Source organism: Danio aesculapii, chromosome 2, assembly GCF_903798145.1.
Source record: "Danio aesculapii chromosome 2, fDanAes4.1, whole genome shotgun sequence".
Lineage (NCBI taxonomy): Eukaryota > Metazoa > Chordata > Actinopteri > Cypriniformes > Danionidae > Danio > Danio aesculapii.
Genome location: NC_079436.1, coordinates 19,778,747 through 20,067,104, shown reverse-complemented (window position 1 = coordinate 20,067,104; position 288,358 = coordinate 19,778,747). Strand labels below are relative to the sequence as shown.

The 288,358-nt window shown below is 36.5% G+C and overlaps 6 protein-coding genes across 14 annotated transcripts in view; 3 read left to right on the top strand and 3 right to left on the bottom strand.

The window, feature by feature from the left end:
• The window catches only part of agfg1b (ArfGAP with FG repeats 1b), a 22,519-nt gene extending 1,978 nt beyond the window's left edge, over positions 1 to 20,541 (bottom strand). The window contains exons 1-11 of one of the 2 annotated variants that reach the window (XM_056474381.1): positions 20,229 to 20,541; positions 15,890 to 15,983; positions 15,690 to 15,805; positions 13,131 to 13,275; positions 12,875 to 13,025; positions 9,063 to 9,179; positions 4,464 to 4,602; positions 4,262 to 4,338; positions 2,247 to 2,342; positions 1,978 to 2,130; positions 1,604 to 1,692 (exon numbers count right to left, since the gene is read on the bottom strand). In XM_056474381.1, the coding sequence (XP_056330356.1) occupies positions 1,604 to 1,692; positions 1,978 to 2,130; positions 2,247 to 2,342; positions 4,262 to 4,338; positions 4,464 to 4,602; positions 9,063 to 9,179; positions 12,875 to 13,025; positions 13,131 to 13,275; positions 15,690 to 15,805; positions 15,890 to 15,983; positions 20,229 to 20,395 (1,344 nt within the window). In that variant the 5' untranslated portion in view covers positions 20,396 to 20,541. The remainder of the gene's footprint in view (positions 1 to 1,603; positions 1,693 to 1,977; positions 2,131 to 2,246; positions 2,343 to 4,261; positions 4,339 to 4,463; positions 4,603 to 9,062; positions 9,180 to 12,874; positions 13,026 to 13,130; positions 13,276 to 15,689; positions 15,806 to 15,889; positions 15,984 to 20,228) is intronic. The other variant, XM_056474390.1, reaches the window with a different exon arrangement.
• The window catches only part of LOC130242337 (uncharacterized), a 136,005-nt gene extending 74,950 nt beyond the window's left edge, over positions 1 to 61,055 (bottom strand). Inside the window, exon 1 of the mRNA XM_056474428.1 lies at positions 60,197 to 61,055. The gene's annotated coding sequence lies outside the window, so the exon portion shown is untranslated. The remainder of the gene's footprint in view (positions 1 to 60,196) is intronic.
• Positions 23,080 to 29,952, bottom strand: zgc:110269 (probable flap endonuclease 1 homolog). The gene is made up of 11 exons (XM_056474399.1): positions 29,796 to 29,952; positions 27,576 to 27,651; positions 27,297 to 27,399; positions 27,156 to 27,210; positions 26,599 to 26,660; positions 26,365 to 26,501; positions 25,463 to 25,523; positions 25,129 to 25,260; positions 23,763 to 23,908; positions 23,512 to 23,653; positions 23,080 to 23,429 (listed from the first exon to the last, which is right to left on the bottom strand). Exons 1-11 carry the CDS (start codon positions 29,875 to 29,877, stop codon positions 23,373 to 23,375), a joined length of 1,053 nt encoding a protein of 350 aa, XP_056330374.1. The 5' UTR covers positions 29,878 to 29,952; the 3' UTR covers positions 23,080 to 23,372.
• Positions 30,104 to 101,663, top strand: atr (ATR serine/threonine kinase). Its single transcript, XM_056474359.1, has 47 exons — positions 30,104 to 30,299; positions 30,407 to 30,498; positions 32,105 to 32,257; positions 34,009 to 34,880; positions 37,018 to 37,199; positions 37,287 to 37,466; positions 39,010 to 39,194; positions 40,914 to 41,066; positions 41,580 to 41,778; positions 43,827 to 44,077; positions 45,645 to 45,832; positions 47,575 to 47,675; positions 47,794 to 47,965; positions 50,209 to 50,379; positions 50,627 to 50,821; positions 52,195 to 52,380; positions 52,570 to 52,665; positions 53,264 to 53,394; positions 53,678 to 53,821; positions 57,667 to 57,760; positions 57,862 to 57,987; positions 58,454 to 58,660; positions 59,099 to 59,212; positions 67,230 to 67,345; positions 67,677 to 67,797; positions 67,884 to 68,021; positions 68,524 to 68,731; positions 69,725 to 69,897; positions 70,780 to 70,944; positions 73,665 to 73,756; positions 75,277 to 75,368; positions 75,453 to 75,630; positions 76,078 to 76,266; positions 78,240 to 78,399; positions 86,041 to 86,220; positions 86,306 to 86,448; positions 87,298 to 87,395; positions 89,060 to 89,292; positions 89,370 to 89,504; positions 92,393 to 92,593; positions 92,686 to 92,829; positions 92,909 to 93,059; positions 94,586 to 94,742; positions 95,914 to 96,067; positions 96,164 to 96,315; positions 97,027 to 97,132; positions 100,822 to 101,663. Exons 1-47 carry the CDS (start codon positions 30,244 to 30,246, stop codon positions 100,993 to 100,995), a joined length of 7,908 nt encoding a protein of 2,635 aa, XP_056330334.1. The 5' UTR covers positions 30,104 to 30,243; the 3' UTR covers positions 100,996 to 101,663.
• Positions 101,664 to 105,340: 3,677 nt separating this feature from the next.
• Positions 105,341 to 108,070, top strand: amer3 (APC membrane recruitment protein 3). Its single transcript, XM_056465017.1, has one exon. It carries the CDS (start codon positions 105,341 to 105,343, stop codon positions 108,068 to 108,070), a length of 2,730 nt encoding a protein of 909 aa, XP_056320992.1.
• A 21,646-nt stretch (positions 108,071 to 129,716) lies between these two features.
• arhgef4 (Rho guanine nucleotide exchange factor (GEF) 4) lies at positions 129,717 to 283,171 on the top strand. Of its 8 annotated transcripts, XM_056474292.1 has the most exons (17): positions 129,717 to 130,215; positions 135,270 to 135,299; positions 207,677 to 214,606; positions 217,240 to 217,539; positions 219,490 to 219,619; positions 223,851 to 223,904; positions 259,321 to 259,466; positions 268,008 to 268,184; positions 268,374 to 268,568; positions 271,160 to 271,339; positions 271,435 to 271,667; positions 273,539 to 273,668; positions 273,753 to 273,884; positions 273,984 to 274,227; positions 277,210 to 277,287; positions 278,812 to 279,050; positions 282,176 to 282,266. In XM_056474292.1, exons 1-16 carry the CDS (start codon positions 130,036 to 130,038, stop codon positions 279,042 to 279,044), a joined length of 9,372 nt encoding a protein of 3,123 aa, XP_056330267.1. In that variant the 5' UTR covers positions 129,717 to 130,035; the 3' UTR covers positions 279,045 to 279,050; positions 282,176 to 282,266. The 8 variants fall into 8 exon arrangements, with proteins under 8 accessions (XP_056330267.1, XP_056330295.1, XP_056330274.1 ...); XM_056474320.1 differs by lacking the exon at positions 217,240 to 217,539; XM_056474299.1 differs by lacking the exon at positions 278,812 to 279,050 and having other exon boundaries at positions 129,724 to 130,215; positions 282,176 to 283,171.
• The last annotated feature ends 5,187 nt before the right edge of the window (positions 283,172 to 288,358 follow it).

Here is a 288,358-nt window from a genome sequence, read left to right as displayed (position 1 = left end):
GCTGACAGACAGTTTGGGCTACTTATCAGAATTATGGGAATTATCTGCTTGACAATTTTTAATTGGACGAACATTATTTAGTCTTATGTCTTACCCAGATTATAAAAATACATTTAAATACATTTAGATCATTTACTTTAATCATTACTATTGGAATGTGAAGAGGCTTTTAACCAGCACAACAAAAATGTTACTGAAAGAAATCACCTACTGCAGCTTTAACATCTTGTGACTAAACAAAGGGCGGCGTGCATACTATATGCAAAATGGCAGGAATAAAATGCCATTTCATTTATGTTAATTGTCTTTCATGGCTAGTAGCGTTAACGCATGACATTCAATGCATTCAATCTTGGTGAACTCTGACCTGCGAAATCGTATCATGTGATTGTGTGTGACAAATAGGATTAAAACATGACTTCAGTACAGAAATGTAAAAGATGGAGCAATCACTCAATTTAATCAACTTCTGTTATCTCAGCTCTTTTCGCAGCACCGTCCGACAGCATTTCGCAACCTCAAACTTTAGTGTGACTCAAGCTCTTTATAAAGCGATAAATCCACAAGCAAATGTGTGAAAGTGACTTTTTCTCTATAAAAGTAATTATCTGAAGCTTAAAATTGCTCAGTGTCACATTGTGTATTAAGGTTGATTTATACTTCTGCATCAAGCGATTGCTGTGACCAATGGCGCATGCCTTGCGCATAGCCGTGCATTTATACTTCTGCGTGCTGTTTGTGTTGCTCTGCAATAACACTTCCAAAACGCTAGCTGGCATTAGGTTATGTTATGTTCCTCTGTGTAGAGATTCTTTGCAGGTGTTTTGTTTTTTCTGAACACTACCTTAATGTACAAGTAGCTTAAACTCGCTCATTCTGAAGAGGGAGCCAGCGTACGTGCAACAACTGTAATCATAAGGTAAACACAAATCCATCTAGAGCTCCTTCAAGAGACATGACACTTGAAAACACTCGATTCATCCGCTTGTAGTTCTCATGACTGGCCATACTCACCAAGAGGGCCTACCACAGAACTTGTGCTATGCATCGTTGCGATGTGTAGTTACATTTTGGAGAGGTGCGTGTGAAGGCTACAATGGAGAATACGTGTGCGCTTGACGTTGAAGTATAAATCAGCCTTTATGCCACATTCACATGGGGTGTCAGCGTCAACGCTTCCCATTCACTTTGAATGGGTGACGTCAGAACTGCACTGTGGATTCATCAGCGGTGTGGATCCTGCTCGCTATAGAAGTTGGGACTTTCTGTGCCGACGGAAGCGTCAGCCAATCAGATTGCTGTATGCAAATACACCAGCTCAGACAGTAGCTGATTGCTGACTAATTTCATTGGCCGACGCTGCTATGATGATCACGTCAGCCCCAACTTCAGACACGCTCTGTCAAGCATTGACACTGAAGCCCCGTGTGAATCTGGCGTTAAGGTATTTCTGTTTTTCATTTAGTGCCATCTAATGTCAGGGAGTGATTTTGCACACTCATTTCAACCAATTGGGCATGAATGTCGAATAATGTGTCAAAAGATGGAAAAAATATGTCCTTCATATTCTTTGAGTTTATTTCACAGCTATTGACTTGCTTACCATGAACGGGTTGCTGGAAATGCCGGGTCCTGTGACTGCCTGTCCATAATTGCCCATAGGTTTGGCCTGTCCATAGGCTGGAAACCCCCCTGAGCAGGACCGTGAAAGAGAAAAGCCCATGGAACTGATGTGTTACACTGACAGACTTTAAAAACCCACCTCAACGCTAAAGCACTGAACCTGCTACTCCAACACATGCAACACCAAAACTCACGTAAATGAAGCACGAAAAAAAAGCAAAACCACTGATGCTTCTACAATACAAACACAGCCTTTCTCATGACTTAGAAGAGTATGCATAAAAGAAAGGCATAAGCCATTGGGGGGTTTGGGCCACCTCACACTCACAAAAACACAAATATAATCTCACATACCATTGGGCTGTTGGTGGTAGGCTGCAGGTGGGGGAAAGGGACCTTGGCCAGGGAATTGCTGCTGGAAGGTCCCACTAAAACTGGTTGGCAGGCAGTAACTGGTTGTGTTCCCAAAGCCAGCTGGCATGCTCATGGAGCCAGTGCCAAATGAGGCTAAAGTAAATAAAAGGAGACCAGAGGAGGAGTAGCATGTTTCATCTGCTCATTCCTTGAGTGGACACACAAACACAGAACGGGGCATGCTGATCTCCACCAAAGCTAGGTTTTACCTGAAGCAGCGGCTCGTCCGTTGGTTTGGAAAGGATTTGTAGACATGGGCTCCTGAACCATCCCAGCAGCCACAAATGGGTTTGTGGAGGGAGCAGCTGCATGATAGAATTTGTTGAATCAGTTTAAATGGCTTAAAGAGTTAGATCATCCCAAAATGGAAATTCGGTCATCGTTTACCAACACTTATGCAGTTCATCTACACCAGGGATGTCCACACTCGGTCCTGGAGGGCCGGTGTCCTGCAAAGTTTAGTTCCAACCCCAATCAGACACAGCTGGCCTAGCTAATCAAGCTCTTACTAGGCTTTCTGGAAACCAACTTGCTTCAACACACCTGCAAGAATGAGCTAAAACGTGCAGGACATCGGCCCTCCAGGACCAAGTTTGGACACCCCTGATCTACACCCATGAGAAAGAAAAGTTTATCATCAAAACACTTTAATTTTAATCCCTTCACTGAATGTCTGGTCACCCAAATCTCTGAGGCTTCAAAATGCTCATTTGGTGAGAAGAGGCATGCTTGCTTGATGTGTGAGAATCCAATGAGGTTCAGTCTTGCGTGACTCTTTTGAGCTACCACAAGAACCAGTGAAGTTTGTTTGCACATTGCAAGCATTTTATCTCTTCATGTGCGCTTTTGAGAATCATGAGCTGTGTCTCGTTTCATAGGCTGCACCCTTAGAAAGATGCAGACTTCAAAGGTGAGTCCTTCCAAGTCCACTCATGCTGTGTTCACTCCAGACTCGGTACGCGCTATTTCTAAGTAAATAGAGGTGTGAACATTTTGAGTTTACACGCTTCATTCGCACATCAAATTCCCTTCACAATAGACACAGATTCGCGTCATGGGCAGAGCTTCTGTCTGCCAGGTGACTCTAGCTTCTTTGCTAGAAGGCTAACATGGATTTTATTGAAAGAATAACTCGTTTTGTGTGCTTTACGAAGTCTGAAAAACACTGTAGATTCGTTTGGCGCCGTGTCTGAGTGTACTAGATTCTTTCAGAGGTGCACCAAGCTCTGAGTTCTTAAACTCCTGCTGAAACTGTACCGGGATGATGGAGGCTTTCAGCAGTGCATCTGACTGAGCCAAGCCCAGTTTGATGAGCTATTGTCCAGAGCAGGTTGAAGTTTCTGATTGGTTAATGTGGCGCAAATGTCCGCTGAAGTTTAGATTTTCCAACTTAATCCGTGTCAAAAGCACAAAACGCTCAACTCGCGCCACCTCATTCGTCAACATTATGAAGCTGCAGGCCCAGAGATCCAACTGTATGCTCAGACCAGCACTTCCAGACATATCATTAGGGTTGGGGTAAGGGTAACGTGTCTGATGTTGCAACTTGCTAGAAAGTGTCAAGATGTCCTCGTTGCAGTCTGCAATCACAATGACTTACTGCACCAGGTCCAATTTGTAGTGGACATTGTACTGCCCACTAAGGTAACGCCTATACTACTGTGACGGTTGGGTTTAGGGGGAGGTGTAGGCGATCGTCCATTACGTACTGGACCTGGTCTAGTACACCATCGAGCTAGGGGCTGCAGTGAGGACTGAGAAAATGATTGGTCTGAAAGTGTTGGTGTGAGCGTGCAGGTCTGAGCATGCAGTTGGGTCTCCAGGTCTGCAACTTCACCCTACTCTCATTGCGTGAATCGTGCCCGAAGGTGTCCATTTATCATTCTAATCCCTCAGGGAAAGGGTTTAAGCAATGATCATTAGAGCCAATCACAGTCATATCTGTTGAGTATGTAAACACATTGGCCAATTAGTAGTAGTTTTAAGGACCTGCTTAATAGAGCTCAAAATGTACAAATGCATTTTAAACAATCACTACATTTGACATGCCTAGGCCAAAATTTAGAAAACTGGTTACACTTGTGTTCCCAAACAACATGACAAAAATTTCTTATGGGCTCAGAATGCAATGAGGGTGTGCAAATGATGATTATTTTCAATTTGGGTTGGACTAACACTTCGATTTTTAAAACTAGTTTACATATAAAAGAAGTAAAAGTTCAACCTGCAAAACCCTGTTGCATGTTGGGCAGTCCATGCTGAGGTGGAGGTGCAGGGGCTCCTGGGACGCCTCCAAAACCACTTTGGTAATGCATGCACACACGAAAAGATGTACATGAGCATAAATCAAAATAAACTACTAGAAAAACAACACGGATATAGAAATACTGTATTTAATACAGTATATTGTGCTAGAAATAACCTACCCTTGAGCGGGGATGGGGATGGTAGTACTGAGGGCACTGTCAAGCTCAGCCAGTGCAGCATAACGGTCCTCTCTTGATAAACCAGCCAGAGGTGGTGCAGGAGGCATACTGGGTAGTGGAGGAACGGACATGCCTCCTCCTGAATTGAAAAAAAATCTTAAATTGCTTACTGCATTAACAAAGACACAAGTTAATAAAATGATCAAATGAAGAGAGCTAAATATTTTTTTAAAATCTGTTTTATATGGGCTACATAGTTATTTATAGAATATATGGGATATATTCTTAGAAAAGAGGCATTTGAATTAATGTTGGCTATGTAAGGCTATTATAGAATTGTAAGTAAAATTTATGTTCAACTACTCTAATGACATTGGTATAATCAAGTAAATGTATGCCATTATTTTTTATTAGAAATACTTTTTTTTATAATACATTTTATTATTATTTAGAAAATCCCTTGCCCCACTTTCTTCATTAATAGGAATCTGTTATGCTCAAATCACTTTAATATAGCATTTACACGTAGGAAGTCCAAATATTTTGAAATATGGTTTATGTGTTGACCTTGGAAGAACTCAGATATGGGTTGGCATTTGGCAAACAGACAAAATGTATTTTTCAAAACCTGAAATCCAATAAAACGTTTTATTAGCAACGCTGACTTGGGACTCCTAGATTAGTTTGACGAGCACAGAGTTGTGGAGCCCAAATTTTTCTCTATAATTTATTTTACTTAATCTATTTTTTTCTTAAGCATTCTGGAGGAAAACGTACTTTGTTGTGTCTGATATTCTGTGTATTCTGAAATGACCTTGTACTGTGTTGTGAAATGACCTTGTACATTCTGTTCTACTTAATGTTACTGTTTATTTTCTTATGCTAAAAGCAGCAAAAATTCAATTTACGTTTATTTGTATAGCGCTTTTTACAATAATTAAAGATTTCAAAGCAGCTTTACTAAAGGTGCACATTATTGCATTACAGTCGAATTTAGTTAGTTAAAATCAAATATACAGTGCATCCGGAAAGTATTCATAGCGCTTCACTTTTCCCACATTCTTTTATGTTACAGCCTTATTCCAAAATGGATTAAATTCATTCATTTCCTCAAAATTCTACACACAATACCCCATAATGACAATGTGAAAAAAAGATTTTTTGAAATTGTTGCCAATTTATTCAAAATAAAAAACCTGAAAAATCACATGTACATAAGTATTCATAGCCTTTGCCGTGAAGCTCTAAATTGAGCTCAGGTACATTTCCACTGATCATTCTTGAGATGTTTTAGCAGCTTCATTGGAGTTCACCTATGGTAAATTCAGCTGATTGGACATGATTTGAAAAAAGGCATACACCTGTCTATATATAAGGTCCCAGGGTTGGTAGTGCATGTCAAAACACAAACCAAGCATAAAGACAAAGGAAGACTCCTCCAGATTGTCTCGAGGCACAAGGCTGGAGAAGGTTACAGAAAAATCTCTGCTGCTCTGAAAGTTCAAATGAGCAAAGTGGCCTCCATCATCTGTAAGTGGAAGATGTTTGGAACCACCAGGACTCTTCCTAGAGCTGGCTGGCCATCTAAGCTGAGTGATCAGGGGATAAGGGCCTTAGTCAGGTAGGTGATCAATGACCTGATGGTCACTCTCTCTGACCTCCAGCGTTCTGTGGAGAGAAGAGAACCTTACAGAAGGACTGTGCAGCAATCCACCAATCAGGTATGTATGGTAGAGTGGCCAGACGGAAGCCACACCTTAGTAAAGGGCACATAGCAGCCTGCCTGGAATTTGCCAAAAGGCATCTGAAAAAAAATTCTCTGGTCTGATGAGACTAAAATTGAACTCTTTGGAGTGAATGCCAGGCGTTACGTTTGGAGAAAACCAGGCACCGCTCATCACCAGGCTAATATCCCTACAGTGAAGCATGGTGGTGGCAGCATCATGCTGTTGGGGTTGTTTTTCAGCAGCAGGAACTGGAAGACTAGTCAGGATAGAGGCAAAGAGGAATAAAGCAATGCACAGAGACATCAGACTGGGGCGATGGTTCATCTTCCAGCAGGACAATGACCCAAAGCACACCGCCAAAATATAACTAGAGTGGCTTCACAACAACTCAGTGAATGTCCTTGAATGGCCCAGCCAAAGCCGAGACCAAAATCCTATTGAACATCTCTGGAGAGATCTGAAGATGGCTGTACATCGTAGCTTCTCATCCAACCTGTGATTTTTCAGGTTTTTTATTTTTAATATATTTGCAACAATTTCAAAACCTCTTTTTCACATTGTCATTATGGGGTATTGTGTGTAGAATTGAGAAAATAAATGAATTTAATCCATTTTGGAATAAGGTAACATAAAAAAAATTTTTGGGAAAAAATGAAGCACTATGAATATTTTCCGGATGCACTGTACATAAACATAGTTAACCTGCAGTTTTACAGCATATACTTTAGGTGTCTTTAAAATACATATTATATTATTAATATATACTGGCATTTAAACACTGATGTGTCCATCCACAACCAAACCACCATATATTATATGTTATATATATATGTCTATAATATTCACTTGCTTCTTTTTTAATAATTCCTATAAACTAGAAGCATCTATAAATAGCCTATTCCAGATTCTCTATTGATGTCATGTGTTACCCATGTTTTTATTTCCTAAATAAACCTTGTGTGTTCAGTTTATGTAAAGGATACAAAAATGACGAAAAAGAGAACTTTTGTTTCATACAAGACGTCCGGCAGCTTCAGATATATTTGGATATTAGGAGCTGCCGATAGTACACTTATGATGTCTTATGAGCGCAATAATGTTTTGTGAGCACAATATACAGTTAGGTCCGAAAATATTTGGACATCAACACAATTCTAACATGTTTGGCTCTACACACCAACACAATGGATTTGAAATGAAATGAACAAAGTCTGCTTTAACTGCAGACTGTCAGCTTTAATTTGAGGGTATTTCAATCCAAATGTAATGCTGTAGGAATTACTGCAGTTTGCATAGGTGTCTCCAACTTGTTAGGGGTCCAAAAGTAATTGGACAATTGGGTTCTAAACTGTTCTATGGCCAGGTGTGTGTTATTCCCTCATTATCCCAATTACAATGAGCAGATAAAAGGTCCAGAGTTCATTTCAAGTGTGCTATTTGCATTTGGAATCTGTTACTGTCAACTCTCATGATGAGATCCAAAGAGCTGTCACTATCAGTCAAGCAAGCCATCATTAGGCTGAAAAAACAAAAACCCATCAGAGAGATAGCAAAAACATCAGGCGTGGCCAAAACAACGCAACAGTGAGCTCAGCAACACCAAAAAGGAAGACCACAGAAAACAACTGTGGTGGATGACCAAAGAATTCTTTCCCTGGTGAAGAAAACTCTCCAGGAGGTAGACTTCACTAAAGTGAATACAGAGGATTCTCCACAAGATGAAAACCATTGGTGAGCCTCAAAAACAGGATAGCCAGATTAGAGTTCTAAAAAAGCCTTCACAGTGCTGGAACAACATCCTATGGGCAGCTGAGACCAAGATCATCTTGTATCAGAGTGATGGGAAGAGAAGAGTATGTAGAAGGAAAGTAACTGCTCATGATCCTAAGCAGTGAAGCATGGCGGTAGTAGTGTCATGGCGTGGGCATGTATGGCTGTCAATGGAACTGGTTCTCTTGTATTTATTGATGATGGGACTGCTGACGAAAGCAGCAAAATGAATTCTGAAGTGTTTTAGGCAATATTTTCTGCTCCTATTAAGCTAAATGCTTCAGAACTTATTGGACGGCGCTTCACAGTGCAGATGGAGAATGACCCAAAGCATACTGCAAAAGCAACCAAAGAGTTTTTGAAGGGAAAGAAGTGGAATGTTATGCAATGGCCAAGTCAATCACCTCACCTGAATCTGATTGAGCATGCATTTTACTTGCTGAAGACAAAACTGAAGGGAAAATGCCTGGCAGAGCACCACCAGGAATGAAACCCAGCGTCTGGTGATGCGTATGTGTTCCAGACTTGAGGCTGTAATTGACTGCAAACAATTTGCATTGAAGTATTAAAAAGTGAAAGTTTGATTTATGATTATTATTCTGCCCAATTACGTTTGGACCCTTAACAAGTGGGAGGCACATATGCAAACTGTTATAATTGTTCATTTCATTTCAATTGTATTGTGTTGGTGTATAGAGAGAGAAATGTTAGAATTGTGTTGATGTCCAAATATTTATGGACGTAACTGTATATGATGAGATGTTTTGTCTTGAGAGTATTAGAGACACAAAATGTAAAGGTTTTTCTGGAAAGGGGGCAAGAAGTAGTTGGTCATTTGCAATTAAGAAGACATTTAAGAACAGTGTAACCTTTGGCCTATTTGAGCTGGAAAAAAAATTCTCAAACACATTCTGGAGACCCCCAAGACTTATGTTACATGATGCAAAAACAGCATAATAGGTGTCATTGAAATGACTGGCATTGTACAGTTAGGTAAGGGGCACATTGATGACATGTATATGATTTCATTACGTAACAGCCATTGCAGGAAATGAAAGTACACAAGAGCATAATACACAATGGATGGGTCAGGGTGTGGTACCTGTGTGGGGCTGTTGGAGGGAAGGCCTTGAGGGGGGTGATGTGCCAACATGTGATGATACATGGGCGTTTCCAAAGGAATCAAAGTTGGCAAAGTCTGTGGTGGAATTATTTTGTGCTACAGGCAGCATGAGGTGAACAAAATACATTCATGAACAGGACTGATGAGGAAAATGATAGTTTTGACATACATTTAGGCAACCAAAAGTAAAGTAACAAACTGACCGGCACCATGCATTGTTATAGGTTAGGTGATATGATATGATGTCAATGGCATTCAAAGGGATTGTTCACCCATATGCTAACAAAACAGGTGCTCAAAGAGGTCATTAAAGTAATAGACTAGGTAGAATCTAAAATATCATTATATTATATTATATTATATTATATTATATTATATTATATTATATTATATTATATTATATTATTCATTCATTTTCTTTTCAGCGTAGTCCCTTTATTAATCTGGGGTCACCACAGCGGAATGAACCGCCAATCCAGCATTTGTTTTATGCAGCGGATGCCCTTCCAGCTGCAACCCATCACTGGGAAACACATACACACTTATTCACACACACATACACTACGGACAATTTAGCCTACCCAATTCACCTGTACCGCATGTCTTTGGACTGTGGGGGAAACCGGAGAACCCGGAGGAAATCCACGCGAAAGCAGGGAGAACATGCAAACTCCACACAGAAACGCCAACTGACCCAGTCGAGGCTCGAACCAGCTTCTTGCTGTGAGGCGACAGCACTACCTACTGCGCCACAGCGTTGCCCTATATTATTTTATATTATATTATATTTTCATTCTTTGTTTTGCAATGATAATTGAGTTTCAGTTATGGTTATATAATCATTTAAAAATCTTAGTCATCCATTTATTTGATTCATATTTTTAATTAATTTATGCTTATTATTATATTAATCATTTATTGATTTCATTTCTTTATTTTACACATTTCTTATTACTTGTTCTGCTTTTAGTGCTTTTTCCATTGTTTAGTCTTATTTTGATGGTGTTTCATGAAATGTTCCTCTGCACTGATATGAGATATGGGAGTACGACTGTGATTCAAGGTCTTGTGGCCTGATGTATAATAACATTTGTTATGTTTGTGCTGTTCAGACGAAGTATGAGAGCGCACCCAAACACATGCAACTAAGATTATTCAATAAACCCTGCTCTTTTATTATCATCACTTCGTCTCCTGCTTCTGCTCTTCTCTGTCTTTCTTCCACAGTCAAATCCTATATTGATAGTAAATTGTTAATTTAGTTGAATACTGGTTAACAGGTTTGAGTATTGGAAACTCTGCTGACTTGCTGTCCAAATACCTGGAGAAACTGACATTTCCTGAAAAGATCTGGTGTCCGGGGCTGGATCTTTTTTATCTGGCGTGGAGACTGTGATCTAACACTACATATTTATTTAGTGTTCTCTGAAAATAGATTTTAAACATTATAGATCAAGTCATAGGTGCCGATGCAGAGCACCCATGGGACCGAATGAAATGTTCTAGTTTTTCATTCATTCGTTTTCATTATGGCTGATTAATCCGGGGTCGCCACAGCAGAATGAACTGCTAACTCATCCAGCATATGTTTTACACAACGGATGCCCTTCCAGCTGCAACCCATCACTGAAAAACACCTATACACTCTCATTCACTACGGACAATTTTAGCTTACTCAATTCACCTATACTGCATGTCTTTGGACTGTGGGGGAAACCACAGCACTCAGTGGAAACCCATGTGAACACTGAGAGAAAATGCAAACTCCACACAGAAATGCCAACTGACCCAGCCAAGGCTCAAACCAGCGACCTTCTTGCTAATTAACCACACTATTGGCACTTTCAGGAGTCTTTATTAGATTTTAGTTTAGAGGCATTTTCCATGGCACCGTGCTGTGAGCCAAACCCCAAAACACATTAATTTAACGTTATAGTAAGATTCTCCAATTTGAAGTGATTAACACTCACACAAAACTGGAATCAGTCTCTAAAATATACAAAGTCTCATACTGTAGCTCTGCTCTCGCTTAAATATTGAACAAATACTGTATTCAGTTGCATACACTGGCTGTAACATGTATTTGCAGCTTTGATAGAAGCTGTCATATTTTGGATGCATATAGAGCTCTCACTGCAAGCCTTGTGAGATCACTGTTAAACATCACACCATCTTTCACAATTCGTCAGCTTAGAATTATAAGGTCCTACCTGCCTTTTTTTCAAAATTGAGTATTCAAATATTCTTATTAAATGACAACTTATTTCTGTGATGTTTTTATAGGTTATTTTAAAACAAAAAAGGTTTTATCTACAAAGTTGAACTCTAGCTTGGCTCTATAAAGATTTTTTCTGTGAGCCAATCAGCATTTCGAATGCATGCACGGGGACCAATCAGGATCAGTTTTCTTTGTCATTTCGCCAGACTGTTTCGTTGACAGTGGGAAAGACCAGAAAGAAACACAAAATCAGAGTAGACTAAATAATGCCGCACCACACAAAATTAAGAAGAAACCTGAAACTGAAAAGATGTGTGTAAATTAGATGATTTAAAAGCATTGAGATGAAATGTTGAAAAAGAAACAGTTGTTAAAAAATGTCTATATTAAATGTGAAATATTTTTATTTGTGTATATATAGACTGAAACATTTTTCAGTGTTTATTAAACTCATTTGCTTATTGTCTGTTTTCTTTTAAAGTCTTTAAATGTGATATTAAGCCTTGAAGGGCAAATACTTAATTTAATTCATGGGACATTTAATTCAATAACTATAATTCAATAGTCCATATAAAGCATCTAATTCGTCGGTGCCAATGGCCGAGTGGTTAGTGCATCGACACATAGCACAGAGGTGCTCGCGGTGACCCGAGTTTGATTCCCGGCTCGAGGTCCTTTGCCAGTCCTTCCCCTACCTCTGCTCCCCACACTTTCCTGTCTGTACATCTCCACTGTCCTATCGATAAAGGTGAAAACCCCTAAAAAAATTATTATAAAGCATCTAATTTAATAAATATTACCATATTAATTACATAAAATTAACATCTGCACTGGACACAATGTCTAGCACAGCCTTGTATGCTTATTATGAACAAGAAACAATATTTATCCTAAAACATTAATTAAATGTTATAGGAAGCAAAAACTTAACCTTCTCAAGCATTAACATATTGTTACAACACCAATTTTTAATTTTTTGTGATTGTATTTCTTGAAAAGTAATGCTTCAATAAATGATCTGCCACATATAAACTTATAATTCCAAGCTGAAAATTACTTTTTTTTTTTACCCCGATTTGCAAATTTAAGAGAATTGATCATTTACATGTAGAGTACTTTTAAGGTCTCGGTCATGGTAATGTATGAAAGAGGACTATTACACACACATGGTTTGCTATGGACTGCGAAAACTTTGAAGCTCAATAACTCAAAATCATTTAGGATGCAGAAAGAGCCTTATAATTCCAAAGTGACGAATTGTCTTGATAACTTTGAAAGTCTTTCAGAATCTTGGAAACGACTCCCATGAGTACAGAATTGTAACAAATGTTTATCTACAGAAGGATATGAAAGCGGCATGAATTCTGATAGGAGATGTTTGGATTTAATGAATCGGGGATATGTGAAATCTTGGAGGGTCTGGTAAATGACGATGGAATCTTTTAATGGGGGGACAATCCCTTTAGGTGAACAACAAAATGCTACAACATGAGAAACATTTAATGGAACTTGTGACAAGCCACAGCTTCTAAATATGCTTCTCTCTCATACATAATTTAAAACAAATGGTTACCTGAGGGCCTGTTAAAATGTGCAAAATTTGCAAAGTTTGAAGAGCCGGCAGTTTGAGCTTGAGGGGCAGCAAAAATATCTCCACCCAAGTCTGAGAGGAGGTCAAACTTCTTCTCCTGGCCTACAGACTGAGCACGACTGATCACTGGGGACTGAGGGAGAAAATGGGGGTAGTTCATGAATCAAAATACAGTGCATAACCTGGATTTACTGAGGAGAACAAAACCGTTTTGTTTCTGAATGAAATGTGTAGTTACCTGGTTAGAAGGAGTCTTGGTAAGATGCAGGGTTTTGAGGGGCTGTGGAAGGACTTCTGGGGTGCTGCTGGTGCTGCTAGCTGATGAACCAGATATCGAGGCCTGCACAGAGGCTAAAACCTTGGCTTGTTCTGGGGGAACATACCTGCATATGATGGTGCCACAATAACAGAGCTGTCAATTTGTAGGTCAACACCGAAGGCTATGATTACGTTAGGCTCCCTGGGGATTTTATAATGAGATTTTGAATAGGTTTAATAGACTAAAATGTGGTGTGGGCATATTTAACAATGTAGTGAGTAGGCATGAGCCAGTTTAGATTTCTGACAGTATGATAACCTTGAATAAAAATATCACAGTTTCACGATATCATGATATTGTGATTACTGCTCGAAAATGTTCTTTTTTAAATGTCTGTGTAAAAACAAATTTTTCCCAAACATTTATAATACACAGCTCAACAAAAAAATAAAGGGAACAATTAAACAACGCAATGTTACTCCAAGAGCTCCCTTTATTTTTCTTGAGCAGTATATTTTGGACCAGTAAAGATGTCAAACTAAACAATTAAAAAAAGTAATTGACCTCTGCTATTTTCATTAGTTTCAAAAACACAGATTTCTTTACAGCACATAAAAAAAACCTTACATATACCAAAAAACGGTATGACAGATTATTGTAGCGGTTTTAAAACCTTGACTTTTCCAAATCACGGTAACCTTGAAACCAGTTATCGTCCCATGCCTAGTAGTGAGTGTTCACACTCGAGGTTTGGTTCTCTTGGTCCATTATGTCTGAACTACATTCTAAAAAATGCCATACATCTTAAACAATGCTGTTTGCTGGGCAAAAAAATAAATAAATAAAAAATCCAAAAACAAATCATGCTTGTATGTGCACACATGTGATGCTATTTCTATCAGTTGAGAACTGACATATGGACATCTCCAGCAAGAAAATCAAGTTTCTGAGAGTCTAATGCAGCATTTATACATATAGAACTATACACATTTTTGTCTACATTTAAATTAATTTAACAGTGTTTTTACAAATAAAATCAGCACTTTCATTTAAAAGACCAGGGGCCAGATTTGATAAAGCAATTCCATGCAAATGTCAACCATGCCATGAATAAAATTAGGTTTTCACCAAAATAACAAAACCCTTTCTAGGTTTTTTGTGTAAGCAAGTATTTTACAGTACTGTAAAAATACTCAAAAACATTTCTGTCAACTCTTTCAAACAATTATATTTGATTTACAAAAGTCACAAAAGTAGCAATTTCACATGTCACATTCATTATGAAGCTTTTTTTCTCATAAATGCAAAAAATATTAAATAAAATAAAATCAATCATGTTTGTTCTACAGAAAGCCACCTCTTATCCTTTTGATCATTATTTCGTTTGGGTTGTCCTGTTTAATTCACAGAATTTCTACAAAGTATTTTGTATACTGTAAACCTGCATAGTTTTTTTGGTCACATCCATAACACATATTTATTTTCCTCATTTAAAGTCTAAAAACGTTTACAGATTGATATTTTTCTGATCCCATAACTCTGTGGTTAGTTCTTTTGAAAAATATAAACAGATGTTTCAATATAATGTTAACATACTTTCTCTGTGAATTTATATTTTAAGTCTTACTAAAAATGTCACATCTATAACGCTGGAATTGCTCAACAGCCTTTTATGGAATTTAAAATATACTGTCTGTATTCACTAAACATGTACAGAAAACAATAGCTTCTGTGCTACAAGCATTACTGAATATGAATTTGAAGGATTTTTCCGATAATCTGCAAATTTTATGGGAGAAAAGTATTTAAATTAATCAATGCAATTTACTAACAATTGCACTCCTCAAATTAAAGATTTACGCCATTACTTAATGCCTAAAAAAATCGTGTTTTAAATGTTATGCTTGAAACGGTTGCAGTTGTAGTTGCTGGAGGAGGCACTGCAGAGAGCAGACAGTGCAAATGGTATAAGCTAGAAGACTTTTTTCCACACTTATTTATTTGGAGTACCAGAGGAACACACCATTCAAACATATTGTTTGTCAAATATGTTATTTTTAATTTGCTTCATCAATTAAAAGATGAATGGAAATAAACAACTGAGTCATGTAATGCAAGCATGATTTTAGTTCCCTCAAACAGCGTGCAACCTGTTCTCTTCATGCCTAAACTGTCAAAAACACAAATAGTTATCAAAATATACATCTTGTTGGATGATCTCACATAAATAAAGCTGGATATGACAGTGAGTAAATGCAAAAAATCCATGCACGGGTGCTGTCCAATTCTAATTCTGCAAAGTTTGCAGGACAACGGCCCTCCAGGACTGAGTTTGGCACCCCTGGTTCACACTAATATAAAAGGCTTTATTGTTAACACTTGACAGTTAAAGCATAAAGCAATATGACTGGCTGATGCCCGCATTGGCGTATGAAAATATGCTGGGCGATTAATCGACAAACAATCGGAATCAACATTCAGAACCTTTAATCGATCAAAATTTTCCCAAATATTTATAAAAAGGATGGATCTCCTTACCATCTTTTCTTCTCATATTTCTCCTGAAGAAACTCTTTGACTTTCTGAGGTTCACGGAAATCTGGGATCACAGAGCTCTTGTCGTCATACAGCCCCAGCCAAATGTGTTTGCAGATCTGAGCACAAACACAGAGAGAGAGGCTACTTATTGGAATCTCATCAGTATGTGTATATGTCATAATGCACTATTAGTGTTGTACCTCATTGCTGTGTTTTTGCAAGAACTCGATTTCCTGTTGGGTGAAAGTTGTCATAGAGATGGACTTCACTCTGTGTGGCGGGTTGAGGCCTCGTCTGGGGTACAAAACAAATGACATGAACATCAAAGACTGCAGAGAAAAGTGTGTAAACTTGCATGTTTCAGAGCCCTACTTTTATTAGTCATGCATATTTATTGGCTGGTCCTATTTATTTTAAATTTATATTAAGTTTGATTTAAACTAAATTTATAATAAGTTTAAGCTAGAATAAAATCCTATAGTCTAGAAAAGCATAACAAGTCAACCAAAAAGTAAGTACAGGCTCAACATTCAACATATCTCTACATTCCCAACACTCAAGGTGGTGAACTGAAACTTTGTTGAAAACCCCAAGGGCTCCGTATCGGGCCCCATCAAATTCATTCATTTCTTGACACAAAAATGTCTCTTTTGACTTGAGCCTAAAAAGTGAGGCTCGATGAAGAGTTTCAGTGAGCCCCAGAGGTCCTTTTGGGCCCCTGTCATCTTTAGTCAACTCTCTGCTATGCTAATTATTTTCTTTATTCTCTATTTCCACCTGGGGAACTCATCCCAAGGCCCCCAGAGATTATGCAGTGGCATTGTTGCAATCCAAGACCTGTGAAGAAATGATGCCAAGGTTTCCATAATCCTGGACCAGGCCGTATCCTGAGCTGATGCTGTGGTGGTCATGGAGGAGTGGAGTGCATGAGACCGATTCCTAATAGTGACACATTGACACACGAGTCGCCGCATTGATCCTGTGGGCCAGCCTGATCACCCACTGGTGACCTACAGTTCTCTACGATGGACATCCAGCGTTATCCGGCACCAAGACTGAAGCTCCACACAGGAAGTTTGGCCAGAGAGAAAAATGGTTGTGCCCAAAAGAGCCTAGTTTCTCTCAAGGCTTTTTTCTTCCTTCACCTGAAGTTTCTTGCCTCGCCACTGTTGCCACAGGCTCTCTTGGATTGGGACTTGTGGAGCTGCGCATAGATGGATTTTGTTTTCAGTGTTTGAACATTCAGCAATGAAATTTAAACCACACTGAACTGAACTTCAACTCTAAAATCTGGATTTTACTAGAACTTCTATGTTAAGCGGTTTTGACACAATCTACATAGTAAAAGCGCTTTATAAATAAACTTGAACTGAATTAAATCTGCAGCAGAAGGCCATAAAAACACTGATATAGAAGGTGGTCTGTTGGGGAACCCCAAATCTAGAGCATAAACACAACTGTCAGTGTTGGAAATCTAAAAACCCTCCAATCACATTTAGTCAGATGTCTGAACCAGAATGTAATCACAACACTAACACCAACAGTGGCTCTGTTGACAGAGAACTCTTAACTGGGCCCTATTATTTCAGGGTATATACAGGTATCAGAGAGTGAGATTTAATACATTAAGACACTATTCATACATTTCAAAGCCTGATCGCCACTTTAGTATTCAACTGCTGAAAACCTAACAATCAGATTAACACTGTATTTGAATGTTTCTGAGGTTGGGGTTATGGATTAGGTAAATTACGGCGACATTACAGCTTCATATCACACTACTCCACATTAAAATTTACACTGGTAACAAAATCTGATGGGTAGCATATTGCGTCATCAAAATTTGCAACCTACTTTTTGAATGGAAGGTAGGACAACCTGACAAGGTAGAACAAATTGACAAAACACTGGTAACATTGGCGACATTTTAACAGTGTATTTACGAAATACTGGTTGAGGTCTGGACGATATGGCAAAAAAAAAAACGATCACGATAATTTTTTTCATATCAGTCTATATAGGTAATTATCACGATAAATGTCAAATCATTATATTAATCAATTTTAAAGGATTTTCAGCATGCCAATCCCTTTGTGCAGCTGATTTAACACATTTTGCTCTTGTGTTGGATTGCAAAAAAACTATGTAGCTACAGACTACTGAAGTTTAGTGACGTTTCTTGTCAACAATGTCTCTGATCTTGTTTTTTTTTTTTTTTTAACTTAATTTTTCTTACTCTTCCAAGTGCAACTATATGGCTGTTAACTTGTACTACATGCAGCATCTGGAAGTGCAGGCTGCAAAATTCCTGCGCAGCTTTATGCAAAGTGTATAAAAATTATCGAACACTTACCAAACTGTCATCATCGTATTATCAGAAAAATATATCATGATAATTATCGTTTTCGAATTATCGCCCAGCCCTAACTGGTTGTAAGAAACTAATCCTGACTAAAACATTATTTATATCCTGAATAAAAATGCTTATCCAGCAGGTGGCACCTATAAAAGAGCAGGATTAACAGTGTTGCCTTGGTTACCGCAGTAAACAAAACAGCGTGATGTCAAATCGTGCAGGTATTATAAACTACATAGCACCCCAATATTCGCAAATTAAATTCTGGCAAACTTCACTATACAACTATACACTGTATTATCAAAAATATACAAAATTTAATATCTTGTAAAATAGCATTTAAGGCTTGTTAGCACTTTTTAAGGACCCTAAATTTCTCTAAAGGTGGTCCCAAATCACATACTTATGCACTATACTACGCCAATTTGTAGTATAAATAGTTTAAGTAATGCGTTCACACTGAAAACTCTAAGTGCACATTAATTACCCGGATGATGCACTTATGCAACCGATAAAATGAAGTGTGCAATGTTGGACACTTCACGCACTCAACAGTCGCAGGTTTGCTCACATAGCGAAAGGGGCAGAGCTATCGGGCGCACATGTTGAATTACTTTATAGATTACTTTTTGGATTGTGGTGAATGCGGTTATACTCATGGCAGGTATTATTTGGGAGTTTGGTCATTTATTTCAGTAATTTGGCAACTGACAAACATTATCTGGGAAACGATTTGACTTCCCGCTTAGTAAAAAAAAAAAGCATTGGTTTTCCATTTGGGACGACACTACTAACATTTCCTTTGCTGTTGAGTGTGCAAGTGCATAAGTGCATAGTGTGCCATTTGGGACAATGCTTATAGCAACTAATTTCGAGAGGAGCACATGATATGATTAATCGCAGCTGGTCTCTCATCTATAATCATTAGTTAGCCAATCAAATTAATCTAAACTCAATACAAGTAGCCTGGCTAAAACTACTCCCTTTACTTCGTTTTCCAAAGAACCCCCCATCCACCCCATCTCCACCTTTTCTCCAGTTAGCAGGGGGAGCTCACGAGAACTCTCATACTCCCCTTACATGCTCATTGACCAGGCTGGAACCCTGGGCTCAATTATCTCAGAGCTTAGGGTTTTCTCCCAGGACAGCATGCCAAACCTGCCATTATTATCAAGCAATATCTAAGTGCGAACTCTTGAAATTGACATATCAACTTTTAACCTTTTTTAAGACCCAAAGGTCTCTGGGACCCCCTGTATTCAGTTAGATCTTTGGACCAAAACGTCACGCAGACACTCACATCGGTGGTGGCTGTAAAGACCTTAAACTGAGGCTCACAGTCTTATAACATCCTAAAAACACTGCCACCCTTTGTGGCTATTTTGAGCCTGTGTGAGGACCTGGTGGCAAATGTGACCATGTTTAGTCAACTCTGTGGAATGTTGAAATAAAAACCCTGACATTAAAGATTTCATTATTGACATGGGATCCTAAATTGGGCCCTTGTGCACTTCATAGCTGCCCCTGTCATCCTCAGTCAAATACTGTATGCAAAACATGTGCACAAAATGCCTCAAAAAAGACAACTACACAGAGGGTGGCGTTTTTGATTTTGGATCATAAAGTGCAGCATCATCTGCAGGCCTCCCTGGGGGTCACTGATGGCCCCCGTCATAACACACCAACATAAAACACAAACTGACTAAGCAGTTAACTAAGAGCCCCTACATGTATGTGCTCCCAGGGGCCCTATTCCCAGTACCTCGATGTAATGCAGAGATTTCAACTTGTGAAACCATTATTAATTAATAAAATAGCTTCTCCAGTTCATCTAGTTATGATAAAAAAAAACATACATAACCACTCCTAATGTTTAAACATGGGTGTGTCACACACTAATACAGTACTTTTTGAACACAATCTCACATCCAGTCATGAAGCACGAACGCCACGCTTTACCCCGTGAACATCAGCGGGAAGCCCGGCTGCTCTGGCTCCGAATCTCCTGCTATTTCAGTGAAGCTGATGTTCTGAAGATGTTAAAGAGACAGCTGGGACACATCCTGCAGATGAGCTCTCGGATGGGAGGGGTTGTTAGGCGTCTGCCCGTACAGACTCACGGGAAAAAACAACAAGTTCATACACCATCTGCGTGAATATGACTGGCCTCGTTATAAACTTACAGTATTCCGGAACAGGTGGTGCACACAAACGAGCCCACTGTCATGTTGACGTAGGTCGGGCCGCGCTGGTCGCAATCAAAGCATTTCCTATTGGGAGGCAGGCTGGTCATCTCCCGAAGCATCTTCAGGTGCTTCTCCTCCTGTTTTCGCTTGGCACTCGCCGCCATCACTGAATAATTAAGGTGTTAAGGCTGGGGCAGGTCGAGCTGTTCGGTACGGGTAGATCTAGAGCATAAACACGCCCGGCAGCGCAGGAAAATCGTTCCACATAGGACAGCCAGGAATAGCCATAAACGTCCTGTTGTTCACTGGACTGATGCAGCGCGTCCACAGGGGGCTCGAGTCGATACTGCCATCTACTGAAATGGAGACAAGACCCCGCTTCTGGCACATAGCCAAAACAAGTTATTTATAATATTTAGACTTTAATATAGGTTAACGACATGGTGATAGTATGGTTCTGAATGAGGATAACATTCACGTTTTATAGTATATTCTTCAATGTGCTTGAAACGACACTGCTGTCATGTCTCACTGGTATCCTACCAAAAACATGGTGATTACCACGTTCAAACTCCATGTTGTGTACAGAACATGGTATCAGGGTGATTGAAAAATTACCACAGTATTGTAAAATTAACAAGACATGGCATTACCAAGTTACTGTGTCCAAATAAACGATGGCCTATTAGGCTACCTTTGAAGTTTGTGAATGGGTGGATTAAAAACAGTAACACTTTATTTCACAACCTCCTTGTTAGACAATACACATATAATAAATAATATCACTAAATTATTAAATATTATCAAGAGTTTATGAAGATCTCTGTTGACAGTGCGCCAAAAATGGACACCGTCAACAGACCCAAAGCCCTCTAGTGGTCCCAGATTTAACCTAAAACCATACATTGACATGGAAAGTTTTTTTAGGGGGTCTCAGATGGCTCTTTTATATTTACTTAACTCTCTGTAGTATGATTTCCTCTAAACACTGACACCAAAGGTGGTCATTTTGAAGTAAGGGCTAAAATTGAGCAAGCGTTGAAACCCAAAGTGTCTGAAGCCCCTGTGGCACTCTGTTACATTTAGTCAACCTTCTGCAAAACCTACAAAAACAATCACAGTGAAGGTTTAATTTTTGGACACAGGATAACTGGGCCTCTGTAAACACTCCAAGCACCAATCTCAGCACCACAATATCACATATTTGATTTGACAGTCATGAAATAAAACATGGGGCGTCACAGTGGCGCAGTGGGTAGCATAATCGCCTCACAGCAAGAAGGTCACTGGTTCCCTGTCACTGGGAAACATCCATACACACTCATACCCTATGGACAATTTAGCTCACCCAATTCACCTATACCACATGTCTTTGGACTTGTGGGAGAAACTGGTGCACACAGAGAAAACCCACGCCAACAAGGGGAGAACATTCAAACTCCACACAGAAACACCAACTGACCCAGCCAGGGCTCAAACCAAAAACCTCTTCCTGTGAGGTGATTGTGCTACCCACTGCGCCACCGTACTGAATTGAATAAGCTAAATTGTCCATAGTGTATGTGTGCAAATGCAAGAGTGGATGCAAACTCTTGAAGTTTGCAGACGACACCACACTTATCGGCCTCATTCAGGACGGTGATGAATCTGCTTACAGACAGGAGGTTAAGGAGTTGGCTGTCTGGTGCAGTCACAACAACCTGGAGCTCAACACGCTCAAAACAGTGGAGATGATAGTGGACTTCAGGAGAAACTCCCCTGCTCTCCCCCCACTGAGCATCATGGACAGCATTGTGGCAGCAGTGGAGTCATTCAGGTTCCTGGGCACCACCATCTCTCAGGACCTGAAGTGGGACACTCACATTGACTCCATTGTCAAAAAAGCTCAACAGAGGCTGTACTTTATTCGTCAGCTGAGGAAGTTCAACCTCCCAAAGGAGCTGCTGAAACAGTTCTACACCTCCATCATTGAATCAGCCATCTGCACATCAATAACTGTCTGGTTTAGCTCAGCTACTAAATTCGATCTCCAAAGACTACGTTGAATAGTTCGGACTTTTGAGCGAATCACTGGTACAACCCTTCCTACTCCCCAAGAACTGTACTTATCCAGAGCGAGCAGAAGGGCTGCCAAAATCCCTCTGGACCCCTCACACCCAGCACACTGCCTCTTTGAACTTTTACCTTCTGGTCGACGCTACAGAGCACTGCGCACCAGAACAGCCCAACACAGAAACAGTTTCTTCCCTCAGGCAATCCATCTCATGAACACTTGATGATAATAATTGTGGAACCAATATCACTACTTGCCATATACTTTTATACACATATACACTTATTTAACAACACACTTTACATGCCAATTTGCACATAACAGCTGCTCATATAACATTGTATATAGTGATATACCTGTACATACACTTGTCTATTTGTATATTTGCACTCACTACTTAGTTCTATTTTTTGAAATATACTTATTATCAGTTTTTTTGTCCTGTCTCTGTTATCCTGTTGCACTGTAGAAGCTCTGTCACCAAAACAAATTCCTCGTATGTGTGAACATACCTGGCAATAAAGCTCTTTCTGTTTCTGATGAGTGTTTCCCAGTATTGGGTTGTGGCTGGAAGGGCATCCGCTGCGTAAAATATATATGTTGGATAAGTTGGCGGTTCATTCCGATGTGGCGACCGCTGAATAATAAAGGGACTAAGTCGAAAAGAAAATGAATGAATGAATGAATAAAACATGTTCACAGCCAATAAAGTATGGAGCTTCCTTAAACAAAAGCCACAGTAATATTGTATGCTACTATAATAATGTATTAGGAAATAATGAGGCAGAGCATACCTTTAGAAATAAAAACAGGTTTACTTTTTTGTTGTTACAAACATTAATTAAGATGTTTTCTAAGCACTAATTTTACAGGCTCTCAAATATTAGCACCATTTTTGTACATGATACAAACATTAATTAAAAATGCATTTTCTTGGCACTGCTTTAACATGATGTTGCCATTTGAACAAAACAAAATACTCAGTAAAAAAGCACTTCAAACTGCTTCAAGTCATTACACATTTGACTCTTCTGTCCACATGATGGTTTGATCAATGCTTCGAGATCCAAGATCCACAGGGTTCCGTCTTATTTAATTTTGGATTGTTTTCTCCCACTTGATTCTTTAACAGCAGCAGATTCAGCCTACAGAGGAAAGTCAAGATTGCTGGATACAATATTTAAGAGAGTGATAAATTCATAATACTACTTTAACTTTATATCTGACCTTTCTTTTCCTCGTGGCAGGGAAAAAATCCTCAAGGCGTGATTGTCTAGTTTGGCCCATTTTCTCATTCACTTCCCTCTGCTTCCGTCTCTTTAAGAGAGTCTCGCGAAACTTCTTCATGCGTCCTCGCACCCTTTCTTCCCTTAAAACAGTACATAAGTTCACATAAGAAAAGAAAGTTAAATGTAAAAATATCCAAGTAACGTCAAATAATGACAAACACTCCGTAATACTAGAACATCTAGGCGTACTTCAAAGGTTTCTCCTTGCACAGGAACTGCACAAGACCTTCTTCATCAGGTTCACTCCAGGCCAGGACTGGGTCATCAATCTTTGGGGATTCGAAAAACAGCTTGCGGGCATCCTCATACTGCCAGTTTAAAGGGATAGGATGCGTCTGTAAGAAATAATAGTCAAAGAAACTGTTTATTAATGGTGTATAAACAAAACAAGCCTGCACGTTCAGCTTAAATGACTAGTTCACCCACAAATAAACATTCTGTTATAAATTACTCACTCACATGTTGTTCCGAACCCCTTACTTCATCTTCATAACACAAATGAAAATATTTTAAATGAAATCTGAGAGCTCCTCATCCTTTATTAACAGCAACAGTCCTGAGACATTCAAAGTCCAGAAAAAGAACCCAAAATATTGTCGAAACATTCCATGTGACTGCAGTGGTTAAACTGTAATCATATGAAGCTCCAAGACAGGTTTTTGGGCACATAAAAGTGTTCTTGGAGCTTTGTATGAGTACAGTTGAAGTCACATGGAATGTTTCGACAATGTTTTTTGGTTCCTTTTCTAGACTTTAAACGTCTCTGGACTTTTTTTGAGATGAGAGAGATCTTGGATTTCCTCTAAAACATCTTAATGTGTGTTTTGAAGATGAACGAAAGTCTCAGGGGATTGGAACGACATGAGGGCGAGTAATTTTAACAGATTTTAAATTTTTGGGTCAAATTAACCCTTTAACATCTTCCATCTACACTGTAAAAAAATGGCTGTGATTTCAACTGTAAAAAACTGTAAAAATGCTACAGTAAAAATCCATAACCTAGTTAACAGTATGTTTCCTTAATACAGCGAATAACCGTAAATTGACTTTCCCAGAATTCCCTGTATGGCACATCACTTTTTATGCTTTTTGTTGACATTACTATGGATCTTTTTAGTTGTTTCCCCATCAGTTATGTACATTAGAGATTTATGTTACATCTAATGTAGATAAACAATGTTTATTTCATGACTTTTATGCATGTTACCATACTGGTGTTTAGTAGCTGTGTGAATGACATTGAGCACCTTCTACACACTGATTCTCTCTTCAGCTTGTGGGAAAAGTTGTTGGTTCATTATGTAACTTGCTCTTCACCACCTGCATTTGGCTGTGTTAACCTGTCTAACTGTGTAACTAATGATGTGTAGATGTTGGTAATATAAAAGCAAGACATAATACATCTATAAATTTATGAAATACGGTAGTTTACTGTAAAAATGAAAAATCACTTTTACGGTTTGTACTGTATTTTTAACGCTAAAATACTGGCAACCACAGCTGCTGGTTTTTTACTGTAAATTTTACGGATTTATTTTTTACAGTGTACAAGTACCTTTCTGTTGACATGTTCCATCACACCCTCTATTGTATGATGTTCTTTAATAAGCTTCAGAGCTCGACTCGGCCCAAGACCTCCAATTTTATCACAGTAGTCACAACCCAGTAAGATACACAGGTCAACAAACTGGAAAAGAGACACGGGTAGAAAACACACTGCACATTACACATTTATAGAGCAATTAAAATGTTACAAAAAATTCAAATTGAAAAACTACTATGCTAGATGTTTCTAATTACATCAAGACAATCAGGCTTGAGATTAATTGAGAAAAGCCATCAACAACTTCAGAAAAAAAAATGAACAGAAGAAAAACTGAATGTTTTACCTCTTCGTAATTTAGCTGTAGGGCTTCCAGTAGCTTTGGTAAGGAGTACTCTGTGATCTCACTGTGAAAGAGATTATTATTAGTCATATCTTATTATTTGTGGCACAGATTCAACAAGGCACTGAACATAGAATGTTAATGTTGTCAATGAAAATAAGATCAAAAATGTTCATTGATGACATTTTTTCCAAGAGACAATAATCAAACATCGATATCATGAAATACTAACAGTGTATACATCAATACTACAACAATACTAACAATCAGCCTGCAGTCACAATACTACATCAGCATGCAATATTGGTGACGAAAAAAGACGAGACTAAAATATTGTCAAAAAGATAAAAACTAACCAACCTAAATTTTTGTTATGATCTGCTGCACTGCAAAAAATGGTTTTCTTACTTAGATTTCTTTGTGTTGTTTCTAGTCCAAATATCTAAATGTTCTTAAATCAAGAAGCATTTCCTAGACAAGGAAAACATATTGCCTTTATTGCCATTATAGTCTCGTTTTCTGAAATAATGTGCCAAAAGTAAGTGAGTTTTGACAGCGTTTTTGGTTCCTTTTCTTGGCTTTGAAAACACTGTGATCCTTGTTGTCTTTTGAGGATGAGCGAGTTCTTGGATTTCATCTAAAATACTTTCAGTTGTTTGTTTTTTCAGCCTGTTTGTTTTGTTAACAATAATAAAAATAATAAAAATAATAAAAAAATATATTTTCCTTGGTGTTTCAACAATGAATAAAGGATTCAGGGGACTGGAACAACACAAGGGTGAGTTTTTATAGCTCTTTAATGTGACTAAACAATAACACTGATATTACTATTTTAAAGCATATCTTATTACGCTTTCTCATGCAAAATCTAGAATTGGAAGAAATGACTATGACTGCTTTCTCACCTGTCTCTCTTTGCATTCAGCTGGCGGAGAAGAACAGTTCCCCCAAATGCCAGTGTGTCCATGTCCTCTGAGGCCACAGCATTAACTGTGCCAATTTTGACCAGGTGGGCACACAGAGCCTCTGCTTCACCTGGAGCCTAACATTGAAAAAAGTAAAAAAAACTCTCAAATTCTGATGAGAGAGAATTTAAATAAGCAAAACAAGCTAAATAAATTAATTAGACAACAAAATACCTTGATACAAGGCACACCCATGAGATGCAGGAGACGAAGGCATTCTTGTTTAAAGGTAGACCCTAAATAAGTGGAAAACACGATGCATTCATGTCAAATAAAATAGTTTTTATTACATTCATTAAATATGGTCAAATTCAATATGTTTTATTCTGGAAATAATTCTATTGATCATAAATGCATTTATAATGTTACAAGTACTTCTGAACTTTTAGATTATTAAAGATTATTAAAAAGATCTCATTTTTCATAAAAATATTAGGTAGAAAAACATATTAAGGATTTAATGCATCATATTAAATATGTATAGAATACATTTTATTTTAAATATATTCAAATAGAAAACAGCTATGGCAAATTGTAAAAATATTTTAAAATACTATGGTAGTGATTAAAACAATGCAGCCCCTGTAAGCATAAAATGGCTTGAAAAACAACAACTAAGCCATGAACAAATCTACCCAGTCCCAAATTATCAACAGAGTCTATGAAGAAACATTTAAAATATTGATTTTTTCCTAGCTCCTGTTGCAACAATGTTGAAGCCACATATTTACCTGTGTTAGGGCTCTGTGAGCTGCTCCAGCCTGTGCTTTGAGCTCTTTTCTCCAGCTAAAGAAATTAAAACATATAACATTTTACTAAATACAAAATTATTATAAGTATATATACCTATTCAACAGTAGTAGAAATCTCACCACAGCTTTCTTTTGAATGGGAGGCTTTCCATCAAGTATAAAGACAGGCTTGATGTCATGCTCCAGGAAAGCAAGAGTGCGGTAAAACAAGCCAGCGAGAGGACTGCAACAATTGATATTCATATTGTAAACAATATGAAAAAAAAAAACATGAACATCTACTTAAGAAATTCAAAAAACTATATTTAAGAATATATATAAATATATATATTTTGTAAATATATAAAAATATATTTACAAAAAAGACAAAGCCAAAACAAAAAAACTAAATGAACTGACCTTAGTTTCAGATGGCCGGGGAGAGCTGAACGAAACTGATTCACCACAATAGATGTATCCAGTGCGATAATCTTACCTGAATCACAGATACATAAAATTAAATACAGTTTTTTAGGAAAATATAACAGAAAAGATACGATTCTGAAAAGAACTAAGAGCTAAGGAAACTAAGGAGCTGCAAGGGAGGGCTACAAGGTGAATGGAAATGTTTGGAGATAAAGAATAAAAATGCAAAAAATTAATTAGCGAACATATAAATAAATGATAACACATTTTATTAGGATAAATAAGATAATGAACACACATTAGTATAAATTAAACAAATATATATATAAAAAATTGGATTTTAACAGCATACTGATTATACAATGAATAAATAGGATTAAAATATATTATAAGATAAATAAATAACTAGGATAAAACTAAATGTAAATATCAATGTAAAATATATATTTCTTTAATAATTATTCAATTAATTAGAATACGCAAACAAACAAACAAATAAACAATTAAATAGAGCACAAAAATGTATTATTCTGAGGTTTTAGGTCTACAGGTTCATTTAAAAGGCCACATTAAAGACCAAGTAAAGACAATTATACAATACATTGAGGCAACACAATCCATCACCATGTTTTAAAATTGTAAATATATATGAAGCACAAAATAAGTTGCATTAGCAATTCTTTCTTCAGACTTTCCAAAATATTTGTACCTCGCAGTACCTAAAAAATACTTTCCTCATTAGATCATTTGTTGCCTCCCAGTACAAATACCTTAAAAATTCCTTCAATCAAGATGCATTTACTTGAGAAGCAAAATGATAAAAGATATGAAGTCTTTTAAGAAACTGATGAACAATTATCGAAAAAAAAATAATATATGGAACAAGTATTCATAATCCATTAATAGTTATTTATTTTATAGTTTTAAGCATAAACTCGCTTTTTGTTCATCTTAATGCATCTGGAGTTCTCTCTCTTTCTCTCTCTCAATCTTAAAGTTTATGATCTGATGGAAGGACATAACAAGACAAAAAAATACTGAGGTAGACATTATGTTTTTGCAGTGCATGAAACAGATAATGGTTTCATTTAAGAAGCATATATAATATAGCTTTTATAGATTACATTTTTTTCACATTAGTTATAAATTGTGTTTTTATACAATAACATATACTTACAGGCAGGGGCAGATTTAACCACTAAGTGAAGTATGTCAGCCTTTAGGCCTTCAGGAAATTTGGGGCCCCCAATAAATACCTAGAAGTGCAAATTATATACATAACATCGTTTTCTAAATTTTAATGTAATTATAACATCTACGCAAATGTGTTTTACACCCCCAATCATGGAGCAGTCCAGCAGTCAAGTCAAATAAAGATTTAGTTTTAAAAACAATTTATTATTTTCGTATTATTTTTTTTTTTTGTGAATTATTTTTAAGAAAACAAATCACTTAAAATGTAGAGACTTCGTTAAGATAAAAAGCGAAAAAGGAGATTCAGTGATATAAGGAAAAAACAGCAAAATAAAAAATTCATACAAAAGGGTGCATTTTAGGACTGTTGGGCCCCATGGCTGGACCTGCTTAGGGCCCCCAGATCACTAAATCTACCCCTGCTTACATGGATTTATATATATATATATATACATACAGTTGAAGTCAGAATTATTAGCCACCCTTTGACCTTTTTTTGTTTATCAGAGCAAGGATATTTTCACAGTATGTCTGATAATATTTTTTTCTTCTGAAGAAAGTCTTATTTGTTTTATTTTGGCTAGAATAAAAGCAGTTTTTAATATTTTAAAAGCCATTTTAAGGTCAAAATTATTTGCCCCTTTAAGATATATATTTTTTTAATATACCATCGTTATACAATAGCTTGCCTAATTACCCTAACCTGCCTAATTAACCTAGTTAAGCCTTTAAATGTCAATTTAAGCTGTATAGAAGTGCCTTAAAAATATCTAGTCAAATATTATTCACTGTCATCATGGCAAAGACAAAATAAGTCAGTTATTAGAAATAAGTTATTTAAACTATTATGTTTAGAAATGTGTTGAAGAAATATTCTATCCATTAAACAGAAATTGGGGAAAATAAACATAGGGGCTAATAATTCATCGGCGCAAATAATTCTAAGTTCAACTGTATATAAATCAATCCTTATTATTGTACACGTTTAACTACATTATAACTTCAATGCATTAATCTTACCAGAATAATCGCCGATCTCTTTGCTGCGCATTGACGCTGGTGCGTCGAAATGAATTAAATGCGCTAATTTTGTAATCCCCATATTAAATTAGCAGAGTTTTTGACAGTAAATAGTGCTCCCTGCACAGTTGTTTTGGTCATTCATCACACAGCTTCATTTCCGCATCGTGCCAGGGTCTCACGATGTTTCTATGGGAACAGGGTACTGATAGGGTACTTCGACATTACGTCATCAAATCGTTTCACGACTTCCTTTGTTTCCAACAGACTGACCCAACTCACTTGCCGTAGTAGACGGCGAAAGTGCGAAAAGAGTTTTGAAAGTGATGCGCGTGGGGAAGAAACAGAGGATGGACAGGCTGCAAGTCACATAAGTCTAAATGTTTCCTTAAGTCAACACAACCTAAACATTTTTTGTATATAATAAGAACTCAATCACCAAGTAAAGATGGAGCAAGGACTAGAAATGTCAGCAATGATTCCTGCACTGCAAGAATTAGCAAGGTAACGTCAATGGCTGCTAACAGCGACTATTAATATGTTTTTAATCGTGTCTTCAACATGAATATTAAAGAATAAATCGGACACAAGGCTTGTTTTGTGTTTTCCAGCGCCAGTTCAGTTGAGTACAACCAGGCAGTGCAGAAACCTCGTCAGATACTTTGTCAGTTCATTGACAGGATATTGACAGATGTTGATGTCGGTAAGAAACAATAAACTGTGTTTTGAAGTTAGTTGAGGATATTTGTGATCTTACGTGAACGTTCTGTCATTATTTACTAACCCTTGTGCTTTTTCAAACCAAGCTGAATAAAAGTAATGCTGTTAGCTTGTAGTTGGCTTCACATAAAACCCGAGAAATACTGAAAAATGTTCATGTAATGCCCTCTGTGGATGCTGAATGTTTTTTTTTTATATGCTAATAGTTATATATATGATATTGCATGAAACTTCTAAATAATGCTTGTCAAATGGCTGTCAACGTGTTTTTTATTTCAATGAAATGTACAGCATTTTAGTAGAGGGATTTTATTTGTGTAATATATGTTTAGTATAGGATTTAATTAAGTTTTAAATCCAAATTAAATTTGTGGGACAATTATAATCTTGAATTAGATAAACTAAATTGGCCGTAGTGTATGAGTGTATAGGTGAATGCGAGAGTATCTGGGGGTTTCCCAGTACTGGAAGGGCATCCGCTGTGTTAAACATATGCTGGAATAATTTGCGGTTCATTCCGCTGTGGCAACCCCTGATAAATAAGGGACTAAGCCGGAGGAGAATGAATGAGGGAATGAAATTTCATCCATGTTTAACTGGTTGAGTATTATTGTGAAAATGTCATTTCCAACTTCAGATAAATCTTGAATTTTTAAAATAAAAAACACTTGGTAGATTATCAATGACGTGTGAAAGTTAAAAAAAAAAAAAAAAAAAAATGAAAACAAATTTAAAATAAAAATTTGAAATGAAATGTGTTTTCATCTTAAGTTTAAGTTGTGGTTTAAATTTGAGCTTAATACAAAAAAAGTATAAAAACATCTCCGCTATACGCAATTAGTTTTCTAACATTAGTAGATTTGTGTGTGTGTGTGTGTGTGTGTGTGTGTGTGTGTGTGTGTGTGTGTGTGTGTGTGTGTGTGTGTATGTGTATGTGTATGTGTGTGTGAGAGAGAGAGAGAGATTGTTCATATGGCAAGTGCCAAAACCTTAACCAAGATAAAGTAATAGCCCATTAAAAAAATTTAACGATTTAATTTTGGCTTAAAAAATGACCAAACAACATCAACACAAAAATAGTTAATATTAAGCAAATCAATAAAGATATTACAAAAAAAAATTAAGTGTTTTCTTCAAACAGTCCAATGATAGTTCTATATACTAATATGCAGTTTGCACTTATTCTGTATATTACGCACTCAGTCAGGAAGACTCCAACATTTTTGTTATCCAATATTAGATACTCTCCCTTTTTCTTCTCTCCGTATTTCTATGTCAGATTTCTGTGTTTAAGATATTAGTGTCATCAGACTACATAGATAAAAATTCGAAACATTTTTCAAAATATTCTCTCATGTTCCAATGAAGAAAGGGGAACTACTTTAGGGAATGAGGGTGATATTATTAGCATTTTGAATGATCTTTTTTTCTCTTTAAAACAAATCAATAGAATATATAAATATATGAAAAATTTACATTTCATTTTTCATTAAAATAATTCCCTTCTATCTTTTAATGCAATAATTTGTGAGACACTTATCCTGTTTATTTGGTCTTTTTTATTACATTTTATCTCTATCACATTATAGTTGCTCTGGAGTTATGCAAGAAGAGCAGTTCTGAGCCAGCGTGTGTGATGCTGCTGGACTTTGTACAGCACATTATTAAATCCTCTTCACTGATGTTCATAAACCCAGCGTGCCTTTCAGATCACTTCAAAAACTCAGAGAACAGCTGCACTGGTGAGTTGACCTATTTACATTTGTTAGTTTTTTTTGTACATACATGTGATTTTGAACCACAAAGCCAGTCCAACCACAAAACCAGTACAAGTGTAGTTTATAAATATACAATTATATATTTGAATTAATCTCACAATTCTACATCATTCCATTGATGTTTGGATTGTTATGACAGAACAGTATTTGGGTGGGATATAAATATTTAAAAAAAATCTGGAATCTGAGGGTTAAAATAAATCTAAATATTGAGAAATTTACATTTAAAGTTGTACAAAATAAGTTCTTTTTTCATTTTACTAAATAAATCTGAGTTTTGATATATTTACAGTTGGGATTTTATTTATTATAGTATTTTCATGGATCATGACCTTTACTTAACATTCTAATGATTTTTTTAATTAAATAAAACCCATACTATGTGTTTTTGGCTATTGCCAGAAATATACATGTGCAACATAAGACTGGCCACAACTCCAATGCTTATGGAATTTCCAAAGCATTTAAAGTGAGGGAATTTGTCCAAGTCACTGAATATCAGGGATTCTTGTTGGTCATTTAAAATTTTACCTCATTTTTTATCAAAATTTCTGATTATTGCTGCAAAAATTTACTGATTTTCTCAATTTACAACATTATTTGCAGAATTTATTTTGCTGCAAAATATGCACAATTTTACACATTTTATTTCTTCATTACTTTTTTGACCACAAGAACCTGTAATCACTGTAATTTAAATAAAGGAAATGCTAAGAAACAAAGAAAGTGTTTACCTACACCATCATATTTGAGACATGACTCTAATTGTTGAAAATTAACAACTGTTAAAATGTAGAAAAAAATATTACAATAAATGTTTTAACTGTCGATACAATAAACTTATCCTTGTTCAAATAGGCTGAATGTGCATTGTGATAATGTCACATGACACATCTAAAGCGAGTCACATGCTGATGGTCGTTTCTATGACAACTCGAGGCATCGCGCATAGGCATGGGATGATAACCGGTTTCAAGGTTTACTTCGGTTTGGAAAGTCATGGTTTTAAAAACATAAAAATTTTCAGTTATACTGTTCCTAAGGTATAAGTAAGCTTTTGTTTAAATTGTTTTTTCCAACGATTTTATTCAGTTTTTTAGGGCAACAGTATCTCCAGCAGAAAAGGACCATCCACATCTAAAGCTACTGGTCCAAAATAGTTTTAATGTTTCTTAAAATAAAATGTATAGTGTTAAATGGGGAATTTTTTTTAACCCAGATAAAAGAACATATTTTAGAGCAGTAATCACAATATTATGATATCGTGAAACCGTGATATTTTTATCCAAGGTTATCATACTATCAGAATCTCATACCGGCCCATGTTTAATTGCACACCAGATGAGCACTTTCTATATGCAAATATAATGTCATATAATATAAAACAATGCTGATGGTGCAGAAGGAATTCGAAGTGTTCTTGCTGGTCAAAAATATCTGCGCAAAAAAAAAAAAAAAAAAGCAAGCCTCCCAGAATTTTGTGCTATTTGCTGAATTTCGTGTTTAATTCAGCAATGACAGAGTCTAAAAATTCTGGACGGACACAACAGCTGCCTGTTTTTCTATTCATTATAAGTCATAGAAATTCAGCTTTTTAGTGATTGAAAAGACATACAGATTAACATAATAATAATGTGGGATCCCTGGACTGATTTTGTGGTCTAGGTTCACAAATACAGCCATCATAGATTGACGGCCTTTTTCTCCCTTTCCAGATTTCACCAAATGGATCATCAACCGCCTCTTACGAATTGCTGCTTGCCCAGAATGTGAAGACCTTCACATGAAGATCTCCTCAGTCATCTGTTCATTGCTCCATCTTTTCAGAGCCAAGGCTCCAGTCCTGTTTGGCCTGTTTTTCACAGAGCTGATTTGCCTAATACAAGATCTAGTGCATAAGAACCTCATTTCCCGACCATCACCACAGTGGCCAGTGGTGGTGGAGCGATTCTCCATCAAGTCTGGAGAGTCTGCTGTTTACTTGACTCCCACTATTCTTCAGCTGTCCTCCCTATCCTCAACTCAGGCATTGTTAGTAACATCATTAAGAGTTCTGACAGATGTCATACAAGGCCTTTTCTTTCCAAGGGAAGTGGGTATCATATGGGACTCTACCTGTCTCATGCTGTCTAATGGGAGCCCGAAGCTCAAAGCAGTGTCCATGGTGCTTTTAACTCGCATTGTGACTTTAGGAGGCTTCCCCGAAGACCATTCACAGCCATTTTTCTCAGCTTTTCTGCATCTCCTGGACTCATTGCCTGCTTTTGAGGAATCAGAGCTTGGTGTGTTCGGCAGGGAGTTTCAGAAGCTCTCTCGATGCATTTTCCAACATGAAGAAGGAGCTCACGGCAGGTTTGAGAGAGTCCATCTGAACATGCTGATGGAGAGGCTTGAGAAACTGGTGGTTATTGGGGCACTGGAGCACTTGAAGGTTGAAGAGGTGAAAGTTACACTTTGTGAAGTCTTCTGCTTTGTCCTGGGGTTCGTTCCTCCTGGATATGAGTGTGCTGTGCAGATCCGGAAGGAGAGAGTCGCAGCGATATGCAAAGCTCTGATTAAGACAATTGGAACCAAGGACCAGCAGGAGGTAAAAGGAGAATTATAGACTAATCAAGATCAATATTTTAGTTGTTGTTTTAGTGAACATAAAAGGTTAATTTGCTGTTAAATTATTCATTCTCAAGCCATCCAAGATGTAAGCTGTTTTTTCCTTCAGTAGAATTTAAAGAAGAGCGGCTGCAGGCACTTTCAGATTAAAAAACAGAATTACAAAAAATAAATACCCATGACTCCTGACGGATCATTGAGGTCTAATGATGAAGTGAAATGATCAGTCTGTGCAAGCAATTAAGAATATAATTAGAGCAATTAATGTATATAATAAGCAATTAATTATATAATTAGAGAAAAAAATGCATTATGTTAAAGGGCACCTATGATGAAAATCATCTTTTGTAAACTGTTTGGACAGAACTGTGTGTAGGTATAGTGTGTCCACAGTAGTATTGGAGAGATATAAACACAATAAGTTTATTTATTTATTTATTTTTTAATTTTCTGATGTTAAAATAGGATCCAAATCTCTTCCATTTTGAGGCCCACCGCATCATGATATAGGAGTGTGGTTTTCCCACCCACCGATTTTATTGACAGCCATGTATTAACGTGTCTCCATTGTAATGCGTATAATCATGTCAACAAGCAGGACGTGCGCAAAGCAACTGGGATTAAAAGATATGTTCAGCTCTCTTTGATCATCAATCATCATCAAATGTGATCAAGAATGAGTTTTACAGGTTTAAAACGCTTTTAAAACAGTGCATGTTTGCATGTCAGTACAATTATAAAAGAAGATGATTCAATCCCAGTTTGTGGACGTTAAATCAGGTTCATTTTGTCCATCAACATAACGGATATCCATACAGCAGTGGATAATAACGTGCATCCTGTCACATTTGCCGTGCGGGCTGTGTGTTCGCGTGTGAACTTTGGAACGACATTGCGTGTGACTCATCGCAGAATGGCTTGAATTAACTCCACAACACATACATCACATACGTGAGATCTGCTTCCTTCATATCTGTCACTGTGCTGTTTATCTGACGCAGCCGGGGCTGAGATTGAGGCACACTCTGACAAGCACGTGGTAACGGTGGGCAGGAACTAGCATTAAAGGCACAGGCAACAAAAACAGCTACATTGTGTTCAGAGCAGAAAATTCCAATGATCTGAAAACTATAATAAATAATCTGATGGGTGTTTTGAGCTGAAACTTTACAGACACATTCTGGAGACACAAAAGACTTATCTTAAATCTTGAAAAAAGGGGTAAAATAGCTGAATAGGTGCATGGTTTCAGCATAATAATAATAATAATAATAATAATAATAATAATAATAATAATAATAATAATAATAATAATAATAATAATAATAATAATAATAATAATGTTATACTTATGAAAAAAGTACCTTAATCTTAGATGGCTTAAATGTGAGCAAATATTTATTTTTTTCACTGGACTATGCCTTTAATGGGAGATCCTTAAGTTCGTCCAAAAATGATATAATTTTAATTATGCTTACAATAAACCTATAACATTTTGTTAAACATAAAAAAAGTTCAGTTAGTTATGTTTGACACATGAGAATAAACCTGATTGGTTCTTCCAAATGCGCAGACCATTATACCAACATCTTATGCTCTTTACAGTGTCTTTATGAACATTTCGCAACATCAATGTTTTGGTTTACTGGACTTTTAGTGGAGAGACAGAGATTTCTCTGTTACCATTAAAAATGTCTTCACTTGTTTTGAAAGTTCATTTGGCTAAATGAAGATAATTGAGTTTACTTCTTCTGTTGAGCATAGAAGAAGATATGCTGAAGAATGCTGTGTTAAAAAAGCCATTGACTTCCATAGTATTTTTTTGTTCTTCCTATGGAAGTCAGTGGCTGTTTTTTTTTTCAGCTTTCTTCAAAGCATGTTTTTTTGATTTCGACAGAAGAAAGAAATTGTGAATGTTTGGAACTATTTGAGTGAGAGAAAATGGTGAGGAAATGTTCATTTATTGGTGAACTATACCTGTAATTAGTTTGAATGCCTGAGACACAGTATCTCTCTAATCTCATTCTCACATATATTTTTATTTTAATTGAGATTCATGAAGTGCCAAGGCACTGTTGTGTTCTTTCAGTTAACTTGTTCTGTTGCATAAAATCTAGCAAAGCTTGGAAGGCTACCTGTATGCTGCCCTCAAGACAGACGCCATCGCTGCAGTGCAGGACGTTCAGGCCAGTGTTTCTGATCCTGCTGATCCTAGAATGTACGAAGAAGTGCTTCCAGCCAAACGACCAAATCTCTCTCTTCCAACCCAACTGAGGAGCGGGGACAAAACTCAACCAATGTATCTATTTTTTTTTCAGTCTCTTTGTTTCTTTACATTCCCTCAGTTTTTTCTCTTATCCTGTGTATTCATGTTTTCCACCATCAGGCAGGTGGACATGAAGAGCAAAAGTGAGGTTTGGGCAGCTGTAGACTGTCGTCTGGAGGAGTTACTGACACAGATGAGAGATCATACAGTGAGTCAATGCGTGAGTGCGGTTCAGGGACTTGCAGTGATCTTCCATCTGGCGGCACTTTGCTCCGAGCACACTCTGAACAGACCACAGAGGTATGATTTAACTTAAAGTGTTACTTCAACCAAAAATTAAAAATTCTGTTGTTATTTATTCAGCTTTATGTCATTCCAATCCCCTGAGACCTTCATCTTCAGAACACAAGTTAAGATATTTCAGATGAAATCCGAGCAGTCTCTGATCCTCTATAGACAGCAATGTTCCCAAGACAAAGTTCAGAAAAGGAACCAAAAGCACAGTATAAACATTCGGTGTGACTTCAGTGCTTCAAATGTAATCATACGAAGCTCCAAGAACACTTTTATGCACTAAAGAAATGTAAAAACAGCTTCGCTTGTTGAAAATGTTTAATGATCAGTCACTAGAATCCTATCAAGGACATGCACAAAAGGTCATATGTCTCGTTTTGGAGTCATTGCACTGGCTCCCCCTGAGGTTTCAGATAGATTTCAAAATTCATATGCTGACCAATGAAGCTTTACATGGTTTGGCTCATTATTTAATCTCATTATGGTTCCTCATTATAATACTGTCAACTATTTACACGTCTAGTCTCAATCTACGATCCTCTGATTATGGTCTTTTAGTGGTAACCAATACTCGTTTACATTTGATGGGAGATTGTGCTTTTTCCTTTTTTGCACCCGAATTTTGGAATTGTCTCCTTTCTGGCATTAGACAAACTCAATCTTTTAGTGTTTTTAAAATGTATTTCTTCAGAATGGCTTTTAAGTTATTTCTTATGCTAACGATGCAAACTTTTTGCACAGCATTGCCAGGCAATTTTGTAAGGTGATGTTGCTTGGTCACTTTTCTATTAAGAAAATCTGGAACCCATTGTCATAATTAGTTACCTGTGTCTCATTGGTTGCCCATTTATGGGATCATATGGGATCAAGTTGCCCAGCAGCATTGCTGAAAATGTTGCCCTGTGTATCATCAGCATTAGTGTCCTACTTATGTTGTTCTTATTACCTATTATTATTATTATTATTATTATTATTATTATTATTAGTAGTAGTAGTAGTAGTAGTAGTAGTAGTATTAGTATGTTATGATTATTATTTTCCTAATTTTTTTCTTTAATTTAAATGTTTATTTTCTCCTGTGTAAAACACATTAAGATGTAACTTTAAAGGCGCTTTAGAAAATAAAGTTTATTATTGTCATCAGGGTGCACGTTTAATATGTGCAGTATGATTTATTTGCATTTAAAGTCAGCAGTGCAACACACAAGTGACATTATGCCCTTAGTAAATGTGCACTGGGAACTGACATGAAACAATTTGCCAAACAAAGAAGTTTTTACTTCATATGGAATGTTTTGACTGTTTTGACTGTTTTTGTATTCTTTTCTGGACTTTGAATGTCTTATTAGTACTATTGCTGTATATGGAGTTTGTGAAAGTTCTTAGATTTCATCTCAAATTTGTATTGCAAAGATGAACATAGGTTTATTGTATTGGCATATGAGGGTAAGTATTTAATTACAGAATTACATTTTTTGGATGAACTGAGTAGTTAGGGCCTTTGTTGTGCTGTGTGGTTATTGGTGCTCATTCTTAAATTCCTCTTCAGTGGCAGAGGAGAGAAGACTTCAGAGTCCTCAGTTGTAGTTCAACTCATTTGGTTAAAGCCCCAGATGTTGGCTCAGGTCGTGGAGAGCTGCCGCACAGTATTGGCAAACAGCTATAATGAAGAACATCTGAAGTATCTGGTGGAGGGAACCTTCAGGATCCTTGATGCTGTTCTCTACCTTAGCAGTGAGTGCTTTTTTTTTTTACTCAAAGCAACAGTTATTTTTGTTTTTTGGTACTTTTTTTTATAAGCTGATAATTATTTTCAAGGTTTATTACAAGTTAATGTGCTTAAAATGCTATTTGCTCAGTAAATCACTAGAAACTAAATTAAATATATTATAACGCAAATCACGCAACAGTATTTATAAAGAAACTCATTACTATTCAAAAGTGTGAGGTTGTGATGATTTTTAAGTACAAAATCAATACTTTTATGCATGAAATTGATCAAAAGGGACAGTACTTGTATTTGTAATGATTTTGACATTTATTAGACATTTTAATTTAGTGGTAATTATAAGTGAAGTTTATTTATAAACTAATTTTGAGAGGATCACATGCTTATGATTGGTCACAGCTTGTCCCGCATTAACTAACGCATGATGCACCAAGCAGATGATTCGTAAATCACTTATAAATAATCAGAGTTTCTTACTTTAGTTATCTTCGTCTTGAAGAATCCCCCCTTCCACCCCTACTCCTCCATCTTTCCCTTTATAGGGTGGCACGGTGGCCCAGTGGTTAGCACTGTTGCCTCACAGCAAGAACATCACTAGTTCAAATCCTTAACAGGCCAGCTGTCATTTTTGTTTAGAGCTTACATGTTCTTCCCGTGCTTGAGTGGGTTTTTTTCAGGTCCTCCCACAGTCCAATAACATGTCATAAGGTAATTGATCAATCTAAATAATCACTATAGTCAAGCTCTTAATCAGCAGTATATCTGTATAGCAATTTATAATCTGTCATCACCTCTAAATAAGGGGGGTAGTTCATTGGGATCTACCTGAGCTTAAACTCCCCTCTTGCCCTGCCAACAGGAGGGAGCCCTGGGCTTGAGGATCTTATGAGCTCAGGGCTCTCTCCCCGCACAGCATGCCAAACAAGCTTTATAATCAATAATCAGCTAAGTGTGAACTCTTTAAAATATATAAAACAGAACAACTGTTTTCAACATTGACAATAGTTTAACATGGCAGCCAAATCATCATGTTAAAATAATGTTTAAAGGATAAAGGTATTTTTTTTTTGATCATTCCTTGTTATTTTTGAACTTAAACTAAAGTGTTACCAGAAAAATGTATTATCATCAATGTTGGAAACATTGCTGTGTATAATGTTTATGAGTGTGAATTAACAGCATCATTTTTAAATAAGCAAAATGCATAAATGGACAATAAAAAACGGTAACACTTTAATTTAGGTCACAATTACTGCCATTATGGCTTATTACCTGCCTATTATTAAAATATTAACTGTTCATTAGTAGATATAAAGTACATGTTCTTCAATTATTTTGCTGCTTGGTCTAACCACTTATATCAAATAAGCTAAATCAACACAATTCTTGAGTTTTTTTGGAGGACAACTTGATTGTTTATGTTCATTCCACTTGAAAACAATCAAGCAAACTTAGTCGATTTGTCCCAGGAATTGTGTGGAACCATTGTTTACAGTGTTCAAAGGCAAAAGTCAGTGTTTTTTGGTTTCTTAATATTGATAATTGTAATCTGCACCCCTAATCCTACCCAAAACCTAAACCCAACTTCTACCTTACTAACTATTAATAAACAGCTAATAAGTAGTTATTAAGTTTATATTCACATTTTTGAGTATTTGTGAGAATTATAGATATATTTAATGGCATGATATATAATTTTAATTAATTTTATAATTTGTTTACAGCCAATAATGAGAGCGACAAAAGTTTCCACAGGAACCTTTGTGCTCTCCTGTCAGTTCCATGGGTGCTTGAACATTCCTCACAAAGTGTTTATCAGACGGCCTCATTTCCTGCAAGTCTGATTGCGCTCTCCCAGAAACTCGCTCCTGTCTACAGTAAGCATCTAATCTACTAATGTTGTGCAATACTTTACATATACCATGAATCGAATATCATATCTATGTTAATCAATTAGTTTAGATTTAATATACGTTACGTTCTAATAAATTGCCATTCTTAATCGGACACTCACATTTTTTAAAAGAACAGACTCAATTTTAGACTCAATAGACTCAAAAGTCCCCTATAGTAAAATAGTTGAGTTTTACTATTTTTAAATCTATTTAGCCGATTTTCAGGTCTGGCGGGAGCACTTGTAGCTTAGCTTAGCATAGTTCATTGAATTGGATTAGACCATTAGCATCCCGGTCAAAAATAAGCAAAGAATTTCAATAATTTTCCTATATAAAGCTTGACTCTTCTGTAATCACAGTACATCCTGTATCCAGAGATTGGCTGAATGGATTCAGTAATGGTCAACAGTTTAGCTCTATGGGAGTTGTAAAATGAGCCTATTTCCAAAAGAAAGTTGAGTTATCCTTTAATGTGTTTTTTAATGTTGTCTGTAGATGCTCAAACTCGAGCACACTGTGTGTTCCTGCTTGCCCTGCTGTCAAAGAGTGTGTGTGGTGACTGGAGGTCGTCAGTTTACCGTTGGGCCCTGCAAAGTAAGAGTGAAGCTGAGCGGGCCAGTGCTGTCAGAGGCTTTCCCATTCTGCTGCACCAGCTAGGAGTCAAATCCAACAGCCTCATCCATGAGGCCCTTCTGTAGGTCATCAACAGTCTTTCATGTCAGTCTTTTCCAGTTTGATGATGAACATAATGCTTTCAATCTAAGTGCAGTAGGGTGAACTTGATTATATCCCTAAAATTAGTCATCAAATAGGCAGATTTCACACATACAGGTCTCTCACACACATACATACATCTAAACGAGCACGTTTCATGCACAAACACAACTTTTAAACTTGACGAAAACAAATTACATAAGAATAAATAACAAAACAGGATTTAATTAACAAACAAGTTAAGCAAATAGATTTTTAAAAAATGAAACTAAGAACTGAAACCAGCTCAAATGTTCTCAAATAAAATATGTTGTGGTAATACACAATCGTTAGTCATTTGAGACCTCACACTTTATAACAGCACCCCCACAATGCTCTCTCTTGCCTTCACAAAAAAGGTTATTTTTCTTTCATTTCTATCCATTATTAATATCCTATTTAAGTTTTAAGGTTCATTGACTGCTTCTTCAAATACACGGAATATACTTATTTGTTTTATTTGTATTTAATTCGATGGAATAAGCATGGACATGGACATTTTTCAGAAAATAGCCTATTTATTTAATTTTAAAATATGTTTTATTTATTTAGCTTATATAGGCTAATAAAATATATTTTATTCATTTATTTCAACTATATTAAATTACAACCTGTATTTTACCATTAGTTTTTTCTTTAACAGTATATTGATAACTAATCAAAGAACATTTAACTGGGCTCTGTGAAAAGTTTTGTTTGTAGGCCTACAGTCAAAAATGTAATATTAGAGTCATGGCTGTGGCGAGTCGGCAATACAGTGTCTAAAATTAAAGTATTTCTCTTATGAGAAAACAATAAACACACTTATGCACGGCACAGCATTGTATTAGATTTTAGCAAATATGAACAAAACATGGAGAAAACACCTCAACCTTCCACGGTGAAACAGCCACCCATGGGCGTCGAGTCCTCCACCCTCAGAACTGGCCACTACTGAGAATGAAGCTCGGCTGCCGCCTACTGATAATGTAGTTCCTGAGTCAGAGAAATTCCCTGAGTGCTGTGGCTAACCACAGCTAGTCATGGCATTTTGTTCCCTGAGATGCGCATTTCTAAAGACCACATCTGTATGTGTAAACTCATTCGTTCCTGTCTGTTTGATGACTAGACTATTGTTAGATGTCTATTAGATTTTCAATGACAGCCAAATTTAGATTTAGGGTGTCCGCGGGGTCTTAGAAAGTCTTAAAATGCCTTAATTTTTAAAAACAAAAAAGTCTTGATGAAAATCCACACTGAAATATTGCATTGTAAGTTTTTAATCATTTTAATCAGGTCTTCATTTTTCTTTGTCCATGTAAACGTACCCAATTGGGACAGCATCCATCCAATCACCAATTGCAAAAGTTTTATTTATTAACCAATATTGTTCAGTTATCTACCTTTGAATAACATTTGTTTAAAACTTTTCTGTGTATTTATAGCGCCCTGGTGAGGGTAGTAAACTGGACAAACTGTTACATACATTTTGTTTATTACAGTTTTTAACATATATATTTTTAAAGAAAAGTTAAGTTGCAAAAACGTTCTATATACAACTAGAGCAGTAGAGTTTGCTTGTTTTGAGACATTATTATCATAAACGAGAATTAAGTAATTAGAATTTTTTTCAAGTACAATTCTACTAGGGGCAAGTCAAAATCTTTTCCACTGGCCCAACTGGCTTGTTAGAAAAAAAACGTAGCATTTAGTCCTGTATATGTCAGAAATTTAATTCATAATGGTTTTAAAAAGGTCTTAAAGTGTCAAATTTGACTTGGTGAATCTTGCAGAAACCCTGCTTTGTTTTAGCCAAGACGTCAATGTTTAGATGTCTATTGGACATCTGTTAGACTTCTTTGAAACACATAAAAATGCCTGCTAGGACTTAAGCTTTTTTGGAATGACCTAAAATAAACTCTGGACAGACTTTTGAAGTCTTAAAGTGTTTTTTTAAAGACTCATATTTAATGTAGTTTTGGTTAACATTATCATCAATAATGCGTTTAGGAACAGACTTCAGGACAGCTCAACAGAAGTGAAGACTGAGCTGGCCGGTATCACAGGGCAGCTGACCTGCTGTTTGTCTGAAAGCTCACAACTGCGGTTCCCTCAGGAGACCATGCCATCCCATCAGCTGCTCTGCGCTGGTCTCAGTATTTCAGACTCTCATTCCTGTCAGACCTCCTCCATCGGAGCCTCCATTCTCACCCCGTTCCTTCAGCTGCTTAAACCTGCGGAGGACATGAAGGTTAAGCAAGGTTAGTGGAAAGGGTTTAGCTATTTTAAATTCTTTTGAAGATGGTCCAATAAATTGCTCATTTGGCATGAATGAATGAATGAATATTGTGTTTTTATTCTTCTGGTAAAGTATACATTTGCTCCTTCACAGCATAGGTCTCAAACTCAATTCCTGGAGGGCCGCAGCTCTGCACAGTTTTGCTCTAACCCTAATCAAACACAGCTGATCCAACTAATCAAGGTGTTCAAGACTAATGTGGTCACACTGGGCTTTTCCCATAGACTTCCATTCATACGCACGCGAATGCGTCAGACCGGAAATGCAGGGTCATGCGTTAAATTTCGCAGTTCACTGCGGTGCAAAGTTCAAGCTTGGTGAACCTGCGAAATCGCATCACTTGACTGCGTTTGACCAATCGAGGATAAAAAACAGGACCTCTCTGGACAGAAATTTAAAACATGGTGCAATCGCTCGCTTTTTTAATGTCCAAACATCTTGTTTAATCCCGCCCCTTTTCGCAGCGCCGTACGACAGAATTTCCCACACACACAAACTCTGGTGTGATCGCAGCTTCATAGAGACTATTAAGCAGGTGTGAACTGGAAGTGGTTGGAGCTAAATTGTGCGGTAGGCTTGGGCAGTATCCAAATTTTGATACTGTCAAACCTCCTCCCAATTTTACCTCGGTATCCGGTATTACCGTGATGTAAGGCGCAGACAGCGTCACCGAACTGTTGGCTTGTGCCTAAACCATTCAGAAAATGAATACCGTACATGCGACCTTTGGTTCGCGATCACCTGTTTGTCTTGTTCGTTTTAGAGATCTGTGCAGGACGCTCTCTCTTATCATCACACACACACACGCACACGCACACGCACACGCACACACACACGCACACACACACACCCACACCCACACACACACACACACACACAGAGCACCAAGCGACACACAGCATCATGCTCTCTCTCATTCACACACATACATAAAGGGCATCGCGCTCCCGTTCAAATTACACCAGAGTTACCGACCGCTCCCGCGCTTTATTCGGAAATTTATTCCTGCACCGCAAGAAATCAGGTCGGGTCCTGCGGCTCCCGCGGTACAGCAGCGGGAATGCAGACCTCTAGTTCGTATTTACCATGTCTCCCTTCTTGTTCGGTCGAAACCGGAAATACTGCCAAAATGCAGAGGTTGTGTTCTTTTTTGAGAACAGGTCACATGGTGCACGACTTGCCATCTTACCTCACCTTTCTCTCCTCCACACTGTCTCGTGATGACAATCACACATACGCATTTTTAGGCATTAAATAAATAATATTAATTATTTAATACTTGTCTCCTATTTAAGTGCATTGTTTTTTTATGATGGTATAACGGTATTGAAACTGACACCGTTGCTATTTTTAGATCCCGTGGTATATCATATTACCGTATTACCGCCGAAGCCTACTGTGCAGAGCTGTGGCCCTCCAGGAATTAAGTTTAAGACCATTACTTTACATTGATCAAAGCATTGAATTATTCTGCTAATGCTTTTTTAGCTCACCAAATGAGTCTTAAGTTTTGTCTTTTGAAATGGCAGCTTTTATCAAGAACATACGGCACTTGTTCAAGCATGTGGATCTGGGTAACAGCGACCCTGATACCAAAGCTTTGGTCAACGCTTTGGTCAATCTCATTGAAGACCCTGATCAGGAGGTCCGAATAATGTTTGGCCAAAACATCAAGAACCTTCTAGAGTTTTGGAATGGAAATGGGTTCCTGAAAGAGGTATAGATTTTAAAGTCTAAATTATATTAACACGCTGTAGCCATCAATGTCATATCAGTTAATTTACTCAATCGCCCTCATGCAATTCAACATGCAGATGCTTTTTTTTTTAGTAGAACATTAAATTTGGCATGAAATCAAAATTCGCTGCTCTTATTTTTTATATTTATGTAGTAGCTTTTGTTATAAACCATGTATCTTTACACTATCAAATATCATAACCTTCCCTCCCTTGAAACGACTTCTCTTCTGGTCACATGGAATGCCTTTAAGAAAGGGCTATCAGCACATGTCTCGTTTTTGCTCTGCTTTTGTCCATTCATCAGTCATCCTTCATTTTGTTATCAGCAACTGTTTTCCAATGACCCAATCGGTTCTCGAAGGACTAAACCATGCACTGCACAAAATCATTTTTATTCTCATTTTAGGACCGTTTCAATTTAATGTACATCACATTATGAGAAAAAAAAAAACAATCTATTTATCACAATCTATTTCATGGCAACTTTAAAGATTCCTAGATAAAAAGCCAATTTAATTTTTGAACTATCCCTTTAACAATACAGATGCAGTCATTTTGAGCATTTTTACAATTAGAAATTTATTACATTTGTTAAAATAAAACCTATATAGCTATAGTTCCTTGACTTTTCATAAAAGTGTGTATATTTCATTTAGACATGTCTTAACAATATTTTTAACTGCTGTGATTAAACTTTGCTAAATGCACAAATCTGAGGTACTGTGCTACTTCGGGTGTGTTTTAGTAACTCGTTCACAACTATAGGCTATATTGCAAAAAAGATTGTATTGTTAGAGTAGTGATTAGGCCCACACTGAATCTGCACCTGCAGTAATCTACACATTTTACCCCATTATTGAATCTAATTAATTATTTACTTAAATAAATAAATGTGTGTAAATATTTATTTTTAGTTTTACTTCGTTTTAATGCAATACTATTAATTTCAGTAATATTATTGAATAAGTTTTCCCTTTGATGGGTTGCAGCTGGAAGGGCATCTGCTGTGTAAAAACACATGCTGGATAAATTGGCGGTTCATTCCGCCATGGCGACCTCAGATTAATAAACGGACTAAGCCGAAAAGAAAATGAATTGAATAATATATAATTGTTTAGATGATTCATGCACAAGGCAGTTTGTAAAGTAATATTCATTGTCTTTTAGTAGATATATTTGTTTTCCAAACAAGTTGTTTTGATTGGGTTTGCATTGTAAACCTTAAATAAAAGTTGTAAAATTTTGTAAAAGTTGTAACATTTCACATAAACTACTTTTAAAAACAAAAATTCTGTGCAAAAATAGCTTAAAAGTCTGCAGATTCTGCATGACCCTGAAATTCATAAAAAACGACTGCAGATATTCACATTCGTATTAATTCAAAAATAGAAGCTTTGAATTTCAATATGACGTGACAAAAAATCTGTTCTGTACAGTGTTATATGAAAAGTCAGAATGACCACTATGACCATTTCAGAATTCTGGTAGTTCCAGTGTTAAGTGCTTTGAGTAAAAAAAAAAAAAAAAAAACTCAAAATTAAGGCAACAAACTTCAGGACATTTTTGAGTTTACTCAACTTAAATCGAGTCAAGTGCAGCAATTGGGTTGAAAGTTGAGATAATTTTTTTTATTTTATTTATTTATTTTTTAACTTTGTGGTTTAGCAGAGAATTTTGTACAAAATGTCTTATTGATGGATTATGATTTTGGTTTTTACAGCTTCTTGTGTCCAGGCTAAAAGAAGCATACACAAATGCAAAGACGTCCAGAAGCAACGAACTGAAAAACACACTTATATTAACTACTGGAGAAATTGGGAGGTATTACAAAATGCTGAGTGGCATTTTTTTGTTTGTTTTTATGCATCCTGTTTTTATGCAATTGTTATGCGTGTTCATATGTTTCAGTAATAGTTTTCTTTCTAATGGTTCTTTTCAGGGCTGCAGAAGGAAACCTGGTGTCATTTGCTCTGCTTCGCCTCCTGCACTGCCTGCTCTCAAAGTCCAATCCGGTGTCAGTAGCAGCCTATACAGAGATCCAGGCTTTAGCCACCTGTAGAGACCTCAAACTACAGTCCTTCTTCAGCCAGTACAGGAACCCAATCTGCCAGGTCAGTGTACCTTTTTGTGAAAAATGTTAAACCGTCACATGGTACAGACTGGCTCTATTAAAGAAACACTCATTTTAGAAGTCACCTAGAGTTAAAAAGTTGAGTGTTATCATTTTTAATCCATTTCTCTGATCCCTAGGAGCACTTTTAGATCAGCTTAGCATAAATCATTAAATCAAATCGGACCATTAGCTTCTTGCTCAAAAAATGTAAAAAAAAAAAAAGAAGTGTTAACATATTAAAATATTGGTCCGTTAGTTAATGCGTTTACTAGCATGAACAAACTATTAGTACTACATTTATTACAGTATTTCTTCATGTTTGTTAATGTTAGTTAAAGTTATTAAAGTGAAATGTTTACTCGAATGTTATCAAGCACAACTTTGGTTTTTAGTAATGCAGTATTTAATGTTAAAGTATGATTAATAAATGCTTAACAAGATTATTATTCATACTTAGTTAATGTTAGTAAATGCATTAACTAATAGACCATTATTCTTAAGTGTTTCCACAAAATGGTTTCAGTAATTTTCCTATTTAAGCTTAAAGTTCCTAGTTACTATTTAAAATATAGCTCCTAGCCATGTCAACCTTGAAAATAGCAACTTTCAATTTTGCGTCTGTCTTACTGCACAGTGTAACTACACAAAATGCAAGCTTTAAATAAGAAAATTACTGAAACCCTTTTTGTTTCAAGGGATGCTAATGGTCTAATCTGCGTCAATGATTTATGCTAAGCTAAGCTAAAAGTGCTCTCGCCAGACTTGGAGATCGACTGAACAGATGCAAAATGGCAAAACTCAACTGTTTAATTCTAGGGGACTTGAAAATCGTAAAATCAGTCTAATTCCAAAAAAGTAGAGTGTTCCATTAAAATTTGCACATCAGCAGTATATCAATTAATAGGGTATATGCAGAGCTAGTGTTTCTTCCCATACCAATAAACTTCCAGTGAACCGTTAATGTGACTTTTTTCAATTTTATACAGTTCCTTTTACAGCATTGATGTTGTAATGTAATTAAATATAATTCGTTAAATAGACCTCAGCTTTCATTTAGTTGTTGAAGCATAAACCGAGATGAAAAACCGTTTACATGCACGTGCCTTTCAGGATCAGCATTCGAGTGCAGAAACGCCATTAGAAATACTGGAGTAAAATCAATTTATATATTTTAAAGACTTGGCGCAGATGAATGTAATTTAAAGCAGTACTTTTTGTGCATTCTGAGACCCACTTTATAGCGTATATCATTTAGGAAGTGAAGATCGTTGATTAAAAAAAAAACAGACCTTAAACGCAAAAACCCAACAGTCAACTTTATCAAGTGAAATGAGTGTAGTTAACTCAAAATTGACTGAAAGTTAATTCTACTCATTTGAAAAGAGTTGAAGCTAATGAGTCAATTAAATACCTCATTACTTCAACTTAAATGGAGTAAGTTCACAGTACTCAGATTAGTTTTTTTGACTCAAATGGTTTGTGGCAATTAGCTTCCTCAAACGGTTTGAGTTGCTTTAGCTTATTGGGTTTTACAGTACTCCGTTTGTTTGAGTTCTCTTAACTCATTGGGTTTTACAATACTCAAATTGCTTCATTTACTCAAATGGAATAAGTTCACAGAACTCATTAGTATTATTATTTTTTTAACTTAAATGGTTTATTGCAGTCGGTTTCATCTCAACTCTTGGGGTTTTACAGTGTAGTAGTTACTACTACTCTAGAATCTAGTTGTTTTGCTACTACTCAATACTGGTATTCAGATTAAAGTGCATATTAAAGGCTTAACTAGGTTATTTAAGTTAACTTGGCAAGTCATTGGACAACAGTGGTTTGAGCTGTAGCTAATCTGAGAAAAAAAAAAAAAAAAAAAAAAAAAAAAAAAAATATATATATATATATATATATATATATATATATATATGGGGGCTGATAATATTGACCTTTACATTTTTTTAACAATTATTTTGATTTATTTAATAAAAACTGCATTTATTTGATCTAAACACAAGACAAAAAGAAAATATATAATAATTATATATATATAATTCTGTAAAAATTCCTTTCTTGAAAATGTCCATCACTTGAGAAATGTATTGATAGAGTTAATTCATTATTCATCCTTGAATGTCTGTGTTCATAGTCAGTTGTAAGCTGTTTATTTCTGTCTAAAAAGTTGAGTTTGTTTTGATATAAAAACAAGTGAGTTTTGTGGTCAGTCATCTAGTATTTGTTTTGTTGCAGTTTTTGGTGGAGTCTCTGCATTCACGTCATGTGACGGCTCTGCGCTGCACACCAGATCAGAGCAGCGAGGCTCTGCAGGAAGAGGCAGCCCATCAGAGAGAGCTGGCACTGGACATCCTGTCTCATGTGGCGCATGTCTTTGACTTCCCTGACCTTAATCGTTTCCTCAATGTAACTTCAACATCTCATTACCAGATTTGCCATGATCAGCCTATGATGTAACAGAAGGGTTTTAGGCAAAGATAGTACAATAAATCTCAGCATAAACACCAAAAAAAAAACCTATTAAAGCCTTTTGAAGAAAAAAGGCAAATATTGTGAGCCACTTTGAAATGCTCCAATGAGCTATGGTCAAGTGTGACTTTCATCACTAATTTCAATTAAGTAATGAGCTTATACTGTCTCTATTTGTTCACAGCGGACATTACAGGTCCTTCTGCCTTTTTTGGCAGCCAAAGCCAGTCCAACAGCTTCCGCCTTGATCCGCACCATTGCCAAGCAGCTGAATGTCAACCGCAGGGAAATGCTCATCAATAACTTTAAATACATATTCTCACATCTTGTGTGTTCATGCTCCAAAGAAGAGCTGGAGAGAGCCTTCCACTACCTTAAGGTGTGTGTGTGTGAGAGAGATCTTTGGATGATGAAATCAGGAATTAAAGAAAAATAAAAAAGTAAAAAAGACAAATATTTAGATGAGTGGTATTAGAAGATAAATCTTTAAAAAAAAACTATATTAAACCTCTGAATGTTAATTTGATATTTATGTATTAATTAATTTATAGTTTTTTTAATCAATGAAAGTTATTTTGACTTCATTTCTGATAACTCTTTTTTTAATTAATTGATTTTTTTCTTTTTTTTAAACTTGGAATGAGACCGAATTGTGCAGAATTAGACCTCTAAATAATTTGTTATTTTTATTATTTATAATTAATTAATGTTATTTTGAATTAGTTTCTAATTACCTGTTTCTTATTATTTTTTAATGAGGAGATTTTCTTTTGGCACTGAAAAAGACAGAAATTGATTTAGCCATAATTGGACCTATGAATGAATGAACATTTTTTTATTTATTACATTTTATTTAGACTTTTTCGTTGTTTTGGCACTGAAACAGACCGAAATTGAATTAAGCAGAATTCGACCTGAATATTTATTAGATTAAAAAATATATAATTCATTTTATTTAATTAGTTAAATGTTATTTTGAATTAGTTTCTTATTTTAAAAAAATAATGAACATATTTTGTTCCCCTCTTTGGCACAGAAAGATAGAAATACAATTGGGCAGAATTGGACCTATTTATTTATTTATTTATTTATTTATTTGTTTATTTGTTTGTTGAATATTATTTTGACTAACCACAGCGTCCAGATACTTTTTACATATGATGTGGGAATGTCCGGAGGTGGAAAAACTTTGGGTTCTGTGCTGGACAATTTTTTTAACTTTACAAAAAAAAGTTTCCTCAAAGATCCTGTATTGTTATTGTTGAATAATAACTCTCAATTTTCCTTAAATGCAAAGACCCGTACGTTTTGGTTGGCTGCTTTAACTGCTACAAAGATAATGTTGATACAGAGGTGGAAACCCCCTCATCATCTCTCTGTTAAGCACTGGTTGCATTCAGGATTGGACATACTGAACCTAGAACTGTCATCAGCACGGATCAACCATGCCCATGCTGAAAAAAATCTATATATCTGACATTAACACTCATAGAATAATATGAAAGTCAAATTTAATGTAATTTATTTAGCTGCTTGGTCTAAACTGCAGTTATTCTGTGTTTCCTGATGTGCATATAAGGGGGTGGGGGGATGGGGAATATATATGGGATAGTAGCTGTTAAAATATTTTTTCTATCTGATTGTAAAAAATGTATATTTTCGTTTTTGAAAATAAAAACTTACAAAAAGAATATTATTTTGACTTAATATCTTAAATTGTTTAATGAACTGGTTTCTTATTTTTTGGCACAGAATGAGACCGAAATTGAATTGGGCAGTCTGCTGAGACAGGATTTCCAGGGTCTTCATAATGAGCTGCTTTTGCGTCTTGGAGAGCACTACCAACAAGTTTTTAACGGACTTGCTATTTTAGCTTCTTTTGCCTCCAGTGATGACCCCTACAAGGGCCCAAGAGAAATCACCACCCCAGGATGCATGGTACAGCTGCCCTAACAACGATATTTCTCAGTTTAAGGTCTATGAATAACTGCACAGCTTTAATCACAGATTTATTTAGTTTTGTTCTAGAGAGTGTGATGTGATGAGAGTTACATGAGTCTGTTGTCAGCTTTCTGGCACGGTCATTGTTCTGGAAATAATGCAGTCTGTTGGTGTATGTCTCTGCAGGCAGATTATCTGCAGCCCAAGCTTCTGGGCATTCTGGCTTTCTTCAACATGCAGCTGCTGAGTTCTAGTGCTGGAGAGAAGGAGAAAAAGAAAATGGTAAGTTCTTAGACTTAAATTTTTTATATTTATATATTCGATTTCTTATAAATATTTGATATATATATATATATATATGTATGTATGTATGTATGTATGTATGTATGTATGTATGTATGTATGTATGTATGTATGTATATATATATATATATATATATATATGTATATGTATGTATATATATATATATATGTATATATATATGTATATGTATATATATATATGTATATGTATATGTATATATATGTATATATATGTATATGTATGTATATATATATATATGTATGTATATATATATATGTATGTATATATATATATATGTATGTATATATATATATATATGTATGTATATATATATATATATATGTATGTATATATATATATATATGTATGTATATATATATATGTATGTATGTGTATATATGTATGTATGTATATATATATATGTATGTATATATATGTATGTATGTATATATGTATGTATGTATATATATATATGTATGTATATATATATACATATATACACATATATACACACACACATATATGTGTGTGTATATATATATACATATATAAATGGCCACTTTCCCCTTTTCTCAGGCTCTGAACAGTTTAATGTCGTTGATGACGCTGATGGGTCCAAAGCACATCAGCTCAGTTCGAGTGAAGATGATGACCACACTCAGAACTGGCCTGAGATACAAGGACGACTTCCCAGAGCTCTGCTGCAGGTGTATTTCTCATTCACATCAGTCTAAATGCATTGAAGAGGACGTGTGAATAAACAGCCAAGAGCATAAGAAGTGTCAGCTGCATGAGAGCACTGCAAATAAGAACCTGATTGTGGTTTAATTAGCGCAGTAAACAGCTGGTTACAATGTTTAAGCTCTGCAAGAATTATCTGCATCTAATATGCATTCAGATCTGAGAATGAAGGGCAGAATTGCAATTTGCTCACCAAATAACAAGACACAGATATTAAGGCTTTTTAAAAAAAATCTCGCTGGTTTACAGGACGTGGGACTGTTTTGTGCGCTGTCTAGATCCGTCATATCTGGGTCCTCTTCTGAGTCATGTTATTGTGGCTCTGTTACCTCTCATCTCTATCCAGCCTAAAGAGACGGCGGTGATCATGCACTACCTCATAGTGGAGAACAGGTATGGGTCATTTCTGTTTTTCTCATTTTGCCATAGGCTGGATTTGGCATCGTTTTTCTAACGAGGCATTTCTGTGTAGACCTGTTCCTCTAAAGTACAAATTTCAAGATTAAATTGGCAGCATTGGATAGATGAAACTTTATTTCTAGTCAAAAGTAAAAAAACATCTATACAATGTACAGTTGAAGTCAGAAATATTAGCCCCAGTTTCTGTTTAGGGCTTCACGATTGTGGCTAAAATGAGAATCACGATTCTTCTCAAGATACGTGTAAAATAAAGGTTGATGTGTGTAGGCTATTATTATTGTTATTTCTCAAACATATGGTAAAACAAAAATAAGAATATTAAGCCTATGTGCAGGTCTACTGTTGGTTAAAATACTATCTTGTATAGACTTGGAATGAAGACCTAAACTTTAAATTTGTCCTGGTTGCTAATTCACAGTAAAGTGATGACCGTTATTATTAGACCATTTTCTCACTGGTAAAATGAAACCTTTTTGCATTATATTCAACATTATAAAGGCTAGAGTAGTTATACTGGGACAGTAAACATTCATACACAAGTTCACTATCAAGAAAAACATATCAAATGTTTGTCGTAATCATAACTCTAAAATGTAATATGATCATTTAAATCATATAAAAACATACATGGAGATCATACTTCACTCGCAGCTCTCAAATGATCACTTGGTGCAACAAACTGAACGTTATTTACAGCTTCATTACCTGTTATTCACAGCATATGCAGGTTCTGTTGACTAAAGTAGACATCATTTGTGAGCACGCGTGTCTACTCAGTAGTAAACAAACACTACGTCAGCTCATGTGGGATTTCGCGGCCGTGAATACATCATTACATTAAGACAGAAATTACATTTTTGGGTGAATTATTTCTTATAAATAAAGTATGTGACACTTTTAACACCATTTGAATGTGTCCATATTGCTAAGCAACAGTTAGGGTAATTAAGCAAGTTATTGAATAACAGGGGTTTGTTCTGTAGGCTATCGAAAAAAATATATAGCTTAAGGGTGCTAATAATGTTGATCTTTAAATGTTTTTTTTTTTATTTTATTAAAAACTGCTTTTATTCTAGCTAAAATAAAACAAATAAGACTTTCTCCAGAAGAAAACATATTATATGAAATACAGTGAAAAATTCCTTGCTCTGTTAAACATAATTTGGGAAATATTTAAAAAAGAAAAAGAAAAAAAAAATCACAGGAGGGCTAATAATTTAGATTTCGACCCTATGTCTAGTTAAGTTTTATTCACACATTAGCTGAAATATCATAGACTAAATGATCAATCTTGAGTATTAAAAATCAAAAGCGGCGCTTCCACAAATGTGCCGAACTGTTCTCAGCAAAGTGTGTTTCCATGTGAGCCGGGAATGATGCAGCAATATTACAATCTGTTCTCAGAATTCTAGACACAAGCTGCATTTTCCACTCTGGTGCTGATAAAGGAACTCTTTGGAATGAAATAAACATGCATCAGTCATTGCCTTGGTAAAATAAGTGCAGTGTAAACAGCCAAATGGAAGATGATCAGATATTTCTATTTTTGGAACTCCTTTTTGTTATGTTCACTTGGTTGAATAACAAAATTCATTCCATTGTGGCGACCCCTGATAAATAAGGGACTAAGCCGAAGAAAAATTAGTGAATAACAAAAATAAATAAAAAATTATGATCTTCCACCTAGCAAGCTATATATAGAAACAGATCATGTTTTGCACGTGCACGTGTTAAAACAGCATCATGTTTGTTTGGTACACATGCATACTGAACCGAAATACTCCCACATTTTGGGTCAAATATGCTTATTTGTTTACTAACATTGGGCCTCATTCACCAACCATTCTTACAAACAAAATTGTTCTTAAATCTCACTTTTCGTGAAGATTTTTAACTAAGAGTGTAATCTACATACATTCCACCCAAGTGCAATGCATATTTGAGTGGTAGTAGTTTGTTCAAACTTTATCTTATGTCGTTTATGGTCATGTTTAGCTTTGTTCATCTATGAACAACAACAAAAATGATAGTATTTGAATGTATGTTACACTTAAGTTAATGAATGTGTAAGTTAAATATAATTTACAAGTATAAATAAGCTCCGGTTTTAGGTGACTTGGGTGGGCTGAATTGTCTGTAGTGTGGATGGTAGTCTATGGGTGTAGCCCAGTGATGGGTTGCAGCTGGATGGACATCTGCTGCGTAAAACATGCTGGATAAGTTGGCGGTTCATTCCGCTGTGGCGACCCCAGAATAATAAAGGGACTAGGCTGAAAACAAAATGAATGAATAAAGTATAAATAAATGATTTTTTAAATATTATATGAGTGAAATCACCGTGCTTTACCAGATACGTTTTGGTGCTGTGACATAATTTCTTTGAATGAAAAGTAGCAAAGAAGGTCCGGACTCAGTGATTTATTAAATAAATCATAGATCATTTTCTTTTCTCCTGTGATTTATTTAATTAAAGTCTAAATGCATCTGGTTGTTGAAACCACTAATGTAAATTCCAGAATGTTAAAAATGACCTTGAGAGATCGTGTTATGGGCTGAATGACTCTGATATAACAGCGCTAATGTAGCACGCAATGGCAACACCACAGATGACAGTTTGGGATGTTTGTTTTGTTTTATTTCAATTACTTTTTCCATAAAATTAGGATGGTAAATTGTAACACTTTATTTTGATGGTCTATTTGAGTATTAGTAGACTGTCTACTTAATATCTGCTGATACTGCTCCTTCAACAGACTTTTAACTGACTATAAGAAACTTTGCAAGTACATGTCAACTTACACTAACCCTAACCCCAACCTAGCGGTCTACTTATAATCTAATGAGCATTAGTTGGCATGCAGTTGTAATGTAACTTAAATTCAACAAACGGACCATCAAAATAAAGTGTGATCTGGTAAATTAATATCAAATGTCAACATTGAAAAGAAATACACATTATGCCTCTGTGACGGAAAAGTTATAGAAAAATATAGTGATTCATGTACTTTATAAGGTGTTTTGTATTTGGGAGAGTAGGTCATACAGTACACCTATGAATGTAAACACTTTACGGTTTTGAGTGATGTCTGGAAGTGTCTATACAACAAAAATAGATTCATTAATTATATATTAATAGTAATTGCACAGCCTGCCTTGTGTGCTTGTGATGATGTTTTACTAAAGCACAAGGGAAGTACAAAGCCTACTGTAGCTTACATATAAAATAATTTATATGTCAAATGAGATACATAGCTTATGTTTAACACATTCTCTTTGACATCCCCACTTTCTTTTCGTGCAGCTTTAAGAGGTCATGGCCCTTAATGGAACATTTTAGGGCATTCATTGGAAAAACTGGCATGTGCTCTCTGTTAAGAAGAAATATGATTCACCATTCTTAAAGAAACACTTTTTTTAAAGGCTAATTTTACAAGTCTCTTAGTTAAACAGTTGACTTAAACAGAGCTGATTTCTTGTTGTGGCATGGTCACTTATAGCTTAGCTTAGCATAATTAATTGAATTGGATTTGACCATTAGCATTTCGTTCAGAAAAGAGGTTTGAAAATGTTCTATTTAAAACTCGAATCTGCCAGAGTGTTCCTTTAAGAACCCAGGTGCAAACAGTTTTGATGCATAATAACATGTGAATCTGGCGTGGATTGTTCTTTGGACGTTTCTTAAGAACAATTTAATCAAACCTCTTAAGAAGATATTGATGATGAGGCCTGTTGACATTTAAGCATCTCCAAATATTATAGAAACATATAATTATGTTATGTATTTGGTTAAAATCCTTTATTCACCCTTTTTCATCTAGGGAGGAAGTTCAAGACTTTCTTCATGAAATCTACTTCCTTCCTGACCATCCAGAACTGAAAATCATTCACAAAGTCCTACAAGATTACCGTAAGGTACAACCTAAACAAATAAATCGAAGCATAATAAACAACGTAAAAGTTGAGCGTTTTAAAATTGTGCAAGACATTTTTTTGACTCTTTTCTTGAACAACAGCAAACCTCAAAGAGCACTGACATGCAGGCAGCGCTGCAGCTATCTATGCGGGCCATCCAGCATGAGAATGTAGACGTACGCATCCACGCACTCACCAGCCTGAAGGAGATGATATACAAGAACCAGGTCAGACTCCTAATAAATCAATCTCTTTATCTTAAGAAGTTCATCAGCTTGATTGTTCTTCCTTCTTTGAAAAAGTGGAAAGTGAAATGAATTTGTTAAAAACTGTGAGACTGTACATCAGTAATAATCATTTTAATGATAATAACATTACAATAAAGCAATAGTTCACCCAAAATAATCAATTACTCACCTTCGACTTCTTTCATCTGCTGAACACAAAAGGGAGATATACCGAATAATTTTGGACAGCCATTGACTTCCATGCCAGCCATTGATGTCAATTGAGGCTCCAACATTCTTCAAAATATCTTATTTTGTGTTCAACAGAAAAAAGAAATTTAGAACCACTTGAGTGTGAGTAAATGGTGTGTACGTTTTCATGGGTGAACTATCCCTTTAAAAAGCAGGTTTTGATAGGCAATGCATCATGTGACAAAAAGGTTGAGTGTGTGTTTTGTTTGTACAGGATGCTCTGCTAAAGCATGTTTTGGACAGTGAGATGGTGGAGCCGGTGATCTCTCAGTTAGTGACGGTGTTGCTGCGCGGCTGTCAGGACGTCAATACTGAAGCCAGGCTTTTGTGTGGGGAATGCTTGGGGGAACTGGGAGCCATTGATCCTGGTCGCCTGGACTTGTCACCTGCTGACACTCAGGGAACCGGCTCCACGTTTGTGGTGAGACATTGCTCGGAGAGTGTTGCAGTCAAAATATTGACTTTCATGTTGCAAGGGATGCACATTGTCAAGTAAGGAATATAGATGACCAAGCATCGCAATTTGGAATACAAATAACGTTTTAAATTAATTACCTAAATAAATTAGGTTAGCCATTGTGTTAATAAAATGTGCTCATAATTTGCATGAGCTGCTTTTTAACTGTGTTAACATACAGTAAGTGAGTATAAAGCATGCAGGAGCGTAACAATATGTTTTTAGCTTAAGCAAAGGTAAATAGCATTTTATTTACATAGTAAAGATTGGGAAGTATTTTACTTTTCATTATTCAATATCTGTGTCTGAATTTTATAATACAACAAAATTACTGCAGAAAGGCAAAAATATTGCGATGTATTTTTTTCAGCCCTAATGAAAAGTTTATCTTTATGCTTTTAGAGTGGGATTGATGATCCAAACTTTGCCTATGAGCTGCTGACGGAGCTGACCAGGGCTTTTCTGGCCTATGCAGATGATGTGAGAGCTCAAGACGCTGCTGCGTATGCAATGCAGGTATGCTATGAGAGCTTAAGCAATTGATCAGGTTTTGCACACTAGCTTGTTATGTGTTTATTTCACAGTTTAAAGGTTATAAATAAAATGATTACAATATAAAACTGATTATTTGAAAAAAAAAAAAAGGCTTACTTAAGTTAACTTACTTAAACTTACGATTGAAGTCAGAATTTGTAGCCTTCCTGCGAATTTTTTTTTAACATTTCCTAAAGGATGTTTAACTAATATCTAATTATTTTTTTATTATCATATTTACTATGATTATCTACATCTTTTTTTGCAAGATACTAGTATTCAACTTGAAGTGCAATTTAAAGGCTTAACTAAGTTAATTACGCAGGTCATTGGTCAACAGTGGTCTGTTTTGTAAACATTTCAGGGGGTCATAATATTCAGCAGTTTTTACATTTTTATTTTAATTCCAACCAAACTAAAACAAATAATTTCTCCAGAAAAAAAGGAAATACTTTGATAATTTCTTGATAATTACTTTGAAATCCCTTGGGAAATATTTGTAAAAAATAATTACAATTTCACAGGAGGTCTAAGGATTTTTCCTACATTAGTGTACAGGTTTTCTTTTAGAGACTCTTTTTCTGCTCTAATTGGTCAAATGGTCCTGTCTTTATGTAACTGATGTACCACTTATTGTGCATGTTAAAAAATGCAACATGTAGGCTAACAGTGACCATCTGCTGATATTATGTGAATTTGTTACAAACATAAACAGGCTTAGAAATATGACTTGTAACAAGCTGACATTTCAGAAATGTCATGGATTGGTCAGGCTCTCACGACCCCCACTCACGAAGATCACCATCACCTGACTTCTAATGAGCACACAGCTGCATCACATTCACGAGCACCAGATAAAAGCACAGCACTCCAGTCGCTCATTGTCCGGGCTCGTCTCGACGAAAGCGGACAACTGAGCGACCACTCAGCGTAGTCATCCTCAGCTAAAACAAACGATTTACTTACCTGTTCTCTTTGTATTCCTCCTAGTCTTCCTGGTCCTCCCGAATCGTCCTGTCTTCCAGTCCTTCCAAGTCTGTGTCATCCTCTGTCAGCTGTATCTGGTGTGTGCTGTCCATCCTCGTGTATTCCTGTTACCCAGCCACGGAGGAAAAGACCCCAACATCATTCCTGATCCTCCTGGCTATCCTTCATGTGCTCCTTGTTGTCATTTAATAAACACCCTAACGTTTCCTTACCTCTGTCTCCTGTCCGCTTCATAACAGAAGCCCGGACCATTAACGACGACAACATGAGCACCCCCGATCACCTTCAAGAGCTGGTGGACCAGTTGAAGCGGATTCTACAGCCACCAGCTCCACTTTCCAACGCACCACCAGCACCGAGCACTTCCGCCTCCACAGTTTCTTCTTCGGCCCTTCCTTCCAGTCCCATGGCCCGACCAGCGCCCTACTCAGGCGGAGCGGGGGAGTGCAATGGTTTTCTGTTACAATGTTCCCTCATATTCGAAATGCAACCTTCTCTATATCCCACAGATAAGTCGAAGATCGCCTACATCGTATCTCTACTCTCTGGACCTGCACTTAAATGGGCTGAGACGATCTGGAACCAAGCCGGGCCGGTCATGAATTCCATCACTACCTTCACGGAGTATTTCAAAGAGGTGTTTGGACGTTCTGATGGGGAAGTAGCCGCTGGAGAGCAGCTGTATCATCTAAAGCAAGGTACTCTATCTACACAGGAATATGCTCTCCGGTTTCGCACTCTAGCAGCTGCAAGTGGATGGAATGAGAGATCGTTGTTGACCACGTACCGGCTCGGCTTGGAACCCACGCTCCGAATCCAACTGGCCACATTAGATGATACAATGGGTCTGGAGAGATTCATCCAACATTCTCTCCGATGTTCCGATCGTCTCCGTTCCTATCAACAGGACACCATCACCCCCTCGTCTGCACTCCTCCAATCGCCTGAGTCAACAGCCTCTCCAGAACCAGAACCCATGATAATAGAGTCTGGAAGACTGACATCAGCGGAACGACAGAGGAGGCTGACCCGGGGTCTGTGTCTATACTGCGGTGTCAGTGGACACACCCGTATGGAGTGTCCCCTTCGTCCCATTCGGACTTCAGTGAGTGTATTCAGTACGAATATTGAACAATGTAAACCACTTACTACCACCGTACAAATAACTACTGCCTCTATTTCTCTCCTTGTCACAGCCCTCATCGACTCCGGGTCAGCAGGGAACTTCATCTCCCAATCCCTCTGTCGTCAACTCCACCTCCGTACTGAGGCGTCCTCGCATATATACCAGATACAACCGATAACCCAGTGCACTCGATCTTCGACCCGTATCCATCGACAATGCGAAGACATCCTTCTTCAAGTGGGGTTGTTACATCAAGAGAGGATTCAATTTCTGGTTCTGGAGGGTGCAAATATGGACATCATTCTAGGGCGCCCGTGGCTGGTGAAGCACGATCCCATCATCTCTTGGGGCACAGGAGAGATAAAGAAATGGGGATCTGGATGTACACCTGCCTGTTTTCCAAATCTCCCTCTTCAAGGTCGGAACCCCATTTCTTTGTTTGCAACATCGGTCGAGAGCCCTCCTGAGAAGCAGTCTATCCACATTCCTAAGGAGTACAGCTCCTTTCATGATGTCTTCTGCCCCAAGAGAGCTTCCCAGCTACCGCCGCATCGGCCATGGGACTGCGCGATCGACCTAGTTCCAGATGCCCAGTTGCCAAGAGGTAGGATCTACCCGCTCTCGCTTCCAGAGAATCAGGCAATGGAAGATTACATAAGGGAGGCTCTGAGTCAGGGGTACATACGTCACTCAAAATCACCAGCCGCCTCAAGCTTCTTCTTTGTGGCCAAGAAGGACGGAGGGCTGCGTCCATGCATCGACTACAGGGTCCTAAATAACGGTACAGTAAAATACCGATATCCCCTTCCTCTGGTACCAGCCGCTTTGGAACAGCTCCGAGAAGCTAAAGTCTTCACTAAATTGGACCTCCGCAGCGCGTATAATCTGATAAGAATACGTGAGGGGGACCAATGGAAGACAGCATTCGTGACCCCTACTGGCCACTATGAATATGAGGTCATGCCTTACGGTCTGGTCAACGCCCCCTCCGTATTCCAAAACTTCATTCATGAAGTCCTCCGGGAGTTTCTTCACCACTGTGTAATAGTGTACATAGATGACATCCTCATTTACTCCCGGAGTGAGGCCGAACATCGCCAACACGTTGCGGAGGTCCTACACACATTGAGAGAACATCACCTCTACCTCAAAGCGGAGAAATGCTCATTCCACCAGAAGTCGATTCATTTCTTGGGATACATCATTGACCAAACCGGTATACGTATGGATGGGAAGAAAATTGAGGCTGTTCTATCCTGGTCAGAACCCACTTCCATTAAGGAGCTCCAGAGGTTTCTTGGGTTTGCTAACTTTTATAGACGGTTTATCAAGGACTACAGCAGGATTACATCACCTCTCACTAATCTCCTCAAGGGTAAACCCAAAGGACTGGAGTGGACCAAAGAAGCAGCCGCAGCCTTCCGCCTTCTTAAGAAGGAGTTCACAAGGGCCCCACTCCTGACTCATCCTGACCCAAATCTTCCTTTCGTGGTGGAAGTGGACGCATCCACCACCGGCGTCGGGGCAGTATTATCTCAACATCATGATACACCGCCCCGACTGCATCCCTGTGCCTATTTCTCTCGGAAGTTGAGCCCGGCGGAGCAGAATTACAGCATAGGAGACAGGGAGCTTCTAGCAATCAAGCTAGCCTTGGAGGAGTGGCGTCACTGGTTGGAGGGAGCCAAACATCCGTTCCAGGTGATCACAGATCACAAAAACCTCCAATACATCAAAGAGGCCAAGAGACTATGTCCACGTCAAGCCAGATGGTCACTTTTCTTCTCACGTTTTGATTTCTCCATTTCCTATCGTCCAGGACCCAAGAATCTAAGAGCAGACGCTCTCTCTCGTTTACACGAGCATCACGATCATGAAGAACTCCCAACGAAGATTCTTCCCGAACACATCTCCATTTGTCCGATCACCTGGAACGCTCCTCCAGTCGTGCCACTCCGGAAGCCCCTGCTCCGCCGGGATGCCCTCCTCATCGGCAGTTCATACCACCTGAACACCGGGTAGATCTGATCCACTCCTTACATACCTCGCTAGGCACTGGACATCCAGGGATCAACAATACTCTCTCGCTAGTATCCCAACGCTTCTGGTGGCCAAACATGGCAAGGGATGTGAGGCAATATGTTCAGGGCTGTAAGGACTGTGCCCAATCCAAGAGCCCACGTCATCTACCCGCTGGAAAGCTCCATCCCTTGCCGATTCCGAACCGTCCCTGGTCACACCTAGGAGTGGACTTTATCACTGACCTCCCTTCGTCAGAAGGTAATACCTGTATTCTAGTCATAGTAGATAGATTCTCAAAGTTTGTCAAACTAATCCCTCTGAAAGGTCTTCCCACAGCCTTTGAAACTGCCGACAATATCTTTAATCAAGTCTTCAGGTCATTTGGTATTCCAGAAGATATTGTGTCGGACAGAGGTCCACAGTTCATCTCACGTCTATGGAAAGCCTTCTTCAAGCTCCTAGGTGTGGCCGTCAGCCTCTCTTCTGGATATCATCCCCAAACCAACGGGCAGACAGAGAGGAAGATTCAGGAGGTGGGACGGTTCCTGAGGACCTTCTGCAGTGGTCACCAGAACTCCTGGAGCCAGTATTTGGGCTGGGCAGAATATGCCCAAAATTCACTACGGCAACCCTCCACCGGACTCACGCCATTCCAGTGCGTCCTGGGCTTCCAACCACCGCTCTTTCCCTGGGATGGCGAACCATCTGATGTCCCCGCAGTGGATCACTGGTTCCGGGAGAGCGAGAGAGTCTGGGACGAGGCTCATCAACATCTGCAGAGGGCAGTCCGTCGAAGCAAGGTAACCGCCGATAGGAGAAGGTCTGAAGAACCCAGATACACACCCGGACAAAAGGTGTGGCTATCCACCCGGGACATACGCATGCGACTGCCCTCTCGCAAGTTAAGTCCCCGATTTGTTGGTCCCTTCACCATCGTGGAACAGGTTAACCCCGTCACCTACAAACTACAATTACCCTCTCACTACCGTATTCACCCTACATTCCACGTATCACTCCTGAAACCCTATCACGATCCTGTTCTTCCCTCCACAGAGCCTGACCACGAAGAGGAACCCCCTCCTCCACTGCTCCTAGAAGAAGGAGCCGTCTACGCAGTGAAGGAGATCTTGCGTTCCCGACGTCGTGGTGGCCAGTTGGAGTACCTGGTGGACTGGGAAGGGTACGGCCCCGAAGAAAGGACATGGGTTCCCAGAGCTGATATTCTCGATCCTAGTCTCATGGTGGAGTTTCATGAGAGCCACCCTGAGTTCCCAGCGCCTAGAGGCAGAGGGAGACCACCACGGCGTCGGAGGTGTCGGCCCTCAGGAGCGGGCCCTGGGGAGGGGGGTACTGTCATGGATTGGTCAGGCTCTCACGACCCCCACTCACGAAGATCACCATCACCTGACTTCTAATGAGCACACAGCTGCATCACATTCACGAGCACCAGATAAAAGCACAGCACTCCAGTCGCTCATTGTCCGGGCTCGTCTCGACGAAAGCGGACAACTGAGCGACCACTCAGCGTAGTCATCCTCAGCTAAAACAAACGATTTACTTACCTGTTCTCTTTGTATTCCTCCTAGTCTTCCTGGTCCTCCCGAATCGTCCTGTCTTCCAGTCCTTCCAAGTCTGTGTCATCCTCTGTCAGCTGTATCTGGTGTGTGCTGTCCATCCTCGTGTATTCCTGTTACCCAGCCACGGAGGAAAAGACCCCAACATCATTCCTGATCCTCCTGGCTATCCTTCATGTGCTCCTTGTTGTCATTTAATAAACACCCTAACGTTTCCTTACCTCTGTCTCCTGTCCGCTTCATAACAAGAAAGTTGTTTTATGGCCCGTTTCCACTGAGTGGTACGGTACAGCACGGTGCAGTTCGTTACGCTTTTATGGCCATTTCCACTGTCCACTGTACCGAACTGCACACTTTTTCGGCACCCTTTGCAAAGGGTATCAAGGGTACCAAAAGGCGGAGCTAGATGCGCAGCTGAACGCTATTGATATACAGAGATACGTCATTCACTTGCGCAACAAGCAAATGTTTTAAATTTACAGACGAGACATTACACCATAAAAATATTTACATATAATAACGAGCCATGGTCGACCGGAGCTCAAACAAACCTTGTCGTCGTCTTGATGAACAGTCACAGAGCCAAGAAGAACAAAATCTGCTGTGCCCTGTTGTTTTTCAAGCCTGTCTAAAAGTGCGAGCGGTTTCACTTTGTTGAAGCTTATATTAATAACGGGCTCGTGATCACTGAAGCGCTCTGAAATTAGATCTTGTCAGAAAGGAACAAACACGAAAAAACAAAGGAGAAGCCGGAAAAAACTGCAGCAAATGATGCTGTCTGCAACGTAAAAGATGAACAAGCCATGTTTAACTATTATCATCACCTTTTGGACTATTATGATTTCGGAATGACATAATTACTTTCTAACAAGAGGCTACATGTGCTGCTGAAGATTAAAGACACATATGAGAGGTTTGCACTGACTGTGGGCTATGTTGTGTGTTGTTTTTGAACCTAAATAAAGACTAAATGTATGCTGTGTGTAGTTTTTCTGTAAGTGGTAACATATCAGAGACTGTAAGGGTCTGTGTGTTCAAATATGTTGCAGTTATTTATTTATTTTATATAATTGCAGTAGGCTATTTCGCACTGTCATTGATCTGCAGTTATAATCAAAACATGTTCATAGAATAGTTAGTAATAAACATTTATACAGAAGTATTTATTTGTATAAAGCATCTGTCAGCGCCGACCACTTATTGTGCAGTTCTGTGCACCGGAGACCTCTTCGGTTACTGAAACAGCTTTGGCTATCAGTAATGAAGAAATTTCTAAATTAGAAGCATTGCCACCACAGCCATGGAACATCCTATCTTACACATCGAATGAGAACATTACAGAGGTTTTCAAAACCATGTTTCCTGACTCCCGAGATTGTAGCTACATTCTCGGGTGTAAGCAACAAAACTGCATATATTACTAAATTCAGATCGGCTTACAACTAATGAACTGACTGACCTGGTCAATAAGGCCAATGGGTTTGTGGTTATGTTTGACAAGAGTCTCAATAAGATGAAGAAAAGTAACCAGTTGCACTTTTATATTCGCTACTGGGTGGGTGACGATTAAATTTAACTGATAATTAAAATAAAATGGTTTATGTAATTCAAGTAGCCCACTTGTACATAACTATTTTCTAGAGTTCAAAATTTATACAGATTTGACATTTTCTCCTTCTTCTTTTGTAGAAATGGGTACGAAGTTGGCATAGAATTTCATTTGAAATGGTTTTAAAAAGGTCTTAAAAAGCCTTGAATTTCATTTGGAGAATTCCAGGGGTACCCTGTTTAAAACTTTGCAGACCTTTACACTGCACACTACATGAATGGTAAAGTACAAAAAAGCATGAAACACTTTAAATTACTGTGAAGTTAAATCAATTTTTTTTTTTTTACAATTTTAAATTTGATTTATATTCAGCATTTTTGTGGACCTAAACATCTAATATTTGAAATTGTAAATATTATTGTAAATTGTAATGTTTCTGTAAGTTTAACTACAAAAATGTGATTTTGTGAAAAGGTTTTATTTGCACAGTGATCTTTTTTCAACTACTATCCTGACATGAATATTGCAGTGTTTTTAGTCATATTCATCGATCTTAATGAACACGGATCATTTGACAACATTGTCTGTACATAAAAACCTTTCAGTACTTTATTAATTACTGTACATTGTTTTCATGTTAACTAACTAAATGTAAAAATGTTCTTTAATCAAGATAAATTACGTTTCCAGATAGCAACTGACACAGATAAATGAATAATTGTCAGTGGCGTTCTATTTCAGGAGCTTCTGTCATTATTCGAGTGTCGCGAGGGTAGGACTGACTCTTCAGGTCGCCGTCTGTGGAGAAGATTCCCAGAGCAGGTTCAGGAAATCCTGGAGCCACATCTCAACACCAGGTTTGGATATCATCATTTGGAATAAAGCCACGGTCACACTGCATTTTTTTGCTCCATTGACTTCTATTCAAATGCATGCGAATGTGCCAGACTGGCCTGCAAATTTACATCATGTGAATGTGAGAACAGTAAAAGAGATCAAAACGTGACCTCCTTGTACAGAAATATAAAATGTGGAGCAATCGCTTGATTTATCTGTGTCAAATTATCTTTGTTTTGGAGCACTGAATTTTGCAACCTCAAACTTTACTGTGACCGAGGCTCAACTATTTGTCATGCTGCTTTTCTGGCCTACATCTGCATAAAACTGACTCACTTTATTCATCTGAAGGTATAAGAGCTCTCAGAAGGTGGTCAATTGGTCCAAGTTGAAAAAGCCGATATATCTCAGCAGCCGCGGAAGCAAGTTCTCTGATTGGTCTGCAACATGGGCGGGATATCTCATCAGTAAAGTAAGTCCAAATCCACTCGTTCTCCTGGAATCTCATATACTGTACACATAAAAGGCTAGCTCTCTCTAATCCATTTTGTGTTGTAGGTTAGACATGAACTTGCTGGGAAAGTGTTCAACTGTTGTAGTTTCATCATAAAGCATGATTATAAAGTGACCATTTACCTGCTGCCGCACATTTTGGTGTACGTGCTGATTGGATGCACTCAAGAGGAGCAGCGAGAGGTACACTTGCAAGCTCTGTTTATTTGATATATTCTGTATTCTTAAAACAAGTGTCAGAGGAAGTGTGATGTAGGGCTGGGGAATTCATCGAAGGCGATTTCATGCGCATTTTGTCAGTAAAGCTGGTTCTATGAAACCGACAGCATGTTCTTTCAGATGGAGCAGCATTCACTACACTGAGTCGTAGTTTACTGATTAGCTACACAAACATCACATTCATAATCGAAATTGATTTAATCAGACAACTATGAAATTGAGATGATTGTTCTGTGATAATGACCGCTGCTTGCTTTACATTTCTGTGAACCTTGACTTTGTGTAGTAAAGGTTGCACATACAAATACCACATTTTTTACCATTTTAGCGATATTAATAACATTTGTATGAAATCTGCATTAACCGAATTGAATCGAGAATTTAATTGAATCGGTTTGTGAATCTGGACCTTTAAACTCTAGTAAATCGTAATATTAAAAGTGACGATCATGTGTGTGTCCTGCAGGTGACTGAAGAGATCATGGCTGTCCTGAAGGAGGGTGACCCTCGGTTAGTACGACTGCAGGAAAACGCCTCCAGTCTAAGTCAGCTCAGCACACAGACAGTCTTCTCCATGCTGGATCATCTCACTCAGTGGTCCCGCCACAAACTGCAGACCTTCAGCACCAACAAGCGGACAGGAAAAAATGCCAGAGAACAGCCACAGGTTACAGGTATTATAGTGACACCTGTGGTCATTAAATGAATTGATTTTCCTTGCTGAAATGCTAAGTTTTTGCTAAGAACATTCAAATCTTGTGAGCTGCCTAACAGTCTTTTGTGATATGATAATGACATTTAAAATTCATTTTATTCTATTATGGGTTTTTATAAACAACATAGAAAGTGAGGGAAAATCTTTGTTGTTTCCTTACAAGCTGTTTACAAATTAGCAATAAAAGCAATGAATTAATGAAAATTCTAAGACCATTTATTTTTTATATTATGCACAAAATACACAATTTTTCATTTGTTCTTTAACCCAGATGTCTCTAATCTAGCTAAAATTATTATGCCAAAAAATATCCAAATCTTCCATATTAATTTTGAAAGATGTCAGTTTTTTGGGATCAAGTGCAATAAAATTTTGAACATTTAAAAAAACATTTTTAAAGAAAAAATAGGTTAATGGTCACCTACATAAATAATTATACCTTAATCCTTGTGGAACAATTTTATTACTGCAGTGTGAAAGACATTTGTGCTGATTTAATATATTTGTGAAAACTGTAATGTATCTTTTTTGTGGCAGTTTTTTGTATTCTGAACATAGACCAAATAGCACCATTTAAACAGGCAATACAAGGAGGAGGAATGCATTTCCCCCCTGCAGAATATTTTGACTAGAAGGTATGAGCAGCAGAGCAGCATGTATTTTGAAATATAGTTTTGTTGTACGATGCACATCTTCAATACTAATTTGATTTGATTTTTTTTTTTAAATAAAAACATTAATTTCTTCCAAAAAGGACAAAAAACATACTAAATAATAGTGTATATTTATTTAGTTTCTTTTTGATGATTGAGAAGCCAAGAAACCCAGGAAAATTCATTAGATGAATGCCTTTTGTATGTTTTAAAGTCTATATTACATCCTATAATAACTTTTGTATGAGTCAATATCTTCTTTGCTGCATGTAAGTCTGACTCTTTCTGCTTCCTCTTAGGCCCAGAGAGCAGCGAGTATCAAAGTGTAGTAGCTTTCCTCAACAGTATTCCTCAGGATGTGCTGGCCAAGGCCTCCTTCCGCTCTAGAGCTTACACTCGTGCCGTCATGCACTTTGAGTCCTTTATCCGGGAGAAGAAGCAGAACATTCAGGACCATCTCTCTTTCCTACAGGTCTTACCACTGTGCATGCACTTTATTTCTTTTGATATTTATTTTATTACTTGTCTAAAAATCATATAGCTCTTATTTTGATCAATATAGTCCCATTTTTTTAAGTCCCCTAGAGTTAAACTGAGTTTTACTTACTGAGTTTTCCCATTTTTTTAATCCATTCAGCCGAAGGACAAAAATCTTATTTGTTTAACTCAAGGCATGAAGAGATTCATTGAAGATACTGTATTGGACACACAGGACTCTCTCAAAGACATCTAATCATTGCAGAAGTTTGAACCAAAATGCCAATATTGTAATAGCAACCCATTTGTCAAACACATACTTTTGAAATGCCCTATTTTAATGTTGTCAGACAACGATTTTTATCTAGAGAGTTTTTAAAGGAATTGTTTGTAAACGTGAATCCTTTAAAATATCATTTTTATTAAAATGTAAATCTTAAAAAAATTAAATTGGATATAAAATAGCCAGACAAGCTGAAATCCCAATAAAATCAAAACTCTCTCCATTCAGCCAATCTCTGGCTTTGACGAGAGCCTTTTTAGCTTAGCTTAGCTTAGCATAAATAATTGAATCAGATTAGACCATTAGCATCTTGCTCAAAAATGGTTATTTTTAAATTTCCCTTTTTGCTTGACTCTCCAGTAGTTACATCATGTACTAAGACTGTTGGAAAATTTTTAAGGTTGATATGGCTAGGGACTATACTCTCGTACTTGTAACAATCAAGGAACTTAACTGTCTTAGCATGACTGCAGCAGGCGCAATGATATTGCCTTTAACTCTAGGTGACTTGTAAAATGAGCCTATTTCCCAAACAAGTTGAGTGTTTCTTTAAGCTTTTTTTATGACCTGTCTGTTTTACTGGCCCTCTTTTAGACTTTGTATGCGGCCATGCATGAGCCAGATGGAGTGAGGGGTGTCAATGCTCTGAGGAAAGAGGAGCCGTCGTTGAGAGAGCAGATCTTGGAGCATGAGAGCATCGGGCTGCTGCGTGAATCCACCGCCTGCTATGACAGAGCCATCCAACTCGAGCCAGACCAGGTCAGCATCAACATCTGCCAAATTCAGCTTGGTGTGTGTTTTGGGTGGCAAAACAAAAAAAATCTCACGGTTACCTGTAAACTACAAGTGCACTTTCAAGTATGATAATATTTAAGGCTGCATGATATTAGAAAAATCTGGCATTGAGATATTTAGGTTTTCTGCTATATCTATACTGCTATATGTTACAATATGAATACAGTTTCACCAGATTACGTGCATAGCTCTTTTTTTTGAAAGAATTTATCAATTTATACTGATTGGAATGAATCTGCATTAAATGTAATAAGCAGCTTACAATCTTAGATAAAATAGGGCAAAGATAAAACTGAAATAAACAGGGCTTTATGGTTTTATGGGGACGTCTAACAGTATTCGGGTATAGTAATTGAATAATCAGATGTAAAATAGCACTGCATAGTCGGTGCAATAGCCTAAATACTGTCCTATCTAATAAAGTCAAAAAGGCCAAAAATAAATCTTTAAAAAAAAAATATATATATATATATATCAGTGCATAGTCTTCATTGTAATCCACATTTAAAGAACAAATTCCTGATTTAAATGTGTTCAGATGCACCTCTTGTGACCAGATTTTTTTAAGACTTAACTTTCAGATTTTTTAAATTATTCAATTCAATTCAATTCAATTCACCTTTATTTGTATGGCGCTTATACAATGTAGATTGTGTCAAAGCAGCTTCACATAAAAGGTCACAGTAAATAGGAACAGTGTAGTTCAGTTTGTAGTGTTTAAGTTCAGTTCAGTTTAGCTCAGTTCAGTGTGGTTTAATAATCACTACTGAGAGTCCAAATATTGAAGAGCAAATCCAAAGATGCGCAGCTCTACAGATCCCGAACCATGCAAGCCAGTGGCGACAGCGGAGAGGGAAAAAAAACTTCACTAAAGGCGGAAGTGAAGAAAAAAACCTTGAGAGAAACCAGACTCAGTTGGGCACGACCATTTTAATTTCTCCGCTGGCCAAACGTCTTGTGCAGAGCTGCAGTCTCAGTGGCGGAGGCTGGAAGCTGGCCTCAGCGAAGACTCGTCTGTCTCTGGAGCGTCACAGGAATCAGTCTCATGTTCTCCACTCCTCCATGACCATCACAGTAGCTGCTCAGGATTCGGCCAGGTCCAGGATATGGAAACCTTGGGATCATCTCGTCGTTGGTCTTGGATCGAATCAGTGACTCTGCATAGTCTGAGGGCCTCGGGAAGAGTATCCCCAGGTGGAAATGGAGAATAATTAGCATAGCTGATGTTCACAGTGTATATCAGCAAGATGCATAACCTGCGTGGAAGCCCCCTAAGTGGTGCACTAAGTGTATGCTTTACTGAACAGAATTGGGAGAGTGTGTCTGAGCCTCGGACGTTATCAGGAAGGCTATTCCAGAGTTTAGGAGCTATAAATGAGAAGGCTCGACCTCCTTTACTTGACTTTGCTATTCTAGGTACTACCAGAAGCCCTGAGTTTTGAGACCCTAAAGAGCGAGTTGGATTGTAGCGAGACAGAAGATTGGTTAGATAAACAGGAGCTAGATTATTTAAAGCTTTATATGTAAGAAGCAATATTTTAAATTCAATACGAAACTTAACAGGCAGCCAGTGTAAGGAGGATAAAATTGGGGTGATGTTATTAAATTTTCTAGACCTGGTTAGAACTCTGGCAGCTGCATTTTGTACTAATTGAAGTTTGTTAATAGAGGATGCTGGGCAGCCAGCAAACAGTGCATTACAGTAGTCCAGCCTAGAAGTCATAAAAGCATGGACTAGCTTTCCTGCATCTGAGATGGATAGCATACTTCGTAACTTAGCGATATTTCTCAGATGAAAGAAAGCAGTTTTTGTGACATGGGATATATGATTTTTAAAAGTTAAATTGCTGTCTAATATGACACCCAGATCTTTTATAGTAGAGCTAACGCTAACTTTGTATCTCTCTAATTGTAGGTCGAGTTGTGAGATCTGCTGTGTACAGGATTTAGGCCCAATAAGTAATAATTCTGTTTTGTCTGAGTTTAAGAGAAGATAATTGTTGGTCATCCAGTCTTTAACATCTTTAATACACTCAGTTAGCTTGGACAGATTAGACGTCTGGTGAGGTTTAGTTGAAATATATAATTGAGTATCATCTGCATAGCAGTGAAAGCTGATCCCATGTCTTCTAATAATGTCTCCCAGGGGTAGCATGTATATTGTAAACAGCAAAGGGCCTAAAACTGATCCTTGAGGCACCCCGTATTTTATTGGGCTGATTTGTGAAGGCTGTCCATTAATATTCACAAACTGGTAACGGTCAGATAAGTATGACTTAAACCATTGTAGGGCATGTCCCTGGACACCTGTAGACTTTAAGCGATTAATAAGGATACCATGGTCAATGGTGTCAAATGCCGCACTAAGATCGAGTAGAACTAATAGCGAGATTCACCCTTGGTCAGCAGCTAAGAGTAAATCGTTATGTTCTTTATGTTCTTCATTACTTTTGCGAGAGTTACTGTTGAATAAATCCAGTGTAATGCTGCTCATGAGCTAGCAGGAAAGCATATGAACAATAAGGATATGGGTGGCCACTTTTCATTGTAATCTGTGTTTTTGTACAGCGCAGTGAAGTAATACCTTGTTTAGGTGTGCTTTCTTAAAAAAAAAAGTAGATGGTCTCATAGATCACACTATACTTTAGAAGTTCTTACTCTCACTTTCTTTTGTCTGAATGCAGCTTGTCCATTATCATGGAGTCATGAACTCTATGTTGGGCCTTGGTCAGCTGTCCACAGTAATAACTCAGGTCAATGGAGTTCTGGCAAGCAGGTAAGTGTACCTATGTAAACTATATCCACATGAATGTCAGTACATTAAAAAAATAATAATTTTCCATTCACACTAAGCTGATATTGTCAGGCAAAGTTTGTGCTTTTAAAAGATGCTAACTCAAGTGAATAAATAAATATTATTTTTTTTTAAATTGTTGTGTGGAATAAAAAGTCATCAATTTATCAAAAGCAATGACTGTCCTGTGCCCACTATGTGCTCTTCAACTTTACAATATTGTTAAAAATAAATCTTACTTTGTACAATCTTTGTCACATTTCTGCAAAGATGACAAAATTGACCTGGCCTGGGATTGCTTCTCTGTTACAAAACTCTCTCTGTGGCTCTAAGGCTCTGCTTTTTTGACATGGAAGCCCTCTTCATTTTCTCTCTTTATTATTCTGTCGGTTTAGATGACCATGAGTAAAAATATAAACATTGAAGAGATGCTTTATTGTAGTATAGGGTTATAGTTTAATAGTTTTTTGTTATTATTATACATGTTAAACACTGTAAAGCTGCTTGCTTAAAAGCAGTCTATTGTATAAAATAGGGGAAGGGTTAAACATCGACACACTATACAGTAGTATCACAATATTTTTTAAGCGTAGTGTTTTATCATTACATGAATGCCAATATTGACAATATTTTTTATTATATTATTTGGTTGAATAATAAGGTCAATTTCTGTAAGATCAATTACAGCAGATAGTGTAGTTTTATTTATTAATTCCCTGCTGAGTGAGGACACCTAAAATGAAAATGGCAGCACTGCAGAAAAGTGCACACAACATTTAAGATGTTTAAGATGTTAGGGTTTTGAAAAATTTTTAAGATGTTAAGATTTTGACAATCCCTTATTTATCCTATAAATCCCTTATTTATCCTATAAAGGGTCATGTAAGCAAAAGTGATGTGAATTTTATTTGACTGGAGTACCGCATTTTAGAGCTTGTAGAATCATTAACAACATCCCTAAAATCAAATTCTTTCTTTACTACTGTTTTCTCAATGCTGTCATTTTAGCTGTATGTTTATTTTGTTATTTGGAGGAAATCTCTGCAGACATTTTAAGTCTATAGAGATCTTTTCTTCAGGCAAACGAAAAAAAAAAACATCTACAGATTTTTTTGATGTTTCATGACTGTATATCCTCAGTAACCCTGTTTTCTTACCCAACTTTAAGATTTGTGTTTTTCCACAACTTTAAAGAGTTAGTTCACCCAAAAATGAAAATCCTCTCATCATTTTCTCACCCTTCAGTTGTTCCAAACCTGTTTAACTTTTTTTCTTCTGTTGAACACAAATGAAGATATTTTGAAGAGAGCTTGAAATCTGTAACCATTGACTTGTATAGTATTTGTTTTTCCTACTATAGAAGTCAAGGGTTACAGGTTTCCAACATTTCCAACATTTTCAAATGATCTTCTTTTGTGCTCAACAGAAGAAAGAAAGGGGGTGAGTAAGTAATGAGTACATTTTAATTTTTGGGTGAACTATCCCTTTAATTCGCTTGCAAGGCCTCGATGGAAGTCTGATCTGAATGCCTATCGAGTTGAGGCTGCATGGAAGCTGTCAAAATGGGATCTAGTTGAAGACTATCTTGCTTCTGGTAAAGTTTTATGGATTAAAAAAAACAGGAATATATGTTTTTGTTTGTATTTTTTCCTCAATATTTGTCATTTCTGTTTTCTAGACTGTAAGTCCAGCAAATGGGGTGTCAGGCTTGGCCAAATGTTGCTGGCTGCCAAGAAGCAAGATTCAGAAGCATTCTATGAAAAGCTGAAAATAGCCAGGAAAGAACAAGTCATCCCTTTATCAGCTGCCAGTTTTGAGTGTGGCACCTATCAGAGAGGATATGAGTACATAGTCAGGTAATCTAAGGATTCACCATTCTTGAAAATGTTTACACCTGAAATGTAGAAAGAAAAACATCAGTGTGCGCACATCTAGGAATACCTTAAAGGCAGGTGCTCGATCAAGCCGAGCACAATAGAAAAAGTCAAAACAAATGGGCACACTGCTCTCAAAAGACAAAGTTAATTGGACAACGTTTCATCAGGTCACACAGGAAACACAAGAGAACTCAAGATATAGTTGAACTCTAGACACCTACAGACAATGATCACCCCAATTAACCAATAAGAATGTAAATTAGAAAAATTCACAAGTCAAAACAAACAGAAATTGACTACAAGAAACATTTATATATATACACACATACATACATAAACACATATATAATGATAACAAATATTTCAAGTCAAAATCCAAATTCAAACCTGAAATGTAACATGCTGAAATGTGCTGTTGTGTCTCAGGCTGCACATGCTGTCTGAGTTGGAGCATGTTTTCACGGAGCTGCAGAAGGAAAGCTCAGAAGCTGGTAGATCGAAGAAACCTGAGCCCAAACTCAACTGGGACGCCCACCTGCTCATGACCCAAAACTCATTCAGAGCCAAAGAACCTGTCCTGGCTCTGCGGAGAGCTCTTCTCAGCCTCAGCAAAGGGTATGAGCATGTGTTAATTCGGTTCAGTGAACTATTTCAGTGCAATATATATATATCACTGAAATCCCAATAATGATCACACTTTTTTACAATTACAATCACAAACTATAACAGATTCAGAAATAACTTTCAATTTACAGACAGTTCAGCAAACGCTAAAAATGGTGGACAGTGTTTACATGGACACCTTTTGCTTTAATTGAGAGTATAACATTCTGATTAGTATGTCCAAACATAATGTTTTACATGGACGCTATATAAAGTGGTTGGGTTTGCATTAAAGACACAGTGTCATCATCAACATGTTCAAAACCTACAGTATTTGAGTTTCTTTCGTCTGTGGAACAAAAAAGGTTTAAAACCACATTTAGGGAGAGTAAATGGTGTGGTAATTTTCATTTAGGGTTCCTTTAATGTGCATGAACTGAAGTTAAAGGTGGAAATGGTTTTTCAAACATTAAAAGAATAAAGACTTTTCCTAAACATTAGCATGTGCCCTATTTATAGTAGTTTAATTTCATTTATTTAGTTGGTGTAAGAGTAGTTTATATACTGCTAACACACTGTGCAGTCTCAGATTATTTATTAATTGAAAATTAAAACATAATACTTTGCCACTCATTTAGACCACTTTGTTTTATCCATTTGTCAGTAAGACTTTAATCATTTTAAATATACCGTACAGTAATACCGAAGGGGCCTTTAGAAATGCGCGTCTCAGGGAACAGAATACCATGACTAACTGTGGTTAGCCGCAGTACTCGGGGAATTTCTCTGACTCAGGAAAAAATTGTCAGTAGGGGGCAGTCGAGCTTCATTCTCTGTCCTTTCAGCTTGAAGGTGGAGGACTTGATGTCCATGGGTGACTGTTTCTTGGTGGAAGGTGGAGGTGTTTTCTCCATGTTTTGTTCATATTTGCTAAAATCTAATACAATGCTGCGCCTTGCATAGTTGTGTTTATTGTTTTCGGATAAGAGAAATAGTTTCATTTTAGTCACCGTATTGCCGACGCGCCACAGCCATGGCTCTAATATTACATTTTTGACTGTAGGCCTACATACAAAACTTTTCACAGAGCCCAGTTAAATGTTCTTTGATTCTTTGAGTGGATGTTCTGTGAAGCACAACACATTTATTTAAATTCCAAGACGAGTTTGACAGCATGCTGCGGCTGACTGCAGAACGAAATAAGGAGCCGCGGTAAAAAAACGTGCAGTTTTATGGTCCCATTTGTACCTACTAGTATGATAACTTGGTTCACATTAAGTATGCTGTTTAATTTTTACATAAATATATCCGCTACACTGAATGATAATGGAGCATTATTCACTTTTTGACTGTTTATTTTCAAAAGTTATTTAAACATTTACGAAGACACTTTACTTGTATTGAATATGCTTTCTGTGTACTGTATATAAAATCAATTCTGTTTTACTAATTTGATGCAGACACCAAAATGGGACGTCACATCTTTTACCTCAGTATTTCCTACATTTATACAGCATTTTCTTGCTGGTTTAAGATGTGTGTACTATACACACTATTGCTTTAATTCCTTAAATAAAACTGACTTTCGATATATATAATAATAATAACAATAATACAACTGCAGTTAGATATGTTTACTCAATTTGTTCGGTCTGTTTTTTAATGAACTAACATGCGCTTCATTTGTCTGTAAGAAAAAAAACTTTTAAAAAAATATATATTTTTTTCCATATCTTTCAATGGTCTGTCACTTTAAACCTTAAAGCCACTGACAATCAAAAGATATGGAAAAATATTCCGATATTACCATTGGAAGGTCTTTAGAAAGAAAAATTTTTTGATTTGTTCCTTGCTAATTGTTTAATGTCTTGCATGACAGCCATAGTCCCTATTCACTTTCACTGAACGTCAGTAAAAATAAATGACTCGTCGTATGTAAGTGACAAGTTTCAAAATTTGATAGAGCTTTTGTTACTGTGGTGCAGGTCTTCGTGTGAGGAGCAGGTTGGTGAGTGCTGGCTTCAAAGCGCTCGAGTGGCCAGAAGAGCTGGACATCACCAGACGGCCTTCAACGCCCTGCTCAATGCAGAGAACTCCCACCTCTCTGAGCTCTTCATCGAGAAAGCCAAATGGCTCTGGTCAAAGGTTCAACAGCTAAAATGTGTTCTCTTTCAAACATTCGCTCGGTATCTCACTATGGGAAACGCCTCAGGCGTGACAGACTGTGGAAGCACCAATTACACCACGTCCGTCCGAGGACGGACAAATCACAGCTCGCGATTAGGAGCCCACCCTCTCCTTTATAATCCGCTGTGATTCCCCGAATCGGCATTCTAGCACTCTTCCTCGTGAAGACTTTCCTTAAGCACCCAGGCTGCGCTGCTCTGTTCACAAACGTACCGTCAAGGCTAACGTTGCCGAACGCAGCTCAGTCATCTGAATCTGTCGTGGGTTCTTTGCTCGTTACGGAGTATTTTTTACTGCTTTTACTAGCAGCAACTGATATAGCTAACGCGTTAAGGCGAGCTAACTTTGACTTTGACTCACCATGTCTAAAGTCACGGTGGAGAAGGGGAAGGAGGCCTCTTCGCGCTCCTGTCCGTCAGCGTGCGGATTTATGATCTCGGGCAGGGATTCACATCCGATGTGCATCGCATGTATGGGTGCGAAGCATGCCCAGGCCTCGTTGGCGAACACCGAAAGCTGCGTGCACTGCCAGGCAATGCCGATGAGGATTTTGGAGAGAAGGCTTCGAGTGGCGGCATCTTCCAAGGATGATCCGGTCCTCTCTGCCGCTCCGTCGTCAGCTAATGACGCCAAATCCTCTCCTCCGCGGGATCTTGCTTCGTGGGGGGACATCATGGAGGTAGAATCCCCCGTGTATGAGCCGCTGTTCGACCAGCAGCTACTGGCGGGCGGGGATGAGATGGAAGGGGATGAGGAGGAGGATGATGAGACACTAGCCCGTCTCCTCCGAGATGAGCCGGACGATGAGGAGGAGGATGTCATCCGCCCTTCTTCCCACACATCCAGGCCGACTAGCGCGCAAAGCGGTGAGGTGGCGTCGACCGTGGTGGATTGCGACCTCACAGAGGTTTGCAAACGTGCTGCCGCCAAGCTCGGCGTGGCGTGGCCTGTGACTCCTGGTCATCCAGGAGTTAAACGGGATGTGTATGACGGGAAAAGGCTCGCTCCCCGCGCTCCCCCAGCAAAACAACTACTTCCCGCTCTCCCAGATTGCATCACGGAGATGAAGCGGTCATGGGATAAACCCTTTACCAACCGCGTGCCCGTCAAGGGTTACTCGTCACTCGACGTGAGCGAGATGGAGGGACTAGGGCTCTCTAACCCTCCAGTGGTCGAGCAGACGGTGGCTCTTCACCTGCATCCAAACAGGCGGGCTGCTGTTTCATCGGCCACACCGTCCCTCCCTGGTAAAATGGAACGCTTCACTGCTTCCATGTATCAGAAGGTATATAAATCTTCGGCGCTAACAGTGAGGGCTTTGAACGTCACTTCATTGCTGACGGCCTATCAAGCCGAATTATTGGAGGAGCTTGGCACGCAGCTGGACGCCGGCAATCCAAACCCGGCAGTCTGGGAAGAGATCTGCAACATTACAGACCTCAATCTGCGCGCCTCACGCGGGGCGGTGCAAAGCTCCGGCCGTACCATGGCTCTCGCCGTTGCGGGCGAGCGATCGCTGTGGCTGAATCTCTCGAGTATCGGGGACAGGGAAAAATTGGATTATCTCGACGCTCCCGTAGACTCGAGTGGGTTATTCGGTCAGTCGGTCGCGTCGATGAGGCAGAGATGCGACCTTAAAAAGAAGGACGAGGAGACTTGACCTCTGCTTGCCTCGTAAAAGGACATCACGTCCTCCTGTTCCTGCTACTCGGCCCACTCCTCCGACGCAGGGCAGAAAATTTGTCAGTGCGTCCAGACCGCCTAAACCCCACAGCACAGAGCAGACGGCTCGCCTCCCCGCTGCTCCAAACGCTAAGCCATGGGGAAAGCAGTCATTCGCGGCAGCGGCTGCAAAGTCCAGATCCGCTAACCCCTCCGCCAAAAAGAAGAGGGACTCCTAGGACGCTATGTTTGGAGAGGAGAGACGGGCAGCACCTAGGGTTTTCTGCGATGTCTTCTCCACAGTCCGCCACGGTTGTTTCCCCACCCGCAAAAATGCTGAGGAGGTGGAATTTGGGCGGAGAAATGGTTCAGAGTTGTGTTCAGGCCAGTTCAGCTTCCCCTCAACACACAATGTTCCGTGGATTGCCGACGGCAGTTCCACAAGTTCATGTGCAGAGCATTCGGCCACCATGCGGTCTGCCGAGTTCAGGCACACGTTCGCAAGTGCGTTGTCACAAAGCACTTCATTCCCTGTGTTCATGGCAAATAAAAAATGCCCTGTCGCATCCAGGCTCAATGCCGAGGGCGCAGAAAGCCAAAAACAAAATAAAGACACAGAGAAAAGCGAAAGCTCAAAGCCGAGAGACGGGCCAGTCTCTGAGCCAAACAGATTCTGGCCAAATTTCTCTCTGGCCACAAGAGGGCGCCAGCACTCCATCAGTGGGGCCGGTTCGGCAGCAGCCTCTGTCTCTTCACCCGGAGGCCTGGATAGAGTGTTCTCCGCACCCGTGGGTCCTCGCAACCGTAACCAGGGGTTACAGGCTTCAGTTTGCTGGAAAACCCCCTCCTTTCAACGGGGTTATAGCATCTGTGGCAAACGAGGATTCGGCTCAGGTGCTGGAGGCAGAGATATCCTCCCTCATGGGGAAGGGAGCTATAAGACGAGTTCCAGTGGAGGAAACTCAGACGGGTTTTTACTCACGTTACTTTCTAATCCCAAAGAAAGATGGGAGTCTGCGCCCAATACTGGACCTGCGTGCTTTAAACAAGCACTTGAGGAAGTACAAATTCAAGATGCTCACAGTAGGAGCTCTCACTCGTTCGATCCGCCGGGGCGATTGGTTCGCCTCGATCGATCTCAAGGATGCTTACTTTCATATAAGCATCTATCCAGCACACAGGAAATATCTCAGGTTTTCCTTTCAGAACGAAGTGTTCGAATTTGTTACTCTTCCATTCGGGCTCAGTCTAGCTCCGCGGGTGTTCAGCAGATGCATGGAAGCAGCGCTGTCTCCGCTGAGACACAAGGGTCTGCGCATATCCGCTTATCTGGACGATTACCTGATATGCGCCCGCACACGCGAGCGCGCGGAGCGGGATGCAGAGACTCTTTCGTCTCATCTCACAAGGCTGGGATTCAGAATCAACAACGCCAAAAGCCAGCTGATTCCGTCCCAGGAGATAGAGTATCTGGGCCTGCGCCTAGACTCGGTAACTTACCGCGCCATGCTTTCGGAGAGAAGGATTACGGCGTTCGGTCTATGCCTGACCCATTTTCGCAAAGGAAACCTGGTCTCGTTCAGAACCTGTCTCCGTCTGATGGGCATGATGGCTTCATCTCTGTCTGTGATCCCACTGGGTTTATTAAAGATGAGAGATTTTCAGCGTTGGATTTCCGCGAGGCGCCTGTGCCCGCGCAGGCACCTCGCGCGCAGGGTACGGGTATCCACGGAGTGTGTGATGGCTCTCCACCACTGGAAAAACCCCTGCATATTCCGATCAGGGGCTCCGCTGGGGAGCGTGTCTCTGAGAAAAGTCGTCACTACGGACGCATCCCTAACGGGATGGGGAGCCGTATTTCAGGGCAGATCGGTGAACGGTCGTTGGACACACCGACTGCGCGAGCTTCACATAAACATGCTGGAGCTGATGGCAGTTTTTCTGGCTTTAAAACATTTTCTACCATTCTTGAAGGGTTTTCATGTTTTAGTCAGGACGGACAACACAACGGTGGTGGCGTACATCAACCGCCAAGGGGGAACGCGATCGTTGCAGCTGCACAATCTAGCGCGCAAGCTGATTGTCTGGAGCGCCGCTCACTTGAGCTCACTGCGCGCGACGCACGTCCCGGGAGTCAGAAATGTGGGGGCGGATCTTCTGTCGAGGGGCAACCCGACGTACGGAGAATGGGTTCTCCACCCGCAGGTGGTGAATCAAATTTGGGAGATGTACGGCAAGGCTGCCGTAGATCTCTTCGCCTCGCGGGCAAACGCAAAATGTCCGCTGTATTTCTCTCTCGAGGACGAGGATGCGCCGTTGGGTGTGGATGCGCTGGCGCACCCGTGGCCAAACGTGCTGCTGTATGCATTCCCACCGTTAAGTCTAATTTCTCCCACCCTGGACAGAGTAAGAGAAAGCGGGTTGTCTCTCCTTCTAATAGCCCCCCGTTGGCCGGGCAGGCTGTGGTTGGCAGAGATCGCCGAACTTCTGCAAGGAGAGCCCTGGCCGCTCCCGCTGCGACGGGACCTGCTGTCACAAGCGGGGGCACAGATATTTCACCCTCACCCAGAACAAATCAACCTTTGGGTCTGGCCTGTGAAGGGTTAAATCTAAATGCTCTCGGGCTTCCACGGGAGGTCATAAGCACTATCCAGAGCGCTAGGGCTCCTTCAACGCGCTCACTGTACGACCTGAAATGGCGTGTGTTTGAGGACTGGTGCACTAGTGAAGGGCTTATCCCCTTCCAGTGCTCGGTGAGAGATATTCTCTGCTTTTTGCAAAGCTTACTGGATAATGGGAGAGCGTTCTCTACCATTAAAGTTTACCTGGCCGCTATTTCCGCTTGCCATGTAGGGTTCGAAGGGGTTTCAGTGGGACGGCACCCCCTTATATGCCGTTTATGAAAGGAGTGAAGCGCGTGAGACCAGCGGTGAAACGGCTGGTCCCGTCATGGGATCTGTCTCTCGTTCTGGACGCTTTAACTCGAGCCCCTTTCGAACCTCTGGAGGATATTCCTATTAAGCTCATATCACTGAAGACGGCCTTACTACTCGCTCTAGTCTCAGCTAAGCGAGTGGGCGAGCTGCATGCTTTGTCGGTGCATCAAGCGTGCATGGATTTTAGCCGGGATGATGACAGGGTTAAACTGCTACCAAACCCGGCATTCGTTCCCAAGGTCAGTGATTCTGCTTATAACTGTTCTGCTATTGAGTTGCATGCCTTTCACTCCCCTCCGCATTTGTCAGCGGAGGAGAGTAAGTTACACACTTTGTGTCCCGTACGGGCGTTACGCCTCTACGTGAACAGGACGCGATCGTTTAGGAGAAGCGATCAGTTATTTGTGTCATGGGCCACTCGCCGTAAGGGTGAGGCTGTTTCATCTCAACGGCTCTCGCACTGGATAGTGGAGGCGATCGAACTGGCCTATACATCTAGGGGTCTTCGTTCCCCAGAGGGTTTAAGAGCTCATTCTTCAAGAGGTATCGCTACCTCATGGGCTTTGTTCAGAGGGATTTCGGTAAGAGATATTTGTAAAGCGGCAAGTTGGTCTTCCCCGCATACATTTATCAGGTTTTACCGCCTTGACGTCACCGCGCCTTCATTGGCTCACGCGGTTCTTAATGTGTGTCCCTTATAAGCTTGAAAGGTTGTCTTTCTACCGATTCTGTCCGGGGCTTCGGAAAGCATGCGTTACGGGAGTGGTATATATCATTCCCATAGTGAGATACCGAGCGAATGTTTGAAAGAGAACGCTAGGTTACTTGCGTAACCCCGGTTCTCTGAGAACAGAGCGAGGTATCTCACCAGACTTCCCTTCACGCATTACACTCGGGAAGAGCGTGCTTCGAATGCCGATTCGGGGAATCACAGCGGATTATAAAGGAGAGGGTGGGCTCCTAATCGCGAGCTGTGATTTGTCCGTCCTCGGACGGACGTGGTGTAATTGGTGCTTCCACAGTCTGTCACGCCTGAGGCGTTTCCCATAGTGAGATACCTCGCTCTGTTCTCAGAGAACCGGGGTTACGCAAGTAACCTAGCGTTACTTATATCAAATGTGATGTTTGACAGGATCTCTTTTCCTTCAATGAAATCTAGTTAAAAGCAGCGTACCCACACTTCTTGAAAGTAGTTTAAAGCACTTGAATTTTAGACATATGGTCAAGTCAAGTCAAACTTCATTTATAGAGCACTTTACGAACACAGAATTCAGCCAAAGTGCTGTACAGAAAATATACAACAAAATAAGCATACTAGTCTATAAAATACAAGATAAAATATGGCTAGACTACCTAAAAGGCACATTAATTAAAATAACCAGGTATTAAGATTAGGTGTCACATGGCAACAAAAACAAATGAGGTTTATGAGCTGATTTAAATGAGAACGTTGAAGAGGCCTGTCTAATGGGCAGCGGCAAATAATTACAAAGTCTGGGAGCCACCACATCGAAAGCACAATCCTCTCTAAGCTTACGCTTTCTTTTTGGCACAATCTAGAGAAGCTGATCAACGGTAAAGTCTAGATTGAATACATGGCCAGTCGGAAGTGCGATATGCACATCAATATAGCAGCATTTATAATGACGCTGTATAACAATAATTAATATTTTTACAGTACTATGATGGTTGGGGTCAGGAAGCGTTAAAATATGCGATTTATTGGATAATTTAATAGATAGCAAAAGTAATACTCTGTACAAGTACTGTTTTTACATTACTGTGATGGTTGGGTTTACGTTACGGTAGCAGTAGACATTAATAAAAAACAATAAATGGGAAATTTACTAAATAATATAAATAATTCTTGTTAACTTCTGACTGCAACCATATCAATCCAACAACAACCCTGATCAACTGACCTGTGGGAACGAGTGGGCTTAAAGGGGTGTATCAGCTCAGATATATAAGGTGGGGCAAGACCATTTAGAGATTAAAAACAAATAAAAGAATCTTAAACTGTGTTTTAAAATGAACTGGCAACCAATTAAGCAAAGCTAACATAGAGGAAATAGGGTCATATTTGCAAGTACCAGTTAACAGGCGTGCTGCAGCATTTTGCACCATTTGCAAACGAGCAATAGCTGACCTTCTACTACTTGAAAAAAAAGCTAGATTTAACTTCTGGTCTAATTTGATTGTCAATGGATTCAAGGCCTCGATAGAACTTAAAAACAAACACAGGTCCTTGAAAGTGATTGAATTAAATTCAAAGTGAAATTTATTTATGGTGTTATTTCAACAATTGTACTGTGCTGCTGTCAAAACAGACTGAAAAGGGATTTATTCTTAATTCAGGGTATGCGTGGGGTCTTAAAAAGTCTTAAATTCACTGAAATATTGTCTTGTATGTTTTAAATCATTTTAAACGGGTTTTCATTTTCCTTTGTTTATGTAAATCTACTCAATCGATCCAAAACACATCCAATCACCAACAACACATCTCAATAAAACTTTTTGCAAAACTACTTATAACTAATATTATAACTGTAGTCTGTTGTGAAAACATTTAGTTTTTAAAAAGGTTTTTTTTTAAGTTATGTTGAACAAAAATGTATGTACTGTATACAAGGTCTGCTTGGTTTGACACATTATTTAAAATATGTGGCTAAGAAATGACTACTTAGATTTTTTTTTTCTGCTGGGGCTTTAAAAAATCTTTAGTGTCTAGCCTTATTGAATATTACTAGTATTGAGTTCAACACATTTTTATTAAGTTTTTTGAACATGACTGTTTAAAATCATCATCACACGCACATTTTTAATGTAAATACTAAGTGTAGGTGAAATGTTATATACAATAAGGACTTAAATGGCGCTACACATGCTGGGGATGTAAATAGTGTTTGATTTAAAATGTAAAAAGTCCTTGAAAATATTTGAACTACTGTTCATGAAAAATTGGGAACACAGTATAAGGAAAGATGCTGTTGTTTTATAGGGTGATGTGCATCAGGCTCTGATAGTCCTGCAGAAAGGAGTGCAGCAGTGTTTTCCTGATAACCAGACGCTCACAGACCCCAAGAGAATCCAGGTCAAGGGAAACGCCATGCTGCTGGTGGGCAGATATATGGAGGAGACTGCCAACTTTGAGAGCAATGCTATTATGAAAACCTATAAGGTATTTCAGTCAGTCGCAAATAAAGACAAATGTCAGTATTGGAGTCAGATCCATCAGATAGTGTCTTCTGTTCTTTTTAATGCAGGATGTCACAAATCTGTTGCCAGAATGGGAGGATGGAAATTTCTACCTGGCCAAATACTACGACAAGGTGATGCCTATGGTCACTGACAACAAACTGGAAAAACAAGGCAACCTCATCCGTTATATTGTCACTTATTTTGGAAAGTAAGATGTTTTCCTTTGATGTTTATATTGTGATTTTATTCAGCATTTCTGAAAAGGTGACAAAAACATCATTATTAAGTAAGTTTTTAGTTATAGTTGAATTGTTCATTTTATTTTATTTTATATGTGCTTTAGTTTTAGTTTTATTAGTTGAATAAAGGTGTTTACGTGTGAAATATTTCTATGGCAATTAGCTGAATTTTTTTTTTTTCTTAGTAACATGATTTTTATTAAGTAAAATAAATTATTTAACCCTCCTGTTGACTTGTGGGTTAAAAAAAAAATTCTCTATTTTCATGATTTTTTTAAATTAAGGCTGTACACATTTAGGGTAAAACTGTTGTCCTTTGGTCCAATTTTTACCCGCAGCTATAAAACAATTTTTTTTACCTTGAAAACCTCTGGCTCACACAGGCACGCACACCCCCAAACACACACACACACACAATAAGAATCTGCTGCTTTAACCTTTATTAATACACTCTTGCTAAAATGTTTTACATTCATGCAGGTACTTTTAGCATTAGAAAACATGCCATTTCACTTTAGTCTAAAACAAGTGGTGACCTCTGATTACACATTGATGAAAAACCCCAGAGTAGTGAGAGAGAACCTAGACATGCACAGAGTTTCATCTTGCGAAATAGATTTGAGGATTAAAATTAAATTTAGATTCTTTATTTAGGTTTATTTAGATTCTTTATTTAGGTTTCATGAAGATGGGTCAACAGAAGGAAGGTCAGAGAGTGTATACGTCATTTTAGACAACAGGAGGGTTATGTTTTATGGTTTTATTTTAGGAAACTAGAATTCATTGTGTGAAACAGGAATGCTTTGCTTGTTTCACAGAGCTTTGCAGTTTGGCAATCAGTACATCTATCAAGCCATGCCAAGAATGCTGACGTTATGGCTGGACTTCGGTGCCAAAGTTTATGAATTTGAAAAAGGTAAGGCACAAAAAAGACTGATGTAGTGTATGTAAAAAAAAAAAATTAAAATACTTATTTGCAAAAAGTACCAAGTGCAGTGATATAACCTTTAAAATCGTCAATGGTTTGTGTTGACCAGTCAATTTTAAATAATAAACACTGCACAAAGTGTAAAATTGCAGTTTGGCAAAATAGTTTAGCAGTTACTTAATTAAAATGGACAATATGTATTATAAAAAAAATATAGGATTTTTTCCATTTAAGTATTCTAAAAACAGTAGATCAGTGTTATATATTTTTCTATATTTATATAATCCCAAATGTTTTCAAGAATGGTTTTCAATTTTTACTATTGCATTTATACTAGGCAAGCAATATAAGCAATTATAATACCTATGTTGCTTACTAAGCCATTATTAATGCATTTTTAAGTCTGTAATAAATTTCTTAGACATTCGTTGTAAAACAATTAATTGGTTTTAAAAATACACCTGCAAAGGTATCAAATTTTCTGTAAAATAAGTTGTACTCTTCAAATGTTATTCTTAAGAGGAAAAAGAAAGACATAATACACACAGCAATAATGCAGCAATAATACAATCATTAACTCCAAAGTAAGTCCTTTAAAATCAAATGTTCATTATGGAATGAAAAATAAAAATTATACAACAACTAAAATGATTGTGGCATTCGCTGTAACCATCTATCATATCTATTAACTATAGTCAAGCCTAAAGGAATTTATTCATTGCAAAACTATTAAAAACACTGCTACTGAAACTAGCAGTGTGTGGAAAATACATTTAAAGAGATGAAAATTCTTTCTTCATGTACTCATCCTTGCTACAAAGTCATTTGATATTCTTTCTTCTGTTGAACACAACATATTTTGACGAATGTTGAAAAAATTCCCCAAAATTCTTAAGTATATCTTGTTTTGTCTTCAACAGAATTATCTCAAATGTTTTGAAGAATGTTCAAATCCAGAGAAATAAGGCAATTTAATTAGTGACATGAACCGTGTCCTGTGTCGCCATGAATTGATAATAATGTCATAAACCCTCGATTTCTAGCTTGGTTTTATTGAAAAAAGGGAAACACCTAAAAGACTTTAATATTTTGTGTGTTTTATTAGACTGCACAGAGCTGCATTACAAAAGAACCCTAAAATGTATTTAATATGATAAAACATCTCTTCTTTTCCATGTGATCATGACCAGAAAAAACTGACGCGCTCGACTATAGCATAATAAAAGTCGCAGTGGTCTTGTTTCACTTTAACAGCTTGCAGCCGTACTCTGATAATACTCATTACCATGATAATAAGTTTTGAATTTTTTTCCTCTTTCTTTACCTTCTTTACTTGCTTAGAGTTGCTTAAAATGTAATAAAGATGACAACTCCCACAATTCCACACTTATTCCACCTCATTCTGTTTATCTCTGCCAATTTGTTATTCTTGAATATCGAGTCATATTGAATTTCTAAATGTGCAAAGATGTTTTAAATTAAATTCTAGTGATTTAAAATGAATTTTCTATCAGTTTAAACTTTAGATTGATAGAAGATTATTTTTAAATCGCTAGAATTTAATTTAAACATCTTTGTAGAGTCTTTAGACTCTAAAGACTCGCTGCTCTAGTAATCTTTGATACATCAGTTTCTTCTCTCTTGTTTTTCAGCCGGCCGCTCTGACCGAGTCCAGATGCGTACTGAACTCACGAAGATCAATTCCGTGATCAGCGACCACACCAGCAACCTCTCGCCCTACCAGTTCCTCACAGCCTTTTCCCAGCTCATCTCCAGAATCTGCCACTCCAGCAACGAGGTCTTCGCTGTTCTCATGGAGATTGTGGCCAAAGTTTTCTTGGCGTACCCGCAACAGGCAATGTGGATGATGACTGCTGTGTCAAAGGTCAGAAATCTTCATCGATAACCATAACTAATGCATACAGGTATAAATAATGTTTCATTTGTGCTTCTTTTTGTTAGTCCTCCTATCCGACTCGAATGAACAGATGTAAGGAGATCCTGAAGAAGGCCATCAGTCTGAATGACTCATTTGTGAAGTTTATCGGAGATGCCAACAGACTGACTGACAAGCTGTTGGAGCTCGGAAATAAACCAGTAAGACAGACTCTACCGCTAGAGAGAAAACGATTTTCAAATAAACAGCTTTTGTGCATTTGTTAATCTTTTATATTCAACTTCCCTCTCAGGCATTTATTACAAAATTAATTAGTCCTAAAATTAGCTTTAAGTATGGACTGTATTTTCTGGAAAGCAAATCACACCACGTCTGAACTTAAACACAGATTAGATAAACGTTTGAATAAGTTACATATTACTTTCTTTATTAAAAATAAATGTTAAACAAGCAACACAGTAAAGACATTCATTCAAATACGTTTAATTGATTTTCATTATAACACAATATACTCAACCATATAACAGATGTGATGCACTTTATAATCTTATACGATGCTGCCACACGGAATACACAACCTGATACGTTAAGCCTGATTTATACTCAACACATTTGCTAGTTCGCTTGAGTGCATGTGGCGAATGTGACATCATCATGGAGTTTGCAGAGGTTCGCTTTGGGTGCGCACGACATGATTTCGGAGGGCGGAGCGCAGAAATTTTTTTTGAGACTCGAGCGAACTGTTTGCGTGACGCTTCATTTCATTTGAATTAAATATTAATTACTTTGAAGAGATTATGTCTGAAACAAGTACGCCTGTACAGACATCTTTATGATGTGTCCATGCGTGATCTTAGGGATAACCAGATGGACCATAATTCTTGGCTAGAAATTGCAACAGCAATGGGAAAGGAGGAACATTTTTGTAAAAAAGTTTGAAGGATGAGTTTGCTAAAACCAAAAAGAGAGGCCATGGCAAAAGTGGAGACCCATGTGGTTCTAATAAACAATTACAGAATATGTTTTTCCAGCATTCATAGGTTAAACTGATGTATATTACATCTTTTTTTTCATAGTCTTTAACAAAATTATGTCTTTGAAAACTGGAAAATAATTTTTGAACCTATCAGTTTACAGTATACTGATGCCCTATTTTTCTAGGTTTTACTGGTGATAATGGTCTGGAATGTTGGACCATTATTGCCTTGGCATATAAGCAGAGGACACAAACTAGCCAGACAGTAATGTGTGAATTATGGAGTGGGCTAAATCTATAAAAAAAAAACATCATTTTTTTAGTAAGTGTACTTTTATTCTTGCCATAATAAAAAATATATTTGTAGAGCAACCCATGTTCTATTGTCATAAATATTTAACTAATATTTAATTGGTAGAACTGTCAGAAATATTAACAAAAGCAAGTGATGCATCAAAGTTTGATTTAAAATATCTTGTGGTTTTAAAAATGGTTATAGAAATCTTTATAATCATTAAAATAAATAATAAAAATAATTAGTTTAAAAATCTTAAATGATATTAATGATATGACGTAGTTCTGGAAACTTTCTGCTTCTGCTTATTAGTCTGATTTTACAGTGAGTTTCTTTTGACCGCCCCCTGTCATTTAAAAGAATATCACAACGGCAAACACGTCAAGTATAAACGCCTCGTCCATTTCGCGAGGTGCGTGTGCAGACAGTGGAGGTCTGGAGGACCGGAGGATACGGCGCCAGGCGAAAGTATAAATCAGCCTTTTCTGCATTGCAAAAATATTACAGTCATTACAGAATTGTAGAGGAAAAAAAATTGAAGACATTTATAATTACAGAAAATGTCTATTAAATTAAGGCTGTTCACTTGAATAGATTTTGTATCACATTAAATCACATCAAATTTCGCTGCTGATAATAATAAGAAATGTTAGATATTATTAGTGGATGTTATATGTTAGATATTATAAATATTAGAATGTTTTTCCTAAGGATCACATGACACTGAAGACTGGAGTAATGAATGCTCATCATCAAGAGTAGATTACAAAATTGAAATAATATTTACAAATACAAAGAGTCCATTTAAATATAAATACAATTTGTGAATGAATTTCTTTATTCATTATTAATATTACTTACTTTTTCTCTCATACGTAATTATAAAAATAAATTACACCTGCAAGTGTATCATATTAGCTGTAAAATAAGTTTAATTTAGTTATAATTAAAATTTTTCTAAATATATTTCAAATGAAACCTTTTTGAGACATTTATTAATTTTCAATATTCCTGAAGTTTTAGATTAGACAATAATTGTAAAATTGATTATTTGAATGAATTGAACCCACAAATGTATCATTTTCTCTCAAACAAATTGTAAAAAAATAAGTTGTAAAGCAAAATTTCTCTCCAAAATGTATTGTAGAGAGGAAAAAAATGGATACTTGCATTTCATAATTTTATTCAGAAATAATTCAAGATGGTATACTGTTTTTTTCCAAGCACTGTAAATAAAACCTTTACAAACTTAGTTTTCCTTGCACTCTAAAGCAAATGTATTAAAATGAACTGTTCATTACAGAAGAGGAATGAAAAACAGTACAACTTGGTCAACAACTAAAAATGATGGTGGCATTCACTATAATGAACATCTAGCATATACGTCAAGCCGAAAGCAATATATTCATTGCAAATTGTAACCAATTGTTCTAAACATGTTTGTGTTTGAACAAGATATACTGAAAAAAACATGTTTTGTTCCCACTATGGAGGTCAATGGCTGTTTTTTTTCCTGAAAATTCTTCAGAATATCTAGTTTTGTCTTCAGCAGACTAAAAAAATTTATAAAAGTTTAGAACCACTTTTTTATTTTTGTGTGAACTGTCCCTTTCATGTTCAATTGCATATTCAATTCTGAACCAATCCATGAGCAAATACAGTACCTGTTTTGTCTTGATGCATTTTAGGACTATTTAATGTATTTGATTCAAACAATTTTGGAACATCATGCCATTTTAGGTGATAAAATGTTTAATATGTATTTAATCGTGTCCCAAAAATACAGCATGGGGTTAAGGTTTTGTTTGGGTGTATAGGTGGACGGGAACAGCAGCACCCTCAGCATGAGTGTACACTTCAAAATGCTGAAGAAACTGGTAGAAGAGCCCACCTTCAGTCAGATCCTCATCCCACTGCAGTCTGTCCTCATACCCACGCTACCTTCTACTGGCGGAGCAAACCCCAAACATGATGCCTTTCCCGGACACTGGGTTTACCTCTCTGGCTTTGATGACACCGTGAGTCCCACACCCCAGTTTCTGATCACATTATGCAATACTCTTTATTTTAGATGATATGTTAATCACAACATGCGTTTTATTTCCTAAAGGTGGAGATTTTGGCATCCTTGCAGAAGCCGAAAAAGATCTCGCTCAAGGGTTCGGATGGAAAATTCTACACCATGATGTGCAAGCCCAAAGATGACCTGAGGAAAGACTGCAGGCTGATGGAGTTCAACTGCCTCATTAATAAGGTAGTGGCCGCATGCTGTTTAGGAAATGACCACATTTTTTTCATGGGAAATTGGGCAGTAAAAATTTGCTTTTTGTTAGTCTTTGAGGAAAGATGCAGAGTCTAGACGGAGGGATTTGCGCATTCGGACGTATGCTGTGATCCCCCTGAATGAAGAGTGCGGAATAATTGAGTGGGTGAACAAAACAGCAGGCTTACGCCACATCCTCACAAAGCTGTATAAAGAGAAAGGTGGGTGAATTTCATTGCCTTTAAGTGGGGATGCACTTAATTTTTGGCCTCTGAAATATGTCGGCTGAAAAATGCATTTTCAGTTTTAAGCTGAAAGAGGAAAACAGCAGAAAAATGAGCCAAAAAAATGCCAGTGTTCAGCATGCTGGTTGTATTCTCCCTCCGGCTGTTGTCATGGCAAAGTCCACTCAAGAAACTTGCCGTCAGGACATTTCTAAACATTCTTGTTCCTGCTGCTTGCTATAATGTCACTGCAGCAGATCTTCCATTTTTTTTTAAATCTGTATAATTTCAGTTTAATTCTTTTAAATTAAAAAATTACTTTTATTTTAGTTAATAATGTGATAATTAAATATTACAAAGTATTTTATGCTAAGTCCTTTCAAAATTGTTGGTTTTAGTTCTGACCTAAAATTTTCTTTTTAGTTCTTCCCTTGCCTCTAATTCTCTTTTGTGATATACACTGTACAGATAAACAGTGTTTCACAATGCATTTATGTCAAAAAGAATAGTATTTTGAGTCATGGAATTTCTGCAATTTCATCGAATTTTAAAAGGCCTATTCCAGACATTGAAATTCAGGATTTTTATTTTGTCCAAATCATGGAATGTCAGTGATTTTTGTCTTTTTCAATACTTTCATTCTGCAAAATTCTAAATGTAACTTTTCTGTTCTGTATTTTTTTTCATGTGTTTTGTCTATTATTTTAATTTGGCTTTTTTTCAGTGGCATTTAAATTTTTTACTGCTTAGTAGTAAACATTTATGTTCAATGCAGTCACAAGGCTGTACCTGTTAAATACTGTGTGTGGCTTGTTTTTATATTTATTATAAGTCATGGAAATTCTGCATTTATTCAATGAATAGAGGATTTGGCATTTGGTTTTGAGTGGGAACTATAGAAAAAATAACCTGGCCTGTTTTGTTTTGTTTTTTGTTTGTTCGACTTTAAACAGGTCAAAAAATAAGAAATATTTTTTCTTGAATTGTTTTGAAAAGTGTTGCATGGATGCTTCGTATGTTGGCTACTATTTCCCTTTTGGCTGATAAATGATAATTTTTTATGTTACTATTATCAGTGCGAGATATTAGGAGGATAAATTGCAGATTAGTTTCAGCAAGTATGTATTAAATTGATCAAAAGTGATTGTAAAGACGTTTTAAATGTTACAGAAATTTTCTATTTGGGAAAAAAATGCTATTAGGGTTTGCTACAACTGTTTTGAATGTTGATAAAAATAAATATAGGATATTAGAATTATTTATAATGGATACGTGACTCTAAAGACACTGACATTGTGACTTAAAAATATAAAAAAAAATTTTTTACAGCAGATGTTTTACAGTATTTTTGATAAGATATAAAAAATCACTCCTCAGATATACAATAGTATATTGAATGTGAACATATTTATTAACCAGTCAAAATTAAGCTGCTTTAATAACTTTTTCAAGGCTGCCAGTGTCTCCATTAAGTAATTTTTAATGCAGCTGAATGAAAGTGGTGTACTTGTTCTTTAAAACAGGGATCTATGTCAGTGGGACAGAACTGAAGAAGCTGATTTTGCCAAAAACGGCGCCTTTTCAGGAGAAGCTGAAGCTGCACAAAGATGTGCTGTGTGCCAGGCACCCTCCAGTGTTTCATGAGTGGTTCCTGCGGACCTTTCCTGATCCCACCTCTTGGTATTTATATATGTATAGGACAGACTTCATTGTTCATATTCATGATATCTGTGCACTGTTAAATGCTAATTTATGATGCTTATTTATATTAGCTATTGATAACTGATAACTGATTCATTTTATCTTTGCAATGATGAGGTAAATAATATTTGACTAGATATTTTTCAAGACACTTCTATACAAAAAAGTATAAAAGATAATTGACTAAACCAAAGGAAAATTAATGTATATAGAGTAGACAAAAGTCAGTACCAAATCCAAAACTGGAAATAATCAAAACAAATAAACATAAGATTTAACAATTAGTACACCCAAATGAATATGTTGAGTAAAAATATTGAATAAAATTTTAACAAACAGAAAAATCAAGAGAAGCATAAAAAAAATTGTTGAAATTGTGTAGCTTATATGTATTAAATGTATTATCTTTCTATTCCTAAAAGATTTTAGATCACCAAACTCCCATTTTAACGAATATGCAGTAACTGTTTATTGAACTTTTTTATTTAAATGCACAATTTATTCACTATATGTATTCACTATTTATTATTCTCTGTATTTATTCACTGTGAAATGGATAAAAATTTACATTTTCGTTACTCATTTATGCCGAGCACCATATAGATCAGTGTTTCTCAACCACAATCCTGGAGGACCACCAACTCTGCACATTTCCAATCTCCTTAACCAAACACACCTGATTCAGATCAACAGCTAATTAGCATTGCCTGAAAGACTTGTAATGGGTGTGACATGCAGTGTTGGTGGTCCCCCAGGAACGCGGTTGAGAAACACTGATGTAGTATATATATATATATATATATATATATATATATATATATATATATATATATATATATATATATATATATATATATATATATATATATGTAAAGGGATATTATGACCATTAAATTAACTGACTATTTACCATCAAGGGGTTCCAAAGCTTTGCGAGTTTCCTTTTTCTGTTGAACACAAAAGAAGATAGTAAGATAAACAAATACTATGGAAGTCAATGGTAAGGGTTAGGGTTATCTTTTAAAATGAACAAAAGAAAGAAACTCAAAGAGGTATGGAACAACTGAAGGGTGAGGAAATGTTTTTCCTCTGGGTGAATTTCTGGGTGAACAATCCCTTTAATTTGTTTTATTGCAATGTTTGTTCACAGGTACAACAGCAGGTCTGCGTACTGCCGCTCTACTGCCGTCATGTCTATGGTGGGTTATATTCTTGGACTTGGCGATCGACATGGAGAAAACATTTTGTTTGATTCTTTTACTGGCGAGTGTGTCCATGTGGATTTCAACTGCCTCTTCAACAAGGTGTGTGAAGACACAGTGTGACCATTTAATTGAATCATTTCCTAAACTTGACATCTTTGACTAACTGTATGACAAATGTGCTATTCTACTCTTAAGGGGGAGACGTTTGATGTTCCTGAGGTGGTTCCTTTCCGGCTCACCCAGAACATGGTTCATGCGATGGGGCCCATGGGTACAGAGGGGCTGTTCAGACAGGCCTGTGAGGTCATACTAAGACTCATGAGAGACCAGCGGGAGCCGCTCATGAGGTAAACACCCTACAACTTAAAAACAAACTCGCTGTTCAATAGTTTGATGATTGTAAGGTGTTTTTTTTTTTATGAATTTTCTCAGGCTCATTAAGATATTTATTTCATAATATTACAATAAAAAGCAAATAACATTGGGTATGTTTTAAAATAATTATTTTCTGTTTTGATATTCGCTCACATTTTACAATAAGGTTGCATTAGTTAATGCATTTATGAACTAACAATGAACAGTACTTGTACAGCATTCATCAATCAAAGTTAATAAACATTGTCAATGCCAGTGGTGTAGTGGTTAATGCGTCGATACATGCACTCCCCAGAAAATAATTAAATTTAAAAACAAAAGTTAATAAACGTTTAATAAAACATTTGTAAGTTGAAATTTGTGCTTGTTAACATTAGTTTTAGGCTGAAAAAACAAAGCATTTCTTACATACAAATGACTATTTGTTACATAAAATGCTTTTGTTTTCATGAATTAAATAAGCTAATTTGTCTGCAAACAGTTTTTTTCTGTTGAATGTGCAGTGCTGTAATGGCATCATTGTTGCAATATACTCAAAAAACTGTCATTAAGTGTGATTAGATATTATAATCCATTTGTAACAAAATATATTGCATCAAATATAAAATTAACAGTAGAAAATTTCTAATTATATTTGTATTATATTGTAATCTGCATAATGATCTCTTTTTATTTCCTACCAGCGTTTTAAAAACATTCCTGCACGATCCTTTGGTGGAGTGGAGTAAACCAGTGAAGGGTTTCTCAAAGACACAAGTCAATGAATCTGGAGAGATCCTCAATGAGAAGGTACTTCACCCGTTAATTCCTCAAGCCTGAATGAGGACCCTCATCTGTGACTTAAATCATACATGCTTTTATTTTCAGCTATGTAAACATGAAACTCAACATTAAGTACACAAGTGCCTTGGTTTATGTGCATATTAAGTTAATGTATTTAAAGTGCAAAGGTCACGTGGTATTGTAAAGTGTCCTTATATTATTAGATTTAAAGGTATTCCTGTCAACCCTTCTGTTTTTACCAGGATTTTCTTGAATTTTACCTTTCAATCATGCGATCATCCTCTTAAAATATTTTCCCGTGTTTCTACAGAATTTTTTCTCTTTATGAAAGGTCGAAGTAATATGTACACAGAGCCGATCCTCCCTATAAGCATAGTACCGCCCCTTGCTTTTAAATGATCTTAAATGAAGAGGTTTTTTTTTTTTTTTTTGGTTAATATTACTTTCAAATTAACATAAAAAATGGCCGCAGTGCCCTTCTTCCTATTAAAACCCATGCGCACTTGCCCTTCCTATGCAAGCTTCAGTTCACGTAACTGTGTGACTCTCAGATGCGCTCCATAATGATAGAGACACTGTTCCTCAAGTGGCTGAGTGTAAAATCAGCTTGAAGAGGAGCAAAAGTGGACAAATAACCATTGAGAAAGTTCTTACTGTAGTGTTTTCACAAATGTTACGTGAGATCTGCTTCCTTCATGTTTGTCTGTTGTCTGACGCAGTCGAGGGCAGAGATTGAGGCCCAGTGACAGACACATGGGAACAGTGGGCGGGGAGAACTAGCATTAAAGGCACAGAACACAAAAACAGCAACAAGCTGTTTACAGCTAAAAATCACAAACTTCTGAAAGCTATAATAAATAAACTGATGGGTGTTTTGAGCTGAAACTTTACAGACACATTCTGGAGACACAAAAGACTTATTTTAAATCTGGAAAAAGGGGTAAACTAGGTGCCCTTTAATATTAGAATCATTTTCCAATTCATTAAAATCAATTTGGGGTTTAATGTCTGTAAACCCCAACAGTAAGCAACTCTGCTTTGATTGGTCAAGCCAACTCAATAAGCCAACTCTGCTTTGATTGGTCAGCTGGCTATGTCTTTTTTAAATGGGCTTTCCTTATCCATTTCCTTTCGTATAAGAAAAGCCCATTTCAGAATGTTTATCTGTCGCAGGAAGATGGGGATTATGCAAATGTGTCAATCTGATCATGTTGACATAGAATGGTAGAAGCATAAACCATAGTGGATGTTATATGAAGTGCACTCAATCAATCCCACAATGCACAGCAATAACGTGTCTACAACCCATGAACGCTCAACAGCTTCATAGTCTCAAACTCAATTCCTGGAGGGCCGCAGCTCGGCACAGTTTTGCTCCAACTTTAATCAAACACAGATGATCTAAATAATCGAAGTGTTCAAAAGAGTTTTGAACACCTTGATTAGTTGCATCAGCTGTGTTTGATTGGGATTGGAATCCGCTTCATTTGCACGTCAAATTCACTTCACAACAGACGCGGATTCGCACGATGGGCGGGGCTTCGGTCTGCCCAGTGACTCTAGCATTGTTGCTAAATGGCTAACATGGATTTTATTGAGAAAATAACTGTGTTTATATGCTTTATGAAGGCTGAAAAACAGTGTTGATTTGTTGGGAGCCGTGTCTGAGTCCACTAGATCTAACTGTGTTTATGTGCTTTATGAAGGCTGAAAAACAATGTTGATTCGTTGGGAGCCGTGTCTGAGTCCACTAGATCCTTTCAGAGGTGCACGCAGCTCTGTGAGTTCATAAACTCCTCCAGAAACTAAACTGGATGATGGAGGCTTTCAGCGGTGCTTCTGACTGAGCCGAGCCCAGTTTGATTAACCGGTGTCGGCAGGAGGATTTTCCCCTGGGACAACAACAACAGACGCAACGTCATAATCATGCCCCCACAAGAGCAATCTCCTGATTGGTTAATGCGGCGCGAATGTTTGCTGAACTTCAGTTTTTCGAAGTCTAGCGATTTGTGCGAAACATGCAATTTGCGCGTTAAGTGTGCCAATCGTACAAAACAGCCAACTCGCGCTGCTTCATTAGGTGTGAATGCAGCATAAAAGTTTGCAAGCCAAGTTAATTTAGGTGTCTGACCACAAGATGGCGCACATATAAAATATTATCTGCATTCCAAATGGCACACTATGCACTTACGCACTATGTACTTATGCACTTACACACTCAACAGCAGAGTACATGTTAGTAGTGTCGTCCTAAATGGAACACTAATGTTTTTTTTTTTTTTTACTAAGCGGAAATTTAAACCGTTTCCCTAATGACGTTTGACGGTCGCCAAATTAGTGAAATAAATTACCAAACTACCAAATAATACCTGCCGTGAGTATAACCGCATTCACCATCAGGAGGCGGTATAATCACTCACATAGAATACTGCTTTCACAATACAAAATCAATGAAGCAATCCAACATCAGTGTCCGAAAGCTCTGCCCTTTCGCTAGGTGAGCAAAGTAGCGGTCATTGAGTGCGTAAAGTGTCCAACAGTCCACACTTCATTTTAACAGTTCAATAAGTTTATCATCAGGGTATTTAAAGGCCACTTATTCTTTTTAGAGTTTTTAGAATGAATGCACTACTTAGACTATTTATACTACAAAAATTCAAAGAATAGTATGCGATTTGGGATGCACCTATTGTTTAATTAAAGTAACGATTGTATACACAACAGAGATCAAAAGTCTATAGCTGCATCCCAAATGGCACACCTTATGCGCTATGTACTTATGCACTTACACACTTAACAGTAAAGTATATGAATGTATTGTCGTCACAAATGGAACACTAATGGTTATTTTACTAAGCGGAAAATCAAACCGTTTCCCTGATGACGTTTGACGGTTGCCAGATTAGTGAAATAAATGACCAAACTGCCACATAATACCTGCCGTGATTATAACCGCATTCACCATCAGGAGGCGCTATAATCACTCTCGTAGGAGAATTTTGCTTTCACAATGCAAAATAAATAAAGTAATCCAACATGTGCGCCCGATAGCTCCGCCCCTTCCGCTACGTGAGCAAAGCTGCGACTGTTGAGTGCGTGAAGTGTCCATCATTCCACACTTCATTTTAGCGGCTGAATGAGTGCATCATCCGGGTATTTAAAGTGCACTTATTATTTTTAGAGTTTTCAGTGTGAACGCACTACTTACACTATTTAAACTACAAAATGACGTAGAATAGTGCATAAGTATGCGATTTGGGACGCACCTTTTGTTTCATTATTAATAGACAGCTCACTAAGGGTTACATAAAATTATCACACGGTCTGACCAGGAAGTTTAAATCAAATACAGCTGAGTAATTTATTAACCAGCCAAACACAAACAAAAAGGCATTTCGGCTCAATTCACTGACTCGTTTCATTCACTCCTTGAAGTGGACTGATTTAGGGAATAGTGAATGAGGGTATAAGGGACAATTTCATATACAGCAAAGGAGATTCAGTGACCCAGCTCCTTCTTTTGATAGACAATATTTTTATTTATTATGCGCTATTTAACAAATTTTTAAAGTTTACATTGAAGAACAGCTATGTAACTTAACAAACAGATATTTATTGAAAACCCGTATGACTCCTGCACTTCAATGTTAAGTAATAGATGCAAAAAGCCATAATTTGACTTTGTTTCACTCTAGGCTAAGACTCATGTACTGGACATAGAGCAGCGTCTTCAAGGAGTGATCAAGAACAGGAATAAAGTGATGGGCTTACCTCTGTCCATCGAGGGCCACGTGCACTACCTCATACAGGAGGCCACGGATGATAACCTCCTGTGCATGATGTACCTTGGATGGGGTCCTTATCTGTGATGAACATTTGCACTTCAGTTGGAGTCGGAGGCCACAATTGACCATAAGCTTTCTGTTTAGTTCTGTACAGTTATGTTTATCACTGTTGTTTTCAGTGTTTTTCAGAAGGTGAATTAAATTTCATTTATTTTCAGGAATGAAACTTCATATGTGTTTTGTTTTGAAGGAGTTTACAGGTAAAATATGAGCACTTGTGCTGTAGAATGAGCAAACGTTGGCAAAACGTGCATTAAAGTGCTTGTACGTACTCCAATTGGTCTTGTTATTGTAGTATAGTTCTGTGTTTCTCAACCACGTTCCTGGAGGACCATCAACACTGCATGTTTTGGATGTCTCCTTTGTCTTTCACACTCATTACAAGTCTTTCATTCTCTGCTAATGAGCTGATGGTCTGAATCAGTGGTGTTTGGTTAAGGAGACATAAAAAATGTGCTGAGCTGCTGCTCCTCAGTATCGTGGTTGAGAAACACTGGTATAGGCCATTTCAATTTGGTCATTCCATTGGCCCATGAACATTTCCTGCTTGTTATCAAACTATTTTATAACTGTAACAACAGACAATTCAACCATAACTTAATGTAAAAACAGCTATCATAATATTATTTATCAATATATAGACCTTTTTGGATTCTCAGAAGCTATAGAAATTAAAAATGTAAAACAGGAAATACGTTGGGACCATTGTTTTTGTTTACATCCCTCAAAAAGGTCTACGTGGTTCTGTTTACACACAATAACGGTTTCCTTTACAGTCATGTCATCATGAAGAACCCTTTTATTCTGAAATTAATATTTGTGTGAGTTTAGGGTTCTTGGTTTCCCGCCTTTTTGTTTTACAAATCTGTAACAGACAAAAGACCTCAATACAATATATTTTTGGAGCTCAGTCATCAACTGCACAGATTGTCAAAACAGGTAAATTATGTCTTTCTTAAGTAGTCTGTTAATTTTCTTTCATTATAACTATCTGATATAATGATAAATAACTATCTGTTTAACCCTTTAACCAGGGTGCGAATTACAGGGGGATTTGTGGGGGATTGACCCCCCCCCCCCAATTAAAGTTTGATCCCCCTAAAGGACGTCAAAACAAGATGTAAAAGGGGGTCTCTTTGAATCTGAGAAAGAGATCACTCTGATCTGTGATTTACCAATAATGTTAGTAATTAAAATAATAGATATCAATTTGACCCCCCCCCCCCCCCCCCCCCCCCCCCCATGACGGTTCATTCCAGTGTGAATGCATAATCACGCCAGTCAGTCTATGCAAGAAAAAAAGTAATTCAACAGCCTGAAACCGGCTGATTTAAAGCAGCATAAGAGTTCACAAGATTGATTTCTCATAGGTGTTTGTTTTTACATGAAGCCTGAAAGTAAAAGTCAAATTAGATGCGTAGTTTGTATAGTTTGACCTAAAGTAAGCCAAAATAGCTAATCAAGTCAGAATAGCTTACACTAAATGGCCCATCCCACAAAACACTGAAAACTTAAATATTCAATCATTCATTTTCTTTTCAGTTTAGTCCCTTTATTAATCTGGGGTCGCCACAGCGGAGGGAACCGCCAAACCTAAATTAATACATAAATAAACACATAAATTTGATTCACTAAAGCCCCAACTTTGATTCACTAACTGGCACTTTGTCTTCATTGTATCTACAGTTAAAAATGCACGGTTCCACACAATTTATTCATATTGTCCCAACACAAATGGATTAAGTTAACTTTTTACAGATTTAACAATTTTAAATGGATTGATCATAAAAATTCAGTCGTTCCAATTAAATCTCAATAATTGTGTTGTTTCAGCTCATTTTTAAATAAGTGGTTTGAACAAGCAATTTTTTTTGAGTGTATTTTCTATTTTTTTTGTATTTATATTCAGTGTATTTTCGAGTGTATTAATGTATTCTGGTAATAACTGTTGTTAAAACACTTGTCATTTTTCTTACAATATCGTAACTTGAACACATGTAGTATTTCTGTTGTGTGGTATTGTATATTTAAATGACTAACAGAGCAAACCCCTTATAAAAAATAAACTAGTTTTATTTTTTATTTTTACTAAATAAAACCACAACAACATGGTGTTTGTAGTAAAACCGTTTTATAAAAACATTTATAAAAATGTTAGTCAGTAAAACAAAATCGAACAATTGTTACACTTTTTCCTAAGTATGAGATATACGACCAGACAGGTAAATAAATACTAATTATATGAATAAAATGAATGGAATTTTGCACAAATGTTTTACACAGTCTATTTAGCACAAAAAGGTTATGCTGCTATCATATGCTGAAGAACCCTAATTTGAATACTTCTTATTTTGTATTTTATAAAGGGAAAATACTGCTAACAGAGAGCATTTTTTCTTTTTCTTTTTGTTCAGAATAAAATTATATAATCAGACAAATTATAAACGCATCCCTCTGTCAAAACCTTTAATTTGTTACTGTGTGTATGCTACTGAATTTAACATGTATTGCTCAGTGCAGGATTAGACATGAAAATCAACTAAATGCCAGTCTTGCATTAATAATCAGTGATATTTGATTTTTTCAAAAATTTTTAACAATAACAATTTGCAGTATTGAATAATAATATTTCAAATACTGCAGCTATAGTAATAACAATTACAGAAAGTAATAATAAAATAAGATAGGAAATAAAAATGTAAGTTTTACACTAACCCATGAAAATAGTGAGTGAGCTATATCCAAAGGGGTATTGAAAACAAACCTGTATCTTCAAATGCAAACGTCTTTAAAAGGGGGGCAATTTCAAGGCTTTGCAACAGTCTATACTCTTGTTGAATTTAGCATTTTCTACACCCTTCAATGTTTTAAAATAAGGACAAAGCTCAAGCTTGAATGAGGATTGAACAAAACAATGAACGAAATTAAGGATTGAACCAAAAACGAACAGAGCTTTGTATTCTTTTCACCCATCGAAATGTATTCAGTGGTATTTCTCTGTCCACAGAGTATGATAATCTTCCTCGTTCTCTGCATCCATTCCTGCGATCAGTGAGTAACTGATGTTGTGGTCAGGTTTTCCTGTGCTCTGATTGGCTGTCGTAATTGCCTGCACACGAGCGCGCTGACAGCCAGAACATCCTCTCCTGTCACGCGCGCGCGCGAACCACCAGCTCCCGCCAAACGCCTTCTGTCACAATCTGCTGCAGGTATGTAATAAATGAGCGTTAACATGATGTGCCATTCAACTGTGTTTAATTATCACAATGCGGTGGACTTTGTTAACGGCTAAAACGTGTATTTAAAGGCGTTGCACGGATGAAACAGAACGGACTGCACGCCAGCGGACAGAACATGTTACAAATAGGAATTATTGCTAGAAAAATCAATGGAATTTCGGTCGCGCGAGGCGTTCGTGATCGGTTCAATTGCTATTATCATGACCTGTTATTGATTAATTGAACTGATGATTAATACAGAAAAGCCGTGTAATGTTGAATATTGTCTTAATATACATGTGTGACCTAGTTTATATGCTTTACAGAATAGCATGTGTGATCAAATACGAGTTATTGATTGTAGTAAATACGTGTTTCAGTAAGATTAATCGCTGTTTGTAACATTATGCGTTTTTCTTACTACAAATCAAGCTGTCTTTTTTGCATTAAGATATATACTGTAGGCTATGTGTGGTTGAATTTGTTTAACATTGAGAAAGACTGTCATAATATTGGTTTAAATAAATATATGCTATTGCACTTGTCCCCATTACGTCAGTTGGGAAACACAACATACAGTTGTAGCTTTATAATAACATGTAATTTGTTTAAAATCAGTTTTATTTGAATGATCAGATGAGATCTGACATAAGGGTCTTTACTTGCTTCTTTAAAACTGTCTCTCGTCTGAATTTTGTGTAAAAAGATTGTGTATGGATTAACTTGCTATGGTTCTCTGGAATGGCGTTAAGAATTAAATAAATTTATATTTCTTTTTTTGAAGATCCTTTTGTTGTGAATTTCTATTGCATGCAGAATAATTTCTTCAACGTCAAACAAACAATAACAAAAAAAAGCTCACTCATATCTTACAGAAAGAAAAATAGACAGTGTGTGCTGAGTAAAGTTCAATTTGTTTTGTGATTTAAGAGGGATACATTGTTGGTTTCTTGTTTTTATATAATTGTAGTGTTATATTTTCTGTCACTTTTCCAGGTTCAGAAAGCATCTTCTGAAATAATATTGACATCTAAATGATTAAATTTAAAAGAAAAACTTACCCAAAGTATAGATGAATAAAAGGACAGTTAATAATAATATAATCATTCTGTATTTGTCTCATATCTAGTCACAGTTATGTATATGAAAACATGGAGCTGTCAAAGAGCGAAGATCCTTCAGATGATCTGAAGAGGTTAAATGAGGCACATGGCCGAAGTAAACGGCCTGATGAGCAAAAATCAAAAATCACCATGAATAATGGATTTGTGAATGAACACAATACTGATGAAAGCCCATCCTCACTGCCTGTGCCAGACACTATGGATATTCTCCCTTCAGGGGTAAGTGACACACTCTCAGAAGGTCACAGACACCTCCGCAGCTCTGTTACAAGGAGCAAAACTCATGATTGCATCAGAGGACTGGGACTGCAGCAAGCCAAGAACCCTGGATATAAAGATGGGACCAGCTGGTGCCATCACCAGAAGCTGCTTACCAGTGTCAGCTTTCCAGGATTTGAGACGCCTCTTAGGTTGCTTCGTGAGAATCAGGATACATCTGGCAGCGGTCATGAAAGCATTGATTATCGTAACCTTACACCTCAAGTGCCCTTTGTGCCCTGCATAGCCAAATCCATTCCAAAAAAGAGGAGCTCTCTGAGGAAACCTAGAAAGGCTATTAAGGACTTGTTTGTTCACAAAAGTTACAAAAATGAGAAAGCTACGCCACCAAGTACACCAAGTCGTGTTTTTGGTGAAAATGCTCCAATGTTAATGCGGACAAGAAAAGCAGCAAGACACAGAAAGTGTAGCACTGCAGGGAGCAGGTGTAATGATGAACTCAGTGAGACGCCCTCTGATTCTTCCAGTGAATCTTGTGCTAATGTCTGCGAGGATGCTGCCTCGTTAAAAAGCTTTGGATCTCAGGCTGGTTGTGGTGAGATATTTGCTGATGATCTTGTATCGCCTGATGGGGCTCTTAACTCTCAGCATGACAGTGTTGCTTGTGAAGCTCCAAAGCAAAGTCCTACTACTTTGGGCATCCAGGGAGGAACAGAGTGTCTGGCCTCTCCAGCCAATGCTGATGTACTGGACATGTTTGGGTTGTGGGAAACTCTGAACAGAACTTTGCTTTCAGAGCAAAGTTCAAAAGCAATGGGACCAGCAACAAAAACCACAACACCAATCACTATATCTCCTTCCACAACCAAGTCTGCAGATATAACAGCCAGTACACCTCATCCTGTAGAACCAGAGATCAAGGAACTTAATGCTAAAGTGATAACACCCAAAAGTGACAACCAAGGGAACACCAGTGATGAGGGCTACTGTGATTATGTTTCTCCTGGTTATGAGGACCACAGCAGAAGTTCCCTCACTCCAGTGCATTCCAGCAAGATCCCTAGGGACACGTACAGTGGGGATGCTCTTTATGAGCTATTCTGTGACCCCAGCGATGCAGAGATTACCCCAATATTTGATGATGAGATTGATCTAACAGACAGCATTGTTGGCCAGTGCAGTGATCTTCCATTATCCATGTACAGCTTTCGTGTTGGAGCAGAGGAGAATCTTGCCCCATCTTTGGCCCGGGACTTTGTTGGACAAGAGCTCCTGGAAAGTAAATGGATGGGGAAGGATTGCCTACTAAAGCTTTGTGACACTGAGATATCTCTGGCTATGGGTGTAGTTAATTGGATAAACCAAAGGACCGACAAAAGCAACCCATCAGAACTGAGATCTTCACAGAAGAATGGCGAAGAAGGTGGGGATTTATGTCTGAGATGCAAAAGTAAGTCAGCGAGGGTTAGAAGACCTCCAAGAAGAGTAAGAACTGTTAATAGCATAAGAGATGCAGCTAAATTCAAAGAGCCAAGTCAGCGAGGTGTACAAGCTCTGCCCTTAAAATGTGATACAAACACAGTGATGTCATCCCTGGCCTCTCCACAGAGTCAGCCCAATACCCCAACAAGTGGCGTGTGTTTCAGGATATTCAATATCGACTCTCCTATGACTCCAGGTGGAGATTTGCAGTCCCCGGTGGTAAGCTCCCCTGGCTCTGGGATAAGGTCTTTGTTTGTGTTGGCTGTAAACAAGGAATCTCTTTGTGAATCTTGCAAGAGTTCCCTGAAAAACGGAGCTAAAGATTTGCACCTGTGCCGTTCTTGTATGTCCCTCATTGAGCACATCAAGACTTCAGACCTTTGGGCCCGTTCCAGTTTGCCCAGGTCCAATCTAACTCCACAGCCAATTACCAGAGACTTACTATCTCCCGCAAGCACATGTGGAATAGGAAGTGACATCAGTATAGCTTCCCTTGTTGAGCAGTGTGCCAGTCAGTTTTCTTCTATGAAGATCAACTTGACTCAAGCTCACCCAAGATGTGAGATAAGAGATGCTGTTGTGCCTGAGCAAGTGGTAAAAAGGAACAAAGAGCACTCTCAGAAATACCTAAAGTCAAAGCACAAGAGAAGGCCAGTGGCAGCTATAGAGAGAGGCTTGCATGCTAGACATCGCTTGGGAAGATCTAGCTTTTCTGAAGATGTGAAACATTCTCTTTTGGAGGCTGGAGGACTTGGCTTTGTCTCTACCAGTTCTTCCAATGATTTGGTTTTGGAAACATACACTTCATGTACTGTTGAATCTGGTGACACGGATGTATCTCAAGCAACCAGGCCTACATCTCTTCCTCTTGTGGCCTCTTCTGAGTTTTCTTGCAGAGAGGGCTTGGTGAAGATGGAAGGGGGAAACTCAGCCAAAAAGACAAATAAGCTAAGACATCGCAAGAAGTCTGCTGTGAATCATGAGGGATCATGCAGTGTCTTTCCAGGGGACAGGAAAGTGGAACGCAGATCCAGAATGAAGAAGGGAAACGCATAATAAACAGGTGAAGGATTTGACTAATCAATAAATGGGGTATATTTGCACATTTATGTCTTTTCTATACTGTCATAGAAAACAATTAGGGTTTTTAATCTGTCTGTCTATTTGTCAGTCATTCAGTCAGTCAGTCAGTCATAGCAGAGTTAAAGTCTCCAAGAAATGAAAACTAACCATATGATTTTGTTAGCTCACATTGCTAGTTTTGTGGTGAACATTTCATCTGTGCATGTCATTAAGAAAAAAAAAAACAATGTTTGACTTTCCCATCTTTAATTGAAACCAGAAAATGCACTTCAGTTTTATTATCAGATTATATTATTTTAGAGGTATTGGCGTGGCTAACAGACTTAATCACGCTGGTCCAACTGTCAGTTTTGACAACAAACATAACTGGTGAGCAGGAGGTTGTAATAACTTTTCTAAAACCCCTTACCTGATCTTTCTGAATAAAATGCCTACTTTACTACATCCATTCAGCCCCCTGTAGAAAAAACCAGCCACGCCCACTGTTTTTTCATTTAATATTCTGTTTCTTTAGAAACTGCGTCACAATAAGAAAAAGAATAACGATCACAGCTTCCGGTTCATTGAAACTTTAAATGCAGATAAATAGTTAGGCAATCAGTGTCAACTAGCCAATTTTTTTATTTTTATAATATCCAAAGCAGAAGATTGCAAGTATGCACACTATTTAGGATATTTTGCTTAAATAGTTTGCGTATATAGGACATTTTGTGGCGTCACAGTTGCGCAGTGGGTAGCATGATTGCCTCACAGCAAGAAGGTCACTAGTTCGAGCCTCGGCTCTGTGGAGTTTACATGTTCCCCCCTTGTTCACGTGGGTTTCCTCCGGGTGCTCCAGTTTCCCCCACAGCCCAAAGACATGCGCTATAGGTGAATTGGGTGAGCTAAATTGTCCATAGTGTATGTGTGTGAATGAATGAGAGCGTATGGGTGTTTCCCAGTGATGGGTTGAAGCTGGAGGGGCATCCCCTGCGTAAAACATATGCTAGATAAGTTGGCGGTTCAGTCCCCTGTGGCGACCCCAGATTAATAAAGGCACTTAGCCGAAAAGAAAATGAATGAATGAATGAATGAATGAATGAAGGACATTTTGAATAAAGTAACACTCACAGATATACACATATATGCATCAAATTAACAATGTTTCAAATGAATGACACTATATTTCGTATCATATATTGGCATACACTTCTAAAACATTTCCTTCTTTCTTAAGCATGTGATGACAAAATCATATCTGATCAGATCAAGATATCTGAATATTAAAAACATATATTTGCAATTTCTCTCCTCTTAATGTAAACCTTATATTATCATAAACTAATTTCTCAATTAATTTTGTCTTAAGCATGTGCAAATGTCTTAATAAATGCTAAATGTTCTTTAGTTAAAAAATTGAATTATTCTGCCAAGTATATATCATTGCTTCTCTGAATTGATTTATACAGAACTGTTGAATTTATTGACAGTATTTCTGGCAAGTCAATTATAAGCAGGGATGGGTACCGAAACTCGGTACTTTAACGGTAACAGTGCTACATTATAAAAGACCAAAGTATCGATAAGCTCTAACGTTAACGGTTCTGCTATCGGTACTGGAGAATTTATTCATTCATTCATTTTCTTTTCAACTTTGTCCCTTTATTAATCTGGGGTCACCACAGTAGAATGAACCACCAACTTATCCATCATATGTTTTACGCAGCGGATGCCCTTCCAGCTGCAACCCATCTCTGGGAAACATCCATACACACTCATTCACACTCATACACTACGGACAATTTAGCCTACCCAATTCACCTGCACCACATGTCTTTGGACTGTGGGGGAAACCTGATCACCCGGAGGAAACCCACGTGAACATGGGGAGAACATGCAAACTCCACACAGAAACGCCAATTGACCCAGCCGAGGCTCGAATCAGCGAGTTTTTCTCTGTGAGGCGACAGCACTACCTTCTGCACCACCGCGTCACCCATACTAGAGAATTATTTCTAAATAAACATTACTTACAGTAGCATAATTTAACTGACCAACCTTTTCTAATTTGCAATATTTGATAATTGTCTGCACAGTTGGCTGTGAAAACAGTTTCTGCAGTTGCCTAAATAAATCTTAAACATTAAAAATGCATTTACATTATTGTATTTACAAATATAGCCTATGAATAGCCGAATTATAAACTATACTTATCAAGAAATTATAAAAAAAAAATGCTTATTTTTACATTGCAAGATGCTCCAAAACACATTAAAAACGCAGTATAAAAAACACAGTTAACTCCCAAAACACTGTTAACTCATTTATGTGAATGCGTTAATGAAAAATCATGAACATTATCTCATTTAACTGCATTTTGCAACTCAAAGAGGGTATTTTTAGCTGCAGGGAGCACAATAAACCAAGAAAGATCCCGACTTCTGCCAAAAAAGGCAAACATGTTGATTTTTCTCTAGAAGAATGGTTAAAAACTGAGAGTCATTTTTCTTCAAACCATTGCACATTCTTTTACAGGAAAAAAGAGGATTTATTTCATTAAAACATTAAAACATTATGCTTATTGCATTAAAGACGTAATAATAAAATAAAGTGTTGTTAATTCTGTTCAATTAGTTTTTTAGTTTTTTCATTAAAAAAACACTAAAAAGTACAGATAAGAGAACCGTTAAGTACCTAACCGATAAGTGGTATCGATAAAAGTAGTAAAACTGTTAAAACCTTAACGAAACCCATTCCTAATTATAGGCAAGTATAAAATTACCTAACAATGAAAAGTAGTCCCTTTCCCAGTACTGGGTTGCAGTTGGAAGGGCATTGCTGTGTAAAACATATGTTAGAATGGTTGGCGGTTCATTCCACTGTGGCGTCCTCTAATATATAAGGGACTAAGCTGAAGGAAAATAAATGAATGAAAAGTAGTTCCTTTACTCTTTTGTAAAAAAGTAATTTAATTGAAGTAACTCGTTACTTTACAACTAATTTCACTCAACACTGCTTACATGTTACCTTTGTAACTTTCCAATTGTAATATTACTGTAAGAAAAGCAGAGTCAGGAGAAATGTCATCATTAACGACTGTGGGGATTCTAGAGAAGCACATTTGCTAGTGAGCCCTCAGAGAAAACATGTCACTTTGTCCTTCATCCGGCTGTCAAATTCTCAAATGCCTTACAGGTATACTCCTCTCAGCAAGCATCTTCTCCTTCAGTTCACTTACAAACGATGGCAAGAGGTGAACCTATTGTTATGCTGTACCATACACACTTTTTACATGCATAAAATACCTAATATATCCCACTTGTTCACTTGAAACGTCCATTATAGTTTATATAGGTGTTTTTGTACAGCTAATCACTACAGCGCATTATTGCAGCTCAAGACCTTTAAAACCTCTTTGCTTAATTACATCATAAGGCAGCCAGTGGTCACAGTTTTTGTGCTTGTGTCAGGGGAAGTGTTTGTGTCTCAGCATTTTAAGGCTTTCTGTGAATTGTACTGCTGTAGCTGGGTCAGCAGAGGTGCTCAAAGACTCTCTTCTAAGGGTTGTTTTTGGTGCGTGCGTCACTGAGCATTGATGGACTGAATATGTAATTAGCACTTCAGTGTAACTGCAGGTTTTAGTTTTCTGCTCTATTATTAGCACTCTTATGCAAACTATTCCCCTAAAAATAGACACACAATGTATTGATATTCACTGATAAAGATATGTTGAAACCGATGCTGATACCTGTGCACTCTGGATAGGTCATACATCTAACTGCCTCAGATTTATAGTTCTCTAGGCCAGTGTTTGTAGTTAATTAATGAGCACTGAGGGTAGCAGAGTTGCTTTTGATAGAGCGTCAAGGTCAGATATCCTCCCTACATATCGGTGTCTTGTTATAAATTGCAGCTGATATCTTGTAACCATAGCAACAGTACTTTGATGGGAAAGCTCTCAGTATTTTGGCCGTGCACCAGCATGAGAGTGAAATGACGGTAAAGTCATAAGGCTCTGCTTTAGGGTTTGATGCTGCAGTTTTTGTGTCTTTTATGTAATTGATTTATTCCTTACACATGTGGTGTTTTTCTTGTTAGTTTGTTTTTTTGGTGATAGGACTTGTGCCTTTAAAAAGAAAAATCAGACTTATGCCACAATTAATAATTTAAGACAAAAGAGGTGGAACTGCAAAGTTAATGAAATTTGAGGACAATAGCAAATGAATTATTTAAATGCTGTGTGACCCTGTTGACACATAATTTGAACGGGAGGAGGTAAATATGTTATTGTAAGCATTTGGTGGGCATTGTTACATGTTTGTACAACAATGTATTAGTATTAGTGCTACATACAGTTGAAGTCAGATTGATTAACCCCCCTTTTTAATTGTTTTTTCTTTTTTAAATATTTCCCAAATTATGTTTAACAGAGCAAGGACATTTTCACAGTATGTCTGATAGTATTGTTTTCTCCTGGAGAAAGTCTTTTTTCTTTTATTTTGGCTAGAATAAAAGCAGTTTTTAATTTTTTTAAATCCAGTTTAAGGTCAAAATTATTAACCCCTTTAAGCTATTTTTTTTGATAGTCTACAGAACAAACCTTTATTATACAATAACTTGCCTAATTACCCTAACCTGCCTAGTTAACCTAATTAACCTAGTTAAGCCTTTAAATGTCACATTAAGCTGTATAGAAGTGTCCTGAAAAATATCTAGTCAAATATTATTTACTGTCATCATGGCAAAGATAAAATAAATCAGTTATTAGAGATGAGTTATTAAAACTATTATAATTAGAAATGTGCTGAAAAAACTTCTCTCAATTAAACAGAAATTGGGGGAAAAAAAAACAGCGGGGCTAATAATTCAGGGGGGCTAATAATTCTGACTTCAACTGTATATGTCAGTGCACTACCCACAAGGCTATTAGTGCCAGCATGTTCATTTGTTTATTGCAAAAAGATTTTAAGATGCTGATTTTGTGTGCATTTTGCATAAAATAATAGTTAATCCTATATATAAATATAGTAGTATTACATGACATTTACCACGTCTTTATATTGTGAGTGATACTGTCATATGAGTTACATATAGGGCCAAATATTATACAGTTTCAAAATGTGCATTTTTAGTAGACATTTATCAGTAGACTTTTTTTTTGCTATTTCTGTGGAGAATTTTGTAAAAAATCTGTGAATTTATGCGGAATGATTTTAGGAGCATCATAACTAAAAACTTAATATATGAAATAAAAATAATACATTTTTAACTTTTATTTAATGTTTACAATGCAAATCCAATTAGTTCCACTTATTAAGCAAGTCTCTCATATAATATCTCTACTAAAATACAGAAAAAATGACTTTACAAACTGTATTGTAAATAAATCATGTAAACATTTTAATATTACTATTACTATATCACAAAATATTAGTGAAATTAAATTAAAAACTGAACAAATGTAAATTTACAGAAGTAAATACATAGACTCAATGATGGGCTAAAAATCTGTGGAAATGTGTGGATTTTTGCACACGTATGTTATTCAACTCATCTTAACATGTTGGCATATGTTAACATTAACATAACATTAGTTCATGCACTGAGTTAACATGAACTAGGAACAACTGTATTTTCATTAACTAATGTTAACAAACACAAATACTTTTATGTATCGTTCACTGTTTATTCATTTTGAAATGTACATTAACTAACATTAACTACAGTATGTGTCTCGTATTGTAAAGTCTTATATATATGCACTAACAATATTTATTAATTTATGGAAATTTATTTAACATAAATGCGATATATATATATATATATATATATATATATATATATATATATATATATATATATATATATATATATATATATATATAAATATATATACTGTGTGCGTGTGTATATATATATATATATATATATATATATATATATATATATATATATATATATATATATATATATATATATATATATATATATATATATATATATATATATATATATATATATACGATTAGGGATGCAGAATAAGATCATACTTTAAAACTACCAATGAACAGTTAAAACCTTAATAACTGACAGGTAATAAGCCAGTATGTAATAGCATGAATTAAACTAAAGTGTTACCGGAACTGTCTATATTCCACTGTCATTCAACGATATAACATACATAAATTAAACTACATGTTTTTTTTATTTTATGTCAAAAGTCATCACTGGTGCTGTATTATGCTAAAAGACAAAAAATGTACAGGTGAAGTGCTAATATCCACAGTGTGGGTACTAATATGTAGCCTTCAGAGGGTAAATAAGGTTAACAGATGTCATTTTTGAAAAGGTACTGCCCCAGTGACAGCAATTTCCTTGTGTAGAATTATAAAAACTTGAAAAGAACCAACCGTCCTCTTGCTTTTTTTAGATGAATAATATTTGACTAGATTATATGTCAATGTTTCTTTGCCTGAAAATGCTGAAGTCAGATGGTGGACGCATCCTGAGTCGCACTTTCACTCCAATCAGTCTAAAGTGGATTTTCCTCTGCTGGATTTTCTTCCAGACAGAGCAGATTAAGAATATAAAGACAGAATAATGCAGATAATAACCAGGACAACATTAAGAGACTGTGAAGCTCCAAAGTAAAACGAACAGTCTAACGCTTGTGTTTTTAAGCAGGAAATGCATTTGAATGTGGCCTGAGGTATATCACTTGGCTTGTTTTGGATAGCTTTACCATGGTCATGGGGTTCAACAAGATCAGTGAATAGTCTATTGACATGCTTTTACAGTATTTCCTGCTCAGCTCTCTGTGGATCTTCACACAACTGACAGCTGTTTGCATGAACATCTGGAAATTATGAAAGCTTGCATTCAGTCTAAGCTGCCAGTGACTTGCATCACGGTGGGGGGCACAGTTCAGCCAAACATGTTTTATTACGTAGCGACAGAGACCCATGTGTTTGTTTTTAACTAATCTTGATCAGAACAGGAGGTTTACAGATAAAACACTGTTATTATTAGTCCTTTTGACCACAGTGTGGCAGTATAGGCATTTTCACAAGCTGGACCGGAGTACTGAAAACCCAGTGTGAGCTTGAGCTGAATGTTTAAACCACCTGCCTTTCCCCAGCATATTCTTACTACGCCTGTCTGCATGTCCTCATACATTATAATTCATCAGAGCAGAACATTTTCTACGCATGCTTGTCTCATCTGATGCAGCTAGGCTTGCGTCCAGAGGGGAAGGGGTTCATGTTGGCTTTGACTGCTCTATAATCTGTCAGTGTGCTCCTGAGAGCCACTACAGAGCAGATGTATAGAGCTGGCTGACTGCTGCCCATTGACAGAGGTGATGCTGAACAGGACTCTGTTCTGGTTTCTGGCTTGGGGAATAAGCCTCATGCTGTTAGATTGGTCGCATGAGTCTATGGACGATTTAGAACAGTGACGTGGGACACAATGGAGGACTGTGCCAACATTGAGGGATGGAAATCGACTTTTTTCTGTGCTGGACACTGAGATGGCAAGGGATTAGGCTGCACTGCTGAGACTTTAAACTCTTGTTGAGTCGCTCGATGCTTACAGAAAACAAACAGCGGTTTGTCTGATGCAGCTGTTTCAGATAATTGGCATTGACACTAATATGAGTGAAACTGAGTCAGTTCAGATGGTCAGAGTTAACTAGGGTGCCAGAGAGTTTGTGAATACATATTAAATCACAGTATATGCATTGGTGAATGTCTCAGAGACTGGCATAGCATCATATTGTATTTCACCCTAATATGAAAAGGGAAACGAATCATATGGATCATTCATTTTTTGTTAAACCTAATTATATCGGAAACATATTTATTTTTAATGCATAACATGACTGAAAGTGTTGCTGTCTATTATTTTAATGTATTGGATAGGGTATTACCTTCTTAATGATATACTTAAGGAGTTAGTTTACTAATATTCATAACATTTTTATTTTATTTTTAGGTGTACTAACCCTTGTACTGAAAGAGATTCACATTTCCTCATTATTTCCTCACTCGCAGGTGGTTCCATATTTCTTTTTTCTTTTGAACACAAAATAAGACATAAAAAGTCGTCTTTATTGTAATATTTTTAAAACATAATAAATCATTTATGTTAATAATTCTGTTCAAACTTTACTTACTGGCTAATTAAAATGCTCACTACCGGTCAAAAGTTCAGGGTCAGTTTGTATTTTTCCATGTTTTTATTTAAATAAAATTATTCGGTTCATCAAGGCGGCGTTTATTAAATTAAAAAAAAAAAAGTTAAATTGTTTTATACTTATTTATTAAATATCTATTTATTACTTATTGTATGTAGTTTCAAATAAAATTATTACTCCAGTCATTATTGCTTTTATTACTATTACCATTAATAATAATAATAATAATATTAATAATAATAACGATAATAATAATTCATATAATTCATAGTGATTTCTCAAAGATCGTGTGACTCTGAAGACTGGAGTAATGAAGCTGAAAATTCATCTATAAAATCATTGCAATAAATGATTAAATTAAATGATAAACTACTTTTGAACAGTTATTTTATAGTGCAATAACATTTCACAATTTTACAATTTGTACTGTATTTTTGATGGAATAAATGCAGCCTTGGTGAGCAGGAGAAGCTTATTTTAAAACATTTAAAAATCCTACTAACCCCAAACCTTTGACCTGTAATGTATGTTCTATGTAGTATAAATAAAGTTTGGATGGGTTACATCGGCTTTGTTGTCTTTGTCACATGGGGTCAGTTGAGTTGTTTCATTTCAATGCAGTCTCTTTTGAGAACAAATGTTACAATATGTAATATCTTGGGGTGGGTAATGATATAACAGTAATGATATATTTCATGATATAGGTGTATTGTTAGATCAACAAAAATAAAACAATTTAATCAACAAAGGCGGTTATAATAAATACATTTTACTTAAAATAAATTTTACTTAAAAAGTACTTAAATACTTCACAATGCACAATATAAGATTTTTGCACAATATTGATATTTCTAAAATCATTTTTTCTGAGCTGATGCCAATACATTTTCTGGTCATCAGTTTTTGCTAAGTGTTAATTTACGGGTTAAGTTACAGAATCATGTTTGAGACTTTTATTCCTCATCAGTGTTAGCTTCTCACAATAAATTAAAAACAGACTTGTGATTTTATGACCTTTGATGCTTTGTTCCTAGATGCCACTATGATTTGTCCCTTTAAACTTTGACACACAGCAGTCTGTGAATAATATTTTCATGAGGCAGGCCCTAGGACCCAGCAGGAGGCTGCTTGGGAGTGATATTGTTAAGAAAAAAGTAATAAAAGGGCAGATATTAAATTAAGCTCTGTATGACTAGTGTCATAAGTCAATACTTTTTTCATATATTCTGACCAATATATCCATCAAGACTAAGAATACTACGACAACACCATGTTGCTGGAAGGGGATATTAGGATCTGGGGAGGCTGTAAGTCGGCAGAGGCTGTAGCTGTACACAAATGACTGTTTAACTTACTGAGGGATATTGTACACCGAGTTATTCTGTACTCAGGTCGGTAATCCAAAACAGTTGGATAAGATAAAATTTCACCTCAGATTGTTGACAATCTTAATACGATGGATTCTCAGTCTCACGCTTAACTTATTTACATGTATACATAGAATAATAATAATAAAAAATTATATTACAGTTGACAATTGATTCATTTGTAATGATATATAGTTATATCACCCAACCCTATTAACATCTTATTTAGGGTTGCACAACATTGGAAAAATCTAACATTGGGATATTTTTTTATTCTGCAATATATATTGCGATACGAATACGATTTTACTAGATGAGTTGAATAACTATTTGGAAAGAATTTTTTTTGTAGAGGAGTTTACATGCATAAAATATAAGAGAATCTACAAGCTTAGATAAATTAAATAATGAAAACGATACCAATTAAGTAAACAGCTTTTGTTTTCTGATGAGTTGAACTGTATTCAGGTGTACAGCAATTGAATAATCAAATGTAAAAGTTACAAACTGTACAATTTCACAGTCACTGGCATCAAAAACACCTTTTCCCCTCAAAATTATAAATTATAATCCAGACTCAATATTGTGTATGCTCGTGATGTGACTACTGTGAATGATCACATTGCAGTATCAATGCTGAAATGATATACTGTGTAGCCCTAATCTTAATGTATACAGTGCATCTGAAAAGTATTCATAGCGTTTCACTTTTTCCACATTTTTATGTTACAGCCTTATTCCAAAATGGATTAAATTAATTTATTTCCTCAAAATTCTACTCACAATACCCCATAATGACAATGTGTAAAAAGATTTTTTTTTTTTTTTTAATTGTTGCAAATTCATAAAAAATGAAAAAGCTGAAAAATCACATGTACAGAAGTATTCACAGCCTTTGCTGTGAAGCTCTAAATTGAGCTCAGGTACATTCTGTTTCCACTGATCATTCTTGAGATGTTTCAGCAGCTTAAATGGAGTTCACCTAAATGGAGTTCACCTAAATTCAGCTGATTGGACATGATTTGAAAAGGCATACACCTGTCTATATAAGGTCTCAGGGTTGACATTGCATGTCAAAGCACAAACCAAGCCTGAAGACAAAGGAATTGTCTGTAGACCTCCAAGACAGGATTCTCTCAAGGCACAAGGCTGGGGAAGGTTACAGAAAAATTTCTGCAGTTCTGAAAGTTTCAATGAGCACATCATCTGTAAGTGGAAGATGTTTGAAACTACCAGGACTCTTCCTAGAGCTGACCAGCTATCTAAGCTGAGTGATCAGGGGAGAAGGGCCTTAGGGAGGTGATCAAGAACCCGATGGGCACTCTCTCTGAGCTCCAGCGTTCTTCTGTGGAGAGAAGAGAAAAAGCACAACCATCTGTGCAGCAATCCACCAATCAGGCCTGTATGGTAGAGAGCCCAGATGGAAGTCACTCCCCGTCTGGAATTTGCCAAAAGGCATCTGAAGAACTCCCAGACCATAAGAAACAAAGTTCTCTGGTCTGATGAGACTAAAATTAACCTCTTTGGAGTGAATGCCAGGTGTTTTGTTTGGAGAAAACCAGGCACCGCTCATCACCAGGCTAATTAATACCATCCCTACAGTGAAGCATGGTGGTGGCATCATGCTGTGGGGATGTTTTTCAGCAGCAGGAACTGGTAGACTAGTCAGGATAGAGGCAAAGATGAATACAGCAATGTACAGAGACATGCTGAATGAAAACCTGCTTCAGAGTGCTCTTGACCTCAGACTGGGGCGACGGTTCATCTTCCAGGAGGACAATGACCCAAAGCACACCGCCAAAATATCAATGGAGTGGCTTCACAACAACTCAGTGAATGTCCTTGAGTGGCCCAGCCAGAGCCCAGACCTAAATCCTATTGAGAGATACTGCAAAGAGGAATGGACAAAAATTCCCAAACACAGGTGTGCCAAGCATGTGGCATTATTTTCAAAAAGACTTGAGGCTGTAATTGCTGCCAAAGGTGCATCAACAAGTATCGAGCAAAGGCTGTGAATACTTCTGTACATGTGATTTTCCAGTTTTTTTTATTTTTGATAAATTTGCAACAATTTAAAAAGAATCTTTTTTCACATTGTCATTATGGGGTATTGTGTGTAGAATTTTGAGGAAATAAATTTGTTTAATCCATTTTGGAATAAGGCTGTAACAAAAAAAAAAAAATGTGGAAAAAGTGAAGTGCTATGAATACTTTCCAGATACACTGTATATATTTTCCTTTTTGGGGCATTTGGAAATGCTATATTTCTTGGTGTGATTCAACCTTACATTTTCTTACTCAATAAAATGCTGATGTGTTTTCTTATTTCTCCTGTACAGATCTTTTTTTTTTTTCTGCATCCCGACTGTCTTAAAGTGGTTTCTTCAGTCCAGTACCTCAGTCCTCCGGGCAGCTGACCTCTCTACCAGCTGTCAAACTCTCTATCTTTCATCCTCAAGAAATCTGACATGTTTGCTCTTTTTTACAGTCAACTCAGCGACACTGTCAGCCTGGGAACAACAACAGGTCTGTTGATCTGAAAATGACATTTGTCTCAAACCTGTCGTATCAGTGTTTTTCAATCTCCAGCAGTGTTTCTGCAGTCACTGCTGTTTTTTTTTAAACCAAGGATCAATGACTGTACATACTGGTGCAATAACTACAGTATCACTTTATTACTGTCCGAGAGACCAGTCTAATCTCATGAGAAAACGTAACTATTTTAGGTATTGTCAGAAAAGTGTCTAATTCATACAATAACATATTTTAATTTTTAAAAGGAGGTGTGCTCCTAAAGCCCAATCCCGCATTGGGGTATGAGCAAATCCAAATATAATGTACTAATGAGATTATACAAGTTAATAGTTAGCCACTTTATCAAAAAGTTAGGAATTGCTGTGAGACTGTGTTGGAGAGACATTTTTAAAGCTGCTGTCTTAATACAGAAAACTGGAATTTGACTTACATTGTGGGAATTAATACTTTAGGCTGATTTTACATATCAAAAACAGTCTGACAAGCTATTTGAAAAGCACTATTCTGGAGTTTGGAAGAGAAACACAATTTCTTTAAAGGATCAAGACAGCTGGGGACACAGCAATGGAATCAACTTTGCATTTCCATTTGTCCAATTAGAGTTCAAAACAGAGACAGATAATTGTGTATCAGTGAATAAATGAGGTAAAGTAGCCTTTTGAAAGAACGCCTCTGATCTGGCTGATGTGACCAGAATTGATGAGTGCCACCAAGAAAAGAGGCCATTCATACATATAGTAGGCCTCTTCACAAAGCAGGCAGGTGGCACTTTTACTCGTCTTTGTCCATTTTGGAATGCAATTCTGCCAGTTCTGCCCTCTTTTTCGCTCTGTAAATACTTCACCTCTGCTGCTGAGGTTGTTTTTGAACAGAATTCCCATGAATACAGCCTCTGTGATCTGTGTGACTATAAAACTATATATATATATATGAAGAGTTTAGATGCAAAAACCTCTCATCGTCTGAAATTTTCTTCTAAAATGAGTATTTTTATCAGGCTCCTGTGTGTACAGTTGAGATCAGAATTATTAGCCCCCCTTTTATTTTTTTTTATTTTTAAATATTTCCCAAATGATGTTTAACAGAGCAAGGAAATTTTCACAGTATGTCTGATAATATTTTTACTTCTGGAGAAAGTCTTATTTGTTTTATTTCGGCTAGAATAAAAGCAGTTTTTAATAAAAAAAAAAACATTTTAAGGTCAAATTTATAAATTTATAATTTAAATATTTTTTCGATTGTCTACAGACCAAACCATCATTGTACAATAACTTGCCTAATTACCCTAACCTGCCTAGTTAACCTAATTAACCTAGTTAAGCTTTTAAATGTTACTTTAAGCTCTATAGAAGTGTCTTGAAAAATATCTAGTCAATTATTATTTACTGTCATCATGGTAAAGACAAAATAAAGCAGTTATTAGAAATGAGTTATTAAAACTATTATGTTTAGAAATGTGTTGAAAAAAAAATCTGCTCTCCGTTAAACAGAAATTGAGGAAAATAAAAACGAGGGCTGATAATTCAGGGAGGCTAATAATTTTGATTTTAACTGTATGTTCAGTAATATCTCTGTTATGGAAAAGAATAAGTCCTTTTCCTGGTCTTTAAAGTAAAATATCTCAACATAAATAAAGAAGGGTGAGAAGAATGTTCATTTTGGATGAAAATTTCAGACAGCACTTAGAGGTTTATGCATCTGAACTCTTCAGATGTATCTGCACATCTAGTATTAAGCAGACAGTGATCTACTTAAATATAGACGCTTACACATCTGTGTTATGGTTAAATGTTAACATTCAATTTAACTTTTTATTTTAAATTTATTTATGCTACTACAGTGCCCCAGTATGCATTTCGAATATTTCATGCAGTGTGATGAACACTGATAAAGTTTTAAAGATCAATGTGCACAAAACATAAAATAATAAAGTTATGGTCTACAAAGAAAAATTAAATTATTATAATCTGCAAATTGAGCCACCAGTCATTTTTTGTTATAAATTATGGACTCCTTTATTAATGACTGAAGTGACTGTATGATAATATCATAATTGTAGATTCAACGATATGTGAGCCGACGTTATCAGCTATGCCACTCTCTGCAAACAACAAACAAAAACACTCAAAAAAATCCCTCCCTCATATATACACTGTAAAACCCAGCAGTCAACTTTATCAAATGAAATGAGTGTAGTTAACTCAAAATTGACTGAAAGTTAATTCTACTCATTTGAAAAGAGTTTTGAACTCAATGTTGAAGGTAATGAGTTAATTAAATACTTCATTACTTCAACTTAAATGCAGTAAGTTCACAGTACTCATATAGATTAGTTTTTTAACTCAAATGGTTGTTGCAATCAGTTCCCTCAAATGGTTTGAGTTACCTTAACTTATTGGGTTTTTTAGTCTATGTAAAACAAAAATCTTCATAGCTCCTCAGTGATTAAACTTACTGATAAAGGGAGTTTCGCGGTGGACATCTGTGTGTGCACTGTAAAACCCAACAGTCAACTTTATCAAATGAAATGAGTGTAGTTAACTCAAAATTGACTGAAAATTAATTCTACTCATTTGAAAAGAGTTTTGAACTCAGTGTTGAAGGTAACGAGTTAATTAAATATCTTATTACTTAATGGTTTGAGTTACCTTAAATTATTGGGTTTTACAGTGTGTAACCTGGAACTATGTATGACAAATAGTATACTGTATTATTTATATGTGGAATTCTCAAATGTGGTCTGTAAGATCTATTTTTCTGTCGAGTTGTGCTCTAACACTGATTAAACGCATGCTAGATTGATATGGGACATGGGCATCATCGCTGGTGTGATCATGGCAACTGCCAATTCCATTGTACCACAAAAAACTAAAAAATAAGATTGCTTTTGACAGCATTTCTAGGACTTTAGTAATACATAAGTGTCTATTTTTAATACCCGAGATGCCACTTTTCTGATGCTCACAGTATTAGCATGAAGTGCAACTGAACGGTGCGTTTCAGTGGCCAAAGGGATTTGACAAAGGACTCTCCATTAGAAACTCGGATATGTGGATTCAGACTGCAATTAAATCAGCACACAAATTCTGTGTTTGTCAAAAAACAATAGGTAATTCGGCCAGGCATTTTCACAAAGGTCATAGGAGAAAAACACCGAAATTCTGGATTTGCATGGCAATAAAGTTACTAACTACCCTCTAAATTGTGAAGCTAAATGATGAAAATCCCTTATGTCTTGTAAGAAACAATTACAGTCTGAATAGGGCAAAAGATATATTTATAAAGACAATAACTTGCTTAATTTCTGAATGAATTAGTGGTTTTGAATGAATTGTTTAAATGATTGATTCAGTGAATCGCTCGTTAGGACAGGCCTAAACCAGACAATTTATGACCTTGAAAGTGCATCAATATTGCATACCACCATCATATATATGCACTATTGATGATGGTGAGAGAAAACACAAAATTCAGCTTCTGAATTCACTCAACAAAAATCCTGCATTTTCAGCATTAACTAATCTAAACACCTCTGATTAGCCACTGTGTTTAAAAACTCAACAGAATCACGTGACTGCCTATTTTTCTCTAAACTTATGCTAAAAAGTTTTTTCTAGTTGTCAAGTTCAAGATCAGGATGATCAAATAATAACAATAATAATAATAATAATAATAATAATAATAATTCCTTACATTTATATAGCGCTTTTCTGGACACTCCTCAACCACCACCAGTGTGCAAAATCCACCTGGATGACATGATGGCAGCCATATTGCGCCAGACCGCACACCAGCTGATTGGTGGAGTGGAGACAGAGTGATGAAGCCAATTATAATATGGGGATGGTTAGGAGGCCATGATGTACAGAGACCAGTGGTCAAATTTGGTCAGAATGGCGGGGTTAAATCCCTACATTTTTCGAAGGACATCCTGTGATTTTTAATAACCACAGAAAGTCAGGACCTCAGTGTAACATTTCATCTGAAAGACGGCGCTCACTGACATTATAGAGACCCCATCAATATACTGGGGCGTTAAGACCCACACAGACTGCAGATTAAGCGCCCCCTGCTGGTCTTACTAACACCACTTTTGACAGCAACCTAGCTTTCCAATGTGGTCTCCCATATAGGTACTACTAGACACAACCTTGCTTAGCTTCTGTGGGTGACCATGTGAGAGTAAACAAGACAATTAACACAGTTCTTACAATACTTCTTATTGTAAGAAATATTTCGTACAATGATTCTTAATCAGACTGATCCTTAAAGCAAGGCTATTGTTACTGTCCTAGAATAGCTGGGTTTCCATCATCCTGTGTTAATGCGCATTTTGAAGCATGAGATGAGAAACAAGTGACGAAAACGTCAAAATATGAACCCTTTAATTCGTTAAAAATCTTTTCACACATACTTATTGTAAACGTTGACTCAAAAAATGTTTTAATGCAAATAATGGGGCATAGAAATGCATTTTGCCAAATAAACTGACATAGCAAACATTACACCCATGTGACCAATCAGCTTTCTCCATTTATGCTTGCCTTGTTTACTGTTGGTTACTAGGTTACCAATACTACAGGCAGTCGCTCTATCAACTTGATAAAAAATTCACCTAATTTACATTCTTTTTTTTTTTTTACTTTGAAAAGATTTGCTTCAGGTTAGGATGCAAACCTGGCTAATGATTCATAAACAGACTTGTGCTAGAATTGAGGCCATTGTTACTGTCCACATTTGCTTAGCATTGAAATCAGTAGACCAGTAATCAGTAGACCAATCAGAGCAGACTCGTGGAAATGAGCAGTGTATGAAATAAATCAAATAAATAATATGAAACTCACTGAGAAATGGGTTTATGTTAAATGTGGAACATTTCAAAATTAAAGTTTTTCCTTACTCCTCAGATATTTTAGCAAACCTACAAACTAAATTAAGATAAGGGGACACTTTAATTTACAGTGTTGTACAGTATATAAACCAACATTTCATATTTAGACTTTGAAAGGAAATTGGAAACCAAAGAAGTGGTACATTTAAAGGTAAACTATATGCACATGTTGTCCTTGCTCTAAAGAAAAGTAAGCCAAAGGGTCATTTCAAAGAAACCCTGCTAAACCCTTAGCAGCTATTAACAAAGTATTGTATTTCAGGGCCTCAGCCTGTTTCCATTAGAATCTGCATCAACATCTGGTACAGGGCTGGTGTCAGTAATGAAGGCGAGGATAATCCCCAATAAATGCACTGTAAATTGGCAATCAAAAATGTTAAGGGTTGAATGGAAGCTTTTCAGATAGTGTATAACTTGCTTTACTTAAAATTGGGAAATTTTTGAATTTGAATTGTAAGTGTTGCTGTTTAGTATTTGGTGTACAAATGTGAACACACTGTATCTCAGGATAAGCCTTGTCAAAATCCATTAAAAAATGCTTTGTTGTTTTAACCCCAATTTGGGTCATGTATGGACAAACCCAACTAATAAGTTACATTTTTTAATTATTTTATGAAACCTTTACAACGGGTGGGTTTGTCCATGCTTGAGTCAAATGTGGGTTGAAACAAGCCTGCATTTTTTAGAATGCAAAAATGAGATGGCAGATAATAGCATGTAAAACTTCAAACACTGACAATATTCTTACAATTGTATTGAATTAATGTATTACAAAATGAATGTGTTGCATGATTCCTTAGCTGTATACGATTATATAAAGTGTTGGAATGTAATATTAATACGATTATTTTGTCACCTCCTAGTGCCATTATATAATATTCATGACAGGGCAGCTGATAATTATCATGGTTCTGTGCAATATTTAAATTGATGTGCTTGCCTTTGTATTAGTTTTAATACAAACCAGTGAGTATTAATAAATGAGTATTATAAAAGGCCTATTTATGAATTCTTCACATTTAAATCACATATTTTTTGTATTTGTGTTTTGTATTGTATACTATTGGGTCATTTGGCATGCACTAAACTGTGGGCTGTTTCAGAATCAAGCAGATGAGCTGAGGTGTCAGCACTGTATGTGGCTCAGACATTGCTTAATAGACAGAACAATAGCAAAGCAAACAGCAGAGTGACCGAACAGATTCCTGTATCAGGCCTGGCGCCGGTCGTGATTTTAAAGGCACAGTTCACTCAAAATGAAAATTAGCTCTTAAATGCTTAGTTCACCCAAAAAAGAAAATTATCACCCTCATGCCATTGCAATCTCCTCAAACATTTGTTTGTGATCCGAACACAAGTTAAATGAGACATAAGCGAATAAAGTTGTTTGTACAGGTTTGTTTTGCCACAAAGGTGTTCTTGGAGCTTCAAATGATTACAATTGAGCAACTAAAGTCACAAGGTATGTTTTGATGTGGTTTTGTTTGTTTGGTCCTTTTTTTTTACTTTGAAAGTCTCTGGACCATTGCTTCATGGAGGATAAGATGAGAGAGCTCTCTAAAAAATTTTATCTAAAAAAAATATTTTGTGTTCCGATTGTGAACGAAGGTCTCAGGGGTTTGGAAGGACATGAGGGTGAGTATAATTAATAACAGAATTCTCATGTTTGAAGACTAACTCTTTAATTTTCTCACCCTTGGGTAGGTGTAGGTGACTTTTACTTATATAGTTATACATTACAAAAACATTTTAGCTGAAATCATGCTGCATTGTGATTCATGAGATTCACGTCAGTGGATATTGACACTTTGTCACTTGACATTTTTTCTATTAAATAATAAGCATTGTAAAAAATTATATCTGTAGCTACATTGGGGTCTTATGAAACAAAATGATTGATCTGGTGAGCACAATGTTTTCCAAAGTGGGGGTCGGGATCCTCTGGGGGGTCGCGGGACAATGACAGGGGTCCCTTGGTGATTTATAAAGGTCTAATAAATGTTATTAAACTATTAGAAATACCATGTTTTATCCATAACCCACAGAAGATAAAAATAGTAGTCAATAGTTACATAAAAACAACACCATGCAAATGAAAAACCATCAGCTTTTCAGTTTTTTTTTTCATATGATTGGTGTGTTTACATTAGATTAACAACACAGCAATAGCATCAGATGCAGCAGATTGATTGATACTGCACCAGGTAAAATTTTCTGACACCTTTATGGCAATCAAATATATTAAAAATAAATACAGGCCACGACTGAACATTGAGAATGATCTCTGAGTGGCGGTCTCCAAAATTAAACCAAGAATTGACTTGTGCAGAAAACATTGTGTCCACCAGTGTCTTTAGGTGAAGTTAATATTAAATTAAGTTAATAAACGACTATAAAAATGATATGGTTGTTAGACTGTTGCACCTTTTGGTGTTGTCAGTATGCTTGTGTTTATATAGGCCTCTTGTTGTGTGCGCAACGTTTGTATATTTATAACCACCTCCAAGAAATGTGGGGGACGAGAGTCACTGGCATTGTTATTTTGAGGGTCGCGGGCTGAAAAGTTTGGCAACCCCTGGTTTAGTAAACTGAATATTATTCATTTTAGTCTTCAATTCCCATCCCCACAGACAGCCCTGAGATTTTAGGCTAAATAATATTCAACTTCATGTATTCAGACTGAATTTTTTACTTCATTTATCGCCAGGAGCCTACATCCTTGTGGCCTAAGGTTAAGAAAATTAACAGCAAATGTTATGTTCTGGGTAAACATAAGGATAGATCACTTCAGCAAGCTGTCAATAAAATGCAATGTGGTGCAATATGTAATATAATCAAAAGCTTAAAATTATAAGGTTAGCTTAGCTTTATTGTCGTTCATCTGAATGAGATGCTATACAAGGAACAACAGCTATACAATGCCTCAATATTTATAAACAAGTCATGTTTATTTGTAACAAAATAATAATAATGATGATAATAATGAGTAAAAAGTAGAATGAATTTAATTACGTATAAGATAACCTTATAATTTTTTTAATTATATTTAAAGAATAGGCTACATATATAATACTTATTTATAGTATTAACTATATTTCCCCCAAATATAAATCTAAAAAATTACTTCAGTCATTGTGCTTCTCAAATAAATATTTCTTGATTCCAAAATGCTTTATTTACATTTAATTAAAGGAATTATATATATATATATACAATTGAAGTCAGAATTATTAGCCTCCCTGTTTATTATTTCCCCAACTCTTGTTTACAAGACATAATAGTTTTAATAACTCATTTCTAATAACTGATTTACTTTATCTTTGCCATGAAGACAGTAAATAATATTTTACTAGATATTTTTTCAAGACACTTCTATACAGCTTAAAGTGACATTTGAAGGCTTAACTAGGTTAATTAGGTTAACTAGGCAAGTTAGGGTAATTAGGCAAGTTGTTGTACTGTGATGGTTTGTTCTGTAGACTATCGAAAAAATATATAGCTTAAAGGGGCTAACAATATTGACCTTAAAAAGTTTTTAAAAATTAAAAACTGCTTTTATACTCTCCGAAATAAAACAAATAAGACTTTCTCCAGAAGAAATATTATCAGACATAAATTTTCTTGCTCTGTTAAACATAATTTATGAGATATTCAAAAAAGAAAAACTAATTAAATGGGGGGGGGGGTTATTTTTATTGTTATAATCATTATTTATTTGCAGTTTACTTGAATAGCTTTGCAGAATGGCATTATTTAGAAGTAGAAATGTTTACCTCTCAAATAATATGTGGTCATAAAAACTAGACTTTAATTATTATATAAGACATGTGTATCAGCCTGTATGGCCCCAAAAACCCCCCCACACTGTTTTAGGGAGATTATTATTATTATTAACCTATTGGGGACTAAAGAAACGAAAATTACTTATTTCAAAGGATAGGTTAGATCAGAGATGCCCAAACTCGGGCCAGTTAGCTTATGGTAACCTTTGATTTGGTCCCCCATCCCATCTGAGAAAAGAATGATGGGGATGGTTTAGAGATTGTTATTTTAAATATAATGTAAGCTTTTGTTTGTTTAATTATTATATACAAAGTTAATATGTACATACTGTCACCTCATGGATAGAGGACAATGCAAAGACTTTGGTGAGCAAATCATGGCAAATGCAGATTCTGCTTGATAGAGTATTCAGCATTGAACTCCACCATGTTTTTTATTGCAATAAGTTATCACTTTTAAAGTTATACTGCATTAGTTAATACGATTTAAAGTAATATTTTTTGTTTAAATGAATTCAGAAATTAGGCTACCCATGGCGACTTTAATTTAATATAGGCTAGTTTGGTATATTTACCTTGGTTTTTGGCCCTTTTCACGAAAACGTTTGGGCACCCCTGGCTTGGATAAATAGTTAAACTTTCATAAAAGTTGTATACGGCGCAGTGCGTGTGTTTACAGATTATATAATTAATTTTTCTAAGTTTTTCAAGTCGCGTTGATCTTATAAACAAAGCGTTTGATTGGTCCTTCAGTAAATGACGTTAGGATTCTATCCACAACACTGCGAGCGCTCTTGAAATATATTACCGTAATGTGCGCGTGCAGGTTATTCGCGTCGCGTCGCTCGTTTACCGCACACTGCATACAGAGGAGGCGCTGGGCTGGAGCAGAAACACTCCCTCCGCTCACTCCGACTGACTGTCACCGACAAACAACGTGGGACGCTGGAATTTGTTAAACCACGCTACGGACACTTTAGCTCTGCTCTCTATACACCGAGTGAATCTCGCGCTTGGCAGAGCTGGAAAATATGTGTAAACTACTGACAGCGGTCAAATAAACACTGCACTATCACTCGCGCTGTAGGACTCTTTAATGTCATGCGAGGATTTAATAATAGCCATTATGAAGTGGTCAGGTAGAGTCAGAAGGATTCAGGACTTTTAAACTTGCTGAAATCACTGTAAACATGGACGAGGCGGAGGCTGGAGACGGGAGCGGGGCGCGGGGCGGCGAACTCGAGCGTCCCGCTGACGGAGCGCTGGATGAGGTGCAGATGCATCTCGCCTGCTTACCGGAGCGATACATGAGGGCGAAGTTTTCCCTCTCCGCGTACATATTTTGCTGGACAGTTGTGAAGTTGTGTCAGGTAAGGCTCGTTGTGTTTGAAAACACATTCTGAAGATGTGATCAATATAGCTATACAATGCCTCAATATTGATAAACAAGTTATGTTTGTAACAAAATAATAATGATAATAATAATGAGTAAAAAAGTAGAATGAATTTAATTACGTATAATATAGCCTATCAAATGCATTAACTTTAATACTTTAACTTTTAATACTCTTAATTTAAAGAGTATTATACTTAATTATACTATTAACTGCCCCCCCCAAATATAAATCTAAACATATAAAATTACTTCAGTCACTGTGTTTCTCAAGTAAATATTTCTTGATTCCAGAATGTTTTATTCACATTGAATTAAAGGACACACGCACACACACATATATATATATATATATATATATATGTGTGTGTGTGTGTGTGTGTTATTATTATTATTATTTGCAGTTTACTTGAATAACTGTGCAGAATGGCATTATTTAGAAGTAGAAATATTTACCTTTCAAATAATTTATGTGGTCATAAAAACTCTGAGCTATAATCATTATATAAGACATGTGTATCAGCCTGTATGGCCCCTGAGACCCCCTTCATAGGGGCTTAAAATAAAAATAACTTTTTTTTTATATATATCTTTGAAGGAAACCCCTTATTTCAGAGAAGAAGCATGTTCTCAGTGTACTGCTATTCCTCTTTTGTAAAAATATCCAGCAAGTGCTCCTGTGAAAATCAGATTGTGCAGTCATGCCTCACAGTAGATTCACTCCCTCCATGTCTTTGCATGAAGTCAGACGCTCCACCTGCTCAAACCAAGGGGGTCTGTTAAGCTCATCAGAATTTAACTCTCCAGCCCTCCCTCTCAGTCACAGCACTTTTATACCAAAATCATGATATGAGGCAGTTGAAAGCTATGATATGATCATCATCATCATTATCATCATCATCATCATCATAATACTGGCCAATATAAGTTCATTGAAATGTAATGTTTATCTCGTAAGGGAAATTTCATCCTATAAAATGAAAATGTCCTTTCCCATTTAATCTCACTAGAATGTTTCTGAACTGAACTTCTTTCTTCTGTTGAACACAAAAGAAGATATTCTGAAGAATGTTTAAACAAAAGTCACTGACATCTGTTGGAACAAAAATCTCTATGGAAAGCAGTGGCTTTTTTTTCCCCCACCATTTTTCAGTATATCCTCTCTTGCGTTTAACAGAAGAAAGAAACTCAAACAGGTTTAGAACCAATGGAGAAGAGTAAACAATGGCATTTCTTTTTATTTTTGGGTGAATTATCCCTTTAAGAACCAATAGGGGTGAATATAATTGTAATGTACTAACCATTTAGTTAAATCATACACTATAAAAATATATTCATAAATTAGTTGCTCATAACTTCTATGGGGTGTTTATTTACACATTAATCGCTGTGATCTCTGCTCTGACAACTTTTGATGTTGAAAATGTAACTCGAAAAATCACTTTCCATGACACTTTCTTTTTGAAGTTTGAAGAAACACATCGTATAAAAAAGATAGAATAAATAAGAGGTAATGCCTTGTTACACTGGAACACCCCCATATTTCTGTGTAGTTTTGTTTTCTTTGGTCATCACCAACATCTGGTGAAAATTTCAAGTCAACGGAACCTTTAGAAATATGTTTTCTGAAAAAAAAGTGACATGTTCAATATTTATTTTCCCCGCTGTAAGTAAAAACATAAAATAATAGATAATTTTTGCAGTGTAGTCTACTTCATCATATTCAAATCAAGACGCGCAATAATATCCAAATAAGTAACATTTGCCTTTTCAGTTTGATTATGCATATTTTTCGCATAGACTTATTGGCTCTCAGCAATGCAGCTGAATCCTTGAACCTGTTCCAGCAGTGGAGTGTTTCTCCGGCATTGAAACGTCTCTGTAATGGCTGGCTGACTGCATCCATACACTATTCCCTCTACCAGCCTTTGAACTGCTGCCATTTCAACCTTTCCATGAATACAGCAGCTGTAAATCACAGGAACTTCCCAAGGTTTATGACCTATTAGGGCTTTATCAGGGGTTCAGCATCTTTTATTCTGAGCAAGGTGCTGCTAAAAAGCTCTGCATGTTTGCCCAAACTTCAGCAACAACCTACTTTGGTGGACTCTAGAAAAAAGATCTCAGTTCATGGTAATTTTAAGAGGCTCCATCATTTCAGAGTTGAGTTGTGTGACTTGCTGATGTATTGAAAAGAGATAAAATCTGACAGTTTAATAAAAGATGATGCATAGTAAATATTGTAACTGCATGGGTCAAAGACGAAAAGAGGATTTCAAGCATAAAAAATGAAAGTGTATTGCAGCTTCAAATGTGTTGGCACATTCGGATGTGTCATGTTTAATTTCATTTATTTCTGAGCAAAAAACAAAAAACAAACTAGGCAAATAATCAGAATATTTAAGTATCATGCATTTTGAAAAAAAAAAAAATACTGTGCAATAATTTGTTTGTGTTTTTTTTACAGTTGAATACAAAATTATTACTTATAAATTATTATTAATTATGTAATTATTCCTTTTCATATATTTCCCAAGTGCTGTTTAACTGGATTTTTCAGCATAAAATTTTTAATAGCTAATTTATAATAACTTCTTTTGTCTTTGCCATGATGACAGTAGGGGAGAGTGGGGAGGAAAGTAATGTGGGACGAAAGTAACAAATTGATTTTCTTAAAGCCCTAACTGCATTTGCTTCAAGTTTTGTTTCTCATTTCTTGCATCGCAGTAATGATAAATCTACAGGTTATTTAGTGCAATAACACATTAAAGTTTGAAATGTCTGAGTTTTTCTGTTTAAAAGTAAATCAGGTTTAAATGGCAAGAGTTCCTGTGAGGACAAAAGTAAAACTGCTAAATTATACCCCACTGCTAATAGACAACATTATTTTTCACTCCCACATTAGACTTTGCAGTGTTTTCATTCACATGTTTTATAAAATGAATGCAAATTGCCAGTAATAATAAAATATATATTCAAAAACTAGAAAATTTGTACATTTTGCATTGATGGATTGCTTTTGAAACATTTGATGGAGCTGAAACTTAAAATGAAAATGCAATTTAATAATTGTACAAAAATAAAGCACAAAATATGTTTGCAGTTAACATAAACAAGGTTCTGTCTAAAACAACATCTTTTAAAAATAGGTTTTTATGAAAAATGGTATTTTTGTCCCCTCTCTCCCCTACATAATTGTATTTGTTATATTGCAAGAAAGTAGTATTAATTTTAAAGTGCAATTTAAAGGCTTAACTAGGTTAATTAGGTTAATTAGTTAGTTAGTCATTGGACAAGAGTGATTTGTTCTGTAGACAATTAAAAAAAAAGTAACTATATATATATATATATATATATATATATTGGATATAACATTTTTTTTAGCTTCCCAGGCTCTGCAGGTTGCAATGTCCCGAATTTTGCTTGCCTATGTTAAGCCAATTGTAATGGTTTGTTTTGGTTTAATTTGGAATTTCCCCACCTAATCGCAGAGCTTGGGGGACCCCGACTTGGCCCCACCGGTTCAATATATTTTTTATTCTAGCTAAACTAAAAAGAAATGAAAGTTTCTTCAGAAGAAAAATATAATCTGAAATACTGTGAAAGTTTTATTTGCTCTGTTAAACATCACTTAATTAAATAAAAATGTCAAAGGAAGGCTAAAGTAATAATTTTGTCTGTATATTTGGTAAAATAACTGTAAATTTGTTATTTTACTCTTTCAAATTGCATAATGGGAGCTTGATCTCTGCTCTGACAATGTTTGATGTTAAAAAGCTTAACAAAGTGACTTTTATGGACATTTTATTAGCATATTGACTCAAAATATTGCCTCAATTGGTCATAAATTATGATGCAAAAACAATAATGCTCTACCTGTACTGCAGCCATTTATTTCAATATGTATTTTTTGTGCCTCACACTAATAAAAATGTCAATAAAAGTCACTTTGCTAAACTTCAAAGTTAAATTTTCAACATCAAAAGCTGTCGGCGCAGAGATCAAGGTCTTATTATACTATAAAGTTCCATAACGTCTGTTGCCCCAAAATGCTGTTTAATTATTAAAATGTTGAATAATTTATACACTTGTATTCAAATTATTTTTCAGAAAATTTTTTATTAATAATTTGTTAAATGTAAAATAGTATGAATGACCATTTATTGTTTTATGTAGGTCACAATAAGTCGTTTAATTTTTACTAAAATATTCATATAAATATTTCTGTTACTCTAAATTACTCTAGAACATTATTTCATGTTCATGTTATTTTTTCTATTAGTTTTAAATGTTGTTTCGTACATCATTAAAGTAGACGCAACTTGTATTTAATATCATTTCTATATCCTGTACTGTATTTGCATTTAATTTGATGTGGACACCAAAATGTGCCGTCTCGACTTTGTCCCAACTACACTCTTTAACTTGCAGCACTCTTGCAATGAAATGGAGCCGGCTGCGTTAGGTCAGGGGTCACGGCACAACCTTGAACTGGTTTTAATTGTTTTAAATTGGTTAAGAGTGAGCTCTGGCATTGAAGCCCAGCAGGAGTTTATTTTAATGGTTTAGGAGGACCATATGGATGGCTGGTAGATCAAACAAAAGCATGTGTTGATTTTATGACAGAACAAAAGTTGCGCAAGAAACAGTAGCTTTTAACAAGCACTTTTTCTCTCTCTTTCATGTTTATTTGGTAACATGACTTTAACTGTTGTACATTTTAATACTAATCTGATTGAAAGAGACATGTTTTATCTTACAAGAAATCATAACATTATATGTGTGTGGTAATAAAATCTTGTTTACCTCCACACCTTAATTATAACACTGTCACTAACGTACAGTATCTTATGATTGTTCCAGTCATGCTTCAGATTATGTCGTACCAGTTCCCTGTGGTTTATGTTAACGTCAGTCTTTTGCTGCAAGGCTAATGCATGCCTCGCTTATGTTCTGTTCGGAAATGTTGTTACTTTTATTCAAGACACACCTTGAAACGGTCTTGTATGTTTTCTTTTTGTCTTTCACCAGAGGTTACGACCATCACTGGCTCTTCCTCAGGTAAGTTCACTCTTTCTTTTGAGTTTGATGAACCTGATAATGAGTTTGATGAGCCAAAAGATAAAACTAGTGATGCACTGAAATAAACTTGTCTGATAAAAACAACAACAAGTAATTATTTACATGTATTTTTTCATTTATTTTAATTTGCCTACCAGGCACGCAACATTATAAGACGTTAATATTAGGTTAGATTTAAGTCATGACGTCAGGTGACCAAATTTCAATGTCTAGCCAGCAGCTAAGGAAAACGTTCAATAATGACGTTGATATTTGGTTGATTTTAGTTGATTTTAGGTTGTGTCGGAAAGTGACCAGAATTCAACATCTGATAGATGTCATAGTGGTAACGTCCACACAACGTCAAGGTGTAACATGTTTAGACGTTAATATTTGGTTGATTTTAGGTTGGACTTTGGACATTGATCACGGCCTGACATTGGGTTCTGACGTCAACCCAATTTTCATTTCCAAACAAAATTCAAGGTCACATGACAGTGGGGTACAACATCAATATGACATCATGTTGACATCCTGTGCCTGCAGGGTATATACAGTAAAATCATAATCAAAAATTTTAGCAGCCGCGTAGTATAATTGCAAATATTGCATGGCAAGCAGGCTACATACTGTACTGTTAGTTCTTGTTTAATGTACACTACCAGTCAAAGTTTGGGGTCACGGTAAAGCCTGAAATTATTTATACCCCTGTCAAAATTCTGACTTAGTTACTTTTATTCAACCAGCAAGTTTTTTTTTTTTTGACTGGAAATGGTACAGGCTTCTCCCAATAGATAAAAAGATGATGCTCAAATATTTTTCAGCTTTTATTTACATTTGAATGAAAAGAGGCTTGTCCTAAATTATTCATATCCTTCTCATTAATCAGCAAAAAAGCCTATATTATATTATTATAAAACGCTTCTTATAATTGCTGACCAGCTTTTTGCAAGTCTCTGCTGATATTTTTGCCCAATCATCTTTAGCGATGAGCTCTAACTTTTTCAGGTTGCCATCACCCTGATCTTAAGCCCCTTCACAGATTTTCAATATTCATTGGCCTTTGTGATGATTCTTGCATTATTTTTAACCTCTTTCACTGTCCTCCTGGCCAGACAGGTGTCACTTTTGGCTTCCGACCACATCTGCTGAGACTTTTCAAAGTGTGGAGCATCTTGTACTTTTCAATAATACTTTGCATTGTGGCCACTGGAACTTCAAAACATGTAGATGTTGTCTTACAGCCCTTTTCTGACTTGTGAGCAGCCACAATGCATAGCCGCAGGTCCTCATTGAGCTTCATTCATTCATACATTCATTTTCTTTTCGGCTTGGTCCCTTTATTAATCTGGGGTCGCCACAGTGGAATGTACCGCCAACTTATCCAGCACATGTTTTATGCAGCGGATGCCCTTCCAGCCGCAACCCATCTCTGGGAAACATCCATACACATTCACCCACACTCATACACTACGGACAATTTAGCCTACCTATTTCACCAGTACCACATGTCTTTGGACTGTGGGGGAAACCGCACACCTGGAGGAAACCCACACAAACGCAGGGAGAACATGCAAACTCCACACAGAAATGCCAACCGACCCAGCCAAAGTTCGAACCGCGACCTTCTTGCAGTGAGACGACAACACTACTTACTGCGCCACTGCGTCGCCTCATTGAGCTTCATTGCACTGAAAAAAATTATTCATTGGATTCATAGCTTTTTTAAGGTGACTCATTGCAAACAATTTATATTGGCTAAGTTAAAACAAACAAATTAAGTTGAATGTTACTACATTTAATTTGTTTGTTTAATTGCAGCCCATAAAAATTGTTTGTAAATTTAATTTAATTTGTTTATAAATTTGTTTTGTTACCTTAATTTTTTAAGTAAATCCAAGAAATAATTTTTTAGTGTTCCATGACAAACCAACAGCAGAGCTTCTGTTTCTCTCCCGTTGAGTTGATTAAAACAGCTGTTCCCGATGAATCAGGGTAATTAGGTTGCTTTAGAACCACTTGGACTATTTGGAATGGCACAGAACTTTGGATATTCTCATAGACTGTAACAGTTTGCAAAGGGTTTGAATAATTTTGGACATGCCACTTTCAAATGTTCAAAGGTAAATAAAAGCTAAGAAATATACACTCACTACACTTTAATTAGGTACACCTGACTAGTACCGGGTTGGACCCTCTTTTGTCTTCAGAACTGCCTGGTACTGGAAATATTCCTGAGATTTTGGTCCATATTGACATGATAGGATCACGCAGTTGCTGCAGATTTGTCGGCTGGACATCCATGATGCGAATCTCCTGTTCCACCACATCCCAAAGGTGCTCTATTGGATTGAGATCTGGTGACTGTGAAGGCCATTTTTAGTACAGTGAACTCATGGTCATGTTCAGGAAACCAGTCTGAGATGATTCGCAGTTTTTGACATGGTGCATTATCCTGCAGAAGTAGACATCAGAAGATAGGTACACTGTGGTCATAAGGGGATGGACATGGTCAGCAACAATGCTTAGGTTGACACGCTGCCCAGTTAGTACTAATGGAAACAAAGTGTGCCAAGAAAACATCCCCCACACCATTACATTACCACCAGCCTGAACCGCTGATACAAGTCATGGATGGATCCATGCTTTCATGTTGTTTACGGCAAATTCTGACCCTACCATCCGAGTATCACAGCAGAAATCAAGACTCATCAGACCAGGCAATATTTTTCTAATCATCTATTGTCCAATTTTGGTAAGCCTGTGTGAATTGTAGCCTCAGTTTCCTGTTCTTAGCTGACAGAAGTGGCACCCGCTGTGGTCTTCTGCTGCTGTAGCCCATCTGCCTCAAGGTTCGACATGTTGTGCGTACAGAGATGCTCTTCTGCATACCTCAGGTGTAACAAGTGGTTATTTGAGTTACTGTTGCCTTTCTATCAGCTGGAACCAGTCTGGCCAGTCTCCTCTGACCACAAATTTTGACCATGTCTACATGCCTAAATGCATTGAGTTGCTGCCATGTGATTGACTGATTAGAAATGTGCTTTAACAAGCAGTTGTACCTAATAAAGTGGTTGGTGAGTGTATTTTTTCACAATGATGCTTCTTCTACATTGCTTAAATAAAAGTAACTTTAAGTCAGAATTTGCCAGGGGTATGATTAATTTCGGGCTTGACTACATACGTATACACACACACACACACACACACACACACACACACACACACACACACACACACACATCAATTGCAGAAATGTGCACAAAATAGAGGCTAAACCATCAAAATGTGTCATAACTAATCCAATTTGTCTAATTGTCATTTAATCAGTTACTTTGGTGCTTTAAACCCATTTCTGCACAAAAAAATCAGTAGTGGAATTGTCAGTGTATCCCTTGATAAAATATTGATAACTAATCAGTTTTGAACTGAATTGAAGCATTTCAATTTAAACATGAACCACAAATCATCCCAGCCCTACAATTCACACTGTAGCAAAACTGTGTGAATTAAACGATTACCGTAATTCCTCATTTAAATCAGTGTAACACTGCAGTAGTTTGAGCTCGTTATCTACAGTATGCACTGTAGTGTTGTTAGATCTGCCATTTTCCATTTAAAATGAGGATTTATTGTTTGAAATTAATCCCAGTAAGCATCTCTCAGCCAAAGGGTTTGATGTAATCATCACAGAAGAAGAGCGAGCAGGACCCATCAGGACGTTCTGTACAGCTCCTCATATATTCAGCCAGGAGCTTATCTCCCTTCACTCCTGTAGAGACTGTGCCTTGACTTGTCGGATGCTGCTAAGTCGTTGTGCAATGCATGGAGGTCTAGTGTCTGCAGATGGTTGGTTCACTTTTCTGACACCCAGAGCAGAAGATTTGCAGTGTGTTGTGTTGCTCTGATCAGGTATGAACAGGCCGGAAAATGATGTTGGTTTTATTCAGTGGTTTAAGGCAGTGAAGACTCTTATTTAATGGATTAATTAGGCCTGATAGTATACCACTCCTCCCTACAACAATAGTTGTTGATTCTTGTCGCACAATTTGTTCACTTCCATACGCGTTTTATTGAAATGTTACCTAATATTGTTGTGTAATATTTTGTTCATAGTATAATTAAAGGGATGTTTTTACAGCAATTCTGAATGCTTGTTGACAGGTGCTTGTTAAGTGTTTTTTCTTTGTAGGCACAGATGATGCAATTTTAAATGAAGGATTATTATATTGAGGTCAGGGGTCAGGTTAAACCATGCAACAGAAATGTTATCAATTCTTTATATATTGAAACAAATTAACATTTTACTCTAACCCATACCTAATAAATCCAGGTGGTCTGTTATTTTTTATGATATAAAAGTAGATGGAGCTCAAAGTCATTGAGGAAAAGTTTCTGATATTTATATGGCCACAAAGTAAGATAAAAATCTGATGGCTTGTAAAGAGTGTAAATCAGTGAGCTTTTATAGGAGGGTACTGACATCAAATCAGTGTTGAGGAGTAATTACAGTAGCAACATGGATATTTACATTAGACATCGCCTACCCTGTTGTTGTCTATTGGATGGAATGCGTCAATAGAGCTGCCATTTTAGTACAGGGCAGCGCTCCTTTGAAATGAATGCTGGGCCAATGTGCAGTGGAGGACTGGCTATCCAGAGCCAGAGATATATACACATATATGCATATATCTATGATCGGGAGTTTTCCCGGTGGTCAGTATGCACATATGTTATTAAATTACGAAAATTATAATTTTAAATCACTTTTCTAAATTGATGGATCAGTGACCGCTCGGTTATTGCTGACAAAGAGTGTATGTTTGTGTGCTTGGAAATGTATTATGCTCTCTACCTGTTAAATTTGATCGAATCTGTGTCCTGAAATACACCCTCTCTCCCCGCTTTCACTTCTAATTCTAACGGAGGTAGAGATTCGTTTGTGATTGAATCTCCATTATGAACGACTCGTTCACTTAGCCGACATTAATACAAGTTTCTAGTACCGCAGAATCTTGTTGTTCATATAGATTGTTTGCTGATTTTATTCAATCAAACTAGCATAAGCCTGGTATTTAGTGCGAGTTGGTGCTACTTTCCTTATGATCAGTGCAGTAAGAGACTGTATAATCATAAATACTTGTTGAGCACAAAAGTTCGTAACATACAAAAACGTATAAACTAAATCTTACCTCTGAAGTCTTCTGCCTTTGTGCTTTGTTTTCTTTGTTTGCTCGTTACCACACCCGTACACAGCGCTAAAGTCCAGCATCTTCACGTTGGCTTTTGTCTTGACTAGTGCAGTTGAATGACATTTGTGCTGAGAGCACTGTACAAATGTGGTGGCGCTATTGCAGGGTCTGTATGCGATATCTAGTGTATATATCTATGCAGTAGCAATATGTAGCACAGCTACTAGCTTAGCTACATTGTTCTAGCTTAGCTATCTTGAGATCACAGATAGTAGTTCAGCTTCTTATGATACAATGTTGCTTTTCCATAGCTTGCTTTTTTTCCAGCAAGTAGCGGAGTAGCTTAAGAGTTACATTTCATTTAGTGAACCTGTAATAGTCAGAAGCAGCACAGTGTCGTCTTACAAGATCACAATTGTCTATAACATTAATACTTATTAGTGTTATTTTGTAAATTATATTTTTCAAGCAACAACAGTTAAAGTTCAATCCATAAAGTATTCTAAGTGTTATCACTTAACATGAAGTAAGAATGTTGTGGGGGCACTTATTCTTATCAAAATGCAGTTATATGTTCTATTTTTATAAAATGCTACAGTGTGCTTAATCTTATAATTATTTTGTTATAGCTACATTTGTGCTGACTCTTGACAAATTAAAAAAGACATTTAAAAACTGTGTAATAAAACATTGAGTTTTGCCATCATAATTGTTTTAAACACAAAAAATTTGAAAATTAAAATGAAAGTTTATTCATGTTTTTATAATATACGGCTTTGTGAGAAAAAATAGCTTCAGTGTAAATAGTGACTTTTAGGAAAAAACTCGTAGTGTAGCTAGCTACTATTTAGAAGTGTACATTGACAGTAGTACATTTTTAGAAGTGTACATTGACAATATTTTAACAATTTAGAAAAAAATTTATATATATATATATATATATATATATATATATATATATATATATATATATATATATATATATATGTTTATTTAGCCTCCCCATACAATTTGATGGAGCGCTTGAATTGGGAAATGGGAAATCTTTGGGAAATTGGGAAAATTGGGAAATCTTCCCCAACATTGCATAAAATGCATATAAATATCTATAAATATCTGCCAATTTTTTCTCCCCTCAATGTCATAAAAGTTGTAGTTTTTATTGTAGGGACAAAACATATAATGCGATGTAGAGATGTGCAGACATACACATTTTTCTAATGTATTGGTAAACTAATGTTTTTTCAGTTTAGGTTGGTGGTTTATTTTGAAATACTACTAATAATATACAGCAAAATATGTTCTGTTTACTTTCATCAAAAAAAAAAAAGGAAAACAAATCACAGCAACAGATACATTACTCCAATTGTATTAATACTTGCTAAATAGGTATGAACTGTCAATCAGAGGGCTATAATCTATTTTCAAGCTTTGATCATGATTATAGTTTAGAGACTTCTGAAATCTGCCTTCCATTAGGCTTATAGCATTAAAAATGTTGGGTTAAGCATGTATTTAGTTTGCATTTGACACACTGAAGATTCTTCTAGTTTGTTGAGTACTTAAGGATGCCGCACTGCAGGTTTTTGAACTACATGTTGTCTTAGATTGGTGTCATACAAACTGATTTGTTCTTTAAAAAAAATAGAAAAATGTTAAATTATTCAGGTTGTGTTGTTGTTTTTTGCCATGCAATGCTCTTTATGAAACTATTTAAGGATTATTTATGGATTTTTGCATCTGTTATGCCACCCTCTTCATAAGCCAGTATTTGAGTATTTGATTGCCTAATGGATCTTTACTCCACTACTCTATTCTCCACTACTGAACTTAGAAGATCTTGGCCTCGCTGTGCTTCTCTCACAGATTTCTGCATTCACACTGAGAGTCTGATGCACAATCTTTCAGTCATTGTCTGAGTGATTTATGTTTGTTTCCCTCATTCATAGTTGAACCAGTAGTGCTTTTTTGGAAAACTTTGGCCGCTGTAATTTTCTTTCAATTGAGGTCTTTATCCAGACACCATTAAGGTTCTTCCAGGGTCACCGATTATTACCACCATTCAAAAGTTTATAGTTGACAAGATTTGCATAAAAAAGCAATCTCTAAAGCTCACCAAGGATGCATTCATTTATTTGAAAATACTGTACAATAAAAAACAACAAAAATTATTTCAATAGGGAAAGTTACTCTAAAGTGAATGTAAAACAGTAAAGGGATTTTTCAGAAGATTGAATAGTAGTAGATTTTCATGCTTTTCCAGCTCAGCTCTAATCTGCCTCTTCATGTCTCAGCTTGCACCTATTTTACAGTTATATACTCACCTGTGTCACTTAAATCTTCTCCTGGGCGTTTAGTCTTTAAGAATTATGGGTTTCTCTCCTTAACTTTGTGATTTATATATATTCGCTTGCATGCTTGTATGATTTACACTGATCTAAAGGTGCAATCTGCAAAGTTTGCTTCCTTATGAAAATCAGGCTTATATTTAGTGTGTGCATTAAAAACTATTTACATGCGTTAAACGGCATACCATTATATTCAGCAAGCCCGGAGACATATTCTTGGATTTCTAGTCACATGCTCCTCTGAAATATGCTTTGAAGGGCTGTGCCCTACAGGCAGCGCAAGCCAGAAGCATGAGTTATAATACCACAAACATGCAAATAATGCTGCATCAGTCATAAACTCCCACATCAGCTCTAATAATAGTCCATAATCTTCTGAAATCCCAGCATTGACCTTCTTGTTTGTGGATCAGAAGAGCAACCTGTCACATCGTTCCTGACCCAGTGTTGAACCTCAGAACTGGCTTTAGACGCTTGCATTGGCGGAGGCAATTGCTCTCATGTGGTGAGCGGATGATAGCCGCGGACTGCCAGTGTAAACTTCAGCCTGGGTAAAGTTCTCTGGATACAAGCTCCATAATTACTCTCACTTGACAATGGCTTAAACACTACTGTACACGCTAAAAATTGTCTGGGAACCACAGAGATGTGAAAGAGAGCTGACGGTAGCTGTATAGTTTTTGTGTTTTGTCTGTGAATACGCAGGAACGGCGGTGTGTTTTGTCCATGAACATTTGAAGTTTGCACATTTTTATGAGGTCCGTTAATCAGTCAGGCGTCGGAAAGAGCTTCTTATTATCATGAGCCGCCCCTCTTGCATTGTGACCTCTTTCAGCTTCTGACTGACAACTTCCCTCTGTGCTCGCTCCCCCTCAGCCCGCCCAACACTGAATAACTGATTTTGATCACTCGCAGTAATAAAAGTCACATGTCTGCCCCGAACAATGGGCTTTCATTTGGTGGCTGCATTCATTAGGAGCATAATATGTTCGTATTTTGTGCAGGATTCATGCTTCTTCATGCTAGGTGAGACACGGAGAGACAGTTATTCAGGGGTATTCGTTATGGCCTAAACAAAGAGATCTGGAAGTGCTTGCTTTTCTTTTCATTCGAACTTCTCACGCACACTCTTCTTCTTTGGCGGTGGTTGCCACGGGCACAGGGCTGCAGGAGGTGTGCCAGATTTGTGCTGGCAAACTGTTTATTTATTTCCTTTCGCCTCGAAGCAGTAAAACCCACACAGGTGGACTGAACAGGCTTCATTTACAAATGCTGACCGGTGGAACGAGATTTTGTTGTGTCCTTATTAGATAAAGGTATTTAGCCTTCTATTCAGAAGGAAATTAAGATTCCTTCCTTTTGTAATTGTGTATTGAGTGGGTTTAAATAAAGACTATAGAATACACAAGACGTGTCACTCGTAAAGTTTTGAATGGGGAAAAGTCTTATGTCAAAATGGCAAATGAAGTCCCGCGTACAAGTACAGAAGCCAATCATCGACCACTATAGACTGATGTTTTTCCGGGGGAGAAGCTCGGACTTTCGGATAGTTTGTTGGTCAACAAATGCGCTGGAATCTCAGTGAATACTTGCTTCACAGACATAAGAAATCTATCAAAATAAGCTTGAAATCTCATTCTTTTAAATGAACTACACCTGAAAACAAAAGCTTTTTTGTTTTGTAATCTGTATGAAACAAACACGAGGTACAGTTCGTCTGGTCAAACTAACATCACATGACAGCAACTACTCAAACGCCCACAAACTTATAAACAAAGAATCCCTTTCATTTCTGGAGGAGATTCACCATCAAGATCAAGTTGTGAATGACTTCAGAAGAGCAGCGCGATCAGACGATCTTTATTCAGAGGATGATAATGTGTAGAACGGCCATAAATGAGGTTTGTGTCGTGATCTCGTTTGTTTCGAGTGCGTATGCGCATTAGCTTGGAAAACCTGAAAAAAATGCAGATTTTTTTGATTTGAACGTTTAGAAACTAAACTTATGAGACATTTGTTGATTAATTTTATTGGTATTCTAAATATGAGGCAACACGGTTGTGAAGTGGGTAGCGCTCTAGCCTCACAGTAAGAAGGTCACTGGTTCGAACCTCGGCTAGGTCAGTTGGCATATCTGTGTGGAGTTTGTCTGTTCTCCCTGTGTTCACGTGGGTTTCCTCTGGGTGCTCCGGTTTCCCCCACAAGTCCAAAGACATGCACTATAAGTGAATTGGGTAAGTTAAAATTGTCTGTAGTGTATGTGTGTGAATGGGAGTGTATGGGTGTTTCCCAGTACTGGGTTGCAGCTGGAAGGGCATCCGCTGCGTAATGACATTGATGCTGGATAAGTTGGCGATTCATTCCGCTGTGGCGACCCCTGATTAATTAAGGGACTAAGCCGAAGGAAAATGAATGAGCCATTGAATTAGTCACTCGCTGATTTGTTCAGAAACACATTTTTTAAATCTATCATGTTGTATTATTCACATAAAATGATTCATCTGAATGAATCACATAAACATGTTTTGGAGTGATTTTTTTTTTGTATTATTCACTTGATTCAATTGATTAAAAAAAATTGATTACTTCAAGAATAAATCATAAATACATCTTTTTAAAGAAAACTGATTTTTTACCCAAGCGATTTATTAAAAATACATATTTTTATTTTAAGAACAAATCATATAAACTAGGGTTTGGGTTGATAAACGATGCCATTGTCCATCACTGATGGCCGATAGACATCACGATGCTGAGCCGGCATCGACGTCCTCTGCCCCGACCCCGTCGCAGCAACAACCCGCTTGCGAAAAATACACACTTAGGCTCCGTTTACACTAATACGTCTCCACGTCCACACTGGCGTTTCACCTCACATTTCTCAAAAACCCTACTTCCACACTATACTGCTGAAAACACACAACACGTGACAACACACACACACACACACACACACACACGTGTCTGAGCTCCAGGCAGGTGCTTTGAGCACAAAACCTTGAGAAAGACGCACGTCGATGCACAGTTTATCGAGCATGCACCGCTGGATCGCATAGTTGTTAAACGTGATATTTAATTAATCTTGTCTCTATCTAACTCTATCTTCGGTCTTCTATCTTCGAATCTATCAAGTAACGTGTCACAGTGTCAGTACACTGCTTCAGTCTTTCGCTTTCACACTTGTATTTAGTAACTTTAGTGAAAACCTGATACTGTTGGTTGATTGCTGTTGGTTTTGCAAGTGTGTCGGTGCCATTATAACGACACAGATCACTCTGCCTATTCATGCCAGAGACCTGCGGAAAAAGTAATTGACAAGTGGTAATTTGTGTGTAACTTATCTTTATTTATTTATGATTTGGTTATGGGTAAAACAAAGACCATGCGGGTCAGGTAGTCACGGTGGGCTACATTCATAAATAATTAATTCACTGCCGCCTACTATGACGTTGCTGTCGTCCATCACAATGTTTCACATTAATCATCATACGATGCCAAATTCATCGCCCAACCCTAATATAAACCTCGTTATGAGTGAGTTATTGTTTTAACATAGAATCATTTAAACGTCTTTATGTATTTACATAATTTTCTTCACCTGCTCATTCAAAAACCCGGATTCTTTCAGGAATGAAGTCATTCACAGATATCAGTGTCACATGTTCTTTCTGATTTGGCTTCTGAACTGCTCTCTTTGATAGCAATCATATTAAAATAATTAGTGATGCCAAAGCTGTCAATGAAGGGGTAATAGAGAATCAAAAGTTCTAAGCTCCAAGTATTCTCTTTTACCAGAAAGAAAGCGTTTTATATTTCTTCTTCTATTGTCCAACTGGCATTCATGTTTTATCTCTTTAAAACCTAGCGCTTGTTTGCATAAATCTCACGAGGATCCGCTGCCATGCAAGCACACTCTCCTGGAAATAAAAGAAGCGCACCGACTTTACCTGTCAGACCGCACTGAGAAATGATTAGCATCCTCCAGGCGAAAAGGAGGTGGGGAGCCGCTCTGCTCTGATTGGTGCACTTTCTCTCTCTCTCTTGATTCAGGAAACCTCAATTTCTTAGCACCGTCAGGCTGTCCTGACTGGCCCTTTTCTCTCATTCCTCTTTTTATATTCCTCCCTCTTTCACTCAGTTTTGGGATGGGCTTCCTCCTCCTTTGTTTTCGTGTCACTGTTCGAGCCACAGGCTGTGGAGTGAGTGCACTGTACAGCAAGTCTGAGTGCTTGAGGAGCAGTCAGGGTGATGAATGGACTCTGGGAGCCAGTCTGGCTGAACTCAGATCAGCTTTCTGACAACAGCGCCTGTTAGGATGCCAAACAGTGGCTGTGACCACAGAGACATGGCACAGGTATGTTTGAAAAACAATTAGTTTTCTTTTTTGGACATGAGGTGATGGTGTTTTGCATTGCTTCTATGGTTTCTGTACTTTAAAAGTCTAATAAATAGACACTTTGTAGAGCAGACACCCGAATTGGGGTCAAACACATTGTGCTTTGTTCAGCCATGTTATTTTACACCACGTTGTAGTGTAGTGGGTAATGTTTTTTCTTTTACATTGATTGATCAGCAAACATTTTAGTGTTTTGAATAGATTTGATGAAATCCATTATAGAAAAAACTCATATGCTAGTGCTCTGCAGTTGCTGAGTCAATAAATTGTTGTGTTTATATTTTACATTTGGACAGATTACTCAATAAAACTCCACTGTTTAGATTATTTCAACAGTTTTAGGGATTCCATGAGGGACTCATATAGTACAGTTTTTGTTTATGTTATTCATCACATCCGGTGTGTTTCTGTATATACAGGTTGCATGCTACTGTGCTCAATCCTAATGGCTTAGTCTGTTTAATCCCACTTTGAGATTTATGTGTTTGCTTCTGAGAACTGCATGAAATGTTAGTTTTGCACACAATAACACAATAGTCTAACAAAATCATAATCTGTAATGTATATATTTTTTATACTTTATGTAGTTATCTTATATTTCAATGAAGTTCAACGAATACTAGCATGATAAATAAAGGGATAGTTCACCCAAGTAATGACAATTCTGACATTATTTACTCTCTTATTTATGAGTTTCTTTCTTCTCTTGAACACAAATGAAGATATTTTGAAGAATGCTAGAAACCTGTAATCACTAACTTCCATAGTATTTGTTTTTCCTACTATGGAAGTCGATTATTACATGTTTTCGACTTTTTTCAAAATTTATTGTTTTTAAAATCTGGAACCACTTGAGGGAGTGTAAATAGTGAGTACATTTTAATTTTTGGGTGAACTGTCCCTTAAATTCCGTTAATAAATGGTGATTTTATTTACATTATTGTAATAGTTTAAGTTTAAGACATCTGCTTAATTTTATGGAAATAATGCTTATTTTTAAAAGATTTAAAAATAATAATGCAAAAAATAAACAAATAAACAAGTAAAAGCAAAAGTAAATATGCATTTATAAATGCAATTTTCAACCTTTTTCTTATTGTTAACTTGAATGCATGTGATTAATTTAAAAGTACTTTGACACAGATTGCTTAAATGATTGAATTAAACACAATTGTGTCATTAATGTCACATAGCTAGACAATCTTGTGTTTTCAGTGTTGTGATCCTATGCACATGCATTTAATTCAGCACAATAGCACAAATAACAGCACAAAAAAGATGAGAACTGTCATATTCTGATATTAATTCTGACAACTGCAAATTCACGTTTCACGAGTTCACGTTTTGTGAAATACATAATAATACTCAAAAACAAGTACAAGAAGTAATACACAAACCACTTTTCTCAGCTGGAAAAATAAATCAGTGCCATGTTAGTAAAAGATTGATGAATTTGGATCATAATCAAGATAAAAATTATAGCAGTGCTGTTTTCAGTTTTAGTTTTAGAGTTAGAATTTATTTGTATTATTTTTATACCTATTCACACCAAATTGAGCATCTGAGCATCATTGTCACCTAACCCTGAGCGCACCACTTAAATTTGTTAACAGTGCCACATAATGGCCAAAGATTATAAACCAATAAATCCGTGATTTATGTAATTATTTGAAATGCTTTTCCGATATTTTAAGTACAATAAACTTCAAATGTATTCGGAACTCATTGTTTCACTTGATCTGAATTTCTCTGTAGAGTTTGCTGCTTATGGCCTCTCATCTGCTTTATTCATTCTGCCTCTAGACTGCTTTATTTATTCTGCCTCCGGACTGCTTTATTCATTCTGCCTCTGGACGGCTTTGCTCATTGACATGTAATTGTAAGAAAATCTGGTATACAGATATACAGAACTGTTTTGTTTCAGTTTTGCTGAGCTGATTCTCTTTCTTACACGTCAGATCTGCAGAGTGCATCATGAATGGGCTAATAGTTCAGTGTGCTGAGCATTGACTTATAATCCCGTAGGTTGTATGTTCGAAACAAGCATAAAGCAGCATTCATGAGTTTATTTGAATTGTTTTTATACCTATTCACACCAAATTTTATGAGCGCCATTGTCACCTAACACTAAGCGCACCACTGTATGTGTGCTTGTAATGCACTGTTGACAGGTGGCACATTGTGTTTATACACAGCACCTAATTTACATTAAAAAAAATAAGAATTTGTAAGAATATTCCTTCAATATGATATTTTACTTAGCTGGATGAAGCATATACTGTAAGTGCAACATAAAATTTATTTGATTCTTAAAAGTTAATAATATTCAGGAATAATTCAGGATTTATTATTAGGGGGTAAAACGAGATATGATCTTCAGTGTTTTTATGAGATTCACCAAAATACTGTATCTAAGAAATTACATAACAAGCAGACTCAAAGAATATGAATTTGTTATTCATCCTTAAAGCTACTTCCCACTTCATTTCCTAGTCTTCCTGTTGGATTAGTGGGGCTGTAGCAGTGAATAAGGGATTCTTTATTTGTTCACATCTTGCTGGGATGTCCTGATTGAGGTCCCCCTGATTTTAGACTAATCTGATGCGCCCGTCAGCAGGCTATTTTAAACCCCTGCTGAGTTCAGAGTTAAAGGCCAGTCAAACAAAAGAAGCAGAGGTCACCATCCATCCATAAACCAACAGTCTTTTATAGGCCACTGATTTAGCATCACAGCAGGTACAGCTACAAGTGTTGAATGACACTGTAAAATAGTTTGCTAGTAAAACTGAACACAAATGGCTGCGTTTGCCAGAAGCATAAACAGAAGAAAGAGAGAAGAGAGCCCAGCAGCTTTTAGCCATAACTGTTTATAATGTCTTGCACAAACCTAGTTTCAACATCGTGTTTTCTTCCATCCATTGGGATGGAGTTGGATGAAGTGCTCTGGAAAATATATGTTGTTCTCATGCCGCTGGAATTGTTGCTGCATCAGGTACAGTAGCATTCTGCAGCTGTTAGCGTCTATCATGAAACAGCTGGTGTTGTTTTTTTGTATCATGGATTACATTTTTTGCTTGTAGCCAGTCATAAAAGTGTGTTCACACCACGTTTCTGAATAATAAAGAAGGTGTGGTGTTGTTTCAGTGTTGTGTGGGGGTCATAACTGTCCCATGGGAAAAGAAATGTGGAACGTTCCGGTCTCGCCCTGTACTGCCTGCCAGCCCATAGGCCCCCAGACAGTCCCGAATCATACAGAGCCAGAGAAATGTCCCGGGGTGAACCTGATTTACAGTAACAGTCCTTCAGGTTTTGCTCACAAAAGCCTCTTTCCTCTAGTCGCCAACTGTCAATGCTATTTTTCCTTAGACAAAAGGGGATTGAATGGTGCCGAATACTAAACAGTGTCCATAGTGTCCACAGTTCTGCCCCTTGCATTCTCCCTGTCTTAAAATTGCAGGGTGGATGCTTTCCCGTCCAGGATCTGAGGCTGGAGTATTTTGGCTTCACCGGTTTACACTGGATCATGCTGTACACACTGAGAGTAACTGGAATATGACATTGCCAGGAGCTAGTAGCTCATTTGTGGGAACCGAAAGCCCAGAGGGATGATTGGTCACCTCAAGATTGGTTCTCGTTGCAGTGCTGGACCACAAGGCCTGGGGCGGCAGCCAGGTCTTCAGGCTGGTATTGTTGTCCTGGTTGGACAGCTGCAATGGAGTTTGACCTCTTTTTCTGAGCAAAGTGTGCCCGTTAGCCCTTCAGTCAATGTGCAGTATTACTAACTGCACTGGGTATTTGTTTGGTGTTTTATGGAAAGGTATCTGTGCTTGGCATCCAGTTGTGTGTCATTTACTAATGTGATCCTCAAAACCCTGAACTATTTGAAACTTAGTGTAGGATTTTACAAATTACTATTGTTTTTAAGTAATTGGTAGTACATTTCATAAGTAATTATAAAGAAATATATTAATTAATTAATAATATAAAAAATAACCAATAATATATTGATTTTGATATACTTCACTAGCCTTTTTTACAGCATATATATGTTGACGCCAAATTCTGACCCTACCATCCGAATGTCGCATCCAAAATCGAGACTCATCAGACAAGGCAACGTTTTTCCAATCCTCTATTGTACAATTTGGGTGAGCCTGTGTGAATTGTAGCCTCAGTTTTCTGTTCTTAGCTGACAGGAGTGGCACCCGGTGTGGTCTTCTGCTGCTGTAGCCTATTTGGCCCAAGGTTCGACGTGTTGTGCTTTCAGAGATGCTCTTCTGCATACCTCGGTTGTAACAAGGTTATTTGAGTTACTGTTCCCTTTCTATCAGTTCAAACCAGTCTGGCCATTCTCCTCTGACCTTTGGCATCAACAAGACATTTGTGCCCACAGAACTGCCGCAAACTAAATAATTTCTCTTTTTCAGACCATTGTCTGTAAACCCCAGAGATTGTTGTGCGTGAAAATCACATTAGATCAGCAATTCCTGAAATACTCAGACCAGCTCATCTGGCACCAACAACCATGCCACGTTCAAAGTCACTAAAATCACCTTTCTTCCCCATTCTGATGCTCAGTTTGAACTGCAACAGATCATCTTGACCATGTCTACATGCCTAAATGCATTCAGTTGATGCCATGTGATTGGCTAAATTTGAGTTAACGAGCATTTAGATAAGTGTACCTAGTAATAGTGGCCGGTATATATATATATATATATATATATATATATATATATATATATATATATATATATATATATATATATATATATATATATATATATATATATATATATAGATATATAGATATATATATATAGATATATATATATATATATATAGATATATTAGGAGTGTCAAATTTAATTGTTTCTTCGGTGCACCACAATGCAGACGCGGACAATTCGGTATCGGTTCAGTAATAATCATAACTGGTTATTATGTACTGATGTCATTTATCTCATATGCGCTGTGTCGCCGTAGCTTACTATGGCGAGCGCAGGTATTTACAACGCTCCAACTACTTAAAAACGCAGAAACTCTGCACAATTTCACTGCGTGTGTGTTTGCTGGATAGTCTTTCACTGACACTTACAGCAGAAGCCCCTAAAACTCCATTTCGCTCTCTCACTGCTGCACATTTGACCGGCTGCGTGACTTTTCCTCTCATCTCGGCTGTTACAGCGATACTTCTGGATACAGACACGAGCCCGTGAGTTTTCTCCACTGTGTCTATCATGGATCAGCTGTGATCGCCGCTGCAGTGTTGCCAGATGTAGCTGACTGATTCCAGCCCAAAAACTATCCAAAACCCGCCGAAATGCCTATCCAAAACCGCCCAATCTGGCAACACTGCGCCTCTGCAGTTTATTAGTGTCACTCATCAGTGAACAGCGCCTGTGAAGTGAAATATAAAATTGTGTATGAAAAGCATCATCAATGCACCGTGATGCACCAAGATATCAAATTGAACCGAATCGATGGCATGATAATCGTAACCGAACCGAACTGTGAGACCATCCATATAAATATATATTCACATTCATTCATTCATTTTCTTTTCGGCTTAGTCCCTTAATTAATCAGGAGTCACCACAGCAGAATGAACAGCCAACTTATCCAGCACATGTTCTTACACAGCGGATGCCCTTCCAGCTGCAACCCAACACTAGGAGCACCGGAGAACCTGGAGGAAACCCACACCAACACAGCCGGGGCTCAAACCAGCGACCTTCTTGCTGTGAGCCGATCGTGCTACCCACTGCGCCACCGTGCTGCCTGTGTGTGTGTATATATATGTATATATGTGTATATGTATATATTTATATATATATATATATATATATATATATATATATATATATATATATATATATATATATATATATATATATAATAAAATAAAATTATTGTTAATAATCATTAATTTTACACTTACTCCAGTAAACTTCAGTCCACTGTACAAATGTAAACTACTTTATGTTTTTAATTTATTTATTGGCTTTTTCTGGTGGCAAAACAGCCAGTCACATCACTTTATTAGCCATTATTAATATTATATATTTTTTTCCTGGAATTGAGTCGCTCGCTCAGCCTTCTTGATGATATCACACGTCATAACAGATGTCAAGCAGTGATGAGCTGGTGTGCAATGTGTAGTGTGTAACATGCTTCTCATCCATTTGTCCATAGCTAATTTAGGGTGCAAAAAGTCATAATCTGAACAGTGACTGTCATAATAGACAAAAATGAACTTGAACTGCAGTTGTGCAAATGTGTGTGTTTTTTTTTTATAGAATTACATTTATAGTGTTTATATTATTTTAAGCAATCTGATGATGCATTTTTATGAAACACATTCTCAATGTCAAAGTGACTAAAGTGCTTTTAGCTCAAGTCTACAATCCACAGCATACTTTCAAAAGTATTATTTCAACCATAGTCAGCCAGACGTTTTTGTTGCTTTTGTGTTAAGTTGCCACTTGACGTGCAATGAAAGGTCCTGAAGCAAAACCGGTTGAGAACCACTGCACTACACCCTAATGGCCTTAGAAAGTAAATAGTGGTGCTAGTGTGGTTTAATGTCAAGAATTCAAGTAATTTCCTGGGCTTTCCTTCAGTAGTATATCGCCCCCCTCTCTGGAGTTATGCAAGCTTTTCATAGGTCCCCTGACCCTGTGTTCTTACTGGCAGTCCTGCAACTCTCTCTAAGTGTGAGAGCCGCTCTTTTTCTACTGTTCTTGTCTTTTGTCCAGAAGTCCAGTGGTTTGAAATTCTTTCTCTCTTTTCACCTCCTCTTTTTCCCTTCATGCGATCTGTCCAGAGATTGCACACTCAGTAACAACAGGACATACATCACATTCGCTGCCTAAAATGTGTTCAGCTCCTTAGAGAAATTTCCGCCAACAAATGAAGCAGGGAATTGGTTGTCAGACATTGCTGGGAGCTACTTTGAGGCTCTCCAGAAATTCTTTTTTTAAAATTCTCCTCTTGTTTCTTTGTCATATTCTGAAATGTTCTCTGAGAAGATGTTTTAAAACATTTGATAGCTTCTTCAAAATTAAGCTTCAATCAAAATCAATCATTGACTAATTTTCATGCAAAACTGTGTCTTTTGAAAACAAAAGATGATATTATGAAGAATATCTGTGTATGTGGTCCTGGTATTCATCACAAGCATATCATTAACAGCAAATTAAAGCATACATCATCCAGAATTAAGTATTTTGGAAATGTAAAACTGCAAATTTTTTTCTGTGATGGTTGGGTTAAGGCAGTGGTTCTCAATTCTGGTCCTCAGGACCCCCTACCCTGTACATTTTGCATGTCTTTCTTATTTGACACACAAGGTGACCTCCGGGTGCTCCTGTTTCCCCACAGTCCAAAGACATGCGGTATAGATGAATTGAATAAGCTAAATTATCTATAGTGTATGAGTGCGTGTGTGAATGTAAGTGTATGGGTGTTTTCCAGTACTGGGTTGTGACTGGAAGGGCATCCACTGCATAAAACATATGCCAGAACAGTTGGCGGTTCATTCTGCTTTGGCGACCTCTGAAACAGAGACTAAGCCCGAAAGAAAATTAATTAATGAATGTTGCATCTGCAAAAAAAAAATCCTTTTCTTTTTTACAGCCATTTAGAAGTCGTGTGTTCCAACAAAATATTTTTTACAACCAACCAATACATCTCTGAATTTTCATATGCTTTGTAAAGGATTCCGATGTTATGGAGCCTTTAGTATACCATTCTTGTTCACCTTGTCTTTTTTACCACACAAAACCATGTACTGTAAGCAGTCCATAGTATTAGTACACTTCACTCCTCTTAGTATACGAATAACTCATATATGTACTCTTGTCTGTACATTTTTCCACTAGGAAAATTCTACAACATTTAGGCAGCAATGGAACTCTGCTGTTGACAAAAAAGTTGTCCCTCTGATTTTCCATAATCTTTCACTTTTTTGCTTTGTCTGACACAGATTATTATAGTTTCATGTGAACTAATTGAAACGCTGCATGAGTACGTGTACATGGACACCAATAATCAGATTTTGCAGATTCTGCATTTTGCGACAGGATAGTCCATACACACTCAAGGCTGTTTGACACTTTTCTCTGCACCTACCGAGTTAGTGAATGACCACAAACACGTCGCATCCAGTGTACGGTATCAAATTTCATTTAAAACTACACTCTTCCAGCAATCATACCAGCATCCAAAATCTTGTTTGTCACGGGGGCATGCATGAAATATTCCTGAATAAAAGTTAAAGTGCCAAACTGCAGTTAAAATCAACAAATTAAAAATGAAACACTCAAAATTACATAAAAACTCCAGAGGAAATATGGATAGCGTGTTGACGCAATGAGGTTAATCGAATTACGTGCAATAGCATGTAAAACGTGATCATGAACGGAAAATTAAAAAAGCAACTCATGTAAACACCTTAATCATATTATTGTCTTATTCAGATTAAGGCAAATAATTCAATTCCTGATGTCCATGTAAACGTAGTCACTTCTGTGGTGCCATGACTTTTTTCCAGCATGGTCTGAAGAACATCTGAGTCAAATTTGATAAAAATCGGAAAAGCGGTCTAGGAGAAAAAAAACTAATTGGCGGACAGAAAGTTTAGTTGATTTTGGCATATTTGGTATCAATGATCTTGGCATGATCCAGGGAATATAGCAAGACACGTGTCATGTCAATGAGAAAAGTTTAGAAAAAATTATTAGCATTTTAAAAAAATTGCTTATAACTTTGACCAGAAGGTGGCGCTGCTCCAGAACTTTGAGTACTTTCAGTGCATGGTGTCGAAGATGCATACCATGTTTGGTAATGATACTGAATATGTTTGCAAAATATAGCATTTTTTGACATAAATCTGATAATAAAGAGTTTGAGTTAGAGACTTTTGAGTTGGAGAACACAGGTTTACTGTGGTTCATGTTGACACTGCCCATCATTGTGGCAAATTATACAACTTTCCGGCATAGCATTATATGGCCATACCGTATACATCAGCCAATCAGTGTTGTAGTTATGTAATTTTATGTTTCTAAACTAACTGTACTAGAAGACCCATGATTAATTAATTTTCCATCTTAAAATAACACGTCATACACACTATTGTAGTACACTACTCTAGTAATGCTCTTTTCCTATGTATTCTCAGAAATATTTATATAATGATTATTTGCACAGCATCCTTTTTGTTTGGTCTTACCATAACTGACACGCAAGTTTTCTAAAATGCCTAGAGGCCATGCGCTTGTAATAATAACGTGTCTGTCAGACTCGTTTATTCCACAGGAATAACACGCTCGTCTTTCCGAAGCTGTTTCAAACACTTGTGCCATGGCAACAATGGCAAAGGCAAAAAAAAAATTGCATCAAGATTCCAAGAAGTTGTGCCTTCTATACCGACTCACCGCACCTTTGCTTTCCTGTGACGAAACAGTCCACCTCACATGCAGACTGACAACAAAGAAGCATAAAAAACATGCACAAACAGGTCTGCCTCAACTTCAAATTTCCCCTCCAGCTCACCAGGAACTTCATTTGTCTGGGAGAATTGCACTTGTTATTCAGAGCTGTTGGTGCAGGTGTTGTTGGCTTGTGGGTTTGTGAAACAGATAGCCCATTTTTTCCCCTTTCTCTTTGTTTCTTTCACAGCAAAGTAGATTTATTTAAACGGAGCGGTGGGATAATGCCAGCAATGCAAACTGATCTTGAGTCAGAGCTTCTCCGCAGCATGGGAACACATTGATAAAGGATTGGGTTTCACTCTCGCCTCCTTTGTTCTGGTTGAGGTCGCTCAGTTCTGGCTGAACTCGGATGTGTGTTTTTCGGATTGTTTGTGTTTGGTCAAGTACTGGAGAGTGTTGGACATTTTCTTTCAGCTTTGATTGCTTTAATGCGTATCACTGTTGTCAAGTCATATTTTTAAGCTCATTTGTAGTGCAGTTAAAAGATGGTTCACACAACAGTAAAAAGGCTGTCTTTCTTTGAAGGAGCACAATATTTCAAGTGATCGGGACTTTTTAGTGAATGTTGACTAAATTTAAGTCGGTTTCTTGCACAAAGCTATCTCCTAGCAAACAATTCTGTTTAATAGATGTCTAATAGACATCTAAACGCTGACAGCTTGACTAAAACAAGACTAAACTTGGGCTGTCAGTGAAAATTTAATAGACATCTAAGAACAGCCCAAAACTAGACTAGTCGTCAAATAGACATATTAGACAGACTTTTTATGTGTAGTCATTTATTTCTGTTGATCTGATGTCTAGTTTTGGTCTATTCTTAGATGTCTATTAGATTTTTACTGACAGCCCAAATTTAGCCTTGTTTTAGCTAAGACGACTATGTTTAGACGTCTATTAGACATCTATTAGACATCTTTTGGAAACAAAAAAAAAAGCTTGCTGGGCTTATGCCTTGTGGTTTTGGGAACTAATTTGATCATGCTACCAAGTTTTCAGTCTTCTTTTTTGGTCTCCATCCACGTTCACTATATAGAAAAAAGCAGCATGGATGTTCTTCAAAGCTTCTTGTTCTGAGTTACCTTGAATGCAACAACATCATATGGATTTGAGTGAGTAAGGGATGATGTAAGTGTTCCTTACATGTGTCCTCTGCTCAGAAGTGAACACATACAATACAGTTTGGAGCTTTCACAGATTTCCTGAGAGGCTGGATTCCTCTTCCTGCACCTGCTGGTTGGTCCATCATTGTGATGGTGTCCTTTCAGCAGCATTCTGCCAATGTGGTTTACTGTGATGACTAGTAGGATCAAAATGGACTGACAGGCATGTTTTAGATAAGCCATCTGTGTGTAGTTATTAAGGGGCCCGAAATTACTGTAGTCTTTTTAGTCTGTGAATCAGTCTGGCCGTTCCCCTATAAACTCTGAGATTTAATAAGGCATTTTTGGCCATAACAAGTTTCATAAACTCAGTCTGCAATATTATGGATTGCGTGTTTCTTTCTACATCAGAGATGCCCCAAGTAGGGCCCGCGGGCCAAAGTTGGCCCATGATAACCTTTGATTTAGTCCGCTATCCCGTCTGAAAAGAGAGGTAGAATGATGGGGAAGTGGTTAGGGTGAATGCCTTTCACAGTGATCGTCATTTCGAATTTAACGTAACCTTTTGTTTCTTTGTTTTATTACTGAGCTACAAAAAAAGCCAACTGAAATGAAATGATTCAATTAAATACTGTAAACGATTCAGACTTTTAAAATGTAAATACTGTCAGCGAACTGCACAAGACATCTGTGAACAAATCAAAGTAAGCTCGACTGGTGTATTCAGCATTGAACTTGTGTTATATTGTTTATGTTTTACTGTATTAAATTCATTATAAAATGTTACAAATGATACTGCATTAGTCAATATGATTTAAAGCAACATTTTGTAATCTTATTTTAAATATTACAGAATAAATTAGAAAATTACCCATGGCAAATTTAATACACACGATTTGATGTATATTCGGCCCACACCCCTCAATCAAGTTTGCTTTTTGGCCCTTTATAGGAAAAAGTTTGGACACCCCTGATCTACATTATAATCTGAATTAACATTCTCTCAATCTTTGGCTGGTCCTGAGGTAAATAGGACAGCAACAAGATATCATTCATTATTGGTGTATTCACACCTGTCTTATTTGGTTTGATTGAATCAAACTCAAGTGCATTCCACCCTTTGCTGCATTAGAATTGAACTTTGGTGGTTAATGATGATGTTGCACAAAAAAACATGAACACAAAATTGTTGAAAAATGCACATTGAGAAATGGTTGTTGTCTTTTTTTACGGAATCTACAAAAAATATGACAATATCAAAAATGTACACATTTTATTTCTTATTTAAATAACTAAGGGTAAACAAGAACATACAAAAACCATTTAAAAAATGATAAATCAGCGAAGAGATGTATTGTATTTATGACAAAATTAATTAGAGGATTGTGGCAGCTCTTAAGTTCAGAAAGCACAGCAGACACAATACCACATGAGCGCAAAGATTTCTGTCTAATAAACAGCTGAATTCAGCACAGGTGTGGCGTTGTTTACAACTTCTTATTCACATACAGTGCATACAAAGGGCAGTGTGAAAGTGAACACCAATTAAAAAAAACATTATGTTTTTTTCTGGACCAAAGTAAGTGAACCAATGGACTGTCTTGGTGTGAATGCACCCTTTTTTGTTTATTGATTGGAAATTATGTAATATGTGAATTTTGGATTTGTTTTTTCTTTTAATTGGCACATTAATGCATTCTACTCCATACTATATGTACAGGTGAAGTCAGAAATATTAAACCCCCTGAATTATTAGCCCCCCTGTTTATTTTTTTCCCAATTTTTGTTTAACGGAGAGAAGATTTTATCAACACATTTATAAACATAATAGTTTTAATAACTCATCTCTAATAACTGATTTATTTTATCTTTGCCATGATGACAGTAAATAATATTTAACTAGGTTTTTTTCAAGACACTTCTATACAGCTTAAAGTGACATTTAAAGGCTTAACTGGGTTAATTACATTAACTAGGCAAGAAATTAGGGTAATTAGGCAAGTTAATGTATAACGATGGTTTGATCTGTGGCCTATCGAAAAAAATTTGCTTAAAGGGGCTAATAATTTTGACCTTAAAATGACCTTAAACTGCTTTTATTCTAGCCAAAAAAAAAACCCCAAAACAAATAAGACTTTCTATATAAAGTCATTCTATATTATCAGACATAATGTGAAAATTTCCTTGCTCTGTTAAACATCATTTGGCAAATATTTAAAAAAGAAAAAAATTCAAAGGGGGCTAATAATTCTGACTTCAACTGTATATATGTAGAGTAAGTATACGTACTGTGACGGAAAGGACATTAGCATGCAGCACGTGTATGGCCTTCAGTTCTCTTAGGAAAAGGAATTGAAAACACTTGTGCCTCTAAATCATCACTTGTTTCCCATGTTTCCACACCGTCATAGCCTCGTGTCATTATGGTCTTACAAACTGTCGCATCATCATGCAGCTGGTGGAGTACAACCAAACAAATTCAAGAATAGCATGTATGGCCAGGAAGAGTCGAGCTGGAATCTTGGGCTATGTTTAGGCTCTGTGCAAACCAGCAGCCTTGAGTCTTATAAACATGGAGACTTTAAACACAGGCCAGTCTTGTTGCATACAGGTTGTTAAACAAATGTACATCTAACTTCTAACTAGTTTCATGATGCATTTATCATCTCATGACTTTTAGCAACAGTATTGTTAGTGAAGAATATAGCGGTGAAAAGCTCTTGGTTAAATTGTGTCTTCTTTAACTCTGTGACTTTTCATTTCTCACCACTTGTTAGGTAGAAGGGAAATTACAGACATTCAGGGTGGCTTGTTAATAATTATACATAATACAAATATCAAATTATACATAATTGATTCTGTTCCTGAATTACTTTGATCAGGTGAGCTGCAGGAATTTCCCATTTAAAGCAGAGTTTTAATGAAATTAATGTTTAAGCAGCTTTAAGGAAATTAGGCCAATGTTTTTTAAAGGTTGCTTTGAATGTTATTATCAGACTCTTCAACTTCTATTAAATCAGGGGTGTCAAACGCAAATTAGGCTAATGTGAAAAGCCACTCCTGCTCGTGTGAATCTACAGTACTTCAAACAAGATTTATTTGATAGCAGAAATGGTAGCATGGTATTTTGCATACTTCTAGCCTTTTAACTTTTTGTTCGTCTGTTTAATCTCAAATAAGATTTTATAGCCACTACACTTGATTAGTATTTTTTTTAATTTCTGAAAATATCATAATAAAACTATAACGCAACTAAGACCTGTTGAAACTACTTTAGCTGTTAGATTCCCTTAGATTTATTGCCCATCATATTCAGAGGTGCCCAATCCTGTGCCTGGAGATCTGTGTGCTGTACCTTCATGCAAAGTTCAACCCTAATCAAACCAGCTGGAGCTGAACTGTTCAAGGAAATGAGCACCTTTGCCTTTCTTACTTTGCTGTACATTCTTCCCAACAAATCAGAATCAGCCCTGAAGTATAACATAAAGGGCACCTATTTTCCACCTTTTTCAAGATTTTGGATAAGTCTTTTGTGTCTCCAGAATGTGTCTGTAAAGTTTCAGCTCAAAACACCCTTCAGATTATTTATTATAGCCTTTAGAATATTGGAATTTTCTGCTCTGAACACGCTGTAGCTGTTTTTGTTGCCTGTGCCTTTAATGCTAGTTCTTTCCACGCAATGTTACCACATACCTGTCACAGTGTGCCTCAATCTCCGGCAGTGTCAGATAAACAGCACAGTGACAGACATGAAGGAAGCTGATCTCACGTAACGTTTGTGAGAAATACCACAGTAAGAACTTTACCAATGATTATTTGATGTATTTGTTGTGGAGTTAATTCAAGTCTTTCTGCAACCATGAGTCACACACAATGTCGTTACAAAGTTCACGCGCACACACACAGCGGACACACACAAATTTAAAGTTTGCACTGTTTTTGCACGGCAAATGTGACGGGATACACGTTAATATCCACTGCTGTATGAATATTGGATATGTCGATGTACATAATAAACCTGATTTAACATCCACAAACCGCTATAAAAAAAATAAATCCGTAAAATTTACGGTAAAAAAACAGCAGCTGTGATTGCCAGTACTTTACCGTCAAAAAGTAAAAGTAAAAAGTAATTTCTCATTTTTACGGTAAACTACCGTATTTCATTAATTTATAGATGTCATTTGTCTGCATTTTGTATTACCAACATATACACATCTTTTGTTACACAGTTAGACGTTAGCACACCCATATGCTGGTGGTGATGAGGAAGTTACATAAGGAACTAATGCTCATCACAAACAACTTTTCCTACAACTAGAAGAGTGTATCAGTGTGTAGAAGGTGCTCAGTGTCATTCACACAACTACTTAACACCAGTATGGTAACACGCATAAAATTAAAGTCATGAAATAAACATTGTTTATTAACATTAGATCTAACATAAATCTCTAATGTACATAACTGATGGGGAAACAACTAAAAAGATCCATAGTAATGTCAACAAAAATAAAAAGTGATGTGCCACAAAGGGAATTCTGGAAAAGTCAATTTACGGTTATTCGCCGTATAAATTAAGGAAACACACTGTTAACCAATTTACGGATTTGTAATGTAGCAATTTTACAGTTTTTTTTACTGTTGAAATCTCAGCCATTTTTTACAGTACGGGATTGAAGCGTCTTTTATAATTGTACTGACATGGGACTGTGGTGATAAAGTAAAGCTGAAGTAAATCACTGAAATTCATTAACATGCTCTGTTTTAAAAACATTTAAACTTGTAAAACTCATTCTTGATCACATTTGATGATGATTGATGATCACAGAGAGCTGAACAGATCTTTTAATCCCAGTTGTTTTGCGCACGTCCTGTCTTGTTGATATGATTATATGCATCACTATAGAGACATGTTAATCAATATGGTGGGTGGAGAAACCACACTCCTATGTCACGTTGCAGTGGGCCTAAAAATCTATGGGATTTGGATCCTATCGTAACGTCAGGAAATTTAAAAAAAGAGACTTGTTGTGTTTATATCACTCCAATATGACTGTGGACAAACTGTACCTACACACAGTTCTGTCCAAACAGCTTATAAAAGAAGATTTTCATCTTAGGTGCCTTTTAAGTCAAATTTATTTATATGGCTCTTTATACAATGTAGATTGAGTCAAAGTAGCTTTAAAGAAATAGAGGAAAAACATAACGAAAAAAAAAAAAAACCCAAATAAAGTCAGGTACAAAGTTTTATCATTTTGAAACTTACGGAAATCATTTGTTCTCACTCTGAGTATAAAGTTGATGTAGTAGGAAAATTTTATATAAGGGAAATTCACTAAAACATGAAAGAGAACGTATAATACCACTACTTAATCACTTTTCTTCCTAATTATTAGGAAGATATTATAAGTAATTATAATTCCTAATTATAAGTTCCTAATTATTAGGGGTCACCACAGCGGAATGAACCACCAATTGCCAGGAAGGTTAGTGTAGAGAAACATCTCTCTGTCGGTGGCAATTATACAATGTCTTGACAGGAACTTCAATAACTTGAGTCACCAAAACAGAAGCTTTTGAACTGGGATGACAGCTCTGGCTGGTCACATCAGAATCCTAACCTCTCTGTTCAGCAGCTCTCTGTGGCAGCAGTGAACATGAGGTCTGTGGGAAATCTCTGGATGTTTTGCAGTAAGGAGCAGGGCAACATCAACTGACAGGGCCAAAGTTTCTATTTACTAGCATATGACAAAATAACTTTTCACTAAAAACTGTGTCATACAGCAGGTTCCTGCAGCTAAAATCTATCAGCATTGCATCCAAAGTGTCCATATTCATTAATATGTTTTCCTTTTTGATGTCTTGATGAAAAATTCCTCAACTGCAGCAGCTGTTAACAGATTCAACCACATGCTGCATTACATGATGTTGGCCCCCAAGATTAGACGAAGAGGCTCATGTAGGGAAGGGGGTGATGCAGGTCCATAATATAATGGTCAGAGAGGTCGTGCCATTTCAACCACCAAATGAGGTGTGGTGACCTGGAACCCATATTAGCAAGGACTGTCAGGCCGACTTCCAGGGGAACAGATTTGAAGACAGTTATTCATGATAGACAGGAGGAAGTTCTGTAGGGCTGTAGGGCATTTTATTGCAAATAAAATTGTATTGTAAACGCACACCCACACACACAGATGCATTTATGATATATAAATATACAGTTAGTCAGAATTATTAGCCCCCCTTTTAATTGTTTATTCTTTTTTAAATATTTCCCAAATGACGTTTATAGCAATGAAATTTTCACAGTATATCTGATAATATATTTTTTTTCTGGAGAAAGTTTTTATTTGTTTTATTTTTATTTTGTTTTATTTTTTTGTTTAAATTTTTTAAAAACCATTTTAAGGTAAAAAAAAATTATTAGCCCATTTAAGCTATATAGTTTTTTGATAAGAACAAACCATCGTTATAAAATAACTTGCTTAATTACCCTAACCTGCCTAGTTAACCTAATTAACCTAGTTAAGCCTTTAAATGTCACTTAAGGCTGTATAGAAGTGTTTTAAAAATATCTAGTAATTTTTTTTTTACTGTCATGATGGCAAAGATAAAAGAAATCAGTTATTATAAATGAGTTATTAAAACTATTACATTTATAAATGTGTTGAAAAAAATCTTCTTTCCATTAAACAGAAAATGGGGGGAAAACTAAACAGGGGGGCTAATAATTCAGGGGGGCTAATATTTCTGACTTCAACTGTATATTAAAAAACAGCAACTTAAAGGAGAGAACAAAGAAAACCCAGCCTGCTTAAAATATTGATGCTTTCCACAGATTCCTTCTTCTTGCCAAATTCCAAAGCCACCTGTTGAACAAAAATCTATTCTTATCAGACTGCACTGTAACAGTTCTGTGAATCTAAAACCAGCCTTTTTGATCAGCCTCATAGTGCTCTAAATCATGTATACTGTATTGATTTTATTCTTCACAGAATAGTGGGCACAGCCATTGAAACATTATTGACTCAAGACTTCTGGTCTCATTCACTTTCATTGATTTTAAACACTCTATTGTAGAGCAAGTAGTTTGTTTGTTTTCTGCCCTTATTTTTTCTTGGTCATTATCCCAATAGGCGACGGAATCAGATGTTCTAAAACAACCACAGAAAAGAGGCTACGTCCGCATTGCAGAATAATATCAGTAAGATTAAAAATAACGCAAAGCCATAAAGTTTCACAGTGCCTATCTTCAATGAAAGCAGCACCAAATCCTCCTCCTCACAATTGAGATGACATTTCAAGCAGAGTGACATGCTGTTTAAACATTTTATATAATTTATAGGCTCAATGGCCTTACATCTGAGAAACGACATTACACATGAATGTAAAACCTTTAAAAGCTATAGTGATAACTTTTAGTAATAGTAATTATATATAATTTAATCGTAATATAATAGTTATAGCACTAAACTCACCCTTAGATGTTGCTACTTGATGCGCATTTTCCCACTCTAAGCTCTGTGTTAAATACAAAAAATCTCAAATAAAAATTGTAGCGAGTACACTATTGTTATTATATTTTTCCTACACTTTAAATTATTTATTTTGATTTGATATTATTATTCGAATCACTTTTTAATTGGTCACATAAATATTTATATATATATATATATATATATTTATATATATATATATACTGTATATTTATATATATACTGTATATTTATATATATACAGCACTCAGCATATATTAGTGCAGTACACCCCCCACAAATCTCTCATTTAAAGTAATATGTTTTACAATATTATAATTGGGCATATACATTAGTTTAGTCAGTACCGAAGCCAAATCTGGAGCTAATCTAACAAATTAACTTACAATAATGGTTTAAAAATTAGTAAACCATATTTATATGTTAGGTAAAAATATTAAATAAAAAATTTCAAGCTTTTGCATTTGAATTGCAAACATAAAAAACATACACAATATACATACACAAACAGACCAATAAAATAGTTAACCATTCAAATATGATTAAAAAATTCAACTAATAAAACGTCAACTATTAAAGGTTCAGTAATATTTTATTTTGGTCAAAAAAAGTTGATACTTGAAAACACCAAAACAAACTCGCTCATAACCCAACAGGACTTTGCCACATTTTGATGTATCCACTATCATAATGTAATACAATTACTTTTCTAAGTAACGAGCAAAGTAATGCATCACTTAAAAAATTATGTAATAATATTTTTGTTACTTTTTAAAAATGTAACTCAATTTACTTTTTAGATGAATCAATTCACTTTTAACAAATAATTTGCTGAATTAAAATGAGTGTAATCACGTTGAATCACAATCAATGAGAAAATGAGCCCCCCGTGGAATACAGAGAGAAACCAAGATGGCAGAGCCTTACATTTCTGTGATGGAAGTATTCTCGTCATTTTGAACACATGGATTAAAGTAGGAGCAAAGGACATAGTCCCAATGGATAGTGATTTTACTGAACTAATAAGACAAAAATACAAAAGTAGCAAACACATTGGTTTAAACTTTGATTCTGTTTTATAAGTTAACCAAATATTCGCAGAGATTCAGCAGTTTTTTTCTGACGCGTTTGCCAGTCATGCCAGTCAGTGAAAAAAAAGTAACCGTGGCCCTGTTTGCAGGTATTAATATTCGTTTTTTCGTCAATCTAATGCAACTTTTATTATTTATACAGGACATTAAAATGCAATTAAAAGTTTAAAATCAATTAAACTCAATTTATAAAAAGGCTAGCCTATTTTATGCATTAAATATAACTAATTTCCTTTATTTCTGACTAGACCATGCATTTTAGACTATTTTACAATTGTAATATGTGCATATGCTTTTTTTTAAATAACATTCGTTTAACAAATATTTTAGCACATCGAAAGTAATTAAGTGACCTGTTTTTTTTTATTAAAACCTTTATGCAAAAGGATCAGAGGATAAATTATCATAGGATAAACGTATCTTATGGAAAAACACCAATTGACGGGCTCTGCTTTCGGTTTTAAAAGAATCAAGCAGCTTTAAAAAAATATAATTTGCTGAAGAGAAATGACAGGAAAAAAAGAAAGAAAAAGATTAAATATATAGGGACTGTTAAAAGAACATTTCTCTTTTATATATTATTTCGACTCCGAAACATCAGCTAAGATTTTTAATTTACTTTCATTATTCGTTTATTATTACGTACAATAATTCAGACATAAAATAAGATAGTAAAATATAATCAACAACGAAAATGTAAATAAAAACATAAATAAAAACATAAATGAAAAAGTCTTGTCTTAGTCCTATCAAAACGGCAAACACTAAAAGCAGGCTAAAAGACTGCTTTATTTATTTATTTAAGACTACTTATTGTACTGAATGTTTGTGCTTTCATGTTAGTTGTCTTTTATTTCTTCAATTCCAAAACGAGTCCTCTTTGCACTTAAAAAGTTTACAATAAAGTGTGTTAACAAATTTTAAATGATTAATGAAGGACTTATAATGCTTTGACCTATTGTTTAATATCATTTACAAGCACAGTAGCATATTTAAAGCTGCTGTAAGCTGCGGTCTTACACTAAAAACAGAGCAGCATTTATTTCAAACGGCGGCGGTATAAGCCACGGCGGTAATAGCCACTTTGAACTCTCACCTACTGTATATACGACATGTATAGCGTCAGGAAGTTCTTAGAAGATAACATTACTCTTATCTTTTTAAGGCAAAATGAAGGTGTAATTTATACAGTGTGTTGTTAATTGTGGAGCTCCTCTATTTAAAAAAAAAAAAAAAGAAAAACCTTGCAAATTCTGAAAGAGATCAAACTTCAGGCAGGTAACTCAAAAGTAACGCAAAAGTAACTCAAACGTAACGTAATGCATTACTTACCATAAAAAGTAACAAAGTAACTCAACTTGTTACTTTTTTGGAAGTAACTCAATATTGCAATGGATTGTATTGTAATATTGTTACTTTCAAATGTAACTTTCCCCAACACTGGTCAAAAGTGTTCTTCAAATATTGTGCTGATTATAGCCAGCATCTCGACTGACCTATCAAGACCTCAGACTATTTAATAGACCCATATCCTTTACTCAACCCAACATTTTTGTTTTTAATCCAGGAATATCAGGTTGACAAGCTAGAAATAAGAGCGATTCGGGCCAGACAGATCTATAAGGGTAATATATCTTTAACTTTTGATTGAGAGCTCAGTGTCGATCTTCTAAGCAGCCCCTGCGTTTTATGGCGAATGATTCATCTTCAGAAAGTCAGCCATTTTCCTCACAGTTTCAAAAACTCAGTGATTTCACAAGCTCTGCGACTGACAGGTTCTTGACACCGCTGGCCTTCGCTTTTCCAAACAGTTGGAAGTAATAAGCGAAAGCGGTTCAATCTCTGAGAGTTGGTGCTGTAAAGGTGGGAAAGGAAGCTCCTCTGAGAAGAACACTCCATAGGAGGCCTTAGATTTGACCCTGGAGTCGCTGTTGCCTGGACAGCAGTGTGTAAAAATGCACCAACAACTTAATTGTGTGTGTGCTTAAGTTGCCATAGGCAGAGTGTTGCATTGTTCCTGCTCCTTTCTCACGCTCCGTGTCCTGGGAGGTGCTGTTGTCATGGGTTGGGTTAAAGTCTGGCCGCTGGGATTGACACGGACTCTCCAAATCCACAGATCGGGAACTACCACTATGATCTTCACTCACCTACACAGATGCCTTAGAGTATTAACATCTGGGGTCATCTTACATGCTACAACACTCCCTGCAGTGCTTGATCCTGATTGGTTGATTTATTGTATAATGGCTGTTGAATGGGGTGTAATGGTACACTCATGTCATGATTTTTCACAATACCGAAGTCACGGAATGACTATATCAGAATATTTTAAGCCAGCATACAGTAAAGAAAAGGGTGTATTGTTGTTGTTATTATTATTATTATTATTAGTAGTAGTAGTAGCAGTAGTAGTATTAGAGTGTTTTCACACTTGGTTCAATTACCTGGATCGAGGTTCGATTTTCCCCCCTTGTCACCTTCTCAGCTGGTTTGCTGGTTCTCACACAGGCTTTTTTCCTTCTGAACCCCAGTACGCTTACGTCATCAAGCGACTGTTTTGTGTACAGCTGTTGCTAGGTGACGGCAATGAAAGCCAAGGCGCCAAAATGGTGACGTCCCCATATCACGGTCGTTCTGTTTTTACTGAATCTTTTGGTTTTGTTACCAAAACCAAAATACAGAGAGCCACTAAACTAAAGTTTGTTGTACAGTTGGTGGTTCACTTCCGATATTTGGTATGATTGCATTCATATTAGAAGTGAACCGAACCAGAGTTTGCACGAACCATACCCCAGACCACCACTTTCACACGGACTTGGGTATGGTTCACGGTTGTCCTTTTAGTATTAGTATTAGTATTAGTATTAGTAGTAGTAGTAGTAGTATAAAGTAGTAGTAGTGGCATTAGTATTAGTAGTTGTATTATTATTATTATTATTATTATTATTATTATTATTATTATTATTAGTAGTAGTAGTAATAGTATTTGTATTAGTAGTACTCTTGGTAGTTGTAGTAGTATTAATATTAGTAGTATTAGAAGTAGTAGTATTTGTAGTATTATTAGTAGTAGTTGTAGTAGTAGTATTAGTAGCAGTAGTATTAGTAGTAGTAGTAGAAGTAGTAGTAGTAGTAGTAGTAGTAATAGTAGTGTTAGTAGTAATAGTACTATTAGTAGTAGTCTTAGTTGTTGTAGTAGTAGTATTAGTAATAGTAGTGTTAGTAGTAATAGTAATATTAGTAGTAGTCTTAGTTGTAGTAGTAGTAGTAGTAGTAGTAGTATTAGTATTAGTAGTAGTAGTGTTAGTAGTAGTCTTAATAGTTGTAGTAGTATTAGTATTAGTAGTAGTAGTAGTAGTAGTAGTAGTATTAGTAATAGTAGGGTTAGTAGTAATAGTAGTATTAGTAGTAGTCTTAGTTGTGGTAGTAGTAGTAGTATTAGTAGTAGTGTTAGTAGTATTAGTAGTAGGTTGTGTCATGCAAACTAGTTGTAATAGAATTAGTAGTAGTAGTAGTAATGTTATATTATTATTATTATTATTAGTAGTAGTAGTAGTAGTAGTAGTATTAGTAGTAGGTTGTGTCATGCAAACCAGTGTACAGTAGCTTGGGAAGCTAAGCAGACTGGCCTATTTTACAGTCCATTTAGAGCACATCTATATTAGAAAAGCAATGATATTGATAGTATTGATTGTTAATCCAACTTGACAAACGCTTGGTGATTTTCAAAAATCAAATAAATTAGATTAAACTATTAGAATTACCATATTTTTCCATAACCTACAGAAGATAAAAATAGCATTTACTAGTTACATAACAACAACATGCAAATAAAAAAACCCTCAGCCTTTTGATTTTTTTCCCCCTTGGATTGCCACCCCTGGGGTGTTTACGTTATATTAATAATATAAATTGTAATATTTAATATTAATAGCCTAGATTGATTTTACCGCACCATGGTAAACTTTAACACCTTTACGGCTCTCGCAAACATTAAAAATTTTCTTTTTTGTGTTGTCATTATGCCTGTGTTTACTGTATATAGACCTATTGGTATGTGTGCAGTGTGTATGTATGTTTGTAACCACCTCCAAGGATAGTGGAGTTGTTATTTTGGGGGTCACAGGCTCAAAAGTGTGGGATACTATAAAAGATGGTATAAAAAATGGTTACTTTGTTCAGGAGAAAAAGAAACTCATAAAGATTTGAAATCACTTGAGGGTGAGTGTAAATACTAGTGAATAATTTTTCATTTTTGGTGAACTATCCCTTAAAATTAGCCAATGTTGATTTGGTTGGGATTGTTGAAAAAATCTATCTGCACATCTGCAAGTTTAACAAAGATAGGAGAAAGTATTTGATTAAAAAAAAAAAGTCACTACATTTCATCTAAAAAAAAAAAGGTTGGCTTCTGATAAAGAAGCGTTATAGTCAAAACATTTAGATTTGGTGGAGTTCAGCTGATTAAATGGCTGAATGTGCTTTCAAACAGGCTCTCCAAAACAGGTTGTTTTGATATATTTTTTAAAGAAAGAACCGACTTGTTCAGATCAAATAGCAGCATGTAAACAGTGTGTCCCAATTGAGAGCATGTGATCCAGCTGATGAGCTGTCACTGCGTGTGATTGACCCACACAAGGTCTGAAGGTCATGTAAAACGTGTGCAATGTCAAGGTTTTGTGACCCTGCATAAACTAAAGGGTACTTACAGGGTGTTTAAGTCACATGCTCTTTTTAAATGTCTAGCAGGTGGAATGTTTGACTGAGTATGAATGACTGAGGTTTTCAGGTTTTAAAAAAATATATGAACCTCGGCCAGATTCTGGCAGGCTTATGATACTTCCACATTAGACCCTAATTAAGATAGCACCTTATTTATTTTAGGAAATAGAATGAAAATGAGACTGAGAGGCTTGTTAGTACAGAACAATTATCAGTATTGATTGTACTGTTGTTTACATACTGTACTGTTCAGATGATGAAACGCCTTTCTGGAAAACAAAAAGTTCAGACAAAAACTCTTTTAAAAGTTGTGAGCTTTGAGAAAAAAACCCATTGTAAAGACTAGATATGTTCCAGTTTGCATACTAACTAGACACTCAACATGAGTTTTTCTTGCTTGTTCAAACTACTTATTTAAAATAAACTGAAACAACACAATTATTGAGCTTTTTTGTCACAACTTAATTGTTTTATGTTAAATCCACTTAAATTTGTTAAGTTACCTTAATTGATTTGTGTTGGGTCAACATGAAGGAATTATGTGGAACCCTGCATTTTTACAGTGTATATGTGCTGTTCTGTTTATTGTTTAATTGTAAATATTGCAAATGTGTTCATAAAGAAAAAAGTGCCAGATCAGACACTTATTTAACTGAAAAAACAAAGTGAGAGATGATGGACACTTCATGCACTCAACTTTCACAGTTTTATTGTTGTTTATCCCAAATTTTGGGATATGTTTATAGCTATATACATAACAAAAATGATTCTGTTTTAGAATAGTTAATATGCCTTGCCTATACGAGAAGATATTTTTTTTCTGCAGCATGTCCAAAATTATGGCATATTATTTAAATGTAATAATGTGATATATTTTTTATTTGAATTGCCCTCACCTTGTTTTTGTATTTATTTTCTGTGGCATTTAATATTCCTTCACCCATTGTTTTGTGATAATGCTTTAGGATTGTTTTATGAAACATATTTACAGCTTGTGTTTATTTTTTTATGTAATTTGTTTGTTTTTTCTATAATGTAAAGCACTTTGGTGAGCTTTGTTTTTCAGAAATGCCAACTCACCCAGCGACCTTCTTGCTGTGAGGCAACAGTGCTAATCACTGGGCCATCGTGTCGCCCCTTATACTTTATTAATAAATGGAAAATAAGTATAATTATGTTTCATATATTGAAAAAATAGTTACAGTGCTCAGCATAAAAGGGTACACCTCTTTTTGAAATGGACCCTTTTCAGATTTATTAAACAGATGTATTTATTAAAATAATATTTTAGTCACCAATTCATTTACAAATTGAATGATAATATAATTAAATTCAACTAAATTTTTCTCTTGATTTTTTTCTCTTTTTAAAATTTGTATTTAATGTCTTTCTATAACATAAATTTGGGTGTACTAGGTTTGGACCATTATCGTAAGTTATTTTGTCAGATAAGCTCTAGATTTGACTTCAGTACTGACTAATCTAGCGTATATGCACAAATATAATATTGTATAGCTTCCTATTAAAAAATATGAATTTAAAAGATATATTTGTGAGGGGTGTACTCATATATGCTGAGCATTGTATGATGATATTTCATAAATATATCGGCAACTGGATAATAAGTCATTATATGCTATGCTAAAATATCTATAGTTAATAAGTTAGCTAACATGAATGAGTGATATATTTTTACCACATTGATTAATGTTTATTAATTTTACATAAAACTATGAAGTTTCAAAATAATATTTAAATACTGAGATGAACTATGATTAATAAACTAAACTGTTGAAGAAATGTGTATCAGCTCACCCAAGAATCAAAATTCTGTCATCATTTACTCGCACTGCACTTGTTCCAAACATGTTGGAAGTTTCTTACTTCTGTTGAACACAAAAGAAGATATTTTGAAGAAAGCTGAAAACCTGTAACCATTGATTTCCATTGTATTAGTTTTTTCTACTATGGAAATCGATGATTACAGGTTTTAATCTTTCTTCAAAATATCTTCGTTTGTGTTCAACAGAAGAAAGAAACTCAAAAAGGTTTATAACCACTTGAGGGTGAGTGAAAAGTGAGTACATTTTAATTTGTGTATAACAACTAATAGTGCTTACAGCAAAAAAATTAATGAATAAATACATCACCTGACAAAAGTCTTGTCCTCAATCCCAGAGCGACAAATAACAAGGTCGATTTTTCCAATTAATCTGTTGAACTGCATCCCAATCATCACAAATACTGCAGAAGACCTATTGAAACCCACATGGACACAAGATTCTCTTACAGAAATCAGTCAAGTTTGGTGAAGGAAAAATCATGGTTTGGGGTTACATTCAGTATGAGAGCGTGTGAGAGATCTGTAGAGTGGATGGCAACATCAACAGCCTGAAGTGTCAAGACATTTGTGCTCCTCATTACATTCCAAACAACAGGAGAGGACAAATTCTTCAGCAGGATAGCGCTCCTTCTTATACTTCAGCCTCCACATCAAAGTTCCTGAAAACAAAGAAGGTCAAGGTGCTCCAGGATTGACCAGCCCAGTCACCAAACATGAACATTATTGAGCATGTCTTGGGTAAGATGAAGGAGGAGGCATTGAAGGTGAATCCAAAGAATCTTGATGAACTTCAGAAGTCCTGCAAGAACGCAGCAAAGCCAGATCTTACTGTCCTAATTAAATAATTAAAAATCATGATTATATTTTATTTTGGTAAAATAAGTGTAATCTAGAGGTCGTTGCCTTTTGTATAAGCCACTTCTGATACCAAATGATCAACTCAAGTTATTTTTTGTTGTTCCTGAAACTTGGATCTGCGACAAGACTTTTGTCAGGTAGTGTATATAAATAAACACATCTATCTAATTCCAAAAAATGAAAAGCTTATTAGACATTACCCATCTTTTTTGTTTGTTTGCAGGAATTCAACATTAAGCCTTCAAATTTCCTCAAGTAGCTAAAAGCAGTGCTTGTATTGCTTCTAGATATTTTGACCCTACTGCTTCCGTTTCGGGATCACACACACACACTCTCTCTCTCTCTCAGGCCTCTGTGTACATCCCACTATGAGTGTGTTTTCTTGACTGCCTTTGTGTCTATAGCTGTGCTGAGTTGTCAGAATGGTTGTGTGAGGCTGCTGTTAGCGATCCGCACTCCGACTGCTTTTGTAATTATAATGCGTTTTGTGTCGATTCCCGACATTCTGCCGTCACCACTCCTTTTGTCTCTGGGAAAGCCTCTTGACAGAGTTCATATCCATTATGAGAATATCATCGTCCACTCACAAAGCTTCCCGTCGTCTCACTCATGCTGTGGAAATCTTCATCTAGTGAAGTGCGAAAAATCAAGGAATGGACGCTTCCCTCTTTTCCGTCATGCAGCCGCTTTGTTCACAATGGCCTCATTCAGGAAAAGGCCTTCGACTAAACAGTGTCAAACTAAATTAGAGCGAGAGAAGTGTGAGGGAGAAAGATAGACGGGCACCGGTCACTACAACTGCTGGTCTGTCGCCAAATACCCCGTCCGACCGTCTAAACCACCCAGAGAGAGCTGACAGGCTGAATAGCCCCGAGGGAGGCTGTTTTTACCCGGAGAACAGCCCAATGTACAGGCAGAGGCCCGGAGGACGGGCTTGAGGGGTTCAGCTGAATTAACCGTTGTTGTGGGCAGCAGGCGGTGATTTGTGGTCACAGCAGACTGCGAATGAAGCCAAAAAGGTGCAGACAAAACAGTGAATAAAATGCGGTCATTGTTAGATTACAATAGCTGATCATGTGTATGTGTGTGTGTGTGTGTGTGTGTGTGTGTGTGTGCGTGTGTGTGTGTGTGTGTGTGTGTGTGTGTGTGTGTGTGTGTGTGTGTGTGTGTGTAAAGTAGTTTAACCATATGATGTAAAAAAAAAAAAAAAAAAAAAGATCAACAGTGATTAATGAGGATTTCTACAGTCTGGTTAGAAGTTGTCAGTCTTTTTTAGGTCAGAGTTTTTAGCTGCAACCTTAAAAAAACTAATTGATATTGAAAATAATGTTCAATCAGAAAGTTATTTCATAAGGAATTTCAAAGAAGCTTGTTTAAAGAGATAGTTCACTCAAAAGTGAGCAACTGCTTACTTTCCCTCAAGTGGTTTCAAACCTTTTTGTGTTTCTTTCTACTGTTGAACACAAAAGAAGATACGTTGAAGAAAGCTGGAAATTTGTAACCATTGACTTCCATAGTAGGAAAAACAAATATCATTGAGGTCAATGATTACCAGTTTCAAGGTTTCATCATCTTGTTTTAAAACTCTTTGAAAACGTTTTGAAAGCTTTGAAACAAGTAAAGGCTGAGTAAATGATGACTATTTTGGGTGAACTATCCCTTTAAATGTGATTTTTTTTTTCTAGTGAAAAACACTCCAGTAATTTCATGTATTTACTTTATGCCAGCGCGGGTGTATCGACTGACATGCTCACAGCTTCTAGGATTTCTGGCACATTTTTTAAAAATTTGCTCATGATATCAGATAATCTCATAGCCGTATAAAGTTTCCATTGCAGTAAAGCTGGTAGTGATGCATTTCCACATGTATACAGCAGAGGGCGCGCTGTGTCAAGAACTTGAGGCTTGAGAAGTGAACTGAAAAAGTAGCACCATTTATTTTTTTATCACCTTTGTCATTCAAACTTACTGTAAATGTTTTGTAGAAGGATTTGGTTATTTTTAGAATTGTTGTATTTTTATTTTATTTAAAGTGTGTCTTTCCTCATCCACTGAATTTGTTTTGTAGTAAAAAGACATGTTTTAATATTTGTATTGCAGCATGCTAATACTGAAAATATGCGAAAAAATTATTGATACAAAATGTTTTTTTTTTCTATTATTACATATTTATTATTATTAAATATTTTATGCATGTATAGGGCTACCATACAACAATTTGGGTCAATTTGTCAATACGTTTATTTTGATTATCTTTTGATTCCTCAAGGATGAAATGATGAATTCAATATATCATATGTAACAGTGAAAACAATTAAAGTTTAAAGTAAAAAGGTTTTTATTTTGAAAAATTTCAACGTTAAAATGTTCCATAATTCCCATAAATACATGTAGCTATTTTAAACACTGATAATAATAAAACACATCTCTGTACGTGAAATCATCATATTAGAATTATTTCTGAAGGGTCATGTGTCAGTCTCAAGATGGTGCAATGATGCTGAAAATCATAAATAAAATATGGGTGGGTAGCACGAGAAGGTTGCTGGTTCGGGTCAGTTGGCATTTCTGTGTGGAGTTTGCATGTTCTCCCCGTGTTCGTGTGGGTTTCCTCCGGGTCGTCCGGTTTCCCACACAAGGCCAAAGACATGTGGTATAGGTGAATTGGATAAGGTAAATTGGCCGTAGTGTATGTATGTGAACGATTGTGTATGGGTGTTTTCCAGTGTTGGGTTGTGGCTGGAAGGGCATCCGCTGCGTAAAACATTTGCTGGATAAGTTGGTGGTTCATTCCGCTGTGGCAACCTCTGAGTATTAAAGGGACTAAGCCGAAAAGAAAATGAATGAAGAAGTTGGCGGTTCATTCCGCTGTGGCAACCTCTGATTATTAAAGGGACTAAGCCGAAAAGAAAATGAATGAAGAAGTTGGTGGTTCATTCCACTGTGGCAACCTCTGATTATTAAAGGGACTAAGCCGAAAAGAAAATGAATGAAGAAGTTGGCGCTTCATTCCGCTGTGGCAACCTCTGATTATTAAAGGGACTAAGCCGAAAAGAAAATGAATGAATGAATGAAAATAGAAAACAACATGCAGTTTAAATTTTCTGGTTTTACAGTATAGTAAATAGAAAACCAACATTGAATGCTTTTGTATTGGAAAAAAAAAATATGGTTAAACATTTTTTTTTAGTTAAAGCATCTTATTTTTACTTTTCACCACTAAAATTCAGTATATATATATATATATATATATATATATATATATATATATATATATATATATATATATATATATATATATATATATATATATATATATATATATAATATATATAATATATATATATATATATATATATTTAGTTTATGTTAATAATGATTAATGTGTTACTTAATGTGCCCCATTAAAGTTGTCCAAGCTTAACATAAGAAGGCTATAGGCTGATTTCCATAAAAAGGGTACTGTAACTATGGCCCTGTTTCCACCTTCTATTAACACAAGTTATCATTGATTTTATTTGCAAACACACAGAATCACTTTCACTTGGCATTAGCTTTAAACATGTATCTCATAAATACTTGTTGAAGTCAAAATTATTTCCTCTTATTTTGTGACAGTTTACATCAGCTTTGCAAGAGCACCCATGTATGGTACATCAAACCAAACAAATATATGCGGGTTACAAGTGACCTTGAAAGCAAGCAAATGAATAAGATGTGGATGGCAACACAACCCCGACTGTAATCTGTGTGTACTGGTACAACTTAGAGAAGCACTGTATAAATACCTTCCCAACAACAAGTCCCATTATGATCAAATATTTGGACAATATAGGCAAAAAATAGGTCTTTTGTGACTCTTTAAACACATTTAAACTCATTTGAATATGACTCAACCAATGACATTTTTTTTTTGAACAGGACTACATAAAAAAATTATGTTTGTTCAGACTACTTATTTAAAATAAGCTGAAATAACACAATTCTTGCGATTTATTTATTTTTTTTTTAATTTTATTTATTTATTTTTTTTTGGGGACAACTTAATTGTTTTATGATAGATGCACTTAAATTAGTTAAGTTAACTTTGTGTTGGGACTACATGAATGAGGAAACCGACTGCAACAAACCATTTAAGTTCAGAAACGAATCCTAATGAGTACTACTTGAGTGAATCCACTTGAGTAAACTAAGCAATTTGAGCACAGTAAAACCTAATAAATGAGGAGAACTCAAACCAACTGAGTACTGTAAAACCCAATAAGTTAAGGCAACTCAAATCATTTGAGGAAACCAATTGCAACAAACTATTTGAGTAAAAAAAACTAATCTATATGAGTACTGTGAACTTACTCCATTTAAGCTAAAGTAATAAGGTATTTAATTAACTCATTACCTTCAACACTGAGTTCAAAACTCTTTTCAAATGAGTAGAATTAACTTTCAGTCAATTTTGAGTTAAATATACACTCATTTCATTTGATAAAGTGGACTGTTGGGTTTTACAGTGCACACACAGAAGTCCACCGTGAAATTACCTTTATCAGTAAGTTTAATTACTGAGGAGCTATTGAGATTTTTCTTTTACATAGACTAAAAACCCAATAAGTTTAGGTAACTCAAACCAGTTGAGGAAACCAGTTGCAACAAACCATTTAAGTTAAAAAAACAAATCCTAAAGAGTACTGTGAACTTGATCCACTTGAGTAAACGAAGCAATTTGAGCACAGTAAAACCCAATAAAAGAAGAGAACTCAAATCAACTGAGTACTGTAAAACCCTATAAGTTAAGGCAACTCAAATCATTTGAGGAATCCGATTGCAACAAACTATTTGAGTTAAAAATCTAATCTATATGAGTACTGTGAACTTACTCCATTTAAGCTAAAGTAATGAGGTATTTAATTAACTCATTACCTTCAACACTGAGTTCAAAACTCCTTTCAAATGAGTAGAATTAACTTTCAGTCAATTTTGAGTTAACTACACTCATTTCATTTGATAAAGTGGACTGTTGGGTTTCACAGTGTACATGATTTTACAGTGAATCTGTTGGTCAACCAATAAAAAAACAAGTCGAATTTGCAAAAGAGCTCTTATTTTAGCAGTTCATTTTGCGGTCTGTTGTCCTTACCTATAAACCGACAAATATAACAAGCTAAACTGTAATACTTAAAAACAAAACAGTCTTGTCCTTAAGGGTTAAACCTCCTCCACAGCACGTGCCCCACCGCTATCATAAACACCAGGCGTCTGGAAAGAGCGTGTGCCCACTTGACTGCACACTTTCACCTCACACTCATCACGTTTATATAAATCTAAGGCTCCACAGGTAGCGTTGCTGGGCGGGAAGTGCAAGATTAAAGTATTAGCACAGACACTTGGGCGTTCCACAGACATTCGCCCAACAATATGAACAAATAAAGTAAAATGACCTCATGCTTTTCCACCCACAACACCCTTTTCAATCCACCACAGCCTCACGCTAGTCTGTTACACACTCATCATCCAGTCTTTCAAGATGCTGAAGTGAAATGGTTAAAGGATTCTCTGGCTGACACTGTTGTTTTTACATAGCTGAGGTGAACGGAGGAACGCTCATTGTCAGGGAACTTGAACCAATGGCATGGCTTGACAGGTTCATTCTCTCTCTTTCTCTCTCTCTCTCTCTCTCTCTCTCTCTCTCTGGTTGTGCGATGAGTCTTAAAGCGCTCCTAAATAGCAACAAGTAAGCATGCGGCTGGAGAAACTCTCAGTGGGACATGAGGATAGACAGAGAGGGGGTTAGAGAGGGGGAGTGAAAGACGATTGAAGGCGTCCCCTCCTCAACACACTCACAATGTTGAGTGCTATATACTTCCTACGAAGCTTCTTTAAGGTAAGGGCGCTTCAGACGCTTTTCATAGCCTTGTGCTTGTCATAGGCTGTTGGGACAGATTAACATCAAGCTGTCATGGTGGCTAGTTTTGGCTATCGGTTCTTTTTTTTTTTGTTGTTTGAAGCTGCGCTTAATAGGTTATCTTGTAACTTGGCTTCTTGGAAAAGAGGATGAGTTCACTGGAACATTTTTGAAATGTTTGCTTTGGTGAAAGAAATGTCAAGAGTGTTAAGGTGAAAATGGCTGTAGCTGATCATGCATAGAGTGTTAGGATCTGTTGGTATTTATTCTACTGAGCTTTGATTTTTAGTTTTGGCAACACTTCCATTCATTAGCATTAGTTAATTACTTTAGTTAACATGGACCAACAATGAAAAGTACTTCATAATTATTGATTATTCATGTTTAAACTGGACTGCAGCAACTGTAGTTATTTTTATTTTACTCTTACATTGCAATATGAGGTGGGATAATGGTATAAGGACAGGTTTAGTGGTAGGGTTAAAGGTTGATTAAGTGGTAAGATTAGAGTCAACAGAGTGTAATTATGCATGTAACTACAGTGATTTGTTTCATGTGTAATAACATGCTTGTATTTGTATAAAACACACTGTAAAAATATCTGTAAATTGACAGTTTTCCATATCCTGTGGTTCATGTTTTTGAATAGAATGATGGAACCTTGATTTTTCAGGTTCAACAAAAGCTTTTGTTGTTGAAAAGATTGTAAAAGTCACTTTTATTTACATTTTTATTAGTTTAAAGTGATATATTGTCTTGGTCGGTGTTTTAAAACAACAAATTTGCAGTTTACAAACCTGGTAATAACCTGCCAGTACATTTTCTGTAATTTTACTTAACTGTAGTTTGACTTGATTATCTATATATTATTTGTTTAACAATATCTTGTCTCAATATATACTAAAATATACTAAAATATCTACAATGTTGAATTTTTAAAATCAAAAGTTGACAAAGCAGAAATAAAACTTCCACAATGCAATTCACAACCGTAAATAAACAGAAAACATCTGTAAATCACAAAATACTGACCTGTTAATTAAGAGATATTATTTACAGTGCAGTATATGTACAACGCATCTGTAAAAATGCCCATAAATTTGTGTGTTTTGTGATTCATGGATTTTTTTTCTGTTTATTTATGCTTTTGAATTGCATTATTGGACCTTGATCTATCCTGTCTGAAGAAGTGACTTTTGTTGACATTTTTAATAGTCCTAAAAGTTATAAATTGTCTGGGTTGCTATTATAACTTGCAATACAAAAACATTGTAATAAACTGCCAGTATAATATATATTTTAAATTACTAATATATTTATAAAAGTCACTTAATTAAGCAGCAGAGTTGAAATTTCAATATTAAAAGTAGATAAAGCAGAGTTTAGTGTCCCATAATGCAATTCATAATCATAAATGAACAGAAAACGTTTGTGGGTCACAAAATATGCAGACTGTTAATTATTGGATTTTGTATAGTATGTGCAATAAATAAATAAAAAAAGTTAAATCTTTGTACTTTGTAGTTTTAAAGACGCCTAATAAAATGCCATTCATTATTTTAATTAATGTAAATAAACTAATGAGTAGGCCCACATTGAAATCCACAGATTTCTGCAGATTTTTAGCCCATCGAGTCTGTATTCACTTGTGTAAATGTGTGTACATTTATATTTATTCAATTATTATATTTATTTAAATTAATTTCACTAATATTAAAATGTTCATTTGATTTATGTACAATACAGTTTGTAAAGTCAGATTTTCTGTCTTTTAGTAGATATATATAATATGAGAGACTTGCTTTGTTTACCAAATAAGTGGAACTAATTGGATTTGCATTGTAAACATTAAATAAAAGTTAAAAACATATTATTTTTTATTTCATATAATACATTTTGTAGTTGTGATACTCCCAAAATTATTCCGCATAAATCCACAGACTTTTTACAAAATTCTCAGCAGAAATAGCCAAAAACATCCGCAGATTCTGTCTGGCCCTACTAATTAGCAGTGTGTTATGAATGTGACATTTGCAGTAAAATTTCAAAACATAGGTTCTCATAGAAAGTATGTTATCATTATATGGAAACATCTGTTTATTTTTTCCAAAACAGACTACTGGGATCAAAAAAATATCAATTTGTATTTGAATTTTTGGATTTAAATGAGAAAAATAAACATACTTTATGGATGTGACCTAAAAAGTTAGCGAGTTTACTGTGTATAACATACTTTGCAGAAATTCTGTGAGATAAACTGCACAACACAAAATAAATAATGCTTATCAAAAGGATAGGAGTTGGCTCTCTGTAGAACAAATATCATTTATTTTATTTTATTTGACATTTTAGCATTTATGAGGAAAAATCTCCATTATGGATGTGACATCTCTCCGTTATGGATGTGGCAGATGTAAAATTGGCACTTGTGTTACTTTGGTAAATCAAATGTTATTGTTTGAAAACATTAACAGAAACATTTTTAAGTATTTTATAGTGCTTTAGTAATAGTTTAGTAATACTAAAACGTCAAACGGTTGCGCTATTTTGTTGAAAACTTTTTTTCATGGCAAGGTTGACATTTGCATGGAATTACTCTAAAACATTATTAAAATTGATAGTTGTTTCTGTATACCAGGGGTGCCCAAACTATTTCGTATGAAGGGCCAAAAAGCAAATACCATTGAGAGCAGTGGGCCAAAGACAAATATACCAAACTACAGTAAATTACATAAAAGTTGCCATGGGTGATTTCCTCATGCTGAAAACACTAGACAAGCAGAATCTGCCTTTTACTTGATTTGCTCACCAAAGTCTCTGCGTTGTCAGGTGATAATATGTACATTTTAACAAAATCTGATTCATTTACATCATTTAATTGAAACATTTAACTTCAGTCAGCTTTTAACAACAAAACAAACAAACAAACAAACAAACAAACAAACAAACAAAAAATGCTGCAACAAGCATTGTGTTTTATTTCTTTCAATAAGAAACGCCGTCTCTCCTATCTTTCAAATGATTTCCATTTTATAATGAAATTCAATCAATAATTTCAAACCAAACATTTTACTTAACCTGTCAGTTAAACGTTCAGTACCCTCTTACCAAAAACATACTGTGGTACAAACAACTCGTCATTTCCGTGCACTCTTACACCCCTAGTCAAAAGTCTGACAGACTTCCCATAAGAGCAGTTTGGTCATATCCTTGAGCTTGTAGATCACATATGTATTTGATTAAATGAAGGACGCCCAGATCAGCCCTGGACTTTCTCCCTCTGAGTCAGTGAAGCTTCACCGGCTGCTGTGTTAGTGTGCATGAGTGGACTCGCGCACTTGGAAGGCAGTGTTGGCAGCGTCTTCACAGTTGTCATGGATTTGGGGAGGTGCAGTTTAAAAAATGATTTTCAGTGGCATAACAAGAGAAGTGTTGTTTTTTGGCTTGATCAATGCCTAGTTTTAACAGAAAGAGAGAAAAGAGCACATCCAGCCAGATGAATTTACTGTCACTGTCACTGCAGAGAAGGAAGACCTTTTACATGCTGCCATTGGCTTCTAGTGAATGCAAGAGATTTTTTTTTGTCAGTGCCAGTGTTCCTGGTTCTCAAGACACACTCATGCATACTAAAAACTCAGACAACTGAATAGAAATAGAAAGAAATGTATGGTATCTGCATGGTTTGCAAACAGGAACTTAAAGGTAATTGGAGAGACTTGGAGAGTACACTTTATATCATAAAAACACTGCCTTTTCAGGTTGTTGGATGACATGAAAAATTCTACTGTAAAACAAAAATGTCTTTAAATTGAATACAGTGTTCAAATTTAAAGTATGCATTTATCTCATCCAAACCTAAATAACAGTTGCAGTATTCATAACATAAAAACCTTCTATGCTATAAGAGTTAAACTTGAGTAATTTCTATGCTACAATTTGTCCATATTTTTCCATATTAAAAAAACAAGAATAAAACAACAACAGAGAATAAAACAGTCATGAGACTGATGAGTTATAAGCTCGAAGTCGTACATTTTAAGATGTAATCTCTCACTCACTCATTTTCCTTCATCTTATTCCCTGCTTTGTCAGAGTTCGCCACCGTGGAATGAACCACCAATTACTCTTGCAAATGTTTTTGAATGCAATGCTCTTTTTGCGACTGCTTTTTCAGCCGCAACCCATTGAGAGTACACTACCCAGTGAACACCCAGTACTGGGAAACACCCATACACCCTCTTCATTACACACACACTTATACATCGCAGCCGATTTTAGTTTATCCAATTCACTTTACTGCATATCTTTAGATTGTGGGGGAAACTGGAGCACCCGGAGGAAACCCATGCGAACACGGGAAGAACATGCAAACTCCACAAAGAAAGGCCACAACGATTTATTACAATAGTCAGAATTTACACATACAGTATGCAGGTTTAGCAATAGTTACACAAATATATTACTTAATTTCCCACACCTATGATTTCAGTGGTTAGCACTGTCACCTCACAGCAATAAGGTCGCTGGTTTGAGTCACAGTTGGGGCAGTCTGTTTTTCTCTGTGGAGTTTGCATGTTCTCCCTATGTTTCCTTGGGTTTCCTCCGGGTGCTCCGGTTTCCCTCACAGTCCAAAGACATGCAGTATAGGTGAATTGGACGAACTAAATTGGCTGCAGTGTATGAGTGTGGGGGAATGTGAGAGTGTATGGGTGTTTCCCACTACTGTATTGCAGCTGAAAGGGCATCCGCTGTGTAAAACATATGCCGGAAAATTTGACGGTTCATTCTGCTGTGGTGACCCCTGATGAATAGGGGACTAAGCTGAATTAAAATGAATGAATGAATGAATGAATGAATGAATGAATGACCTATGATTTCAATCCACAGACACTTTAAAAATCAGGGTGTAAAATCTGCATTCTGATTCACTCCAAATGCAGCCAGGGGCTGGTTCCCTATTGGCACTGGGTTTCAGTACCTAAACCCGGGTCTGTCAGTCTGGCAGCCTGTGGGGTATCCCTAACCAGTAAAAGCTGCTATTCAGTCCAGACCTTCTTCCATCAATCTAAAGGTTTTGGTGTTTAGATGTGTTTAAAAGACAATTGCTGTGTCCCAATTCGAATACTTATCCTACGCCCTAAATTTTTTTTTTTTGTGAAGGAAGTGTGTAACAGAAGAGTATGCAAGCTTTGGGACATACTACTTTTTTTGTTAACAGATTGTTATGTTGCTTACTTACATCCCCTGTCAATCATCTTGACACATCATCCACATTTCTTTCATATTTAATTACTTACCTTATTGGAGAAGCAGCAGCAGGATAATCTCCAATTGGTGAGTCTTTCATGGAGAGAAATCACAGTTTTTTGGATAATTATGCATTCAGAAGTTAATGTCCACACATATTTTGATAGTTCACAGTGTTGTTGCAGATGAAATATAATATAAATATTTTACAGTTGGCTGGATATTAATTAATAGTCATACAAACAACTTTACCAAAGCCTCTCTACTTGACAGTTGCTCTCGCGTGTCCGCCATGTTTGTAGTTTATATACACTTTTTTAAACACGTCCAAGTTAGGTATGGGACGATGACCGTTTTCAAGGTTTACCCATTTTCAAGTCAAGGTTTTATGCCCGCCAAAATTTTCTGCTATACTGTTCCTACAATATATGTACATTTTTTAATTTACATTTTTTTTAGAACAACATTATCTCCAGCAGAAAAGATATCCAAAGATGCCATTTTAAATTGTAAAGAAATCTGTGTTTTTGAAACAAATGAAGACAGCAGAAGTCAGTGATTCATTTGAAGTATTTAGCCTGACATGTTGACTGTATATTATATTTAAAATGTTTCTTAAAATAAAATATATTGTGCACAAAGGGGGAAAAGTTTTAGTTTTTTACTCAGACATTTAAAAAGAAGATATTTTAGAGTAATAATCACACTACCGTGATGCCGCAATGTTTTTATCCAAGGTTATCATACCATCAGAATCTTATACCACCCCATGCTTACATCCAACATGCAATGTACTGTGGGCAATATTAGCGGTTACAGTATGGATGGTTCTACACTTCGAATTGTTACCAAAAACCACCTCCAACTCCCACCTGTTTAATAGTCTGTAGAAGTCTTGAATGCCTTGATTAGTCAGATCAGCTGTGCTTGATTAGGGTTGGAGCAAAACTGTGCAGAGCTGCGACCCTCCAGGAATCCAGTTTGAGACCTATTCAGTAAACATCTGGGAACCTTTGACACTCTTACTTCAGCATACTACAGTTTGGGACATACTAATTCCATTTTAAAATTCTATTTGGGATGGATAGTATGAGAATTGGGACTCAGCAAATGTTTTCAGTCAAAAACAGGAAACCTTTTATGCATGTTGCCTGTTTGTTTGACATTGGCATTCATGTGACTTTTGTGTATTTTTGAAAAAACACCATCATTGGTGTACCCCAAAATTAAAGTCTTTGAAAAAAAGGATGTCGTTAGTGTTGCTGTTGCTCATGTGTTTGCTAAATCTGTGAATTTACTTCACATTACGGCTACATGATATTGGAAAAGTTTGACATTGCGATATTTTTTTTCTCTCTGTGATATACAGTATATTGCAATATAAATTCAATTTCACCAGATGACTTAAATAGCTCTATTTGGGAAGTCATTCATTTAGATGGACTAGGATGATTTTGTTGGAGAGTGAATTATAAAAATATTTGTATATAAATTACTATATGCATATAATAATCAAACTACAGTCATAAATAAACACAATGGAGCAAATATTAAAGTGAAATAAACAGTTCTTTATGGTTTTATTGAGAGAGTCTAACAGTGTTCAGGTACAGAAATTGAATAATTAAATGTTAATCAACATTGCATAGTCTTCATCAAATAAATTATTCAATAAAATTTATCTTTATTAACTTCTTTATGCACTATTAAAATGCTTTAAACTCAATGCTCACATAGTCACAGGCCTTAACAACACATACAGATGATAAAGTTTCACTCTATTGTGGTTCAGTTCTGCAGTGTGTAAACAAATCTTATGTGTTATGACCTGTGGTTTCTGCTCATCTATAATCCCTGCTCAACAGATGGGTGATGAAACAAAATACACAAATTTTAAATTACTGTAATTGACTAGTTTTTCTCGGGAACGATACTTTAAATAGTATTAAAAATGTGTACTTTTGCTTTGCCTTGAGTACATTTTGAGTTCTGTATCAATACTTCTACTCCACTATTTTCCTTCAACCTGCAGTCACTAATTTTTCTTGTCTATGGTGATTGGCTAAAGTAGAATAATCCGTCCTGTGAATCCCGTCCAATCAAATTGCACATAGAAAAATCCCATGGTACAGAACAACACCAAGACAAAGAAGACACAATATTGTTAGACTGTTTAGACTGCATGTCACTGATGAGAAGATGATGGATGGCTACTGTATGATGACTGAAATCGTCAAATCGCCTAAACAATAATAAATGCACTACAGAATGTTATGTTTTCACACACAAGCACAAAATGCAAGGAAGCGCATCGACCTTACACTGTTTAATACTCATTATTCACTACTTTTGAGTATTTTTACAGATACTTTTACTCTACTTGCACTACATTTTTGGGTAATAGTACTTTTACTTGAGTATTATTTTTCAGTACTCTTTCCACCACTACTACTCAACATTGCCAATCTCGCAATGTGACTATTTTGGACACACATTGCGATATTGATGCTTAAGCGATATACTGTGCAGCCCTACTTCACATCATAACCTACAGAAACTGCTTCTGTTTTTGAAACACTTCCTGAGGCATCTCTTCAGTTGTAACTCAGTTAAAGTGCTGTTTGTCTTACTCAGCTTTTTCAGCCGCCTCATCTGTGCTGTAAGAAGCTCTCGTTGAGGGGCATTGTTGATCTACAACACAGTATGTCACTCAACAGCATGAGTCAGATGATGATTGTGAATAAATGCATCCTCGTAACCCTGCTCTCCCTAAAAGACACGCTTTTAAATTCATAATCTGTTTCTTTTTAGCAGGAGTAGGCAGTTTATGCGTGAGCTCAGTCAGCATGGCCAGTTCTTGATCATTTCAGACATAATTTTGTAGACATAAGCTTAATCAATCAGCTGTCAAACGTCATGCTATGAACACAAACAGCCTGGACTTCTGGCCTTTTGTATCTCTCAACCCCAAGCTGAAATTAGAGCCGTGAAACAGCACTTTTTCCAAACAATACGGTTCTTAAGCGAGGAGAAGTTTGACAGGGGATCTGTCCCAATCTGATCTCCCGTCAGGAATATCGAGGCTCAGATTGCACTTGAATGGGAGTTGTTTTTCACATCTGTGTTTTCCCGAGGCATTTCGATTATCCGGTTTCTCTTTAGATGACAGTGTTTTGGCAAGTCAGCGCTAGACATTGTGGATAAAAGCATGGGTGTGGATGCATGTGTTAGCACGCATCTTGTTGTTTGGGATGTGTTGATGCTCGAGGCCCCCTGTTCTTCTGACATACAGGTTTGAGAATGCCGATTGCATACCATGCTCAGTTACTCAATACAGCGGCTTGTATTACGTTAGGCCTGACAGGGAAGTAGACGGCCAAATTAATGGAAGAAAAAACAAGGGTGTGCAGTAGGAGATTTATGTGCTTCATTAAGCAAAACATTTAGAGAAATGTGAGACTTGTGGCATGTGACACATGAGGAAGCTTTGTGTGGGACATCTGCGAATCCAAACAGACCACATACCAAACAATATTAAGTGTTTTCAGTAGCTTTCTGGCCTCAGCATGGCTTTTCCAAACATCTCATTTGGAGTAGCATAGCATGACTGATTACTGATTATTAAGCATTTTATTGTGTGTTGAATGAACCTCTAATGCAGTTATAATGTCTTACAATAAAGTCTTCCTCCAGAAGAAAATAAAGCGTATAAAAGCTATCGGCAGATTCTGCATTTCCCCAGAGTAGAGACAAGGCCAGAGTGTTCAGACACTGAGAACGAGAGAGATAACAGCAGAGGAATGCAAGCTCAACTCAAAGACCATGCATTAGCTGCCTATATTGTGAAGCAGTGGGGTTTTAGCCCAATCATTCAGACCATAGCCTGTGCTTTTCCTCATAGATGGTGCATTTAGGTTATTATGACTTTAGGCTTTAAGATCTCTGTGAAAATGTTATGCATTATCTCTATGGATCTTGGTCAGGGTTGATGTGACAGTAATTGGACGCATGTCAAAACAAGTTTTATGTGCAATCTGTTTGGTCCATCTTGAAACCGTAGGATGCATTATATTAGATTGTTTAACCTGCACTACAAAAAAAAGGCTTATTTGCTTAGTTATTAGTCTTGTTTCTAGTACAAAAATCTAAAAAGATGCATCAAGAAGGATGTTCCAGACAAACAAAATATATTGTCTTGTTTTAAGAAATAATATGCTAAAACTGCCAAAAGGGGTAAGCAAAATAATTTGTCAAAAGAAAAAAACAAGATAATTTGCTTACCCATTTGCATATCATGTTGTAAAACTCTCTTAATTTTGTCATATCCTTGGCATATTATTTCTTAAATGAGACAATATTTTTGTGTATCTAGAAAATGCTTGTTGACTTGAGAATTTTTAGATATATGGACTAGAAAAAAGGCAAGCTAGTTCGCTTTTAAATTATAGGTTGTTGACAGAGTTGGGTGTAATGCGTCCCATAGTAACACATTACTGTATTCTATTTATTCTAGTAATTTATGAATTACATTTAAAATTTGTGTAATTTGATTATAGTTACTAAAGTCAGTGTAATTGCTTTACTTATGTTACAAATATAGATTTTAGAAAAAAAAACTATTAGCTTTTTTTAAATCACGTTTTCTGCTGCAAGGTCATTTAATGAGCAGTCGCTTTTAAATTGCTGGGGAACGGAAGCCGATATGGTTGCTGTCGAGATTGGTTGCTTCTTTAAGTGGAAATACAGACATTACTGTAGTGTAAAAACAAAAATGTTACTGTGAAATGCAGTCATTGTCCTGTTTCTAAAGAACTTTAGATTGCTTTTAAATCGACCAGCAACTTGCTCAAGTTCTTGGACAGCAACCATTCAACTACAATACTCGTCGCCAAGGAGGACAGCGGCTCCAAAACAAACACTGCAGCCCAACTCAGCCTAAATAAGCCTAATTGGATTTTCGTCTTTTGCATGAGCATTTCGTTATTTCCAATGGAGGCGTGTGGCTTGCGCATGTATTCCAGTTTTCATGTATTCAAAATGTGAGCATTTACAGTTTGTCTCTGCAACCGCGGATATAGTATGTGTTTTTCCTACTATGAAAGTCAATGGTTACAGCTATCAGTTTTCTTCACAATGTCTTCTTTTGTGTTCAAAAGACCAAAAAACAAGTTTGGAACCAGTATATTGAATTACTTGATTAAGTAAATGATGAGAGTATTTTAAGTTTTGGGCGAACTATCTCGTTAAATCTTTTTTATATGTTTTAGATGTATTAAAAGTATCTTCAAAGTAAAGTATTCTGATTACTTTTTACATGAAGTAATTAATAATGTAATCAAACTACAATTTTCCAGTACATTGTAAAACCCAACAATTAACTTTATCAAACAAAATGAGTGTAGTTAACTCAGAATTGACTAAAAGTTAATTCTACTCATTTAAAAAGAGTTTTGAACTCAGTGTTGAAGGTGATGAGTTAATTAAATACCTCATTGCTTCAGCTTAAATGGAGTTCACAGTACTCATATAGATTAGTTTTTTTTTAACTCAAATGGCTTGTAGCAATCTGTTTTCTCAAATGATTTGAGTTGCCTTAACTTATAAGGTTTTGCAGTATTCAGTTGGTTTGAGTTCTCTTCATTTATTGGGTTTTACTGTGCTCAAATTGCTTCATTTACTCAAATGGGTTAAGTTCACAGTACTCATTAGGATTAGTTTTTGAATTTAAATAGTTTGTTGCAATCGGTTTCGTCAAACGGTTTGAGTTACCTAAACTTTTTGGGTTTTACAGTGTAGTAATCAGTAATTTGTAATATATTACTTTTTAAAGTAACTTTCCCAACACTGGTTGTTAATGAAATATAGGCTAAATTAGAATTATAACTGACAAAATGGACCAACAGTTTACATGTGTATGTTGCCTCATTACAAATGTACTTGGAAAATTTCACAATATACAAATTATACAATTAAACAGACCTTATGTGTCTTTGTTGTGGTAAAAAAATAAATGTATAATTCATATTTCCTGATGAGATGTGAAAAAAACTGTGTTTGGGTCTTACGTTATATCATTTTCAACCTCACCTGTATCCAGTTTTCACTTCCTTGACACATTTAGACATTATTGCTGTCAGTCAGAATCAGTGACAGTACTTGAACATGATACTGAAAAATTCTTAGTAGTTTAGGTGATGTTTTGTGTTAATTATAATTCATATTTTGCATATGTTTTGTGTTAGTGCTTTAGGCTTGTCAATGAATAAAAATGTAATTTGCTGGCATCCAAATCCCTATAATAATGAGTGATTCACTGAATCATTTAATGAGTTAATGTACTCTAAAAGGCTTCATGACGCAGTGAAAGCTTTTGAACTCTCAAAATGTGTTTTTCTTTGTTTTATTGAAATGTGACTTGATAATGTCAACTGCGCATAATTAAAAGAACAATAATTAAATTATCATAGATTATAAATATCACACATCCTTATTAAATGTGAGTTAAAAGGCACGTATAGTCCTTTTGATGAGTGGTATAATTATTGGTCCATATTGTATATAATGTTCACATCTATTATTTTATTTTGTATATACTGTAGCAAATGCTCAGCTCAGGTTTGTCAGTTAAACATGTTTTGGAGAAAACAGTTTCCTTGTGTTTCAGCAATTGTGTCTGTTTTGGCTATGCAACCACTAATAAAAAATATATCATTGTTTATTAAACAGGCTGCTGTCAATTAGAATGCACAAGAGAGAGCTGTGACTAGATTTTATAGGGAAAGGTCTTTTCCCAGTAAATGTCAGGTTTTCTGAGTGTTCTTCGAGAGTCTTCAGAGCATAGCTTTAAGTTTAGCCTTTCACAGCAGGGGAGCGTTACATAAGCTGCTCATCACCTCCTCATTATGGACAAGAAACCGCTTGTTATTTGGTCCGCTGATTCATCACGCTTTGCCCTTTTTTATGGGATTCCTAATAGTTTAAAGAAATTGCAGGAATGAGGGTATGTTTAAATACTTGGGCTTCATTGCATTTTGAAGGGTTTTAGATCATGTGATTTAGAACTAAACAGGCGGGTAAGATTATGCTCCACTCCCAGACTCCTATCAGTTCATTCAGTGATGTCAGACTATTCAGTGATTTCTGAATATAGCAGTCACATTGGATACATACAATTCAAGCATTTGTATAAAATGAAAACATAGATTTAAAAAAATGATCTTAGACCTGGGAAGGAGAATGAGGGCAGATTTATCTCAACTAGGGCTGCTTATTATTATTTAGAATAATCATAAACAAAATCGTAATCATGACTTTCAATAAAAATTATAATTTTTTATTTTTTATTATGTATGTATGTATGTGTGTATATAAATTAGAGCTGAACAATGTATCGTTTGAACATCAGTAACGCAATGTGTGTATCCGCAATAGTCCCATCACAGGATTAGATTTTTTATTAAAGATTGACATATATTAATAAATAGAATTTAAAAAATGTACTCATACACTCCCCAGAAAACCATAAAGCACCTTTTATTTAACTTTTATTTTTGCTCTGTCAAAGTTCAAGTTTTATATATATATATATATATATATATATATATATATATATATATATATATATATATATATATATATATATATATATATATATATATATATATATATATATATATATATATATATATATATATGTTTATTATAGTTTATGCTGACGCACTGTATAGAAAAAGACTTGATCACCCCAGCTGGTCTAAATTAATGAAATCTTTAGTTTTTTTTAGAAGATCTTTAGAAATCCATAGAAATAGAGCTATTCAAATCATCTGGTGAAATGAAATAATCATATTGACATTGACAACTGAGTTGAGGATCCAAATGCAAGTTTTTTATGAGAGTCAGTCAGGCTACAGTTTACAGCAAGGGTGTCCAAACTCTGTCCTGGAGGGCCAGTGTCCTGTAGAGTTTAGCTCCAACCCTAATCAAACACACCTGAACCAGCTAATCAAGCTCTTACTAGATATACTAGAAACTTACTGGCAGGTGTGTTGAAGCAAGTTGGAGCTAAACTCAGCAGAACCTGGGCCCTCCAGGACCAAGTTTGGACACCTCTGGTCTACAGGGTCAAACAAGTACATGCAGAGCAATCCAAAGTCGTGGTCAAGGAACAGACGAATGGTACAGGCAGCAAATTATCAATAACAACTCGAAGACAAGGTGAGGATTAAAACTATGGATAGACTAGACAAAGAACGCTTAGAAATGTTACACTAATATATAAACAAGACTCAGCAACTGGTGTGTGTTTCTGTGCTGCTTTTAAAGTCAGCTGTGTGTGTTAGCAATCAGTGGAAAACTGGAACAGGTGTGAGTGTGTGGTGCATGACATGGTTTGTAGTCCATATGGTGACAGATTTGTAGTTCTGAGTGATAATGAATGATTCCGAGCTACAAGCCTGGATCTCTGGTGATTGTGATAATATCTCAGCAAAACAAAACATTGCATTGTCCATTTTTTCTAATATCATGCAGAAGCATACTCTTGACTGAGAATTAAACTTGATTTGTTTCGACATGACTAAAGTCTTTAGTCAAGAACAGTAAGTGCATTATCCCTTGTGTTTTGTAATTTGATTAGTATTGTTAAGCAGGAAGGATGCAGGAATATAGCCAGCTCTCACTTTAAGAGCCATACAGATCCTATTTACTATAAAATGCATTTTCATTCTCATAAAAACAAGCATTTATGTGAATAACCACTAAGCACCTGCTTTGACACATATGCATTGCATTTATTTGACTGTTTAGGCTCAGAGGTTAAGTTAAAAGGTGAGTTTACATGTCTGTTCTGTCTGACAGAACAGCTCGATATCACACTTAAAAGCATGTGTAAATCTTATACACTTCAATAAATCAAGCATGTTTTCTGTGTGGAGTTTGCATGTTCTCTTCGTGTTCGTGTGGGTTTCCTCCGGGTGCTCCAGTTTTCCCACAGTCCAAAGACATGCAGTATAGGTAAATTTAATAAACTAAATAGGCCATAGTGTACTGTATGTGTGTGAATGAGTGTGTATGGGTGTTTTCCAGTACTGGGTTGCAGCTGGAAGGCCATCTGCTGTGTAAAACATATGCTGGATAAGTTGGCAGTTCATTCCGCTGTGGTGACCCCTGATGAATAAAGGGACTAAGCCGAAGGAAAATTAATGAATGAAGGAAATCAAGCATGATTCATGGTGCAGAGGAGGAAGGAATGTGGATTGCTGGAAAGGGCGTGGGATATGACATAATAATCATTTTATCTTGTTTATTGTTTTTCTTCCCCAATCATTAGAGGCCAAAATCAAAATTCAAATTCAAATAATTGCACAGCTTTAATCTTAACAGTAAGCACTGACATTCACTGTCTGTGAGAAAGTGTGCACTTACAGTATGATTTATACAAGACAATGATGCTCTGTATGCAAGTGTATTGTGTATGTGTGTGTGACACAGATCTGATTTATGGCAGCATTGGGATTCATTCAACTATATACAGTTGATCACACTCATCCTCTTTTCTAGAGATCCAAGAATCATGGGGGTTTTACCTGGTATGAATGCTAATACATTCACCTTGATTGTTACTGCATAAAATGAATGTCTAGTACACTGAAAAAAAAAGATTCAAAGATGATTCCTTGGATTTACTCAATTTTTTTAACGTTAAGTGGTTGTAAACAATTTATTTAGGCTGAATTTAAACAAACAAATTGAGTTGAACATTATTAAATTAAATTTGTTTGTTTAAATTCAACATAAATAAATTGTTTGCAACACTTTTGCATGCAACACTTTTTTTCAGTGTACAATCATAAGCAAATCAGTGCCAGTCATGTTTATTATACTTTACTAGTGGAGGAAAGATCTCATTCTTTTCTTTGAAGATTTTAGATAATTTGCTGTTAGGCTGTACTTCAAAGTTTAATACTGTAGATATTAGGGTTGGGCGATGTCGACAGATTTGGCATCGTACGATGTCTAATGTGAAACATTGCGATGGACGATGGCATCGTCGTTGTATTCAGTCATAACGAATTAATTATTTGTAGCCTACCGTTTGAACTACCTGGCCCGCATGGTCTTTGTTTTACCCATAAACAAATCATTAATAAATAAAGATAAGTTACACACAAATTACCACCTGTCAATCATTTTTTATACGGGACTTTTAAAGACTAAAACAGTGTACTGATGCTGTGACACGTTACCTGATAGATTCAAAAGACAGAAGAGTCGTTAGATAGAGACAAGAAGAGTCGTTAGATGGAGACAAGATTAATTAAATATCACGTTTAACAACTATAGTGAAACACGATCCAGCGGTACATCCTTGATGACCTGTCCGACGTGCACTGCTCTCTGGAGCATCGTATTGTCTATCTGCCATCGGCGATGGACGATGACATTTATCAGCCCAACCCTAGTATTTATGATACCAGTAGTATAGATATGATACCATTATGAAAGCACTTTTGAGGTGGATATAGTGGCACATTCCTAGAGAAGTGAGCACATGCCAGCTATTATCAACTATAATTTCTTCAGTCTGAAGATAATCTTTAGATTGAGGTGATAGAAATGATGAAGCTGTGAAAATAACAGCTGTTCAGAATTCACAATGTCTAGTCTAATCATGTAGAGCAATACAGTATACTGTATTACAATATGTTGTGAAATATATACAGCTGTACAATTTTACATTTTCGACTTTTTTCATTTAAACTGTATATTTCAACAGAAATTGTCTGTAGCTTATGACTCATGGGTGCTTTTAATTATTTTTATTTCACTTTTAGCACGTTTTAATTGCATTATGGGAGCTTGATCTCTGCTCTGATAAACTTTTGATGTGAAAATGTAACTCTGCTGTTCAATAAAGTTGATTTTATTGACATTTGTAATATACTGTAGTCTGGATTTATCATAAAAACTATGGCACAAAAACTATGGTTATGTGCTGTCAGTATTTTTTATTTTATATTACAGAAAACTTTTTCCAGATTAATGTAGATGCATCCCAGTTTAGAGAGCTGACTTGTTTTCTCTCTGTCATATCAGACAGCATTTGTGCATGAAAGCACCTTATAAAACAGATTTCACAGCATAACCTTTAATAATGTATTACAAAATGTAGAGGGCTTTATTAATAACTAAGGGAATATTGATATACTACAATACTAATTTATTGCTAGCAATATCATCAAAAACAGAAAATGTTGGTCAATATACACAAAATGACACACAAGTGGTGTTTGAGAAACCGGGCCCTATCATATACCCATGACAATAAGGCGTTTTTGCATATTTATGCATATCTGTATTTGCTTTAATAAAAAGAAGTTTGGATTTGTCCACCTGTCTGGTTTTGGAGACGCATACATCACCATATGGGGCATAAGAACAGGACGTGTGTTTGGACATAACTCAGTTTTTTGACCACACTTCATTGCTATTGTTCATTTATTTGTTTGCTAGAAATTAGAACTGAATTTAGAAATAGTTTTGAAACAAATCTTTGTGCTTAACAAGCAAAATTTTATTTGTAGGGTGATGGATGTCGTCAATGGAGTGCATACACCACCGTTTCCTTACTCCACGAAAGTAAAGTAGTAAAGTAAAGAGAAAGCAAAGAGGCCGAATGGAGGAGACTCCTTCTTTATTCTCACTACAGATTATCTGTTTAACTGTTTCCTTGCTAGTAAAATGTTCAGTTTTTCCACTTACAAAATCACCATGTAAATAGCAAATGTGACATGACGTGACGCAATTGACTATCAAAGGGAATGGGAGATTAAACTCTGACTGGTTTAATGCACATTATTTTTAAAACACACCCATAACTAGGGCCAGACAGAATCTGCGGACATTTTTTGCTGTTTCTGCACAGAATTTTGTTAAAAATCTGCAAATTTATGCGGAATGATTTTAGGAGTATCATAACTAAAACCTTAATATAAAAAATAAAAAGTAATACTCTTTTAACTATTATTTAATGTTTACAATGCAAATCCAATTAGATCCACTTTATTTGGTAAACAAAGCAAGTCTCTTATATAATAAATCTAATAAAAGACAGAAAATATTACTTTAAACCTGTATTGTAAGTGAATCAAATGTGCTTTAGACTAGATCGTTAAAATAACCCATATTTGTTAATTTTATTTTGGCTCAACGGTCAGAAAATATTGAATGCACAGATTTTTAGCATATCCAAGGCAGCATTTTAATGGGGTGGTCCAGTGTGTATTTTAAGGCTTGGTTGTGCTTATAAGATGCAAGGCAATGTGTACTCATGATTCATTTGTAGAAAATCACGTGTGAGCCTCAATGAGACAGGAAATGAAGAGGACACAGCTAAACCTCACGCCTACTATCTAAAACTGGTACAAAACGCTGCAGCCCGTATTATCACAAAAAACCCCTCTATCTGCCACATTACACCCATTCTACAGCAGCTTCACTGGCTTCCCATATCTTTCAGAATTAATTATAAAATACTTCTTCTCACTTTTAAAGCCATGCACAATCTTGCTCCTTGCACCTTCTTGAACACTCAGGTCTTCTTCTTCCATTCACCTTACTGTTCCCTCTGTCCGCCTTGTCACCATGGGGAACAGAGCCTTCAGCCACTCTGCTCCTCAGCTTTGGAATTCACTTCCTCCTGATCTCCGTAATTTAGACTCTCTTTCACAATTTAAATCCAAACTCAAAACACATCTGTTTAGAACAGCTTATTCTCTTTAACCCGACTGCATTTTTAAAAAAAAAGTTTGTATTGTATTTTATTGATTTTATTGTGTTTTTATTTGAACTGATTGTTCTAGCTGTTCTGTACGGTGACCTTGAGTGTCATGAAAGGCACCTTAAATAAAATGCATTATTATTATTATTATTAAAATAAAATTGGACAAGTGTCTCTTACATGAAGATTGCAACTGTTAACAGCGGTATGATGGATAAATATGAATTTGTAGCTAAATTGTTGGCGGTGCCAAACAGCATTTGCTATTGTTTGCATCCTAGTTTATGTCCTTGCTACATTAAAGCATTAATGCTTGACACTTAGCTGAATAATATTTTAATTAAAAATAAATAAATAAAAACAAATAAAAATACTTACAGGTTGTGGCTCACAATCCACAGCTTCCTATTATGGTTGGAGCTGCTCCTTCTTTGAGGTGTTTTTAGCCAAATCCAGCACTGAACTGAGAGAGATTCTGGAAGCTTTCCTTTGTCAAATGCTATCTATATCTTTTTTATAATTCTCCTGAACATAATTAAATTCAATTGGAAGCTCTTCTCTCTTTGTGTCGTGTGCTTTGAAAACCCAAATACAGAAACAGAACAAGCTCTGTGGAAATAGCAGCGTTTGGTTGCCATTTTACCTTTCTCTGCTATAACATTACAACACCCCTGACCACGCCCCTTCACTGCGTGTGGTGTATGCGTGGGGTGAATGCCTGTAACTTGAAGCGCTTGTGATCTCACTAACCCAGATGTATTTTTTTGTAGTCCCCAAATTTCTTTGTTCACTGTTGGCTTTGCTAAGCTAACTCTATAAAAGCAAATGTCTCCCTTTGCATTGAACTTTCAGCGAATTACATTCAAACATGTTGTTTATGTTTACACAGCTACATTACACATCAACTAAAGTTTAAAATATGATAGTGGACCACCCCTTTAAGCTTTTGGACACAGACATTATTTCAGAGTAGTTGTTTAGAGTATTTATTATTATTATTTTATTACGAAGGATATTATACTGTATGAAATAATGTGAGCTCTATTAAAGCTTTTGGCCTGAACTGAAGCCATCTGATTTAGCTGGCACAGAGGTTTGTCTTGGTTTTTATGAGAACCTGCTCTTAATCACCAGCACCACTTACTATGCACAGCACTGCACACAAATGCCCGAGCTCTTAAATAATTCCACTGGGTTTTAGTCAGGTACATTTTCAGCACTGACTACTGCAGGATCATGTTCAAATGATATCTAGCAAAGTAATATACCAATACCTCAGATGCACAGATGCTTCACAGAGGTCAAATTCTGCCTTAATGGAGAGCTGCGTGGTCGTAGATGACATCATCAGGTCATGAAACATGCATTCCTGCTCATCTTGGATTTGACGACTTGTTTTTCACTACTGCGTTAAGAAATGAGAGCAAACCCAACAGACGGACGTACAATAAAATCATCACCTGTTCCTTACTGTAAATGCCAGATGATTAACGTACATAATGACATATTTTCACTCTTCAATAATGTCTGTTTATTTTCTCAGTCTTTGCTTCTACTTGGTATTAATTAACATGTTCAAATGTGTATCTTATGACAGCTTGTGTTCAATTTTCAAGCCTGGCGCACAAGCATGAATTAGTGAATTAGTTAAATGAATTAGTGTTGTACGTTTTATTTAATGCTATCTCATGGCAATTTGTAACTTTTTGATTTAGTGGCTAATTCATATGAATTTGTACAATCTCATTTGTACAATTTAGTACGATTTGCTCATCCCCCAATGATGGTTGGGTTCGGTGCCATGCCTACTTTTAAAAATGATGCATTTTTGTACATATGAATTCATACGAATTAGCCACTAAACTGACAAAATGTAAATAGTAACGTTTCCTTGTGGGATCAAGCTAGTTTTACTATATTGGTTTCAATTGTTTTGGTTTACAGAAAATCTGTATTTTTACTTGTTTTTGCCATTGTTTTCTATTGGTATGGTTTAATGTAAACTTCATTACATTCATTTGACATTCAGCTTGGTCTTAATGCTGGTCGTACAACATTATTAGTGTGTTTTGGTATGATGTACAGTGTAAATAACACTGTTTTGATAAACTTTTTCACAACACATCATGTAACGATCATTTGTTTGGTCACTCGATAGAGAGCAGGTGGTCTTCTGTGGCTGTTAGTGTGCTTTAAACATTTATACTACAGCAAACACATACTGAGGTCGTCAATCATATCGCATCTGTGTCATCAATCATATATCTGTATTTAGCATCAGACACTACTCCTGAGATTGAGGAAAACACATCTTAATGGCAGGTGAAACAGAGCTTTACAGAAGAGCCCCCTGGGACTGTGGGTTTTGTTGCGTGTGTGCAGATGTGTTAGTGTGCGTTTCTCTCTGTGTGGTTTGCCTCCTGATGGGTTGAGCTCATGTCGAGAGCGCTGCAGGATCCTGTGATTGTCGCAATGATTTGATGCACCCTCTTACATGTTAAACCATCTTTCATTGAAACTAAACCCCCCAATTCTCCTGAAATTCAACACAAGGGGCCTGTATTACCTGGGGGGATTATTTCATATTTGTAAGACAAATCTTTGGGAAATTTACAACTCATGTGTGTGTGCACAAAAACCAGATGTTTTAATTCTAGTAAATTTGAAGCATTTTAAATGAGCGTTCATGTGCACAAGGTTTAAATCGTTTGCCCATACAAATATGCCCATTCATCAGCAGATAAGAGCTTTCTGCACAAACTTTGTTTTACAGCCTTTCACCACTTTCATCAAACACACTCTGCTGACACACTCGCCTGATCCTCCAGCAATGCCAAGTGTGTCATTCTTAAACACAGTTCAAAGACAGCAAATACCTTTTACTGTATTTACTGTACACGATTACAGACTTGAACTTAGATACTGTAGCTGTAGATATGCATATATCTGCATATGTAACTTTATTATGTCATGTCATGTCATGTCCTGTCATGTTATGTTGTTATGTTGCGTTATATTATATTATATTATATTATATTATATTATATTATATTATATTATATTATATTATATTATATTATATTATATTATATTATATTATATTATATTATATTATATTATATTATATTATATTATATTACACTGACAACACCATTTTTGGAAATTGACATTTATACATCACTTGGACGATGATTGTTAGGACAGGACACTATTTGGCCAAGATACGACTATTTGAAAATGTGCACTGTAATACAATTCTGCCAAATGAATGGTAAAAAACAGTAGCTGTGGTTGCCATGAACTTTATCACAAAAAATACAATAGCAATCATTACATATTTAACTATATATATATATATATATATATATATATATTCCATTTTTATGGATACACATTAATAAGCTTGCTGTGCTTGGTTTTAACGTAACTGTGGTTAACGTAAATGGTGTGCTTGGTTTTAACGTAACTTTATTCTTTTATGAGTTACTTACAAGCCCCCTCACATATATTAATGTGCCACAAACAGGACACATTTTACACATTTTATTAAGGTGTATCCATATAAATGGCCCACCCTGTATATTTAAACAACAGTTCTGTCTGGTTCTTGAATCTGATTGGCTGATAGCTGTGCAATATTCTGCAATAACAACACTCATACAGCCTCCTCACCCCTCTATATTACTCCATGCACATAGAGTGACAGTAGTTCAATAGACTCACTACAGTTTGACAAATGTTGCAGCTGTTGGACAACATAATGTACTTTTGAGGCTTTTTTAGGTGAGAATGTAGTTGTTTAGATTGAAATATGCCATTTATTTATGCCATAAAGGACAGTGCCTATTTTAAATATTTATAATTTCAGAGAGACAGCGCATCAGTATCCATCAGCCTGTCGTACTGAGCAGGGCAAAGATGGTTGGCATTCAACCATTTAGATGGCAACAGAGACCGCATTATAAGCCTTTAGAGGAGAAAAACTCAGCATCACTTTAGATATTATGTAAGAGAATCTTTCAAATGCTAGCTCTAAAGTGACATTGGAGATGTAACAATGGTTTCTGCTGTTCTGATGTCAGGTGCAGATGTGAATGAATGGTGGAAGAAAGTAGTTCCTCATACAAAAAGATTTTTAGACTCTCTGTGTTTGATTTTCTTTTTTAAATACACGATTTTGCCATTGAACTGTTGTATAAACACAATATCATACGAGTAGCAGTGTGATATGGCTGTATATTGTCACTGGTCGGACACTTAAGCACAATATTATTATTATTTTATGGTTATTTCATTAACGACCATAAGCATGTGTGAATAAGAAAATCATATGATGAACCAAAGCTCATCACCAACAACTTTACCCTCAAGCAGAGAAGAAGCATACTAATAGATGGTGCGTAGTATCATTCACACAACTACTAAACACCATCATCGTAACAAATATAAAATCCAATTAATGCCAAAAACATTATTTATCAACATTAGATATCATATAACATAAAGCTCTGATGAGAAATAACCATAGTAATGGCAACGGTGCCATGCAGGGAATTCCGGGAAAGTCAATTTACGGTTAACCATGTATATTTTGTTGTTGTGTGTCATGCATAACAATTATCAAGCATTTTTAGAATTATTAAAACATAAATTTAATTAAATTTGATTTCATTTATTTTATTTTATATTCATTAAATGCACAGCTCTCTATATCTAAAACTCTCATTTGAATGAGATGGAACAGTGTTTAAAGTGTTAGACTAGTATTCATTAAAAAAACAAAACGTCTTTCCTGCTACACTGTCAAATGACCTTCTCAACACACTGCATGTGCCAGAGCATGCAGTATGTTGATGTTATATTTGCATGTCTTGCGGGTCAGAGGAAGCAGACGCTCAGTCTGGACTGTGCAGTGATCCTGCACCCCTGAGGAATGATGTAAGCAAAAGCACACTGAGCTCATAGTGTTTTCTCAGTGTATCTCATAAGTGAGCGTCCTCTCTCTTTTATAACGTTATCCCAGTGTAAATGAACAAAAACACTCCATAACAGCCTGATCTGCCTCAAAATTAATGATAAAGACATTATTACATATTTGAAAGCGTATGCTAGGGCTGTGCGATTTGGTGTAAATATCTAATTGTGATTGATTTCTTTGACAGATATTGTGATTTCAATTTGATTTGCGATTTAATTTTGTAGTCTGGCTTCATCTCAATAATCTGTATTGTAACTTCTTACTGCTAAAATGCAGAGAGCGTTAGTTAAAAAAGATATTAACTCCAACGTTTATTCATTTTTGTTTCTAAATATTCCGAAATTAAATACTAATTTTAGGGCAACATGGTGGTGCAGTAGGTAGTGCTGTCGCCTCACAGCAAGAAGGTTACTGGTTCGAGCCTCGGCTGGGTCAGTTGGCATTTCTGTGTGAAGTTTACATGTTCTCCCCGCGTTCGTGTGGGTTTCCTCCGGGTTCTCCGGTTTTCCCCACAAGTCATGTGGTACTGGTGAATTGGGTAAGCTAAAATTGTCCGTAGTGTATGTGTGTGAATGAGAGTGTATGGGTGTTTCCCAGTGATGGGTTGCAGCTGGAAGGGCATCCGCTGTGTAAAACATATGCTGGATAAGTTGGCGGTTCATTCCTCTGTGGCCACCACAGATTAATAAAGGGAATAAGCCGAAAAGAAAATGAATGAATGAATAAATTCTCATTTTTTTCTGAAGGTGTGAGCAAACAGTAAACAAAAAAAAATGACCGTACTTTTCTTTAAACAAGTTCAACTCAAATTAGGAAGATAGTGTTGCTTATTGTACAAACAAAAAAGTGGTACTGCAAAAGGGCAAAAATATGTGTGAGGCGGAAGTGTATATCTCCTATCCGGAATTTGGATGACGTTTTTAAATCCCTCTTTGGTCACTGCATTCTAAGACACAGTGTCTTTAGCGAGGTAGTGAGTTATGGCGTTAGTTATCTCCTGGTGCCTTCGTGATGTGTTTTTCATTTAGTGTAATAGCTGCAAACATCTATGAAATTGTACTTTGCTGTTACTTGCTACTAGATTGAGTGTCACTGGCAATACTTTTAGTTGACTTTTTAGCAAGATGCTCCTCATACAGCTGCCTGTGGTGCTTTTTTAGATGCTGGTCTTTGTGTTTTCTTGTGATGTGGCAACAATTTTGCAACAGCTCTTACAAATGACCTGTTTTTGTTCGGTGTCTGTGACTTTGAAACCAAGATATTCCCATATTACTGATATCCTGTTTTATTGATATTAATTTGTCTATTAATGCTTCTGAAGCGGCATATACCATCATCCCACTCGTTCGCACTTTCCTGTTTACTTGTTTTTTATTGTGTGCTTTCCACATAGTTCGGCTGCGCAATTTTGATTGGGCAGGACGAAAGTGTGCTCACTCAATTGGCTAATAAGGCTGTCACACACAGTCGGCAGTCACACATTTGCTCTGGGTGAGGGAAATTAAATAATATATATTTCACATCGCAGCCACTTGTGATTAGCTAATCGCATCTTTTCAAATCACATATGTGATTCGATTTTGATTAATCGCATAACCCTAGCATATACCTTATTGTTATTATTGTAGGTCAGCAGCAAACGAAAAGAATGTATGGCTTTTGAAATTACCTTAGATTCATTAGTTAATTAATTATTCTTTGTTGAATAAGCAAGTTTGGTGTGTATCTATATGCGTAGATGCATACAAACATTCTTAATGAAAATGAATACTGAAACAAGCGTGTGACGTGCAATAGGAGATCTTGGAATATGCTAATGTTAGCCTGATAGCACTGAAAACCTACATCACACCCTGCAAATCATCATCCAAATTGATGCCTCCTAAACGCATGAAGACATCATCACTACAATACATCATGTAACATTCACCAGGGAGAAAACTTTACACTTTATTAAAATCTCGAAATAAAAATAGAATGTAGGTTGATATTTGCCTGCCTTTCTGTCCATGAATGCACCAATGACAAAATTCTTTCTGTACAAAAGGGTTCACAGAGGTATGGTTCTACACCTGCTATAGAATAATAAAATACATATAAATACATTTGGACCATTTCATTTAATGAACACTATCAGGGTGCGAAGAGAATTTCAACCAACACAATGTTTTTTAAAGACATTGCACCCTAAAGGACTGTGAATATTTTAACTAGGCATGACATCATGTTGCGTTATAGATGGCATTAAGGGTCCCCTATGTTTACTCACATGCTTTTTCTTGCTTGTCTTTCCATTTTTACCTCCTGCATCTACTGTATATTCTGTATATTCACACTGAACCCAGTTCTCCCATTCTCATGCCAAGCTCATGATGTATAGCCTTAAGATGTTAAGCCATTTAGTGAACTCAACTGTAATCAATTTGGCAAAACAAGCTCTGGTTACTGAATGGGGTCAGATGACGTTGTGTTGTTGTTTGAGGTCATTCCAACTGCCAATGAGGACAGGTTTTACTCTTACGCTGTGTCACTATGTGCTCTGTCACAGTTTTGACCCTGACATTTCGTGCCATGAAAAAATGTACATAGAAACTACAAGTGAATCATGCTTGGTTATTATGACACTTAGCAATAGGATTGTTGCATTCCACAGCAGATTTTAAGGAAATTATGAAACCTTGTCTCCATAATTGTGACTGTATACTGTAGCACAACTCTGACTTTCCTTCAATGGTGAATTTATATCATCAGACTTGTTCTCAAATTTGAGAGTTCATGACATGATATCTCTCAGACTTTACATTTCCTGTCTAAATTACTTGCGATCAAGTTAACATATTGCATTTATGAGAAAAAAAGAAAAAAATAATGAGTGAACTCTTAGTTGGATTACAAAAGTCTGACTTTATTTTCACAATTCAATATAATATTAGCATTTTTTTTAGGTTTTAGCTTTTTTTAATGTCTGAATTATTATAAATAGTTATACAGTCCATGGATTCACAAAAAGGCTTTTAATTTGAGCATTTCCAAAAATAGTGTTTAGACTTTGTTCACTTTTGAAAAAGACTGTGCTGGAGTATTTAGCATACTGCACTTTGATACCTGCTGTTCTTAAAGCCATTCCTCTTAGTGTCTCTCCTCATTTAACATGACAGGTTTGGAGAGGCTTGACCTGTCTGGATTAGCTGGAGATACGCTGTGCTTAATGACCCCTCAACTCTTAAGTACAAGCAGAGTATGATAGCGGTAGCGGTAGTTTTCATCTGTGACACTCTTAGAATGAGATGTTTGTAGGTTACTCAAAACACCAGAAACATTAGCAGCTGATCTAATTTAGTCTGGTGACTTTTTTTACAGCATTTTGAGGTCACTAGATTGGAAACAAGTTGATTACTAGGATACAAACCAGTAGGTTATGAGGTCGATAAGAAGGGATTGCAGAATGCACTGGAAAACATGGTGTGTTGGGAACAGCTGGTTGACTGGTGGTCCTCTTACGGGATTGTTTGTGTTTGTATTTAAGCCGAATGATGGTACAAATGTCTGTCCTGAGACCTTGTCCTTTCCAATTCTACAACCAAGCTCTAAGGGTCAAGGTGTTTGCCAATAAATATGTCCCAGACAGTCCCTGTTGGGTACTTTTGCAATGACACCATATTTCTACAAATGCATCTGCATTGAATGTGATATATTGTTGCACTTAGGATATGCAGTGTGTTGCTCTGTTGATTAGCTGCTTTTGTTGTCACTTTTTGTTTGTGCTAATATGATGTTAATGACTCATACAATCTGTTATCTCTTGTGGGTACATTACATCTGCATCTGTTCATCATCATTCACAATTTTGTTGGTAGGAAATGATTCTTGAACAAATGAGCTAATGGATCAGATGCTCCCTCAAGGGTTTTGAGTTAGCTGCATGGAGCAGGGCATGGTTTAGTGACATATTAGTACCAGGTGTGAGGGGAAGTTTTTCTTTTTTATTTATTTAATTTAATTGAATGATTATCATACCTCTGTGGTCTACAAGCATATGCTCCTCTTTAGAATTAAATTGATTACAGATCTGTAAAAAATGACTCAACAAATTGTTTTAACTCTTAATTTTGAATTGCCTTACTGATGTAACTTATGGCCATTTCCACTAAGTGGTACGATACGGTACGGTATAGGTCATTATGGGTCACTTTATCAGGCTTGCGTTTCCTCTGCCAAAAGGGTACCAATGGTACATGTTTTAGGTTGCTGAAAGAATCATTTGCTCCTTTTTTTCTTCACTCTCGCATTTGTCTGTTTCTGAAAGGATCGGATGTCTGAAACACTTTAATTATCACAAGCACACTATTATCATTAGCTCAAGAAGTTTGTTATTTCAAATATAAACGTGCGGCAAGCAATCGCGAGCTCTCTGGAGAAAGTGAAACCGCTCCCGTATTAGACGGCCTCGTAAATAACAGCAGGACAATAGGTTTATCTTCTTAGCTTTGTGGTTGTTCATCAAAATGACGGCAAGGTTTGTTTGAGCTCGGGTTGACCATGGCTCGTTATTATATGTATATATTATAACGAAGTAATGTCTCGGCTGTGTATTTAAAAATGGCGCTTCCTTTGTTTTCGTTCTCATGGCTTGTACACACTCTAGTGACCTTTGTGTGTTCAGCTGCACATCTGGCTATGCCTTTTGATGCAATTTTGTTGTGCTAGGTACCCTTTGAAAAGGGTACCCAAAAAGTGGTACGGTTCGGTTTGTTTTAGGTACCTTTTGACAGCGAAAACGGCCATAAAAGCATACCAAACTGTACCATACTGTACCACTCAGTGGAAACGGGTCATTATAAACTGTTTACTTAAATTAAGTGAGAACAATAAAGTCCTCCTTTTAAAGAACATCTAAATAATGCACAATGCTCTCTTTTCTCTTAGGCCCCCGCTTTAGAGGACTCTGGGAGTGAAGGAAACTGTCTGGAGGATGGGGACTCCCAGCAGGAGGAATGTGGAGAGCAACAGGACCACCAGGAATGGTGTGAGCCGGTTTCTGAAGCAGCGCAGGATACAAAAGAGGAATATTTTGACACACACTCATGGCACAGTGACACTTTCTCTGACTCCAGTCATGAAACTAAGTACTGCTGCAGGACATTGCGCACCTCTGAGACTGGCGCTTTGGGTCATCTGGACTCAGACGTTTCATTTGTTAAACCCACACCTTCAGCTAGAGAGAGAGATTCCACTTTAGCTAAACGGCATCATGATGTCTTTGACAGTCTCAGCGGGACAGTGGATAGAGTGCAATTGCAAACACAGATTGGAAATACAGAAACCATGCACATTGATGGCACTGGAATGTCTCATGGTGGACCAGAATCTGAGGAGGCATTTATCAATTTTCCAGCAGGACCTGGACTTGATTCTTCTTCAACGAATGACTTATCTCATGTAGCATCACCCCTAGGGAATTTAAAGGACTCTGTAGAACTAAAAATATTCACCGAGCCAAGTGCTAAAGACTCATTATTCACCATAACAGATGGACGGGATGGAGCTGAGTTAGGGGACACCTTTGTTTCAACATCCAAATGGGATCAAACATGTGCTCAGCCAGAACACCATAAGCCACACATACAGTTCATAACCTCAGACGAGAAAGAGTTACTGCAAAAGGATATTGACACTAGTAATACGGAAATACCAATGATTCCAAATCCACCTGTTCTGAAATATGCAGAAGATGAGCACAATAAGTCACACAATCAACATCATAAGCTAAACGTTGATGACAGTGAGATCAGTTTATCTCTATCACAACAAAGTTCTGTATATGAGTCTTTAACATTTGAGAAACCTGTTGAACAGAAAGTTCTATCATCAGAACAGTCACTTCATTCAGTAGAGCACAGCCAACCACAGATATCAGTAGAGCACAGCCAATCACAGATATCAGCAGAGCACAGCCAACCACAGATATCAGTAGAGCACAGTCAACCACAGATATCAGTAGAGCACAGTCAACCACAGATATCAGTAGAGCACAGTCAACCACAGATGTCAGTAGAGCACAGTCAACCACAGAAATCAGTAGAGCTCAGTCAACCACAGATATCAGTAGAGCACAGTCAACCACAGTTGTCAATAGAGCACAGTCAACCACAGATATCAGTAGAGCACAGTCAACCACAGATATCAGTAGAGCACAGCCAAGCACAGATGTCAGTAGAGCACAGTCAACCACAGATATCAGTAGAGCACAGTCAACCACAGATATCAGTAGAGCACAGCCAAGCACAGATGTCAGTAGAGGACAGCCAACCACAGATGTTGGTAGAGCACAGTCAACCACATATATCAGTAGAGCACAGTCAACCACAGATATCAGTAGAGCACAGCCAACCACATATATCAGTAGAGCACAGCCAAGCACAGATGTCAGAAGAGCACAGCCAACCACAGATGTTAGTAGAGCACAGTCAACCACAGATATCAGTAGACCACAGTCAACCACAGATATCAGAAGAGCACAGCCAACCACAGATATCAGTAGAGCACAGCCAACCACAGATGTTAGTAGAGCACAGCCAACCACAGATATCAGTAGAGCACAGCCAACCACAGAGGTTAGTAGAGCACAGCCAACCACAGATATCAGTAGAGCATAGCCAACCACAGACATCAGTAGAGCACAGCCAACCACAGATGTTAGTAGAGCACAGCCAACCACAGATATCAGTAGAGCACAGCCAATCACGGAACTCAACTGATCACAGCACGTCACAAGCTTTTATGAACTGCAGCCAATCACATCTTTCAGAAAAAGACAGGCCATCACACGATTTTGTTGAACACAACCAGTCAAATAAAACTGTAGATCTCAACCAGTCACAGGATTCAGTAAATCACAGTCAATTACAGGATACTATGGAAGACAGTAAAACACAAGCCTCAGTAGAAGAGCGTCCAACCAATTGTGTTGAACACAGTCAGACAGAGAATTTAGTAGAAGACAGGCAATTACAGGATTCAATAGAACACAGCAAATCACAGGCATCAGCAGAAGACAGTACATCACATGATTTTGTTGAACTCAGTCAATCAGGGCACTTAGCAGAACACAGCCAGTCTGATTGTTTGAAAGAATGCAATCAATCTACAAATTCAGTAGAGCACAGCCAATCACAGGACATAGCAAAGCACAACCAATCAGAAGCTTCTGTAAACTGCAGTCAATCAAAGAATTCATTAGAGCATGGCCCATCAAAGGCCTCAGTAGAAGACAGGTCATCTCAAGATTTTGTTGAAGACTGCCAATCAGAAGTCTCACTAGAACACAGTCATGATATGGCAGAGTGTAGCCTGCCACAAAACTTAATAGAACACAGCAAATCACAAGTCTCAGATGAAGACAGACCATCACAAGTCTATGTTGAACACAACCAATTAGATAAATCTGTAGAAGTCACGGTGTCACAGGATTCAGAAGAACACGGACACTTAGAGTATCTCATAGAACAGCGCAAATCACAGGATTCAATAAAAGACAAGTCATCAAAAGATTTTGTAGTACACAGCCAATCAGAGGACTCAGTAGAACACAGCCAGTCACATGATTTAGTAGAACCCAGGCAATCAAATGATTCAATAGAACACATCAAATCACAAGACAACACAGAGCACAAGCAGTCAGACATGAATTACATAAACTGCAGCCAATCACAGGCCTCAGTAGAAATCTTAATTAAGCACAGCCAATCACAGACTTCCATAAATTGCAAACACAACCAATCACAGCATGCCATACAACATGATCAGTCTAACCTCTTAATAGAACAAACGCAATCACAGGATTCAGTAAAAGACAAGCCATCACAAGATCTTGTCAAACATAGCCAATCACAGGACACAGTAGAACCCAGTCAGTCACAGGTCTCAGTAGAACACATCCAATCACAGGATTCCCAAGAGTGCAGCCAATCACAGAACTCAACACTACACAGCCAATCACAGACTTTAGTGGGACACAGCCAATCCCAGGATTTGGTAGAACACAGTCAATCACCAGCTGTAATGGAAAACAGTAAATCACAGACTTCAGTGGAACACAGCCAGCCACAGGCTTTGGCAGAACACAGTCAACTACTAGCTTCAGTGGAACAGAGCCAATCACAGGGTTCAGTCGAACACTGCCAATCACAGGCTTTGTTAGAACATAACCAATCACAAGCTTCGGTGGAACACAGCCAATCACAAGCTTTGGTAGAATGCTTCCAATCACAGGCTTTAGTGGAACACAGCCAATCACAGACTTCAGTGGAACACACCCAATTACAAAATTCATTGGAACACAGCCAATCACAGGATTCAGTGGAACACAGGCAATTGCAAGTTGACTTCATTAAGGCACATTCCATGAAAACCAAGTGGATGGTGACTGAGTCAGACACAGTAGCGTTTTACGACAAGGCACAATTAAAACAAGACATGAATGTTTGTACAGATTGTGAAATCAATGAATCCTTGGGAGTTTCATCAAAATATGCTGACAATTTGAACTTTGAAAATAATGAAAGTCTATATTTCAAAACACAAGACTTAAATGACACTTCGACTGTTGTTTCTGAATACAAGTGTTTCTCACATGTGCCTAATGCATCTTCTATCGGAGTGTCCGATCCACTGCATCAGTGTGCGATTAGCAATTCATCCTCAGATCTGCAGGCTAAAACTCATTATGGTCAGCAGAGTTGGCCAGTATTACAAATACAAACCGAAAAAGACGATTACTCAGTTAGTAGATATCACATGGATGGTTACTGTTTGCAAGACAGTGAGCAAAGAGAGTTTTACAAAACCTACCAGTGCCCTAATAGTACCATTCATTTTAATACACAGGGTGAATTCACTGAAGCACAAGGTTGTATCAACACCAAACTTTTTGAAAGCAAAGGTGGTGACATTGTAGGTGGACCGCAGAATGACAGCAACATACATCACATTATGAAAGGGAAAGAATGTACAATAGTTCCTTCAATAGAGCAGTCAGTAATTTACTCTGACAGTTCAGGATGCATAGAATATAAAAGGCCCAAAACGTTGAGCATTGCTTGTCCTGACATGACAACTGCTGGAGCTGAAGGGTGTCCCATAGACAGTCCTGTTGAATCACTGGCTACTCTGTTTGAGATTTCATATGACAGATCTACAGTCAGCCCCACAGACATTTGCTTTGAGTTTAGTGATGGCCCTCAAATGAACTGTAAACAAGTAGCACAGAGTGTTACAGAATATTCAGATGCCCCCAAACAATTTCACCAATTTGACACCCTGTCTGACAAACAAAGAAGGCCTAATGAGTCAGCTGAATCAATTGCGTTGGACGTTGATATTTTGTCTGGTGCACGTTCCGATCTCTTCACAAATGCACAGTTTCCTTTTGATTATTCCCAGCTGAACAGCAGGAACTATGCACAAAGCTCAGACACAAATAATAACATTAAAGCCATTACTTTAGAAGAGTCTGCCTCGGGAGTACAAATGTCTTTGCCTAGTTCTTTGCAAAAATACAGTAGGTTTACAAATAATCCTGAATGCTTAGTCTCACAAAGGGGTGATCACATAATCATTGACTCTTTTAGTCCTCATAATACCCCCTTCAAAGCACCTGAAATGAAGACTGAAGTAAACAGCAAAAATATTGTTGTGAAACCTAGCTGTCACATAGATGTTACACAGAGGAAGCTCTGTGATTGCTGTGGTGGGAAGGAGTGCCAGCTGCACTCGACTGCAGTGGAGGGAGAGCAGACAGCGGGTGTATTTCAGTTCAAGGGCACAGATGCCATCAGTCAGCACAGAACTGCAGTGTTGCAAACCTTGAGTCCCCCCAACAAAGATGACCATTACAGCACACATGAAGAGGTGAAAGTAGACTCTACAAGCTGTGAATTTTCACATATGGTCAGTTTGCTTGCACACAAACATCCGAATCTTGTCCGAGAAGACTACGTATTACCACTGACTGGAGCTCTCAAGGCTGATGATGCTTATGTATTTGAAAACCGGGAGAGAAAGCATGAAACTTTCCCGATCAACTCTCTTAAAAGCACTGAATCAATATGTGAAACTTCTGATCCTCTTTTTAAACAAACATTGCAATTGCACAACTCAGAGGTTGAGGGTGCATTTGTTACATGTTGTCATATTTTGCCCATCACCAACTTAGAGGCCATTTTGGAGACGGACCGTTCCCCAGAGAGCTCATTTGCAGTAGAGAATGAACTGGAGGAGCAACAGAGAGGAAGTCCTTTATCAGAAGGTGGATTAAATGAGGAGCTGAGCTCTTGTGATGATGTCACAAATCGCCCACATGACAACATTTGTGCCATGCACACAAAAGCCAATGTTGCCAATTCCATGAATGAACCCAATGCTGGAGAAACAATGAACTCTTTATCAAATGGGTTTGACAGCAGTGATGACCATAGTGTTTCCAGTTTTGTGTCACAAGACCTTGACTCCAGTACCAACAGTGAGGAGACGGAAGACACCATGCAGTCAGGTCTTCGTGGTAATGCGAGAAATAAGAGAACACAGTCAGCTAAGGGCTCTATGTTTTCTGGTTTGATTCGAATGCCCACCTTCCGCAAGCCAAAACGAGAACTCAAACGCAACAAAAACAGGGTTGATCCGAAAGTTAGGGAGTCCAGTGGCGATAGAGATGAACAAGATGAGATGAAGAACAACAGGTCACCCACATGCAGCAAATCCCACCCTTCACTGTACAAGACCCCTATTTCTCAAAGTGCAGATCACCTTACTGATATTACAAAGCATTCTGACCACTCAAATGATGATGTTTTTGAAAGGGCTTTTGCTTTAAATGTGCAGAATAGAGAGAAACACACACAACCTCAACATCCATTTGAACAGCAGCAGCGGAAAGATGGAGATGCACTCAATTTTAGAGCTTGCCAGACAACAGAGGGGTTGCAACAAAAAAGATGCAAGAGTATTGATAACTTAAACTTACGCATGAAGCTGGCAATGGCTCACAAGTCTATTTCTAGCCTGTTTGAGACCAGATATCCCGAGAGGGACAGCCAAGAGCAGATCTTACAGTTAGAGAATGAGGATGGGAAAACCAAGCAATCCTGGAAAAAGACCAAACGCTGTAATGAAGCAGAACTTTGCAAAAGAACTCAGTCTGTTCCTGAGACGGTCTGTGACAAGTGCATACATCACAGCCAAATTGATTGTGCCTTCTGTGCTTATCGGAGCAGATCCATAATAGCCAGCTTACCAAATGTCCAAGTAAGATTGAAGAACACATGCCTTTCTGACCTGCAAACTTTGAAATCTGCACCTCAGGAACATTTTGAACATAGTAAATATCTGGGGGAAGGTGAGCAGCCTTGTGCTGCTTTCTCAGATTCAGACCAAGCATCGTTAGATGATTTTGAGTCCAGTGTAGAGGACAGGTCACTGTCACCTGCACACCCCACTGTTCTTGCACTTTCAAACCAAATGTCACCTACCTGGACAAGGTCCCTAAGCTGCTTCGAGACAACTGATACACCGACAAGGCCCATGAGCCCCAAACCACACAGTCCTGGTCTAGGCTGGACACAGCGGAGGAGCTTCCGCTACCCCTCGAGATCTGTTGCATCTTCTCTCTGCTTGCTTGGTCAGGGAGTGAGCACTGACGGTCTCTTAGACCCACCTCAGAGGCCGACATCTCTGAAACCAAGGACAACACAACTCACTACAGCCCACTCTTTCGATTCTGAGTACTTACTAGAGGACAGCAGTTCAGACAACCAGTCTCAGAATAGCCTGAATTCAGCCTCCCTGATCAGCAAAACAGAGGTGAGTTAATCATGAAGTTTACAATGCTTGAAGAACTTTAATTGTGTATTGAAAATGTATGAAGTGCGGGCGATGAACTATTTAATCGCTTTTTGTATTTAGCTTTGTAGTTTGTATATATCTGGGGGGGTTTCAAACCTGACCCTGGGGGACTCGCAAAAGAATACATTTTTGATGTCTCTCTTTAACTAACAACCTTTTCAGGTCTTTAGTTTCCCACTTACAAATGTATTAGCTCAAATTGGTGTGTTTTATAAGGGAGACATACAAAATGTGCAAAGTCTGTATTCTGACTGATAATTTCCCATATTTCCTGTTTTAATAGTGGTGTTTGCAGGTTTGCAAGTCGCAATATTATATAGCAAGGGTGTCCAGTACAGCTTTTTGAGGTCCAATTTAGCTTCAGACATTTTTAGCAAGTCTGAGGTTCTTGATTTTCTGGTTCAAGTGTTTATTATAAGTGCAAGAGCTAAACTCTGCAGAACAATGGTCCTCTAGGAGCAGAATTAGATAGCCTTGCTTAAGAGCTTTCAGGGAGATGTGTCAAAGACAGTGCCATCTAGTGGGAAGCATTTAGGATCACATTTGTGTGTTTATCTATGGCTCTGTATTGAAAAAAATAATTTGTACACTTTTTTTCCCCAAAACTATTTAAGGCTTGTGTCTTGAATTGGCAAATTTGTTATTCTTGTTTATGAGTTTTTTCCAAATTTGGGGGGTTGGTACATTCTCAGAAATAACATTAGGGCTTTAACTGGGGTGGTACTATAGGCCTGCACAATATTGGAAAAATCTGACATTGCGATATTTAGTTTTTCTGAGATAATTATTGCCATGTACTGTATCTATTGACCTTATTCTTCAATGCGGAAGTGTGCTTCTTTTTTGGAATGTTTTAAAACTTCCAATTCAGCTGCCTATGGGAGAAATGACTAGGAATAATAAACCGCAAAAAACGGTCAAACTACTTGTTTACAAACAAGTGTTTGCATGATTATACAGACAAAGTAGAATAATATAATAAGAAAATATTAGTTTGCAACATCAAGCAGCAAAATTAGCTGTTTTTTAATGTCTAAAAATGAATGGAAGTGAACGAGAATAGAAGTTTCAAGCCAAAAAGATTCAAATGGCTGCGCCCGCTCATACGCGGAGAATAAGGTGAATACAATTCCAGCAAATGAATAAATAGCACTGTTTGGAAACACACTTTACTTTAAGGTTCAATTCTCACTCATAGCAAACCAATATGACTTTTGCTTCAATAAACTCCCAATTTGCTCCTTATTCACGTAGTTTAGGTATTGGGTAGGATTAGGGATGTGGAATAAGATCATACAGAATATGTGCTTTATAAGTAGCCATAAACCAAAGATAAAATGAAATAAACCGCGCATGCTTTATTTTTTTGTATATGTAAATGGGATGCACACGTTGCGATATTGATGCTGAAACGATATATTTTGCAGGTGGTACCTTTTCTAACAGTGCAATATTTGTACCCAAAGAGTTACATTTACAAGGGATATATTTGAGGAGTTCAGATGTGCCGTCTGAAATTTCCATCGAAAATGAAAAATTTTTCTCAGCCTACTTTGTTTATGTTGAGATATTATACATTAAAGACCAGGAAAAGGACTTATTTTTTGCCATTAAAGTGATCTTATTGAACATACACAAATGAGCCTGATTAAAAATACTCATTTAAGGGGAAAATTTCAGACGGCGAAAACTCTTCATTTATAAACATTAACTAATTATGAATAATCTTGTAAAGCTTTTATTAATCATAGTTCAACATGTACTGATGCATTAGTAAAATCCAAATTTGTGCTTGTAAATATTAGTTAAGGCACAGAGTTAACATTAACTTATATGAATTAATGTTACTTAACTTAAATAACATTAAATAATGTTTAAAAAGATGAATAATGCTGTAATAAATGTATTTCTAATAATTTGTTCATGTTAGTAAATACATTAATTAACATTAACTGCTGGACCATTATCTTAAAGTGTTACCCCTTATGACTTCATATTGGTAGAAAAAAAATTCCTATTTTTGTACGTTTTAGGTATATACATGCCACCCCAGTGACAGTGACATATTTCTTATTTTTGAGGTATACAAAGTTGTGTATGCCTGCCAAGGCTGCATTTTTTTGAGAAAAAAAGTAGTCATTAATATTGTGAAATATTATTCCAACTTAAAATGACTGCTCTCTTTGTCAATTTATTTAAAAATCCAGTTTGTTCCTGTGATAGCTGATTTTTTAACCTCATTACTTATCAGTAATAGGTCACATGATACTTTAGAAATCATTATAATATGCTGCTTTGCTGTTCATAATAATAATAATAATAATAATAATAGTAGTAGTAGTAGTAACAATAATAAATTCTTATTATTAATACAATGTGCAAAACTAATCTGCCAATGCATTAAGACAAAACACACTTGGCATTTGTATGATATCTTAACTAGAAAAGTATAGGTTAGCAGTGTAAATATGCTAATTTATACTTTTATCTTCTTAACATTGCCAAAAATTAACATTTGACAAGATGCATCCTTTAGTGGACGTCCATTTTAAAACACCTGTTCAATAACCACCCTAAATTTGCACTCAAAGCATGTACAGCACAGTACTGAAGCCGAGAGAAGACCACAAGAAAATGCATGTGTGCTTCGGGTGAAGTCCAGAGATCCAGCTACAGCTGCGCCCAGGCCTATGTCAGATCTGTACGGCTGGTCCATGTCTCTTCAGGGTACCAGAGAGTTGGCGCTCAACTTGGAGAGGAAGACTAACACACATCAGCGCTCATGCTCATATGAAACATTGACCGATGTGGAGAACATCTGCAAAAAGAAGCTAAGCAAGCAGCAAAGTTTGCGGCAGATTAGCACATCAACATCTGAGAGGCATGAGAAAGTAAGGAATTCACGGAAAACGGGGAACCACTTGGCCATCAGCATCTCCCACTGTACCTTTTCTTCTCCTGTCCTGCTTTCCTCCTGTTTTGCACTCCTGGACTCAATCCCTTGTAGTGTCTTTAGGATTTTTTCGACTTCTCTTCAATTTCTTGTGTTTTGCCTAAATAAACAAATATCTGGCCAAACACTTTCAGCATTACAACTTCTACCAGTGTCTGAAGTTTTTAAATGTATATTATTTATCATTTGTTTTAATTGTACAGAATTTTATTTTGTTCTGTTATGTATATGTTTTATCATGAGCATGTGTTGTTATTATTATTACAAATTATTATTATTATAACTATTATTATTATTATTTTTTTAGTAGGATGCATGATATACAGTATTCACAGAATGTTATTACTACTACTAATAATAATAATACTAAAATATAGAAAATTAATTTATAATAAAGACAAATTACAAGTGTTTTTGTTTGAAATATTATACATATATATATACATATTATACATATTTGTACATCTACTTAAAAGTACTGAAGATTTTACTAGATTTATTATCTAAAAAAGCTAAAAGATTTTAATCAGGTTTAGATCAGGACTTTGGGCTGCCATTTCATTATTTCAGTGCTTTAAGGTTAAAGGAACAGCTTTTTCCATTTTTACTGTGTAACGGGGGTTGTTTTTTCAAATAAAAATTTTGGGTGATGAATGCCAGGAATGAATTGTATAATCCTGAAGGAGCTTCTAACAAACGTTTGCATTCATTCTGCCATGTTGCTTTAAATAAGATTTAAGTCTTGTTCAACATTGCCAAACCATGATACTTCACCTTCACCTTTCACTCACCTTTTTAAACACTTTGGATTCAGGATTTTAATAATAACTTTATTGAAATATTATACAAATTCATGCGTCTACTAAAAAGTACTGAACATTTCTAAGGTTTACTAGAATTACCAGATTTATTATGTAAAAAAGCTAAAATTTTTTAATTAGGTTTAGATCAGGACTTTGGACTGCCATTTCATTATTTCAGTGTTTTCAGGTTGAAGGAACAGCTATTTCCATTTTCAATATGTAACAGGGCTCGCTGTCCTCCATAAAAATTGCAGTTGTATAATCCTGAAGGAGCTTCTGATAAACATTTGCATTCATTCTGGCACGTTACTTTAAATAAGATTTAACTCTTGCTCAACATTGCCAAACCATGACACCTCACCTTCCCTTTTTACATGTTTTTTATACACTTTGGGTTCAGAATTTAATTAATAATATTATTGAAATATTATACATATTTATACATCTACTTAAAAGTACTGAAAATTGTAGTAAAACTAGTAGTAAAAGTAATAATTATAGTATTAATAATGTTTTTAGTCATCATGTTAATGCTCATGGTAAAACAGACATATATTCCCCTTATTAATTATTTTAAAGTGATAGTTTAAAATAAGAAGGTACTCACTATTTACTCACCCTCATGGTTTTCCAAACCTCCAAAGCTGAAAACCTGTAACCACTGACTTCCATAGTAGGAATACTTATAGTATATGTTAGTTATACATAGTTTTTTTTTTTTTTAAATAGCTCTTATGTCCAGTGTTGTGTTCATATTTATGATTAATTTATGTAGCACCGTTGTCCTGCGAGACACACCATTTGTTCCTCTGTATATCCACACATGTAGCAGAATGACAATAAAGCTCGACTTGACCTGACTTGAAAAACCAATACTATGGAAGTCAATGGTTACAGGTTTTCATCGATTCATCAGAATAAAGAATCCCATAAAGGTTTTTGAACTAGTAGAGTGTGAGTAAATCATGTCAGAGTTTAAATTTTTGGGTGAACTATCTCTTTAAGTAAAACATGTATATTCTTTTATAGTTAAAATGTCTTCATTTATTTATTCATTTATGTATTTATTTTAATCTCATCTGTAGTTGCGAGCTAGACTTTCCCTCACATCCCCGGAACAGTTTCCTTCCGTTCCTCTCAAAGACCACTTCTTCTCCCAGAGCACACCTGTTGGGCTGGATTATCTGGGCTGGGCTCATCGTGCATCCTTTTCTGGTAAGGCACATTAGCTTTTAAAACCCCACTATACATCGCACCACCACCTTTTATTATGGCACAAAGTAGATTGATGCATTAAATTTTTTCTTTTAAATCTGTGTGAGCTTAAGCGTCCTCCAGGGGGCAATGCTTTCCTTGGTTCAGCAGCCTTGATAAGCCTCTGCCAGTTATTTATAGCTCTGTTTGTGACAATAGGAGCTCAGATACTCACAGATGTCTTTGATGTAAATTTATCGTTTTTCATCATCAAACCCCAACACTTTTGCTTTGATATACCTGTATGTAAACCTGAGGAGGTTTGCGCTCAGCTGTAGCCGCAAACAAACTGTTCACTTGTGATGAGCGATGAATTCCACCTACAACGTGCGATGTCTTAAGAAGAAGCTTTATTCAGTGTTGTGTTCACGTAGCTGGAGCACAGAGGCGATCTTTGTGTGCTAATGCATGGAGCGTGGAGCTCAGAGGCCCCCAGTGCTGATCCTCTCTCTTTCTGCCAAACAATCCTGCTGATTATTTCTCACCCACTCACTGGCGCCAGGCCTTCTCTCACTCACTCACTCACTCTCTCGGCATTAAGGTAGACCTGGCACGGCTCTACAGTATAACCTCCACCCTTACAGACACTCACATACGTACACTGTCAAAAGAGAGACTTTCTTTTAGGAAGCTTCTCAATAGAAGAGTAGCTTTTGATTGGATGCTACTGTTAAGTAGGGATCGGCTGACCTTGAGTTTGACTGCTGTTATGAGCATTGTATTTGTATGAAAAACACAAAACCTTGACTGAATCTGAGATGGTTATACAGATATTTCATAAAGATAATGTAATATTCAGCATCTAAAATTTGAAGGGATTTTTTGTTGTGGTTTTGTTATATGCTAGTCTCAGAAATTACTAGTCTTTAACAAGTTATTACTTAGCCTCTCACAGTACATCACTATTCCCTCACAGCACATCACTAGTCTCTCAGAGGACATCACTATTCTCTCACAGGAGATCTTGATCTGCTTTTCTTCTGTCTTTTCCACAGTTCACTGACTGTAGTAGATTTATTAGCTAAAATTTGTCGCCAGTTATTTTTCAGAGATTTTCAATCAGGTTTAGATCGGGACTTTGGGCTGCCATTTTATTATTTCAATGTTTTCAGGTTGAAGGAACAGCTTTTTCCATTTTCGCTGAGTAACAGGGCTCGCTGTGCTCCATAAAAATTGCAATTGTAGAATCCTGAAAGAGGCGACGCAGTGGCGCAGTGGGTAGTGCTGTTGCCTCACAGCAAGAAGGTCACTGGTTCGAGCCTCGGCTGGGTTAGTTGGCATTTCTGTGTGGAGTTTCCATGTTCTCCCCATGTTGGCATGGGTTTCCTCCGGGTGCTCCGGTTTCCTGACATGTGGTATATAGGTGAATTGGGTAAGCTAATTGTCTGTAGTGTATGAGTGTGTATGGGTGTTTCCCAGTAATGGGTTGCAGCTGGAAGGGCATCCGCTGCATAAAACATATGCTGGATAAGTTGGCGGTTTGTTTCGCTGTGGCGACCCCAGATTAATAAAGCGACTAAGCTGAAAAGAAAATGAATGAATAATCCTAAAGGAGCTTCTGATTCTTTATTCTGCCATGTTGCATTCAACTCTTCCTCACCATGACACTTCACCTCCACCTTTCACTCCCTTTTTAATACATTTTGGGTTCGGGATTTTCCCAGTTTGATGAAGAACATTATGTTTCCTGTTGCGCCCACATAAATTAAACTTACTTTCATCACTAAAGTGAACTTTGGACCAGTTCTCTGTCCACACAACATGCTCCTCAGCAAAGACTATAGTCTAGTCTTTGGACACTTTCTACACAGATCCATCCTCTGTTCAGTTCTGAGCTGCAGATAATTTTCAACTGCAGCGAACATCCTTTAGTGACATTGTTAAGGTGCAGTATTCTAGAAATCACAGGTTTTGAACTCTTGTTGTGGCTGAAAAATTCATCTAGAGTGCTCAGCATAATTGAGTACACCCCATTTTGAAATGGATATTTGTATCCATTTTTCAGTGAATATAGGCCATGTATTTTGGTGCATTTAAACAAAACAGATTTATTAAACAGATATATTTATTGAAATAATATGTTAGTCAATAAACATATTTAGAAATGGAAAGATAAAGATTAAATTCAAGCAAAATATTGCAAAAAAATAAATAAATACAACTTCCAAAATTTCAACTAAATTTTTCAATTTTTTGCTTCTCTTGATTTTTCCTCTTTTTTTAAATTTGTGTTTTATATTTTTCTATAACATAAATTTGGGTCTACTACTTTTTTGGACCGTTATCGTAAGTTATTTTGTTAGATTAGCTCCAGATTTGGCTTCAGTAGTGACTAAACCAATATATATGCACAAATATAGTATTGTAAAGCTTCCTATTAAAAATATGAATTAAAAAAAATAGATCTGTGAGGGGTGTACTCATATATGCTGAGCATTATACTTGTTTGTTCTTCATCTGTATAACCTGCTGTCGGAGAGTTGCAGTCACTTTAGAACGACTCAGGGTCACAAGTCAAGTCAGTGAAAACTGGGAATTTTGCTTCAGTAAAACAGAGCTTGTCAGATAATTAAAGGTGCATATACTACATTAGTGAAGTTGTTCTGTGATATCTACATAATATGTATGTGCCTTAGGTAAGCAAAAAAAATCTCCATAAATAGTTTTATATGGTCGTTTATTACTTAATACAAAAAATGCCCCAGAATCAAAAGCTCTCTACTGACCATATTTGGAACAGTCATGAATATTAATAAGCATGATATACGCTGAAATAAACATGTACAAAATAATCATACTTCATTTGTCAAAAAGTTTTTTACCAAACATACCTAGTTATTTTTTTAATTTTATTTAAGTGGTGAAGGTTTATTTTACCTACATGGAGTGAGTGTTAGAGTAACCTATTTTACCTATTTAGCTGTGTTGTCAATAATATAGGTTAAATTATAAATAAACTCAACCAAAAGACTTTAAAAGAAATGCAAATGAACACACAGGTAGGAATTAATATCATCCTCTGCATGAACAGACAACGTTTAATAAAGTGTATTGCTGTTTTTCACTTCAGAAAAATTTCAATAAGAGCTGAGACCGTTATTAAATTGTGCATTTTATACTAAGTGCACATTTACACTTAGCAGTTTATGTGTTTGTTGATTCATCACAAACATACACAGCTAATTAAACAATAAACACAATAAATTAGTAAACAATGCAATTATGTATACCTTATGCCTCTTCAAGGTGGAGCTGAATAAATGTATAATTTGAATATCCCGAATATTGAGTTGCATAGCAAAGCATGAAAATTGGTGCGGCTGGCTTTTCGCTGCATCTATCCTTTTCAAAATAAAAGTCCCATGTACATAGCAATTTCACCTGGGGCGTGCATTTTTATGGGCCTGTGTTCAACATTTCAGTGGTTGCTGCACTTTTGATGATGCGGTTGCTCATCCGGATGACAGAGAATGTGACCTAAAGTAGCTGCATGCAAATGCTGAGGGCATATATCCTTGTGAACATCCCAACAGTCTGTAATGAGTTCTGTTTATTTTTCACTGGGCTTTTACACTCGTGTAATTTACATGAGAATGAGGAAGCAATGATGTTTGAGGCTTATGTTATTTTCCTTAATGACATTTTTGACAGCTACCAGATTAACACAATTGAATGAAAGGAATCTAAAGTAGTGTACAATAATGTAATAATGTGCTTTAAATGTGTGAATATAACTCATGAAGTATGTGTACACAACTACTCTTTTAATCCTGTTCGAATAGCTTTAAACGGACTAAGCAGTGACCCCGAAGTGGCAACATTGATCTCTAATATTGATTCTTTTGTAAAAATCTCATCTGAACTAAGACTTCTTGGTCATTTGTGTTTTACTGTTGTTCAGTTTTATTTATGTAAAACATTCCTCCCACTATTAAAGCCATGACATGCTTTGTGTGTTTTGCAAGGCCTCTGAAAGCACTGCCTTATGAAATATGGATTCCTATGAGGAGAAAGACACAATGACCTCATTTTGCCCCTTGCTGACATCATGCCCACTCTACAACCTTTCTTTACACCACATGACAAGCCAAAGGGGCATTTCTTTTTCGGTTATGCTCATCTAGATCTTGAATCTTTACTTGTTTTTTAGTTCAGGAGAGAAACTAACTCTGATACATGCTGCTCTCCACAGAAACGAACCTCAGCGCACCAGAAAAAGAGGCACATGGACAGGTCACACCTCTCGGTGAGTTTACTTTCTCAGTTTAATCTTGAAACACAATATGAACTTGTACTTGTAAGTAATACGGTACCATGGTGTAATACGGTACCATTATGAATACTTTTTATTATGGCTTAACTTGTGGCTTAATTTGTATGTATGATTTAAACCAGAGAGAATATACAGTGCTCAGCATATATGAGTACACCCCTCACAAATCTATTTTTTTAAATTCATATTTTTAATAGGAAGCTTTACAATATTATATTTGTCCACATACATTAGATTAGTCAGTACTGAAGCTTATCTAACAACATAACTTATGATAATGGTCCAAAACCTAGTACACCCAAATGTATATGTTATAGAAAAATATTACATACAAATAAAAAAAGAGGAAAAATCAAGAAAAGCAAAAAAAAAAAAAAAGATAAATTTTGTTGAAATTTAGTAGGTTTTAATTGTTTTTTTTCTCAATATTTTGCTTTTTTTGCTTATTTTAATTGTATTATCTTTCAATTTCTAAATATGTTTGGTGACTAAAATATTATTTTAATAAATATATCTGTTTAATAAATCTGTTGTTTAAATGCACCAAAATACGTTGCCTATATTCACTAAGAAATGGATACAAATATTCCTTTTCAAAATGAGGTGTACTCAATTATGCTGAGCACTGTATATAGTATATACAGAGAGAGCGAGAGAGAGACAGAGAGGGAGAGAGACAGAGAGAGAGAGAGAGAGAGAGAGTACTTTACTGTAGGAGAAAAATAAGCATACACTTGCATTGTTGTTATTGTTTGTATAGAAATAAAAACAGCAACTATTATTATTTATTTTTATTATTTTATTGTTATAATACTAACAATAATAATAAAATACTAACAACAATAATAGTCATAACATTATTATTAACATCATTAGTAGAAGTAGTAGTATAAAATAGTATATGTGTGTGTGTGTGTGTGCGTGTGTGTGCGTGTGTGTGTGTATGTATATATATATATATATATATATATATATATATATATATATATATATATATATATATATATATATATATATTTATATATATATATATATATATATATATATATATATATATATATATATATATATATATATATATATATATATATATATATATATATATATATATATATATTTATACAAGTTAAACAGAAATTGGGGAAAAATAAACAGGGGGGCTAATAGTTCAACTGTGTGTGTGTATATATATATATATATAATTTCCCCAATGTTACTTTCTAAAACTCTTTTTCCCCAAACTTTCCCCGGCCCCCCCTCTGGCCCCCTGGGGGTCCCCAGACACTAGCTTAAAATCCCCTGATCTAAACCAGCACCGGGTCAGATTTATTGAATACAGGAATGTGAGGAATGTTCCCCTGAGTTTTATCTTTGCCCTGCCTCCAGCTCCCATGTTATGTAAAGGGTAGTCACAGCTGCAAGGGTTCAAACAAGTCAAAATTCTCAAGTTTGAGTCTGATGAGAAAGGCTTGACGGAAACCGCATTCCTTTCTATTCATAGTCCAAATATTCAGTCCATTTCCATGGAAATCACATCCTTTGGTGTTTGATCAGCACAAACACGCCTCTGCTTTTATTGTGATAAACAGCCCGCATTTTTGGGCTTATCATTAGTGTGATCTCAGCTAATTATGGGTTAAATTCTTAGAAGGTGTTTGCAACTCTCAACATCGCTATAGTGCTCTCTCCAGGCGCTGTCTTTTGGTTTACTAACAGCTCGGCTTTAACAGTGGAGGAGGGCGACTGAAGGGGGGACTGCAGGGGAGGAGGAAGGCGGTCCATTTCAGCGACAGACCCAGTGTTTTGCATTGAGCCATGCGAGTGGTTGAGTCCTCCTCCCCTTGGAGGATCCCCGGTGATGCCAGGCTGTGACTGTATGCGTGTGCGCGCTTGAGAGAGAGAGAGCGAGAGAGAGGAGGCTGATTGTGTGTCTGGGCGTTTGTGTTGAGCCGTGAGCTCTTTGAGACTGTGCATCCAAGAGTGAAAGTAAAAGGAATGAGCGAGGAGGGCTGAGGCTGCGTCACACACTCGAGGCTCGGAGAAGTGCTTAGGACTCATCACCTGCTGAACGAAGCGGCGCCACCCTTCTCCCTCTGGCTGTGCGTCCACATGCGCACCCAGCACAGTGCCGGTGAGGTGGGCGTCCCGCTGGCAGGAGGAGGCTGCAGTGGTGGCAGCTCAGAGCAGTTGCCTGGCTCCGACTCGGACTGTAGCCCCGCTCTGGGACTGACCGGAGGGGTTCGAGCGATACGAGGGGTCATGTCCCATTACTGGAGCCTAGAGAGCCTGCACTCCACCAACGGTAAGAGTCCCTCACCTTTGGACCTCGGGTGTCATCAGGACGCTTTGAGCTTGACGTCAGTTGACTCTCATGCGGCGGGTGACATCCTGACTCTGTGTGGTGTTTTGTGACAGCTCTTGTTCATTGTGCTGCAGTCTTTCGGTCAATGTGATGGCATTGTCTCCAGCCCTTGATGGGCGAACGGAGGTAGCTGAAAGAGCCACTGTCTCTATGCAAATGTAAACACATCTTGTCAAAGCAACAGGAGCAACTGCTTTCCAATGCTGCGCATACTGTAGAAGAGCAACTTGAATTGCTGTGGGTGATTGGGATGAGCTGTTGTTGAATGAAGATGTGCCACTCTTTTTGCCGTCTGCATCCTGCTTAGGTTATTGCATTACTGTCACGGATGTCATCTATTGATCTATGTTGCTGCCGGCTCGTAATTGGTTAAGTGGTAATGTTGTGGAGGGCTCTGTCAAGTGTGTATATTCCAGATATAGATGGATATCCTAAGAATGAAGTGACAGCATTCCCCGCGATCAGCAGTTGCACATACTCCCTTGTAGGATATCAGTGTGCAAAATTAGCATGCGCTGAGCTTTTCCACACCTTGTTATATTAAACAATGTGTCAGTATCACGTCATCGTTCGTGATGGTGTGTGAAGCACAGGCTGAGTTAAAAATATTTGAGGGGAAAACAACACTGCACCCTTTTGCCTCAGTGAGAAGAGCTGCTGTATTGATTATCACAAATTCTTCAGGTTTCCATTCTAAGAATAGTGACTGCGCTGGCACTGCCCTGCACTTCCGTATAGTAAGTCCATGCGAATTGAGCCTGAGATGCCAGTATTTTGGTCTCATTATCTTCTCTCAGGGTTGGCATGGTGACAGACAAGCCAATGACCATCAGCCAAGGTAGCACTGATGTCACAAACGGCCACCGCTACCCATGTCAGCCGCAGTTTGGATGTTTTTCTCATTTTCTGCTTTGTCCTAAGAGAGATGGGATGTGACTTTTCCTCTGATGGAGGGAAATAAATGGTGCACTGTGAGCTGGGGGCAATAGCTACAGACATTTCAAACAGCGCTGTCACCTCGTCACGGTCCGCTGACCTCATTACAGCGCTCAAACGCCATCCGTAGCTGATCGCAGAACAAAAACTGGAGCGACACGTGAGAAATGTTCTGAACTGAAAAGCTCTCATAAGTTCGAGTGTTATGTTAGTAATGGTTGATTAGAGTTGTTTGTGCACAAATCCCAGGCCACTTTCTTGGCATCTCTACACACATAATGAGATGTAGACAGGATACACAGAACTTAAAAGTTGTAAACTGTTCATTCACTAAGCTGAGAGGCTCTCTACTGTGTTGTTGGGAACTGTTTTTTAGAGTAATTGCCGACTGGAAGGTCTACAGTAGGTACTGTAATACTTGAAAAAGCTAAACATTAGCATTTCCGTTCATGTGAGCGACACTTTCTTTGGTGACACAGAATCACACAGATGTCTTTGAGGAGCTTTCAGAACCAGAAAGAGCTTTACAGAGAGTGTTTACATAAAATACACAGATTTGCATATTCACATTTCATCATAACAAATCTACCACAGATCAACTACAAGTGAACATCAACTATATTATTATCACATGGGTAAAATATCATTCTTTGTGGAAACATTTTTTTTGGGGGGGGGGGGGGGGGTTTGGGGTGTCAGAATTACACTTTTTAGTGCATTTCAATTGAAAAAACATCACGATGGATCAGTGGTTAGCACTGTTAGCACAGCAGGAAGGTCACTGGTTCGAGTCCCGGCTCGGCCAGTTGGCATTTCTGTGTGAAGTTTGCATGTTCTTCATGTTGACGTAGGTTTCCTCTGGTTTCCCCCACAGTCCAAAGATATGCAGTACAAGTGAATTGGATGATCTAATTTGACTGTAGTGTATATAAGTGTGTGTGAATGTGAGAGTGCATGGGTGTTTTCCAGTACTGGGTTGCGGCTGGAAGGACATCCACTGGACATCCATCAGCTGGAATAAAAATAGCTTTTGCATAGATTGTGATATAGACATTTTTCTTTTTTCTACGAATGCTGACATGCGCAAGAACCACCAAAATTAATTACAACAACCTAGACCGCACAGAACCTGAAAGGTACACTTTTAAAACGTAAGCCAGAATAGTTGGTGGTTCATCCACTGTGGCGACCCTTGTATATAAGAGATTAAGCCGAAGGAAAATGAATGAATGAATGAATGAATGAATAAAGGAATGAATCGGGGGGGAAAAAGTCTTCCACCAGCACCAGACCTAAATTAGCTTTGTTGACCAGTAAAAACTTGACCCTTTGGTTTGTTTATATGACAATGTATAATTTTAAATGTTTTATTATTAATTAATTTATTCATTTTTCTTTAACTTAGTCCCTTTATTCCCTTTAGTCTGTTAGTCGGGTCTTGAACTAGTGACCTTCTTGCTGTGAGGCGACAGTGCTAACCACTGTGCCACTGTGCCGCCCATGTTTTATTATAATGTTACAACATTAGTTTTTGTTTTGTTGTTATATTGCAACTTAATCTTTTAAAAATATGTTTTTAAACACTTATGTTTAGACGTTTATTTAGACATTTATACCACATGCTGTTGTAGATGACTCTGCAAATATACACCTGTGACCTCATTACATCAGTTTTGGTACACGCCGCTGTGTATGTTGCTGTGTCTGTGTGGCTCAGCGACCACTTTGAACCAAATTCCAAATGCAGTCTAATTCTATTTTCAAGCTAAATATTTGGTGAAAATATATAGTTTAGCTTTATTTTTTTGCTCAGAAATGTCTACTGGTGACAAGTTATATAAACAAAGTAATCAAAAATGTGTTGAAGAAAAGCAAGTAATGCATCAGTCCTTCAAGGGATAGTTCATAAAACAAAATGATAATTAACTCACTATTTATTTACCCTCTTGCAGGCTGTCAGTGGTTAGAAGGTTTTAATTTTCTTCAAAACATATTAGCTTTTCTTCAAAATAGGCCTTAATCTCCTAAACTCTGGGACCCGGTACTAAGTCTGTGATGTCATTTACTTCTGGATTCTTTAAATTTTAATGGTCTGTTCTGGCCCATTACTCCCATAAGTGATTCTGTTCTCTTATCAGTTGGAATAGAATAACTTTTGCATAGATTATAATTTAGACATTTTTCTTTTTTTCCTATGATTACTGACATGTGCAGGAACCTCCAAAATTTATTACAACAACCTAGACCACACAGAACCTGAAAGGTACACTTTCAAACTTAAGTTTACAAAAAAAAGCTCTTTATTATAACACAGACAACATATACAATTTTTCAAATCACTTTGCACAGTGTTTGATGAAAATACAAAGGGTTTTCTTTAAAATGATACCAAACTTTTGTATTTACACCTTTGCATGTGGATTTGGGAAGCTTTTAAATTTGCGTAGACAAAATCCAAGCAGAAACCCCAAAACAGCACATGACTTTAAGAGGTTATCAGGCATTTAAATCATTAATCTCAATTATTAGACATTTAATGGGTAGCACATTAATTGTGACAGGCCTAATTAGCACATTTGAGTGATCTATAAGATCATGTCACACTGAAGACAGAAGTAATGATGCTGAAAATTCTGATTTGCTATCTTAAATATAAAAATGCTTATTTTTTTGTTCATTTTACATAGCAGATGCAATTTACAAATAACAACAATATGAGGATATTTGCTATGTTTACAGATTTACTATCACTAAATTATTTTAAACGTCATCTTACTGACTCCTAGCTTTTAAACAGTAGTATATTTATCACAACTTGCATGCTTGATGCATGCACTCTGACACATTTAGCAACATGAAGGGATTTTTTCCTTTGTATTTACATACTATGCAGTACACAGAGGGCATCTTGCAGTGGAAACAGTCTCACAGGATGTCTCACCACTACCCATCATGATATCACGCTTCTGCAAAAGCCTCTTGTCTTCTGCTTTCTATTTGTTTGAAATGCACGACCACTTCTCGCTTGTCTCAGAGCCAGAAATAGCGTCTCAGTTCTTCTCAAAAGCACTTTCATTAAAGTCTTGAGTTTCCACACAGGAAGACGAGCAGATGTGTCCGTTTTCTCCCTGCGGGATGTTTTGTCTTGATTGCGAAATCTCGTGAGCGTCCAGTGCGAGTCGGGTCAAGCGATCGAGAACCAGTCTGAAGTTAATTTCTATATGAACACTTGTAGCTTAATCCTCATAAATGACCATTCTTCCCTATGAAACTGAATGACATGCTATTCAGTGTTTAATTCAGCCAAATGTATTACACTGTAAGCTACGCCTTTGCTTTTCATAATCCAACAATTGCTCTGCTAATCCGTTTAACATGCAGACTAAACGGGGGGTCTGTAGGCCCTCAGGCACTATCACAACTGATGGCAGTAAGACAGATGGTGTTTCATTCACACCTTTTTATATTAACCACAGCCGCACTGCTTTACTGTGTTCTAGTGTGCTACAGGCATCAAATTATCTCTCTCTGTTAGATGTGAAGGAATGACTGAGTGTTAAGTCTGTAAATAGTTATTCAAATTCGGCATCTCTACAAGTTTGCACCCGCTACTCTTAAAATTAAAGGATGTTTCAAAAGCAGAAAAGAGAATCACTTTACCTTTTATTGAGTTTGGTTGTTTGGCTCTTTAAAAAAAGCTATTAGTAATTATTGGTACTTGTCATAACAATGATTATTATAAATGCTGGCTATATTCATTGTTTTGAGCAACTCACATAAAAAAGATCTCAAATTAGGCGACTTGTTAAAATAAGAAATTGCATGATTAAATAGGTGAAAATGTGTTAAAGAATTCAAGCCTCGACCTTGAGACCTTGACATATCATAGTGACTTTACAGTGGGTTCTTCTCATTTGAGACAGTTAGCATCCACCCTAGCAACTATAATGCAACACAAAAATACATACACTGAACCATCTTAGCGACTATATAGCAAACGTCAACAGCACCTTGGTAACTGCAATGCAGCTTAGAAAAACACATTTCTGAAAAACACCCTTGCGACTCCATTACAACAAGGACCTTTAATATATTACCAATAATTTGGGGATGCAATGCAGTGCTTCCCACTCAGAGTAGACTTTTTTTTTTTACTGCAGGTGCAAATTAAACAGAACCGATGACACAATTTTATGGACAGAATTTTGGGCCAGAGTGGGTCTGGGTTGGGGACCATAAGATTTCATCTCTGTTATTTGCAGTTGATGTTGTTCTGTTGGCTTCATCGGACATGAACCTTCAGCATGCACTGGCGCGGTTTGCTGCTGAGCGTGTTGCGGCTTGGATGAGAATCAGCACCTCCAAGTCTAAGGTCATGATGCTCCACCGGAAAAAGGTGGTTTGCCATCCCCAGGTTGGAGGAAAGTCCTTAACCGAGGTGGAGGAGTTTAAGTATCTTGGGGTTTGGGAAGGATGGAACGTGAGATGGACCGGCAGATTGGTGCAGTGGCAGCAGTAATGTGGTCAATGTACTGGTCCGTTGTGGTAAAGAAGGAGCTGAGCCGGAAGGCAAAGCTCTCGATTTACCTGTCAATCTATGTTCCTACTCTCACCTATGTTCATGAGCTTTGGGTCATGACCGAAGGGACAAGACCTCAGATACAAAATGAGTTTCAGCCGAAATGAGTTTCCTTCCCAGGGTGGCAGGGCGCACCCTTATAGATCTATCTGTCACCCATAAGGAGCTCGGAGTAGAGCCTCTGCTCCTCCGCATTGAGCGAAGCCAGCTGAGGTGGCTCGGGAATCTATTTCACCTACCTAGGGAGGTGTTCCAGGCATGTCCCACTGGGAGGAGGCCTCAGGGAAGAGACATGCTGGAAGGGCCTATGTCTCTTGGCTGGCCTGGAAACACCTCGGGATCCCCCTGGAGGAGCTGGAGGAAATGTCTTGGGAGAGGGAAGTCTGGGGTTCTCTCCTGAGTCTGCTGCCCCCCACAACCTGGCCCCGGATAAGTGTAAGAAAATGAAATGAAAACAAAATGCAGGTACAAATAGCACAACAGCAATGATTTGAGGTGGTTAAAACTTGAGGTGCACAGGGAACATAAGCAGCAGGTAAAACTCTCTTGGCTATATAAAAATCATTCAAAAAAGGCGGCTCTCAAATAAAAAGCATTTGGAGTGATCAAGGCCTAAAGCTGTTGTCTGTTTTATAAAATGTGTGTTTAAGTAGCTTGATAAGAATGTTTGATGTGTGACATTCAAGTATCACTAAGTGACCGTGCGCTTAGCTCAGACCTTATTTCACTCTGAATTATAAACCTTAAATATCTTAAAATCTTAAAGGAGCACACAATGACTTCTGACATCATTCCTGCATCACTCAATTACAGAATATAAAAGAGTTTTGCCTGTGGAATCTGACTGTACCTGCTCTAGATCAGTTTAGAGTCATCACTATTACTTTATCCAGTGTTTGTTTGCCATCAGCACTGTGACTCAGTTGCTGCGCTGTTTGAGGTATTTTGCTCAGCCTGTGGGTGAAATGGCACTGCAGTGTAAAGCTTCATCCACATTCACAATGAACTGAGGCCCACACGGACACACTGCACCGCAGCACCAACCAGAGGAATTCACACCATTGTGTAAACGCCTCAGCTTCACTCTCAAACAGATCACACTTTGTTAATTCACACAGCTCAAACTCGGCTTTTTATGGCTGCATTCTCCAATTTTCTAATCAGACTAATTCTGAAAACTGTAGCCTATTTGGTGCCTTGCTTTTCATTTCGCTGCGGTCAGGATGTCACTTTTCTACCCTAATTCCATTCACAGCCGCTGCATAGAGGGGAGGCATTATCACTACTGTGAAATCGTTGTGGCATATTTTCATTTTCTGTGAGTTCGCGGAGGGATCCCAGACACTCATCCCTCTGTTTGGGTCATTTAATAAACTTTGATCCTGTTTTCAGGGTTAGTAATAATCTGCAGTCTGCACAGATTACTGTTCCAGACTTGTGTGGCATTGACATCAGACTGCACTCACAAAGTTAAAAGAGAGTAAAAGCTTTTCTTTTGTTGGCCTAAATGGTGGGAAAAGAGTGTAAAAAAAATCAAATGCAAAAGGAAATGGAAAAAAAACGGACTGCACAGAGCATTGGAAATGATGTATACTGTAATTCATATGGCCCTGTTGTTCATATATGTTGTTCATATGGCCCTGTCTATTTATATTGTGCTGGTAGTGTTGTTTGATGAAGACTGAGGGTATGTTTACATGATAACAGCTTTCTAAACATTCTAAATTTACTTCACATTTATAAATATGAATTGACTAGAGATAGCTGTCAACAGGATCTCATTCATGCTGGTGACCATTTTTGAGAAGCTGGGGACTCTTTTTAGTTCAGTGGACAAAATATCATTGAAATAATTATGGTTGAGTAAATATTTTCCTGGTATACTAATAATAGTCATTCATATTAAACGATTAGTCAACTAATCAAATGTTTATTAACTCTTTCCCTGCCAAGTTCTTTACGGTAATCCGTGATTTAGGTGTATCAGGAGTAGGTGTGGATCAGATTGCATTTAAAAATGAAGAGTTACATTTTACAAATTTTCTTTGCCTTAATCCTTTCATTATCAGGGCTTGCCACAGTGAAAGGGTCTGCCCCTGTTGATCTGGACAGAGTTGTATAGCCACGTGTATGTGTTTTACACACGTAAATGTACGCGCACATTAGGGGTTGAATGAGTTTAGATTTTTGGAAGTCTGCTTTTATGTTATTAAATTTGAGTCAACCTCGACTAGTCACTGGTGATGTCTTTAGATAAAAACAAGCAGTGGTGTAAAGTAACAAATTACAAATACTCAAACTACTGTAATTGAGTAGTTTTTCTCAGTAATTTACTAAGTAGTTTTTAAAAATGTGTACTTTTACTTTCCCTTGAGTACAGTTTTAGTGTTGAATCGGTACTACTGCTTTACTTTTTCTTGTCTATGGGGATTAGAAAAATCAATCCTGTGATTCCTGTCCAATCAAATCGCACGTAAAAGGTAAATCGCCTTATAATGAACTACCTCAGGACATGGGCGATTTATAATTGCAGCAAACTGTTTGGAAGCATTAAAAGTGTCCAAGAAGATGTCCAAAATCTTTCCACACATTGACCCAGAGACTGTTTAGATGCATGTCACCGATGAGAAGATGATGGATGTTTACTGTGTGATGACCGAAATGGCCTTAAATACCCAGCAGGCACAAGACGTCAACATGACACCAGATTGTTTGGAAATGAAAATCGGGTTGACGTCAGAACCCAACGTCAGGCAGACGTCAATGTCCAACGTCCAACCTTAAATCAACCAAAATCAATGTCTAATGATGTTACAATTGATGTTGTGTGGACGTTACCACTACGAAGTCTATCAGATGTTGGATTTTGGTTGCCATTCCTAATGAATTAATGTCAGTATTTGACATCAATATGACGTTGGTTTAAGATGTTGGCTTGATGTTGGATTTTGGCCATTTTCTAACACAACCTAAAATCAACCAAATATCAACATCATTTGACGTCGTTATTGGACATCAAAATAACGTTGTTCTAAGATGTTGGCTAGACTTGAATTTTGGTCACATGGTATCATAAGCTAAATCTAACCTAATATTAACATCTTACGATGTTGTGTGCCTGCTGGGCAATCACTAAATGCACTACAGAATGTTACGTTTACACACACATCTACATGTAAATGCATCAGCTTTTTACAGTGTAATACTCACTACTCTTGAGTACTTTTGAAATGTCTTTTTATTCATACTTTGAGTAATAGTTACAACAAATACTTTTACTCTACTTGCACTACATTTTTAGGCAAGTAATGCTACTTTTATTTGAGTATGATTTTTAGTACTCTTTCCACCACTGAAAACAAGATGCAAATGTTTTGCAACGACAAAATTTGTGATTTATTTGCAGGAAATATATACACATGCTGTTTGACAACACATTATAAAAACAATGCAACATTACCAATGGCTAATTTTAATGCAAAACAAATGCATTGTCAACACATTGATTACTGCAGGTTCTAGTAAAAATGTAACAGATATTTCAGTGCAGAAGTAATGCATACGTTGCGGTTCATGTGAAGTTATTTCATAACAACATAATGCATGAAGACAAGAGCTATAACGTTCTGCTCAGACGCATATTTTTTTCACAGCAGAGCATTAAAGTCGACTAGACGGTGCAACCCATAGCACACATTCACAAACATACAAGCAAACCCATTTCGATTAAATCAACTAAATTCAAGTGCTCTTGCTTTAAGTGCAAGGTGTTTTGAAATTGCTCGATTAGTTCATTATTTTTTTCTTTGGTTGAAAGTATATTTAAATGGAACTCATTAAAGAGCTCAATCCATGTACATCTGCAAATATTTACTTCCTAATGAAATGAAAAATGTATGATAATCTTGTATAAATTAGCAGTTGATCAGTTGTACAGCAATATAATTTTTGTGGACAAAACACTAAGAGACAAAACCAGATGAAGACTCTCATGTTCACCTCAGTTCTCTGTTTACTGTCTGAGCACTTTACCCAGAATTCCTCACCCCTCGCCGCTCCGCCTGGAGTCCATCAAACTCTCCTGGCAGCTTAAGTGCTTGTCAGTAATCTTGCCATAGACCTTTTGAGCTTAAAGTTGGGAATATCATGCAGCATTAATTTGTCAGTAAACGGCGTGTGGCTGTTTTTAATGAGCAGAGCTTATCATTTTGCTGAAGTCTGCTCTCAGACCGGCACCAGCGGGACTGACTGCCTGCCTGCCTGAGCTGTGCAAGGCACCGGCTGCTCCTTTATAGACCTAACATGGGTTATGATGACTGTACCGTTTTGTTATACTAACCAAAATAAGTGTGAGCATGTTTATTGTGGCTGATATACAGGATGTTAATTTCTGCTTTAAATATACTTCTTTTAGAAATGTGGGGTTGGTAATATATTTGTAGTATTCAACTTCATTTATTTGATCTAGACTGTAAGTATTGTGAAATATTACAATTAATCAAGTGCTCATGAAGACTTCAGGTATGAATTGGACATTTTGTTTCTGACATCCATTGTAAGCAATAGATTGCGACAGATCTGACCAATAAGAGTAGAAAAGGCACAGGGACATAAAAAAAGACATATAGCAATGCAAATTATAAGAATATAATCATTTTTTATGTAAGATGGATGTACACTGACCCTGGAGGTGTCCAGAACAAAAAATTGTAAACTCTAAATTGGTCATAAACTGAAAAATATATATGTACTTATCTTATCTACTTATCTTTGGACATGTTGTTGTGCTATAAAAACATCCTTTAAGTTTAGAACATTTTTGCTGGTCTAAAACACAGTTATATTAAAGCCAATCTGCCAAAAAGACAGATAATAACAATAGTGTCTAAAGATCAACACCTGCTTCTACATCATTGTCTGTTTGGCTCCATTCACTGATACAATGGGAGCCAAACACAGGTCAATGCAGAAACCAAACAATATAGATGTTGTACAGTGCTAGGTTGTGCAACAGTCTGTGTATTGCCTTATTTTTGATACCAACATTAGGAAAGAGTGGATTCACTTTATTAAGAACTTGGTCCTTTATTCACTATTTCCCTTCAAATTCATTTGAAAACCATGCAACAATAGTAATAATCATCATAATGATGAAATATACAAACATGTAAAATGTTTATCCAATCATAGCAATTGGCGTTTACGTCAAAGTGTACAATCTGACATTCAGGGTTGCCAAGTGTGTGGTTTTCCACACAGAATTGGGCTACATTTAACTGCTGTGAGTTTTTAATCAAAAAATGTTGTTCTACTACTAATAAAACTGTGCTTGGATGATGAAATGGAGTAAGCGCACTTTAGTGAGGTGCAGGGTCTCTTGAGGAGAGACTGCATGTGCGTCTGTTTCAGTTTCCATAGTAACAGATTGTCAGCACTCTCCAGGATTGTTGCTAAATAATAACTATATAGTCTCTTTAATTCACAGCGGAAAATTGATTTACAGTTTAATTAGGAATATCTGCATTGGCCGCATATATAAATTTGTAATTGTCATGAGACAATCATGAGAGAGCCGATGCTAGCTGTGCAATCTTCATAATTATTAATATACAGTTATTTTCAAATAAGAAACCATGTAAAATGAATGCAGTGATGTAAAATGTGTATTTTACAAATTGGAGATTGCCTATTTTGAGCTTGTTTTGATTGGCCATTGGGCAAGTTTTGTTGCGATGACCTGGCGACCCTGCTGACATACCTATTTAAACAATCTGTTATGGTAGGGAGCTTAAAATAGGACCAGAAAGTAGCCTATTAATTCTAAATTAGTATTATTAGTGAACATTAGAGACCAGTAGAAAAACAATAAAGGCAGTTTAAGATCCCTGTAAAATGTTAATATTAAGTGGCTAATCCAATTAGTTTCCACAATCAAATAATAAGACCAACTAACCAGTAATGCTACAAGGCTCTTATTTTTCGAATATGTGGTCCACGACTGACACATATATTTTGTCAGCTGATGGTTTTGGCGTGGACTGAATGTAATTGTCTTTGACTGGATGTGACGTGGAGATTCCTCACAGGGCCGCCTGTCTCTTCTCTGATACCCAGGGAATGTCAGCCTTTACTGGGCTGAATGTTTCTCAGTCAGGATCTTATCTGTGACTCACACGCTATCGCTCTTTAGTCAGAGACTCTTAGCATAACTCTTCATGATGAGCGCTTATCTGCAGCTAACTGATTAGATTACTTCATTTTTCTCTCTTTAAATATAGCCTCTGTCCGTTCAAACACAAGTTTCATTAATTCAGTGATTACCGTAACTAATATACACTCTTCTGTAAGTTTGAGGTTGGCAAGTTTTCTTTTATAATTTTGAAAGTTTTTTTTTCTTTTTTCCCCACCACCTAAAGCTACGTTCATTTAATACTTTCCAAACAGCAATATTATGAGCTACTATTGGAATTTAAAATGACTATTTTTCTTTTACTTTTGAATTTTATTTCATTAGTGTGGTGGAAAAACAGAATTTTTAGCCGTCAGTGTCAGATGATGCTTCAGAAATATTTAGCTGATTTGATGCTCAACAATTTGCTGTTTAATATATTACCTGAAGCAACAGATTTTTTTATGAGGAACAGAAAGTTCATAAGAACTAAAATTGTATTTGAGTAGAAACATTACAGATGTTTTTACTGTCGCTTTGGATCATTTTAATGCACCCTTGCTGAATGAATATATACATTTGACTGACCATAAATTTTGTAATGTTATTATGTATATTTCTTTGATCAAATAAATCAAATAAAGGGTATTGGTGAACATAAGAATTCATCTCTAAACTTTGCAACCAAGGAACCAACAGGGCCTTTTAAAAGGAAGAGACTGATCAATTACATTTACCCATTTATAGATCTAAGAAAAGAAAACAAAAATATAATATATGCGTATGTAGTTTGAAATCACTGGGTAGATTTAACCAAATTTTACATATTTTGCATGTGATCAACTAACTAATGCTATCCAGTATGCAGTCAACTGATCTTTATTATTAATTATTATTTTAGATTTTTAGCTGAGACAGCTTGGGGATTCATACATTCCATCCAGTGGATACGGATGTAAAAAAGAAAACAAAAAACAAACGAAAACACCCAGATATATTAAAATTAGTACCATTTTCTCTTGAAGACACATTTATGACTCTCATAAATGCACTCAGTTCAATTCAATAATTGCTTTATTGCATGACTAATGTTACAAAAGCATTGCCAAAGCATTTATAAATTGCCAAAGCGTTTATAAAGTTGACATTAAAAAGAAAGACTATTTGCTGAGACTGTGGATTAAATATAATTTTTTATAAATATGAAATATAAAAAAAATTTCAGTTTCTTGCACAGACTCATTGTTTCACTTCATAAGTCCTCAGTATATCATCAGGAGCCACTGAAAATATATATTGCTTTGCCTGTATATATATTTACTCTCAATATGTCAGTAGCCATTGACTCGCATTATATAAATTACAGAGGACCACATTTTCAGCTAAAACATTCTTCTTTAATGTTCTACTGCAGAAAATAGCTTGAACCTGCGTATATTAACAGAAAATTGAACTACTCTTTAAATGTGAAATCTCCACAGAGATGCAGACCTGGCTCTACAGCACATCTGCTCCATCTGCTCATGCTTACCTCATATTGTACTGTGTGCAAATATCAGCACATACGTTTTAAAATTAGACACACTGTGCACGCTTAGCAGTTTTTTCCCAGCTTATTTCTTGTCTGTCCGGCTGACCTGTGTGCTGTATGTTGATTTGAGGATTATCCTTGAACCGACAGTGTTGGAAAACAACTCCCATTAAAACCATGAAAGTAGGCTACATGTGCAAATGGACTCTGCGATTCGCCTCGGGGTACTGCAGCTCTTGAGTCTAGCAATATGTGGGCAGTGAACGTAGTGGTTTGTGCGTTTTTCCCATTGTAATGCAGTGGTAATGTGTTTGGTTTATTTAAACAGGGCATCATTACTCCTGGCAGGCTTTGACAGCTCTGGGACGCTTGCTGCTCAGTGCTCTGATCTGAATTTGAATCAGACACATGTTGCTGTTGTAGAGGTGGAGAGCCGTGTGTCTCTCGTTTGTTTCCGATGCTGCAGAACACCTGCATATGCTTGCTCAAAGTTTGGTAAGGGATAATTGATGATAAGCCATTGAATTGTTTAAAAATATTGCACCAAAAAGACATTTTTGGACATTTTTCAGACACAAGACATTTCAAAACATTCATCAGGTTTTTGCTTCTCTGTGTAGAACTAGTTTTTTACACATCTTATGGCTTGATTTTTGACACTGGAAATAACTAAAATCATTCAGTGTAGTGATATGGAACATGCCTTTAGCTACTTTAGCCATGCAGTTATCTGAAAACATACTCCTTGAATGCTCATCAGCCAATCAGAATCAAACATTCAACAGCCCTGTAGTAAAAGTGGTTATTCTAATATCATGTCTTTTACAAGGTCAAGTTTGTTTTTATAAATGGAGACACACTGCACGTCATGTGACAACAACCATCCAATCAGCGTCACCCTTTTATTTAGAATAAACACATTTTGGTAATAACGGTAGACTTATTACCTTAGACAAATGCAGAACAACACCCACTGTTGCACTTTTGAATTTTCTCCATAAATAAAACTGCACCAAATGTCTCATGGAGAGTGCATCTGATGGTTGCTTAGCAATGGCAGATGCGATGAGACTGCAAGGTGAGTGTGTTAAAATTGATGCAGGAATAAATGCATCTCTCGTTTTAAAACCACATAGTTTTTGATGTGAAATGTAAAGAACCCCTAAGTAAGGTTGCTTTGACACCCGTGTCATATAGTTCTATGTATTTGCACTAGAGTTCATTTTCCTGTTTGGAGTGGTTCGTTTGAATACCAAAAAGCACCAAAGCAGACTAAACAAGCATACCAAGACCTGCTTGAAGAGGTGACCTCGATACACTTTCAAACAAACACTGAAGCAGTTCATTTGTGGTTGAGAACATGGTCTGAACTCGAACAGACCCAACTGCAAAAAGTACTGTGCACTTTTGTACTAAACCAGCTGCCAAAGTCAGCTGCACTGTGTATTATGGGATGAGGGCAAATATTTGTTTACAGTGCTTTAGCAACAGCTCCATGATAGTTTGCGGACAAACTTCTAAAGTGACCAGCGATGCACCTTTGTCATTTGCTGTACATTGTATCATTGTTTTCAAGCATTGTTTTCTAGAAATATATAGTTTGTCTGAGCACTAATGTGTATACATAACTATATAATATACAGGGTGGGCCATTTATATGGATACATCTTAATAAAATGGGAATGGTTGGTGATATTAATGTCCTGTTTGTGGCACATTAGTATATGTGAGGGGGCTTGTAAATAACTCATTAAAGAATAAAGTTACATTAAAACCAAGCACACTATTGTTTTTTTCTTGTGAAATTCCCAATAAGTTTATTAAGGTGTATCCATATAAATGGCCCACCCTGTACAATGACCCGGGATAGAGTCAGCGAGCGCAGTCAACTCTCCATACTAACAAGCATTGTGCTGGATTCAAGCATTCAATCGGAATCAAGCATTCAACGGCCCCGTAGTGTAAGTTAGCTGAGGGGTGTTGTGTATAGAAAGGACTTTATTCTGTGAAATGTGTATATTCCATTCAAAGTATGAAGCTGATCCGTCAGTTATTGTCATGTGACTCGCAGTGTGCGTCTGAAAGGCGGGAGCGCATCTCGCCGTTTCGCGCACAATCTGAACACCTCCATTGGAAATAACGAACTTGTACGAACTCTAGAAAAGACACGATATGCGAATGGCCCCTAAAACGCCACCGTCATTTGACAATTGATCTCCATCAGTTGATCTTTTTGCCAGATATGCTATATTCACCCGATTTGGCAAATGGGTTGCGGATCTATTTCTTGACAGTTCGCGGGTCGTTCACTGAGTCTTTTCCCCTTAGCAACAAAACTTTCCAAAGACGTCTGTTTCTTACTCATCTTGCTGCTTGTGTGTTCAATTTTGACGCTCAAGTGACTGAGACGTAAGTGACAGAAAACGGTCATTTGTCAAAATAAAAGATTTTTCATTAAGACTCAGACAATTGGTAAAACGTAAATAATTAATGATTACTTGTGCGACCTGGTACCAATTGATCCATGGCGGCCCGGTGGTTAAGGACCACTGCTTTATAGCACTTATTAAATGGCTGCTTGCCACAAAACATAAAAATTTGACATAAAACATTGTTCTGAGTCATAATAGTTTATTAATTATTTAAATGAATAGCTGACAGAAACAAAAACAGCTGACAGGAGTATATACTAATTTGCGCATTATTCAGTCACAAGATGGTGCCCAACAGTTAAACATGCAAAGCTGACAGAAATTAAACTGGCTAGATAACGCATAGACTAACCTATGTACTATTTATTAACAAGATTGCGCTAATAACGTACCTTGGAATGTCGCGACTTCCCAATCAGAATTCAGTATTACAGATAACCGCGTAATAAGGTGCATCAACATCTCTTTTAGATGTTTTACTTAAAGGTGAAATAAAAACATATTATAACTATAGGGAGGTATAACAGTCTGATCGATCTGGTGCTGTCAGTTGTTCAGAGTAAATGTAGGACACTGTTGAAGTGTCGAAACAGAGTCAGTCATGTGAACATGAGCTGATGAGTTTTTTCTAGAAGGGCCCTTTGGGCGTATAGATCTGCATTGATCACTGTGCCACTCAAAGCCAGTGTCTAAACCAGCTCTTTAAACTCTATTACACTGAGTTCGCCTGCTTTGTGAACTCTAACACACTCTCATGCAAAGTCGGACACGATGGTAAACTTTGTCATGAAGAGCGTGTGATGAATATGGAATAAGATTTTTAGTTATTGATGTATGATTAATGCCTGTGGTCATGGTCATGCTCAAGGACTAAAAGCAGTATTTCGGCCAAACATGAGCATTCTGTCATCATTTATTAAACTTCATAGCTTTTCCAAATCTGTTTGACCACAAAATAAACTTGATTGGTTATTTTTGTTGTTACAGGGATACTAAATGGGGTTTAATGTTGGTTTGGATTATAAAAATGTTCAGTATAACAAGGCTATTTTAGGTTTATTTATTCTATTAACAGGGACGGACTTAACCAATAAGCGAGGTAAGCAGCCGCTTAGGACCCTGGGGAATTGGGGGCCCAGCCCCCAACCAATGCTAAGAAGCCTATATTAATCATATAGCTCTTTTATACATTTTCTATCATATGCTGTAAAATCTATCTATAACCATTAAGATTTTAAAGTTATTACTTCTTTTCAAAACCGAGGGGCATCCCTGAATAATGGAACATTCCTTACATACTGCAAAAGCAAATATTAAAATCTAATTAATCATAAAAAAGGTAATTAACTGTACATATAGTTAGTTTGTGAACTCGGTTAATTGTGAATTTATTGTATTTAATTTTACATTAAGACTATAAAGGTTCCAATTATTTTATATATATATATATATATATATATATATATATATATATATATATATATATATATATATATATATATATATATATATATATATAATATATTACATTCAATTCAAAATTCTTTTTTTTGTTGCCAAAAATATAACACTTTTATTGGCTTTTGTTTAAACACCAAAACAAAACCCCATTACAGAACATTAGCGACAACCAGAAGAAAACAGAAACATTTATATTATATAAACAACATATTAACAGTGAATATTTAAAGCAAATTATTAGAAATAAAATAGAAAAATAACTTTCTGTTAAATAACAGTTCACATCTACACACAGTTTGTTTTCATTGTAATTGTAAATGGTCATATTTTGTCATAAATTGACAATTTAAACACATTTTACTTCATTGACAAGGCAACATTTCTAATTTTGCTTTAATTTTTAATTGAAAAGTTATTTTCTAGTTGTAGCTGAAGTACATTTTCATTATATGTACGACAGCTAATACATTCTTCTAAATATCTTTTTTGTGTTCCATTGCAGAAAGAAAGTAGCAGAAATGTTTGTAACTACATGAGTAAATGATACAGAATAATATGTTTTGGGTGAAATATTGCTTAGGTACATCATACATCAGCATTGTCCCAATCTGTCCTCATGCGTTTTAAAGTCCTCTTCTGAATCCACATTTTGATGATGTAATGCCACATCGCCTTTTTGATAGTAGTTAACAGTTGTAGGACCAGGGGGGTCCTACCAAGCTGGAGTACTTCCTCTGGTCCCCCCAGGCTCTGCGATGGTTGGGGAAATTCCAAATTGAAGCAAAACAACACATTACAATTGGCTTACGATTGGCAATGAAAATTCGGGAATTTCAACCAGCAGAACCTGGGAAGTAAAAAAAAAAAAGAGTTTTAGTGTACTGCAAAGGGGCGCACATGAGCAACAGTTTGAACCATAAAACCAATAATGGGACACCCTGCTGTATTGTTGAAATTCATGGATGGTTGCATGCAAAGGCCAAAACACCACAAGTCCACATCAAATGAACCATTTGGGACGGGGCCATAATGTACATTATACAGTACATTTATCATACTTCAGTGCTTGCTTTTATTGTAAAAGCAAACCTCTTTTCTAAAATCAGCTAATGAGTCAATTATAAAAAAAAGAAATTGACTGGAAGTTATACAGTTGTTGTTGTTGATGATGAAGAAAATGGCCCCTTTTAGTTGTAGTGAATAATTAATAGATGTAATTTTGTCTATGAACAAAGAAATAGGGTATTTAAATTCACTATAAAGTTGAACATTTTAAGTCACTTAGACATATTTAATCAAATTGTAAAACAAAATGTTCATTCATTCATTCCTTTTCTTTTTGGCTTAGTCCCTTTATTAATCTACGGTTGCCACAGCGGAATGAACCGGCAGCTTATCCAGCATATGTTTTATGCAGCGGATGCCCTTCCAGCTGCAACCCATCACTGGGAAACATCTATACACACTCATTCACACACATACACCATACAGACAATTTAGCTTATCCAATTCACCTATACCACATATTTTTGGACTTGTGGGGGAAACCGGAGCATCCAGAGGAAACCCACATGAACACGGGGAGAACATGCAAACTTCACACAGAAATGCCAACTGACCCAGTCGGGGCTCAAACCAGCGACCTTCTTGCTGTGAGGCGATTGTGCTACCCACTGCACCACCGTGCTTCCCTAAAATTAATTTATTAAAAACAAATACAAGCTGAAAGTAATAAGCAGCTATTTTATGTACATTATTTTACTAAAGTATTTTAATACATTGCAGAGTGATTATTCTGCCAGTTAACTGTTAAGCTACCCACTGCGCCACTGTGCTGCCAAAACTAAATATTTATATTTTTAAAAGTGGTGACAAATGTCAGCATAATTACCCAGAAATCCTAATAATATACTGACATGTAGCTTAGTAAACACTTGAAGAGTTTAGATGCAAAAACCTCCAAGTGCCGTCAGAAATTTCAATCGGAAATGAGCATTATTCACAGCCTCCTTTGTTCATGTTGAGTTATTTCACTTTGAAGACCATGAAAATAACTTATTCTTTGCCATAAAAGTGAGATTACTGAACTTGATATAAATGCAAATTTTAGAAGAAAATTTCTGATGGCATTTAGAGGTTATTGCATCTGAACTATTCACTTATTGATGTTGAAAACAATTTAGTTCTGCATAGTATTTTTGTGAATATTATGTGTTTCCTGGATTCCTTGATGAATACAAAGTTTTAAAGTACTGCTTTATTTGAAATAGAAATGTTAATTAATGTTAATTAAGATTTTGATTTTGCTTATTTTTTAAGTAAAATATTTTTAAGTATAAATACAAAATACATTAGTGACTCTTTACAAAAAATAAAACTAAAACTGAAAGCTGTGAAAATAACTTCCATTGTTAAAGTAATTAAAACTCCATTTTATAAAATGTCACCATGACCTCTGTGGTGAAGGGACTACATTTTGTAATATCTTCTCACATTCTTTTCTCGTTTGCTCTTCAATGATCTGTGCTTTTTTATAATGGAAGTTAGTGTCATGTTTTAGAACTGGGCTTAATCTTTAAAGTGCACGTGGATTAGGCTGAGTGGAAGTCTTCGCCTGCATGGCTCAGAGGTGAATTTGTGCGGTCGGGTGACTTTATCTGAGGATGTGGACTTATAAGGAAGCAGGTCAGTGCGCATTCACAGTCCTGCCTGTTTGATCAACTTCTTAAATTACCCTCATCCCATCATGAAGCATATAAAAAGAATTGTGTGTGTGCAAGAACATGCATGGTGCCATGATAAATTGGATGAAGACATGCACGAGTTAACATGATCAGGTGTGTGGCTTTTCAGGATTTTATTGTAGACATATATTTACTTCAGGGAAATCTTTTAGTACCGGAAAAATCTAGATAAAAAGCCACAGTCACTTAACTCCCTTTATTGCATGTATTGTTTTCTTAAAAGAGCAAAAATCAATGACACAGTAAGATCTAATTTAATTTATTTGGAGGATTAAAACCAGAGTTGTTAAGCTTTAAATGAGACCTATAATGCAAAAATCACTTTTATAAGAGGTTTAACCACATTTCACAGCAGTCTGTGAATATACCCAGCTTCTAATGGTAAAAATATACTAATTGTATTTTTTTGTAATATGAATTGATTAAAAACAGTCTGTAGAAACACTTTGATTGACATTCGTCCTTTGTACAATCAGTTAAATTAAATTCAAGATCATTTGTATAGCACATTTCACAATAGTTAATGTTTCAAAGCAGCTAATTGAATGATAATGCACATTATTGCATTGCAATCAAATTCAGAAAAGTTTATTTATTAAAAGTAAGGTTATTAGTTACCATAACTTTATTAGTTACTAATAACTTTAACTAATTAACTAGTAACTACTAGTTTTTAACAGTTGAAGTTATTATGTACAAACATAGTTAACCTGCATTTATATAGGTGATGTTTATGTGTACATGTTCAGTGAATTTGTGTATTAAGTGTATGTGTTGTCCTCAAAGTCCTCTAAGCTTGGCATCATCTATTCCCAGGTCTTGGTGCATGTCATCAGAGGGACAAAGCCCCGCCCATTAGTGGATCTCTCCCTCTTTAGCATAGGAATCAGCTGCTATGCTGACAAATAGGCATTTGTGGCTTGGCTCTCTTTTGACAAGACATTCACTTGAATTTAAAACGACAGTCACCAAAATGGCACAATTATAGGTTCAAAGCCTAAATGTGCAGTTTCAAAGAGCCATAAAACATTATTTGTGTGGTATTTTGAGCTGAAACTTCACATACACACTCCGAGGGACATCAGAGACTTGTTTTACATCTTGTAAAAAGATGCATAATAGGTCCCCTTTAAATGTTAGAAAGGCACCGTACAGCCACTCTCGTTTTAAAATGTGCAAATTGGTTGAAATGCGAAGCTGTTTCATTTTTTTAAAGTCAAAGTTTAACGTTATGTTGTCATAGCAACACAGTTGTTAAATTAGTTTGATTGTCACTGACAAGTGTATTTATTTTTATCCTTATTACCACAGTTGTGTGAATCTCAAGTAATTGTTGCTGTAACAGTATTTAAACATTTATATAATATCCTCATTCATTCTGTTGCAAAATCTTACTGTAGATATGTGTTTAAAAAAAAGAGAGAACACAAGTTCATTAAACTGGAAAGAATACTGTTGGAAAAACATTATTAGATATTTCAAAACACCAGCAATAACAGCCAAATATACTAACAAGTCTCCAAAATGTTGGCGCACTGTAACTGCGGATGCAATAAAGCAAACCATTATCATATATTTTGGGAATGTATGTATATTCAAGAATACTGGAAAGAAATACAGGAGGCTATTGAACATATATTTGAAAAAGATAAACCTCTAGAAAGTAAGTTGTTATTTTGGCTATGTAGATCTAGATACAGTAATGGCAGACAATAAATACCTGATGCGTGCTCTCATGGCTGCCAGTAAAAAAGCAATCACACGCATATGGCTACAGCAAGAGCGACCAACCTTAAATGATTAGATAGATGGAACTATTGAGATCTATATAATGGAAAAAATCACTTCTGTAGTCAACTCAAAGAAGGATGCATTCCTGGGAAAATGGAGGAAATGGGTTGAATATATTTTAGTTTGAAGACCTGATTTTGTTGCTATAAATGAATAGAAGATTCGAACTGATAGATAAATATATGCTAATGTGTGTACATGTATATGGTTATACATATTCATATTGTATTGGGTGATATCCCCATGTGTATAATGAAGATGGTCAGTTGAGATTATTTTGGAAGGAATTATATTATGAGAAGCGTTCTTACCCTAGATGTAAACAGTGTTTTAATTTTTCTTTTTTCTATGTATACTGTTTTTCATTCTATAATTTACAAAATTTGAGTACTACTGTGTAATTAGTTCACCTGACAATAATGAACGTAAATTGTAAACCACGTATGGTCACATATTGGCATATATATGCTTACAAGAAATGTAAGGTATGATGTAGAGGTTAGAGGTTTTTACAAAATTATTTGATAATCAGCATCATTAAAATACGTTATCACCACTTATTATGCACAATTTGCAACCTAATGCATTTGCAGTTTGAATTAGTACCAAATTAGTGAAAGGTTTTAAAGTTAAAAAAATGTATGAAGGTACTGTTTTGTCTGACACACCACCAGCACTCATGCATTAATTGGTTAAAAGAATCTCACTAATCTATAGAAGGATATTATTTAATTTTGGCAATAATAGACAATAATATCCCCATACTGATCCATCTTGTTTCAAAGTGAATAAGGTGAAAGTCATAACTTTCCCTTGTGTCTTTTTTGCTGATGTGTCCTTGTTTCTCTTAAATATAAATGTTTTTTAATGACACTGATGGTTCTCCGAAGTACCTTTTTAATTCACAAAAAAAAAATTATATCAGTTATGAAAATTTCATTCACACTAATAATATATGGCTTTTTATTGAAAATGATCTCCTTAGGCATCACTTTGAAAGCCCTCTTTTGGAACTTTTATTTTTTAAGATTATATATTAGCCCGGTTCTGACTTGATTTTAGTTTCTGTTTTGGGCAGATTCTCTGCCATCTGATCGTTATGTGAAGGCAACTATCGATCAATATATAACAACTGCATGAAATATTGAAACAACTCTGATGCCATATCTACAGCTTTTCTAAGATGCTAAAGTTCCTTGGTGACTTGCAACATTGTGTTGTGGCATGCTCAAGTACAAGTCCATGAAATTCAATTTGATAAAAGAGCACAATGTAAAGAGACATAAAAAGGGCAGTAGATGAAATTTAGTCTTTTTTTTCAAGTCCACTATTGGTTAGGGTTTTTTTAGGCCAACAAAGTTGTTTTAGTACTAGGAAACATGCATGAACCAGCATAGAATGGCACAGTTATGTTTACATGTTTCAGAAAAAATTGTATTTGTTTTTTTAATTATATATTTTTATTAATTTTTCACCTTTTATTAGACATGACAGTGGAGAGTATAGACAGAAAAGTGTGGAAGGCAGAGAGAAGGGAAGGGCCTGCAAAGGATCTTGAGTTAGGAATTGAACTCTGATCGTCATGACCACCTTAGTATCATACAGTATATTACTGCATCAGTGTAACCATTTGGCTATTTCACATTTTACCTGCTGCAAAAGGTACAAAAAGCTACTTTTAAAAAAATATTTCTGATGAATCTGGGGTAAAATGAAATTATACCTGTAATGTTTTCAAATGACAAGGAATCACAGTGATGGATTTATAGGTCTTTGCAGCAAGAAAGTCATGTTAATACAATACAATACAATACAATACAATACAATACAATACAATACAATATTTACAGTACGTATAAAGCACATTTAAATACAACCAAAGTTTACCAAAGTACTGTACATGGGAGTACTAAAAGATTGAAAATAAAGTAAAAAGAAAACAAGACTACCAGATTAATCTGTAAAAGAAATAATAGAGGCTGTAATTAAGGAGCAATAAAATTGAGAGAAAATAAAAAGGTCTTTAAAACGGATCTAAATACAGAAATAGAGAGGGGGAGTCTAGTATTAATGCGTTAAATCAGACCCAGACATCGAATTCCTCCTTCAGGTCTGTGCCACAACATCCTTTGAAAAGCTCAAAAACAATTCCCAAGCCCTGCCCTTCTTCAAAACCTGAAGGCAGCATTACAAAGAAAGCACATGAACTCATGAAGTTATGGGGGCTGTCCTAGACAGGATTGTTTGGGTTACCCCACTGTGACCGTCTGACTTCGGGCTCTGGTGAACTACATTTGGTTTCATCAGCCCATGTGGCTCTGGAAATGCTGAACGCTGCTGACATGTGCTGTCGCATTTGCTCTGTGCTTTGGGCCACACTTACCGGCTGATAAACAAATCAGGACGATTTGATTCGCTTGTCCGTCTGCCTAATCAATCCACCATCGCCACAATTAACCTACATACAGTAGAAGAGCATAACCGGATTACAAGATGAATTTTCACACTCACAAACCACTCCCTTTGTTAATCACATCAAATCTTGTATGTTTTAGGGTCATTTTTTCCCTTAGGATCCATTTTAGATGTTGTACTGTGATGTGAAGCCAGCTTAAATGCAGATTACATTCTTCATTACGTTTTCACAATTTAAAACCGTATTCTCTTTTAACTCAATTTCACACACAGTCCCTTCTTGCAGCACTAGAACAATGGATCTTTGGAGGGTGTAAATTTGAACTCCATTCTCTTCCATCCATTCATTATGAATGAGACAGGAAGAAAACTGCTTGTGGCGGCCAGGTCTACTCTTCCTCGCTGGTTTACTGCACACTAATAAATAATAGCAGTCCTGTCTGTGGAGGAGCCAGAAAGCTTGGGCAGCAGACTGTTTCCAGTGCCTTAAAAACACCAAACGCATGAAAGGGCACATTAATGCACCTCTGTTGAGCCAATAAACATCTCGCAAGAGTTTTACTGGAGCATTTTGGTCACACTTTTGGCTCAAAGAAAGTTGCGTCAATGTTAGCTGTGAGCTTGTTGTTATGGTTCCCCTGAGCATCTGCTAACAATCTTAAAGCCGTTGGCTTGTTAAGAAAGCTTTGTTTTGATGTGCTTTCAGTTAAAGTGACAAGTGCTTTGGTCACTTTCTAAAGCACATTTTAGCAAAAATAAAAGTGAATGAATCAGCACAAAAAAGTTTCTTGTTTTTGTTAAATAATCAAAGAGTTGCATTTGGTCCCAAATGTACTCACATTAGCACTCTTTTTCATTATTCATCCTTAACTGGAGACTCGATCTGAATGGGTGATTTGAATCAGTGAATCATTAACTGGAGACTCACTTTAAATAAATAATTTGAATCAGAGAATTGTTAACATGAGACTTGCCCTGACTCGATTGGTTGAATCTGGGAATCATTTACTAGATACTTATGCTGAATGGATCATTTGAATCAGAGAATTGTTAACATAAGACTTGCCCTGACTAGATTTTTAGATTCTGTAAATCTAGATATTTATGCTGAATGGATTATTTGAATCCGAGAATTGTTTATTTGGGGCTTGTTCTGACTACATTTGAATCAGTGAATTGTTATCTGGAGGCTCACCTTAAATGGATCATTTGAATCAGAGAATTGTTATCTGGAGGCTCACCTTAAATGGATCATTTGAATCAGAGAATTGTTACGCCGACATTTGTTCTGACCAGATCATTTGAATCAGTGAGTTGTTGACATGAGAACAGATCAAAAAAATCCATAAAAGCAATTGTCAAATGTCAAAGAGTCAGCTTTTTAATGAATCGGACACTACTGTCTCGTTTTACACTTTATTTCACGAGGAAATGTAACTATTTTATGTTTTGTCAGTTTAGTGGCTAATTCGTACAAGTTCTAACGAGTTCAGTTGTACAAAAATATGTACAATTTTAAAAAGGAGGCGTGGCACCCAACCCCACCCCTAAACCCAACCTTCACTGGAGGATAAGCAAATAGCACTAAATTGTATGAATGAGATTGTACAAATTCTTACGAATTAGCCACTAAATCAAAAAGTTATGAATTGCAGTGAGATAACATTGGAATTTCTCCAGTTAAAAACAATATGGTACAACATGCTTTTTTAATAAATGTAGTGGGGTACAAAGTGTGATATTTTTCAGTGGAATTCAGTGAAGTAAATGCAATAAAGTCAGCCACCAGCATAACTGTCCATGCCTTTTTGCTGCTATTTATTCAATGTGCATCTTTAATCCTTATAGTAGTTTTGTAACACCAACAAAAGGGTTTGCACAAGCTGTTAATGAATCTGGTCCTTAAAATTGACTGATTTTAAAACTCACCGTATGCTGCAGATATGGATTTTTAATGTAATAGTATGTTTCAAGCTTGATTCCCAAGGTACGTGAGCCACATTTTCTCAGTATGAATTAGCCAACTGTTAATAAGATGCAGCTAATCAAATATTCCTACTGCTAATTAGTGGATTAATCCTCTTATCAAGTGTGGCCATACAAGTGAAGGTCATTAAATTTCCTGGCTGGGGAAATGGTTGCGTAACCACAGGCTCCCTGTGGAAAACACTTGAATCTTGTCATCTGTTGACCGTGAGATTAGCTGCACACTAAATCTCGAGCCTGGACACAAAATGTACTGAATTTTGCTTCTAATAAATGCTTTTTAAGTAATAAATAGTGCATATGATAAATGTTTTACCCATTTAAGCCCACCGGCATAGTTTCCATTTTCCTATTATAAGTAATTTTCTACATGTCATACGTGTTCAATGACATTCAAGCAAACAACCAAATAAAAGATTTCAAGACAAAAAAAAAAGGAATTGATTGAATTCCTGTCACGTGAGGCTTTCAACTTCCTACCCCTAGGATCCAGGATGCAAAATGGAGGCAAACCCTCCATTTTTTCTATACTTTGTCAAAGTTTTATGTGGCAACTATAGTTGCCGGTGGGCAAATACAGTAGGTGAGAGTTCAAAGTGGCTATTACCGCCGTGGCTTATACCGCCGCCGTTTGAAATAACTGCTGCTCTGTTTTTAGTGTAAGACCGCAGTTTGTGAAAAAGCCGCCAGGGGGCGCAAAGGGACGGGATGCGAACGGAAAGAAATAGCCTTTACAGCAGCTTTAAATATGCTACTGTGCTTGTAAATGATATTAAACAATAGGTCAAAGCATTATAAGTCCTTAATTAATCATTTAAAATTTGTTAACACACTTTATTGTAAACTTTTTAAGTGCAAAGAGGACTCGTTTTGGAATTGAAGAAATAAAAGACAACTAACATGAAAGCACAAACATTCAGTACAATAAGTAGTCTTAAATAAATAAATAAAGCAGTCTTTTAGCCTGCTTTTAGTGTTTGCCGTTTTGATAGGACTAAGACAAGACTTTTTCATTTATGTTTTTATTTATGTTTTTATTTACATTTTCGTTGTTGATTATATTTTACTATCTTATTTTATGTCTGAATTATTGTACATAATAATAAACGAATAATGAAAATAAATTAATAATGAAAATATGCCTAAATAAATAATTTATTTAAAGATATTGCGGAGAAACACTGAGAAACGGTCAGGGGCATGGTCTAAAGAGCTTAAGTTGAATGCTGCTTCATCAAAAGCAAAAAAAAATAAATTGACCTACCTTAAGCAGATCACTAAAAGTATAATAAAAATTATTTTTTGCTCTCTCTCTCTCTCTCTCTCTCTCTCCCTCTCTCTCTCTCTCTCTCTCTCTCTCTCTCTCTCTCTCTCTCTCTATATATATATATATATATATATATATATATATATAATTATGTATTTATTTCATTATATATAAAATTATAAATATATTCTTAATAAACTCCCCAGCCACAAATATTAAAAAAACACAACTTGTATTAAAACTGGGCGAGGATTAGAAAGAATAAGATGCTTGTTATATAATTTAAAATGTTATTCCTCTTGTCCAATTTCTTTATGCACATTTTTTCACTCGCTACTCTGCCAGGAACTTCGCCGCTAAAGAGCACCTTCAAAAATCTCAATCTCATGGCTCATTCTTCACGAATATAGAATTAAAATAATGGCGCGTTTCATTGTGCATCCCGCGGGTGCAACCAACAAGAGTTGTGCATTTTAGTTTAACTTTTTGAGCTATAAAGCAGTTCGGTGTTAGTTTTTATTTAAATATATCAAGCCGAAACTAAACAGCGCATTCTCTCCGCCTCCTAGTTCATAACCTGCAGGACCGGGACGCACTGCTGAAGCAGGCAATAGAGAAACTCCGTCATTCATCATAATCTTAGCTGATGTTTCGGAGTCGAAAGAATATATTAAAGAGAAATGTTCTTTTAACAGTCACTATATATTTAATCTTTTTCTTTCTTTTTTTCCTGTCATTTCTCTTCAGCAAATTATATTTTTTAAAGCTGCTTGATTCTTTTAAAACCGAAAGCAGAGCCCGTCAATTGGTGTTTTTCCATATACGTTTATCCTACGATAATTTATCCTCTGATCCTTTTGCATAAAGGTTTTAATAAAAAAAAAAACAGGTCACTTAATTACTTTCGATGTGCTAAAATATTTGTTAAACGAATGTTATTTAAAAAAAGCATATGCACATATTACAATTGTAAAATAGTCTAAAATGCATGGTCTAATCAGAAATAAAGGAAATTAGTTATATTTAATGCATAAAATAGGCTAGCCTATCTATAAATTGAGTTTAATTGATTTGAAACTTTTAATTGCATTTTAACGTCCTGTATAAATAATAAAAGTTGCATCAGATTGACGAAAAAACGAATATTAATGCCTGCAAACAGGGCCACGGTTACTTTTTTTTCACTGACTGGCAAACGCGTCAGAAAAAAAAAACTGCTGAATCTCTGCGAATATTTGGTTAACTTATAAAACAAATGTCTGGTTTAGTGATGTTAGTAATGCATAGAAAAATGCAAAGCAGAATTCTCCTGAGCTCATTAAACCACTGATGACAGCGACGGAATCACTGGCCCACCACGTTCTTACGAACATATTTTATTTATTAAAGGTAATATTTCATTGACCTGAACATAACCAGTTATAATATAATTACTAACCCATCGTCATCCTCATCACCGGTGTGACATTGCGCTACGACATGGATTTTCTAATACCGTCAATACCGTCATAAATCAATTTTGCGCGGCTTGAACGGCTGCATTTACATCAATATTAGCTAATTCTAAATAATAAGGCATTCAATTTTCTTCAAACGATCAGTTGTGGTCTGAATACATGTCCTTATACTACAGGGCTCGAAATTGCAACCATTTTGGTCGCATGAGCGCCCGAAATTTAATATATGCGCCCTCATAATATATTTGCGAGCATTTGTGTGTCTGAATATAATGAATATAATAAACAGGGAACTTTTGTTACTGCAGGAAATGCAAACAGCTGTAGAGTGAAAAGTGCACAGGTTTGCAAACCTCACTTAAAGTTTTAATAATAATAATGGCGCAGATGGCAGTGATCATGACATGAGGTAAATGTTGATCCACCAGCTGAGATCAATCGAGTGTTTTCGGAGAAGGTGCCCGAATCTCGATGCGTTGCATTTACTGCGTGTTCAGCGCAAATGTCCGCTAAATATAAAATCTAACACTGTGCACATCATCGCCAAAGAAACTCACCTTTACTAAGTTTACACTGAAACTACAGCTCATAACAAAGAGCGGAATTGCGCCGGTGGTCATCATGAGAATCCTGCTCTGTCTGCTCATAAATTGGTGCGGCTGACTCGCCTGCTTTATTCCACCAACACAGAGAAATGAAGATCAGCTCATAACGAGACTCAGCATTTACAATGACCCAAACCGAAACTTTTAAAGAGTGATAGAAGTGAGACTTTCTTTTGTCCGTTCTTCCTTGAGATGTATATTATTTTGCTATTGAAAGTAATACCATGATATTATGCCGTCACCGTTCAAAAGATGAAAAATACCGTGATATTAATTTTAGGTCATATCGCCCACCCCTAACAGGTAGCCTAGTTCAGTTCAGAAGTTGTTGTGCATAGAAACATTCATTTTCATAAGGCCCCATATTTAATGCGGTTTCGTTTTTAAACGCATAGGTTTTGTTACGCCATCCGTCCTATAGGAGTTTTGGATTTTGTGTATTCATGTTTGTGAAAAACACTTAAGAGTGGAGACCCCTTCCCCCTTCTCATAACCAAAAGCTTGACTGTCAGGTGTTAATGGGCATCAGTGAGGCCGAAATCATGTCGCGTTTTCACTGTCGGGCTAGCTGCATGCAAACCCTGCCCCTAGAACTTCCCGGAATTAGATGTTGCATATTATTCTGTGATCTTAAGGAAAGTGTTAAGTAGACTATTTAAGTGTCTTTAATATGGTGTATAGATTATTATGCGTTATTGAAACATCAAGGGGGACGCAGCAAAGTCACTTATAAATTAAAATTGTATTATTTTATGCTATTTTATTATTTTATGCAACAGCCTTACATTTAAAACGGAAACTTAACGGCGATTATAATCAAAAAGAACTCAGCCTATAAGGCTAGATGTTTTCTTTCCCTTATTTATTAATTTATTTGTTCATGTGTTTGGCGCATGTAACTCGTGTGCCATCGGAAAACTAGTGTAATGACGGCAAGCCATCTTTCCCAGACTCGGGGCAAAGTCCGCCTCTCCTTTCACTCCGTCCCGAAGCCCCAGCTGGCCCTCATGGCATCCTCTGCGTAAAACATATGCTTGATAAGTTGACGGTTCATTCCGCTGTGGCAATTACAGACAAGAAAAGAAAATGAATGACGAATGAATAAATGAATAAATAAATAATAGTAATAAAATAAAAATAAGGTAATAATCTTTACACACAGATGCCGCGTAAGTGGCCTTTTTTAATTTAGACATGGTACATTTGAATTGCCTCTGCCACTTCTTCCCCCACCTCAAACCTGAAAGTTGAAGAGAGAACTATAGCCTATTCACACCTTGATGCCTCAGCCTCAATAGCAACAGTTCACAGCCCATTTACGCCAAGACAGTGCAAGTTTAGCGGAAGAATGTCAAATCAAAATCACGCAGATGAAGCACACCAGCAACTACTATAATGAAACTATTAAAATGGCATTGGCATAACTAAAATAAATGTACCTTGCAAGTACATAACTTAGGGAATAATGTGTTAATTAAGTTATATAATGTGTTAATTAAGTTAAGAATAATAAAGGTAATAAATAAAGGTTATTGGTCTTGTTTAATGTGTTTGCTTTCATAATACCCCATCTAAAATAACTTAACCCTTTAACAAATATCTTCATTTTAAAATAGACTATTTTTGATACATAATTTGATACACAGCAAAATCCTTAGTAAAAAAAAAGTTAAGTAAAATTAACTTCTCCCTCTGGTCCCACTCCCACAAAGAGAGTTAAAGTAACACTGGAGCAGAGTTAAAGTGCTGATTGAACAGAGAAATATAAACTCGTACTGTTAAAAAGCAGAATCACTGAAGAAAACACAAAACTAAAACTAAATTCAGTCACAGCCTTAGGCCCTGCTGTACATACAAAAATAGGTATTGTCTCAATCACAGCTTTTTCTACACAATTTGACTGTTCATCCACACAAAAACACAAACACTGTAACCCACATTTTTTAATCTTTTTGATTTCAAAAGCGCCAGGGTCTGTGTTTTTTAGAAAATTAAGAAAAACATTTTTTTCAAACAACGTTAGTATTGTTTACAAAAATAACGTGGACATGTCCTTAGAGGAACTCAAATGAAAGCTCATTAAATCTCTCAAATCTCAGCTCATTAGGATCATTAAACAACTCTACAAACAGCGTCAGCAGCTTCACTTATCACTAACTTGTTTGACTATTTCTATCATAGAGAGATTTACTAAAAATACGCGTTTTAAATCACTATTGTGGAGAGCAGTATTTACTTTACTTGGGCTCTTTTTAATGTATTTTTTTCTTTGACTGCTGTAACTATGCAGTGGGGGTTTATATTGAATGGTTTTCTAGTTTTAAACATAATAATTGTGTTTTTGGAATATGAAATTATTCTGTTTAAAGCACTTGTTTTGAGTTAGAATGCCAAATATTCTCCTCCTTTGCAAAGTTTACATTGAATGGTTCTTACAACACATTTGCCCACTGGCAACTATAGTTGCCGCATATTAAAATTCAATTTTCAAGAAAAAAAAAACCCTGGAGAAAATAAATGCAAAACATGTTAATATAGGACACTATTAAACAGGCTACATGCATAAAACCATTCAGAAAAAGTAGGCACAAATGGGTTAAATTATCTCATAAGTGTCATGTATGGGTATTTGAACTTTTTATATAGTTTTTGATACAAAAGACCACTAAGTAATGGTGATTTCTTTGTATCAAGTTGACCTGTTTATTTTTTCCCACCCACTATTAAAGTAGTGTCTAATACTTTTTAGAAGAACACATTTTGTTTTTTAGAAAACAGGATGCTTTGTTTTGGGCTGCACGGTGGCGCAGTGGGTAGCACGATCGCCTCACAGCATGAAGGTCGCTGGTTTGAGCCTCGACTGGGTCAGATGGCATTTCTATGTGGAGTTTGCATGTTCTCCCCATGGGGTTCCCCACGTGTTTCCTCCAGGTACGCTGGTGTCCCCCACAAGTTCAAAGACATGTGGTATAGGTGAATTGGGTAAGCTAAATTGTCCTTAGTGTATGTGTGTGAATGAGTGTGCATGGATGTTTCCCAGTGATGTGTTGCAGCTGGAAGGGCATTCACTGCATAGAACATATGTTAGATAAGTTGGCGGTTCATTCTGCTGTGGCGAACCCAAATTAATAAAGGGACTAAGCCGAAAAGAATATGAATGAATGATACTTTGTTTTAAATCTCTACATATTAGACTTTATGTATAATTTTTTAAACCAGAATCTTTTTCTTTCTTTCTTTCTTTTCTTTCTTTCTTTCTTTCTTTCTTTCTTTCTTTTCTTTCTTTCTTTCTTTCTTTCTTTCTTTCTTTCTTTCTTTCTTACTTTCTTTCTTTCTTTCTTTCTTTCTTTCTTTCAACCCCCTAGCACCCTCTTGTGGCTTCCTGTGCAAAAACCAATGCACCGTGGGCCACATACTCATAGATACATCATTTTCAGATCACATGACCAGTCAAATACTTACAGTATGCATTACAGTTTGTTTTAACACATTTTTCTGTTAAAAAAAACTGTATGTCTGTATATAAATACGGCTTTTTTCATTCCCTTTGAATACTTTGTGATATAAATATAGAAAATATTATTCCAAGGATCTGTGTTTAGCTGGACTGCAGGATGTTGCAGGACTGAGACAGTGTTGTGCTTTGCTTTGCAGCGTTGGTGATAACTGATGGGCCGCAGGATAAGTCTGGTCTTGCGGATGAGGTGGGCAGTGAAGATGATCTGTACAATGAATTCCGCAGCTCCTCCAACCGATTCGGACACCCAGGAGGAGGAGGAGAACAGTTGGCCATAAATGAGGTACAATACTCTATTTGTGTTTGTTTGTCTTTGCAGATCATGCTTCTAGCTCCTTCTGTTCATGACACAACATTTCATTTACCCAAATATCCCTGATAGAAGCTTTAGATTTACTTAACTTCAGATCAGACTTTTTTTTTCTTCTTCAGTGGAGCATTTAAGATGACGATTAATATAATTTTTTAAATACTGTGGTCCTTTTTGATTCATAGAATACAAGTATTTACAGTTCAAAATATGTACAGAAAAAATGTAATCACACTCAGGAGGCTTTGGATTAAAGGTGCAGTTTTTGACTTATCGTTTCTCTTTGTAAGCCGTTAATGTTTCATCAGGAGCCATGGGTTTTAATTTTGTATATGCTTTTAGACTCTCAAGATGTTGTTGATTTGGTTTTTCAGGGCCCTTAGAGTTCAGTCAATGTAATTTAATAGCTTACTACACATCTGCCTCTCTCCTGAGGCCTAAGACCAGCAGAATGACCTGCTGTCGCTCTCCTTTTCCCATCATCTTCAGCATGACTGGAGATGAGTCTGTGTTGTAGGAAGATGCTGTTGTCTACAACTGATTTTCGAGAATATGCAGATTGTCAGAGTTTGATTTATGACTGTTTGGTATCATTGTCGAACACCGCTAAGTTACTCCATTCAGCATTTTAGTGAGGAGCAGCAGAAAAATCTAATCAACGGCCAGGCCTCAGGGAGCTTGGTGTGCACTGAGCTGCACTGAAGCCCTGTGCTGATGCTGTTGTTATTGTTTTTCAGCCTTCTGTCCTGGAAAGAATACAGCAAATATTAAACAGGCAAATTTAAAATGTCATTGTTTTTCTTGGGAGAAAAGGCTAAGACTGCTATTAAAGAAAGATTCAAAAATCCCCTATTATTAAACTTCAATGTGTTTGGCCTTTCTGTAGCATGAACAAAAGTGTATGGTGCTACAGTAATTGTCCCAGTGTCATTGGTTTCCACATAAAGAAATAACTTATAAATCTTATATTTAGGTTAGAGCTCCAACGTGGACCATGGTTGTGCTTCGAAGGAGCGGTTTTTGAGTCCTAACTCAGGGCTTTTCCTGATCCTGGCCCCCTCTTTCTCTCCAACTTTATTTTCAATCAGTTCTCTGTATGCTATTCTTAAAAAAAGGCAAAATGGCAAAAAAAGAAAAAAAAAAAAAAAAAACGCAAAAGCATTGTATAACATCTTCTGCCAAATCTACAGTAAGTGCAAAAAGCCTGCACCTTTTGTGATAAGGATATTAATGATATAGTACCATGAATCATAATCATTTTCACCCGAGAGATTCATTATAGATGTGGCCTGAGCCATATTTAGGGTCCAGGATATAGTATAATGTCTTAGATTTGTTGTTTGAGACATGCAAGTTTTTAAGATCAGTAGAGCTTTTTCCAGTCTTTAATTTAACACCACTAACCTTGCTAAATATCCTCTTGGATCCTCCTAAATTTTGAACTTTTCTTTTTAAAGTCTTTTGAAATATTTTTTTTTATTCAATATTAACTCTGTTGGAATAATAATCAATTCCATGTGTGTTCAAAAAAAAAAAGGTCAGGGGAGGTTTTTCTTCAAGGTTTAACATATTAGCAATTAATTGGATACAAATGAATAATTCAATTTACAGAACTCTATTCTTTTCAATGTAAACCAAAAGTTACATTCAGGAGTTGCGCACTGTTTTCATTTCCTGACTTCAACTTATATACGCAGCTGATATTAACAGGTGGAGTTTAGTGGAATCTATCACTCGTCATTCATTCTCCAGTCCTTCATTGGCCACACCCATACACACGTCGTCTTTTTCTATGAATTCTCTACACATTCAAAAAAATCTAAGCCTTTCCCAACTGCACATATGCCATATCACACTCATACAGAAGTTTAGTTAATATATGACCTTTAAGCAATACAAATACAATTGTTTAATGAAAAGAAAAAGAGACAATAATAACAATTATATTCCTTTTTCCACAATAACTTGCAAACCAGTGTTGGCATATCTGTAGTGAACTTTGAGGTTGTTAATTGAATGAATATGTTTTTGTTGAACCAATCTGTTTCATTAACTTAACATTTTGTTGCAAATATTTGTTCATTCATTTATTAATTTTCCTTCGACTTAGTCTCTATTTCAGAAGACTCCACAGCGAAATGAACCACCAACTATTCCGGCATATGTTTTAGGCAGAGGATGCACTTTTAGCCCCAACCCAGTACTGGAAAACCAAATATTTGTTTGGATTTGTTTAAATTAATGTTTTGTGCAGAAATACCAGATTAACCCTTGCAAACTTTACAAGCTTTGATTTTAATCAATAAAGTAGTGTTTATTCAACTCATGTACTTAACAAATTTAATACGAGAAAGGTATTCAATCCCATGAAGCACTGTGAATTACTATATGTAACCGAGTCTTACTAAAACCTAAAAATACTTTGAAAACGAGTAACATTTTCCTGTCATTTTTGTCAGTGCTTCATGGAATTTCATTTTTTTCCACTATTAAAAGTTAAGTACTTGGATACTTGGATAAACAGTACTTGGATAAACAGTACTTTATTGCTTAAAAGCCAAGTTTGTAATATAGCTGCTTGGTTTGGTTCATTGCTCATAACATTTTAACAATGTTCTATTTAAAAAAAAAAATAAAAATGGTACTAATAGGCGATGCAGTGGCGCAGTAGGTAGTGCTGTTGCCTCACAGCAAGAAGTGGGTTCGCGTGGGTTTCCTCCGGGTGCTCCGGTTTCCCCCACAGTCCAAATACATGCGGTACAGGTGAATTGGGTAGGCTGAATTGTCCGTAGTGTATGAGTGTGCATGGATGTTTCCCAGAGATGGGTTGCAGCCGGAAGGGCATCTGTTGCGTCAAACACGTGTTCGATAAGTTGGCAGTTCATTCTGCTTTGGCGACCCTGGATTAATACATTTACATTTACATTTAGTCATTTAGCAGACGCTTTTATCCAAAGCGACTTACAAATGAGCACAAGGAAGCAATTTACACAACTATAAGAGCAGCAGTGAACAAGTGCTATAGACAAGTTTCAGGTGTGTAAAGTCTAAGAAGCAAAGCATTAGAAAAAAAAATTTTTTTTTGAGAGAGAGAGAGAGTACAGTTAGTGGTATAGCCAGAGAGGCAAATAAATAAATAAATAAATAAATAAATAAATAAATAAATAAATAAATAAAGAGAATAAGCCGAAAAGAAAATGAATGAATGAATTAATGGTACTAATAAGAATCGTTTAGGCAGGTAAAGTCTGGATAGGATACAGCTGCGGATATGCACATCAAAAGAGCATAATTTTTGTAACACTGTATAACAATAATTAATATTTTTACAGTATTGTGACTGTTGAATTTAGGGTTGGGGTGGGGGTAGGTGTTCATAAAATACAATTTATGGGGTAATTTAATAAATAATATAAATAATACTTGGTACAACTACTGTTTTTATGTTACTGTGATGGTTAGATTTAGGGTTGGGGTAGACGTTAAAAAATACAATAAATGGGAAATTTAATAAATAATATAAATAATTCTTGTTAACTTTCAGCTGTAACCGTATCTGATCTAGCATCTGATCTGATCACCCGTTTGTACCTTTATTTCTAAAAGTGTAAGCTTTTAAGAAACGTAGGAAAGAAAAGAAAACTTGTAATTTAATTGTAAGGTATTTTACAGAACATTTTACTAGAAAACTAAATATAAATTATTGTGCAGTGAAACATTAGCACCATAGAACACCTTAGCAACTGCACAGCAATGCACTAAAACCATTATCTGCAGCATAGCAAGGACCTGTCAATCAACCTCCACAACCTTACAAGTTTTATATAGGCAAACACAACTGTCATCTTCCTCTGACAATGTATGTAGTTTAGTGTTCATTTCCTGTGTGTTGGTGGATAATGTTTGCTTCAGTCTCACAGAGAGTGTGTGATTGTTTTGCTTGTGTGTGGGTCATAAAGTCACAGCTGCTGAATAAAAAAAGGAAATATAATGCTGCGTGACACTGGGACAGTGGTTATGGGTCTCTGCGGGCTTTTAGAGAGAGAGAACAACGGGTTAGTGGAATAACTGGCCTTCACTAATCCCATTAGCTGTTCACAAATGTCTGCAGATAGATGAGACAAGTGGGGATGACTGCGCTAATCCTACCTCTCCAACACTTCACCAGGGTCAGGAAATGAAAGCTCAAGAGGTGGTTGGCACCTCACGCAGCTCTTAATTAATATCTCCAGGAGCATTACCTTTAACATAACATTGCCCAGAGAAGATAGGCAGGATGTGCTCGCATTCACACAGGAAGTATGGCTGACGGGCGGTCGGCTCAGCCAATGAAGACGTGCCAGGATTGAAAGGATGTATTGTGCTGCATACTCTCGCATCCCTCCCCCCGCCACCGCTTCCCTCCTGCTGCTGCTGCAAAGTCCAGCCTCCACTACTCCCGTATCCTGGATACGCTTCACAGCACCGCCATCCGATTGGCTGAGAAGGATAAGAGGAGGAAAAAAAACAGGAGCAAAAACAGAAGTCAATTCAGGGAGATGGATGGATGGTTTTTGCTAGTGCCGCTAAGCACAGATGCAGCGACCATTTCCACCCCTCAGGTTTGTGCTTTCAGAATAGATTTCATGTGCATTAATCAGATGCAAGGGAATTAACACACAACCGAGCAGGAGGACAGTGAGGGGGAGGCAGCGAAAAGGAGGACGGAGGGAGAGAAGCAGACAGCGAGGGACGGAGGGAGAAGAATACATGGAGGCGGAGAGACACATCCACCCCTGCTCCTGACATCAGCAGCAGCGAGCGGGGAAAGAATCGAGGGGAGCGACGGACGACAAGGAGGAGGAGGAAGAAGCACACACGCACGAGAGAGAAAGAACGAGAAGGGAGAGGAAAGGAAGTGAGCAGGTAACTGTGGACGTGGAGGCTCATCATCCCCCTCCCCCTCAGGCTTGACGGAGAGTGCAGAGCGGACCGACTGGCAAAGTGTGTGCCATCGAGCGTTCGCACACACACACCTTTAGGCGAGGGGGATTTGGGCGCCATGGCTCGTGGAGGCCAGCGGACGTCGACTCGGCAGGGCCTGGCTCACTTCCTGCTGCGCTGCAACCTCAGCCCGGAGGCCCAGAAGGTGGTGGTGTTCGTCATTATGATGTTGCTGGTCATCATCAACGTAGTGCTGATGTTCCTGCTGGCCTTCCAGTAGGGCGCAGCCGCAGTGAGGAGGAAGAGCGAGGGGAGGGGTGCAGAGGAGGAGGAGGAGGAGGGAAAGTTGGTCCCTCTTGCTCACTCATGGATGGGTTTTCTGGATGCAGGCATCACAGTGCAGGTAACCGGAATGGGTGTGATTTGTGTGTGTGTGTGTGTGTTTGATGTTGGCAGGCTGAATTAATATTAATGTGCTGGGATGGCAGATTTAATTATTTACTAAAAGTAAAAACCACTCCCGAGTGGCTGCTAGGGGTCAGTTATTTCATCTCAGGGCAAGTTTTGTCTGATTCGGTGAGTATGTTTGGGTGTTTATGTGTGGGACCCTTTGAATGATGAGGATTGTTTTTGTTTTGTAACTCACAGCTCTTGTTTGGTGTTTTTGGCCCATTTGAGGCTTTCTTTTAAGTGTCTGCAAGCAGAGGAACCGTTTTGCTGGTGAGTTGGACGCTGCGGGATAAAAGAGGTCATGCTGCTGACACGATTATGGTGGGGTAATAGCTCAGTAGAGTGGAAGCATTTTAAAACTAGAACAGCCAGGTTAATTTTCAAAAGCGTATTCACTCATTGTCAGTTTTATTTGGTTTTGTATGTTTGCTCAGTTACAGTATGCACCAGAGCTGTTTCTGATAGCATCTTCGAACAAACCTAGAAGCTGCAACTCGCAGGCCGTGAAGAGGAGGCACATGGGAAAGTATGTGGGTGTGTCGCTAGGCAACAGGGTACATGGGCACAGCTGTGGTGATGATGAGAACACAAGGCTCTGGATTCAGGGGGTGTTTATTCAGCCTTCGAGTCCGCGTTTGTGGACAGAGAAATGAGTGTGATTGTTACATCAGCACCGATAGATCACGTTTCGCTGCGCGGCGGAGACAGTTTGATGGAAGCGGTTGAGCTTGCCAGGATTTCACTTCATTTTTACTGTAGCCATGCTGAATGGTATGGCAATATATAACCCTGCTTTTTGTTTTCTTTGCCAAACTAATCCTTGCAAGAAAGCAGAACCTTAAAATGACCACTCAGGGAAAAAGCAGACAGTTGAGAGAAAAGGCTTAATTTGGCAACGCTTCCTCTATTGATACATTGCAGTGGGGTTTTGGTTAAGTACTCTAAATAAAGGGTTGCATATCATTTTATATGATATACACACTATGCCATTGAGATGCTGACAATGACAATAAAATTGAATGTTCTGTAATAATGTAAGGTGCATTATCTTTCAGCATAGTAAGGCACAAAAATTTGCCCTTTTAATAATGTATACACAAACGCACACACATACACACACGTATGTATTATTTACGTTTTATTACATCCATATTCCTTCAGCTTAATTCCTTTATTCACCATATGTTATTATTAATAACATGTTGTTATTATTATTATTATTCATCTTATCCAGCATATGTTTTACACAGCAGATGCCTTTCCAGCTGCAACCCAGTACTGGGAAATACACACCCATTCAAACACATACACCATGACCAATTTAGGTATTCAATTCACCTATATTAAAACGTATTTGGATTGTGTGGGGAAACCGGAGGACCCAGAGGAAACCCACACGAACATGGGGAGAACATGCAAACTCCACACAGAAATGTTAACTGACCCAGTCAATGCTCGAACCAGTGACCTTCTTGCTGTGAGCCGACAGTGCTAACAACTGAGCCACAGTGCCACATTAAAATCAATTTATTGAACACAAATACAAGTTGAAAGTAATAAGCAGCCATTTTATCTACATATGTTTTTACTAAAGCATTTGAATACATACATACAGTCCAGATTATTGTGCAATTAATTGTGTTAAGTTTTGAATTGGTGCATGAAGTGTGATTTCCAAGAGCTATTCCAAATCTTTTAAAATCGTCATGGAAAATGCTAAAGAAAAATTGCATTAAAATCTTCACACATTCAAAGTTTTTGATTGTAATTATACCAGATATATTGTGAATAATAAATATTTAATCCAGCCTAATGCAAATTGTATGTAGTTGTACAGTTTTTATTGTATGTGTTACAAGGAACGAGACAGGAAGTCATTTTTACCAAGAATGATCAGGTTGTGTAACCAAAGTCATACTAGATGAATTATGCTGAATTGAAATAGCATTAATACTGTACACTCTCAGAAAAAATTCTCTTTGTGTAAATGCACCTTTTCCATTTACAATAAAGAATAAAAAATACTTTAACATCAATCAAAAGATATATTTTTTGCTAAACATTTCATAACACTTTTTACAAAAATGTTAGAGAAATACAATATAAATGTACAATATAAAACCATGTACAATATAATGGAACAATGTAAATGTAAAATACAAACCATGTACAATATAAACATTTTTTACTCAATACCTTTGTATTTACTTAAAAGTTAATTTAATTTACTTAGCGAGATATGCACAATGTTTGATTAGTTTTACAATAGTAAAATGTCTGCATGAACACTTTGCATATGCAGGACTTTTTCCAGCTCACGTACATAGTGGAAAGCAAACGCCAAAAGGTGCAGATATCAATAATGAAAATGTATTTATCAGAAAATGCTTACCAAATGTTTATTAAATATGCCTTAAATATTTAGTTTACAATACCTATAGTTTGTTTTACCAGTTGTTTTATATTATAGATCTCAATAATTTAGAGTTTATTTATTTATCTTTAAACATACCGTATGCTTTTAAATGATGATTGATGTTTTAATCTGGAAATTATTCATAAAATCACTTTGCCTTTCCAGTAATATTTATTTTCATAGATATTGTAATAAAGAGGGAGTTGTCCAACACTTATGTACCTTTTTTATGAGAACAAATGTGTACCTTCATTTCAATTGTACCATAAAAGGTACAGAACAGTATCATAAGAGGTCTTTTCTGTGCCATATACGGTACAACTTTTACAAAGGTACAAAACTGTTCCTTAAAGAACATTATTTGTACCACCGTGTGCCTTTTTTCTGAGAGTATAGATATGGACTAGTGTCTACTCGTTGTTTAAAATTAAGGTGTGCAGTAAGAATTTCATTTTATTAATATTATTGTCTTTTTATATATATGTAATTTATTTTATTAATTTTATAGTACAGAGAGCTCTGCCGTGACGTGAAGTTCCCTTTGGAATTAATAAAGTCTAAACATACAAACAAACAAACAAGTTTTTTTTTATAATAGACTAGCCACACAAACCTATTTTCAATAAATATATCTTTGTTCTCATACACATCTCTGTAGTTCCTTCTCCAACTTGATCAGTGTTGTTCAATCATTCAGTTTCTCTTCCATCTCGTGTTTCTAATAGCTGATCAGTGATGGCAGTGTGTGCGCGGAGGCTCTATGGGACCACGTCACCATGGATGACCAGGAGCTGGGCTTCAAAGCTGGAGATGTCATTGAAGTAGTGGACGCCACAAACAAGGAGTGGTGGTGGGGCCGAGTGCTGGACAGCGAGGGCTGGTTCCCTGCCAGCTTTGTTCGGGTAAAAGAGAACAGGCTTCCTGCTCTTAACCAAAAATTTGATTACTGTCATTACTATTACATTAGGCTACATTGAGGGGATGTTGATGCACCAATTTTCATTTCCCACCAAAGTACATTGATAGCAACTGCACAGTCTGTAGAAACAGACAGAAATTTCACTGAACTATAACCATTGTTTTTTTGGTAGTTACGGGTGAACCAAGATGAGCCCATGGAGGAATACCTAGCCCATCTGGACGGGGCCTCAGAGGGGTGTGGGGCCAGCATGGGGGGACCCTTGGGACCTGGACTGCCATGCAAGGAGCAGATGAGAGCCAACGTCATCAATGAGATCATGAGCACAGAGAGAGATTACATTAAACACCTGAAGGACATATGTGAGGTCAGTTTACCACATAACACTGTTCGAGAGATTCAGCATGAGGATTATTATAATCTATCAATCTTTTGAAAAGAACAAAATCATCAATTCCCAGAAAACTGGTGCAAATTTGCATCTTTAATAATATAAGGGAACCAAGGAAACCACTGTTTTATTTCTTATATATAAAAGATTGTGCCTCAGAGAACTAAATCTATGTATTTGGCCCTGGACCACAAACATGTCATAAGTGTCATATTTTTTATCTTGAGATTTATATTATTTTCTGAAAGGTGAATAATTAAGCTTTTATGCATTTTTTTATGAAAGTGCAATAATTGGTTGAGGTAAGACTATTTGAAAGGGTTAAAAAATGTAAATACTTAGAAAATCCCTTTTAAATTGTCTAAATACTTGCATATTACAATTAAAAAAAATAATTTTGATATATTTACAGTCGAAAATGTACAAAAAAAAAATATATATATATATAGCAATGGAAAATGTACACTCTCTTTTTAGTGAATTCACTGTACTGTACATATTGCTACTATATAAAAAAAATCATATATATATATATATATATATATATATATATATATATATATATATATATATATATATATATATATATATATATATATATATATATATATATATATATATATATATAAATATATTTTTATATAGTAGCAATATATACCATACAGTGATTTTACAGAGAGTGTACATTTTCCATTGCTAAACATTTTTTTTTACAAACTATAAAGTAACAGAACACAATAAAAAAACAAATGGTTCATAAAATAAAATATATGAAAATAACAGTAACAATAAAATGGCAACATAAATAATATAAATTACTAAATATACATAGGTCAGAGAGGGTCAAATGTTTATTTATTAATTCAACTTTAGTTATTATCAGCTGTAAATTCCCAATCTAAAGAGAGGATTAAGAGGGGGAGTGCAATGGGTTGTAAAATGAAAATGTTTATTCTGTGGATGGGAATTAGGTAGTAATATTTTTAGATTTTTATGAAGATTGGATGGAGCAACCTAATGTATTTAGTTCACATGGACTAGATATTTCTAAATACATTAATTTAGAGTCGAAGGCAGAATGTAATTTTTTCCATCACATAAATATCATATACTATTTCTAGCCACTCTAGATTGTTGGGGATTCAGAAAGTAACCAGTGTCTTGTAATTGCTTTTTTTTAGCTGCAATTATTAAAATATGAAGTAATGATCCAAATGCAGGTTCTATTATGCAGAGAATGGTCAGGCAAGCAACACAGAAGCAAACAGATGTATACAGGCAATCCAGAATCGTAGTCAATAAGCAGGCTGATGGTCAAAGGCAGGCAGCAGACAAGAATGAACAAACAAAACAAAGCAAAGCTCGGAACATGGCAAGACTAGGCAAGCGAAACGCATCGTAATGTCACAAAACTTTAAAACAAGACTCAGCAATAAGGGTGTCAGAGTGAGCTGTATATATGTGAGTGTAATCAGTCCATGAGCAGCTTCAGCTGTGTGAGTCTAATCAATGGGAAACTGGAACAGGTGTGAGTGTGTGGTGCATGACTGGATCTTGTAGTTCTTTTGCTGGCAGATTTTGGTATGATGAAAAATCTTATTAGACATTTTCATTCAAATTCTCACCACATATGTGAGTTAGTACATTTTGATGTAAATCTACATATGTCCAACCACTCTTCATCCAAAATAATGAGATTACTTTTCTTTTCCCATTTTTTTTAACATATTCCGTTGTGTGGGGTTTATTCGATCTAAATCCTTTATAAAGTTTTTAAATTATACCTTTACTCCAATTGCCTTTGAAGACATCTGAAAAAAAGGTCAGGACTGAGTCATCCAGGTCTATTTTATTTTCAATATAGTTTTCAAAGTGACTACGTAATTAAAGGCATCTATAAAAATCGAATTTTTCCAGGTTATATTGTTTCTTCAGACTTTTCAAAGTCTTTCAAAAGGCCTTTCTCTGTGAGTGAGCTTTCCTCAATATTCCAATGATTTTTGGTGTATAATTTTGAGCTATACAATATATTTTTGGTATAAGTATATATTGCCAAAAATATACTTATGCAATGTGGACCGGGGGGGCCAGGTCGGAACACTCACTCTGGTCCCCTGGGCTCTGCGATTAGTTGGGGAAATTCCAAATCAAACCAAATACAAACCATTACATGTGACTTCAGATTGGCAATCAAATTTTGGGACATTGTAACCTGCAGAACCTGGGAGTTTTAAAAAGTGTCACATCTGTAAATACATACAGTATATGTCTCATTAGTGCCTGTGGGCTGCTATAAATGAGCTCTTCACCATATTGGACTGATCAAACATGTTTTTTTTTTGTGCGTTTCAACAATTTATTTGATGCGTTTGTTATGTATTTGCATCTCATCTGATTGAATGTTATTCATATAATTTATCCATAGAATAATTTATTATTGTAAGTACATAAGCTTTATATTTATCCAGTTGCAAAAAAATATATTTTTATGTGGATGTGTGTTTAGAATTTCTGCTTCATATTTCAGCTTTACCATAGGACTAAACCTTTATGTATTTGGCTTCCAGGGCTATATAAAACAATGTCGGAAGAGGACAGACATGTTTACAGAGGAGCAACTGCGCACTATCTTTGGCAACATCGACGAGCTCTACCGATTCCAGAAGAAGTTCCTCAAAGCCTTGGAGAAGAAATTCAACAAAGAGCATCCTCACCTCAGCGAGATCGGCTCCTGCTTTTTAGAGCAGGTAACCTGACTTTCCCTGTAGGCGTCGATGTAGGATGCAGCTTTAATTTCGATTTTTGAGTTTACTCTGTTCTCCTTGCCTCTGTCTCCATCCAGCAAACAAACTTCCAGATCTATTCTGAGTATTGCAACAACCACCCAAATGCCTGCGTGCAGCTCTCCAAACTGATGAAGATCAAGAAGTATGTATTCTTCTTTGAGGCCTGTCGCCTGCTCCAGAAGATGATTGACATTTCGTTGGATGGATTCCTGCTTACTCCTGTTCAGAAGATCTGCAAGTATCCTCTGCAGCTCGCTGAACTGCTCAAGTACACCAACCCACAGCACAGGTACCACCTCTAGAGGTTTGCTACAGTATGAAAACAGTAAGGATATGTAACTTTTCACAAATAAAAGTCCATGTAGAATAATTAACATCCATAGAAACCTCTGAATGCACTAAACATTCTTTATATTATTATATTTTTATTTGCGTCAATACATATCTGGCAAATATGCATATGGAAATGCAGGCCTGTAGTAATTAAGAAATAAAACACATTCTATGGACATAATTGGATTATATGTAACACACCATATGAATTGATTGATTTGGAATTGAATATGATAAATACTATTTTATTTAGTATAAATGTATTGAGTTAAATTCAAAGTCAGAAGCAACAATATGGAAATTGTATAATACTAAAACTTAACTAATAATAACTCAAATAATTCTATTTTACAATAAATAATGCAATAATTTGGTCACACTTTATTTTGATGCTCCGTTTGTTGAATTTATGTTACATTGCATCTACATGCCAACTAATTTTCATTAGATTATAAGTAGACTGTTAGGTTGGGGTTAGGGTTAGGGTTAGATTTAGGGTTAATGTAAGTTAAAATATACTTGGTTTCTTATAGTCAGTTAAAAGTCTGTTGAAGGAGCAGTATCAACATATATTAAGCAGACTGTCTACTAATACTCAAATGGACCATCAAAATAAAGTGTTACGAATAATTTTACAAAAATAAAACAAAAATTTATTTCCATCATTCCATATCAGTGAAAAAAACAGCACTTTAAAATGTATTCAACTAGAAAATAATTGGTAAAAATGTATTATATTTTACAATGTCTCCCAGTTTTTTTTTTCAGATGAGCAAAGAAAACTTTATGTTTGCTGTCATTTCTAACATACAAAATACATAAGCTGGTCCAAAATCGCATACTTCCCTACTATAGGGTGTGTGAAAACAGTATGTGAGCCAAGTAATATGGTTGGGGAGAAGTACTCGGATGACCTACTACTTCTGGCAAGATTCTGTAGTGTGCATCCAATAGACTCTACGCGATTTCATGATGCCTAACAAGAGAATTCATTCATTTTCCTTCGGCTTAGTCTTCATCAGGGGTCGCCATAATGGAATGAACCGCAAACTTATCCAGCATATGCTTTACGCAGCAGATGACCTTTCAGCTGTAACTCTGGGAAACATCCATACACTCATTCACACACACTTACGCTACGGCCAATTTAGTTTATTCAACTCACCTATACCACATGTGTTTGAACTGTGGAGGATACCAGAGCACCCGGAGGAAACCCACACCAACACGGAGAGAACAGAAATGCCAACTGACCCAGCTGGGACTCGAACCAGCAACCTTCTTGCTGTATGGCAACAGTGCTAACCACTGAGCCACCGTTACGCTCAATTTCATTCATAGTACTGACTTTCATACTATATAGAACATTTTTTTCTAACAAAAATCATGTAGCAAATTCAAATGCAGTACCTTCTCGAGCAGTAGGCATACCTGCCAACACTCCTGTTTTTCCTGGGAGTCTCCCATATTTCAGACCCATCTCCTGCCACCCTCCCGTTTTGTTATTTCTCCCCTCAGCCACTCTAACACCCCCAACCCTCAGGCCCTCAGCTTTTTGGTACAGTACAGTTTTTGATCTCCAACACTCCCGGGTTGCTAACTTTGGTACAGTATACGGTTGCTGCGTCATACCTACCCCCCCCCCCCCCCAACCCCAGGTCTCCTAGATTTTCAGAGACAAATGTGTGCAGGTATGGCAATAGGCCATTTCAGATGCAGCCATAGTAATTAGTTTAAGGGTCTGATGATGACAACTTACTGAATTTAGCAAAATGGCACTTTGCAAATGAGGTTTAATCCAAATATCTTCATTTACTTTCTTTGCAGAGATTATAAAGATGTGGAAGCTGCCTTAAATGCTATGAAGAATGTGGCCAGACTGATCAACGAGAGAAAGAGGCGTCTGGAGAATATTGACAAAATCGCTCAGTGGCAGAGCTCCATAGAGGACTGGGAGGTAAATGTCAGGAGCATCATGGGTGTAGATTCAGTCAGTGATGCAGATCTGTCTGGTTTCATAATCTCTTTCTCATTTCATTAGGGTGAAGACGTCTTGAGCAGGAGCTCTGACCTGATCTTTTCTGGAGACCTGACCAAGATCTCCCAGCCACAGGCTAAAGGCCAGCAGAGAATGTTCTTCCTCTTTGACCACCAACTGGTTTTCTGTAAGAAGGTCAGTCACTTGCTGTGCCAGTCAGAGCAGAGTCACTGTTAGTCACGTCAGATGGTATTCATGCAGGTATTAAATTTTACCATTTTTTTAACAACTCAGGATCTGCTACGAAGGGATATCTTGTACTACAAGGGTCGGTTAGACATGGATGAGATGGAGGTGGTGGATGTGGAGGATGGGAAGGATAAGGACTTTAATGTGAGTGTGAAGAATGCCTTGAAATTGTGTTCTCCTGGAGGAGAGGAGGTTCATCTCCTATGTGCCAAGAAGCCCGAACAAAAGCAGCGCTGGCTGAGAGCCTTCACAGATGAGCGGGAGCAGGTCCAGCATGACCTCGAAACAGGTGAACGGCGCTTCTGGAGCTGTATCAAAATACCGCTTTTGCTCTTTACAGCTAGTCTTTAAATCAATTATTTAACATCCTTTTAAAAAACATACAAACATTATTCCAATGCCTCCAATACCAGGAGCGGTACTTAGTATTACTTAGAGTGGGATCACTTAAAACCTTTATAATTGTATTTCTTGAGAAATTCAATCTAAACATAAACTTATACATAGTTGGACTGTTCATGATTATGTTTGCAGCTTATGGTAAAACTTTATAAAGAGTCTTATTTGTTAATTAAATGACAAAAAAGTTGATATATCATTCGTTCTCCATAAATATGCTCTACCATTCCAGTTTATGAATTAAACTAGTCAAAAGTGACAATAAAGACATTTATAACCCCCTTTGAAGTCATTTTTAAAATATTTCCCAAATGATGTTTAACAGAGCAAGGAAATTTTCAAGGAAAAATATTTTTTGCTTCTGGAGAAAGTTATTTTTTTTTATTTCGAATAGAATAAAAGCAGTTTTAAAAATTTTTAAAAACCATTTTAAGGTCAAAATTATTAGCCCCTTTAAGCAATTTTTTTTTTCAATACTCTACAGAACAAACCATCATTATACAATAACCTGCCTAGTTAACCTAATTAAACTAGTTAAGCTTTTAAATGTCACTTTAAGCTGTATAGAAGTGTCTTGAAAAATATCTAGTCAAATATTATTTACTGTCATCATGGCAAAGATAAAATAAAACAGTTATTAGAGATGAGTTATTAAAACTATTGTGTTTAGAAATGTGTTGAAAAAATCTTCTCTCCATTAAACAGAAATTGGGAAAAAAATAAACAGGGGGTTAATAATTCAGGGGGGTTAATAATTCTGACTTGTTATAATACTCTGTATGTCATAATAAAAGTTTTTTTATTATGAGAAAAAGCTGTTCTTTGTAATCACATTGCATTGTGCTTTTAAAGAGATAGTTCACCCAAAAATGAAAAGGGTGAGTCATTATTTACTCACCCTTTATTATTTCAGTCATCAGAAAAGACGATATTTTGGTAACACTTTATAACTACACACTATGAACCATTTATTAAGCATTAGCAAATAGTGAAATCAATATCTGTTAAGCATTATATTTACATTAATAAACATTAGTAAGCAGTTTATAACTGCAGCTACAAATGCTGTAATCTTGGCTTACAACCACATTTATAATGTGCTTAATCATTGTTCTTTTATACTTTGTTAATGATTGATTTTTATTACTAAATTTAGTATTGCATTTTAACAAACCAGTTATTTAAGCATAGATGGTTGTTTTTTTAAGATAATTTAGAATGAGTTAGTAATGATTAATAAACGATAAAATTAACATTTATAAATCTTATTATTCAGGCATATAGTAATGATTAATTTGCATGTTAATAAACACTTTAATGAAACAAATGAAACTGTATTAAATAAAAAATAAATCTTTTCAACTTTTATCTTCAATAAAATTACTGTACAGTTTAAACATCGCTAAATAAAATTAACATGTTGCATCGTATTATAATGTTAAATTATTATATTGTTGTTTTATCCAGTTTTATGTTATATTTTGACACTCGTTATTCAGCAATGTTTAAACTTTACAGTCATTTTACTTTTTAGATAAGATTGCAAAGATTATTGTTCATTTGATACTGAGCCTTTAAGTTGAGTTAATAAAGCATTTATTAACATACATAGTAACCATTACTATATACCTGAATAATAAGATATATACACATTAATTTCAATAGTTTATTAATCATTTACTTACTCATTCTTAATGATCTTAAAAACCACCAACTACTCTTAAACACAAATGGTTTGTAAATAATGCAATACTTAAATTAGTAATGAAAAATTAACCAGTCACAAAGTATGAAAGGACAATTATTAAACACCTTTTAAATGTAGTTTTAAGTAGGCCCACACGGAATCTGTGCAGAATTCCGCAGATTTTTAGCCCATCATTAATTCTGTTTATTTACTTAAGTAAATGTGTATAAATCAATATTTATTCAGTTTTTAGTTTAATTACAGTAATATTATTGATTCATATTAAAATGTTCATCTGATTTATGTACAACGCAGTTTGTACAGTAATAGTTTTGCCTTTTAGTAGAGATATTAAATGACAGACTTGCTTTGTTTACCAAATAAAGTGAACCATTTGGATTTGCATTTAAAACATTAAATAAAAGTTTAAAAGATGTTATTTTATATTTCACATATTAAGGTTTTAGTTGTGATACTCCCAAAATAATTCCACAGAAATCCGCAGATTTTTACTAAAATTCTCCACAGAAATTGCAAAAAACGTCCGCAGATTCCATCTGGCCCTACTTATAAGTCAAGATTACAGCATTTGTAGCTGCAGTTATAAAGTGCTCACTAACGTTTATTAATGTTGAGTCAATGCTTTACTGATATTTTTAAAAATAAGCTGGAAACTGGTAGTCATTGAATTACATAGTATGCTTTTTCCTACTATGGTTGTCAGTGGCTATCAGTACCCAAACATTTTTCAAAATATCTTCGTTTGCGTTCAGCGGATTAAAGAAACTCATAAAGACTTGGAATCACATGAGGGAGAGTGAATAGTGAGTGAATTTTCATTTTGGGGTGAATTGTCCCTTTGAATACTCTCTTTGTATCTTAAATGAAAATGCCTGTAAGTGCATATTCGGTAAGGTCAACTACAAAAATAACTTAGCCTGGCTTTTCATTGCCTTCTTTCACTGTGTGTCAGTAAATACTGCCAGTGCTTTAACACAAATAGAGGGTTTGTGCTGACCCAAGCTGTTTGTGAACCAGAAAGCAATCATGTCCTAGCGACTCCCCGGCATATTCTCTTATATTATGCATTGATATTTGCTCATCTTAAGTCTTTTTTGTTTTTTGTTATGTTACACATTTAACAACAAAAAAGCTTACAAATGTTTTTGATTTGCCTGCAAACAGGTTTTACAATTACAGAGGTCCAGAAGAAGCAGGCCATGTTGAATGCAACTAAGAGTCATCCAACAGGGAAGCCTAAAGGTAAATTTCAAGCATTTTGCCATTGTCTCCTTATTATATTTCAGAGATGTTTTTAGGATATACCCGGTGTGTCAACTCTAAGGCTGTGCACTCTAGAGGAAGCATCGGCAGCTGTATACTTTACATACACTGGACTCTTTATTAGGTACACCTTGCTAATACCAGGTTGGACTCCCTTTTGCCTTCTGAATGCTTTGTGGGATAAATGCCAGGTGCAGGATACATTCATCAGAGATTTTGGTCCACATTGAGATGATAGTTTACATCTATGTATCTGATGTTTCAGAACATTTCAAAGGTGTTTCAGTGATTTTAGAAGCCAGTGAGTAATTGTATAAGAAGAAATTATGTTAAAATTGATTTGACGTTTGTTGATTTGATGATGATTGAGGACACTATGATCATAAAGGAGTACACATGGTTAGCAACAATACTCGGGTAGACTGAGGCCTTTAAACAATGCTTAACTGGTATTAAGGGGTCCAAAATGTGGCATGAAAATATCACCCAGACTTTTACACTAGAGGCAGCTTGAACTATTGATATAAGACAGGATCTTTTAGGACAGTTCTTAGGGTGAATGACTGTAGTACTGGTAACCTAGTAATGGAGACAGCTGAATGGTCACATGAACCTAAAGTCTATTCGGCAAATATGTTTCCATCTTCCATTATTCACATAAACCCTTTTGAACAAGTTTAAAACTACCTTAAAGAAGCCAAAAAACTTTAGCAAATTAAATTATTTTTATTCAAAATTTGCCACTTTCATCACTAATTTCTCTTGTGATACTTCAAAATGTGCATTGACACAGGGTGATGGAAGCCTAGCAACTAGCATGCTCTTCTTTTTCTGTTGCTGTAGCTCATCTGCCTCAAGGTTTTACTTGTTCAAAGATGCTCTTCTAGACCTTGGTTGTAATGAGTGAAGAATAAGAATAACAGAACAATACAGACCAATAACTCAAATAAACCAATCTGGTCAGTCACCATTATGTCAACTAGATATTATCTCTTTTCCAGAACAGTTATGAGTAAAAATCTCAGTAGATCAGCAGTTTCTGTAATGCTCAGAGCAACCCCACGTGCCACATTCAAAGTAAATTCAGTCAGCTTTCTTCTCCAGTCTGATACTCGAGCTTCAGCAGATTGTCTTGATCAAATCTTTATTTCTAAATGCATTGAGCTGCTGGTATGATGTGATTGGCTCATTAGGCATTTGCCTTAACAATCAGTTGAACAGGTGTACCTAATAAAGTGTCTTGTGATTGCTTTTCATGGAGGGTGTCTCATTTGAAAAGACCACCCTTCTCTTAAATTGGAAAGTTTAATCGTTTTAAAGTTGCTAATATATGCAGCTACAAAACCAACCTCTGGAGAGTGCAGAGCCTTCAAAATAAGCAACAGTAATGGTGTTTATCATGAATGAGTTGTGCCATGTGTGTTCACTGTTCATCATGTTTGTAAGCATGTGTTTGATCATGTTTGTGTGTTGTTTCATTATTACCACATCGCTCTGGAGCAGCATTAGCTTTACAGCACCTTTTGGCACTTAGAGCTCCACTCCTTCACCCCAAAACCAAGTGCCTGCGTTTGTCCGAGCCTCCGGGACCTCTGGCTCCCAGGGCCACCCTAACTTCACCTCTCCTCCCTGAAGGGCCTCAGCGCAGGCAGGGGCGGGGGGTTACGGTGCCCCCTGGGGTCCTGCGCAGGGCTATATCCTGGGTCTCTTCTCAAAACAGAGAGCCCATCGAGTAGTCCAGGGTAATGCACAGTGTGTTAAGTGTGACTTACACACTTATTTAACCTGCCGCTGGGTAACGATAGTGATTTTCTAATCAACCTTGTTCATTGTTTAAATGATATTGATAAATGAAATTTTGCAGACTGAATATGATAAAAAGGCTGTGTTGGATGAACATATACAATGCAATAGAATACAGCATACTGTGTAGTCTGATTCAGTAACTTACAGCATACTGTTTAGTCTGATTCATAAACCAGTGCCTATATTAAATAATATCTTTTCAGTCAATCAGTAGCTTATGTTGCAAAAATATAGCCTACCTAACAAACAAATCAATGTACTCTGCTTCATTAACAAACAACCAGTCCTTTTGTGAATCAATAACCAGTGGTGGAAAAAGTACCAGTAAAAGTAGCATTACTTGAATGTACCTAAAAATGTAGTGCAAGTAGTGTAAAAGTATCTGTTGTAAATATTACTCAAAGTATGAGTAAAAAGTAGCCCTTTCAAAAGTACTCAAGAGTAGTGAGTATTACACTGTAAAAAGCTGATGCATTTACATGTAATTTGTAGATGTGTGTAAACGTAACATTCTTTAGTGCATTTAGTGATTGCCCAGCAGGCACACAACATCATAAGACGTTAACATTAGGTTAGCTTTAGGTTGTGATGTCAGGTGACCAAAATTCAAGTCTAGCCAGCATCTAAGAACAACGTTATTTTGATGTCTAATAACATATGTCAAATATGTCAAATGACGTTAATGTTTGGTTGGTTTTAGGTTGTGTTGTGTCTTAAACCAACGTCATATTGACGTTAAATACTGACATTTATTCGTCAGGTCTTGCAACCAAAATCCAACGTCTGATAGACATCATAGTGGTAATGTCAACACAATGTCAAGCTGTAACATCATTAGACGTTGATATTTGCTTGATTTTAAGTTGGACGTTGGACATTGACGTCGGCCTGACGTTGAGTTCTAATGCCTGATTTTCACTTCCAAACAAAATGCAACGTCCCCAATAGCCCATGCTGACTTCTTGTGCTTGCTGAGAGTTTAAAGCCATTTCGGTCATCACACAGTAAACATCCATCATCTTCTCATCAGTGACATGCATCTAAACAGTCTCTAGGTCAATGTGTGGAAAGATTTTGGACAACCTTTGGACTCTTTTAATGCTTCTAAACAGTTTGCTGCAATTATAAATCACCCATGTCTTGAGAGGTAGTTCATTATGATTTACATTCTATGTGTGATTTGATTGAACAGAAATCACAGGACTGATTTTTCTAATCCCCATAGACAAGAAATAATAAAGTAGTGACTGCAGGTTAAAGGAAAGTAGTGCAGTAAAAGTACCGATACTGCTCTAAAATGTACTCAAGGGAAAGTAAAAGTACACATTTTTTAAACTACTTAGTAAAGCACAGTTGCTGAGAAAAACTACTCAATTACAGTCATTTGAGTATTTGTAATTTGTTACTTTAAACCAGTGTCAATAACATACTGTAGCACAACTAGGTCATTCAAATTCAGAAACAAATTATTATTTTACAGTTCTATTGTGTATAAAACACACTGAAAATGATGATTTCACAATCAAATGACTCTTATTAAACCAGCTCTTCTTTGTGAACAAAGTACTGTGATTCACAAACAGATGACTCTTTTTAAATGGTTTGTTTTAGTGAATCAGGGACCTGTACCATGAAGCTGGATTAGCTGGCTATCCAGTTAAGTTTCAGTTTAGTTTGCACCAATATTGGGTTTTAGGTAACATGAAGCTCGACTTTAATCACTCTTTGTTGCCATGATATAATGGAGCAGCTGAGCTGAGCTACCTTTACATTACCAAAACCCCAGAATGGGGTATATGTACACAGACTTTTAATTTAATTAATTATTGCAACGTTTAATTAATGTTTAATAATTATTATTATAAAATTTCAACGTTTAATTATTGTTTAAGTATTTCTTTAAAAATAAGCAATTTTTACTGCCTGATTAATAAACGATGTAAAGTTTTAAAGCATTAAATTCCATTTTCCATAGAGGTTCTGCGCTCGCCTGCTGATCCTGATGGCCCTAACTAAATTAATGTATAAGTCTATTTAACTGAATGTATTGCAATTACATTACAACATCGATGCTGTAAAAGGAACCTTATGACATTGAAAATAGTCACATTAAGCTTTCACCAGAAGCTTATCATTGGCTGAAAAACACTAGCTGTGCATAATGCCCATTGGTGCGTAACTGGCTAAACTTGATTGGATAGCTGGCTAATCTGGCTTTATGGTAAAGGCCACAAGAACAGAGTAACCAATGGAGTCTGATTCACAAACAACTGATTCAAGTTCAAGTTCATTCATTTATGAAGCACATTATAAACAGTCACAAGACTGACCAAAGTGCTGTACATAAGACAAAGTCAAATAAAAAGACAGAAAATAAGAACATAACAATAATCCAAGAGAAACGACTGATTCAATTTAAAAATGAAGCACCAGAAAAGACTATTAAAATAATATTGTAAAGCCAAGGTAAATTGACACGTTTTTAGGAGTGATTTTTAAAACAGATAGTGATGGAGCCATTCGAATCTCAAGGGGCAAGTGTTCCAAAACTGAAGACCCGCCACAGAGAAAGCTCTTCTGTCCCCTCCACATTTCAGTCTGTTTGATGAATCAATAAAAGCACAATTTAAATAAAAGGATCAAACCATTTTTAGTGAATCAGAAACATACAGAAAAGTGTTCTGATTAACTTACACATTACTCTTATGAAGTTCTTTTTTTTTATATAATATACAAAATGTACAAAATGTGTTGCTTTCATACAAAAGACCAAATCTAAAATGAATCAGGAAATCTGTATCAATACCCAGCGCTTAATTTATAGTACCCTACAGCTTCCATAATTCACTGGCAACCCAACCTTTCCCTAAGGATAAAAATCTACTAAATATTAATAATAATAATAATAGTAACAATAACCTTCAATAGTATAAATACTTAGAACTGGTCCAGCTCAAAACGAACCCCTCCCTTGTCTACTAAACCAAACAGTCTACTAAAGTTTGAGTCCACAAGTGTGTCCAGTTCTCTGCTGACTGAACCATGTGTTTGTGTCCTGCAGCTGTGACCCGGCCCTACTATGACTTCCTGCTGCGGCAGAAACACCCGACGCTGCCCACCGCCCTGCCCCAGCAGCAGGTCATCATGCTGGCCGAACCCAAACGCAAGACCTCCAATTTCTGGCACAACATCGGACGCTTGACACCGTTCAAAAAATGAGCGACTCGGTGCCTGTTTTTATCCCAGTGTAACACGTTTATTTTTATTGTCCAATTGCGAAAGCACTTTATGGGTTGGTTACAATCACATTGGCATCGAACTTCATCAGAGGGCACTCGGTATTACAGACGGCTACTACTGCTCCACTTTTCCGGCACTAACTCGACTACTGCTGCAAGTCTTCATCTTTCGGACGCGCTTCATCCACACACTCCCGCTTGAAGAGAGGACTTCTTTATATGTCTTTAATTTATTTCGTTCAAGTTTTCAATGTATGCCAGCTATCCACAGTGCCCAACTAGCTTTTGTATGTAATTTGATACTTTTTGCGTAACCCGCCAAGAGGTTTCCAAGGGTTGCGCACAAGACCGCGTTGAGGTTTATTACGGTGTTAACTTCCTCAAGATTGTCATGCCGTGTCCATCGATATCATGTCAGTCTGTGTATGCAACTATCGAGCCAACTCTCTCCTCATCAAGCCTTTAAAAGATTCTTTTAGACGACGTCCCATCGGTTTTACCCTTTCAGACGAGCGGTTCATGTATGTGCTCATTCCATTCTTCTGCTGCCTAACGAACACTTGTCCTCTGTGACGAACTTCTCTTGAAGTGCCATTCCAGACGTAACCCAGATATTGTGACGGGGGTTGCATGAATTCGCTGTGAAACTCCACATTTTCAACCCAAATGAAATTGTCAATATTCTGTCATTCTGATAGATAACGGTACTATTAAATTAAAAAGAGTATGTTTGACACTTACGTCAAATATGTATGATTATCTTTGACCACAAAGCGAAGTATGTTAATAAAAAGCATTTGTAAGTGTTATGAATCTGATATTTGGCTCATGTGACACTGCTTTTTCCTTAATGGCTTTTACTTCATTTTGAAGCATGTTTATGCCACAGGATTGAGAATTGCAGCTTTCTAGCACACAGTTCTGAGATTGGATCTCATATCATAGATTATTTATTTTATTTCAACATAACAATTACTGTACACTTGTTACTGTTTTTACATTACTGTGAGGATTGGGTTTAGGGTTGGGGTAGACCAGTGATTCTCAGTTCCAGCCCTCGAATTGCAAGGTATAAAGTCGATCTTGCAACTCCAAATTGACAGCTTCATGGGGTTAGGGCATAGGGGTGAGGCCTTCCCGATGGAAATCACTGATCAACACCAAACAACTTCCCTGCGAAAAGGATCATGGGATATAAAAGTGTCTATCCGTTGTACACTTCCAAATCCTTCATTTTGAAGGGCCCTTCGAAGTGGCCACTTTTAACCACTTGGGTTTGGAACAACACCTTAAAGCACATGGATTTTATGCTTGACGTGTTTGCCATTGAAATATTCTTTTAAACGACAGGGGGCAGTCAAAAGAAAGCGACCATAAAATCAGACAAATAAACATAGATGTAGGAAGTTTCCGGAACAACTTCATATCATTAATATCATTCAAGACTTTTAAACTAATTATTTTTTTATTATTTTTATAATTTTTTAATGATTCTAAAGATTTCTATAGCCATTCAAGTTTTATTTTTTCAAACTGTGATGCATTCCTTGGCTTTTGTTCATATCTCGGACAGTTCTATCTATTAAAGTTTATTAAAAAATTTATGACAACAGAACATAGGTTTGCTCTACAAATATATTTTTTTATTATGGAAGGAATAAAAGAAAAAAGGTAAGCTTACTAAAAAATGTGGGTGTATTTTTTATTTAGCCCTCTCTATAATTCACACATTACTGTCAGGCTAGTTTGTGTCCTCTACAGTTGAATGCTAAAATGTTGGTCTAACATTCTTGACCCTTATCACCAATAAAGCCTAAAAATAAGGCATCAGTATACTGCAAACTAAAAAGTCAAATATTCCTCTCCAGTTATTAAAGAAATAGCTTTGTGACTACATTTATTTTTGTAGCTGTTCAATTGTTTTAAATAAAAAAAATATTATAGATACATTAGTGTAAACCCTATAAATGGTGGAAAAACATATTCTGTAATTTATTAAAACCACACGGGTCTCCACTTTTGCCATGGTCTCCCTTTATGGTTTTAACAAACTTATCCCTCAAGTTCTTCTAAACTTTTTACCAAAACTTTCTATCCCATTGCTGTTGCAGTTTCTATCCAAGAATTATTGGTTATCAGGTTCATACAAGGACAGAATATAAAGCTGTCTGTACAGGCGTACCTGTTTCTGACTAAATCTCTTCAAAGTGATTCATATTCAACTCAAATGAAATGCGGCACCATGCAAGCTGTTTGCTCGAGTCTCAAAAAATGTTGTGCACTCTGCCAGCTGAAATCATGTCGCACGCACCCAAAGCGAACATCTGCAAACACTGCGATGATGTCACAGTCGCTACACGCACTCAAGCAAACTACTGGACGCGTGTATACTTAAAGTACACATATATTTGTTTGTCTTATTTATATATATATTTTTTCGTACACTCATTTACTTTTCTTTTTTCTTTTTGAATTTGTATTGTTCTGTACTTTGTTCCTTAAGCATCAAAAAAAATGTAAAACTAGCGGACACGGCGAGTATGAATCAGCCTTAATATGGAGGACATGATTGTTTTCAGTCAGACGTGCCCTTCAGAAGGTGATACATTCTAATTGGAACGCACTGACATTGTAGAAGTTGGTGCTCAAATCTGTGGGACATTGGAACTGCAGGAGCAGGATTGGACACCACAGATTTATTTTAATGCTGTCAGAAAGTTATGATTATTCTGAGCATGTAAGCACACTGTTTTGTGATTAAAGCCGGCTCACACTGTGCGATTTCCAATAGTCCTAAATGATGTTAGCATGTCAGACTGCATGAACATGTCCTACATGTCACACTGTATGGTCTCAGCTGTCATAAGCTGAATTCCAGTCCAAATTGTTACACCTTTCACTCGCTAACTTCCCAGTCTTGTTCCCTCTGATGTACATAATTGATTAAGTTACACAAGGGTCCACTACTAGCGCAAAAGCTAAATGTGTTTAAATGGAATGCCCTTAACACTTGTGCTGGGTATGTCCTTGTAAGCTTTCCTTCTTGACTTGATGAAGTTGAACACACTTCAAAGTGGCATTGGGGATTCTCCTGAGGGAACAAGTGAAGGGAAATCTTTTAGGATTTCTCAAATTTGTCTCAGACAACCAAATCATGGTCAAATCAAGTAAAGAAACTGTTGTTGATGGATGATACAGTATTAGATCAATATGTTTGACCTGTATGTCATGCTTTTATATGGGTCATGCTTTCAAAACTCACACATGCAACAGCTGAGTGCATTCATACTTTTTTTCCTCATGCAATAATGTGAGCCAATCACAACAGCTGCATTTACTGACGCCCCAAACAATGTAATTAGCTGTTAAAGCAATAGTTTAGACATTTACTCAACCTTCACTTATCACAAACCTCTATGAATTGATTTATTTTTCCTCTTTCTTCCAATCATTTGAAAAAATGTTGGAAATCTGTAAGCATTGACCTCCAAAGTGTTTGTTTTTTCCTGATATGGTTGTCAATGGCTACAGGTTTTTAACATTCTTCAAAATATATCATGCTGTGTTGGAACAGGTATGGAAAGAGGTATGAGCGAGAGTAAATGGTCAGTCAGTTTGAACTTTTTGGGTGAACTATCCCTTTAACTTCCTCACCCTTAGGCCTTTCAAGATGAAGGCCACTTTTTTGCCCCAGTGAAACATTAAAGGATTAATTCATCTGAAAACAGAACAACCAGTACTGCTTCAAAACAATTTCACCTTCTTTTTTCTGTTGAATATAGACAAACCAAACAGTAGCCATTGACTTCCATATAGGAAAAAAAATACTATACAAGCAAGTCAATGTGTGCTGTTCAACATCTACAACATACATACTTACATTGTTCAAAACAGAACAAAAATGTCATGTCTGTTTGTAACAGGGTTGATAAATCTGCTTGCAGGGTTTATAAATGATGACAGAATGCTATTTTAGGTGAACTGTCAGTTTCAGTAAACACTGTTTTGATTGGCTCAAGCTGCTGCTTGTTTCAAAGCACACAGCTATTAAATGTGAGTGTTTCTAAAACACTGTTTTACTTCCTAAGCCACTGAAATGATTTACTTTCTGCCTGTATGACTTGCATTTTAATCACCAAGGACTGCACTTCTGATGTTCTACTGAACAAGAATGTCACCTTACCTTGGATGGCCTGAGGGTGAGTAAATTAACAACACATTTTCATTTATGTCTTAAAAAACAAATGTGGGTTAGAAATAACTATTTTCTGAAATTTCTAGTGTGTTTGTGTGTGTGTGTGCAAACATTGGAGCATATTGCCATAATAAAAACTCTTTTATGACCCCCTTTAAAGGAACAACACCTTTTTTCATTTGTTTTGTTTTTTAAAAATAGCTCATTTTACTATGAAATAAAGTGAAGAATCAAACGATCAATTTAAAAATGTATATAAATAAATCACTATTTAAATGAACATATAAATAGACATATTCATTCAATTTCTTTTCGGTTTAGTCCCTTTATTAATCTGGGGTCGCCACAGCAGAATGAACCGCCAACTTATCCAGCATTTGTTTTATTCGAACCAGTGACCTTCTTGCTGTGATGCGAACGTGCTACCTACTGCGCCACCTTGCAGCTGTAGACATATTCAAACATGTCTGTTTAAACTGTGATTTTAAATATTATTTAATAAAGCAATAAAATCAATTTAAAAATTGTTTTAAGTGTAGAAAATGAATGGACCATTGTATAAGTTTATTTAATTCATGTTTTAAAATGCTTTTTAATTAAAGAGTGTATTAAGTATATTAATAAATCATTTTAAATGCATTTAAATAGCTTTTTGGCTATTTAGCAAATGCTTTTCTCTCTCTATTTACCACTTGGATTTCTTTTGCCACATCCTTTTCTCGAGTTGAAAATAATATTTATTTGTCCATTATTTATTTATTTATTTATTTATTTTATAAATTTTTATTGTAAAAAAGCACATGAAATTTAACATAAAATTACATTTTTTTTTTTACATTTTAACTCTCCCCTCCCTCCCCCAAAGCATCCACATTCAGTTAAACGAGTAAAGAAATTGTTATACATGGGCTAAGACAAATAAGCCAAACACTGTAGTCCACATACAGAATTACACATCTGCAAATATAAATCCATCAGTGAGTAGTGTAATTGTGCTGTAGGTCAGTGTTTCCCAACCCTGTTCCTGAAGGCACACCAACAGTCCAGATTTTCAACCTCTCCCTAATCAAACACACCTGAATCATCTTATCATAACATCAGAAGAGACTCCAAAAACTGAAGTTAATGGGTCAGATAACGGAGACATCCAAAATATGTACTGTTGGTGTGCCTCCAGGAACAGGGTTGGGAAACACTGCTGTAGGTAATTCTTTCCAGTGCAATGTAATGTGTCAAGTATTTTAGCCAGTGGTCAATGGATGGACTTTCTATATTCTTCCAATAGAGTGCTATCAAACATCTTGCAATAAAACACATAATAAGACCCGTCAACCATTTTAGTTTGATAATCTGGTAATGACCAATTTACAGGAAATAAACCCAAATCACATATTTCAGGGGTAACTGGTCTATTATTTGTTTATTTAAATTGTGATTTATTTATATATATTTTTATGCTTTAGTCATTCATTTGATCATTTTATTTCTAACTGGCATTTCTGGTCCTCCATATTTTACAATCCAATCCTGTGAGTTGAACAGACATTTTTTAATTCATTCAGCCAATATCTTATTCAGGCTGGGTCGCTTTTAAGTTAGCTTAGCATAATAACTTGAATCAGATTTGATCATAGCATTTCATCCAAAAATAAAACAAAAAAGGGTTTTGAAGATGTTCCTATTGAAAGCTTGAATCTTAGTAACATTAATGTAGTAAAACGATGAGGCCTATGTTAATAAGTTCCAGCAGGGGGCGCTTTATTGACAGGCGCCAGGGTTAAGGTCTTGATGGGATACAGCTGCGGACACT

Bases quoted from the DNA above. Each gene is read 5' to 3' on its own strand.
- zgc:110269 (XM_056474399.1), bottom strand. From the start codon at position 29,877: ATGGGGATTACAAAATTAGCGCATTTAATTCATTTCGACGCACCAGCG. The intron at 23,909-25,128 runs GTACTTGTACAC...TATTTCTTACAG, and splicing joins TGGAACATGTCAACAGAAAG to ACGCATCCTATCCCTTTAAA. The intron at 23,654-23,762 runs GTACGCCTAGAT...TACTGTTTTAAG, and splicing joins TGCAAGGAGAAACCTTTGAA to GGAAGAAAGGGTGCGAGGAC.
- atr (XM_056474359.1), top strand. From the start codon at position 30,244: ATGGAGCAAGGACTAGAAATGTCAGCAATGATTCCTGCACTGCAAGAA. The intron at 67,798-67,883 runs GTAAGTCCAAAT...TTTGTGTTGTAG, and splicing joins CGGGATATCTCATCAGTAAA to GTTAGACATGAACTTGCTGG. The intron at 70,945-73,664 runs GTCAGCATCAAC...GTCTGAATGCAG, and splicing joins TCCAACTCGAGCCAGACCAG to CTTGTCCATTATCATGGAGT.
- amer3 (XM_056465017.1), top strand. From the start codon at position 105,341: ATGGAGCTGTCAAAGAGCGAAGATCCTTCAGATGATCTGAAGAGGTTA.
- arhgef4 (XM_056474292.1), top strand. From the start codon at position 130,036: ATGGACGAGGCGGAGGCTGGAGACGGGAGCGGGGCGCGGGGCGGCGAA. The intron at 217,540-219,489 runs GTAAGGAATTCA...TCTCATCTGTAG, and splicing joins CATCTGAGAGGCATGAGAAA to TTGCGAGCTAGACTTTCCCT. The intron at 271,340-271,434 runs GTAACCTGACTT...GTCTCCATCCAG, and splicing joins GCTCCTGCTTTTTAGAGCAG to CAAACAAACTTCCAGATCTA.